Source organism: Ovis canadensis, chromosome 4 (genome assembly GCF_042477335.2).
Source record: "Ovis canadensis isolate MfBH-ARS-UI-01 breed Bighorn chromosome 4, ARS-UI_OviCan_v2, whole genome shotgun sequence".
In the NCBI taxonomy this organism is placed as follows: domain Eukaryota; kingdom Metazoa; phylum Chordata; class Mammalia; order Artiodactyla; family Bovidae; genus Ovis; species Ovis canadensis.
The window spans coordinates 19571235-19813879 of record NC_091248.1 but is presented as its reverse complement, the minus strand read 5'-3'; the positions used below and the strand labels follow the sequence as shown (position 1 = coordinate 19813879).

Sequence of the window (242645 nt, the reverse complement as noted above, 5' to 3'; positions counted from 1 at the left end):
TATACAAATGCATCACTTTCTAGTGCATTTGGATTCTTGGAAGGCAAGAAATCCCTTATCATTTTTCTTAAAAAAGAATCCTGGCTGCTTTCATATATATTTCTTTCAAGAGGAACTTTAAAATCATTTTAAAATGTTCCTACATTCAAATATTTTGCTGAGGTCTGGGTTGCAAGCACATTGATGGAGTTAAATTGTGAGGCTCTGACCTTTGGGAAGGGAGTTTTCCCTTCTATAGCCCCATCATCTCACTCCAGGGACATTCTTGTCTTAGTTTGGGTTCGTCCAAAGCTGCCGTAAGACACAGATGGAGTGCAAGTTGTTTATTTTGTTAGTTGTTATTTTGTTAGGCAGCACCGGGCACATTTCCAAGCCACTTACCCCTGTGGTGGCCAGGTGGGCAGGGCCCACACCGCAGAACTGAAGGAGGTAGGACAGACTGCCTGCCTGTCAAGGCTGGTAATTCCCCTGCCCAGCTCTCAGGCACAGCAAGCTCTGGTGCCGAGGGGCAGCCTTGGGCAGAGTCACCGGACCTGTCAGCTGTGTGCGCAAAAGTGATGAGTCATGGACAGCCTCTGCCAAGGCTCCTTAACTAAGCCCTGTGTCCATAGGTCAGTGTTGGAGGCTCACTGATGCTGGAGTGGGAATTCTAGGTACTTTTATTTACCATGTGGACTGGAACTTTTCTACAGAACACGTTTTCAACTGAATGCAGCTTGGAGTTAAAGAATCCCTTCTGGTGTTGTCGTGTGTAGACCTCACTGGGGAGAGGTTTCTGGGTAGATCTTCCAGGCAGACGCAGTAAAGCTGCCCCCAATCCATGATCTTAAGAAGACTTTTCCTCTCCCAGTGACAGTCATGCCTTGGTTACACTGAGCAACTCTCTACAGGGTCAAAGCCACACCATCTGGTCTGGAGACACCTGTGCATGCACGCTAAGCTGCTTCATCTGTGTCCAACTCTTTGTGACCCCGTGGACTATAGCCGACCACAATCCTCTGTCCATGGGATTCTTCAGGAAAGAATACTGGAGTGGGTTGCTGTGCCCTCCACCAGGGAATTTCCCGACCCAGAGAGCGAACGGGTGTCTCTTATAAGTCTCTTGCGTTGGCAGGTTCTTTACCACTAGCATCACCTGGGAAGCCCTGGAGACACGTGTAGGAACTTCAATATCCCTACTTGGTGGAGACCAGCAAGGGAGCCCTGGAGACTCCAGTGAAGCAGGGGGTGGAAAGCCAAGGGGCCACGCTGATGATGACTATGACCCCAACTCTGACTCCCACCCCAACCTTGTAACCCTAAACACTTCAACCTGAATCCTAACTCTAACCGCAACCCTAAACAGACCTAAACCCTAACCCCTAACCCTTAACCCCTAAGCCCTAGTCCTAATCCCAGCCAGAACCCTGAGACTGAATCTGCAGAGGAGAAATATCCAAGGAATCAAATTTTCTCAGAAAAGCCACTTTTCTTAGGAGTGGTTGACAATGTCAATTCCGTATTTTCTGCTGAGTGGAAGTTTTTAAATTTCATGAAGTCCAGCTTGCTTTCTACTTCTGTGGGTTGTGCCTTTGGTATGATAGCCAAAATGCCACCACGAACTCCTCTGTTCATCTAGGTCATCTCTCATGTCATATTCTGGGAGTTTTGTAGTTTTGCATCCTACATCCAGGTCTGTGATCCATTTGGAGTTAGTTTTTGTGAAGGTGTGATGTCTGTGTCTAGATTTGTCTTTTGCTCGTGGGTGACAGTTGTTTTAGCTCCGCTTGTTGGAAAGCCTATCTCTGCTCTGCTGTGTTGCCTTCACTCTTGTGTCAGAGATGAGTTGATTGTCTTTGTGCGAGTCTGTTTCCAGGCTCTCTGTTCTGTTCCGTCGGTCCACTTCTCTCTGCTTCCACACGGCTTTGGTTACTGCAGTTTCAGAGGAAGTCTGAGGTTGGGTGTGTCAGTCCGTCAACACGGTTCTTCTCCAATTCAGTGTTTTCCGATTCACTGGGATTGACCTATCATTGGATCATGAAACCAGTTTGGAGATTTCATGACCAGCATTTTAAAAAAGGAAAGCAAATAGAACAGAACAGAATAGGAAAGAGAGGGCTTTGCACCTAACAAGGGAAACGGTGCTTCATGAAATTTCTGCTCAATTACGTATGCATGTCTGTGTGTGTGCACGCTGGGACACTAGATGACAGCATTTCTTACCGTAGGTTATGATCAAAGACGACAGCTGGCACTGAGGGTAATTCTCTCTAGAGAAATAAAGGAGGCTGAGGTTTGTAAAATCTGCAAGTGAAGATTCAAGAGTAACCACAAAAGCTGGAGGAGGCAGCCTTTAATGGCAAACAGCTATTCCAGTACTTACTGTTCATTTCATTCAAAAAGTGGTGCGCATATGTTCCTTAGCTATTTGCAGTTTTCTTCTGGGAATTTTAGGCTTCTATCTCCTGTATTATTCCAAGCTCGGAAGGGAGCCAGACTCAGCCTGGGAGGGGCCAGACCTCAGCAGGACCTGAGGGCAGAGGGGGAGCCACGGGTGGGGGCCGGTTGGCTCGGCTGAGCACAGACAGAGCTATGCACTGCTCAGCTGCTCAAGCTAACTAGAGTTAGGCTAATACATTCCATTGGGCTTCAGCACAGTCTTTTTTCTTTTGGCTGCATTGCCATGGCTTGCAAGATCTTACAGGATCCGAGTTCCCTGACTAGGAATCGAACCCTGGGCCCCAGGAGGGAAAGCACCATGTCCTAACCACTGGACCACTAGGGAATTCCCTATCACGTTGGCTTTTTCACCTCATTTGGGGAGGGGGGCAGATGTAGTGTTAGTGGCCCGATTGCAAAGGAGGAGGGGGGGTAAAGGCCAGAAGAGGCTCCTGCTGGGTGCTCAGGCAGGCAAGAGAGAGGACGGTTCCGCCCCTCAGGAGGCTTTGATTTTGCCCAGTTACCCGGCCACAGATTCCCTGTGGATTCTGTACGATGTCATGCAGGCCGTTGCCAGCCTCTGTGAGTGACTCAGTGCGAAGAGAGTTGTGCGAAGGCACCAGAGGACCCCTGGTCGAGAGTCAGGAGGCCATGGGCCAGCCTCGGCTGTGCTGGGACTGGCTGTATACCCCCGGACAAGCCCCCTGAGCGGCGATCAGGCCAGTGTGCAGGGGTGGGGAAGGGGCACCATGGGGGCTGCATGGCTTCCACCACGTGGGGCCTGTCAGTGGGTGGAGAGAATCTGGAGGTGCCTGAGTCCCCAGTGGCCTTCCAGTTATGCCAGCTGTGTGCTCACTGCGTGCTCTCCAATACAGCTTCAGGCATTTTTGGATTTAATTCTAAGCCTTTCCCATCATGTTCTACCAAGATTACTATCTTAGGAGCTGAAAACTCTGGTGGCTTGGAAGGGATGAAAACACAGTGAGTACGTGGACCCTAAAATCCCGAAGCTCATCGTAAGTTGGGGACGGTCCCACCCCCCTGTGCTGGCCAAATGCTTTTATCACCAAGTCAGAGACTTTAATCTGTAGGTTTAAGAGAGGTCTGAGGATGTGGAACACACAAGCCTGGCTCTTGGGGCAGCTTCTAGAATTCTCCTTCCCCGTGGGAGCTGCACCGAATCTTGCTGAGCTGGCACAGAGACATGGCTCTGTCTCCCACCCAGCTTTCTGAGTCAGGACCCCAGGGAGTAAGGCCAGGAATACACTTGCCCTGCATCATCTTGAAGGTGTCCATTCTGGAGAGGAAGTGTCAGAAACGCAGGTTTGGTACAGCTGTGTAGCCCACCATGGTTCAGCTGTCAACTCAGCAATGCAGCAGAATCCATTCAGAAACCATCGATGTTCTGAATGACCCTAGACTCCACCTCAGTCCTCTCAGAAAGTTCCGTGAAATCATATTTTATGTACAATAGAAGTAGTGCAATGACAAAATATTAATATAATTTCACTTTTTGTACAAAATAAAAAAAATGTTAGTCTCCTCCCTCCAGTAAGAAATACACCAAGCATTGCATATTTTTGAATCTGGTTGGCTGGATGAATCCTCCACTATGCTTTAGAAAGTAGAGAATGTGCCCATCCACAGAAACTCCAACACGTTGTCCAGACTGGTTTTGAATTAATGTCAAAGTGTCAAGAATGATCCCTGGGTTCAGTGTAATCACCCCGGACAAAGCCATCTCCGAGAGGTCCCATGTGGCTCTTTCTTACCCCCGCAGAGACATGGCTGTCTTTTCAGATGCACAGCAATAACAGCCCTGCTTACATTTAGAGTCGTGTGTAAACACATGCACTTTATATTTAGACATTAAAGCTGCACTCCGTCTGGGGAGATGCTCACAGTAGTGGTGATTATTTTGGGAAATACAAAAGGTAGAGTTTCTACCTCTGGTCACTCGATAGGCTGGTGTCAGATTGGGAAGCATGCTTTTCCTCAGTGGAGTCATGTTGTGGGGGGGCTAAGTGGACATCACTGAGTTTTGTACACAGTGTGTGCCTATGATGTGAAACCATTCGATTATAAGTGGAAAGCAAAATGTACCCAAACAAATGGGAGACAGCGGATGGTGTCACCCTGCTCTGGCAAATGAGAAGTTAGTATTGTCTTACCCACGGGGTGAGGCAGAGATGCCCCATGAATGCAGGTGCCTTTAGCCTTGGACCTGGCTTCATTAATTCCGAACATCACCCAGACACAGGGAGACTGACTCTCAAGGGGACTGCCCCTCCTTCCAACCATCCATTCCCACGTCTCTAATTTAGCCTCTCATTCCGGGTCCCGTAAGACCTGCTGTGTCCAGCAAGATTTCCTGTGATGGCAATGTCCTATCAACGCACTGTCCAGTGTGGTGGCTGCTGGACACCACTACCACTATCCATACACTATGGGTAGCCACCTGCGGCTATCGAGGACTTGAAATGAGGACGGTGCACCCAAGAAACTGAAGTTTTCATTTTATTTTTTATTGCAGTTTAAATAATGGTCATGCGTGCCTAGTGCTATCAAATTGGACCACACACACCTGGATAAGGGCACATTCTCCATCCACTTGTGCTCAGGCCCACCTTTGCCTTCATTCTCCACACACCTTCCAGATGCGTCCCCCAGCTGGGCCCAGGTCTTCTCTAGGAATCCTGTGCTATAGCCCTTGTAGACATCTATGCTCATGTGTGTGCATGAGTTTGTGTAAGAATGTAGACTTACAATAGAATCTTTTTTAAGAGACTTTTTCATAATTTTTATTTCAAATGACAAAATTCCATAATTATAAAAAATGACATTGCATAATTTGCCATAGAACAACCAAGGGGGAAAAGTTGTTGCATTGCAAAATAATATGAAATCATTTGGGGACATTTGTCTGGAAGGCATGTGAGGCTGAATGAAAAGGCAGGTGTGACCCCAGGGAGGGGGAAGAGTTGGCTGGAAGATCAATCTTGATGACTAATATTGTCAAGGTCTTGGAATTCACATCCATGACCCTTTGTGTTCAGTGATAAGAAAGCTGCACACTGAAGAATTGGTGCTTTTGAACTGTGGTGTTGGAGAAGACTCTTGAGAGTCCCTTGGACTGCAAGGAGATCAAACCAGACCATCCTAAAGGAGATTAGGCCTGAGTGCCCACTGGAAGGACTGATGTTGAAGCTGAAACTCCAATACTTTGGCCACCTGATGCAAAGAGCTGACTCATTTGAAAAGACCCTGATGCTGGGAAAGATTGAAGGCAGGAGGAGAAGGGGATGACAGAGGATGAGATGGTTGGATGGCATCACCGACTCAATGGACATGAGTTTGGGCAGACTCCAGGAGTTGGTGATGGAGTGCTGGTGTGCTGCAGTTCATGGGGTTGCAAAGAGTCGGACACAACTGAGCAACGGAACTGAACGGAACTGAACTAACATTCATTTACTTTGTCCTGCTAGCATCAGACACAATCCCTGCTTTCTTTCCTACACAAACTTCCTATGAATGATTCAGCCAAGAAGAACCCACATTCTTCAAGGAACCATGAAGATGCCCAAGAGAAAAGGAGAAAAGAGTAGGAAAAAAATGGTATTAAGGAGTATTCAGTAGAAATACATTGACATGGAGATTAAATTGGCAGTCAAGCCTAATACCATGAAATAAAATAAAAACAAAACAAAAATCAAAGCAATCAGTTCACCAAAGCTTAAAGCAATGATGCAACAGAAGCCAGCGTGACTCCAAAGAGAAACAGAGGGAAAAGGAGGCATCCTGGTCGTGGTGCAGGTCGGCCGTGGCTCAGGGAGCAAGCAGCCCGCCCAGAGACTGTGCGTGACCTGGGCGACAGACGGGACATGCACACTGATGGGACGGACGGATGTGCACACCAAACGGAGCCAGCAAGTTTGAGCGAAGGTATATCTTAGGAAAGGCAGGTGAGAGAGCCCCAGCACACCTAACAGTGCTGTCTTTAAAAACAAAACCTGCAGTGATGTAACAAAACCAGATTTAGATGTGATTCAAGAAAACTTTCAGAGATCAAAGGAGACTTGGATCTATTTACAGGCTGAAAGTGCACATGGCATCCCCAGGATGGGGGAGCGGGAAGGACACCTATCGCTCCACATCAAACCCTGTCTGTCCTGCGGCTCTCCAAAAGGGCCTGCAGCGCCCCCACAGGCGGCCCATGCACCCTCGAGCGCCCTCTGCAGGCCTGGCTGAGATATGCGACCACAGAGTCCCTGCCAGCCTCTCTTGGCCTGCGGTCTCCACCCACTGGGCTGAGCAACCCCTCTTGCAAGTTCTCAGTTCTGCCAAGGACGGACTTTTCGCTTGTTTTCTGTCCCTGTTACTGTTGTATAACTTCCAAGATGAGGAGGGTTGCTGTGAAATTACCATTCTAAAACTCAATAGTGTAGGATATTTTTCTGTTTACATTTCACAGGGGGAAGTTTTTATCACAGAAAATTCATCTTATAATTTTATGAATCCCTCAAAAAGTGGGTTTTAAAGACCAGCAACACTATGATCAAGGCAGTTAGATCAAGTTTAATGTCGTGTCTTCTTTTAATTATATTGGCTATTGGCTTATCTGTGTGGCCCCTTGTATCACCATGGTCTACGTTTGGGACCCTGGCCCAGTGCTTTGCCCCCCACGCCCCTGGACTCCAGGAACATGGAAACACGAGGTCGCTCATGTCATGCCTTCTGTACACTGTATGCCCCCCCACCACGCACACACTCCCCAGACTCACACACACACCTCTGCAGATGCCCTGCCTGCATCCAGCCTTCCTCACTCCGCCTCCACCTGCCCCCTACCACCCCCCACAGCATACTTGGTTCTGCTCTCCCACCCCATGGACACCCATAACCCTCACCACATACACCCTACACACAGTCACACACCAGCCCCATCGTAAACACGCCCCCCTCCCCATCTCTGATAAGGAAGAGGGTGCTGTGAGTTCTTGCTCTTGCTCTGATGGCAGCCTGCCTTAGTGGGATGAGATTTCCAACCAAGGGTGCAGATTCTGAAAACAAGTGATGGGAGAGTTCAAAAGGCCACAGGTGTGCTCTGGTGGGGGGGGACACAGCTGGCTAATGATAATACACTCTGCTGGGGCTGCGACGGGAGGAGGTGTCAGGCCCAAGGACAGCTAAGTGATGCTGCCCGCGGGCCCCAGGTGAGGTCCTGTGGGAGCAGAGATGCAGGGCATCCGGTCTCTTACTCTTTCTGCCCGTTTCTCACGCGGGCCATTTTGCCTGTGTGATGGCAAAATCCAGTCACATTTGAACTGCACAAATGTGAGCTTTTTTGAGTTTCTTGAGGTGTTTGCTACAGCTGAGGGAAGCTCTGCCTCCCTCTGGAGCTTCCATGGGTCTCTGTTCTTGCGGAGGAGGTCAGGGGAGGAGAGGCCCGGGGATCTGTTCCGTGGCCAGCATGGAGCCCACCCAGCAGGGTCACGGCAGTCTGCGCATCACACCAGCCAGTTTGTAACTGCTGTTTCGCCAGGTAAGAAGCAAATCACTAAAACATCCCGAATCATCTCCCTAGGCATTTCGTGCTTGATCAGCTGAACATTTTTAAAATATAGCGACAGACGCCACAGGCAAAATGAATAACACTGCATTACTGTTTATTTCTAACGACAAACAGAACATCAGTCCCTTATTTGTACAAAAATACCTGAATGCTTACAGTTAGGTTCATGAGCCGAGGAGCTATGTACAGAAAGGAGCAAAGCACATGGGACAAAGGTTTTGTCTTTTCGGTTAATCCATTCTGCATTCCCTGAACACACGGCGGGCGATGCCATGCTCACCACACCAGGCATCAGAGCCCCCGCGAGCCGGCCCCACCCCCGCAGAGGTGCGTCGATTGGTCAAACCCTCAGGGATTCAGTGCAGAAGACAGGAGACAAAACATCTAGACTGAGGCACGTATTTCTTCAAGGTTTAGCAAACAGAAAAACGTTCTGAAACTCTACACATAAGGTCACAAAGCTCTCCTACTTAGCGTTAATCCCCAAAGCATTTGGTGCTTGCTTTCCCAATTCAGTCCAGGTTGCTACATGGAGTTTCTGTTCACAACAGAAAATCACAGGAAGAGATAAAAAGTCAACAGGCTCTGAAACGACCCTGAGCTGTTCCGTTTACATTCATGTCATTTAAATACAAAAATAAAAGTCGAACGTCCTTCAGCCCCTGGCTGGCCCAGCTGGATGCCCATCTCTTGTGAGGGGCTGCCCGTTGGTGAGGGGGATCCCCCAGTAAGGGACCCTGGGAGGTCACACTCTGTGACAGCCCACGGTGGCCAGGAGGGTACACACAGAACGGTGCGTCAGAGTCTAGCTTTAGTTCTCTTTTTAAATAGAAGGTGATTTATAAATACGCAATACTGCAGATACTAGCTGTCTATTGAGTGAATCTCATCTCACTGGTGGAGACTGGTCTATGTAAACAGAAAACAAACTGGAAAGGTGGCTTTTTTTTTTTTTGCTGGATTTTTTGTTTTTTAAAGGCTTTACCTCCAACTGGCAAAGAGAAAAATGTCTACGGGTGTTAACTAAAGCATCAGTCCCTCCAGGGGAGGCAGGCTGCCAGGCATGACTCGAAAATTACCTAATTGTCAACAGTTGGAAAGATTAACAGGCTAGAAAACCACCACCCCCACCCCAAAACAAACAAAAAAGCCATTGAACGTTCATGGTTAAAAACGTGTTTTACTAAAAATTCTTCATTTGTCTAAGTAGACACTTCATGGAAAATAAGCAGAGTGTGTCTTGTCAACTAAAATACAGTGTCTATACCACGAACTGAGGTACAGCGGGTATGCGTCACTGTGTCCTAAGCCGCACGTCTCCCTCGGGAAGCGCTGCATCGGGCAGTCCAGGGGTCTAGCGGCCAGTGCGGCCCAGAGGGGCAGGGAAGCTGGCCGCTGTGACCTGGGGATGGAAGCCATCCTTCAGCAAGCGGCGTGCATGCTGTCAGGGAGCCCTTTCTGCTTTGCAGGGATCAGAGGCAGAGGAACGGCTGCCTGCACGCTAAAGACTTGGCCACGGGGCAAGGCGGAGGGTGGGGACACCTCAGGCCAGCATCTGACTCAGCTCCTGGAGCAGCACGCAGCGCTGTGTTGCTAGCCTGTCCATGGCCAGCCCCACTGTGGGGGCCTCCTGACCCGGGCCAGTGGAGGACCCGCCTGCTGCCTTGCAGGGCCTGGCCACAGGGCTGTCAGCAGGATGGAGGCCACCAAGCGAGACCATCCTCTGTGCGGCTGCCCTCTCCAAGGTTTCCACCTCTGTCTCCATGGAAACCTGCTACATATGGAATCAGGCCATGCAGGTGCCACCTCCTTTCAGATCTTAGGAGCCCCCAGGGCCGGAAGAGCAGCCTTGGAAGGCTGGCACCACTGCAGAGGGGTAAGGCAGCGATGGTTTTAGAACAGGCTGGAAGGTGGGGCAGGCGGATGATGGGCACTCGCTGTATGTTAGGAAGGCTAGCCTGTGGCCAACGAGAGGCTGCCACTCAGCCCTGTGGGACAGCAAGGTTTCCAAAGAAACACGCGCCCAGCAGCGGGGAAGACAAAACGACACGCGGACGGCAGGTGGGCAGCACGAGTGGGGGATGGGCACAGAGCCGGGCAGGCAGACTGGGTCGCCTCTCTGGCCGCAGAGCGCACCACGTGCCTACCACAAGAACACCTTTTATTTCGAAAAAGCTTTCAAGTATACTTGGGGAGGGGGGGGTGGTGGCTGGGGTGCCTGCTGTCTGGGAGTGATGTGCAGAGGGTACGCGCCGCCCTCTGCAAACGCAGTCAACCTCTGGGGGCAGCCCCCTTTCAAGTGTCTTTACATCTCGTACACACGGAAAAGCCACAGCCCCTTCTGCCATAAGCTGAATACAATATTGAAAACAAGGAGTGCAAAAAAGGGATCGATACATAAAAGTAAACATATCAGTTTTAATCGTCAAGATTATTCCAGGGCAAGAGTTCACTTCCAATCACTTCTCTCTGGCTTGCGTTCCTCCACGGCCCAGCCAAGACCATCCTTCCAGTTTACTCTCAAATCTGCTCTCTCTCACCCTCCCCGATGAGGCCAGGGAGAGAGGGGCAGCCCTGCTGTTATCTGCAGCAGCAAACCACCGTCAAGTCCAACAGATGAGTCGACTGTGGTCAGCTAGCGCCAAATGCACCGTCTTGCTCCAAGCCCCGAGGTACAGACAGACGTGTGTTCTGAAGGATGCACAGGCCTCTTCACTCCAGTGTCAGCGCCCACCGGCCTGCAGCCAGGCTAGATCTGAGGTCATAAGGCCACTCGGATGCAGTGGTGCTTCAGTCTGCATGGCAGGACCCCTTTGTTCAGCTGGTAAAAGTCAACGAGCTGGATCAGGTCAGAGAATTTGGTGTTCCCGTCGTCAAGGCTGAAGAATGTCTGCCCGTCGTCCTCGCACTGGAGAGACACAATGAGACCGGCTCCGTCAGAGGCCATAGCTCAGGCCCTACCATCAGGATTAGTGCTCTCCACCCCTGGGCAGGTTCTAGGGCGACACCCGGAGCCAGTGAGGTGAGCTGGAACACAGGGCAGGCGGTCACGCAGCGAGTTTTTTGTGTGGAGGTTGGAAGGGGCACTGCCAAGTACCTAAGGCTATAGGGCACAACTGCACCCGTATTTCTGAGGAGGGTCCCATGCTCCTCCCAGTTCGCCTTGCTCATAAGGGCAAAGTTGGTTAGTCAACCTGTGAGTGTCCAGGCACTCAGCACACCCCACGGAGGAGGGTGAGGTTGCCCAGTTGACCTGAGCATCCACGCAGACACCACTCACCATGGAGGAGGCTGATCAATTATCCTGTGAGTGTCCACGTGAGCACTCGGCCCACCCCGTGGAGGAGGATGTGGTTAACGAAACCTGTGTGTGTCCATGCAAACGGCACATTCTACGCATAGAGGGAGCTCCTATAAAGATCTCACTAGCGAGCTTGAACCTGTCCAGTGTCTACTGTTCCCTAGTGTGGTTGGTTCAGAAACTGCACGAGGAACAAAACTGGAACACAAAAGAGGACGCACGAGTGTGAAGACGTCAGTACTTACAGGCAAGATCTGGAAGTTTTTGATCTTCTGGTGGTGACACAGTGTGAGGACGAACGCCTTTGGGTTGCTTTGGCTGTCACGGAGGAGGAAGAGCCTGCGGACGGGAAGAGCCAGTCGGCCAGGAGTTCCAGACTGAGTGTGCATGTTATCTGCATGCGCACGGGAACAGGCAGGCTTCAGGAGGCGAAGCTTCAGGAAGCTTTGGGAGCTGCGTGAGCTGCAGGGCAAGGCCACCCTCCACACCCAGACTGTGCTCTCTGTCACTCCCCATCAAAAGGAGCCAGAGGACATGGCTCCATGGGGACACGGCTGCCTCTAGGGCTGAGGCAGGAAAGGTCCAGGGTGAAGCGGGTACACTTTGTGCCAGAAAGTAAGGAGGTACTCAAAGAAAGCTAACTTAGGAGGCAGTGTGGCCATACCCGGACATCTCTGTGAATAGCACCGGTGACTGATTATGACCTATAGCACAAAACAAGAATCCTGAGTCCACACTGGTGTGATAAGTCAATGAACAAATAAATAACAGAGGAGGAAAAAAGAGCTCTTCCTAAGAGCAGAAGGCCAGCTACACAAACAGAGAAAGAAGACGGATTAGAAAACCACCATCTGGCAATGACCAGAGATCACTATTGATTCACAGGATGCTGAAACCGGCATCAAAGCTTGATGAGAATAACACTATCTCCGTAGTCTCAAAGATCTGCCCACTAATGTTTACGGCAAAGGGACCAACAGTAACCTTCCGACAGAGAAACCTGGTGGACACCACCTTTAGGTATTCAAGTGACCACCAACAGGAATGAGGCAATGCACCCCAGCACCTCCCGACAGGATGCACTGAAGCTGACTCAGCATCATCCCCTGGGACGGAGCAAATGAGCCCGCACCTGGTACTTCTGCCCTCACGGCTCCTGCAAGTGTTGAGACACAAAGGAACACACGGCATCTGCGGCCCAGGGTGGCGCTGGGGCCAAAAGTTCTTTTCCTTGGCAGCAAGGATGCAAGTCGGATCCCTGGTAAAATCTGGGAAAGTGGCATGGCTGGGGACAGAATCGCGTTCGTGTTAATTTCCTAATGTTTACAACGAGCCTGTGGTTGCCTAAGAGAAGCCCACGTTTTTAGAAATTTTAGATGGAAATAATGACCACTCACTCCTAAATGGTTCAGATACAAAAATGAGAGCGAGAACATGACAAAAGGTGCGACAACATTCCTGACTCAGGGCGCCTGGTGACACGTATGCAGGAGTCTAACGTGAGTCATGCAGTCTTGAAATCACATCAGGAAGTCTGCAGTTAACAGGCGACGGCCAGGATGTGGAGAGCAGGGAGCACTGCTCGTGGGGATGTAAACTGGTGCAGCCACCACAGAGAGTACTATGGAGGTTCCTTAAAAACGAAAACTGCCGTACGATCCTGCAATTTCACTACCGGATATACACAGATGGAAAAACGGAAAACACCAGCGTGAAAGCCACATGAGCGCCAGGGTGCACAGCAGCAGTATTTACGGCAGCCAAGACCCGGGGGCAGGCCACGTGCCCGTCAACAGATGACCGGATGCACACAAGGGAATGCCACGCCGCCACAGCGAGAGCGCAGTGCTGCCATCTGCAGCAACATGGACGGGCCTGGGGACACACGCCCAGCGAAATACACCAGACCGAGAGACAAGTCCTGATGATAGCCCTTGTACGGGCAACCTAAAAAATAACACAAACGGACATATAAGCAGAACAGGAACAGATTCACAGGTGCAGAGAACAAGCTCGTGGTTACCAAAGGGGAGAGGGAAGCCGGGAGGGACGAGTCAGCGGCATGGGATCAGCAGATCCAAACCACTGTGTACACAATCAACAAGCGACAAGCATGTACTGTGCGGCATAAAGATGGTAGCCACTGTCTTGTAGTAACCTGTGATGGAGAAAACCTGGAAAAACACTGAATCACTACGCTATACTCTGGAAACTAGCACAATACTATAAATGAATGGCACTTCAACTAAAAATTAGGATAGCGTGAGGAAGGGTAAATCATCACTTTTACGTGAACATGTCTGGAATCAGATGTTAAAACAGAGTTATTCTTTAGAAAGGAAAAGGCCCTAATTCCAGTGACAAAGAAGAAATGGCCTGACAGGAAACATATTTTAAAGGCATTAGACACCAAACTGTGACAATCAGATAAACCATCGGTGTCTAGATTGTAAATTCAGATGGAAGGCAGTTCAAGAAGCCTGGGAACTTCCGTTATAAAGGTGGAAAAGTTTTATTTCACCATAAGACATCTCAGAGCCTTCAGAATGTAGATCTGAAGCGTGACTCCCTTAGGGCCTGCACAGGAGGTTTCCTACCTTACCTGACTCTTCACAGCATCTTTTATTATATACCAGCCCCTCTTTGATGCTGTTTTGTAGGACACGTGTTCTGCAGGATACACTTTGGAGGTGCCAACCAGGATGGCACTGCCCCGCAGGGCTGGGAGGACAGGAGAGGCGTGGCTATGAAGCAGATGTGTGTGACGCGCTCGGGGCTGGCAGAGCCGGGCTGTGTTCTCTTCTCCAAGTGCTTCACTGGCAGAAGCTCAAGGACTCGACCTTCCTGGAGGAGAAGCTGGGGCTGGGCAGTCTCAGCCGAGCCCTCAGTGAACCCCGGCTGTTCCTTCTGAGCACCACGGAGCAAGGCAGGTACAGATGCCACCCATCTGCTGCCCAGTTCGGGGTGTGACCAGGAGATCCTGAGGCTGTCCCAACGGCCTGAGCCTATTGGTTGTCTACCTGAAATGCCCTCCGACCTGGAGGCAGGGGGTAGGGCCAAGAGTCAGCAAGATTCCTGGATCTCACACTCGGGAGCGTCGGATCGCGATCTGCCACCTTCCCCGGCCTCTCCTGCAGGACCATGCACGCGCTGGGAGCTGTGTGTAGACGGTGTGCACACTGGAGGCAGTGGTGACTGCCATCAGCAAACTGCAGGCGCACGGATTTCTGTTGGGGGTGGAGCGGTGCAGAGACAGGCTGGGGGCTGACACACCCAGAGTTGTCTCCGCTTGGGACTCAGCATGGAACACGGAGCGAAGGTGCTAGCAAGCAGGGCGTCCTTGCCGCCGTCAGGACTCAAGTCAGGGGGCTCACGCATCTCTTCAGGGACGAGCAAAGGGCTACTCTCGCCCGGGGTGACGGAGATCAGAGGGACAGCACAACTCAGGCGTGCGGCCCAGGCCCTGCGCACACCGCCTCGCTCGGGACTCACGGCGACCCTGCCACTGTCCTCATTTTACAGGGAGGCCAGGGGGCCCAGAGAAGTGAGGCAAATTCCCTGAGGTCACACAGCCAGCAGCAACCATGGGGGAGCCTCGGCAGAGCCGGAGCGAGTGTGCAGAGGCTCCTCCATGGCTGGCGAGGACCCTACACTCTGCTGAGGGTGCCGTGTTAGCCCTGCGACAGCACTCCACTCTGCCTGTGGGGGAGAGCCATAGAGAGGCCAAGTCATGGCCTTCTGCACAGTGGAGGGGCCTGGAGCGTAGACAGAGGGGCCAGCTCACAAAAGGCACAGAGGCTGGGGCTGTAGGTGGCAAGGGGGCAGGGGAGCTGGACCCCAGCGTGAACACGGTGGGGGCAGGCGGGGGCAGTACAGGGCCTTACACGCTGCAAGTCCCGACAACAGCCCTGGGCTGAGCCACAGAGGGGCCTGCAGAGCAGGACTGGCCCCTGGGAAAGCTCCTTCCATCCTGGGCTCTGGCGTGGGCTGCGGGTGGCAGGAGGGGGAGGAAGGAGTCAGCCAGGCAGTGCTGGGCTCCGCAGGGCAGGGGCTGTGCGTGCAAATGCACACGCACGTATGTGTACAGGCTCAGGCTTGCACGCACAGGTCACCTGTGGGCGCGGGGGTGGGGTGGCGCTTGCATCCAGGTGGCTTCAGAGGCCCCCCGGGTAGATTGCAGGCTCTGCTATCTCTTTCCACCCCCTACTTCATCTGTGATTGAGGCTAAAGGTCTTGGCAGCAGTGTTTTATAACAGCTGTCATCCTGGCCTGCCTTTCAGGGTTGTTTGTTGTCAGACTCTAAATTGGCCTCCTCCATTACCTCTGCAGGGATTCATAATGATTTGGTGTTGATTATTTAATTTTCCTCGTTTTCCAAGCACATTTCCTCTCTAAACACAGGAGTGGACAATGTACATCACTGTGATGACACCTGAACGGGTCCCCATATCCTGCCTTCTGTTTTTGCTAGAGCGCCAGCAGTTGGAGGCTGGGATTGAAGGATCTAACATATAACCTTCGATACAACTCAGACCCGGGGAAGGATAGAGAGGAACAAGGCAAGTGGGGGTGGGGGGAATGCTGAAAGATGTTCATATTCCTCACCAAGGCTGGACAAAGGGAACCTTGCAAACTGGGGCTCGGCTCCAGGAAAAGTTGAATTGCAAGACAAATGGGGTTTAAACAAAAAATGAGCCGACACACAGTGCCGTGGGTCCAGCATGCTGACCCTCCCCACCCCAGGGCTGCTCCTTTTAACGCAAAGTGGGCTGGCCTCTCAGGGACATGGGTGCCACCGTGACTGCCCTGGGCCCGGGAAGGATGCACGGTACCCAGCGATGCCTCCCGTGGAGCCGTCACTTCTCTGGCAGTGCTGAGAGCGGCTCTTTCCTGTCTGCCCATTTCTGTCCCCCTTAACCTTAAAAGAACCTAATCACAGGGATGAATCACTAGGCAGTTGAAATCAACTCCTGACCTATTCTCTCCTGAACAAGTTATGCCTTGTCTAACCTGCTGATTCTTTTCCTAAATACAATAAAAAGAAGTAAAAATAGAAAGAAGAATTAAGCGGTTAAAGAATAGCTACCTTTCTACCCATAACAGCCTCCCTAAGTGATCCTGTAGGCAGCCCATGTGGGCAGGATAACGTCTTGAGTCATCCAGTCTGCACTCAGTGGAGAACAGTACGAATTTAAGCTCCTGCCTTCATGATGCGCCGAGACCCTCACCGCCCCCCGCTCCCAACCCCCTGCCAACCCCGGCCCCGATGCCCTGGATCCCTTTAAAAACTGTCATTGCTTAGCAGAATCTTCAGAGTCGGTCTCAGGACAGGAGTTCACCTTCTCCCCAGATTGCTGGCTTTTCTGATTAAGGAACCTTTCCTTTCTACTCACACTTGTCTCTTGAATTACTGGTTTATGAGTGACGAGTGGCCGAACCTGGCTTTGGTTACTGTAAGATGTCACCCAGCAAGCAAATCCATTTTACTTCGGAAGATGAACCCCACACATGATACGGTAAATGCGGCCCCATGAGAACATTTGGGGGCTTAGTTTGGTTGGGTTTTAGGGCTGCAACAGGTAAGCATCCTATCCTTGAAGCCCCTGGAAAACACACACACCTACATGCAAAAAAAATCACTTAGAGAGGAGGGTAGGCTTTTCTCTCTTAGGCAGAAAGTTCAGAGGAGAGGAATCGAGTCTGTAGTCAGGATGGGTCACTTCTAAGGCTGTAAAAGGACTGTTCTACGATCAAGTGGCATTTCAGAAAAGCTGTCTGGAACAGCAGTATACCCATATGGGAAAAAAAAATCAGATCCATCTTCACAGAGAGAACTAGGACAAATAAATTCCGAATGCACTTGGGATGTAAACATGCAAACAAAATGGGATGAACAGAAATGGAAGAAATAATCACGAAAAAAAAGGGAGAGAGTGTAATCAATAATACAAGTTCTAGAGGATAAACTCCTCTAGGGTATGAACAAACTCCTTTATGATTGAGGAGTGGAGAAAACTTGTATGACTAGGACTAAAAAATCTAGAAAGATACAGGCTGAAGGACAGAAAAGATAACTGTGACCATATTTAGAAAAGCTGTATAACCAAACCAAAAATCAAAACAAAATCCCCCTCAGCTAAGTCAAAAACACAAAGAACCACCTGGAAAAAATGTTTGTAAAAAATGGATAGAGAAAAATCGGGCAAAAGATATATCAACAGTTAGACATCGCAAAAAGGAGTAGAAATGAAACTGGTCCTTACACGCACAGCCAGAGACACGGCCTCCCGGGTAAGGGAACCCCAGGTGGCTCTCAGACAACCCCGGCGAGGAAAGCCGGGCATCTCTCAACATTCACTGTCTGGTCAACACTCCCACGTCCACGAACTCAGCAGCAGAAACAGGAAGATGGGGCAGTGCGTCACCACAGAGGCCTGGAAAACAATGAAGCTGGGACCATGCGCGAAAGCGAACACAGCAGGGGACAGGAGGCGGCCCTCCTCCCCAGCCTCCTCAGGAGGCAGCTAAGCCCAGGCTTGCTCCTCCACGGACAGGACACATCCCGGTCAAGGAGAGGCAGCTTACAAACACCAACGTGTTTTGCTTATATTTGAAAAAGGGAACAACGGAAGGATAAAGAAACACTGCTGAAAATGTTTACCAACCGTGGAGTTAGGGAGGAGAGTCAAGTCACCAGGCAAGGCACCTTCTTTTAGATTTTTGACCTTGGAATCAAGGCGATGTTTCAAACAGCATTAAAAGAAGAGAAAATAAATCAGATTCATTTAACTAATAATCAAAAATGAGGAAGGAACCTGAAACATGGCAGTTTGGTGGTGGAACCACAGAGAAGAATTACCTGAAGGCTGGTATTTTAACATGATCCTGCCTAGAATGTTCCTTAACGACAAAAGGGCTATAAAGAAGTGTGAATTTTACTGAAGTAATATTATGAATATTTTTATGATGTGATCTGGGATACAGCTCACAAATGCAGAGTGAGGCAAAGCAAGTAGCTGACAACATTAGCTTTTTCACAGGAAGAAAAGAGAGATACAATAAAGTCTAAGATGTACAAATCCTGTAGCTTTCCATTTGAACTGGGATATCAATGTGGACCTGTAATCTATTTTTCAGTTTAAAAAGCCTATGTCCTGGCTTTTTAAACTGAAAAAGAGAATTCCAGAAAAACATCTACTTCCGTTTCATTGACTTATGCTAAAGCCTTTGACATGTGGATCACAACAAACTGTGGAAAATTCTTCAAGAGATGGGAATGCCAGACCACCTTACCTACCTCCTGAGAAACCTGTATGCAGATCAAGAAGCAACAGTTAGAACCAGACATGGAATAATGGACTGGTTCCAAACTGGGAAAGGAGGACGTCAAGGCTGTATATTGTCACCCTGCTTTTTTAACTTATATGCAGAGTATATCATGTGAAATACCAGGCTGGATGAAGCACAAGCTGGAATCAAGATTGCTGGGAGAAATATCAATAACCTCAGATACGCAGATGATACCACCCTTGCGGCAGAAAGTGAAGAGGACCTAAAGAGCCTCTTGATGAAAGTGAAAGAGGAGAGTAAAAAGTTGGCTTAAAACACAACATTCAAAAAAATAAGATCATGGCATCCAGTCTCACCACTTCATGACAACTAGATGGGGAAACAGTGGACACGGTAGCTGACTTTATTTTCCTGGGCTCCAAAATCACTGCAGATGTTGACTGCAGCCATGAAATTAAAAAACACTTGCTCCTTGGAAGAAAAGCTATGACCAACCTAGACGGCATACTAAAAAGCAGAGACATTACTTTGCTGATAAAGGTCCGAGTAGTCAAAGCTATAGATTTTCCAGTGGTCACGTATGGATGTGACCATAAAGTGAGCACCGAAGAATTGATGCTTTTGAACTGTGATGCTGGAGAAGACTCTTGAGAGTCCCTTGGACTGCAAGGAGATCAAACCAGTCCATCCTAAAGGAAATCAATTCTGAACATTCACTGGAAGGACTGATGCTGAAACTCCAATACTTTGGCCAACTGATGCGAAGAGCTGACTCCTTAGAAAAGACCCTGATGCTGGGAAAGATTGAAGGCATGAGGAGAAGGGGACAACAGAGGGCGAGATGGTTGGATGGCATCAGCAATTCAAAGGACGTGAGTTTGAACAAGCTCCAGGAGATGGTGAGGGGCAGGAAGGCCTAGTGTGCTGCGGTCCATGCGGTCACAAAGAGTCAGACACGACCAAGTGAACAAGAAAATCAATGTGAGCCTGTAATCTTTTTCAGTTTAAAAAGTGTATGTCCTAGCTCTGTCCATGGAAAAGACCTACCAATTTGGTTTCTAGACACTGTTTTCCATTCCCCAAAGTTAGGGCATCAAAGAGAGTGTGTCACAGCTAGAAAACAAACCTTATTAGTTTTGAGTCAAAAGAACTCAGGAACCAACTTAAGAGAGGCACACCCCACGAGCCCAAAAGAAAGCATCCGGAAAATCAAGAACATTAAGCTTGGATTGAAAGAAGTCGAACGCACAGCATCAAGCTCATCACCAGAGTTAAAATACAAAATACAACGGCTCATTTGTCAGCCTCGGAAGGGCAGGATAACAAATGACGATCCTGGAAACTGACACTGCTCTGTGATGATGTAGAGGGCTGGGGTGGGGATGGGAGGAAATCCAAGAGGGTAGGGATGTATTGATACAAACAGCTTATTCACATCATTATACAGCAGCAACTAACACAATACTCTAAAGCAATTACATACCCCCCAAAAGAAAAAGAGAAATTGACAAAAGGGAAAAATCAAGCACTTCAGGCTTCCTTAGTGGTCCAGTAGCTGAAGGTCTGCCTTGCAAAGCAGGGGGCATGGATTCACTCCCTGGTCTGGGAAGGTCCCACACGCTGCAGAGCAACCAAGCCCATGCGCCACAACTGTTGAGCCTGTGCCCCAGAGCCCAGACTGCAGCTCCCGAGCCCTGCGCCCTAGAGCCTGTGCCCCGAGCCCGGAGCCGCAGCTCCGAGCCCCGCGCCCTAGAGCCTGTGCTGCAGAGCCCGGAGCCGCAGCTCCTGAGCCCCGCGCCCTAGAGCCTGTGCCCCGGACCCGGAGCCGCAGCTCCCGCCTGAGCCCCGCGCCCTAGAGCCTGTGCCCCGGACCCGGAGCCGCAGCTCCCGCCTGAGCCCCGCGCCCTAGAGCCTGCGCCCTAGACCCAGAGCCGCAGCTCCCGAGCCCTGCGCCCTAGAGCCTGTGCTGCAGAGCCCGGAGCCGCAGCTCGCGCCTGAGCCCTGCGCCCTAGAGCCTGCGCCCCAGAGCCCGGAGCCGCAGCTTCTGAGCCACGCGCCCTGGAGCCTGTCTTCCACCAAGAGAAGCTGCCGCGAGGAGGAGCCTGCACACCACAACTGGAGGACAGCCTCTGCTCGCCATTAGAAAAAGCCTACCCTAGCAACAAGAGCCCCACACACAGCCAAAATAAATAAATAGACATATTTTTAAAAAAATCAAGCACTCAGTTACCTCTCCCAGAAATACAAATATGTGACAGGGAAAAGGGTTTCAAGGAAGGGACAATGAAGGAATAACAGAATTAGAAAACAGCGATTTTGTAACCTCTAATAAAACAATGACCCTGGGAGCTGGGAGCTGGGCGGGGGTGGGGGTTGGGGGCCAGGCTGACAATACAGACCCCTGCCCAGCCCAGGATCGGGAAACAGGACAACTGGGGCGAGGAGTGCAGACACACAGCGACTGCAGCTCTGCTCACACTGCACAGGAAGCCAGGGAGACAGAGGAACACAGTCAAAGAAACCACAAGCACACAGTTAGCCAACGACCTCCTTCTTCAACAATGGGAAGACATGGAAAAAAAGAGGAAAGAAAATGCAGTGGCGGGAGACCTATTCTACTCAGGGACACTTGGAGACGCAGCAACCAGATGCCACGGATGGCTCCCCATTTAGACCAAGTCCATTAAAGGACTTTGTGCAGGACCACAGCGGCACTTCTGAGGACATAAGAAATTCCTGTTTATCTCAAGTGCAAAGACGATATTGTGGCTGTGTCGAAAGACACAGAGACACTCGCTGCAACAGTTACTGGTAAAAATTCTGAGTGTCTGGGATTTCCTTTAAAAGACTCCAGAAGAAGAAGGAAGAAGAAGGAGAAAACATAATGATAAAAATATAGGAAGCGGAAGAGACAGGCTCAGGTGAGCCAGTTCTAAAGCTGTGCAAGAGGCAGCCATGGTTTGTTACACTCTCCTCTCTCAGGCGAATTCTCAGATGTTCATAATAAAACGTTTTAAAGATGAAGTATTTAAACAACAAAAGGAGTGTTTTGAGTTGAGCAGCTTCTAAGAATCTGTTTTTTGAGTAGACCCAGTGAGAAGCAGCTCTGACAAGGATGGACCAAAGCATCCAACCAGCTCCTCAGGGCCTCTTTTCTGGGGCCTGGAGACAGAACTCTGGCTGAGCTCTGCAGGGACCACTCCTCTGGGCCCTCACACAGCTGTAGCCCCACTCTAGGCAGATCCCTCGCATTCCCATGAGGCTGAGCCTGGCCATGTGGCTTGCCTTGTCCAAGCAGGTGTCAGCTTAAGAAGTGCTTGTGCACTGGGGTTTGACCTCTTACCCCCAGGGCCCCCATGACGGCTGTGAAGTGCACGGACCCAGGCAGGCTAGCATGCGAGAGGCCTGCACCCGGCAGCCGCATCACCCATCCACAGCAGCACTGGCCACTGGATATGTTAGTGCAGCCGTCCTGGCCCCAGCTCTTCAGGCCCCAGTGCGACTAGCCACCCAACCTGCACCAACTGTGAACAGGGGATACAGCTTCGCTGCTTTAAGCCACTGAGGTTTGGGGTAGTTGGGGCAAAAGTCAAAGATACAATGCATAAAGTAAAAGGTATAGGCAAAAAGCCACCTTTCCATTCGCCTACTGCCTTATTAATTAAAGTGTGTTCTTTGGCTGTTCCAACCGCATCAAATAGGTGGAGGATTATGGGGTCTGGACAAATGGGACTGCCGTTTTGTCCACTTCCTAGCCATGCAAATCCTGCACCACCTTCATACTCCTGAGCCTCCCCGCCCCCCCCCCCCCCCCCCCACACACACACACACACACACACGGGAAGATGCTCTGAGGAGCTGAGCCTAGCAGACTCCCGCCCGGGACGCGTCCCTTACCCATCCACGAGCCCTTGCTGTTTAATGATCCGGTGCGACTCTTCCCTGGAGATCCTGCCGTGAAACCAGTGCTGCGTCCTGTGAATCACTGTGGGGACCAGAGAAGGAGGGTAGGCCGGGCTCCGTGCACGGCAGCCGCCTTGCTAAGCACGCTCGGGCCACACGGGGCCCCGACTCCTGAGGTCCCAGCTTGCGTGCGCTGCACTCCAGGCCCGCCATGAGGCTTGGGGAGGGCTGGGGGCGCTTTTATGTTATTTATGTACAACAATATCAAGCCAACATGCCGTGTTTACCTGTACTGAGGGCGGAAGGGTGGAGGGGGCTTTGGCTACCTAGGATATTCATCCGCGTGCTTCGTTTCTGCAAAAGAAATCCCCGCGTCAGCGCCAAGTGAGCCGCAAACACAATCACCGTGCCACCTGGGACACACCACGGCAGGAAGCTGGCCGGGTGAAAGGCCCTTGATGGCGGGACAATAGCCGCCCAGTCCCATGTGGTCACAAGGACCCCTCCCGTGTGAGCAGGAGGGCAGACAGCTATGGGTCGCAGTTGTTAAAAGCAAAACCAGAAGCATCCCACCCCAGCATATTGCTAACGATCCCAGTACTGAAGCCGGGCTGCGTCCGTCACACTGAAGACACGCAGTACAGTGCCCGACACACCTTAGGAGAAAACCATGAGCTCCCACAGGGGACTCAGGCCTGTGGCTTTGGGCACATTCTCCTTTTCCAAACGGGGAGGCTCTCTGAGCCAGAGTTGCCTTGAAAGCTCAGAAAAGCTTGGAAGTTGAGCGAAATTCTTCCATCTGGAGATTTGGAACTTGAGTCTTAGAGTAAAGAGACTGTTCAAGGGTGGGAGGTTGGTCAGCGGTTGAGCCACGATGGGAATGCCTGGCCCAGCGCTTTCCCCAGAGGCCCTGAGGATACATCAGCAGGGACAGGGCTGTGGGCCACAGGGCCTCAGGGCTCTGCTCCTGTCCCTCCTTCCATGGGAGCCCAGGGACGGCCCGTGGGGGTGGCCAGGTGCCAGGGGCGTGGAGGAGCCCAGGCAAGCCACAGCCTCCTGCAGGCGAGAACTCACAGCCACCCCTCCTCCCTCGCACTGCATCCCTGCCGCCAGCACAGGGCCATTTCTCTGGGGCAGACCAGGGGTGGGACCGGGCCACAGCCTTACCCTCCAGGCGTGGCCTTCTTCCAGGGCTGCGCTCTGGGCCTCAGCTGGATTCTCGATTACTCTTCCCGTTTGCCCAGAGAAATCCATTGCCACAAGGGAGTTCTCAGAGACGCTGCGCTGCAAAGGAGAGGCCGTGGATTCTTGAGACGCAGGGAAGCAAGCGGAGAGCAGGTGGGAACCGCGGTGTGGGAGAGCTGTGCAGACCCAGGGAGGGGCAGCAAAGGGACGGGCAAGGACACCCCACCAAGGATCGGACAGAACACTCAGTGTCTGAAGGGCCCTGGGATGAAAAATGGCTTTGGTTTTTCTTAAGAAGAGGAAAGAAACCTTCCAATTCTCTGAAGATATTTGGAAGCTGCTGGTGAGGCCACTGGTGTCCACCCGTGGGGTCGTCCACAGGGTCTCTAATGTGAATTAAAAGGAGAGCACAGTTCTTGAGGACCTAGCTTGCTGTGGTCCCCCTTTGCCTGGCAAAGTAATAAAGTCATTCTTCTTTCTCCTCCATTACAAAAAACCCCACAAAAACTCATCCAAGAAATGCTAACGTCAAAGGCGAGCAAGCCCTCACCAGCAGCCAAATCCCTTCTCAGGTAAGTTAGTTCACAGAAACATGGGCACCGCTTCTGTGGGTACTTTGACATCTCTGAGGAATGGACATCGAGAGATTGTTAACTCATTATCAACTGGGGGATTTCTGCAGAAACTAACACCTGTGGTTGGTGATGATTTTTATTTTGGCTGGCCAAAACATTAATTCTGTTATTTCACTAACATTTTGCAGGTTATCACATTCAACAGTTACCCCTGTAAAGTTTTCTCCAGCACCATGAGTTTCATTTTCACTTTCTGCATCAGAATCAATCACTAAGGTTTTCTGTCTTTTTGTTGGTCTGATATTCACAGTCTGAAGCAGAACTATATTCTGAAGAACTATCGTCTTCTGAGACACTAACATATATGTCATTCAGACACTCAGAGAAAATATCTGCATAAAATTCACTGAAAATTTTTTCACTCAAAATTTCTCGATGCATCATTTTTGAAAATTTCACATTTATAATATACACAAGGTGCTACAAAAACCTAATGGAGCAAAACACGAGTGATAACAATAATCACAAACTGTATCATGAACCTTTGATCAATTTTAAGATCTAACAACTTCGCACAGAGATGTTAATTCGATCACTTTCTAAAAATGTATTGACACTCCTGGCCAATAAACATTTGGATAACAAAAGATGTGTTAATACATCGCCCAGTCAATAATGTGTTAAGATCGTATTTGGGGAGGATGAAGTGTTTCTACACCTCTGGGACATAAAGTCCATCCTGAGATCACAGGAAGACTCACTACAATCTCAGTTTTCCAAGGACTCAAGAATCATGGTCAACAGCACCATGGACCCACAGCTGAAATGGACAGAAGCGAAGGTGGTGAATGAAGGCAGCTCCTCAGTAGACGTGGGCGCTGCTGTCAACATTTCTGAACACTGGAATGGAGCTCTCAGTGGGAGCCATTCACCAAAGCAACGCTGCAGGGAGATGTGGGAAAGGGGAGAGGGTAGACAGGGATCTGCTCCCAGCAGTCACACTGCTGAGACGACAAAGCCCCTCTCCTGGGAAATGCACGCTGGTAGGATATTCTGGCTCCTCCGGACAGCCTCATCTGAGAAAAGATGCCCACAGCCCGTGCTGATGCAGCAGCTGAACAGCAATGTTGCTTCAGAGGCGCAGCTTGACTTACCACTGGAGTCGAGAAGGACAGCATGGCTTTCCTCTGCTGTGGGATCCTGTAGTTCTGGTAAAGGAGCATCCCATACTGAAGAGGTAAGGAGGGCCAGAGTCAGTCACCAGGGCATCCGGAGCCCTAAAGCCCCACACGGGGCAAACCCTTGGCACTCAAGAGCCACACTCACAGAATAATGGGCGACGATTGGGTGAACTCAAGAATAAACACCCAACAGAGCCCTGTCTCTGGGCCTGCCACCACCAATGCTCCACGGTCAGTTACCACTATCTGTCTGGGGGGGCTGGGTGGGCAGGAAGTGGTCAAAGAAGTAACAACATAATAAGGACTAGCAAGAACAATTAGCCTTACTAAATGTTGCTATGGGCAAAGCTCTGAGTGCTTTATGCTGCTCTTTTATTTAATCCTCTCCATTTTATGAAATATGTACTTTATCCTCATTTCACAAACAAGAGAACACAGCAAGTGAAGCAAGTTGCTCAAGGTCATGGTAAAGTAAGGATTCAGGTTCTGAATGTACAATCCTGCTTCCAAACCAGTGCTCTTCTTAACCACCAGCCTCCCTGCCCAACCAGCTCAGCAGTTTGGGCTTTATTTCCTCAGTCAATTAGCACTGAGCGTCCTGCAAAGCCTCCTACACGCCTGACGTTTCAACCTGCACTCCTCAGTTACACCTTCAAACCACAGAGAGAAGAAAAAAGGAAGAGGAAAGAGGAATCCAGCAGGCTGCATCTTCCTCTTCACTGTTCTTCACGGATGGGAGCTCATTTCCAGCTCAAGGACCAGCAGTAAGTACTCACTTCTGAAGCTAACATATTTGGAACATGATGAAAATGTCTACCATAGATACAGTCACACCCCAGTGAGACAGGAGGAGAGAGAACAGATCAAAACAAACGTTTGAGATGTGGTTCAGTCACTAAGTCATGTCCAACTTAGTGACTCCCAGGCTCCCGTCCTCCACTCTCTCCTGGAGTTTGCGCAAATTCATGTCCATTGAGTTGGTGATGCTATATAACCATTGCATCTTCTGCCACCCACTTCTCCTTTTGCCTTCAATCTTTCCAAGCATCATGGTCTTTTCTAATGAGTTGATTCTTTGCATCAGGTGGCCAAAGAATTGGAGCTTCAGCACCAGTCCTTCCGATGAATATTCAGGGTTGATTTCTTTTAGGATTACCTTGTTTGATCTCCTTGGATCACAGTCTTGTGGAGAAGGGGCCTGTGTAACTCAGGGAAGCTAAGAACCACGCTGTGCAGGGCTACCCAAGATAGATGGACTGTAATGAAGAGTTCTAACAAAACGTGGTCCACCAGAGGAGGGAGTGGCAAACCACATCAGTATTCTTGTCTCAAGAACTCCACGAACAGTATGGAAAGGCAGTATGTTTGTGATGATGGCCAAGAATTTTCCAAACAAATAAAAATACACCAAACTACAGAATCTAGGTGCAGGATAAGAGCAAAACAAAAGGAACAAATAAACAAAACCAGCCAGGAACATCCTACAAAACAGAAACAGAGAAAATGCAAAAGCAACCAGAGAAAGACTTGGTATTTTATATATAACTTCTTGTTATAAAGAAGCGATGAGAAGAAGGACAGCTAACTTTTTAACCTGCATGATGAGAGTCAGAAGACAATGGGAAGGGGGAGGAACAGGATAAAATAACCCTTAATCTAGGACTTGATCAACTGTGAAAAGTTCCCTCAATAATGAAAGCAAAGTCAAAATAAACATGGAGAGATTTTGTCGTCAGCAGGCTCATATTCAAATGGCTGCTGAGTGGAGTTCTGGTCCCAGAGAGAAGAATGTGGATTCAGGAAAAACGAAATGCAGTCTCTATGGCCACATCTGACTAGTATCCAAAAGGACAGCACAGGCCCTGATGAGTGAAGGTGACCAAAACCTCAGCATACAGTGTTATTCCTGGCTCTGTTACAGCTTACACAACACAGAGCTTGAATATTTCTCAAAGTTTAAAGGAACTCATTTTTTTTTTTTTTTAAATGGGAGTTCAATTTCTCCCTCTGGATTTTCCAGTTAATTTTAAGGGTTTTCTGTTTTGCAAAGAATGCCCATTTCATCTTGATTTAAAACCACAACATAGGGAGACATGCAAAGTCTGTCCTGACTGTTCCCATTTTCAAAATGACTGGGTTTTACACGCCTTCCTTCCTTTCTGCTCTCATGTACTTTAATTCCCCTATTTCCATCTGTTCACGTAGGAAAGACATCTGTGTTTATAGTTCACACAGGCGTGAACTGGGGGCTGCTCACACACCATGCAGTGCAGTAGGTGGACAAGAGGCAGGAAGGGATGGGGCAGGCAGGCTTTCAAACTGTTTCAGGGTGGAAATGCGCTTCAGAGATGCTATGAGTGGTGGCTGTTTCTAAACAAAAATTGAAATGGGGGAATGGGGAAATGGGCTCTGCTACATAAAAATAAAATTTGGGAACCACTGGACTTGAGAGATCCTCTTGCAGGAAAGAAGGTAAAAGGGAAGGTCTACATCAGGGAGTTTCATTATTTTAGGTTTCAGGAAGTTATCAGATTTTTTTGGGGGAAAAAAAAAATCTGTGACTGTCTTAAGCCCTAGCATCTAATTTTCCAAATAAGACAACATATGTACACGCCAAAGTTAATTGCTGATCTACCACCATATCAACAATATCTTATAAAACACTGTTGAGATAATAGATCAGACAATCAGAGTTTTAGAAAGTTTAAATTAGCTAAGTTTACACACTCTCAGGTAAGAATAAAGCTTTACTGTGAACACAGCTATTACTATCAACAGCTTTGTGGAAAGCTGACTGCACTGTCCCCATTTGCTTTGTTTTGCTGTGCCCCAGAGAAGTTGTTGTTGTTTAGTCACTAAGTTGTGTCCAATTCTGAGACCCCATGAACTTATAGCCCACCAGGTTCCTCTCTCCATGTGGTTCTCCCGGCAAGAATGCTGGAGTAGGTTGTCATTTCCTGTTCCAGGGGATATTCCCGGACCAAGGATCAAACCTGTGTCTCCTGCATTGGCAGGTAGCTTCTTTACCGCTGAGCCACCAGGGAAGCCTGGCCCTAGAGAAGATGTTTCCCCAAATTCTCAGCAGTCAGAGGACTGGCTTTCGGGAACCATAGGTCTGAACTTCTGGGATCCAAAGAGGCAGTGAGCGTGGCTGCGTGCTGGCAGGTGGCACCACCAGATGGGAGGCTGGAACCCCCATGAGCCATTCTCCAAGTCCCACCTGGGCTTCCCAAGAAAGTCCCCCAAGGGACATGGAGTCTTGGCCAGCCACGCTCCCAGCACTCTCTCCTCACTGTACTGTGAGGGTGGAATTTTCCCCCAGGTTCTCATGATGATCAAATGGGGTAACAGGAAGTTCCAAGCAGGGGCGTGGCATATGATGAGCTTGCAGCAAACCACCGGTGCTATCAGCAGAGTTGGGACAGTCTGCCTCTACCCAACACAACTCCTCAGTCCCTGCTCTTGTGTGGCTTCCAGGTGCTGTGAGCAACCTCTGCTCCAGATGCCTGTGCCAGGTAGGAGGCTCCTTGGCTGCCTTTGTGCCCCACATCCACTTTAACTGCCTTTTCCATGTTAAGGAATTCATTACAGAATCCTGTGGGGTTTTTTTGCTTTGTTTTGCTGTTGTTGTTTTAAAGCTTTTTTAAGAACTCCAGACTTAAAAAAAAATTATATGTACTTTTTAGCCCTGCTTGGGTGGCTTACAGGATCTTAGTCCCCTACTAGGAATTGAACCTGGGCCCTAGCAGTGAAAGCGCTGAGTCCTAATCACTGGACCACCAGGGAATTCCCTAGAGTAGGGGTCCCCAACCCTTGGGTCACAAACGTGCTGGTTCTTGGCCTGTTAGGATCTGGGCTGCACAGCAGCAGGTGAGCAAGTGAAGCTTCATCTGTACTTACAGCCACTCCCCATCACTTGCATTACTGCCTGAGCTCAGGAAACAAGCTCAGGGCTCCCACTGATTCTGCACTGTGCTAAGTCGTAGAATGATTTCATCATATAATGTAATAATAACGGAACTAAAGTACACAATAAATGCAATGTGCTTGAATCATCTGGAAACCACCCCACCCTGCCTCAGTCCATGGAAAAATTATCTCCCAGAAAACTGGTCCTTGGTGCCAAAAAGCATGGGGGACCATTGCCCTACAGAATCTTGTGTTGATGAAGCAAGATCTCCCTCTTGGGGAAGAATTGTAATAGCTTAAGAAGCTTCTAGAAGGTGGAGGGCCACAGGAAGGATATGGTAGGTAACACAGTTTTCACACTCCCTGCACAGCCCCTGGAGTCTATGAAATCACTTCGGAAACACTGTAGTAGGAAGGTACAGGAATAAAAGCAGATACTAGCCAGTTTCCCCCCCAGGAGGTTTGAGCTATATATATATATATATATGTATATATATATATATAGGCACACATATATATTTTAAAGGAGGTGTAATTGGGTTGGTACTTAAGAGAAACAGGAAGGTCCTAAGTTAACTCAAAGGAACGCTTTCCTCTCAAAAACACCCTGGGATTTTTATAGCATCCAAATTGCTGTTGCAACATCACCAAAAGCCAGGCAGGTATTTGGGTCAGTTTCCACTTTCATTCAGTGCACACTTTCTGAGCATCTCTTATGTTCCGAGCACTAGGTCATCCCAGCTCTGAGGATCTGGGGGGAGCCAGGCAGGATGGCCCCTGGACATGACAGCAGAACCAAGGAAAAGTGAAAGGAGCCTTGAGCCTCTCCAGGTCAGGTCCCTGCAGCCTGAGAACAGGTCTCCCCATGAAGAAGACAAGACTGACCACTGACTGAACCACTGCTCACAGTCCAAGAAGCTGGTGACGCTGCAGGGCCAGGGGAACAGGAGGCGTTTGAGAAGGTTCCCTAGCACTTTCAAAGGGTGCCGGTCTCCTCGATAACGTCCTGTTATTGAGGCAATGTGGGGGTGCAGGGTGAGGTCATCAAGGAGGACCTTGTCTTCCAATTATGCTTCGCCCCACTGAGCAAGATGAATGGAGCTGAGGGCAGGCAGGGAGGAGACCTGGATGTCTGTAAGGGACCCCTCACACCAGAGGCTGATGCTGTCTGCTCTGTAGAGGCAGGAGCCCCAGGGTGTGCCCAGCCAAGATGGGAGGATATGACCCCACTGCTGTTCACTTGAGAAAGGCTCCAGCCACCACTGCCTTGCTGCAGTGACCCGGGCCAGGCCCTGCCTCCCTGCAGGACGGCGCTGTGGGAGGCGGAGTCAGGGGTTCCCTCGGGGCAGTGTGACTTGGTCAACAGGCTCACGTCTGGAATGGATGGATCTGTTTCCTGGAGACTCTCAGGGAGGCAGTGAGAGTGCCGGTCAGGGATGGAGTTCTGGGGCCAGCACGCTGGGGTCCTGCTGCTGCCTCAGCCCCGTGCTAGCAGCCATGTGAGGTAAGTCATGGGCTTCAAGTCCGTCACCTGTGCTCTGAGGATGGTTGTGCGTGTGTGCACAGAGCTGCTGTGAGCAGTGAGGTCCCAGGTGTGAGGTGATGCGTGGCCCACAGTGGATGCTCCGGAACGTTCACACTGTGCCAGCACACACAGAACACGAGTCGCTGGCACTAATAACAGCCAGGTATCACGGCCACTGCGAGCTCGGTCGCTCCCTCCCTGCGCCTGGTTATGACAGCACAGAGATGCCCACCCTGCTCACGTGAGAGGCTGGGTCAGAGTAGGGCCACATCACTGCCTGTTACCCATGGAATAGGACGTCTCAGTATCCCTTCCTAATGCATCTCCTTTTTGCTTTCTCCGAAAGAGGTTATATTTTTGCAGAGAAAAAAATTAATGAAATCACACAAACACAAAACCTTGACGGCCTCCCTGCACATCTGCCCTGCCTGCCCCACAGCCTCCAGGCTCCTGTGAGCAGCCTCCACGTTCGCCTGCCGCCTCACGTTTACACACCAGCAAATGTGAACACGTACCTCCACCCCTCATCCCACAAATGCAGTGATCTCTCTAAACACCCTTCTGCACTGTGCTGTTGAATTGTTAATAGTACATCCTGGAACATTCCCCACTGCAGAACCCTGAGAGGAGCCTGTTCCTTCTCCAGCCACAGAGGGGCTCTCTGCTTGAAAATCCCTTAACTCAGGGAACCAGCTCTCTATTGAGGGACACTTGGCTTTAACACCAGCTTGTCAGGACAGAAACGGTATGGACCTAACAGAAGCAGAAGATATTAAGAAGAGGTGGCAAGAATACACAGAAGAACTGTACAAAAAAGATCTTGATGACCCAGATAATCATGATGGTGTGATCACTCACCTAGATCCAGACATCCTGGAATGTGAAGTCAAGTGGGCCTTAAGAAGCATCACTACAAACAAAGCTAGTGGAGGTGATGGAATTCCAGTTGAGCTATTTCAAATCCTAAAAGATGATGCTGTGAAAATGCTGCACTCAATATGCCAGCAAATTTGGAAAACTCAGCAGTGGCCACAGGACTGGAAAAGGTCAGTTTTCATTCCAGTCCCAAAGAAAGGCAATGCCAAAGAATGCTCAAACTACCACACAATTGCATTCATCTCACATGATAGTAAAGTAATGCTCAAAATTCTCCAAGCCAGGCTTCAGCAATACGTGAATTATGAACTTCCTGATGTTCAAGCTGGTTTTAGAAAAGGCAGAGGAACCAGAGATCAAATTGCCAACATCCTCTGGATCATCAAAAAAGCAAGAGAGTTCCAGAAAAACACGTACTTCTGTTTTATTGACTATGCCAACGTCTTTGACTGTGTGGATCACAACCACCTGTGGAAAATTCTGAAAGAGATGGGAATACCAGACCACCTAACCTGCCTCTTGAGAAATCTGTATGCAGGTCAGGAAGCAACAGTTAGAGCTTGACATGGAACAACAGACTGGTTCCAAACAGGAAAAGGAGTACGTCAAGGCTGTATATTGTCACCCTGCTTATTTAACTTCTATACAGAGCACATCATGAGAAACGCTGGGCTGGATGAAGCACAAGCTGGAATCAGGATGGTCGGGAGAAATATCAATAACCTCAGATATGCAGATGACACCACCCTTATGGCAGAAAGTGAAGAAGAACTAAAGAGCCTCTTGATGAAAGTGAAAGAGGAGAGTGAAAAAGTTGGCTTAAAGCTCAACAATCAGAAAATGAAGATCATGGCATCCAGTCCCATCACTTCATGGGAAATAGATGGGGAAACAGTGGAAACAGTGGCTGACTTTACTTTTTTGGGCTCTAAAATCACTGCAGATGGTGACTGCAGCCATGAAAATAAAAGATGCTTACTCCTTGAAAGGAAAGTTATGACCAACCTAGACAGCATATTAAAAAGCAGAGACATTACTTTGTCAACAAAGTTCCATCTAGTCAAGGCTATGGTTTTTCCAATGGTCATGTATGGATGTGAGAGCTGGTCTATAAAGAAAGCTGAGTGCTGAAGAATTGGTGCTTTTGAACCTTGGTTTTGGAGAAGACTCTTGAGAGTCCCTTGGACTGCAAGGAGATCCAACCAGTCCATCCTAAAGGAGATCAGTCCTGGGGTTCACTGGAAGCACTGATGCTGGAGCTGAAACTCCAATACTTTGGCCACCTGATGTGAGGAGCTGACTCATTTGAAAAGACCCTGATGCTGGAAAAGATTGAGGGCAGGAGGAGGAGACGACAGAGGATGAGATGGTTGGCAGGCATCATTGACTCAGTGGACATGAGTTTGAGTAACTCCGGGAGTTGTGATGGACAGGGAGGCCTGGCGTGCTGCTGTCCATGGGGGTCACAAAAAGCTGGACACGGCTGAGTGACTGAACTGCCTGTCAGGGGTCAGGGGGCTTCCCAGGTGGCGTGAGTGGTAAAGAATGTGCCTGCCAATGCAGGAGACCTAGGAGACAAGGGTTCAATCCCTGGGTTGGGAAGATCCCCTGGAGGAGGAAATGTCAACCCACTCCAGTACTCTTGCCTGGAGAATCCCATGCACAGAGGAGCTTGGTGGGCTACTATCCGTAGGGTTCTGAAGACATGACTGAGCACAGCACAGTGTCAGGGAGCAGCCTGTGACGTAAGACGTCTGACACCAGCACAGCACCTCCTCTTCTATTACAGAACAGTAACATTTCTATCTTAACTGTTCTCTGTTTCCTCAGTGACAAAAAATAAAACAAAGGAAGGTTCTGGGACAGAAGAACACTGGCTGCCTCTCCGGGAAGCCTGCAGCACCTCTCAGGAGTCTCAGAGCTCAGCCTCCCCCATCTGTCTCCAAGGGACGCCACCCAGAGTCCCGCAATAGCTGGAAGCCTCAGGGACGGCTGGGGACTTCTGCAAGAGACTGGTTGCACGTGGCGGCCGCAGCTAAGCAAACACGCGTCCCTTCCAGCCCTCGACTTGGGCCGAGTCTGTTTTATCAGCTAACCTGTAACTCACAAGGACTTTCTATACTAAGGAATTTCCAGCACATGGTGTGTGTGTGCAGAGGAACACTCTGTGCCATATTACACGGTGGTGCACTGCCCTGCCCTTCTATAGGGCATGTGAGGTCACCTGGGCCGTTTCTGTGAAATCGCTGTGGGGTGCAATCCCACGAGATGGTCCGAGCAAGACATTTTCTTTAGAATGACTGTTGGGGGACACTGCTTCCCTCGAGGCCCTGTGAGGGGCCAGACGACCCGCCATGTCTCCTGGAAGGCCCTGGCACTCTGGGAATTCCCAAGTGCGATGCTGCAACAGGGAAGCCATCACGCTCCTGATGACCTATGTGCGCCCAGCCCACTCCCATCTTCTGACTCCTTGGTCCCGACCTTTGGTTCCCCATTTCTCTAAGGCAGTGGTTCTCAACCCTCCCCACACCCAGGGGACACCTGGGGCCGTCTCAGCTGCTGGGGTGCTGCTGGCATCTCATGGGAGACATGAGGGCAGGCTGCTCAATGTGCTGCAAAGCACAGCACAGCCTGCTCCCACCCTAAGTGCCACCAGCATCAGGTCGGGAACTGGCTCCGGCTCCGCTGGTGTAACGGCTCTGCTGGAGCTTCTGAGACTGAGTACACGTGCGAGGACCCTCGACTCCCAGAGCCCAGTGACGGGGCATGGAGGGTGAGAGGCATCACCAGTGGAGAGGTGCGCACTGCCACACGCTGTGACCTCGGGGTCTCACTCAGTGACCAGTGACACATGCACACACACACACACACACACGCGCGCGCGCGCACACACACAGAGTGACCGCTGACAGGCACACACAGTGACTGGGGATGATACACACACACATAGGGACCGGGGGATGATACAGACACACAGGAACCTCGGGGAGACACACACACACACACACACACACAGGGATGGGGGGAATAACACAGACATACAGGGACCTTGGGGAGACACACACACGTACACACACACAGTGACCGGGTGATGATACAGACACACAGGGACCTCGGGGAGACACACACACACACACACACACACACACACAGTGACCGGGGGATGATACAGACACACAGGGACCTTGGGGAGACACACACACACACACACACACACACACACACAGTGACCGGGGGATGATACAGACACACAGGGACCTCGGGGAGACACACACACACACACACACACAGTGACCGGGGGATGATACAGACACACAGGGACCTCGGGGAGACACACGCACACACACACACACACACACACAACACACACACACAGTGACCGGGGGATGATACAGACACACAGGGACCTCGGGGAGACACACACACACACACACACACAACACACACACACAGTGACCGGGGGATGATACAGACACACTGGGACCTCGGGGAGACACACACACACACACACACAGTGACCGGGGGATGATACAGACACACAGGGACCTTGGGGAGACACACACACACACATACACACACACACACACACACACACACAGTGACCGGGGGATGATACAGACACACAGGGACCTCGGGGAGACACACACACACACACACACAACACACACACACAGTGACCGGGGGATGATACAGACACACAGGGACCTCGGGGAGACACACACACACACACACACAACACACACACACAGTGACCGGGGGATGATACAGACACACAGGGACCTCGGGGAGACACACACACACACACACACACACACACACACACACACAGTGACCTCGGGATGACACACACACGGTGACCACAGTGACGCACACACATTAACCTTGGGGCTAACAAGCACACATAGTGACCGTGGGTTCACACACACAGTGACCTCGGGGCTGACCTGCACACATAGGAGTGTGGGGTGACACACACAGACAGTGACCTCGGGGCTGACCTGCACACATAGGAGTGTGGGGTGACACACACAGACAGTGACCTCGGGGCTGACCTGCACACATAGGAGTGTGGGGTGACACACACAGACAGTGACCTCGGGGCTGACCTGCACACATAGGAGTGTGGGGTGACACACACAGTGACCTCGGGGCTGACACGCACACATAGTGACCGTGGGGTGACACACACAGGGACCGGGGGATGATCCACACAGTGACCTCGGGATGACATACACGTAGTGACCATGGGTTCACACACACACACCCCGCGACCACGGGGACCCACCTTGAGGAGCCTGCAGGCTGTCACCCAGCACGTGCGGCTCTGCTCATCCTCGGCGCAGAGCAAGCGCAGCTCCTTAGCCTCGTTCCTGACTCTGTTAGGCTAAAGGAGAAGGGAGACTGTGAGTGTGAGGGTGAGTCAGGACCACCCTTCCTCTCAGGGCAGAGCAGAGCTCCACCCGCAGCACAGCCCACCAGGTGACAGAGACGGGAGCACGGGCAGGTGCGTGCGCCTGGGCACTGGGCATCACTCACGGCTCTGCGGGGCACAGGCCGGGCCTGCTAGTTGGTTACTTAGTACTTGGCTGAGTGATCGGCCATCCTCCCACGGTGAGTGTTGGGGGAGACAATCAGGAAAGGGAACCATCAAGGTGGGGGGGATAGCGGGGCGTCTAGCTCCTGCACGGAAGGTGGGTTCCGGGAAGGACAGCCACTCAGGGATTTTGGAAGGAGGTGCCTTCCGTCACCTCTGAGGAAGAGGCAGCTGCAGGAAGGGCCCGCAGGGTGAGCTGAGGCAGGGAGGAGCCTCCAAGACTCAGGGCTGTGGAGGCCAAGGACAGACGCTGTGGAAAGGCCCAGAGAGGGAGACCAGTGTGGCCGTAGAAGAGACAGCGGAGAGCTGGCAGGTGCCCACCCAGGGGCAGGGGCTGGCTGTGATGGAAGAAAGCCTACAGGCACAGGCTGGGCTGGGCCCTCTAAGCCCAGACCCGAGGGGCCCTGAGGGGTCAGACTAGCCCAGCTCTCTGCTTCGGGAACCTGGATGTGGAAGAGAGTTGAAGGACAGCTCTGCGTGTGGTGGATACAGTGGGAGAGGCAGAGGCCGCAGGGCTGTGGGCTGGCATGTGGGCCAGGGGAAAGAGGGACGGCTCCAGTCCCCCACGAGCCGCTCTCCACCAGCCGCCTGTGCACTGCGCCCTTCAGGGGGTTTGAGGTCAGTTCTTACCACTTGCAACCAAAGAAGCTTCACCAAGTCAAGCAGAAAAATAGTATTTTTGGATGGAATAGGCTCCCTGTGCCCTGTCTCCTCCTCCAGCTTAGAAGACAGCCCAGCTGGGGGACTATGGGCTCGCTCACTGGCAACCTCGTGTGGGCAGCAGGGCTGGGCAGTTCCCACCCTGTGAGCACCTGGGAAGACCCAGGAAGATGATGGAGGTAGAAACCTCAGCAGACTGTCTCGTGCACAGTGGGTAATTCAGTAAATCTCTACATTATGATGACTGACAACACAACCTCACCGAGTAGGAAGGACTGTGTGTGTGTGTGCACGTAAGCATGCACACATACGTCCACATGTGCTTGTTCACATGGCGTGTGCAGCTATGTACATGCATGTGTGCGCATGTGAGCCTATGTGTGAGCATGCGCCCTCACACACCTGCACAGTGACAAGCAGAGCTGTGGTCACCCCTAGACTAATGTCCTGGTTACTGGAAGCCCACACACAAGGCATCAGCTTACTCAGTACCCTGGAGGCCACTCAGATGACAGGCTGGGGGGTCCCTAAACCACGGGGCCCATCGCCCTAAGCCATGGGGCACTGTGCATCAGGGATTCTGCTTTTCTCTGAGCATCTGCGCTACTCAAGGCCCGACACACTGAAAGCACACATGAAATATTTTTACACCAGTGCATAAATCCCATGTGAAACTGTTTGTTGTTTTTAAAAAGCAACAACCAAGAGAGGAGGTCGCTGGTTTAATTTCAAAGTTCACCATGAGTCTCAGGGTGGGTGGTACCTTTATGCAGAAGCCATAGTCTGTAGGGGCACTGTACTGCTTCCTGCCAGCAATCAGGGAGAAGATGCTGCTGTCCTCCAGGTCGGCCAGCAGCTGCAGGTGTCTGGGCTCCTGCGGGGAGGTGGTCAGGTTTATACGGGGGAACTTCTCAGCACAGCTAAGAGCAAGTGTTTCCTGTCCTTGTCAGCAGAGGGCAGTCTAAGCGTGCTCTCAACACCTCTCCCCTTTGACAGTCTACAGGTTATAACCATGGTGTCACGTAAGTACCAAGTTAAAACCATATCCCCCAGCCCCTGCTAAAAACCCCACCTCCCAATATTCAGACAGATGGATACAATGTATCTGATATTCCACCTTGTAAGGTAATATTCAAAGTGGAAACCAGGACATCTGCAAACCATGGTCAAGGTTAGGAGTATACACTCAAATGCAAGACTCCCACCACGGTTGTTATGCTGAGTGATCAGTGGCCAACTGCTCGCAAAATGTCCCAATCCTGTGCCTTAACTGTCCATCCCACATCTGTTCCCTCCTCTAGGTGACAAATGACCTGGGGCTCAGCAGCAATGAGGAGGACGCATAAGGTGCACATCAGAGCTGGGAAATGAGGAAGCGGACCTCCCTGTAACCCAGGAAGACCTGCAGCCTCAGAGGAAGGGAGTGCAGCCACGGCCCTTCCCTCCAGCTCATGCCCCCTTTCCCTGGTGGCCACGCCCTCCTCCCTGGTGGCCATGCTCCTTCCTTCTAGTTCATGCCCCATTACCCTGATGCCATGCCCGTTCCCTCCAGCCCATGCCCCCTTTCCCTGGTGGCCACGCCCATTCCCTCCAGCTCACGCCTTTTCCCTGGTGGCCACGCCCCTCCTCTCTGGTGGCCACGCCCCTTCCCTACAGCTCACGCCCTTTCCCTGGTCGCCACGCCCCTTCTCTCCTGACTTCCCAGAGCCGGATGCTGGGCCAGCACCCGCCCTTGGCGTCCCCAGCTCCTCCCCTCTCTCTCCGGCAGGAACAGAAGAGACTGCAGCTCTTGGATGGTATCAGCACGGCCAAGGTCAGCGGGCATGCTACCATGGTAGGTGTCCTCAGATGTTACAGGAAAACAGGTCAGAAATGCAAAGACACCAAAAGACCCCAGCAAGACCAGCCCACAACACCCCAGCTCTCTTCAGAGGCCTGCAGCCATTTCAATCCCTCACCTCCTCTTCCCACTGGGGACACACAGACTGCAATTTATTCCATAAAATACCTGCAATAACATATATTAGATTGGCATCAGGGTGACAATCATCCATTGAATATCCTTATGGCGATCCTAGACACCAACTTCCAAATTACAGACCCTAAGTCAGCATCTTCCGAGGGACTCAGGCAGCCATGAGGCTCTGCCGCCAGCCCACAGAGGGAGCCCGGGCTGGCCCGCTTGGTGGTGGGAGGGCACACAGCCCCCGGGCCTCAGGTCTGACATCACCTGCTTTCCCAGGGAGACCTGTGCACCAGGAACTCTGAGTTTAGCTGCTACACACTCAGCTTAATAAGTCACGAGCTGGGAGGAGGCCATGGTGCGCACCTCTACTCGGAACCCTCCCAGCCTGGTGTGACTGGCAGTTGGGCCTTTGAAACTCACCTTCGAAGCTCCCTTTGTGGAGCAATAGAGGCCGGATCTCCGCAAACACACATACAGCTTCTTCCAAGATTTCCTTCCCAGCTCCTTCACGTGCAAAAACCCTTGAATCTCAGGACAACTACTGGAGTTTAAAAAATTCTGTTGAAGAGAAAATTTTAAAAGTCAGATAATACTGACGTGAAATTATGAGGACATACTATGAGCATCATTGACACTGGAACATTTTATGAATTACCAAAATACTCTTTTTGTATTAAACTGAGTGCTTTCAAATATTTTTCCTTTCAAAAGTCTTAAAATTCCCCTCTAAATTGGTGGTGCCTAAAATATAATTTGTGTTTAAACACACAAGCAAACCAGATCTTTTTAACGCTGAAAAACAGAAGTCATAAATCTCTTAATAAGACCATATGTTTAAGCATCCTGCCCTTTATTCTATTTTTCCTTAGAAATCCCAGTCTGATCCGCAGAGTTGGGGCAACAGAGGTGCCAGAAGCACTGATCGGGAGCACGTGGGCTGGGAGAAGCCATCTGGCTGCCACTTTGACCACATGTCCCCTGCTGAAGCTATGTGTCCTGTGTCTGTCCGTCTCCTGAAACAAACACCCACTGTCCCCATTAACTCCGCCCACTGGCAGCACCTCTTTCTCTGGGAAAGAGAGGACCTTGTGGGTCCCCGCCACTGACTGAAACAGACATTTCTCCTTCTGCAGGCGGGACAGGCCAGCTGGGCAGGTCCCAGCGCTCCCCAGGCAGTGCCTCTGGGGCCTCCAGAGGTCACTGCACCCCTCACCAAGCACCAAATCATCTCAAATCAGGCAACTAGGTTGCAGGAAATCATGTGCCCCTCATTGTGCCTAAACCAGGATAACTAAGTATGGACAACTCTAGCCCAGAGCAGACAGATGCTGTGGTGGGAGGGCCCAGAACAGAATATGGAGGCTCTCAGCTTCCAGAGGCAGAAGAAATAAAGCAGGAAAGGGAGGGCTCAGGGAAGAATTCTATAGGAACTACATTCTAGTACTTTCTCATATTATATAGAAGGAAATGGCAACCCACTCCAGTGCTCTTGCCTGGAGAATCCCAGGGACGAGGGAGCCTGGTGGGCTGCTGTCTCTTGGGTCGCACAGAGTTGGACACGACTGAAGTGACTTGGCAGCAGCAGCAGCAGCAGAAAGTGCTGGTTACGTTAGTGAATTGTTTATTCTCTCACTTAACACACTGTTAAGAGATACATTTTTAGGGGCACAGAGGAATATTCTGACCTCCTAGAAGAGCATGAGTCAGCAGTAAGTGTGGAGAGGTAGCTGGTGGCCCCCTCCATCAGTAGGGGAGGGAAAGGCCAGGTTTAACTAGGAGCAGACTTTAGGAAGCGAGGAGACAATGAAGATAGGTATGTTGGGTTTTTTAGAGTATAAGAAGTAACTTTTTAAGGATTTTAGAGCAACCTAATCAGTTTTGGGGACTTCCCAAGTGGTGCTAGTGATAAATAAGACACCTGCCAAAGCCAGAGACTGAAGGGACGCAGGTTTCATCCCTGGGTTGGAAAGATCCCCTGGAGGAGGGCATGGCAACCCACTCCAGTATTCTGCCTGGAGGGTCCCGTGGACAGAGGAGCCTGGTGGGCCACAGTCCATGGGGTCGCGAAGAGCTGGACAGGACTGAGCGACTTAGCATGCATGCATGGATCAGTTTTTGCTATGAGACGGACTCACTCTTGCTGTAGCAATTTCCAGGGCCTTGTGCTTGCAGATGGGATTGGTGCTCACAGGGGACACGGGAGCTAGAGCTTCTCTACCCCACTCTCCTGCTCCGATGGCCTCTGCCAGTCTATCCTGTTTCTAAGTGCTTGTTTTGAGGAAGCCTGGCTGTGTGCGTGCTAAGTCACTTCAGTTGTGTCTAACTCTGCGACCTCATGGACTGTAGCCTGCCAGGCTCCTCTGCCCATGGGACTCTCCAGCAAGAATACTGGAGTGGGTTGCCAGGCCCTCCTCTAGGGGATCTTCCCCACCCAGGGATCGAACCTGAGTCTCTCATGTCTCCTGCAGTGGCAGGTGGGTTCTTTACCAGTAGCGTCACCTGGGAAGCCTGGCTACACACAGCTTTCCCAAGTAAATATGTATTCCTGGATACTCTAAATTCCAACAGGAGCCAAGGCTCATATTTGTGAGGACGAGCTCAACTGATCCAAGTTTCTACCAGGCCCCTGGGGCAGCCCGAGAGCATCTATGCAAAAACTCCAGCAGAAGCCTCTTCCTGCCCAGTACCTGCAACAGCTGGGTGTGACTGCCGTTGGACTGCTGGCACCACGTAACCATCTGTTCCGGGAAGAAATTCTACGATGTGGAAAAACAAAGACGATAAAGGTTAGCTTCCAAGTGGGGAAAACCTACTTACAGATATGCCAGTACTAAAAACATCCCTCTAGGCACGATTATGGACAATCTGTATTTAAAATGATGGTCCTTTTAATTTATCACACAGTGGAAACACTGACTTCAGAAAGGCTGCATCTTCTATTAAAGGCAGGATCAAGTTTGAAGTCTGTGATGCCCTCTCTGACCCACGCCTCACAGTGTACCCAGGCAGAGGGCTGCCCCACTCCCTAACTCAAGGACACAGGTGGGTGCCCAAGACAAAGAACTCTTGAAACCAGGACTTGAGCACGGGGATGTGAAGAAGCCTTTTCTGGTGCATTATCCAAAAGCAGTTATCAGATCTCTTCTTTTCAATAAAAAAGCAGCTAAACTATCAGGACCAGAAGTAGGCACTGGGACTTCTCCCCCAGCTACTGCTGCTGTGACTCAGGACTGGGGCTCATGCCACGGCGGGTACGAGGCTTCCCATGCTGACATCCCACAAGGCAAGGGCCCCAGCTCCCCAAAACAGAAAACTCCAAGAAACCAGCTTAACATACCCAGATGTCGGTTTCTCTACTGCTTCTTCCTCCAATAATCCCAAAGCAATATTTGCCACTTGCCAAGAGTAATGAGTTTTTATTTTACTGAATATTTGACCAAGTTGCTCCAGCTGAACTAAGAACTTCCAAAATAACTGAAGAAGCTCACCCCAGCTCTCTCTCTCCATTTAGAGACTGACCTCCTCACCCACTGTTACTTTTGGGAAAAGGAGATGGTTACTTTGGTCAGAACAAAGGCATTCAATTATGCATCAGAGAGACGGTTTCCAGCCAGTATTGCTGGGTTAACTAGCAACACTGATTGTCAAACCATCTGCCTCCCACTACATCTCAGTCAGTTATTTTGTGATCAGCTACAATGAAACACAAGTAGTTTATACTTGCAATATTTCCAGAGTTCCAAACCCCAAATCCAAAGTGATAAAACTCACCATGGGATTTTTGAAAAACTCGTATTTTGCATAATTCTTCCTGAATAAAAATTTACTTTCACTTGCCATGGTGCTCTCCACCTGGACCACCAGCTCATGGTCTTCCAAGCACCGCTCTGCAGGAGAAAGTGTTGTCGGAGATGAGACAGGCAGAACCTTCCAGGCAGCCTTGCAACCAAATACAAAACCCGACTTTTCCATTCTTTAAGCATCGTGGCGAAGATGAGACTGAGAGCTAAACTAAATTGAAATCTCACTTTAATGCGTTATCAAGCGCATAGGAGGTCTTAGGACTCAGAGTATGAGGAACTCAGATCAGTCCTTGCTTTTGCATACTTCTTTTCATTCCCCCTCTTTACTTGGCTATAATGAACTGTTGTTCCCTAGAGGGGAGTATGTCAATCCATCTGTGAATCAGAGAAAGAATAAAGGATGAAACTTGTGAGGATCACATCCCTGAGACTACTGTGTCTATGCACTTCATTTCTTATTCCCTCAGAACAAATTTTCTTCATGTGATGAAGCATCTCCCAGGGTTTAGCACACGTCATGTCTCTACTATATGATGTTATAGTAGGTGCTACGAGAAGAAATACTGGAATAACAATCTCTCAAGCAGTCCTTGCATGTGACAATGTCCTGTCTGTCTGTAGCCACTGCACGCATTCTCTGTGGACAGTGACGGTCAGGTATTAGAATATCTGCTGAAGATGCTTTCATAGTTCCTTGTAAATTAAAAGTGGCCAGACTCTTGCATAGTCTTTCAACAACATTCATTATATTTGGATCTAATTATGCAGACACATCTTTAAAATTAATTCTCTATGTATCTCTGTACACATGTATATGGATATATACGCACGTGCGTACATGCATATGTATATATGTCCATATATACATGTGTGTGCCCGTGTGCGCACATACAAACTGCAGGGCTCCGACACTATCTAGTTTCCTAATGACTTGTGTGTCAGCAGATGCCTTGGGTGGCCCTATGAGACCACTAGGGCGATGTCTCACACTGGAGCTTCCAGTCAGTTGCTCATTGAGCACTGCTGAATGTACCCGGTAGAAGGTTGCTGGGGACAAAGGGAAAAGCCTCAGATGACACACAAGTGCACTGCACATCCGCAGTGACAGGAAAGAAGTCAGAAGTTCTTAGTGCTTACTTTAAACCACCGTCTGTCTGACAGCACAGCGGAGCCAGAACACATGACCTCAAGCAGTGCCAACTCAAATGTACCTCGTATTACGTAGGCTTAGATTGTATAATATGAGTTGCACAAATGCCAGTTAGTGAAAGGAATATTCCAGACCTAGGTTTAATTTCAATTTATTAATTGTTCTAAAAGGTTATAAGAAAGTCTTTCAACTACGGGAAGACGTTTGCAAGCTGTGCAGCTTTTCTCTCCTTCAAGACATGGAAAGAAAATACAGCTGACTTACATACAGAAAACTCTGGTTTTAAATACTTGCCTATGATTTTAGAAGCACCATACATTATCCAATAGAAAATCAAATGAAAGTTTGAAAAGCTTCTTCACCTGAAATCAGCCACCAAACAAACAAACCTCAAACTTTAATAAGTTCTGTAAATAGCACGCATTTCAAAATAGTCTCTTGCTCTCTCAAATACCCAGAGACACTGCGGGAAACTCAAACTTAGATGACATTGCCCCCTCCACTCCTGGGGGCCTCCCTGTGCCTTCCTGCAGGCTGTCACCCCGGCTCCCCAACCCCATCTGGTGAAGGAACGGCTCTGCAGAGCGATGCCAGAATCTTCCAGGGCACCTCTGGCTGACTCCCCAGAGCACAGGTGTGCAGCCAGCCCCGGGCCTCTCACAGCCAGTCCTCCTGCTGAACCAGAGGGACCCTCCTTCTTACTGTGTCCTAGCCCTTGAGAATCACTGCTCCAAACATCCAAGAGTGAGATTCTGGAAGCACCAGAAGGGAGAGTTTAGAAGAGGAGAAGAAGCAGGAGCACAGATAGACCACCTGCTCCACTGGCAGGGACACTGCAGTGACAGTCTGGCATCTGCTGGTGGTGGCCTTCACCTGGCAGCACCCTGAGTACCCACTGCTGCTCCCCACCCGGAGCTGCTCCCCGTCCCGGAGCTGCTCCCCCTCCTAGAGCTGCTCCCCATCCTGGAGCTGCCCCCACCTGGACCTGCTCCCCCTCCTAGAGCTGCTCCCACTTCTGGAGCTACTCCCCAACCTGGAGCTGCTACCCCTCCTGAAGCTGCCCCTGCCCAGAGCTGCTCCCCCTCCTGAAGCTGCCCCCACTCAGAGCTGCTCCCCATCCTGGAGCTGCTCACCACCCAGAGCTGCTCCCACACCTGGTGCTGCCCCCCCCACCTGAAGCTGCCCCCCACCCAGACCTGCTCCCCCTCCTGGAGCTGCCCCCACTGAGAGCTGCTCCCCCTCCTGGAGCTGCCCCCCCCTCCTGGAGCTGCCCCCGCCCAGAGCTGCCCCTTGCCCAGAGCTGCCCCCACCCAGACCTGGCCCCCTCCTGGAGCTGCTCCCCCACCTGGAGCTGCCCCCTCCCAGATCTGCTCCCACTCCTGGAGCTGCCCCCTGCCAAGAGCTGCCCCTACCCAGACCTGCCCCCCTCCTGGAGCTGCTCCCTCACCTGGAGCTGCCCCCTCCCAGACCTGCTCCCCCTCCTGGAGCTGCCCCCTCTTCTGAAGCTGCTCTCCCACCTGGAGCTGCCCCCTCCCACAGCTGCCCCTACCCAGACCGGCTCCCCACCTAATCCCAGGTGTGGGTGGTGCTCCACCAGCGCCCAGCTGTTGTCGTCCACACAGTGACTTCTGTAAACCAGCAGCTGGCACAGGTCCCTGGCCGTCATGTCTGCCAGAATCTCCACCACTTTGCTTGTCCCGTCTTCACTGAAGACTTTAACATCCTGCAACACAAGAATATGACACCTTCAGATGAACAACTTCGGGTCTTCAGAAATAAACACTGATACAACACACTAGGGGAAATTATAGATGACAGCACTCCAACATGTATTTTTGGTTTTCCAAGCAGCAGGTGACCGCAGGCTGCACCCATCAACACTCCCCTCTCATCCCCTGCGGATGCACAGGACAGATAGGATTCCAACACAGGCTCTGAAAACACCCAAGAGACCTCCGGACATATGGCCAAACCAGTGTACGAGCTGCTTTTCCACGGTCTGTCTCAGGAAGTCCCAGATTTCCTTTTAATGCTGCTGGTGGTCTTGGGGTGGGACAGTTTACAGCTGAACCAACTGAAAGCAACAGACGCCCCGCAGGAATCCCTAAGTCTGGGTGACTCCAGCTGCTCTCCCTTTCAAGGGTCCCCAGTGCCGCAGGCAGCACCCACTGCCTCCTCCCGTCATTCCCTACCCACCTCATGCTCACTGTAGCTCAGGAAGAAGATGAGAAAAGGAACATGAACACGCCGAAACTCAAACAACTGAAAAGGGCAGTCCCCAAACTCTTCGGCCCTCCCCCTACAAAATTCCAAGCCAGCTTTGTTTCCCCAGAGCTGTTCAAAGCCATGGCCTATGGCAGCTCCCAGACAGGGGAACGGCCAAGCAAAAATTCAGAGGAGCACACATTTTCTCTGTCCCAGCTGCAAAATCAGCAGGGGTGTAGCCTTGAGAGGAAACATGAGACGCTTAAAACAATCTTACCTCAACAGCATGGAAAAAGCAGTCAGAGGAACAAGATGGCATTTTAAATCAAGACTGTGTCTTGAAGGGGAGTGTATCCCCAGCCTTTCCCACTGTCCCTGGCAGGCAGGACCCCCACTCTGGGCACCGACCCACCGACAGAGGCCTGGTGGGCAGGCTGTCTCTGGGCAGCAGGGCAGCTGCTACAAGGCTGCCTTTGGCTCGGTCCTCTAGCTCGTGAATTAAGCCACGCGGGGCAGACCAATCAGGGCCTTGCCTGGGCCTGATGCAATCGCTCCCCTACTCGGTGCTCCCGCCCGAGGCGGACATGATGACAACAGGACAGCAACACGAGGCTCAGACCAGTGCTCCAGCAAAATGCCCGCTCACTCCTCCCCACGGTTGTGACGCCCAGGCAGGATGCTTGGCCCGAGCACGTGTGTTCTCTGAACCCAGGCCTGGCTGCCAAATCTCTCAGCAACCTTGAGCCCTGCAAGGCATGCTATCACTTGCAAGTTTGGAGCTGGAGCTTTCTGCGGCCCGAATGTCAGCTGGTCCTGAGGAGCTGGCTCCACTCCTCCCTCCCCGCTCCAAGTCCTTTTTCTCGAGTTTTGATTAAGTGCAGAATTTGAACATTTCTCTCCACTGCGAGGAGTCTCACAGGAGACGGTGAGTTGCTAATATGAAGTCCACAGGGAGGGTGTGTTCCCCTGAGGACTGTCCACAGCAGGCTTAGAGTCTCAGAGCCAGAGGGCAGACAGGACCACCCCAGGGACTGAGCTGTCAGTGGGGCAGGGACACTGTTCCCACCACCTCTCCACCAGCCGTTCAACCTGGTGGGGGCGGATCAGGACTCAGGAGCCTGCTTATAACTCACATTCATCTTAAATGAAACCCAATCCATGTCTTTTCTGGAACTGACGTTTCACTGAATGACAGTTCTACTTCTCCAAAACCAATTAAATATTCAAATACAGATAACATGACTGAGTTTATGAAAACAAAATGGAATTTTAACAAAGAAAACATGTCTCTGGTGTATAGGTAAAAACTCTGTAAGAACAAATACATTAATACAAAAGAAAAACAAACCTAGAAAAAGAATTCATACAACTGATATATATGCTAATTACATATAAGTACATATAATCATAAATATGCAAATTATAAATATATAAATCTTCCACAGCACTGCAGACATACAAATACCCAAATCAGCATGTTCCTAATTTTCCTTCTTTCCTAAGTTTCTAAGTGAACTTATCTGTGATTACAACGAATATTATCTTCTCTAGGAAGTTTAAATTAGGTTGAAGTGTTTCCTGTCTCTCTCCAAGGGTCTTCCTGCCCAAATCAGCTATAGCAGCAGCTTTTAAATCTTCTTTTCGGTCCTACTGCACTTTCCTTTAAACTCTTTCTTCATTTCCCTTTGCTCCAAGGCCATGCCCCCAGAGGTCTAAATATAGACCGAGTATTAAAATCTAAGATGTGCTTGGTCATATGGCCACGTCCCCAGCTTTCAGATCCCCAGAGCCAGGGAACAGCTGGGGGTGGGGCAGGCAGGCTGCAGCCTGTGACACAGACAGACACAAGGGTTACAGGCTGCCAGGACAGGACCTTAGATCCTGTACTGTCAGCTCCACCCCGACACAGCGCCATCCAGTTATCTCGCCAAAGTCACCAGGGCCTGCTGACCAGATTAAACAGGCCCCAAGGCAGAAAGCCAAGGAAGCCACCATACACACCCACAGTCTCACCCAGGGAGCATGACGAGCTCGAGAGGAGAGTGTAACCAACCAACGCACAAAGGAAGGTGCTGTTGGAACTGCCAGCCTCTAAAGCCAACAGCTCCAGAAGGGGCGTCTTGCCCTGTGCCCACCACCCCTGCAGTCAGCAACGGGGCAGGGCCGGGCTCATTCTGGAAACAAGTCAGAGTCTTCCATCTCAGCCTTTGGTGCAGCAGGCCTGGGCTGAGGGATGCCGGGGAGCGGGCTAAGGTCCCGAGTGAGATGCTCATGGTCCTGTGAGGGCGGGATGCAGGAGCTTCTTTCTCGTTAGCTTGCCAAGGCCTCCACTCCACTAATTCACAGTTCAGCCAGGATGAGATTGACCCCGAGGGGACACAGGGCTTCAGGGTAAACCTGTTTGGGGAACACACGGATCTGGGTCCTGCGAGGTGGTTGGGGGGACGGGACTCAGAGCACAGACCAGCAGCGCCAGTCTGGCCTGGTCACTCCCTGGCTCTGTGACCCCAGTGATGGAAGGGGAAGCATCATTCATGACCCCCCTGGCTGAGGTAGGGGTTCTGGGGAGAATCAGACCCACTGCAATCGGCCTCATCAGCAACTAGCCATGGGGACTTGGCTGGGCCCGGCCTCTGTGCCTGTAAAGAGGGGATCTGGCAGCAGCCTCATGGGGTCAGCCTGGCTGGGGCTAACGGGAGCCTCTTCTGAAAAGCTCCCAGCCCCCTTTGCCTACCCCTGGGGTGCCCTCACATGCACTGGGGAGCTGGGGGCAAGGCAGGAGCTCGCTGAAGGCCTGAGACACAGGCGAGGCGGGGGACTAGACCCGGACAGCCATGACTGACTCCAGTTTGCAATGAAGACAGCAGACCTCATGATCACTGAGATTCAGTGGGAACAATAACTCGGAAAAGCCAACTGCTGAATCTTCCGTTTTTGCACTGCAAAGGAAATTAAGTAGCTAATTGCGTTTAAAGACAAGACTGCCATTTGTTACAGAATCACCTATATGGGAAAAGAATCTGAGAAAAAGACTAGATATGAAAATGAAAGTGTTAGCTGCTCAGTCATGTTTGACTCTCTGTGACCCCATGGACTGTAGCCCGCCAGGCTCCTCTGTCCATGGAATTCTCCAGCCAAGAATACTACAGTGGGTTGCCATTTCCTTCTCCAGGAGATCTTTCCAACCCAGGGATCAAACCCAGGTCTCCCACATTGCAGGCAGATTCTTTACCACCTAAGCCACCAGGGAAGCCTAGAATAGATCTATGTATATGCATTAACTGAATCACGTGCAATGAACACAACACTGTAAGTCAACTATATCCTAGTATATGAACTATCTAAAGTAAAACTATTTTTTAAACACCAAAAAATTAAAAAAAGAGCAAATCACGTTCACCGTAACACCTCCTTATATACTTAGAAAATATGAGAACGTATGCCGTCTGCATGGTGGAATTCCGATTCTGAAATTTGTAATAAATTCCTGGACTGCGTTGCTTTCTTGCTGTATGAATCATAAAAATAAATAAGCTTTGAATTAAAAATAACATTAGAGAGGGATAATTACATCAACAGCTTGAGACTCCTCCAGCTCAGGGTTCACGGGGGAGGAAGGCTGTGCCACACACAGTCCTCTGACTGGCTTGGTGCCCCAGCCCGTCCTAAAAGCCTTGACGTGGGAACAGAGGTTCTGTTTTTCCTGCAGCTCTGTTGACACCTTGCTGCATTCACTGTGCAGAGAGGGGAGCAAGAGCTTGGATCTGTGCAAATGTGCAGGAAGGAGTTTAAGGAGAGCTGGGGTTGAAGATACATCATGTCCACGGCCCCCAACAGGCAGACAGGCGGAGGGCCACCTCCCTCCTGCCGCCGTTATTTCTGCTTCGGACACCAAACATTTCCTGCTGGGGCCTTGCAGGTCGGAGTCTTGTCCGAATCCTGCAGGCTCTTGACACTGGCAGAGACCAACCCGTGAAAACGGCAAGCGGAGGCCTCTCAGCCCTTTGTCTCAGGGTCAGCCGAGGTGCAGGGCATCCCTGGGGGGTCGGAGGGCTCTCAGTGCTGGGGCTGAGCCGAGTAGATAGGCCATCCTGGGCACACGACCCAGAGGGCCGGCTGCGTCTGAGCTGAGCCCTTGTCTCAGTTCTTTATCATCCAACTTTCTCCTCAGTTCGAAAGCCCTCTGGGTCCTGCTTAAATACATTTTCAAAGTGAGGATGTAAGCTGGGCTTCTCATTAACTCCCGAAGCCTCCTGTAAATCCTGTGGGTAAACCCTTAGGGAGAAGCCAGGCTGTATCCAAGGGCCACCAGGGGGCATCCAGGCGGGAAGATCAATATTGAAAGGGAGGCCACACTAGAAGTTGCTCAGCACCGCTACCAATTACAGAAATGTGAATCAAAACCACAGTGAGGGACCACCTCACATGGGTCAGAATGGCCAACCTCAGAAAGTCTACAGACAACTAACAAAGGCGACGATGTGGAGAGAAGAGAATGCTGCTGTGCTGTGGGTGGGCCTGTAAACTCACACAGCCACCGTGCAGGACAGAATGGACGTTCCTAAAAACATCTAAGAAGAGCTGCCACGTCATCCTGCAATCCCAGCCCTGGGCGCGTATTCAGAAAAGATGAAAACTCTAATTTGGAAAGACACGTGCACCCCAGTGTTCACAGCAGTACTCTTCACATGAAACAACCTAAGTATCCATCGACAGAGAAACGGATAAAGAAGCGGTGGTACATAGATACAATGGAATTCTACTCAGCCACGAAAAAGTGTGAAATAATGCCATCTGCGGCAACATGGATGGACCTGGAGATTGCTGAGGGAAGTAAGGTAGAGAAAGAGAAATATCATATGATACAACTTATATGTGGAATCTAAAAAAATGATACAAATGAACTCGTCTACAAAACAGAAACAGACTCACAGACAAAGAAAACTTTTGGTTACCAGAGGTGAAAGGGAGGGGTGGACTAATTAGAAGTTTGGGGGTAGCAGATACAGAGTACTACGTATGAGACATCAACAGCAAGGTCCTACTGTGCAGCACAGGGGACTGTATCCAGTGTCGCGTAGTAAACTACAGTGGAAAAGATCTGAGCAAGGAGATACATCCACAGGTGCTCTCTGTGTGCTAAGTCGCTTCAGTTGTTTCCATCTCTTGGCCACCCTCGGGACCGTAGCCTGCCAGGCTCCTCTGTCCATGGGATTCTCCAGGCAAGATGAATCAGTTTGTTGTATAAATGAAACCAACATATTGTGAACTAACTATATTTCAATTTAAAAAATATCAAAAGGGAGGGAAGAGTGGGTGATGGGGTTGGGAGGTGTGGAGGAAACCCTGGTCTGGCCGGGCTTGTGAGGACGGAAAACAGCAAAGCCAGTGGTGCCTGGGCAGTGGCAGGTACAGTCCTGAGCACTGCAGAGGCCACGGTAGGGCCCGACGCGAACTCCCTCCAAGGTCAGGATCCCTCTCTCCCAACCAGACACAGGGCAGAAGCCCCAGGTGGGGAGGACCGCTCTCCTAGAGGGAGGAGACGGGTCCACCGGGGCCCAGGTCTGAAGCAGGGCCTCTGCTGACTGCCCTTCTCTCTGTCTGCAAGAGGCTTCCCGGGAGCCACCCGAGGCTGCTGACCCCGGGGGCCCTCAGAGCCCCCATGTGGCACGGCCTAGCAAATGTGGATGAAATTAGATGTACTTCAGATTAGGGCAGGGCCAGGGCTGGGCTGGGTTTGTTTTAGTGAAAAGAATGTAATTCCACTGACTTCTGTTTTCAGTTCTGTTCTAAACTGATGTTCTTTTGAGACACAAGGAGTGACAAGTGAAGCTGCCACAGATGATCACAAGGGCCCACCGTACGCTGTGACAACATTAGCATCGTTCTGTTCAACAACACGGACCCAAAGGGACTTTCAAAAAAACAGGGGTCTGCGTTATAATCTACTGATTTCAAGGTTTCAGAGACAATTAAAAATATTATAAGTCCTCACAATCCTTTCTAAAGGAATTAAAGTTCTAAAAACAACTCACAAAGTAGTTCCTGGAAGTCAAGCACAGAGCTGGAGCCCCCCACGGACACCCTCGTTGCCTGGTGCTCGTGGGCAAGGTTCAGGGTGCAAGGCTGCCTGCTGGCGCTTCAAAGTCACTACCTGGAAGAATCAATTTTGACTGGCTCACCTATATTTCTTCTCAAGTTTCCTAGAATAGATACATACAGCCTATTACTTTGAGAAAAGCAATTTGTACAGAGCGGTATCTTATAGGAAATAAAAATAGCAGCTCTTTAAAAAACATCCTAGGGGCTTCCCTGGCGGTCAGCGGTGAAGACTTTGCCTTCCAGTGAAGGGGGTGTGGGCTTGATCGCTGGTCAGGAGTTAAGATCTCACAAGCCTCAAAGGCAAAAAAATCAAAACATAAACAGCAGAAGCAAAATTATAACAAATTCAATAAAGCCTTCAAAAATGGTTCACCACCGCCCCTCTTCCCCCAAATCCTATTCTCCTTTGTTGAGGTAGAGAGGAACCAATGGGCCCCACTTCCCTGGAGCTGAGAGAAGATTCTCAGCGCTTCTCTGGGCATCAGAGTCCTTACACGCACAGGGCTGCTCTCGGGGCCCATCTGGCCCCCACTAGCAGGGTCCTGAGCTGTCCTGGGAGCGTCTGTTCACATCTCTTTCTCTGCAGAGCGCCTGGGGCCTGGCCTGGCTTGCTGCTCTGCCTGCCTATTCACCCGGGGAAGCGCTACCCCCTGCCTGCCATACCTGCCTCCCTTCTTCCTGAGCGTCAGAGCGCAGCTGAGGCTTCCACTCCACCGCAGCGACCTGCTGTGACTCTGCAGCCCTGCGCCAAGCCATTCTCATCTACAAGCCTCCCCTCCCCGCAAGCTTCCAGGACTAGGCACCACGGCTGGGCTCCGGGTCATGCAGGGGGTGTGCGAGTCTCTGCCGAGAGATGCCCCGTCCTGCCTGCCCGCCCACGGCCCTGAGAGCTGTGGAGGGTGGCTGCTTTACAACGCACAGGAGAGGACGTCATTCAGGGTGCAGGCGACACGGGTGTTCCCATGCTCTGAGCTCTGTGTAAGGACAAGGCTGGTGGCCTCCAGGATGTGCCAAGTCAGGAGCAGATGGGGTCATACAGAGGGGACATTCCTGACACACACACATGGAGCAGATGGGTCATACAGAGGGGACATTTCTGACACACACACATACATGGAGCAGATGGGATCGTACAGAGGGGACATCCCTGACACGCACACTTTTGTTGGTGTTCAACTGCTAAGGCATGTGTGGTTCTTTGCAGCTGCATGGACTGCAGCACGCCAGGCTTCCCTGTCCTCCACGTATCTGTATAAATACACACACATGCATATACACACAAATGCACACACACAAACACTCATGCATAACAGAGAGATTGGTCTGAGTGTAACTTTCGGTTGGGCAACCAGCCCTGCGCCAGCAACAATAGCACTGTCGTGTTTGTGCTGACAGGCGCCCACGTTCACACCCAAGCCATCCAGGGGACACAGATACATTCATCTTTTCTCGCAGGTCTCACTGTAACATATTTGGAAAACACATTACGGGCCAGAGGAAAGAATGTGGCCATCGCTGACAACGCCCAGACTCACAGTTACAGCTCTCGAGGGTGTCCTTCCCGTCTTCCCCTGCACCACTGTTTATAAATAGATGCATGGCCACCACCGGGCTCAGACGGCGTCTGAGGTTTTACAGTCTCGGTGCCAGCTTCATGTGACTGCAGCAACATCACGGTGTGCCCAGGTCACTGTGTTTCCCCGGTGTGTTAGTGCTAGCGGGGGATTTCTGCTCACGGCTGTAGGGAAGGCGGTGCTGTCCCAGGGCTGCCCACTCAGTGGCTTCTCAGTGATCCTTCTTCCCACAGAGCGCCCCGGCACATCTTTACATCAGTCTTGGAGTGTGGCATGAATTATTTTCTCAGGATAAATGGCCGGATGTCAATTTTCCCAGAGTACCACCTCTAAGAGGGGAAATATTTCCGAGAAAGGAGATGACATGTGTTTGGCAGAATGCATACTATTCCTTAAAGCACAGGCCTCCTCTGAGCATCTCCAAACCTCCACCCCCCATTAGGCAAGCACTCATCAAACAAGCACTGGGTGCTGGCCCCCCTCTCCTGATGTCCAAGGCATCCCGCTCCCCAACCCCAACCCCACGCCATCTAAGTGCATCATTACGGAGACTGTAGAAGCTGCCAGCGTGGGATTCAAGCTCCTGTTCCCCACTCCCTGCATGAGCCATCCCACCCTAGACCTTCGACATCCTCAACCCCAAAGAGAGGGATGTTACACAGGCTGATGGTGAGTGTCACTCAGATATGCATGCAACGCCACAGCCCAGAGCAAACGCTCCATATACGCTCATTCCAGACACACGCCTCTCGACTCCTCCTCCTGGGGCATCATGTGCCTAAAAGACCCCCCTCCCCACCGGCTGCAGGACAGAGACTGTCCACAGCACCAATTCAGGAAGAGGGAGCACTTGGCAGGAAGCTCACCCTGGGCTTCTGCTAAGCTCAGAGACTTCTATGGGGTTTTCAACTGTTTCTAGTCTAATCAGTTGAAAATCTAAGAATTCGAGGTTTGCACTGTATTTCAAGCAGCTGAAGCCCACGATGAGAGGCAGTGATGGTCCTTGAGAAAAGAGGCCCCTATCATGGCCCGTCCATCCTGGGGGTGGTGAAGGCTGTGCCGTGCCCAGAGCAGGGGTTGGCAAGATGACCTGTAAGGGGTCTGCTGACTGGGTTCTCTCTCAAGCTCTGCTGGGCGCAGGCAGCCCTGAGGCATGAATGTGGTGCTGAAACTTGCAAGGTGGCCTGGGAGCGGGTTTTTCAGTGTGGATCAGAGCCCCTGAAGGAGCAAACTCCCACGGCCGAGCCCTTCCCTGGGGTGGCAGTGTCTTGTAAGGGAATTCATGGCACTAGGGTTACAGATGTGCAGTGTAAATGCAATTCCTACTTAAGTACAAAGTTTTCCAAAAGTGAGATTAAGGAATTAGGTGTCACAATGGTATTAATACTATTGTTAAGAAAACAGTCTGGATCTTTTATAGAAATAGACTAAAAGATTTATAGATAAACAATATGATGGCTGGAATTTGGGTCAAAACAATATAATACATAAGGGGGTGTGGTTCGACAGTTGGGGGGTCTGGGCGGGGGGCATGTGGGGTTCACCACTATTCTACTTTTGTACAAGTTCTATTCCTCATGGAAAAAGAAGGATAAAGAAAGCCACAGGAGAAATAGAGCAAATTTGAAGACTTTTCCTGGCTAATCTATTTGAAGAACTGAACCCACATTTTCCCTTATGAATCTTAAAATGTAGTAGAGAAAGCGGTACCCCTTCCCGCCCTGAGTGGTTCCTGACGGAGGCTGGACACCCCCCATCCCCCCACCGAGGCACATTTGGCCACGTCTGAGATATCTCTGATTGTCACAAGTGGCGTGTGTGTGTGTGTGTGTGGGGGGGGACTACTATCGTCTGTAAGCTGAGGCACAATTGCTGCTGAACATAATCCAGGGCCCGGGATGGCCCCACATCACTGGGACAATGTGAGGTCAAACCAAACAAGGACTGCAGTGGCCATGAGTCACGGAAACCAATAACAATTAACCTGCTCTTATGACAAATAATCGCACACCCAGACACAGCTGGGAGAGAAGCCCTGCTCATCCTCACGGCTGAAGGCCGACTGACAAACGCAGAACAGGGCGGGAGTCACCACACGGGAACCGGCCGAAGGAGGTCAGAGGACGACACACGTAACACGGCTCCAAGCTCCCTTCCTTTCAATTCCTTTCTAGTTGCAAGGGAAAGACGCCACGTCACAATGGAGAAACCCAGCCGACAGGACTAATACATACCCACATTAGTGTCAAGAGAAACCAGCATCACAGCGTCCCGAACTCCTGCCCCGAGAAGAAGGCAGCTGCCTGTGGTCTGCCCACCACGTACAGCCTGAAGGGGCCCCAAAGAACCCCGAGAAGAAGGCAGCTGCCTGTGGTCTGCCCACCACGTACAGCCTGAAGGGGCCCCAAAGAAACCTCCTACAAAGCAAAGGCAGGGCTCTAGTAACCGCGTACGTGACAGACGACACGGAGTGGTCAGGTTGGGCCCCACTTGGAAGGAGATTAGAGACACTGAAGCCAGTGCAGAGGCGGGGCCTGTATGGGATCACGAACCAGAAAAAAAGAAGCTATAAAGGACACTGGGAGGATGTGTGGGTCCCGGGGGAAGGCGGGCGGGTGAGATGAACTGGGAGACTGGGTTGACATATATACACTACTGATGTCACGTATAAAATAGGTAACTAATGAGAATCTGCTGCGTAAGGGAACTCTGCTCAGAGCTCTGTGGTGACCTGAATGGAAACCAGTCCAAAGAAGAGTGGGGGTATGTATCGTTGACTCACTTTGCTGTACAGCAGAGATTAACACAACATTGTAAAGCAACTATATCCCGATGAAAAAAGGACAATTAGAGACTCCGACTAAGGTTGGATCCCTGCACTTAGTAATGCGAACACCCTGATTTTGGTAACTGCTGTGTGCTACAGAGCGCCGTGATGCACACATTTACACACACTGGCATAAACGTACAGGAGCAAGGAAAACGATTTAAATGGGGCAGCATGTGAGCAACTAGGGGATCTGAGCCAAAAGCTACAGGAGGGCTTTGTGTCATTACTGCAGAGGCTCTATAGGTTTGAAGTTATTTCAAAGTAAAAGTTTAAAAAACACATCGTGTGACAATAATGACCCGCAGGCCCCTCCTCAACCAGCATCTCACGCCTGCCGTCACCGACAGGGGGCAGGGTCACAAAGACAGCGCTCCGCACCAAGAGGCTCCTCCTCCTTCCCCATTTGTATGTTTTCACAGTCAGGAGGGTTAAGACCCCAAATCCGCGGGCACCAGGGAGTTCAGCCCCGGTCGGGGTCAGGAAATGTGTGCAGAATGCAAAGACGGCGCTTCGGTTCACACAGGCGTGCGGCCTCACCTGCCCTCGGAAAGCCCACGTCCACGCTGGCGCACTGCGGGGCGGCCGCGCAGAGAGCCCGGCAGCGGCGCAGAGGGCCCGGCAGCGGCGCAGGGAAACCGGCAGCGGCGCAGGGAGCCCGGCAGCGGCGCAGGGAGCCCGGCAGCGGCGCAGAGGGCCCGGCAGCGGCGGAGAGGGCCCGGCAGCGGCGCAGGGAAACCGGCAGCGGCGCAGAGAGCTCGGCAGCGGCGCAGAGAGCTCGGCAGCGGCGCAGGGAGCCCGGCAGCGGCGCAGGGAGCTCGGCAGCGGCGCAGGGAGCCCGGCAGCGGCGCAGAGAGCCCGGCAGCGGCACAGAGAGCTCGCAGAGAGCCCGGCAGCGGCGCAGAGAGCTCGCAGAGAGCCCGGCAGCGGCGCAGAGAGCTCCAGAGAGCCCGGCAGCGGCGCAGAGAGCTCGCAGAGAGCCCGGCAGCCGCGCAGAGAGCTCCAGAGAGCCCGGCAGCCGCGCAGAGAGCTCCAGAGAGCCCGGCAGCGGCGCAGAGAGCTCGCAGAGAGCCCGGCAGCGGCGCAGAGAGCTCGCAGAGAGCCCGGCAGCGGCGCAGAGAGCTCCAGAGAGCCCAGCAGCCGCGCAGAGAGCTCGCAGAGAGCCCGGCAGCCGCGCAGAGAGCCCGGCAGCCGCGCAGAGAGCCCGGCAGCCACGCAGAGAGCTTGCAGAGAGCCTGGCAGCGGCGCAGAGAGCTCGCACAGAGCCCGGCAGCCGCGCACAGAGCCCAGCAGCCGCGCACAGAGCCCGGCAGCCGCGCACAGAGCCCGGCAGCCGCGCACAGAGCCCGGCAGCCGCGCACAGAGCCCGGCAGCCGCGCACAGAGCCCGGCAGCCGCGCACAGAGCCCGGCGGCCAGAGCCGCAACGCGGCCTCCCCTCGCCACTGCCTGTCCCTCTGTTCTGTGATGGCAGGGCAGGCCACCCCACAGATCAGCCCCTCAGACCACCCGAGCCGCACTGACTAGGGTGGCTCTGTCCTCTGTCCTCTGTCCACATTTCAGGCCAATGTGCTATCTTTATCTCAAGCTCTGCAATATTTACCGGCATCCAGTTTCAGCGAACGTCTGGCCTGAGGGGCAGGGCAGGTGTTACGGGTCTTTAGGCACGAGGGGGCCTCCAGCTGCGCCCCAAGCAGCATCCCCGCCCCCCTCAATAAGGGCGTGATATCAGATTCTGTGCAGACCTTGGCTCACGCCTACTGGGCCAGCACAGGCGTCCCAGCCGCTGCCCCGCTATTGTGCTGACATTGTTGTATGGGGGAGCCGGGCAGGGGAGGACACAGCTGGATGCAAAGAACACAATACACCTGAAGACTGACAAGATTTACCGGACGTTTAGAAAAAGTGAAGTCCAGGGAGCTGAGAGACAGACATGAGTGGCTAGGTTATAAAAGGACCACAACCTCTAGACCTTCCTTGGGTCCAGACCATGCAGACAGTGAGCCCCACAGTCTAGATTGCAGCCACACGGCTGCTGTGCGGGGCTTCATACACACATGAGCTTCATACACACACACACAGAGTCATAAACACACGCAGCCTTTAACCAGCAATTGCTGTGCTGAGAATCTATCTGTCTAAGCTTACCAGTATATCTATCGACCTACCCACCTACCCATCATCTATCTAACCACCCAGCTCTCCACCATTAAGTGACCAAAGACCTTTTTACTAAGAATCAAGAATACTTATCTGTAGATACAATTCTCACTCTCAAAATCCCAAATCCCTTCCAAAACATATCTGCTAGGAATGACCTTATACCAATAACCTTTGTACCACCAATAACACTTTCTTTTTGGGAAAGTCAACTTATCTATCATTACAGTGAGATTATATAGTTACAAGAATACCGCTAAAGATCAAGACTTAGTGACAGTAATTACTGAGAAGTCCCTTAAAAAGCAGAACATGTTCATTGGTATCAGTGGGCATCCCTGTTTGCTGCATTTTCGTCACTAAAATCAGGCCACAGAAGGGAAACCCTTTGCTGAGGGCCGAGGCTGGATCCCTGGGCTGCAGCACCGCCCATCTGTACGAGCAGCAGGGCTGCTCAGCTCTGCTCACCTTAGACCAGGGATCCGCAGGGGAGAAACGTAAGCCAAACGCCAGGGGGACCGACTCCTCAACAAGCAGGAAAGCACAAGGCTCTACCCAACACGGACTCAGAAGATGCAACGCCAAAGAGAGAGCAGTACCTGAAAGCGAAGGCTCGCACCTTACCCTGCCCTCCGGACGCCGGGGTCTCCAGCTCAGAGGCTTCCAGGGCGATGCGTTCGCAAACGCCCCTGCTGCAAAACGCCCTTTGGGTCTGCCTCTTTGCTCCCAGACGGGCTCAGTAAATACCTTCTAGAGTTTCTTGAAGGTTCGGAAACAGCCAATTGAAATGACGGATTGCTTGGAGTCGGCTTCGTCACGGGGGAGTGACTTAGCTGCCGCTTGGGTCCAGTGAAATGAGACACAAGACACCCAGACTGGGTTCTTCTGTTCCTTAAGCAGGGGTCAGCCAGGCTCCAGGGCCTTCTCGTTGTACTATACAGGGTACACAGCCCTCTGATGACAACTGTAACAATGAGCTTCATACGCACACACACAGAGTCATAAAACACACGCAGCCTTTAACCAGCAATTGCTGTGCTGAGAATCTAAGTTTACCAGTATATCTATCTATCGACCTACCCACCATCTATCTAACCACCCAGCTCTCCACCATTAAGGGACCAAAGACCCATATGCAAGAATGTTCATTTCAGCTTTGTTTACAATAAGAACTGCAAACAACGACACCGTGTGTCCTAAGAGGGTTAGGTTAAACCAAGTATGATTCCCACTCAGTGGAGGGCCAGGAGGTTTTTGGTGGAAATGTGATAACACAGGTAAATTCTGGACAAGATCGACAACATCCATCCACACTGCTCATGCCTGAAGAATGAGGCGAGAGCTGGGAAATGAGGAGAAAGGGAACCTTGCTTTTTATTGTAGACTGCCTTGTACTACTTAAGTTTCACTTTTTGATCTTACTGTATGTTGTTACTTTTACAGTTTAAAACAATTCATTTTTTGTTTGCTAGTTTGGTCCCTGATTGAGCACAGATGACTACGGTCAGGCAGTGGAGTCCCTACTCTTATCTGTGTTCAGTGCCCCCACTTGCCACACTGTGTGGTCTATCTGAACAGACTCGCTTCTCTGGAAGGACGCAGACGAGGGACGGAGACTGCTTCTTTGTGAAGACCTCTGGGGGAGGAGAGTCAACCTCTGGTGGTCTCACTTCAATGCAGGACTTCTCTCGCATGGAGGGGATGGCTCTAGGATCAGCTGGAAGAAAGACCCAAAGTCCAATCCTGGGTCTCAAGCACAGGGAGCTCCTACCAGGAGTTGAATTTTTATTAACAGTTTATGCCACCGAGAATTTATTTCTATGTACATACAAGGGCTTCCTCGGTGGTTCAGCAGTGAAGAATCTACCTGCCATGCAGAAGCTATGGGTTCGATCCCTGGGTCAGGAAGATCCCCTGGAAGAGGCACAGAAGCCACTCCAGTGTCCACAAATGCAATAAAGGATAAGACCCTAATTCAGCTCTTCCTCCAAAGAGCTGATAACTGCTGGAGCACAGTGAAGAAATCATGATGCCTTGTTCACGGAATTCTGATGCTTGGAGCAGCTGGCTCCTTCTCTGGGTGCCTGCTCTGGAGCACAGACATCTCTGCTTTTAAACCAGAACCACGTGGTTTTCGACAGCAGCTTTATAAGGTCAAAACCACTCTTCTGAAGGGGGAGCCTCTTAAGCTCAGAGGTGAAATCCGGTTGGCCTCTCCTGGGTTCCCATAAAATTCACCCTCTCAGCAGCCTGGAACCCAGTGACAGCCCCTTGCCGCCCAAGACCCCAGGCCCCGAGGCTGTGCTAGCTCGACTGTGTCACCTCGGGGGTCTGCGTGAGTCTCCCTGGGGAAGGGACCCTGCCTATTCTGGAATCTTTAGGTAAGAGTTTGGATTTCAAGTTTGTGGATCTGATGTGTGCTCCTGGTTGCATATCGGGTTGATTCAGTGACTAAGACAATATAAAACTCAATTAAAACAAGCACCCCACCCATGAAAGTAGGTGGACTGGTATCCAGGATAAAGAGAACAGCAGCACTCAGCTGGGAGCTCTGTAGACACCCTTAGGGTCCCTGAGGCCTGGCCCGCGGGGCAGCAGGCCCCCACGATGCCGCCAGGGGCTCTGCCACAGCAGGAGGGCATCTGCTCTGGTCTCTGTGACAGTCGCCTGCCGTGACAACCTCAGTGTCATACAAGCTGCTTGTCTTTATTAGGGGAATGCCAAATTACTCCAGAGAAGGATACAGAGAGTAAGGAATGAAGGGCCTTCAGGGGGTTGGGGCCACAGACCCAGCTGCTCCTAAAAGAATAGGAAGAAGCAGCTCCTTGGGCTCTCAGTGAGACAGAACAGTCTCACCTGAGATCCAGAGAAAGCCATGCTCGTCCGAGCCCCAAGAACCGGCCAGCAGGGTGAGATGGATTTGGAGACTTCCACTGCTTCTGACCAAAACCACCCTAAAAATAACCAGGAGTCGCCGCAGCACGGCACCAGTGAGAACTGACACGGAACAGGCCTTCTTTAGGCTCTGCAGGTCTTTCTACCAGAACAGTTTCTCTTGTACATCCCCGACACTCTTTGCTTCTTACTCTGGCTGGGGACACCTGAGTTAGTCTATGACTTGGAATTATTAGCACTAGATGCTCCTTTGATTCTTAAAGGGCCTGCATCCCTCCCGTCACTAACACAGTTCACTTTCGTCATCTCACACGTCATAGGCTCATGACGTTCTTGGTACGTACAACAGCGTGCGTGGAATAAAGTGAAGATTTTTTTCCCCTGCTTGGTACCCGGTTACTAATGATAAGTATCCGCTGAGCACAGATCACGGGTCCTCCTTAACCTCTCTTCTGGCAGCTTCCCCGAGCCAGGCCGGCTCCTGGGCAGCATCCTTCCGGGCAGTGGCAGCAGGCTGGAGCCACTGTGGCTTGCCCTCCTCGCCAGCCGTGCCCTGGGCACCAGTGTGTGCCCCCAGGGGAGACTTGGGCAGGACTGGAGAGGTGCCACAGCAGGAGGTCAGAGCCCGTACCACACGGCCGTGGGCCAGCGTCACCTCGCTGCTGACCTCTGGCCAGGAACCGTGTCTGCGAGGGTCACACGGGCACCAATGAACATCCTGTGGCACGCAAACCAGGTCCCCTCAGAACCTGCTGAGATTTCAGACACAAAACCCCTCTTCCATAAAAGAAGGGATATCCTCCCGACAACAGCTTCAGCTTTGCGTGGCGGCTTACGGGTTTCCAGACAGAAAAGCCCTGAGCAGGAAGGGTGCTGTCTGCTCTCTGAAGTCCACACCCTCGCCCAACACCCCCCAAAAGAAAAAGAAAAAGCACTGGAGACCACATGGCTGCCAGCTGACCACCCAGCTGGAGGAGCAACAAGTCAGGAAAAGGTGTCCCCAAACACCTGCACAAAGAACCCACCCAGACTAATTACACAGGCCAAAAGGGGCATCTAAAGTCAGGCTTCGAGCGGCACAGATTTGGTGACAAGACCTTCCTCCTGTGGGTTCTGGGCATCCTGGTACAGAGTCCCAAGGAGACCAGCCAGCAGCATCCCTCCGGGGCTGGCGCGGCCTTGGAGGAAACGCGGTGTTTTACTTAAGGTCCTGCACATTTTCTTTACTTGAGGACCCTTCACAGTTTGAGGCTCCGACACTGATGCTGCAGGAATTTCTTTCCCTTGGTTGTAGTTTATATGACTTGGCACCAAGGCTGAGCATGATAGAGACAGACCCACTCAGCACATCCTGCTACGCCAACAGGACTGTGGATACTCCGTTCCCTGTGAGAGGAAGGGAAAGAGGGACCAGCGTGTTCTCGCTGACGCTCTCCCAGGATAGGGCCATGTCTCTTTTTGCCGGCAGCACCAGTTTGAGTGCTCTGATTCGGACGCTGCAGAGAACTAGCCGGGGGCGGCCGCCTCAGGCCTCGGGGTCGCTGGTTGGGGCAGGAGGGCTGGAGGGTCTGCGCATTCGTCTCCCATGGACTTGAACCGACTGTGACTGAACATGATGGGCTCCGGTTATGTTTTCTAGGATGTTGCTCCTCTTGGGGAAAAGCACCCTGCATAAATCTGTGCACAGAAGAGGCATATTTGGGTTTTTCACATGGTTTTTCTTTGTTCAGCATTTTATCTTGAGAACATTTCAGGCTAACAGAAAATGTGTGAAACCTAGTACAATGACTTTTCCACCTATTTTCCACCTAGGTTTATGTGTTTCCCAGGTGGCTCAATGGTAAAGAATCAACCTGCCAGTACAGAAGACGTGGGTTCGATCCCTGGGTCAGGAAGATCCCCTGGAGGAGCAAATGGCAACCCACTCCAGCATTCCTGCTTGGGAAACCCCATGGACAGAAGGGTTACAGCCCACAGGGTCTTAAGAGTCGGTTACAACTCAGCGACTAACCAGCAGCAGCAGCAGGTTCCCCAGTAGTCCCGTTGGCTTTATCATCTTCTCACCCTCTGACCCTGCCTGCCTAGGACAGTGAGCTGTAGAGAGCTGGACCTTCAGCCCGGGACAACTTGATGCATATTTCCTAAAAACAGCAACTCTAACCACAGTTCAAGGACTGAAATCAGGAAATCACATCCATACATGACCATCAGCTGTCTGCATACCTAGTCAAATCTAGCCAGTGTGAGTTGTGTCCTTTCTGGAAAAGGCAACTCCTAAGAACATGTGCGTGCGTGTGTGTGGCAGCGACGGGTCTCACTACAGCCTCTGAGGTCTCTGGTCTTGTTGGGCCATGCAGACTCTTTCAGCTGTGGCGTGTGACGTCTCAGTCACAGCACATGGCATCCAGCTAGCTCCCTGACCAGGGACAGAAACTGGGCCCCCTGCATCGCGAGCACAAAGTCCAGCTTGCGAGCTGGACCTCCGGGGAAGTCCCCAAAAGGCAATCTTTGAATTTAGGATCCCCTCTGGGCCCACTGGCCACCTTCAGCTGCGCGGTGTCTCCTTGGTCTCCGTCAGCTGGACGTCTCCTCAGATTTGCCTGTCCCCGACCTCGTGTCCTGGGGTCTTCTCGGACCTCGACACCATTGAGGAGCCTGGCATTTGCTGGAAGGTCCTGGGTCCTGGTTCGGGCCTCTGGCCCCACACAAGTGGACTCTTTCTCGGGACGCCCCCTCTGGCCGTTCCTGGTGACGTCACCTGGGAACCCCTGGTCAGTAAGGTGGCACCTGCTGCCCTCTCCACGGCCCTGGGTTACTCCCTTGCCTTTGCCCTTCGAGCAGCTCCTGGGTCCCCATGACAGGACCCCCTGCATCCATCAAGCATCTCCTGTGCAGCCCTGCTTGCTGAGTCGAGAATGGAATTTAGGCGCTAACACCCAAGGCCAGGGTTGGACATATTTTTAAAGGAGTGACGCAGAGCTGCAAGGTATCACAGACACAAGAAAGCGACAGAAAGGCAAGAAGTCACCGTGCACTGTTGCTCTGCACACATCCATCCAGTCCCCCGACCTCAGCTCCTGCTGTGTCCTCGTCCTACCGGGCTGTCCCCACATCTGCCATCCTGCACATAAAATGCAACATGCAGACGTTTCCAAGGGGAAGGGGGCTGGGGACAGGATGGAGTGGTGGCTGGGGTTAGCAGATGCACACTAGAACTGGGTTGGTCAAAATGGTCATCTGGGGTTTGCTGTAAAAAATCTGAACAAACTTTCTGGCCAACCCAATGTAGATAACATGGATAAACAATGTCTGCTAACCCCAAGGTCCTATAGTCTAGCACAGGAACTATATTCACCTTCTTGTGATACACCATCATGGAAAAGAAGATGCAAAAGATACATACACGTATATAACTGAATCACTTTGCTGTTCAGCAGACAATAACACAACATTGTGAATCAGTTATACTTCAATTAAAAAAAAAAATCTGCCTTGCATCTCCACAGAGATGGATCCCTGCCAGACCTCCAGGCCCCCCAATCCCACCCCGTGTCCCTCCTGATCGCCTTCCCACCCTCTTTCTGGAATGTTCTCTGCCTTCAACCCAGCTACCGTTTCCTCATCCTCCAGTCCCAGCTGCTTCACTGGCTGGTGCCTTTCCTGCAGCTGGAAAGTCCCATGTCTACCGGCTGGTGACTCCGGGCACTTATCTCTCACAGGCTGCAGCAGTGCCCATGTGTGAGGAAGCCTCCCAAATCACCCTGGGGAGTGGGTCCATGAGATGGAAGCAGCGGTGGAGGCAGGATTTCCTGGCTGGACCCGTGCCAGATGAGGGCAGGCCACGGTCAGCTTCCAGGGGTGCCCTCTGGGGAGGCATTCTCAAGGCCCTACTGGTCACTGTCACGGGGTGCTCCCTCCCAGTCATCTTCCCAGACTGGAGACCACGTGGGTGGGTTTGAGGGGCCCTGGGCTGCAGACCTGCAGGAGATGAGCAGCCTGAGCCTGGGCCGAGTCAGGATGTGACCACTGGACCCTGCTCTCCACACCTACATCCATGCAGTGGTCCCCCACAGCACCACACATGGAACATTCCTTACATCAGATGGACCAGAATCTCCTCCTCCACCTCTGCTCTGTGGGCGCTGCAAGGCCACACACCGCTACATGCCTAGAAAGAGCCTTGGAATGGCCAGAGCCTCGCTAGGGCAGCCGTGGGGTCTGAAGACCAAGAGACGGTGTGTTCAACCACAGGGACGGGCCAGGCGGGACCAGCTGGCTCTTCTGTGTCTCCATCACAGTCCTGGCCTTACAGTCCCTGCAGCCAGCAGCTGCCCACCTGGGCAGGGAGACCACCCAGGTCGGGGATGCTCACAGACAGAACAGCAGCAACGACCTGGTGTGGAGTCAGGGCTGAGAAATTACGAAGCACACCCTGCCCTGACCGGAACAGAGGCCCTCGCAAACATGGAGCAACACGCGGCTGGAGCCACAGAACACCACGGACTTGGGCTAGAAACCTGGCTTCCGGGGAAGAATCAAAACGTGGCAAACATTACATCACATCACTCAGGGAAGCATCACCCACAGGACAGCCAACTAACGGGAAACCATGCAGATATCCAGCCCCTGCCCAGGGTCTAAGTGCAGCCCCCAAACACACTCCTTAACAACGTTCAGCTATTAAAAGTGCTTTTTGCAGAGATCACGGAAGGGACGCACAAAACACTTGCGGGATAGTAAGTACAAACTGCAAGTGGAGTGCAGCTGCTCAGTCGTGTCTCACTCTCTGTGACCCCATGGACTGTAGCCCATCAGGCTCCTCTGTCTGCGGATTTCTCTAGGCAAGAATACTGGAGTGGCTTGCCATTCCATCCTCCAGGGGATCTTCCTGACTCAGGGATCAAACCTGGTCTCCTGCATTACAGGCAGATTCTTTACCACCTGAGCCGCAAGGAAAGTCTAAACAAATATAAGCATATAATCGGCTTTGTCTGGAACCAGATAAAATACAGGGGGCCAAGGGCCGCAGTGGGGATGGTGCCATCTGCCTCTGTCACTGGCCATGGTCTGCACGAAGCCAGTGGTCCTAACACCGAGGTCCGGTCACAAGAGCACTGCCGCCGTCTGGAGGGGATGACGTCCCCACCACAGGCCAGCGGTCTCCACCTGCCCTTCCTGTGGCGCTGTCACACAGGACACTGGCGTCTGGACCTGTGCAGCGTTTCCTGATACAAATGAACCCCGAGAACCCAGGGTTCTAGAAACAGGGCGGTGAGACACTGCTGCAGATTCCCAAGCAACTCCACGTGGGATTACAACGATGAAGCTGTGCTGGGGCAAGGGAAAGTAAACCGCGTTCATCATTAGTGTTCGGTTCTAAAACAAAATTTACCAGTGGAGGCTGTCCACTCAGAACCTTTCCCAACGAGGTCACATCTGTCTTCTTTTTTCCTAGAAACGCAGAGACTTGGCTGCACAGCAGTGACAGAGGGGTGCGGGCGGATGTTTACTGAACTCTCTCTCTGGAGACACTCAAAACGTCTTCCCTTGGTTTCCTCCAGTGAGTCTTGTAATTTTTTAAAAACCATTTTTTTATGACTGAAATTGCTTTTCCTTTACGCTTGTTAAGAGAAGGAAATGAGAGCCCAAGAAAGGGATGAAACAGCTATGGAAAGACAAGGGCAGACTCCAGGCAGGCATCAGACTGCACAGGAAGGGGATGCCCACCAGGCCAAGGCGTGTGCAGACTGGCCAGGAAGAGACGCAGAGACAAGAAAGGCCACAGCCAGCAGGGGCACGTGAGTATGGAAGGCTCTGCTGAGAGTCCTTCATGATTGTGGAAAGGCACGGACCCGGTCCTGCCCCCGCAGGCGGAGACTTTGCCAAAGCATGGAACGCCTTCAAACCAAGACCGAAAACTCTGATAGGTACTTTTCAACCTTGTGACTTCATAAAATACTCTAAACTGTAAAAAAAAAAAAAAAAAAAAGACACATTTAAAGACCATAGAATGGAACAGAAATTCCCTCCGTGAACGTCCACAAGCTTTTACGAAAGTACAGGTGTTCACGTTCCATGCACATGGCAGCTTCTGCACGGGATGAACTATGAGGGTGTTTAATCACACACATTTATGACAGAGCCATCAGGGAGGGTAATCAGGCCAAAAGATCGTTTTCTGATTCTTTACCTTTTTTTTCCTAAAGAAATTTCAAGTCACAGCAACAGCAAGCATCAGCAGATTCGTTTGCCAAGGAAACTCACTTCTTGATCCAGCAGAACAGGCCGCCCTTTCTGAGCCTGCCTATGTGCAGACCCTGGCAGCTGTTTGCTCTGCTCTCCTGGCTCCTCATTCTGCAGCAGGACCCGCTCACAAACACCCATACTGGGCAAGACACATACTTAAAGATTTTTGGTAGAAGTACAGGCATTTTTTCCCATGAAAGACACAGATAATTTAAGTGTCCACTGTCCCAGCGCTTCTGACAGCTACAGATGCCAAGAGATGTTCAATGCTGTCATAAATGATCTAAAGTTGAAAGAATTAATATTTTAAAAGATATTATAGCCCAGAGAAACACTAGCGGTTGAGATTTCGCAGGAGTTTCCTTCGGCCCTCGCAGGAGGCCCAACAGTTGGGGGTCTCCTCCAAGCCCAGAGGGTGCAGCGCCAGGGCCTGCAAGGGGCGGAGAGGACCCCAGGGGTGACAGACTCATCCAAGCCAAGTTCACATCCTGCCACCGTGCCTGGCCATGCTACTGCCACTAGCGGGCTGGCGCTACCCACTATGGAAAGTCTCCCCCTTGCCGTGTGGAGTGGTGCCATGACAGTTAAACGTGCAGCAACCGCCATGAAACATGCTAAAAATCCCGGCCTTCCTGGTGGGACTGTAGGACCTACATGGGACCACCTGTCAATATCACTTGGTTGACTGGCCGCCTTGCTTATCTGTCTCAGATGGGAGGGAAGGGATTCTCACACTTTCCAGCGATCCCACCACAGACACACAAGTGACCCTCAGAGGATCTAATTCAGCCTCTGCCACTCCATGGGTCCCCTCCAGGGTCCACACTCATCCTGACTCAGCACACTTGCAGCTGTGCCTCTTCAGGAAGTGCTTCTTAGAAACGGCACCCGCCATCCTCACCCCAGGGTGAAAGACAAGGGCTGGGTCTGTCTCTGGGGCTGATGGGAAGAGCTGCACCCGCACAGCCCAGAGAGGCAGGGCTGCTGGGACTCCGTGGCTGCCCACTCCCCACAGGGGCAAATGCAGGCCTGCAAATGTGGCTGGCAGACGGTCCTGTGGGCCCCGGATGCCTTTCCCACTCCTGTCTTCCCCAGGTCTTGTCCCGCCACCTGGGGCCGGTACCACGTTCCAGGTCCTCTGGCCGCAGCAGCTGGGGCTAGAAGGCGTCTTCCTTTCAAGTGGCTGCTCGAATGTGTTGCTCCTTCCACCTGCTTCGTCTAGTGACCAGAGAGAGGCGTCCAACGCCCCCTGCACCCAGCTCCTTCCGACAGCGTCCTCGTTCCCTCTTGACCTCCTTCTTCCAGGGAATAGGTGAGTCTCCTGCACCCAGGGCGCTGCATCCATCTTTAAACCCCTTCAGAGCTCCGACTGGTTGCTGATCCCCGTTTCCTCCGACTCAGCAGGAAGAGAGGGCACGGCAGGTTTCTCTTGCCCTCAGGTAGGTGGCAAAGGAGGCTCCCCACTGCCGCCACAGCCTGACACTGAGCTGGTGAGGGTGCTTGAGACTGTGAGGCATCAACACCAGTGGCACCAACAAAACACATGCTTCAGGAGATCAAAAGTGAGGACGCACTGTGGCAAAGAGACATCCCTTTGAGCCAGTTAGACAACAAGGAAGAACACCAAGTCTCTACAAGTAGGGCTAAGTGTGGTGCATCCTTCCTGGTTGTTGGTCCCAAAGGGGGGTGCTATCTCAGGAACAGAAACAGAGGCACTGATGCCAAGTTCTCGTGGAGGAACTAGCTCCGATCCCAAGAAAAACAGCAGGCAAAGCCCCTGGGTGACCTGCTTCTGCTTACAGAGTTGGACAGTCCACGGGGTGGAGGCTTGTTTCTTTGCCAGCCACTGGGAGAGCCAGAGCATATTTTCATGGTCTTATTTTAGGATGGGTAATGTTGTAAACAACCTCCATGCCCAATCCACAGACAGCTTGTCTAGACCCTAATGTGAAGCAGAAGGTCACCAGGGAGACAGACGTCCCTGACGGACTGCAGGCATGTGATGAGGGCTGTAGCCTGGCCAGCACGGCCGCGGCTGGGGACGCTGACCTCGCCTCTGGGTGCTGACGTGGGGTGCGGGGGGCGGGGGGCTCACGAGGCGTGAGGTCAGCAGGCAGCAGAGCTCAGGCGAACCCCGGAGGAACATCTCCCTCCTGAGTGCAGAGCCCACACGGCCGGGGATAAGTCTGCAGAGGAAGAGGACGTGTGGTGCATGATGCCTGAGGACAAGGAGGTGGAGAGTGGTTCCAGCGGAAAAGGCAAAGCAGCTTCTGAATACACTTGCTGCAAAGAGGGAACACCGAGGGCCCAGGGACACCTAGTGTCCCTAAAATCAGAGGCGCCAGATCCGGGGGTCAAGTCCTGCCCAGCTCCACCACGTACACTGGGGGACCCCAGCTCCCCCACCCACCCTGGGCCGCCTCAGCTCCTCATCCATAGTGGGGCCCCCACCAGCTACCCAACCCACACTGTCCCCCAACTCCCCATCCACACAATCCCCCCAGCTCCCCCACCCACAGTCCCCCAGCTCCTCCATCCACACTACCACCAGCCCCCCCCACCCACACTGCCCCCCGCTCCCCCACCCACTCTGGGCCACCTCAGCTCCCCATCCACAGTGGGCCCCCCAAGCTCCCCCACCCACACTGGGGCCCCCCACCTCCACCTCTCACAGCTTGGCCTCAGTTTCCCAGATGCAGTACACAGCTGCCATCTGCACCTAATTCTTAGGCTTGTTCTGAGGAGTAAAAGTATTTATTGCACATAAATAATATAAACCACTGAGAACAGTACTTGGTACAGAGACCTCACTCAGTGAACGTTTGTGTTGCCGTCATCTTTGCTGCTGTCGTTATTATTGTTGTTATCGTCGTTATTATTATGATACCACGCAGTAGAGTGTCATGGGGCTTCCCAGGTGGCACAGTGGTAAAGCAGCCACCTGCCAATGCAGGGGGCACAAGAGATCTAGGTTCGATCCCTGGGTCAGGAAGAACCCCTAGAGGATGAAGCGGCAAGCTGCTCTAGTATTCTTGACTGGCAAATCCCATGGACAGAGGTGCCTGGTGGGCTGCAGTCCATGGACTCAGAAAGAGGTGGACATGACTCTGAGAGGGGTATGACACTGCATACCCCACGGTAGAGAGAGCATCGCTAGCCTCCCTCCCAAGCCTGCCAGCCACACGGGCCCAGGCCCTGCCAACCGGGAGGGCGGAGCTGCCGGCCCACCCCTCTGACAAGCTAATGACTGGTGCTTTGACCTTGACTTACTGAAGCTCAGCCTGCGTCCTCCCTTGGGGATGATGTCTATAAAATAGGCACCTCCCAGTCTCACTTTACGGCAGAAACTGCTGGTTTAAAAGGTGGCTGTCACCTTCTAGGTCAAGTTGAAATCCCTCCGCCCTGAGCAGATCCTACTCAAAGTCAGGAATGTTACAAACTCTTCAACTACCGTCCAGCCCAGGAACCTGGGAGAGCCCAGGTTTAACGGCTCATTTATCCAGACGAAGATGACAGTGGTGACTTTTTTCCCAGAGGATGAAATTCATCTTTCCGCACCAAATGATTAGTATTATTTATCGTTTTTATGGGAGTCTTTGTATAACATATAAACATCTAAAAATGTCCTAAATGTGGTTTCTAAAACCTCCCAGACCTAAGCAGCATCTTGCTGACAGACTGAAAAGGCCCACCAGGCAACAATTGTGGGAGCACCAGGAGAAGAAGAAAGAGTGAAGACCGCAGAGTGTCCCCCCCTTCCTCCCTGGGCCATGGGCCAGCTCGTGCGTCCTCACTCCACCCACGAGCAGCCTGGTGCTCCTACCAAGGCGGGGCTCACCTGCTTCGCAGCAGCCGGGCCAGGAGGTAAGGAGCCAGGTGTGAGCGCAGGGGGGCTTCCGGGGCCGCAGAGCTCGGGGAAGGGGTTGGGGATGGCTGGCAGCGACGAAGTCCTCAAGTGGGGGTCTTCCTCCTGCAGGCGCCTGCGGGGAGAGATGACGCCCGTCAGAAGCTGCCACATCGGGACCCTGCAGCCCACATTGGGGGATCTGCCCAGAAACCCGCAGGAGGGGCTCAGAAGGGTGTCTGGACACCTCAACCCACACCACACCCTGCACAGCTCGCCACCATCCGCAGGTGGGAGTCACCGTGAGCGGATGCCAAGATGTGGCACCAGTGTGCAGCGGGGTGTCACACAGCCGCCACAGGAAGGGGCTTTTGACACAGGCTCCCTCCAGGCGGCCCGTGGGGACACCCTGCTGAGTAAGCCCGGTGCAAAAGACTGAGCCCGCAGGCCCGCACTGCAATGAACCACCCAAAATGAGCACACACAGAAAGGAGGTGGAGGGTGGGGGCTGGGGACAGGGGGCGGGGAGTCAGCCTCTAATGGAGACAGGGTTTCAGATTTGCAAGATGAAAAAGTTCAGCAGATAGATGGAATAGATGAACACCCTTCCTATAATCACAGGGCCACGTGTCAGGGAGCTTAGGGAGGGTCTTGGAGGGAGATGCTCGGGAATTAGACTGGGGTGGGCGTACTGCATAGTCTTGGGGGTGCCCTACCTGCCACCGAACATGTACTATGCGGTGATTCAGTCTACACTACGTGCATTTTACCTTAATAAATTATTCTTTTTAAGAAGTCCCGTGTTTCCTTTATAATAGTTCACAAGCATCACTCAAAGCAAAAAACTAAGTGACATTAGACATAACTGAAAAGAATCCCATTCAAGAGGCCTGTGGCCACGGAATCCATCCCTCTCTGATTAGCTGCATCAGTGGAGCTGAGACGCAGGGGGCGAGGTCAGGGACGGGAGGAAGGGTGGGGCATCGCCTGTCCACCTGTCCAGATGAGGACAAGCCCCCAGCCCCCCTCACTACAGTCCCTCCTTCTCCAACCATCGCCATGCATTGCCTCCAGCTGCTGCTCAGCACCTGCCTCCCTGAGCCCTCTCCAGCAGCGTGACAGTCTCATCATCCCCGCCCCCGACTCTCCCCTCCCCAGGCAGAGACGGAGCTGAGCTGCCCCCAACGCTCTGACCCCTACCCCTCCAAATCCAGGAGCTGGCGGACTTTTCCTCAAGCCCTCACCTGGGTCTGCGTCCACTCACCAGGTGTGGGCCAAGTCCCTGGCCCCGGCGCCTCAGTTTCCTCACCTGGGGATGAGAAGCCGCCACACCACCCACTCGGTGAGGCTGCAGTGGCCTCTTCATTAGCTGCTCATACACAGGAGGGGTTTAGCACACGGGAGGTGCTCGTGAGCACAGGAAGTCCTCAGCAGACCCGTTCACAAAACGAGCCTCTGGGCATCCTATACCGACTGGTCACCTGATCTTTAACAAGGCACCTGCCCGTTAGAAACGACGGGACTGCAAGTAAAAGAAGCATCGCTGGAGAAAAGGCTGGCCTGGAGCCAGGGTCCACTCTCCAGCAGCGGGCATGCCTCCTACCCTGAGCCCATCTGTCCCATGGGACTCAGAAGCCGCAGCCCCCAGGCGGAGGGACAAGCACGGCCAGATCCCAGGCAAGGGTCCTGGGCAGCTAGCTGGCAGGAAAGCAGGCCTTCCTGCACTGCGTCTGCCATCTCCTGGTCCAGCCTCAGGCACCGTCACCACGGCTGCTGTTCCATCCCGCTGGGCCTCCCCGAGGCCGCCACATGTAGGCGGCTGACACCCTCCAGACCCAGAGAAGCTCGGAGAAAAGACTCTCTCCCCCCAGACTGAACTCACCAGGAGCTCAGAACACGAGGGTGCTGGTGGAGGGAGCAAAGTGGTCCACCCACGGGAAGGACGGACGCGACAAAGCACAGGAAGCAGAGAAGAAAGCGACCCCAGGCCACCCAGGCTGCTGTGCCCCGCTGCAGACAGCTCCGTATTTACTCTGGTCCCCTTCTGCAGACAGACTCGGCCGCCCTGGGCAAAAGAGTCATCTGGCTGTAGAAGCCTTGGGATACTGGACTGGAAAGAAGGCCCACAGAAGTTTCTGGAAGCAGAGGGAAAGCTCCCTCCCCAAAAGGAAAGGAAAGGAGACCCAGAAGGTGCTCCAGCCAACAGATGCCTAAGACACAGCACACTGCACACCCTCCCCTAGAAGCCCAGAGAGGCAGCAGGTGTCACCCCTTACCTACCCCCACCTGAAAACCCACCAGAGCCAGCAGCGGCCTCTGGGGTCACAGAGAGCTTGTTTGCTGGGTTTCACAGAAGTCTCCGCCCAGAAGGTCTTCCGTCACCCCCACTTCACAACCCCAAGGTTTCCCCCCTCCCAGGCAGAAACAGAGCTGAAGTGCCCCGACACTCTGCCCCCAGCCTCTCCAAACTGGAGCTGACAGATCTCTTCCACGCCCTCCACCATCCCTGGTCAGGACAGCTCCACTCCGGCTGGTCGCTGAAACGGCTTCTGAATCCCCCACCATGAACCGAGGCTGCCGCAATGACCTGCCAATTAACCCAAGTCCAGCCTCGCTCGCCTTTCCCACCTCTGCCCTGGGAGCAGCTCCCGCAGGCTCCGGATCTCACCCCACCTGTCGGGATCTCTCTTCTAATCCACCCCTGAGGTCTGACGGACGCTCGAAGCCACGTGTATTCAATGTGTACAACTAGACGAGTTTAGAGAGAAGAACTTGCCGTGACCCGGTGCCGTGGTCTGGCCACCACCTCCGGACGTTCACGCCCGTCCTCTTCACTTGTTTAATAGCATCACCTTGTGTGCACGTGTGTGATGCGAACATATCACACAGGACCCGAACCCCTCGCTGCTAACTCAGGTGGCTCTGCCCAGCACGTCTGCGGGCCTCGTCCAAGGGTCAGGCTGCCCCTCTGCACCTCCCACCAGCACCTCCCGTCTCCACCCCAGCCTCTGGCAGCCCTCTCCACTACCTGCGTCCTCGCTCCCGCGGCTTTCGGGTTTCTTGTGGAAGTGGAATCCCATAGTAATTGTCCTTCTTTGTGGGTCCTATTTACTGATGTTGTCCAGTGATGGAGGAGCAGACACAGAAATTATGGTATACACACGTGATGGAATATTACTCAGTCACAAAAAAGGAGGGCCCGGGCCACTTTAGACACCAGGGACCGTCTCTCTTGCTCAGGAAGTCTCTACCTCCATCCCTCAGTTCCTACTTCCCCTTCAACACCCAGTTTAGAAGTCTGCCTCTGTTAGGGAAATTAGATAAACAGTCTTGTTTAGGCTTCAGAGACAAAGCAGAGCAGGCCTCTGACCATGCGTCTAACCTGCCTGGATACTGCCCAACTGGGAGTGACTGGGAGTGACTGCCTGCTGTGAGCTGAAGACTTGCAGCACCATAGATTAGATGGGGGAGGAATCTTGAGATTGTTGAGTCTGGGGGTGGGGGGACTCCTGGCCAACCAAGCCCCAGACTTAACTACATTCCAAGTTTTATACAACAAAACAAACAGCACTGGCAAGAAAGCAGGGCTGCAATTTGCTCCCAGATTGATGATAAGATCAGTCTGAGTCCAGCCTGGGGTTATAAGTGGGAACCCCACACTGCAATCTCTGAAGTCTCACCCAGGGAGCAGACGTGCTGCCTGGGACCTTTCCCAGCTGGGACTCCAGATGTGCTGTGACGTGGGATTTCCCAGCGCTGTTTAAGTCTGGACGTTGGTCAAAACCCAATTTGGTGATGTATTCTCTGTTCTGTCTCTCTTTTCTTTTAACGTTAGTGTATTGGAAGTAAGCTAGATAATTCTTTAATAAATACTGGTATTACTTACGTATATCACAAGTGGCTTATTTTGTTAACAAACCCTTTGAACCTGAGATGAAAGTGAAACCTTTCAGCAAAACAGCCTCCTCCAGGGAGGCCTCCTCCACTCCCCAGAGTCCTTTCCGTGAAGGCCGGGCCCCTGGGAAACGTGGTCAGGCTGCACATCTCTGTCCCAGGCCCTGTGCAGGGCAGTGAGGTCTGAGAGCCCTCCAGGGACACTTGGCTGTTCACTCACTTCGGGCTTCCCCGGTGACTCGGTTGGAGAAGAATCTGCTGCCATGCAGATCTGCGCTCAAGTCCTGGGTGGGGAAGATCCCCTGGAGAAGGAAATGGCAACCTGCTCCAGCATTCTAACCCGGAGAATCCCACAGACAGAGGAGCCTGACGGGTGACAGTCCGTGGGACGGCAAAGAGTTGGGTGTGACTGAGCGACCAACACAATAATGTCCTTGGATGTGTTTCTACATACCCCATCGACCTGGCACAGAGCCGGTGCACACAGAACTGATCTGAACTGAACTGGGTACCAGGTCCCACCCCTAGCGGCCCTGCTGGACGGAGGGAAAGAAGGGGTCTGCCAAGCAGAGCCCGGCACCAGGGCTGTACCACGCACCCTCTGACTACCGGGGGGAGGCGGGGAGGTGCAGTGACACCACCACCCACCCTCTGCTCCCCGGGGGGAGGTGGGCGAGGGGAGGCGGGGAGGCGCAGTGACCCCCACCACCCACCCTCTGCTCCCCGGGGGGAGATGGGGAGGCACAGTGACCCCACTGCCCACCCTCTGCTCCCTGGGGGGAGACGGGGAGGTGCAGTGACCCCATCGCCCACCCTCTGCTCCCTGGGGGGAGACAGGGAGGTGCAGTGACCCCATCGCCCACCCTCTGCTCCCCGGGGGGAGATGGGGAGGTGCAGTGACCCCATCGCCCACCCTCTGCTCCCCGGGGGGAGGCAGGGCCCACCTGACCGCAAGGATGCGCACGGGCTGGGACCGCTGCACCCTCTGCCTCGGGGCCGCCTGTGGCTGCAGGACCCTGGCTCCGGGGGCCGGGCCGCGGCTGTGCTGGCCGTTGTGCAGGAGGGGCGCCGTCTCCGAGGCTGCGCACAGGCTCTCCAGGGACGCGTCCATGTCGTTCACCAGTGCCTCCAAGTCCAGGTCGTCCTCTGTGCGTGGAGAGCAAGAGACAAGCGTCAGCAGCAGTGAGTGGTCACGGCCAGGCGGGCAGCCCAGGGACCGGGCTCCAAAACTCACGACACTTTAAAATACGAGGAGCAGATGGAGGACGCTGCCTGAGACAAGCACAGCTTTCTGTGAAGACCCATGGGTTACAGGTATTACCTGCTGATCCACCAGAAGCAGCCCCGTAATGAGAGCCCACCTGCACTTCCTGTCTGTACAGAAGACTCTCTCAGGGCATCTGCTCAGCTCACACGCCCCTCGGGGTCGGGGAGCCCACACAGCCTGGACCCTCTGCCCCAAGCCCAGCTGGTGGGTCCCAGGGGCACACGGAGCCCTAATAAGGCCAATCAGGGCTGCTCCCTTCCCTGAAATTCCAGACAAGAAGCAGAGAGACGGGAACGGGGAGCAGCTCGCCTTGCGAGGCCAGCAGGGCCGCTCCCCAGGCACATGGGCTCCGAGGGTGGATACCTGCAGGGCTCTGGGTGCCTGAGAACCAGAGGAAGCCTGTCCGTGTACAAGAAGGCCTGAGGCCGCATATGAGAAGGCCAGAAAGAGATGAGCACGGAGGGACCCCGACAGGTGATGCTATGCCTCAGCGAGGCTGACACTGGCCCACCATCATCCTAGATGTTTCTGTGAAGCTGTGTTTAGATGGCAGTGACACCTGACTCTGAGGGCTCTGGGTAGAGCAGACAGCCCCCCACCACATGCACGGCGATAAGGCCGAGGACCCCACAGAAATGGACGCAGCCTCCACGGGTGTGCCTGCCAACTCCTCAGACACCGTGCTCAGTCGCTCAGTCACGTCCAACTCTGTGACCCCACGGACTGCAGCCCACCGGGCTCCTCTGTCCACGGGGCTTTACAGGCAAGAATACTGGAGTGTGTTGCCATTTCCTCCCCCAGGGGATCTTCTCTACTCATGAACTGAACCTGCGTCTCTTAAGTCTCCTGCACTGCAGGCGGATTCCTTCCCACTAGCACCACCCAGGAAGCCCAACTCCCCACAACAAGCACCTCAAATGCAGCAAAGGGACATCTCATGCGCTCAGTTTCCGGAGGCCTGTCACTGTTTACCAATGCGGCCCGCACAGCCGGGGCTGCCTCTAGCAGTAGGTCACACGTCACCCGATTCACAGTCCATCTGCTCCCAACAACCCGGGGTCACCCAGGAGCAAACCAGAGCTCAGGGCCCAGACAGTCAGGCGGCCTGCCCCTGCCCCGCCCCCGCGACTCAGGGCCAGCTCTCGGCCTCAGGTCTCCATCTCCCACGCCTGCACCTCTGACTGGAGCTCACAGGGGTGCCCGGCCCACAGGCGGGCATGCGGTCAGTGAGTTATTACCCGCTCTGCGACAGAGCCTGGAGCAGGGCAAACACTCAGTTAACGCTATTTATTTGCTCTATGTCACTCACTTGTCCTATCAGTGACCATAGGGTGGTGATTATTAACCTGGTTTAACAGGTGAGGAGGTTGGTCCGGGACGGGGTGGGGGAGAGGGTGGGACTGGGCGGGCAGGCAGCTCGTCCCAGATCACACCAGAAGGGAGCCTGAACACAAGTTTGCAGCTGCCAAGGTGACCTCACCAGGTGTGTACTGATCAATGAACTCACGGATCTTTTCAGAACACTGACCTCCCCTGCCTCTCTGCTCCCTCCTTCATTCAGCCTTGCTGTCTCCCTGGGCAGGAGCACACAAGGAGACAGAAACAAACCAAATGGAACAAAAAAAGCCCTTCTAGAAGGCATGGAAGCTGCAGGGCACAGGGGGCGGGGGCGGGGGTATACAGGCTGGAGGAGGCTGGGATGGGGGATGGAGTGCAGGCACGGGAGACCCAAGCAGAGGTGGGAAGACCACAGAACAGCCTTCTCCCAAGGTTCCCTTTTCCCACAGGCGGTGGTGCCCAGACTAGGAGTCTGGGGAGGGCCTGGACCAGACGAGATGCTACAGGCAGCAGGTAGGGCCCCAAGGAGGACAGATAGACACACAGATGGATGGGAAAATGGCTAGGAGGCTGCTGAAAGAGCTGTGACGAGCATGCAGTCCTGCTGGAGCCAAGGACAGGGGCCCAGGCAGGATGAATGGAGCAGCATTGGGGGAGAAGGAGGGCGCTCAGGGGGAGTGCATTGTCGAATATTAAATATTGACAGATATTAAAGAGACAATATGCTGTACCAATAATTAATAATAACCATGAAATCAAAATTAATCCATCGCAAGGGAGAACGTGGGAGCCAGCAGGCAGGGCTTCTGCAGAGAGCTTGGGGGGGCAGGAGGCTGGTGCAGGTGGGGAAGGACCCCAACAAATCAGAGAAACCCCTGCAGGGGGTCCCTGCATGGCCAGTGGGCTTAGGTCCTCATGAGTAAAGTGGGAAGCAGCATTTGGCAACTGGACAACGGCTGCCTAAACAGAGCCAGCTCTATCAGGAGACCTCTGCTGCAGTATCCGGAGCCCTTGGCTAGACATCTGAGAAAAAAGTGGTCGCTGCACTGGAGTTCTCAGATGGAACTTCTGTAACGTTCTAGAATGTGTCCATCAGGGAGGCCACTCATCTCCTTCATTGACATGCAACGGATCTGTAATCGCAGCTCATCTCAAACTCTGAAAAACATTAAGTCCACGTGCCACCCGCACCTTATTAACAACTCAGGATTTCCAGCTTAACGGACCATTTCAGAATCAGTAGGATAACATGCCAAGTCCACTGGACTTACAGAATCAGCCTTTGCTGTGGGCAGCAGCCTCTGCCGTGGAGGGGAGGCCCTGGCATGGATGAGCAGCGCGGGAGCACAATGGGGATCTGAGGGCGTTTCGTCACCAGCGGGGTGGCCCACTCGATTAACACAAAGGCCACCATTTTCCTGGCTTTCATCCTGCTTTAGAAAGCAAACAGGAATAGTGTTCCCACTCTCTGACAGATGTCTGCCGAGAAAATCTCCCCTTAAGCAGATTTTCTTTCAAGTTACTGTTAGGTAAAAGATCAGGATACCAAGAAAGTGTCTAACAGGCTTTTTAATGGCAAAGCGCTCCCGGGCGGGGTTCCCAGACCCGAACGAGGCAGGTCGAGAAGTCCGCGCCCGGACCGTGTTGGGGGTGGCTTTTATATGTTCACTGCGAGGGATGCGCAGGCTAGATGGACGGGGGTTCGGACAGGTCGCCAGGCCGAGGCATCGCGGGCTGACAGGTCCTTCTACGTGGCTGGGCTGGGGCGGCTTTAGCTGGTGAGGTGTGCTGTCATTGGTCCCCGGGATCTGGGAGGCTCCCTCTGTTAGGGACGTCCCCCCCAGCGGGAGAGAGAGGAGGGACGGCCCATCATGGCCCTGGGGTCCGGCCTTACAGTTACCTTCCTCACATGTTTCCCAAACGACTGAGCGACCGAACAACAGCGTATTTCTGAAACCCGCCGGCTGTGCCCGCCAAGGGCAATCCTCCAAGGGTCCTGTTCTTTCCTTCCGGCTCCTTCCCCCACCAGCCAGGCCCTCCTGGGCAGCCCCTTGGTGCACCCAGGAACACACAGGGATTCTGACACCAAAGTACATATAAAGGGAAGATGGCAGGCACAAAGGTGAAAGGTGTATGTGCGATGCATGTCCTTCAAGCGCTTTCTCTCTCCTCTGAGGCTGGTTACTGATAAAATTGCTTTCTACTTTAACAGAATACATTCGCCTGAGGATCTATTAGAGCCAGGCCAATCATTTAACAATATACTCAGTGGGTGACAAGTTTCACGAATAGACTCTACACTGGCATGTTTCAAACTCGCCTATTTTCTACGGCCCAGATGAAAGGATAAAGAACACATGGTACCCACAGTCCGTGGAATATTACGCAGCCAGAAAAAGGGACAAAACTCGGTCATCTGTAGTGATGTGGGTGAACCCAGAGTCTGTCAAACAGTGAAATAAGTCAGAAAGAGAACAACAAGCCTCGTTTCTTTGACACTCATACATGGAGTCTAGAAACAGCCAATCTGCAGGGCAGGAGCAGAGATGCAGGTGCAGGGAATGGACCTGTGGGCACAGTCGGGGGAGCAGAGGGTGGGACGGACTGGGAAAGCGGCACTCACATATACTCACTAACTGCCATGTGTAAAACAGACAGCAGGGAGATGCTGCCCCGCACACGGAGCGTGGTCTGACGCTCTGTGATAAATTAGAGGGGTGAGATGGGAGCCGGGAGGGAGGTTCAAGGAGGAGCGGATATCTGTGAGCCTATGGTTGATTCACTTCATTGTACAGCAGAAATGAACACGTCATATAAAGCAACTATAGTAAAAAAAAAAAAAGTCTAATAAAATATCCTAATCTAGGACAGACTTCAAAATTCCCTCCAGGGTCATTTATGAATAGCATTTTGTCTGGTTAGATAATAAAGTCACTTTGGGCTGTCTGATTTTACTTAAACTTTGTCCAACTCTAATAAAGACTAACAATTAAATCTTCCAAACAGGAGTTTTAAAGGATTGATTCTAAAGAGGACACGGCCATATGCCATGGTACTTTTAAAATAATAACTACACTGAGATTTTTCTGGATTAACATTCAGTCCTTTCAAAAGTTTCATGACCCAGTCTATTGTGAAGGGACGTTACCCATGTCTCCTACACGTGATGCTGCCTGCACACATCCCCAGGGGTCAGCACTCAGCCATATGAGGACGCCTTCCTACAGGTCAGGCAAGTGGCAGGATCAAACACCAGGGCATCAACAAAGTAGATGGTTCTGTAAAGGACTGTTATCACTGCTAACTTGAGGGCGAAATACCATCTGTGAGCCAGGACCTCTGAAAGAAATCCCACAAGGGGGACAAAAAACAATTTTATACGTGAAATTTCACGCCATGCAGATTTCTGAGGGTATATTTACTGGACAGATGTCGGTCAGACAATACGGTTTAAATCAAGTTATTAATAGTTATTTTCCTTCCTTAAATAGCCCAGTCCTTAGCTGGGCACTGACTTTTGCTTCAGATGTCTGCGTTGATCATCTGATTATGAACGCACAGACACATCTGCTCTCACTGTCATTAGCAAACGGAGTCACAATGAGGTCTAAAATGGGTACAAATTCAGTGAAACAAATTCATGTTCGGACGAATAAATTATTCCGGGGTAATGTCTTCCAAACACAAGCCAGGAAGAGGCCAGGATGCAGGCAGAGGGGAGGCTGAGTCATGCGAGGACCTGACCGGTATTCCTCAACCTTGTCCCAGCTCCCCCACCAGCTTCACTGCCCCCTGCTTGGTTCACAGCACCCTCCGGTGGCTTCTTTAATCAGAGAGTTAACATGACACTGGATCCACTTAACAAAACCATTTAGCCACCTTGAGTACCAGATGCATCCTTCCAGCCCTTGCAGGTCTTCCTCCCTGGCTCCTGGTTTCTGGCATGCAGCCCCTAACATCCCTGTTATTCCCTAAGTGGTAAGAGTGAGGGGAGGAGCATCTTTTCTTTATCTGGTCTTCTGTTGCTGTTGCTCCTGAAATAGCTCCTGAGCTACTAGTAAAGGTGAAAGAAGTGTTTCTTGTTAACGATAACAAGCCCCTTTCGACTAGACCCGAGTTGATGTGAATGAGCTGACTTCTGGCAAGCCCCCAGCCACCTGATGGAGACTGGCTGTCAGATGAACCAGCTGTGCGATTAGGGAGCTGGGACTTTGAGCACCACCCATGTCCCCCAGGGAGGGGAGAAGGGAGAGCAGATACACAAATAGCCGATTATTTCACCGATCATGCCTGTGTGGTGAGCCTCTACAAAAACCTTAAAGGACTGGACCCTGAGAAACTTCCAGGTCCGGGGGCAGGTGGGGTGCTGAGAGGGTGACCGGAGAGCAGGAAGCTCCACCCACTCCCCAGGTATCTTGCCCTCGCACCTCTTTGCCTGGCCATTCCCGAGCTGCACCCTTTATAGCTAGTGAGGACACTGTCTTCCTGACAGTAGGCTGCTGCAGTAAATTGGGTGGGAGATTCATTCGGAGTGATTCTGAGAACAAGACATTCAGCAAGAGAAGAAAAGGAGAATTCTCTTGACAGCACTGTACCTGAAAATTCCCCAGCGCATGTGCAGAAGCCCAAGTTCTAACCCATTTCTACCTGGACAAGAACTAAAGGTCTGGCCTGCAAAAGCACTTTCAACTTAAACCATGTTCCCCAGGAGTCTTGCACAAATATAACCCAACACGCTGCTGAAATACCTTTTTTTCACACCAGTTCATCTTCAATTCTCGTGTAATTCCAGTCCTGTGTATTTAATTTTTAGTATGTAGAGTTGATTGGACATAAGTAAGCAGAATAAGAAAATCTAGTATTCCACCATTAGGGCTGTCTCGAGCATTCTTTTCTGTTCTGATCATGATATTTAAAGATATTCAGCAAATATAAAAGCAAATCACCTAACCACAACTCCAAACAAAAATACAAGGGGAACTCCCAAATCCTATCACTTAAAAACAAAACAATGTTTTATTTCAGTGGTTAGTATGGACAGGCGGGAAATAAAAACCCTTAGAATCAGTCTGTCCTGAATACACACGAAAATAAATATAAACACAGCACTGGAGTGATCCACAACTCCTCATGCTCTCTGTGTTAACAAGAGAAACATTTTCACAACATCTGGGACAAAATAGCTTCTTTTTCCTCTCTACCCCTGCAGACAGCAGTAACTGCCAAATACAATGTGCATTAATTGAGAAATACAGGTCAACAAATTGATTTCTTTAACAAACTGCAAGAACTTGCATGGTATTTTTTTCATAGGGATCAGACATATTCTAAAAAGTGCTGCTTGCACTTCCGGGGTAGTTGCGGGGCTCCGAAGTCCCCCTCTTCCAGGACCCGCAGGCCATGTGGTTGGAGCCACCACCCAGAGCACGGTCAGGGTGAGCCAGGGACATGAAACTGGACAGATACACCCCCCACACACATCCCGGGACCAAGCCAGTTAGACGGAGTGAGCATGATGACACCCCTTCCAATCTGCTCTTGCTGGGGAATCCGTGTCTCGCTTGGTACTGACAGCTGGGAGCCTGATTATTCTTCCTGGAAAGTCTTTCCTTCTCCTCAGCCAGACGCAGGACTGTGTGCTCAGGAAGGAGGCACCATATTTAATCGTGTGCCTGGTTCCTTGAGCGCTCTGGCACTTTCTTCTGTTATTAGGAACTGCACCCAGAACCCTCCCTAGAGCAGCCCACAGCAAGTGAGAGAGCCAGCATCCACCAGGCAGCTCTGTCAGTAACGAAAAGTAAGTACGCAGACCAGGGATCCTCTCCTTTCATGCGGTCTGTAACCAGCTTTCCTCAAAGCCACGTTTAGGTCTACGTATTCCACCTAAGGGCCTCCCTGGTAACTCAGCTGGTAAAAAAAATCCACCTGCAATGTAGGAGACTCCGGTTAGATCCCTGGGTCAGGAGGATCCCCTGGAGAAGGGAAAGGCTACTCACTCCAGTGTTCTTCGGCTTCCCTCCTAGCTCATATGGTAAAGAATCTGCCTGCAATGCGCGAGACCTGGGTTCGGAAGATCCGCTGGATCATGGAAAAAGCAAGAGCGTTCCAGAAAAACATCTATTTCTGCTTTATTGACTATGCCAAAGCCTTTGACTGTGTGGATCACAATAAACTGTGGAAAATTCTGAAAGAGATGAGAATACCAGACCACCTGACCTGCCTCTTGAGAAATCTGTATGCAGGTCAGGAAGCAACAGTTAGAACTGGACATGGAACAACAGACTGGTTCCAAATAGGAAAAGGAGTAGGTCAAGGCTGTATATTATCACCCTGCTTATTTAACTTCTATGCAGAGTACATCATGAGAAACGCTGGGCTGGAAGAAACACAAGTTGGAATCAAGATTGCCGGGAGAAATATCAATAACCTCAGATGTGCAGATGACACCACCCTTATGGCAGAAAGTGAAGAGGAACTAAGAAGCCTCTTGATGAACATGAAAGAGGAGAGTGAAAAGTTGGCTTAAAGCTCAACATTCAGAAAATGAAGATCATGGCATCAGGTCCCATCACTTCATGGGAAATAGATGGGGAAACAGTGGAAACAGTGTCAGACTTTATTTTTTGGGGCTCCAAAATCACTGCAGATGGGGACTGCAGCCATGAAATTAAAAGACGCTTACTCCTTGGAAGAAAAGTTATGACCAACCTAGATAGCATATTCAAAAGCAGAGACATTACTTTGCCGACTAAGGTCCGTCTAGTTAAGGCTATGGTTTTTCCAGTGGTCATGTATGGATGTGAGAGTTGGACTGTGAAGAGGGCTGAGCACCGAAGAATTGATGCTTTTGAACTGTGGTGTTGGAGAAGACTCTTGAGAGTCCCTTGGACTGCAAGGAGATCCAACCAGTCCATTCTGAAGGAGATCAGCCCTGGGATTTCTTTGGAAGGCATGATGCTAAAGCTGAAGCTCCAGTACTTTGGCCACCTCATGCGAAGAGCTGACTCATTGGAAAGACTCTGATGCTGGGAGGGATTGGGGGCAGGAGGAGAAGGGGACGACCGAGGATGGGATGGGTGGATGGCATCACGGACTCGATGGACATGAGTCTGAGTGAACTCCGCGAGTTGGTGATGGACAGGGAGGCCTGGCGTGCTGCGATTCATGGGGTCACAAAGAGTCGGACACGACTGAGCGACTAAACTGAACTGAACTGAACTGGAGAAGGGAACGGCTATTCCAGCACTCTTGCCTAGAGAATCCCATGGACAGAGGAGCCTGGCAGACTACAGTCCATGGGGTCGCAAAGAGTCAGAGACAGCTGAGCGACTTCCACCTTCACATTCCATCTAAGGGGCTTCCCAGGTGGCGATAGTGGTAAAGAACCTGCCTGCCAATTCAGGAGACATACGAGATGCCAGTTTAATCCCTGGGTCGGGAAAATCTCCTGGAGGAGGGTATGGCAACACACTTCAGTATTCTTGCCTGGAGAATCCCATGGACAGGGGAGCCTGGTGGGCTACAGTGCATTGGGTCACCAACAGTCAGACACGACTGAAGCGACTTAGCACACACACATAAAGAAGCACCACCCCTCAGGATTGTTCAAGTGTCTACAGCAGTGACTCAGATTCAGTACCATCAAGAAGTGATGGGTTTTCTTGATGGCTCAGCAGGTAAAGAATCTGCCTGCAATGCAGGAGATGCAGGCTGGATCCCTGGGTTGGGAAGATCCCCTAGAGGAGGAAATGGCAAACTCCCTCAGTATTCTTGCCTGGAGAATCCCATGGACAGAGAGCCTGGTGGGCTACAGTCCATAGGGTTGCGAAGAGTCGGATATAGCTGAGCACACACAGTAACAGTGACATAGATGAGAAAGTCTGTGGGCGCTGCGCACGGGTTAGTGACTGTTGGGAGCAGAGGAAGAAGGATGAAGGGAACTGGCCAGTCCTGAGAGCCTTGGGCTCCTCCACCCCAGAGGCCACTGCATCTGCAGGGACCCTGGGCTCCGTCTCTGCCTTGGGCAACATGTTCAGGCTCTCTTCACTCTGACCCCAGGGGAGACGTTGTAGAAGACTGCGGCTGCACAAATCCTTCCATCTTCAGTTCAGTTCAGTTCAGTCGCTCAGTTGTGTCCGACTCTGCGACCCCATGGACTGCAGCATGCCAGGCCTCCCTGTCCATCAGCAACTCCTGGAGTTTATTCAAACTCATGTCCATTGAGTCAGTGATGCCATCCAACCATCTCATCCGCTGTTACCCTCTTCTCCTCCTGCCTTCAGTCTTTCCCAGCATCAAGGTCTTTTCAAATGAGTCAGTTCTTTGTATGAGGTGGCCAAAGTATTGGAGCTTCAGCTTCAGCAGCAGTCCTTCCAAAGAACACCCAGGACTGATCTCCTTTAGAATGGACTGGTTGGATCTCCTTGCAGTCCAAGGGACTCTCAAGAGTCTTCTCCAACACCACAGTTCAAAAGCATCAATTCTTCGGTGCTCAGCTTTCTTCACAGTCCAATTCTCACATCCATACATGGCCACTGGAAAAACCATAGCCTTGACTAGACAGACCTTTGTTGGCAAAGTAATGTCTCTCCATTTTAATATGCTGTCTAGTTTGGTCATAACTTTTCTCCCAAGGAGTAAGCGTCTTTTAATTTCATGGCTGCCGTCACCATCTGCAGTGATTCTGGAGCCCAGAAAAATAAAGTCTGACACTGTTTCCCCACCTATTTGCCATGAAGTGATGGGACCAAATGCCTCCATCTTAGGCTCCTTCAATGCACCAGGGTTAACTATGGATGGAGAAAAATCAGAATTCCAGGGATGAGTGGCTAAAGTCACATCCCCCTCAGGGAAGGTGAAGATTCCAGAAATCCCAGAAACACGAGACCCAAAACTCCTAAGTCACCAACAGCACCCCAGGTGTACTGGGTCCTCTCCTCTGCTGGCACACAGCCTACCCTCAAGGATTACAGCCCCATCTGGGCGGTGGGACAGAGTCAAGTTAAGGAAGTTCTTGCAACACGTGACAGCAGACCCTGGACAGGTGTCACGTCGGTTCCCGCTCGCTCCGTGAACCTGTTTCCCAGCACGCTGCATCCCCTTTCCAGCACAGCGGGGAGAGCGCCCCGGAGAAGCGTCCTGCATCGCCTCTTCCTCTCGCCCCGACAGAGGGCAGTGCCATCCTGAGTTAGCGAATTGGCGCTGGCCACGTGCCCTCACATCTCACATCGCTGGCTTAATTCTCCAAACACTAGGGATAATAACAGCTCTTTAGCAGTGAGGCAAATAATCTGCTGCTCAGGGGAGTGAAGGTCCCCTGGCTGCAGGAGACAAAGCCCGCAGCAGAACTCCTATCTCTTCTCTCAAAAACGTCAAACTGCTTATTCTAATTACACAGCAGCCGCTCTGTGATGCTCTTGGAAGGCCAGGCCCCAGAAACTTGGCCCAGGAGAACCGCACAAGCAGCGTTCTTAGCCGAGAGCTTGGCACCTGAGCACGGCTCCTCTGCCCACCTGGCAAGCCTCAGCAAGCATCACTTTTTCCCAAAATTCAGGACTTTGAGAACTTCCTCTAAAACAGGGACTAGTGCTCTGACTGTGTCTTTGGTGTAAATGGGAAAAGTGGAAACCCAGTGAGAATAACAGCGAATGAAATTAACCCAGGGGCCTGCAAATTCGGATAAACCAGGTCAAGATAGCAGCTGCTACAAAGCAAGTGCAGACACAGAGGAACAGATACATTAATTTCTGATGATGTACAACAACTTTTTTTTTTGAAATAGAAAAGGCATGAAAAATAAAACCCAAAGTGGGTTTAATTAGGATATCCCTTTGTTAGGATGACATTGAGCCTGTGTGGGATCTTGCTTTTTATTAGTCTCATAAATCCTTTTTCACACTTGGCCAAAGGAGGCAGTCGGCGGACACACTGTCTCCCTCCTTCCTGAGGGGACATGAGTAGAGGAAGTCCCACTTTGGTCCCAGAGCCCAAGGGAGATATTAGCAAAGCTTTAGACCAAAGTGGACAGAATCTGGTGACCCACTCCAACAGACATGGCCCTGGTCCCCACACCTGGGACTCACTGGATGCAGGCAGAGGGGCAGGCTGGTCCCAGTCAGCCCGTCAGTCTGGGCATTTCTGGGGAGAACTGCCAGCCGTTCCCAGAGCCCCTGGCCTCTCTATGCCCTGTTAGTCCCTTCCCAACACCTCAGCCCCATGAGAAGCCGGTCCTGGACAGGGAGGGGTGGGGAGAATCCCGGGGTGAGGACATGGGGGTGACTGTAGCTGAAGGAAAGCTGAACACTGGCCCCCGCCCCAGGCAGGCTGTCGAGAGGTTGTTCGGACAGCTCCTGGACCCATCAGTTGGGGCTCAGCACAATGCCAACTCACCTAGTGCTAGAAACTCCACCAGCTGGCACTTCCTGATGCAAAATTAAACACACACAATGGCACCACGCTGGGCAGTGGTTTTAAAGCATCTTGGGTTACTGTTCTCTCGTTTTCTTCTCCAGATGAAATTTTTCTACATGAACAAGCCTTACTTGAAATCAGAAATGGGTATTTACACTTGAGAATATATCTGACTCTGAGGCTGGGTGGCTAAAGGAACTGGAATTAGAGCTCAATATAGAAAACGGTTCTGTTTTCAGCTATCATTGTCTCAGTCTAATTAAAAAGGGAGTCACGGCAGGGAGGAGGTACTTCCTCGGTGGTCCTGCAGTTAAGACTTTGCCTTTCAATGAAGGGCATGTGGGTTCAATCCCTGGTCAAGAGGCTAAGATCCCACGTGCCTCGTGGCCAAAAAAATCAGAACACAAAACAGAGGCAATACTGCAACAAATTCAAGAAAGACTGAAAATGGGGTCCACATCAAAAAAATCTTAAAAAGGGGAGGATGAGAAACACAAATCAAGTATACCCCAGTGCTCATCTTGCAATGAAAAACCTGGGTTTATTAATATTCAATTAAGAGCTTCGATAATTAGATCAAAGAATTTCGATGGAACCTGTTTTTCTTCTATGAGCCATTTTTAAAAAGTAAAAGCAGGTACACTCCTCCCTAAAAATGGAAAGCGAGACTTCACAGATATTCACACATCCGTGTTCAGAGCAACACGACGCACAAGAGCCGAGGGGTGAGAAAGGCCTCGAGTCCACCGATGAGCAGATACACCAAGCGCACGAGGCTGAGCCACACGACAGGGCCGCACTTAGGTCTAAAGCAGAGGGAAACTGACGCCCGCTCCCACACGGGTGAACCCTGAGGGCACCACGCCGAGCGAGGCGAGCCAGCGAGCGTGCGGACCAACATGCGCGCTCCTGATGGAGCCGTATGCGGAGACTCATACAGTCCAGAGTATGGAGACGCGAAGTAGGCCTGCGGGTGCCAGCGGCTGGGTGGGGGCGGGGAAGAGCAGCGATTATTTACTGGGGGCAGGGGTCCAGTTCTGTAGGCGACACGAGTGCTCTCCTCGGCAGTGGTGATAGCTGTGCTGGGGGAGTTCACTGACAGTTAACTGAGCTGCATATTGAAAAATGGATAAGATGGCGATTTTATGTTAGGCATGTTTTAATACAAAAAAATATAATAATAGTATAGATATCATAGTAAAGCATTTTTAAAAATTGGAATGTTTAATATTCTCAAATGGTGCTGATTTAGTCACTAAGTCATGTCCAACTCTTTGTGACCCCATGGACTGTAGACCGTTGGACCTCTGTCCATGGGATTTTCCAGGCAAGAATACTGCAGTGGGTTGCCATTTCCTTCTCCAGGGGATCTTCCGCATCCAGGAATCAAACCTGAGTCTCCTGCATTGCAGGTGGATTCTTTACCGACTGAACTACACTATGGGCACTTAAGGTCTTTTTCTGGCTAATCTACTTGGGCGCCTTTAAGAAGTCCTTGACCCTAAACCTGCCTGCATGGAACCAATGCCACGCAAGGCGTCGTGGATTGCACCCCGCAACACACAGCCCATTCCAAGGGACACCCTGCTGGCCCAAAGCCTCCAGCCCTGCCCCCAGGGGGACAGATGCCCCTGGCCTCCATTCTGCATACCTGAGGTCCTCACTTCTCCCCAGCAGAAAGCCACTCCCCTACAGCCCCGTCTGCACACGAGTGACTTCTTCCACCAGCAGAAAGACATGGCCATCACAGGGGTGGGCTCTGGAGGCCAGTGAGGTGGCCCAGGGTGACCAGTGGGGCCAGGAGTTTAGTGTGGACAAGAGTCCAGGGTCCATCTCAGGAGAGAGATATTTCATCTAAAAGACGGGGGACCTAAGAGGTAAAATAAGATTTGGGATGTGCCCATGACTGAGCGACTTCCCTTTCACTTTTCACTTTCATGCACTGGAGGAGGAAATGGCAACCCACTCCAGTGTTCTTGCCTGGAGAATCCCAGGGACGGGGGAGCCTGGTGGGCTGCCGTCTATGGGGTCGCACAGAGTCGGACACGACTGACGCGACTGAGCAGCAGCAGCAGGCTGTGGAGGCTGAGCGCCACGTGGGGGCCCCTGGGGCTGGCTTCTTGGGTGACCAGTCAGGGAGACTAGCTCATGAGGGTACATTCATTTCCAAAGTTACATGAAACTTGAATTCCTCTTTCCGATTAACACTAAGCTTCAGCACATACGTGTACACTTCTCCAGTAACGCCGTGGACTGCAGCAGGTACGTATTCAACTGTATCTGTGCACATCCTCCAATAAGGTGTTGGTGTTACGAGGGGCTCGTGCAGAGCCCAGCCATCAACAGAGGCTAAACAGACAGACCTACAGAATCGCAGACAGTCTGCATCCTGCCACACAGCCAGGCCTCACCCGTCTCCCTGGAGCAGCCGGAAGGGGTCTGGATGCTGACTGCCGCGACCCTCAGGGAGAAGGCCAGGCTGCGTCTCGCCATCAGGGGTGTTACACCCAGGAGGCTGCGACTCGCGCAGGGCAAGACGTGTCAGTCGCCAGGGCAGACAGAAGGTCAGATAGAGACATGCTGGCAGCCGGACACATGGGCTCCACCACCGGAGCAGACAAGCAAAAAAGTGATGAGTGATTAGGCATTCTGGACTCTGCCTCCTGTGAGAGGCACTCATTCAGTCTGTGTCTTCCAGAACTGCAGAATGATTCTATCCTAAGCATAAATCAAGAAAACAAGGCAAGCCAAGCATTCCACTCAGAGCTTGCCTCTGATTTTCCCTGAAAAGAGTGTAAGTTTCCTTTCTTTCTGGAACTTCTATCCTGCTACACTGTTGCCAAGAAGGGCCTGGACATCACATAAGCTTTTAAGCTTCTTTCAGGCCTTTTGCTCTGCACCAAAAAGTTACACCTGCCAAGCAAGGACCAAAGCCTCAGGCTACAAATTGCAGAAAAAAAGTACAGATTCCACTGTGCAATCTCTATTTTTCCTGAGGACAACTGGGGGGTGGGGGTAGGGAGAAGAGGAACATACCAAATGTTACACAAAAAGGGCAAATGATTCCTTGTATCTTTCTCAAGCCCGCCTTAATGATCTGTTTCTTCTGAGCCTTCTGGTTTTGATCCCCAATCCTTCTATTACATCATAAACCAGGCCAGAAGCCTGGGTGCAAGAAATGATGCAATAACTTGTCATCCTGCAAGGTTCCCATTCCCCGTTAATCCTAAAAATATTAATCCGAGAACACTGGAATTGACAGGGAAGATCCAGGTCCCAGTCCAAAAGTCTGCCACCCGCTGGCACTGTACTCACAGACCAGGCAGTTTTAAGGATCAATTAGACGCCTGGAAACCTGATCCCACTCAACATTAACCCTCTACGATTCTGAGAATTTCTCTCCATAAATGCAAATTTCCTTCAAGTTGCAACCCATGTTTTTCTTCATTCAACAAATATTCCATGAGCACCCACTCTGACACTGTTCCAGCAACTGGAAATATAAACATTAACAAAACAGACAAGAATTCTGCCACCTGAACATAAAGTAGTCCTAGGCAACACACTCTGGAAAAGAACGATGGTGCAAATTACACAGTTGCAAGGGAAGAGATGAAACTTCTTTCACCGCCTCTGGAAAAATAATTCCCTCCCTGAAGAAGCTAAAACAAGCTCTGGGGTAGGGGCCGAGGGGATGGACACATCCTGGAGACTGGGCTCCTCACGGAGGGGTGACTTCAGTCCCAACAGAGCATCTTACAAGAGGGCTTAGGGATACAGGGGCAGCTGACGTGGCAAGGAGGGCAGTCCACGTCCTCGGGTGGAAACAGCCTTGGTAGAGTTAATCAACTACCTAAACCAGAGCAGGATCCCAGAGGCCAGCTGTTCTCCTAGGACGGCTGTGCTCACTACTTGGCAAGGAGGATTTTACAACAAAATCCCAGTTACGTAAGACAAGACAGTGAAGAGGACAGCACTCGGCTTCACAAAGAGGCCAATTTCTCGGCGATGGGGAAAGTCCTTTCAGGAGAACGTACTGGACGATTCCAAGAAAGGGCACATCTCCCAGAACTGCAATGCCCAGGAGAGAGGAGCTGTCTTCCCAGGAGGTGATGGAAACAGGGCTTAAGTAGAAGGACGGGACATTCAGGATGGGGCAGGGGGTGCTGCGGAGATCCTCCCCGCTGGATTCTGTCTGATGAGCACTCCCCCAAGGAGGCTTGCTTGTGAGAACAGGTTCCTGGGACTCGCCTCGATTCCTTCTGAATCCAAATCTCTGGAGTGGGATCAGGGGAAAAAACAGAGTTCGTAACTGAGGGCTTATGAGTCTCGTGGTGAGAAAAATCACAGCACGTGTATAAGCGGCACCTTCTGAATAATGTCCCAGGAGAAGGAAAACTCATGATGGCCTATTTTGGAATTTGGGCTCAATGGATATGAATTCTGAAGAAGCAGTCCCGGAGAGAGGGGGCATGTACTGGACCCATGAGAGAGGGTTTTGATTTTTACCTTCTGCACACATACCATTGCACTTATTAATGATGATGACACACAACAGCCAGCGTGCTTTGTCCACCTACAAAGCCCCAGGTTTTATGCCAGGCGTAGCTCGTAGCTCAAGCAATTTCCAATCTCTCCAGCAAAACAGCCAAATACGCATATTTAAGATTTCAGGAGAAGCAGCTGAGGTGCAGGGTCACTCAGCTCCCAAGGTGGAGTTAGTGTTAGTTGACTCTTCTGTGACTCCATGAACTGCAGCCCGGCAGGCCCCTCTGTCTGTCCACAGGTTTAATCAGGCAAGAATACTAGAGTAGGCTGCCTGTCCCTTCTCCAGGGGATCTTCCTGACTCAGGGATCGAACCCAGGTCTCCCGCACGGCAGGCTGATTACTGTCTGAGCCACCAGGGATGGACAAGGAGGTTAAACCCAGCTTCAAGGGTGGACAGGCTACTTCCCTGGTACACTGTAATTTTAACTTTCTTCAGCTGCTTTCCCATTAAACTTTAGTTTTAGCTTTATTTCCTGTTTTATTTCCTAGTGACATCATTCTTTGTCATTACCCTTGAGTTTCTAGAGGCTGGACCTGCATGTTTTTTCTCCTTGGGATCCCTACCTAACTACACAGCTGGCACACAGGAGGTGGTCAGCAAATGACAGCTGAGTATGTGGAGACTGGAGTTACCGAGTCTCTATAAATCACGTATAGAACTTTAGAGGTCAGACAGGCAGAGTTCCGAAACTCTCTGGGGTTTGCTGAGTCCCCAGTCCCTTCGTTCCTTGGAAAAAGGCCTACCAGACAGGTCACACCCAGGCCACCAGGTGAATAAAAGGCAGAAGCTCCAATTCCATTAGGGATGGAGGGTGTGAGGCCTGGGACGTTCCTGCAGGAAGCATCACCAGTCAGGCCAGGCCTCTGCTGTCCGTGTGAGCCTCCCTGACCACATCAGGCCCGCCTGGCTGTCCACAAAGTCACAGGAATCATAGAAGGATACGATTCTGTCTCAGTTCAGGACTTGCAGCCGCTGCCACGCGTCCCTGGTGGGCACCTCCCTCTTGGCGGGCATGTTCTTCCTGGCACAGATGCCCTGCCCTGGGCAGAAGGCTCACTTCCCATCACTGCCTCTTCACTCCAGCACCATGTAAACCAAGTATGGGTCCTTCTGGGTACCAGGAGCCTCACGATGTACGATCAATCTCTCCTTAAACCACTGCCTTTAGTCCCAAGCTCTGCCTACAGATCACACTGGAACACGAGCAGCTGGCATTTGGTGGGACGCTGGGTGCTGCCTTGGGCAGGACTCCACTTACAGAGGGAAAGTGGAAAAAAGGGAAGGCTTTATAGGTCCTGAACTCACTGCTCCCGGCTCCAAGTTCCCACATGGCAGAGCCTATTCAGTGTTTTCAGTTCAGTTCAGTCACTCAGGCGTGTCCGACTCCTTGCGACCCCATGGACTGCAGCACACCGGGCCTCCCTGTCCATCACCAACTCCTGGAGTTTATTCAAACTCATGTGTATTGAGTTGGTGATGCCATGCAACCATTTCATCCTCTGTTGTCCCCTTCTCCTCCTGCCTTTCCCAGAATCAGGGTCTTTTCAAATGAGTCAGTTCTTCATATCAGGTGGCCAAAGTATTAAAATTTCAGCTTCAGCATCAGTCTTTCCAATGAACATTCAGGACTGATCTCCTTTAGGATGGACTGGTTGGATCTCCTTGCAGTCTAAGGGACTCTCAAAAGTCTTCTCCAACACCACAGTTCAAGAGCATCAATTCTTCAGCGCTCAGCTTTCTTTATGGTCCACCTCTTACATCCTTACATGACCATTGGAAAAACCATAGCTTTGACTAGATGGACCTTTGTTGGCAAAGTAATGTCTCTGCTCTTAAATATGCTGTCTAGGTTGGTCATAGCTTTCTTTCCAAGGAGTAAGTGTCTTTTAATTTCATGGCTGCAGTTACCATCTGCAGTGATTTTGGAGCCCCAAAAATAAATTCAGTGTTTTATAACTCTTCTCTGTCTCTGGGCTTCCCTGATAGTTCAGTTGGTAAAGAATCTGCCTGCAATGCAAGAGACCCCAGTTCAACTCCTGGGTTGGGAAGATCCACTGGAGAAGGGATAGGCTGCCCACTCCAGTATTCTTGGGCTTCTCCTGTGGCTCAGCTGGTAAAGAATCCACCCGTAATGCAGGAGACCTGGGTTCAATCCCAGGGTTGGGAAGATCCCCTGGAGAAGAGAAAGGCTACCCACTTCAGTATTCCGGCCTGGAGAATTCCATGGACTATATTGTCCATGGGGTCATAAAGAGTTGGACACAACTGAGCGACTTTCACTTCACTTTCTCCATCTCTACTGTCTGAGCCACCAGGGAAGCTCAAAGCTATGGTTTTTCCAGTCGTCATGTACAGATGTGAGAGCTGGACCATCAAGTAGGCTGAGCGCCAAAGAATTGATGCTTTTGAACTGTGGTGTTGGAAAGGACTCTTCAGAGTCTCTTGGACTGCAAGGAGATCAAACCAGTCCATCCTAAAGGAAATCAACTCTGAATATTCCTTGGAAGGACTGATCTGAAGCTCCAATAACTCTGGACATCTGATGCGAAGAGTCGACTCATTGGAAAAGACCCTGATTCTAGGAAAGATTAAGGGCAGGAGGAGAAGGGGCTGACAGAGGATAAGATGGTTGGATGGCATCACTGACTCAATGGACATGAGTTTGAGCAAACTCTGGGAGATAGTGAAGGACAGGGCAGCCTGGTGTATTGCAGTCCATGGCATTGCAGGGAGTCGGACACAACTGAGTGAACAGCAACAAATTCTGTCTGCTGAGACCAACACACTGCCCAGAGGTCAGCAGAGTGATTTTCAGAAAGAGTGGGGGGAGTCTCTACAGGAGATGTACTGTGGCGTCTCACGTCACCCCTGTACTACACCCCCGAGCTATCACCCACATCACAGGGTTAGACAGTCAAGGCCCAGAGAGGTTAACACACACACACAACCTCACACAGCTCTTAGCCAAGTCTTGATTTTTACTTCAGTTTGGCTAAAGAACCAACAGTCTCTTAGTTTTCCCCAAAGATTAAAAACAAAAACAAAAGTTCCCCGATCTCAAGGAACCTAGAAATAAATAAGAAAGACACATAGGCATTTGCAATGCCGTAAAACAAAGTGTGATAAGTTTGGGAAAGTAAAAAGCCATAGGAGAAAACCCAAGAGGAAGCAGCTTATTTAAGAGGCAGGCGTCCTGGAAGGTGGTCACGGCGTCTGAGTCAGGACCGAAGGAAGCACTAGAGTGTCAGCGTGGAGAAGAACCGTCAGTGTTACCAGTGGGGTGGGGTGAGGGTGCATAGACCGAGGGAGAGGCCGAATGGCACGCCTGCGCAGCTGGCGCCCAGGGGACGTGTGTGCAGGTACCGTGTGGGCAGAAGCCGGCCCACCAGGCGGGCCCCTGAATACTGCAGCAGCTGGCCATTCATTCTGTAGCCACACCGGGATCCGAAAGGGCCGGAGAGAAGGCAGCAGCCACACAGCAGAGCCAGATGGACGATCCGGGGGAAAACGCGCAGAAAACGGCTTCTCACACAAAGGCTCCGACGCTTCATCAGCGGCACGAGAAGGGAGGGCTGTGCTAACTGGGCTTTGTCGCTGCACACCTGGAATCAACAGAACTCCCCATGTGGAAGATTCATGTGGGAATGCAAGATCTTTCTGGGACCCCCAGGTGCCTTCAGAAATCCTTTAAACCAATATCTACAAAGTCCAAGTATGGACAAGGCACTTCAGCAGAACCTTTGAAATCAGTAAGACATGCTTCTTGCCGTTACGATATGCATCATCTCAGGAGAAAGGGGAAGACTATGACACACGAAGTAACACTTAGAAGGTGGCTCTTCTGTACAGGTGTGCGTTATCTTTCCCCTCCACTATCTCAAAATGTAAAGGGGGAGAGACTTGTCGTTGGCTCCAGATTCCCTGGCGTGTGACTTCTCTGTCATTTCTGGATGCGCACTGACCTCGGCTTCCCCCTTGGTGCCTTTGATGACTAGATGGCAACATGGGACATGCACAGGACTCCAAGTTATCATCATCATCACTATTATTAATTTTCACAATAGTTATGCAAGATGGTGTATGCGAACGAATAATCTATTCTGCAAGGTGCTTACTAACTTGCCCACTGTCACAGGGCAAGATAGACCAACAGGCAGAGCAACCACCTCATGCCTGGCCATTCCCAGCGTCTGGGGACATTAGAACGGTTCCTGAGGAACATCCAAAAACAAGATGATCTTTATGGACCTACATTACCAGCTCTAGTAACTGACAGTCTTTTAAAATTTTGGTCTTTTCTACTCAGCAGACTACTTCATGAAACACGGGGGTTTCTGAAATGGCCCCACTCTACATCTTTCCTCTACACTGCCCCTAGAAAAAAGCACCCCACCAAATACAATTGTGCACACTAAAACTGCACCCTAATAACAAGACTTCTGGTCTAAAGAAGACCCAGAGAAGTAACCAAAGCAGAAAAGAGTTGTGGGGGCAACAGGGCCATCGGAAGCCAGAGTCCAGAAGGCACTCCTTGATTCAGGGAGACGAAGGCTGGATTTTGGAGTCTCCTTCTGAGTCAGGGAACTGACTGTTTTTGAGGTTCAGGACTCCAGGGATCGTGGGTGATGTTTCGGTCACATCTCAGGAGGCCTGGCTGTGTGCACACATGGTCCCATCTCCAATGAGAACACAGCCTCAGTGCGTGTGCAGGAGAATTTCACACCTCTCTGCTCCTCAGGGCATTTCCGCTCAGTTGTCATCTTCCAAGCGGAGCAGGACATGGCTGGACCACTCAGCTTCAGTGCTGAGCAAGTATTCTTGCTCAGACACAACTGTTTAAAATGAGAAAAGGCCAAACTTCCCAAACGCAAGATTTTCTGAAACCTCACATCTCAAAAATATTGTCAAGAAAAAGCTAAACATCGAATTCCCATCGTATGAAGAAATTTCACTCCTAAGTATGTACCCAGAGGAACTGAGAGCAGAGACTACAACAGCTACGTGCAGGCCCATGCTCCTCACAGCATATGGACAGCAGCCAGAAGGCGGAGGCCAACCAGGGGTAGGCGGACAGCTGAAATGGTAAACACATATAGTCTACAGACAACCAAATACGGTTCAGCGAGAAGAATGAAATTCTCCCACATGCTACAACCAAGATGAACCCCGAAAACATGATACTAAGCAAAACAAGCCAGACACAGAAGGACAAGTGAGTCCACTCACATGAAGTGCCCAGGAAAGGCAAACACAGAGTAACAGACGTTTCCAGGAGCTGAGGGGATTCTCACCTAATGCGGACAGAGTTTCTATGCGGGATGATACAGAATTTTTCAAATAGACAGTGGAGGAAATTGCACAACACTATGCACGTAATGAAAGCCATTAAAATATACACTTAGAAAGGGTTAAGGCAGTAAATGTTCTGTTGTGGATAGTTCACCCTAATAAAAACATATTTTTACAAAACTGTCCAGACAGTAATTCCAGCCACCGCAAGGAAGTGCATCCCTTCTGTAGCCTGCTGCTGGGAAACGTCCGAAGCATGTTTAGCAACCCTCACACAAAAATAAGCTGCTTATGTTAGGAATGAGCTAACAGAAACCAGGGCGTAAATCCTCTTTACCAGAGGGAAGGAACAGGTCAAGGGAAGTCACAGCAAATCTTTTACTCTAAACATCAAGTCCCTTGCAAAGGACCAGATCAAACACATCACAGACACCTGAGGCCCAGAGTCAGAGCATCTGGATGCTTGAGGATTAAGGAAGCGCCAGAGAGCAGCGCTCCGTCTCTGTCAAGTGCTGTCCTATGCCCCAGGGCGTCTTGTTAGGAAGAGCTTCCAGAGCGGAGGGACTAAGGGAAGAGGGAAGGCTAAGGGACACAGGAGGGGGTTCCCCACAGGGCAGGCTGCAGAACCACCCCATCTCGGGGGCCCACTTCTGTACTGCACTGCATGATGGCTGCAAACCCAAGCCCTGCCCCCTACACACACACACACACACACACACACACACACACACACACACACACACACACACACACACACAGAACATGGACACAGACATACAGGGCTGCTGGGGCGCTAGACGAATGCTGAGCATGTGGCACTTGGATGCACTTGAGACAGAGAGAAAGAAAGAAAGCGTTCGTCTCTCAGTCATGTCCTACTCTTTGAGACCCCATGGACTGCAGCCTGCCAGGCTCCTCTGTCCATGGGATTCTCCAGGCAAGAACAATGGGCTGGGTTGCCATTTACTTCTCCAGGGGATCTTCCCAACCCAGGGATTGAACCCAGGTCTCCTACATTGCAGGCAGATTCTTTACCTTCTAAGCCACCAGGGAAGCCCTGCTCTATTCCACATCACAGACCTGGAGAACAGGTTCCCTTCAGCCCTGCCAAGCCAGCCTCCAGGCTTCCATGTGAAATGAGAAATCAGCATCAGATACACAGCATGATGGCCTTTTCTGCAAACTGCTCTTGCTTTTTGCCAGGTTTTCTATCTGACTGTTTTTCTCACACATAGGACTTTTCTTTCTTTCTTTCTTTCTCTTTTTTACATTAACCATGTGGTCCACTGAAGAAGCAAATGGCAAACTACTCCAGTACTCTTGCTGTGAGAACCTTGTAAAAAGTATGAAAGGCAAAAAGATAAGACGCTGAAAGTTGAGCCCCCCAGGTTGGAAGGTGTCCAATATGCTACTAGGGAAACGTGGAGGGCAATTACTAATAGCTCCAGAAAGAATGAAGTAACTGGGCTAAAGCAGATATGATGCTCAGTTGTGGATGTGCCTGGTGGTGAAAGTAAAGTCCAATGCTGTGAAGAACAGTATTGTATAGGAACCTGGAATGTTAGGCCCATGAATCAAGGTAAATTGGATGTGGTCAAGCAGGAGATGGCAAAGAGTAAACATTGACATGAACTAATATGGAAGGGAATGGGCGAATTTAATTCAGATGACCATCATATCTACTTCTGTGGGCAAGAATCACTTAGAAGAAATGGAGCATCCCTCATAGTCGACAAAAGGATCTAAATGCAATACTTGGGTGCAATCTCAAAAACAACAGAATGAGCTCAGTTCATTTCCAAAGCAAACCTGTCAACATCACAGTAATTCAAGTCTATGCCCCAACCATATTGACAAAGAAGCTGAAGTTGAATGATTCTATGAAGATCTATAAGATCTTCTAGAGCTAACACCAAAAAAAGATGTCCTTTTCATCATAGGACACCTTAGTTCTCAGAAAACTAAGATCATGGCATCCAGTCTCATCACTTCATGGGAAATAGATGGAAACAGTGGCTGACTTTATTTTGGGGGGCTCCAAAATCACTGCAGATGGTGACTGCAGCCACGAAATTAAAAGATGTTTACTTCTTGGAAGGAAAGCTATGACCAATCTAGACAGCATATTAAAAAGCAGAAACATTACTTTGCCAACAAAGGTCCGTCTAGTCAAGGCTATTGTTTTTCCAGTAGTCATGTATGGAGGTGAGAGTTGGACTATAAAGAAAGCTGAGCACTGAAGAATTGATGTTTTTGAACTGTGGTGGTGGAGAAGACTCTTAAGTGTCCCTTGGACTTCAGGGAGATCCAAACAGTCCATCCTAAAGGAGATCAGTCCTGGGTGTTCATTGGAAGGACTGATGTTGAAGCTGAAGATCCAATACTTTGGCCACCTGATGTGAAGAACTGACTCATTTGAAAAGACCCTGATGCTGGGAAAGATTGAGGGTGGGAGGAGCAGCAGATGACAGAGGATGAGATGGTTGGATGGCATCAGCGACTCAATGGACATGAGTTTGGGTGAACTCCAGGAGTTGGTGATGGACAGGGAGGCCTGGCGTGCTGCAGTCTATGGGGTCACAAACAGTCAGACATGAATGAGAGGCTGAACTGACTGAACTTCATCACAGGGGATTGGAATGCAAAAGTAGGGAGTCACGAGATACTTAGGGAACAGGCAAGTTTGGCCTTGGAGTACAAAATGAAGCAGAGCAAAGGTGAACAGAGTTTTGCCAAGAGAACACACTGGTCATAGCAAACACCCTCTTCCAACAACACAAGAGAAGACTCTACACATGAACATTACCAGATGGTCAATCCTGAAGTCAGACTGATTATATTCTTTGCAGCCAAAGGAGAAGCTCTATACAGTCAGCAAAAACAAAAACTGTGGCTCAGATCAGCTTCTCATGGCAAAATTCAGGCTTAAATTGAAGAAAGTAGGGAAAACCACTAGGCCACTCAGGTATGACTTAAATCAAATCCCTTATGTTTATACAGTAGAGGTGACAAATAGATTTAAGGGATTAAATCTGGTAGACAGAGCACCTGAAGAACTATGGCAGAGGTTTGTAACACTTAAGGCGGTGACCAAAACCATTCCAAAGAAAAAGAAATGCAAGAAGGCAAGTGGTTGTCTGAGAAGGTTTTTATAAATGGCTGAGAAAAGAAGAGAAAAGCCAAGGGAGAAATGGAAAAACATAGCTAACTGAATGCAGAGTTCCAAAGAAGAGCAAGGAGAGATAAGAAAGCCTTCTTCAGTAAACAATGCACTGAAATAAGAGGAAAACAATACAGTGGGAAAGACCAGAAATCACTTCAAGAAAATTGGAGACATCAAGGGAAGATTTCATGCCAGGATGAGCACGGTAAAGGACAGACATGGTATGGACCTAACAGAAGCAGAAGAGATTAAGACCTGGAAAGAATATACAGAAGAAATGTACAAACAAAGTATTAATAACTCAGATAACCAAGACAGTGTAATCACTTACCTAGAGCCAGATATCCAGGAGTGTGAAGTGGGCCTTAAGAAGCATTACTGTGATGAAATAGTGGAAGTGATGAAATTCCAGCTGAGCTATTTCAAATCTTAAAAGATGATGCTGTTAAAGCGCTGCACTCAATATGCCAGCAAATTTAGAAAACTCAGCAGTGGCCACAGGACTGAAAAAGGTCAGTTTTCATTCAAATCCCAAAGAACAATGCTAGAGAATGTTTCAACTAATGTACAACTGTACTCATTTCACATCCAAGCAAGGTTATGCTCACAATCCTTCAAACTAGTCTTTAATAGTAAGTGAACTGAGAACTTCCAGATGTACAAGCTGGATTTAGAAAAGGCAGAGAAACCAGAGATCAAACTGCCAACAATCATTGGATCATGGAGAAAGTAAGAGAGTTCCAGGAAAACACCTACTTCTTCTTCATTGACTGTGGAAAATTCTGAAAGAGACGGGAATTCTCAAAGAGATGGGAATACCAGAGTGCTTTACCTGCCTCCTGAGAAGCCTGTATGCAGGTCAAGAAGCAACATAGAACCAGACATGGAACAACTAATTGGTTCAACATTGGGAAATGAGTACAAGTCTGTATATTGTCACCCTGCTTGTTTAATTTTTACGCAGCATATATCACACACTATGAAGGGCTGGATGAATCACAGGCTGGAATCAAGTTTGCCAGGAGAAATATCAACAACCTCAGATATGAAGATGATACCACTTTAATGGCAGAAAGCGAAGAGGCTCTTTAAGAGCCTCTTGATGAGGGTAAAAAGAGGAAAGTGAAAAAGCTGGCTTGAAACGAAACATTAAAAAAACTAAGATCATGGCCTCTTCATCCCATCCCTTCCTGGCAAACAGAATGGGGAAAAAGTGGAAGCAGTGACAGATTTTATTTTCTTGGGCTCCAAAAGCACTGTGGATGGTAACTTTATGCAGCCATGAAATTAAAAGACGCTTGCTCTTTGATAGAAAGCTATGACGAATCTAGACAGCATTATTAATAAGCAGAGACATTACTTTGCCGACAAAGGTCTGTATACTCAAACCTATGGCTTTTCCAGTAGTCGTGTACTGAAGTGAGGGTTGGACCATAAAGAAGACTGAGCCCAAGACTTGATGCTTTCAAATTGTGGTGCTGAAAAGACTCTTAAGAGTCCCTTGGACAGCAAGGAGATCAAATCAGTCAATCCTAAAGGAAATCAACCCTGAATATTCATTGGAAGAACTGATGCTGAAGCTCCAATACTTTGGCCACCTGATGCAAAGAGTCTACTCACTGGAAAAGACCTTGATCTTGGCAAAGACTGAGAGCGGGAGGAGAAGAGGGCAGCATAGGCTGAGATGGCTGGATGGCATCACTGACTCAATGCACATGAGTTTGAGCAAACCCCAGGAGACAGTGAAGGACCGGGAAGCCTGGCGCGCTGCAGTCCATGAGGTCACAAAGAGCTGAACACAACTTGGTGGCTAAACAACAACAGTCTCATTTAGAAACTTCCTTCTCAGCCTGAAGGTATAAAGATGCTCACTTCTCATTAGTTCTTCCTATTAGGAGTCACTGACCTGAAACTGATGATTGCGCATCATGGATGGAGGGGACCCAGGCGGTCCCCCAACTCCTGTCCTCGCTCAACTCTGGCAGAGTCTCAGGCCCCCTATGCTCAGGATCTGCCACAGTTCCTCTGTGGGGTGTTGCTTCTGTAACTGTGCGGGTCTCTTTAGGGGATGTCCCTCTGTTCACTCTGGACACGACAACATGCTTTGCTGACGGCAACGCCCCACAAGCAGCCTTGCTCCCCGATGCTGCGAACCACCCTTTGCTGTCTCCACGTGCTCTGCTCATCTTCTAATTTATCTCTGCTGTCACTGGCTTTCACTCGTCCATATTAGAGGAAAGAACCATCTGTCAAGCAACACCAAAACGATTCGAAACTTGGTTTCAACTGCACTAAATTTAAACTTGGGAAGATGTAACACTCTCATGGTTTGTCTTATGATTTGTGAATATATGATTAGTCTCCACGTATACAGGTCTTCTTTATGTCCTTTAACAATGTCAAGCAATCTAGTTGAATTTATTTCTAGACACCTTACATTTTCTTAATTATGTAAACTGGAATTTCTATTTGCACCGTTGTTGGTTTAGTCATTCAGTCGTGTCTGACTCTTGTGACCTCATGGACCGTAGCCCACCAGGCTCCTCTCTCCACGGGATTTTACCAGGCGAGAATACTGGAGTGGGTTGCCATTTCCTTCTCCAGGGGATCTTCCCCACCCAGGGATCAAATCTGGGTCTCCTACTGAGCCACCAGGGAAGCTGCTGCACAAGGTATTATTAATTTTTTCCTGTTTATCTCACTTATCTACCAGCTTGAAGAGCTCTTTTGGTTTAAATGGGTGTTCTACATGGATAATAGTGTCCTTTGCAGAAAGGCACTGATTTCCTTTCTTCCTATCGGTGTTTGTATTTCTCGTTTTGCATTTGTTTATGACACTGGTGAAGACCTCTTCTGACGGTCCTTCCTATCATTCCTGATTTTCAGGGACATACTCTAATATTTCTCCATCATGGATGCTGGTTCTATACATCTTCAGCAGACTTTAAACAGCTTGCAGAGGTTTTTGAATTTCCTGAGTGGTCCACTAGTTAAGACTGCTCTTCCAGTGCAGGGGGCCCAGGTTTGATCCCTGGTCAGGGAAGTAAATTCCACATGCTACAACTGAAAGATCCCACATGCCTCAATTAAGACCCAGGAAAGCCAAATAAATCAGTCCGGTTCAGCTGCTCAGTCACGTCCAACTCTTTGTGACAGCATGGACTCAACACACCAGGCCTCCCTGTCCATCACCAACTCCCGGAGCTTGCTCAAACTCATGTCCATCGAGTCAGAGATGCCATCCAACCATCTCATCCTCTGCCGTCCCCTTCTCCTCCTGCCTTCAATCTTTCCCAGCATCAGGGTCTTTTCCAGTGAGTCAGTTCTTTGTATCAGGTGGCCAAAGTACTGGAGTTTCAGCTTTGGCATCAGTCCTTCCAATGATAGTCAGGACTGAGTTCCTTTAGGTATGACTGGTTTCCCAGGCCAAATAAATTTTTCCCAGGTCAAATAAATAAATAGATATTTTTAAAGAAACAGGTCACAGGTTTCTTTCAGTACAGACAGCCCCTGACTTAATGTACTTCCCCTTAGTGGTTTTCGACTTCACCAGGGTGAGGAAGTTATGGGCGTTCAGTGGAACCTGCACTGTGAGTTCTGAGCTTTGACCTTTCCCAGGCTAGTGACATGCTGTCTAGCCCTCTCCTGTGATGCACTGCAGTGAGCCTCAGCACCCAGGCAGCCCCTACAGTTTACAAGGGGAAACCATTGATACACTTACAATCGCCTGGACCGAGACACCTGTTCTGCCACTCACTTCTAAGCATTCAATAAATTAGGGGAGATAGTTAATACTTCATTATGAAATTGGTTTGTGTTAGACTTTGTCCAACTGTAATGTAATTCTTCTGAAAACCTTTAAGGTGGATGAGGCTAAGCTCTGGTGAGTTAGGTATATTAAAGGCATTTCTGACAATGATGTGGTCAACTTGCAATCAGTTTACAGGGATATGTAAGTTGGGGAAGATCTGTCCTGGTTTCTACATGACAATAATAAGTACGTGGTTGTTATGGTCTGTTTCTCGTTATGTGAGTGGTGAACTTTGTTAATTTTTTTGTTTCCAGTAAGATGATCGTTTTCTCTTTTCCTTTAATCTTTTTGAACGTTAAATGTGTTGTCTAATGATGGAAAGCATCCTTACATTCTTATGACAAACCCCACCTGGTCATAACATTTGTTTCTGTTTTATTTAAGATAACCTGCTCAACTCACTTCATCAATGGTTATGCAGACTTTCTGGTTGTTTGTTAATACATGAAATAGGTCTGTACTTGAATTTCTTGGACTGTCTCTTGCAAAATTACAGAACATTATAAAATGGGCAGAAAAGCACGTGTCCTCTCTCTTCAGCCACTGGCATAAATAGAGACAGGATATTTTCTTTGAAGGCTTCGTGACACTCATCTGCAGAACTCCCTGAGCATTTCTGAGGAGGCGGCAGTTCTAACAGACTCCCTCTGTCAGGGTTTTTCTTTAATAAAATGTTGTATTTCTCCAAGAGTCAACTATGTTTCTTCTTTTTCAACTCTCTTCACTATTTCCTCAGGATTCTCCGCCTAAAATGTTTGAGTGCTGTCTACTCACAGAGCTGTATTTTCCGTCAGGTCAACAATGTTTAATTCACACGGCACAGAAGAAAAATGCTTGGTTTTCAAAGGTAATCTCTAAGCTATTTCTTCTTTCATGTGCAACCAGTTTTGTTGTCTTTTTAAAGACTTTTCTCTAGAGCAGTTTCAGGCTTACAACAAAATTGAGAGGGAGATACAGGGATTTCCCATTTATCTCTGACCCCCATACATGCATAGCCAGCCTTCCATGATCCCCATCTCTCCCCAGAATGGTACCTTCTTTACCAAGGATAAACCAACACTGATACATTATAATCACGCAAAGTCTAGTGCAGACCTTAGGGTTCACTCTTGGTGAATTTTGGTGCACTCTATGGTTCTGTATAAATGTGTCCATTGTGATATGCTGTGCTTAGTCACTCAGGCATGTCTGAGTCTTTGCAACTCCATGGACTGCAGCCCACCAGGCTCCTCTGTCCATGGACTTCTCCAGGCAAGAACACTGGAATGGGTTGCCACGGTCTCCTCCAGGGGATCTTCCCAAGACAGTGATCAAACCCAGGTCTCCCACGTTGCAGGCAGATTCTTTACTGTCTGAGCCCCAGGGAAGCCCAAGAATACTGGGGTGGGTAGTCTATCTCTTCTCCAGGAATCTTCCTGCCCCAGGAATTGAACCAGGGTCTCTTGCACTACATACAGATTCTTTATCAGCTGAGCTACCAGGGAAGTCATGATGTCCAGCGTTATATCACAAAGAGTATTTTCACTGCCCTAAAAATCCTCTCTGTTCTGCCTATTCATCTTTCCCCACAGCTGCCTTTGGCTATCACTGATTTTTTTTTTTTTTTCCTTTTAAACCATCTCCATAGTTTTACCTTTTCCAGAGTATCATATAGTTGGATTTGCACTGCACATAGCCTTTTTCAGACTGGTTCTCTTACTTAGTAATAAGCAGTTAAGATTTTCTGCATCTTTTCATGGCTTTGTAGCTCATTTATCTTCAGCCCTGAATAATATTGCATTGTCTGGGTGTCCCATGTTTTATTTTTCCATTCGCTCAAGGACATCTTGGTTGCTTCCAAGTTCTGGCAATTATGAATAAAGCTGCTATAAATATCTGTGTGCAAATTTTCATGTGGATAAAAATTTTCAACTCCTTTGAGCAAATACCAGGGAACATGACCGGCTGTCTTATACGGTAGGAAGATGGTTCATTTGTAAGAAACTTTCAAACCATCCTCCAAAGTGGCTGCACCATTCTGCATCCCCACCAGCAAAGATAAGAGTTCCTGTTGCTCTATATTCTCTCTAGCATTTGGTGTTGCAATTTTGTTTATCTTTGCAATATATTAATTATCCATTTCCTGCATAATTTCACATTTACTGGCATAAAGTCATTCATGGTTCTCTTATTTTACTCTTTTAATCTCTGACCTGCTCTTCATATGATTCTCCTGTATGTCCTTCTTCCCCTTGAACATCTGTGATATTGTTAGATTTTAGGAAACATTGGCTTTGGTTTGGAGAAGGCAATGGCACCCCACTCCAGTACTCTTGCCTGGAAAATCCCATGGACGGAGGAGGAGCCTGGTGGGGTGCAGTCCATGGGGTCGCTGAGGGTCAGACACGGCTGAGTGACTTCACTTTCACTTTTCACTTTCATGCATTGGAGAAGGAAATGGCAACTCACTCCAGTGTTCTTGCCTGGAGAATCCCAGGGACAGTAGAGCCTGGTGGGCTGCCATCTATGGGGTCACACAGAGTCGGACACAACTGAAGCGACTTAGCAGCAGCAGCAGCAGCAGGCTTTGGTTCTGTTCCTGTCTACTGATATTTTCTTCATCATTTCAGTAACTTCTGATCTTAATCTTCGTAGTGACTTCCTTCTACATTCCTTAGAGTTATTTACCTTTCATTCTTCTAATTTCAAGTTTTCCTCTTTTCAAAGCTCAGAAATTTAGTTTTAAACACCATTTTGGCAGCACTATATAACTTTTCAGTCTATAATAGATGTCCTTTTCATTCAGTTCTAAGCAACTGGTATTTTTAGTGATTTGCCCTTTATCCACATGTGGTAAAGTTATGTGTACGCAAATATGCTTACACATTTTGTTTTGAAGTTTTTCTCTTGACTTCAGATTTAATCATGCTGGGTCAAAGACTAGGGCATGCATGAAATGGACTGCTTAAAATTTAGTTCAACTTCCCATATATGGTCAACTTTTTACAGTTATACGGATTTTAGAGAAGAATCAGTCTGTCTCTTTGGTGCAGAGTTCTGCATATTTCTGCTAATTTGAACCTGTCAATACTGTTAGAGGTATTCTTGGAATTACACCTCATATTTCATACCTTGTTTGACATCCTTTTTAGTTCATATCTTGTTTTTGTTCCTTTTTTGCTTGATGTTGCTTGTTTTTTAAATAAAATATAGATTCCCTTACATTGTTTTCCTGCTAGGTCAGAAACTAGATTATATACATATTCTTGTGTGTGTGTGAAGTCGCTCAGTCGTGTCTCATTCTTTGCATCCCCGTGGGCTGCAGACCGCCAGGTTCCTCTGTCCATGGGATTCTCCAGGCTAGAATACTAAAGTGGGCTGCCATGCCCTCCTCCAGGGGATCTTCCCGACCCAAGAATCAAACCCGGGTCTCCTGCATTGCAGGCAGACGCTTTATCCTCTGAGCCACCAAGGAAGCCTACACATATTCTTAGTTATAGTCAATACTTTAGTTGCATCTAATATTGAGAAACCTAGACAACATATTAAAAAGCAGAGACATCACTTTGTCAACCAAGGTCCGTACAGTTAAAGCTATGGTTTTTCCAGTAGTCGTGTACAGATGTTCGAGTTGGACCATAAAGAAGGCTGAGCGCTGAAGAATTGATGCTTTCAAACTGTGGTGCTAGAGAAGACTCATGAGAGTCCCTTGGACAGCAAGGAGGTCAAGCCAGCCAATCCTAAAGGATATCAACCCTGAACATTCATTGGAGGGACCAATGCTGAAGCTGAAGCTCCAATACTTTGGCCACCTGATGTGAAGAGCCGACTCACTGGAAAAGACCCTGATGCTGGGAGGGATTGGGGGCAGGAGGAGAAGGGGACGACAGAGGATGAGATGGCTGGATGGCATCACTGACTCGATGGACGTGAGTTTGAGGAGATAGTGAAGGACAGAGCAGCCTGGTCTGCTGCACTCCATGGAGTCAGAGAGACTGGGCGACTGAACAACGGCAACAATATTTTGAAACACATAACTCTTTTTTTCTCATGTAGACTCAATTACTTTACATTCCTCTTATCCTAACTGAAGTCTTCTTATGATTTGCCCACACATTTAAACACACAATCCCACTGGCTAAATACCCAAAGCTTTAGTTTTACCTTATTTGAACAATCCACATGGAGTCCAACTCCAGACACAGAACCCCTGTCTCAGTTTGTTATTGTTCCCATGCTTCGGGCCTTCCTCCCCACTCATATTTCTTCTGTTGGAAGTTCAACTTTTATTCACTCTTTTAGTGAGGATTACCAGTAGCAAAGTGCCTCAGTCTTCATCTGAAAGCTTTGTTTTGCTTGCACGAGACGGTGGTAAGAAATTTTAGATGAACAGATCTTTTTCCCTCAACAGCCTGACAAAGCCCACTATCATTCTCTGGCTGCTACAGGGCTCACGTCACTCATCCGTCCATCGGCCATTCCTGGGCTGGGAAATCTGTTGTTTCCCTTCACAATTTCTCCTTGTCTTCCATTTTTTGGAATAATGCAAAATGCTCTTGGATGTGGCTGAATCTCCATTTTTGCTCTTAGCCTTCTGAGTGCAGCTGGGATTCTGGCCCGTTCTCCACCAGCATCTCTTCACATCCCACCCCCACTCCTTCCACTCTCCCATCCCCACGGGTGTCAGTGACGGCGTCCAGTGCTGGAGGGGGGTGACTCCAGCTCACCCATTCTCTTTAGACCAGACTCAGCTCTTTGGAAATGGCAATGGCTATTCATCTCATTTCCCAAACTTCTCAGGGCTCCCTTTCACACCCCCATCTTCTTGCCTCATTGCTTCCCGTCATATTTCATAGTTTCTTGCCCTCCTTGGTGGATGTTATTCTTGCATTCATCTCCAGGGCATTACAGACACACTTATCTGCATGAGTAAAGTGGGAATCTCACCATCCCGGGAGCTACAGTGCCTACTAGCAGACAGCTGCTCATGTTGGGAATGCTGGTTTGCAGGGGCATCTAGGCTGCACTGGGCTTGTGGGTTCCCTGCCCATCCTCCCATGTGCTTAGGGCTTGGGGTGCTCAGGGGCACTCCTTTGGGGAGTATGGGGTGCTGTGGGTCTCTGCCCAGGACCATCTTCCAGGGTCTTTCAGGAGCAGGTTGGGGGGACCCTGCCCTAGCTCCCAGCGACCTGTATGAGTCTGGTCCCTACTATTCCCTGGGGCCTGAATTGCCCGCCATCAGTGGTGCCTTTGGAGCCTGCAGTCCGCTGGGCATGGCATCAGCATCACTCACTGCTCTGCAGACAGCTCCATCTCGTGTGAGCCAGGCAGAGTCCCTTTGGCTTTCCTGTTTTGTAGGCTATGTCTGCAGACTGACTGAGGATGGCAGGGGAAGGTGGTCCATGTCACGATGGGCCTGACCTCTCTGGGAAGCTGAGTTCACCATGGAGTCACGTCTGCTCACTTCCCCATGCCTGGCTGCAGTTACCAAGTCAGGGCAGATCCCAACTCACTCACTCACCATTAGCAGTGAAATGGAATCTTCCTTAAGTTTCAAAGCCAACATGATCAAATTGGTACTCCTACCCTTGCATCACCGTGCAAATGTCTTCTGGAAGGGGACCCTACAATTATGCTTGACACAGGAATCCTGACTGCTTTTACAAAATCTTCTAATACTTGAGAAAACATCTTTTTGACTTCCTGGTCACCTCCCAGACTTTACTATTGCTAAATTTTATTCTCTTTCTCCTTAGGTAATTAAGAAAACCTAAGCATTCTAACCTCTACCAGCTCTAAACCCTACAATTTCTGTTACTTAAACTCTCCAACAGGGACGTCCCTGGTGGTCCACTGGTTAAGGATCTCCCTGGCAATGCAGGGGATACACTGCATCCAGGTTCAACTGCTGGTCCTGGGAGAGACCACTTGCCGTGGGGCAACTGAGCTTGTGCGCCTCAGCTCCTGGATCCCATGGTCCAGGGCCTGTGAGCCACAACTACAGACGCCTGCACACCTAGAGCCCCTGAGCTGCAACAAGAGCAGCCACCTGACAAGAAGCCCGCACACTGGGACTGGAGAGGAGTCCCCGCTCACCGCGACCACAGAAAGTGCACATGCAGCAAGGCAGATGCAGCGCAGCCACAAAACAAAGCGCTCTAATCCTCTAAAGCACCCACTGTGTGCTCTCCCTGTCCCATCTCACGATCAGACCAATTCTCTTCCTAAACCCCAGACTACATCAAAGCTTGGGCTTATCAGACCTAATTTACTAAGTCCTTGTATCTCTTTAAGACATTCCCTCCTCCCCCATGGTGAGTCCATCAGAAATTCACCAGAAGGAAGAGAAGGCATCTCTACCTGGCTAGGTAAACAGCCGCCAAGTACATACAAGCAAGACTATCAGAGCGGCCAAAAAATTCATTCGGGGGAAAAAAATTCATTCGGTCTTAACTAAAGGACACATTTTTCATTTTCACTGAGAACCACAGTGAACAATGAATTCCATAACTGAATGAACTTTTTGGCCATCACAATAGTTTCACTGCCAATAAAAATGCCAAAAACTAAGAAGATCTCCCCATGGAGGAGCACTGAATATGTCTTTAAGGTTATGCTTAAGCTGAATCCTGGGAAAACTCTCATGAAATACATTTTGAAGTTTCAATCACTGGAGTCGGCTTATTGAAAGAAAACTATGAAGATATAACCAAGTTCCTCTCTTTTACAGATTGTGTTTTCCTTAAAGGGGTAAAGCCGAGCTGAGGCCAGCATCTTCTTACGTCAGTGCCAGGAATGGACTCTTAAGACTGCGATGCTGAGCACTGCTGCACAATATAACGGGAATCACGGCCTGAGGCAGGGGCGCGCTCGGTTCCATCCTTACCTTGGTGACCTGCCAGCCGGCCGGGCGGCGCTGGGAAGCCGGGTCCTGCCAGCTCCCCAGGACGCTGAGGAGGTGTCTGCTCCACCTTGTCCTGCAGAGATGGGTATGGAAAGGCTCTGGTCATAAGCTGCACTTCGCACCTGCCACACCCAGCACCCTCACGTCACACGTGGCACACTCACCACCCCCAGCCCTGCTTTGCTTCCCCCAGCTCTCCCTTCCTTCCAATTTCTACTTTTTTTCACTTTAAATGACAGTTGTTTAAAACACTGTAAAAGGAAAATTAACCACGAAAACGGACAGCCTGCCTGGCAAGGGAGCTGGAAGAAAAGTTACTCTTGTTTTCTGGCTTAAATTGCTTTCCCTGAATAGCAATTCAAAAAGAATTGCCATGAACACAGAGAATTAGCATTCCGTGGAGCACAGGATTTTCTGTAACAATTCACTGGTGATCACGCCCTGGGCGGCCTGTCACCTGGGATGCAAACACCCAGTGACCATTTCATAGTCAGATCCTCCACAAAGCATCAGCAGCTCAGAGGCATTAAAAAATTTTTTTTCTAAAACTATAGATTTATTCAGACTAAAACTTTTTCTTACACCAGCTTTAATAAGTTATATTTTTATAGGAGTTTGCCTATTTTCATCTAAAATTTCAAATTTATTGTCATAACATCCTCTGATTTTATGATCTGAAGAGACGTCACTATAATTTTGCTGTTATTGGTTGTTGGTGGGATTTTTCTTGATTCATTTCATTGATGAGTGAGATAAACATTTTATTGATATTTTCAGAGGATAACTTTCTGCATTTTTGATCCTCTCTATTGTCTTTGATTTGTATTCAGTATTTTTTCTCTATTTTTAAAAAAAAATTTTTACCAGAGTCTAGTTGAGTCACAGTGCTGTATTATTTTGGGTGCACAGCAAAGCGATGCAGTTATACAGATCTTCGTTCTTTTTCAGATTCTTTTCCCTTATAGGTTGTTCCAGAATACTGAGTAGAGTTCCCTGAGCCACACAGTAGGTGCGGGTTGGTTGTTTATTTTATACATAATGGTGTAAATATTCAGTGGCACTGTTCAGATCTCAGGTAAGAATAAAAAATTTCAGTAAAAACTAAAACAGCAACTTAAAACCAAGCCCACAACTCCAGAAAAACCTCTTCGTGAGATTATAATCAATCCAATGAAAGACATAATAAAATGTGGAAAATGGGCCTATAAACTCTTTACATGCCAAGCGGAAAATATTAGCAGCGATTAACCTGGGGTGAAGAGATAGCAAATTTCTCTGGCAGATTAAAGAAACTTTGGGAATTATTATAATGCACGTTTTATCTCTGTAATTAGGTTTTAGAACTGTGTCAGAAAGTATAAGATCTTCATGGAAAAATCTATTAATAAAAATTAACATGAACACAAGTAGGTACCTTCAGCAATCTCACCCTTCCTGGGACTGCAAAGCTCTGCAGGTGGAAGGTCCCCCCGCCAGCATCCTGCGGCGCTTCCTCTGCCCACTGGCCACAGAAGACACAGCCACTCAGCACCACCCCATGACTAGAGGCAGCCCGGCTTCAGAGCACACATGCCTTCCCTCCCACGCTGCCCAAGAAACTCCAAAAAAGCACAGCATTCTGACAGATGCTTCAGGGCCGGAATGCCCCCTAGTCAGTGGCTTCTGCACCCAGAGCCTTTGTCTGCCTGAGTGAGAGGGGACGGTGGTGACTCCACTCTCTGTCCACTGAGTGGGTCTGGTCCACACTCTGCTGGGGGCCACCGTGGGGAGCACTGCTCAGAGAGTCCAGGAGGGACGGGAGATGCTTGCTCCCTGCGAAGGCACAGCAGCCTTCACACCTCCCTCCAGAAAACCTGGGAAGACCAGACAAAGACCTCTGAAGAAGGGAGACTTTCACTTGCTTCTCTCTCTCTGTTCTCTCCCTTCAAAAGGAACGGCTAGCTCTCTTTTGGTTTTTAAAATCACAGATGTATTGCTTGCCTGTTAGGAAAATCTAGATGCTAAGGGACTTCCCAGGTGGTGCCAGCGGCAAAGAATCCACCGGCCAGTGCAGGGGATGCAAAAGACACAGGTTCAATCCCTGCATTGGGAAGATCCCTTGAGGAGGAAATGGCAACCCACTCCAGTATTCTTGCCTGGAGAATCCCATAGACAGAGGAGCCTGGTGGGCTACAGTCCATGGGGTCACATTCAGACATGACTGAGTGACTGAGTATACACAGATGCTAAAGAAAAGGATAAAGATAAAAATTAACTCTTTCTGACACCACACACAAAAATAAACTCAAAATGGATTAAAGATCTAAACTTAAGACCAGAAACTATAAAACTCCTAGAGGAGAACATAGGCAAAACACTCCCCGACATAAATCACAGCAGGATCCTCTATGACCCACCTCCCAGAATATTGGAAATAAAAGCAAAAATAAATAAATTGGACCTAATTAAAATTAAAAGCTTCTGCACAACAAAGGAAACTATAAGCAAGGTGAAAAGACAGCCTTCTGAATGGGAGAAAATAATAACAAATGAAGCAACTGACAAACAACAAATCTCAAAAATATACAAGCAACTCCTGAAGCTCAATTCCAGAAAAATAAACGACCCAATCAAAAAATGGGCCCAAGAACTAAACAGACGTTTCTCCAAAGAAGACATACAGATGGCTAACAAACACATGAAAAGATGCTCAACATCACTCATTATCAGAGAAATGCAAATCAAGACCACAGTGAGGTACCATTTCACACCAGTCAGAATGGCTGTGATCCAGAAGTCTACAAGCAATAAATGCTGGAGAAGGTGTGGAGAAAGGGGAACCCTCTTACACTGTTGGTGGGAATGCAAACTAGTACAGCCACTATGGAGAAGAGTGTGGAGATTCCTTAAAAAACTGGAAAAAGAACTGCCTTATGACCCAGAAATCCCACTGCTGGGCATACACACCAAGGAAACCAGAATTGAAAGAGACACGTGTGCCCCAATGTTCATCGCAGCACTGTTTATAACAGCCAGGACATGGAAGCAACCTAGATGTCCATCAGCAGATGAATGGGTAAGAAAGCTGTGGTACATATACACAATGGAGTATTACTCAGCCATTAAAAAGAATACATTTGAATCAGTTCTAATGAGGTGGATGAAACTGGAGTCTATTATACAGAGTGAAGTAAGCCAGAAAGAAAAACACCAATACAGTATACTAATGCACATATATGGACTTTAGGAAGATGGTAACGATAAACCTGTACGCGAGACAGCAAAAGAGACACAGATGTATAGAACAGTCTTTTGGACTCTGTGGGAGAGGGAGAGGGTGGGATGATCTGGGAGAATGGCATGGAAACATGTATAATATCATATAAGAAATGAATCGCCAGTCTAGTTTCGATACAAGATGCTTGGGGCTGGTGCACTGGGATGACCCGGAGGGATGGTACGGGGAGGGAGCTGGGAGAGGGATTCAGGATGGGGAACATGTGTATACCTGTGGCGGATTCATGTTGATGCGTGGCAGAACCAATATAATATTGTAAAGTAATTAGCAACCAATTAAAATAAATAAATTTAACTTAAAAAAATTAAAATGAACCTCTTTCTTTCACCCATGGATGTTATCCAATCAGTTTTTGGTCTGTTCTTTCAGAGGAAAAAAAAAATGCACACACAGAGTATGTGCGGATGCAATGTTTGAATTATTTAGGGACAGCATCTATGTTATACTCGAATCACATGGGGGTTACAAATGATCCTGACAAAGAACGGAATCACCATCATGACACCCACTGCTGTATTTTAACGCATCTTTTCAAAGATTTCCATGGCAACAAACATTCCCCAACAGCCCTTTCAAAATTCTGGCATACCACATTAAGTAGCCGTGTAACACGATTTCTTTCATTAATTCCCTACTGGCGAAAGTACGGTTTGTTAAGAAACTTAAGTTGTTGATTAGGAAACAAGGGAGAAATTGGTTTGGAGGACATGGTGTCTGGGAGCCAAAGGGATGCTGGTAAAGACCCTCCCTGAGGTGCTGAGGATAGAGCTCGACTGTCAAGGCTAGAAAACCAAGTGGTCCCGGCCCGGCCCCCAGATTCGGCAGTCTCCCCATCTAAGGGTCACCCACCCACTTCTACAACTCCACAGCCCATTGTTCTCCATTCAATCAGCCTTTACCATCCGAGAGAAATATTTCTCCTTTTTCCCCAAATTTTAAAACGACCCATATAAGTATTTGAAAATACAAAGTAGAAATAAAAATTAGCCTAAATTCTATGGACATGAGTATGAACAAACTCCGGGAGATAGTGAAGGGCAGGGGAGCCTGGCGTACTGCTGTCCTTGGGGTCGAAAAGAGTCAGACACGAGTGAGTATCTGAAGAACAGCAACCCACGACAGTGGGGTAAGGCAGCATTCTTCTGAATTTTGCACCTTCACTACCCACAGCTGCACACTGTGCATATCATAGGGTGTAACCAATTTTCTGTTCTGAAAAAATGTAAATTTTCCCCCCATCAACATCACAAAAGGTTCTTTTTAAAAAAAATTGGTAAGTATCATTTATCCAGATTCTAAACTACTCTTGGAAACACTTTCAGTCATTTGCAAATTTCAGGTAATATAAATACAATCAAACAAACACCTTTATGCACAGAACTGGCCCACATTTCTGATCATTCTCTTAGAATCCCCAGAGTAGAAGGAGAAGGCCAAAAGTTATGTGCTTTTTGAGTCTGGATACACTGTTAAGCTCTCGTTGCCAGGTTACCCTCCACTGGAACAGAGAAGGGCCCTCTTCCCAGTTCCCAGGTATCAGCAGGTGGAAGGTAACAATTTTGCAACTTTTTCTTGCCAATCCCAGAGGCAGGCAGTGGTTTTCACAAGAAGGTCTTAAATAATGAAGTTGAACATCAGCCCTTTGTCTTTCTCCTGGATTATCCTTTGGCAGGCCAGCTGGGGCAGTGCAGGTTTTCCCAGTCTGGCCCTCCATGAAGAAGCCTCACCCCATCACCCAGCTGAGGGTTTAGGGCCAGTGTCTGGACTTGCTGGGTCAGATGGGAAACGCGACCCCTGCAGGATGCCTGGGAGGTCCCAGCTCCAGAAACATCAGTCTGCTTCTTAATGCTTCCAGGACAAGCTCTTTAAAATAATAAGGAACAAAGCTTGATCCCATTTGTAGCAAGTAATTTTCCCACCTTGTTTGAAATTTACTCGTATTTTTGATTCTCTGAGTTTAACTCAATGCAGCCGTTTCCTGAACTTTTCTTTTAGGCTTATTATTTTCAGCTTGAGAACTGCTTTCACTCGTTATAAAGAAAAATAAATAACATCCTTTATGTGTTGTCCTGGTTTCTTCTCCAACCAGAAGCATTCCCTTTCATTTCTCTGCCATTTATATGGCAGGGCACGAAAAGATGAGGCCATAAACTGAGCAGTCCAGGCAGGCCCATTCATCACCCAATCTTCACTCTCATCACACGTTACAACCTGCGCAGACAAGGGTCCAGCATCCCGAGAGACACAGACCTGCCTCTTCCTGGCTGAGCACCCAGGCTTCCATGCTCACAGCCGCCTGGCATGTTCATTATCAGCATGTTTCCCTTTTTGCTGCTTTGACGTGAACTCCTCAGCTGTTTTCTTCTAAGTAAGTAGTATCACAAATAAAAAAACTAAAAACAGCACTACCAAATGACCTAGCAATCCCACTCCCGGGCACAGACCCAGAGAAAACCATAATTCCAAAAGACACACGCACTCCAATATTCACTGCAGCACTATTTACAACAGCCGAGACACAGAAGCAACCTAGATGTCCATCGGCAGATGACTGGATAAAGAAGACGGGATGCAGATATACAATGGAATATTACTCAGCCATGAAAAGCAATGGAATTTTGCCCTTTACAGAGATGTAGATGGATCTAGAGGCTGTCATACAGAGTGAGGTAAGTCAGAGAGAGAAAAGCAAATATTGTATATTAACATACATATGTGGAAATCTAGAAAAATGGTACAAATGAACCTATTTGCAAAGCTGAAATAGAGACATAGACACTAAAAATATGGCCATCAAGAGAGGAAGGGGGGGGGGGCACTGGGATGAACTGGGGACTGGAATTGACAAATACACACTTCTGGGTATAAAACAGATAACTGAGGAGAGCAGACTATGGCACAGGGAGCTCTGTTCAGTGCTCGTGGTGAGCCAGATGGGAAGGAAACCCGAGAAAAGAGTGGGGATACGTATTCACGGAGCAGATTTATTTTGTTGTACAGCAGGAACACAACACTGTAAAGCAACTATGTCCCAATAAAAATTTTCTAAAATGATAGATAAACAAAAATGAAGATTAAAAAAAGTGTCACAGGAAAGAGCAAATTTAACCCCATATTAGACCTATCTCTTTTACTTTTGTATTCTATTGCATTTGCCTCCAGTTAAGAACGTTTCTTATAATCTGAAATACACAGGATAGCTCATTCTCAAGGCTCAGACTTAAGGGAGAAACACTCTTCCATTAATATAGAGACACAAAATTGCAGGCGAATCACATTTGTCTTGCTGGAGGTTTACAGGAACATCGTGACCTGACCTATGTGGACAGCTGCAAGAACAAAGTAGTCTGACACCAAAAGCTCTGCCACAGCCAACCACCCCCTCCCTCATCTGGCCTTTACAAATGCTTTGCTGAAACTCTTCAAGGACTTAGGGGTTTTGAGAGGCGTGAGCCGCTCATCTTGCATAGTCCTGCAATAAACCTTTCACTGCTCCCAAAATTCTGATGTTTCAATATTGTTAGGCCTCCCTGTGCATCCGGCAGACAAACTTGCATTTGGTAACAAAAGTTTACTTAAACTGTTAAAACTTCTTGTCCAGAATATTTCCTTACATTTAAATAATGGTTCAGTTCAGTTCAGTCACTCAGTCGTGTCCAACTCTTTGCAACCCCATGAATCGCAGCATGCCAGGCCTCCCTGTCCATCACCAACTCCCGCAGTTCACTCAAACTCATGTCCATCGAGTCAGTGATGCCATCCAGCCATCTCATCCTCGGTCGTCCCCTTCTCCTCCTGCCCCCAATGCCTTCCAGCATCAGAGTCTTTTCCAATGAGTCTACTCTTCCTATGAGGTGGCCAAAGTATTGGAGTTTCAGCTTCAGCATCATTCCCTCCAAAGAAATCCCAGGGCTGATCTCCTTCAGAATGGACTGGTTGGATCTCCTTGCAGTCCAAGGGACTCTCAAGAGTCTTCTCCAACACCACAGTTCAAAAGCATCAATTCTTCAGTGCTCAGCCTTCTTCACAGTCCAACTCTCACATTCATACATGACCACAGGAAAAACCCTAGCCTTGATTAGACGGACCTTAGTCAGCAAAGTAATGTCTCTGTTTTTGAATATACTATCTAGGTTGGTCATAACTTTTCTTCCAAGGAGTAAGCATCTTTTAATTTCATGGCTGCAATCACCATCTGCAGTGATTTTGGAGCCCCCCAAAATGAAGTCTGACACTGTTTCCACTGTTTCCCCATCTATTTCCCAAGAAGTGATGGTTACCCATTACTAATATGAAGGTTGCGGGTGGGCCATCTGATTAAACTCAGACCACACAAGCATAGAGCACAGACCAAGAAGTTGAGCTGCACTCCCACTCCAGGCATCCCGGGGGCTGGCGTGACCGGCTGAGTACATGAGCACTAGGGGTTTCCGGTGGACATGCCAGTCTGAGACCCAGTCCAGCCAGGCGCTGACACGCTGCCCTCCTGAAAACACCCCTTTCCAGTGACAAGCACACCAGACCCCACCGAGACCTTGCTCCTAAGACAAGTCACCTTCCAACCTAAGTTAAAGGCAAACTTGTCTAAATAGTGTGATCAGATTTAGCTACTAAAAATACAGGATGTTCAGTGAAACCTGAATGTCAGACAAACAACTAGTAGATTTCTTAGTGTAAGTATGTCACAAATATTACATGGGGTTTATCCAGAAAAAAAAAGAAAAGTTTGTGGTTTATCTGAATTTAACTGGGCATGCTATACTTTATCTGGCAACTTTATACCTAAAGTAACATTGGAAATCTGGCAGGTTTGCATGGCAAATTATAGCAGTAAGAACAGAATCTTGACAAATGCCTTGTTTGTTCATATATAAAACTGCCATATCGACAGAGCAGAAGTCAACGTAGAGAAGCTTCAGGCAAGCATTCCGTTATCTTGCAAAGCCAAGAAAAATGTAATGGTATGGAAAACGACGGTGTTTATAAACTAAAGGCAGAGCAGGAAGGCAGCCAGGAGAAGCACGTCACAGCTGTAAAGAACAGAAACTCCCCACATGGCTGGAAGGCCAGGTACGGAAGAGACACAGAGAAATACTGATGGAGGCTAGGATGAGCGCAAAGGCTTCTCGCTGGCTGGCCTGGTCTCTTCCAGGGCTGGTTGAGCCATCCCGGGTTGGTGGGCCTCCCTTATGAGTCAGGAGGGCAAGGTGGCCGGGCCATGGCCGGAGGCCAGCAGGACACAGCCTCCTCATCTGCAGAAAGCCTGGGGAACGCAGAGGAAGGCGCGGCTCCTTCTCTCCAGGACACAGCCTCCGCATCTGCAGAAACCCGGGGAACGCAGAGGAAGGCACAGCTCCTTCTCTGCAGGACACAGCCTCCTCATCTGCAGAAGGCCCAGGGGACGCAGAGGAAGGTGCAGAGGGATTGGGGGCAGGAGAAGGGGACAACAGAGGATGAGATGACTGGATGGCATCACCAACTTGATGCGCAGGAGTTTGGGTGAACTCCGAGAGTTGGTGATGGACAGGATTGCAGAGTCAGACACAACTGAGCGACTGAACTGAACTGAACTGAATACTCCAAATATCTAAAGAACTTATGCAGCTCAGTAGCAAAAAGAAAACAGAAAACAAAAAAACACCTCATTAAAAAAAACGAGAAGAGAGGAGAATGGCGGCCAGAAGCTTCCACAGTAACAGCCTCCAAACCTGTCGCTGTGTCTCGTCGGGTGTGTGTGACTTCCTGCTTTCCAGATGGACACTAAGGCTGTGAGCATGGGAAAAACAGTTACAACTCCTGGAGGTTCATGTCCAACACATCTGGGAATTTAAGAGAAAGAAATTCTTGCCAGTGGAGGTCATTAGCAGCTGCTGAAGGAGGAAGTGACCCGTGTCAAAGAGAGATCTGCCCCGAGCCTTTGAAGCAGGAGCACTGACTCTAAGACCCTAGACTACCAGAGAACTAACCCTAGGGAGTATCAACCAGTGAGAACTCACACAAAGGAAACCACTGGAATACAGGACCCAGCATCACCCAACCACCAGTAGCACCCTGTGTGGGATGCCTCCTCTAAACAACAAACAAGACAAAAAAATAAAACCAATCGTCAGCAGACAGGATTACCACCTCACTCAGCCCTGCCCATCAGCAAGGGGGGGTGGTGGGCAGGGGTTGGAACTCAGCACAAATTTTACCCTATACGAAATTTACAAAAACCACTGGACAAACCTTAGGAGGGCAGAAACCAAAAGGAAGAAAGAATTAATTCAACCTTGAAGCCTGGGAAAAGGAAACTGCAAAGACAATAAGTTAAAAAAAATAATAATGAGAAGGCAGAGCAATACTACACAAATTAGAAACACACACGTCCAAATAAATGAAGAGGAAATAGGAAAACTACCTGAAAAAGAATTCAGAATAATGATCAAAAACCCTGAAAACAAACTGGAGAAAATGCAAGAATCTGTTAGCAAAAACCTAGAAGAATTAAAGAATAAACATACAGAGACAAACAACACAGTTACTGAAATTAAAGATACTCCAGAAGGAAACAATAGCAGAATATCTGAAGCAACAGAACGAATCAGTGAGCTGGAAGATAAAATGGTGGAAATAACTTCTGAAGAGCAGAATAAAGAAAAAGAGTGAAAAGAACTGAGGACAGTCTCAGAGACCTCTGGGGCAATATCAAACACTCCAACATTCACATGATAGGAGTCCCAGAAGAAGAGAAAAAGAAAGGGTATGAGAAAATCTTTGAAGAGATTATAGTTGAAAATTTCCTCAACATGGAAAGGAAAATAGTCAATCAAGTCCAGAGGTGCAGAGAGTCCCATACAGGAAAAACCCAAGGAGAAACACACCAAGACACATACTAATCAAACTCACAAAGATTAAACACAAAGAAAGAATATTAAAAGCTGCAAGAGAAAAGCAACATGTAACCTACAAGGGAAACCCCATATGCTTAAAAGCTGATCTTTCAGCAGAAACTCTGCAGGCCAGAAGGGAATGGCAGGATATATTTAAAGTACTGAAAGGGAAAAATCTATAACCAAGATTCTGTACCTGGCAAGGATCTTATTCAAACTTGATGGAGAAATAAAAAGCTTTTCAGACAAGCAAAAGTTAAGAGAATTCGGTACCACCAAACTAGCTTTACAACAAATGTTAAAGGGACTTATATGGTAAAGAAATACAAGAGAAGAAAAAGCTCTATAAAATCAACCCAAAACAATTGAGAAAACTGCAATAGGAACATATATATCAATAATTATTTTAAAAGTAAATGGATTAAATGCTCCAACCAAAACACACAGACTGGCTGAATGGATACAAAAACAAGACCCATATATATGCTGTCTACAAGAAACCCACTTCAGACCTCAAGACACATATAGACTGAAAGTGAGAGGATGGAAAAATAAATTTCTTGCAAATGGGAAGCAAAAGAAAGCTGGAGTAGCAATCTTCATATCAGACAAAACAGATCTTAAAATAAAGAATATTACAAGAAATAAGGAAGCACACTACATAATGATCAAGGGATCCATCTAAGAGGAAGACATAACAATTGTAAGTATCTATGCACCCAACATAGGAGCACCTCAATACATAAGACAAACACTAATAGGCGTAAAAGGAGGAACTGAGAGTAACACAGTAATAGCAGGAGACTGTAACACCCCACTCACACCAATGGGAAGGCCATCAAAACAGAAAGTTAATAAAGAAACACAAGTCTTAAATGATATATGATGAGATGGCGCTCACTGATATCCTCAGGACATGCCATCCAAATACAGAAGAATACACCTTCTTCTCAATTGCACATGGAACATTCTCCAGGATAGACCACATCCTGGGTCACAAATCAAACCTCAGTAAATTTAATAAAACTGAAATCATATAAAGCATCTTCTCTGAACACAGCGCTATGAGACTAGGTAACAATTATAAGAATAAAGCTGTAAAAAACACAAACACAAGGAGATTAAACACGTTTCTAAATAACCAACAGGATACTGGAGAAATCAAAAGGGAAATCAAAAAATGTGTAGAAACAAATGAGAATGAAAACACAACACCTATGAGATGCAGCAAAAGCAGTTATAAGAGGGAAATTTATAGCAAAATAATCCTACGTCAAAAAGCAAGAAAAATATCAAATAGACAACCTAATTTTACACCTAAAACAACTGGAAAAAGAAGTACACCCCAGAATTAGTAGAAGGAAAGAAATCATAAAGATCCAAACTGAAATAAATGAAAAAGAGATGAAAGAAATGATAGTAAAGATTAATAAAACTAAAAGCTGGTTCTTTGAGAAGATAAAACTGAACAAACCTTTGGCCAAACTCGTCAAGGAAAAAAAGAGAGAAGAATCAAATCAACAAAGAAATGGAAAAGGAGAGGTTCCAACAGACAGTGCAGAAATACAAAGGATTATAAGAGACTATTATGAACAACTATATGGCAATAAAATAGGTAACCTGGAAGAAATGGAGAGATTCTTAGAAAAGTTCAATCTTCCAAGACTGGACCAGGAAGAAATAGAAATTATGAACAATCCAAATACAAGCACTGAAACTGAAGCTGTGATACACAAATCTCACAAGAAAACAAAAGCCCAGGACCAGATGGCTTCACAGGAGAATTCTATCAAACATTTAGAGAGGACATAATGCCTATTCTTCTAAAACTCTTTCAAAAAATTGCAGAGGAAGGAACACTTCCAAACTCAGTCTATGAGGCCACCATCACCCTGACACCAAAACCAGACAAAGACAACATTAAAAAAAGAAAACTACAGGCCAATATAACTGATAAACATAGATGCAAAACTCCTCAATAAAATTTTAGCAAACAGAATTCAGCAACACATCAAAAAGCTCATACACCATGATCAAGCTGGGTTTACTCCAGGGATGCAAGGATTCTTCACTGTATTAAAATCAATCAATGTGATACACCATATTAACAAATTGAAATATAAAAACCATATGATCATCTCAATAGGTGAAGAAAAAGCCTTTGACAAAATTGAGCTTTCATTTATGATTAAAACTTCCAAATATGGGCACAGAAAGAACCCACCTCCCTCAACATAGTAAAGGCCATATATGATAAGCCTACAGCACACATTCTCAACGGTGAGAAACTGAAAGCATTCCCCCTAAGGTCAGGAACAAGACAAGGGTGTTCACCTTCCCCATTATTATTCAACATCGTTCTGGAAGTCCAAGCTACAGCAATCAAAGAAGAAAAAGAAATAAAAGGAATCCAGATCGGAAAAGAAGTAAAGCTCTCACTGTTTGCAGATGACATGATACTGTACATAGAAAACCCTAAAGATAGTATCAGAAAATTTCTAGAGCTAATCAGTGAATTTAGCAAAGTTGCAGGATACAAAATCAATACACAGAAATCATTTGCATTTCTACATACTAACAATGAAAAATCAGAAAGAGAAATTCAGGAATCAATCCCATTCACCTTTGCAACAAAAAGAATTAAATATCTAGGAGTAAACTTACCTAAGGAGACAAAAGAACTGTACACAAAAAATTATAAGATACTAATGAAAGAAATCAAAGACGACTTACACCAATGGAGAGATATTCCATGTTCTTGGGTAGGAAGAATCAATATTGTGAAACTGACTATACTACCAAACACAATCTACAGATTCAATGTGATCCCTATCAAATTACCAATGGCATTTTTCACAGAACTAGAATAAAAAATTTCACTACTCATATGGAAACACAAAAGACCCCAAATAGTCAAAGCAGTTTTCAGAAACAAGAATGGAGCTGGAAGAATCAAGCTTCCTGACTTCAGGTTATACTACAAAGCTACAGTCATCAAGACAGTATGGTACTGGCATAAAAACCGAATTGTAGACCAATGGAACAAGATAGGAAGCCCAGAAATAAATCCATGCACCTATGGGTACTTTATTTTTGACAAAGGAGGCAAGAACATACAATGGGGCAAAGACAGCCTCTTCAATAAACAGTGCTGGGAAAACTGGACAGCTACATGCAAAAGAATGAAATGAGAACACTTCCTAACACCACACACAAAGATAAACTCAAAATGGATTAAAGACCTAAATGTAAGACCAGAAGCTATAAAACTCTTAGAGGAAAACAGAAAGAATACTCAATGACATAAATCAAAGCAAGATCCTCACTGACCCACCACCCTAGAGTAACAGAAATAAAAACAAAAGTAAACAAGTGGGACCCGATTAAACTTAGAAGCTTTTGCACAGCAAAGAAACCTCTAAGCAAGGCGAGAAGAAAACCCCCAGAATGGGAGAAAATAATAGCAAACGAAACAAGTGACAAAGGATTAACTTCCAAAATACACAAGCAGCTCATATAACTCAATGCCAGAAAAACAAACAACCCAATCAAAGAGTGGAAAAAAGACCTAAACAGACATTTCTCCACAGAAGACATACAGATGGCTACCAAACACATGAAAAGATGCTCAGCATCACTCACTATTAGAGAAGTGCAAATCAAAACCACAATGAGACATCACCTCACACTGGTCAGAATGGCCATCATCAAAATGTCTACAAACAATAACTGCTGGAGAGGGTGTGGAGAAAGGAGAACACTCTTGCACTGCTGGTGGGGATGTAAATTGGCACAGCCACTCTGGAAGACAGTATGGAGATTCCTTAGAAAACTAGGAATAAAAACCACCATATGACCCAGCAATCCCACTCCTAGGCATATACCCTGAGGAAACCAAAATTGAAAGAGACACAGGTATCCCACTGTTCACTGCGGCACTATTTACAATAGCCAGAAGATGGAAGCCACCTAGATGTCCATCGGCAGATGAAGGGATAAAGAAGTTGTGGTACATATATACAATGGCATATTACTCAGCCATAAAAAGGTGAGTCAGTTCTGATGAGGTGGATGAACCTAGAGCCTATTATACAGAGTGAAGTGAGTCAGAAAGAGAAAGATAAATACCATATTCTAACACATATATACGGAATCTGGAAAAACGGTACTGAAGAACTTATTTACAGGGCAGCAGTGGAGAAAGAGACATAGAGAACAGACCTATGGACATGGGAAGAGGGGAGGAGAGGGTGAGATGTTTGGAAACAGTAACCTGGAAACTTACATTACCATACGTAAAATAGATAGCCAACGGGAATTTGCTGCATGGCTCAGAAAAGTCAAACAGTGGCTCTGTATCAACCTAGAAGGGTGGGATGGGGCCGGAGATAGGAGGGAGGTTCAAAAGGGAGAAGATATATGTACACCTATGGCTGATTAATGCCGAGGTTTGACAGAAAACAAAAGTCTGTAAAGCAATTATCCTTCAATAAAAATTAAATTTTTTAAGAAATGAGAATATAATCTGAATAGATATTTTCCCAAAGTAGATATACATATGGCCAACACATACATGTAAAGATACTCAGTTCAGTTCAGTTCAGTCGCTCAGTCGTGTCCGACTCTTTGCGACCCCATGAATCGCAGCACACCAGGCCTCCCTGTTCATCAACATCTCCCGGAGTTCACTCAGACTCACGTCCATCGAGTCCGTGTTGCCATCCAGCCATCTCATCCTCGGTCGTCCCCTTTTCCTCCTGCCCCTAATCCCTCCCAGCATCAGAGTCTTTTCCAGTGAGTCAGCTCTTCACATGAGGTGGCCAAAGTTCAGCTTCAGCATCATTCTTTCCAAAGAAATCCCAGGGTTAATCTCCTTCAGAATGGACTGGGTGGATCTCCTTGCAGTCCAAGGGACTCTCAAGAGTCTAATTATCAGGGAAATGCAGATCAAAACAATGAGATATCACCTCATAACTGTCAGAGTGACTTTTATCAAAAAGACAAGAAACAACAAGAGTTAGAGAGGATGAGGAGAGAAGCAACCCTGTGGCATTGTGCAGAGACTAAAACATAAAATGCTGCGTGCAGCCACTATGGAAGCCAGGTTAGAGGCTCTTCAGAACATGAAAAACAGACTTAAATGCAGTAATCATTAAGCCTCGAGAATAATAATAATAGTGGGAATGTTTATTAATGTTTTGAATGGCTTGACATCTGAAAAATGTGCTCCAATGGAAAAAAGAAAAAAAGAAAAATCCAGCAGTTCTATCTCCAAGCATCGGAAGAAAGCAAAACACTAATCTGAAATGACACGTGCACCCCGTGTTCACCGCAGCATTATTTACAATAGCCAAGCCATGGAAACAACCTACAAGTCCACTGAAGGATGAATGGATAAAGAAGATGAGTCATATAAAGGTAATGGAATATTATCCACATCTAAAAAAGAATAAAACCTTGCCATTTGTGACATCAAGGGTGAACCTCAAGAGCATTATGCTCAGTAACAGATGAGACAGAGAAGAGAAACACTACATGATCGTTTAGTCTCTCATTTAGGTGGAATCAAAATAAACAAAAATAGAATCATAAGATACGGAGAACAGATTGGTGGCTGCTACAAACAGTGGATGAGGGCCAGGAGAAATAGATGGAGGAGGTCAACAAAAGTGTTAAAAAAAGAAATTCAGAACTGGAAGGGTCCTCGCACGATTTGTGCATGCCTGCTGCTGCCGCTGCTAAGTTGCTTCAGTCATGTCTGACTCTGTGTGACCCCATAGACGGCAGCCCACCAGACTCCCCATCCCTGGGATTCTCCAGGCAAGAACACTGGAGTGGGTTGCCATTTCCTTCTCCAATGCATGGAAGTGAAAAGTGAAAGTGAAGTCGCTCAGTCGTGTCCTAGAAATCATCAATTTCTAGACGATTCTATGCATTCTCATCTCTGTCCTTTCTGTAATAGATACTGTCTTACCCCCATTCTTACAGATGAGGAGGAAAGGGATGGGACCCCAGCAACACAGCTAGTTACCTTGTGGGCCACATAGTCTGATAGAAGAACGAGCTGCATACACAAGCTGTCACTCTGCTAAGCAACCATGCCAAGTCCTAAAACATCAGAGAATTTGATTACACAGCAGCACTCCACATTTTGCAGCTTGCCAGCTCTACACAATTAGCCGTTGCCCTCCATGGACACAGGAGCCTGGCAGGCTACAGGCCAAAGGGTTGCAGAGAGTCAGATGCGACCCAGCACACATAAGCACACTAACAGAAATACACTCATAATCAATGACCTAGGGTCAGTTTGTGCCCCAGGGCACTCTGACTGTTTATTCCATGCAAGAGCACAGAGAACAAGTGATATACATCAAACTGACCCTAAAACCAAATCACACATTTGGCTATATCTAGGTCCAAGAACCTGTGATGACAGTGTCCACAAAAAGCTGGTCAACAGCCTATCTAAGAAAGACAAAAAATTTAATTCGAGCCAACCTGAGGATTAGAACCTGGGAGACAGTCCTTCAGAAAGCTCCAAAGACTGTTCCATCTGTTAGAAGCAAGGTTGTGCAAGTTGTGAGACAAAGCTTTATACATCAAATGAAGTGTTACTGACAGTTTACACAGACCAGATCGCCACATCATGCGTCATCATGGCCCCTCACAAGATTATGAAAGATTATCTCCTAGGGAGTAGTGACCCTTGATGAGATCAAGAGGGAGTTACCTTCTAAGGAGGTCTGGTTCATGGAGACGCATAACCCACACTAAAGGTGGGGGAGGAGGTCCAAACGAGCAAAGAAGAACTTAAAGCTTCCTTGTCTCGCCATAAAATATAAACTTTATTTCCTCAAGAAAAGGGACAGTAGGGACTTCCTTGATGTTGCAGCGGTTAAGACTCTGCCTTCCAATGCAGGAAGCATGGGTTTAATCCCTGGTCGAGGAACTAAGATCTGTGGCCTGGAAAAAGCCAAAACATAACACAGAAGTAACACTGTAAGAAACTCAATACTGTGAACACAGGTACTGACTCTGACAGGCAAATTCCTAGACCATCTCTGATCAAGATAGGTACAAAAACCTCTCCAAAATAGGAAGACTCCTTCCTCATATCACTTATTCCACCCCGATCCAGGACAGCGCCCATCTCCTCTCTGGCACCCCAGTAAAAAATCAAATCTTGCACTATTTGAGGGCTCCTTGAGTTGGACTGTGAAGAAAGCTGAGTGCCAAAGAATTGATGCTTTTGAACTGTGGTGTTGGAGAAGACTCTTGAGAGTCCCTTGGACTGCAAGGAGATCCAACCAGTCCATTCTGAAGGAGATCATTCCTGGGTGTTCATTGGAAGGACTGATGTTGAAGCTGAAACTCCAATACTTTGGCCACCTCATGCGAAGAGTTGACTCATTGGAAAAGACCCTGATGCTGGGAGGGATTGGGGGCAGGAGAAGGGGACGACAGAGGATGAGATGGCTGGATGGCATCACGGACTCGATGGATGTGAGTCTGAGTGAACTCCGGGAGTTGGTGATGGACAGGAAGGCCTGGTGTGCTGCAGTCCATGGGGTCGCAAAGAGTCAAACACGACTGAGTGACTGAACTGAACTAAACTATATCCAAGCTCTTAATTACAGATAGAAGTTAACATGTAAATAACACCAGGAAAGGTAACATAGGAACTAAAACTCAGGGCTGGGTGACTAACAGCAAAGACCAGATTTTGCTTCAGAGAAGAGGCAGCCGTCCCTCGGAAATGGACATGAAAGTCGGCGGTTGGCAAATACCAACAGCCTCCCAACTGTACGCTCTTACAAGGGTTCTGTGTCTCGGGATCCAGGGAAAGGTGAGGAGTTCCTGCCAAAACAATCACTGTGGCTCAGGAAGGCGGGCAAAGACCTCAAGTCAGCAAAACAGTAACTAACCAGAAACGTGATGTCACAGAGAGCCTGCTGAGTGAAGGACAGCACAGGGCTCCCCGTCACTCACTTCACTTCTATCCTTGCCTTTCAATGAGGCGGGAGGTTTTCCAAGTTACTAACTGATTGTAAGCGCAAGAGGGGGGCTCCTGTCAAACTCCGCCATGGGTGTCCCGGTCCTCTAGGGCCCACAAAGCTCCCCCGATGAGGGGGATGAGCTGGAGGCCACCTGGCTCTCCTGGAGGACAACGCCCGGCTGGGTTGCTCGTTCTCAGCCATACCAGGCTCTTCGCCTGGGTCAGGCATCCGGGCACCCAGTCTTCCTCCTTCCCCTCCTGGGAGGGACCAGTGAGTCAGAGTCAGGCTGCACTCTCCTGATGACCCGGTCACTCAGCCCCTGTGACAGCAGAGCACGGGTTCACTCTAGAGGGAGCACAGCTGCAGACGTGAGCTGGCCCCAGACGGCCCCGCCCCCAGCCTCCTGCCGCAGATCCCGCCTGGCCTGGGGAGGCATGAAGTCCCATCACGTCCCATTTATAAGCCTGCTGCAGGAGGGCATGCGGGGACCCTGACAAGCGTGTGAACGGCCGAGGCAGCACAGGAGGGCCTGCACGCCGCCACCCGCTCGCTTTGCTCCCTGGGATCCCCCTCCCTTGAGAAAAGGGAGATGAGTCAGGACCAAACGTTCATGAGGACTGACCCCACAGACGTCTGTCAGAAGGGTCAGCAAGCAGCACCTGGGGCCGCTTTAAGCTCAAGAGCCGCTGGCCTGAGAAACACGAGGACAGAGTCCCTCTAATTCACCCAGTCACACGACAAACAGCAGAGTTTCAAATGGAGGCGACTCGTGTTCTGAGTCTGCCAGCGCCGAGCTTCAGGGAGCATCGAGGACCAAGCCAGGGGTCACGCATGGGCAGAATCCCTTCAGGAGGAAGAGGCAGTCAGGTCACTCACCCACACAAGGACCTCAGATGGCAAGGGCTGGGTAATGAAGCTGGGTGATGAGAGTCCGGCTCTAAAGCCTGGGGGACAGGGCCCCAGGGCTGAACATGATACAATCCCCGAGGTGGTTCTTCCTCATCTCATGTCCCTCTGGAGGGCAGAGGGCAGGAGGCCGTGGTGAACGGCAGCCCCTGGCTGAGGGTCTGGCAGCAGAATGAGGGAAGCTGGGTCCCCATGGCGTCCAACCTGCATTCCCAGGCTGCACCTGGGTCAGGTGTGATAGCTCCCCAGAGGGCAGGTGGGGGCTGGGGGGCAAAACAAAGCTTCCGGAAGCACGGAGAAGGGTCCAGCTGACAGGTCAGGTGACGTTCTCCTGAAGCGTAGCTTCCATGGAGCTTCGTGCCAAGAAAGGGGCCAGGACAGAAGTGAAGGAGCAGTACAGGTCCCGGCACAGCACACTCGCTTCTCGGTCCAAAGGCACCTCGCCTCTGCGGGACAGGACCTGGCCCGCCCTGCACCAGGCAGGGTCACGGGGTCCCAAACTCAGCACCGGCCAAGAGCAGCGCAGTGCAAAGTCTCACTGTGGTGCGAGCCAAATGCTTGTAAATCACCGCTCTGGCCAGCTCTCTGATCCTGAGCAAATAACCGTACGGGCCGTGCCTGGCTCCTCATCGACAATCTGACATCTCTGGGCCACATGGCATCTCTACTCCTTTTCAGCTCCAGAGCTGATTCCGTGTATTACATACAAATGTTCCAAGCCTGATCTGTTCCTACGGCTGCTGCTGCTGCTGAGTCGCTTCAGTCGTGTCCGACTCTCTGCGACCCCACAGACGGCAGCCCACCAGGCTCCCCCGTCCCTGGGATTCTCCAGACAAAATGCTGGAGTGGGTTGCCATTTCCTTCTCCAATGCATGCATGCATGCTAAGCCACTTCAGTTGTGTCCGACTCTGTGCGACCCCATAGACAGCAGCCCACCAGGCTCCCCCATCCCTGGAATTATCCAGGCAAGAACACTGGAGTGGGTTGCCATTTCCTTCTCCAGTGCAGGAAAGTGAAAGCGAAGTCGCTCAGTTGTATTCGACTCTTAGCGACCCTATAGACTTCAGCCTACCAGGCTCCTCTGCCCATGGGACTTTCCAGGCAAGAGTACTGGAGTGGGTTGCCATTGCCTTCTCCACTGGGGCTGGCTAACATGGTTTAAAAGCAAGGTTCAAAAGGATCAAACTGTTTCCAAGAAGCCTAACTGTTCCTGCAACAAAACCCCCCAATATTTAAAAGAATGCTGCTGCTGCTAAGTCACTTTAGTTGTGTCCTACTCTGCGACCCCAAGGATGTAGCCCTCCAGGCTCCTCTGTCCATGGGATTCTCCAGGTAAGAATACTGGAGTGGGTTGCCATGCCCTCCTCCAGCAGATCTTCCCGACCCAGGGATTGAAACAGTGTCTGTTCTGTCTAGAGCCACCTGGGAAGCCCCATTTAAAGGAATACCCCTTGAAAGAAAAAAAAGTCAGCACTCAAACATGTAAAATTCACAATGCCTGGCATCCAATCAAAAGGGGCCAGGCACAAAAAGAAAATCAGATTTACCGTGATAAGAGGAATCAACCAAGAAACAGCGCTGGAAGTGCCAGAGACCACAGCACGAGAAGACGGCTGTATTGAAACAACTGGGCTGAAACACACGTGTGTAGGAAGGGAGAGGAAAGTGTGACCGGTAAGGAAAAAAAGTGAAAGACACACAAAGACCAAATCTGACCTCTGCAGACGAAAAATACACTGATGGGGTCAACAGCAGACAAGACGCTGGACTCCTTCCCTCCGTCCCTCCACCCCAATACCGACATTCGAGGACACACCGGGAAGCTCCCTCCCACAGAGGGCTGGAGTGATCTGCGGTAGTGGAGCCCCCATGAAGACAAAGCAATGGAAATGCTCAAAAATAAAGTGCAGAGGAGACAAGAAGAAGGCTGTGATCACACCGCTCCCGTCAGATGATGCCCAAGGTGGGGAGAGGGGGAAGGACGCGGCTTTGGGACAGGGAGAGCGGAGGGTGGACTGACACCCCGCAGGCTCCAGCTGTCGGGTCTGAGCTGTTCCTTCCCCAGACATCCCTGAGCTGCGGTGTCATCTGGAGAGTGAAACTCATTTCAGAGGGTTTGCTGGGAAGGCCTCGTGAGATGAGGCACAAAACAAATGCCAACTCCTTCCTCAACCCCCAGGGAGGTGGCGACCTACTGTATCCCAGCCTCACGTGCACGGGTGTGGGATGCATGGAGGGGCCCCCAGCTCTCTCAGAGCCCACCCCCCGCCCCCCCGCTCTCTCAGAGCCGCACACGCCCAAAGTCACCCTGGAAAGGCCGCTGTACACAATGAGCCCCCAGGAGCAGTGCGGCTGCTCCAGGCCCGAATGACTGCAAGGACATCAGCCAGCAGACTGTGACTCCCAGCCCTGTCACCAAGGGAGACATACCCACGAGAGAAGACAGACACGTGTGAGTGTGTGTGTGAGAGTGTGTGTGTGTGAGTGTGTGAGTGTGTGTGTGTGTGTGTCTGTGTGTGAGAGTGTCTCTGTGTGTGTGTGTGGGTGTGTGTGAGTGTGTGTATGTGTGTGTATGTGTGTGTGTGAGTGTGAGTGTGTGTGTCTCTGTGTGTGTGTGAGTGTGTGTGAGTGTGTGTGTATATGTGTGTGTGAGTGTGTGTGTGTATTAATGGCACCACACGTGGGAACACAGCATCACAAATTTAAAATGCACCCGGGCGGAGAGAACCTACAGACCCTGCAAGAACCCTTCTTGACCCAACACCAAGGCTATAAAATACTCTTCACCCCAACCCTCCCCTCAAGCCCCAAGTCCTGTTCCCTGTTAGCAGGTCTGCAGGGCTGGGCCTATGGCGTCAGCAAACCTCACCCCAGCATCTGCTGAAGCCGCGTTTCGACACCACTGCCTGAGGTCTCCTCCTCTGAAACCAAGTCCTGGGCTAACAGACGCCGTGGCGACAGCTCCTGGCAGGACCCAGAAGAAGCAGGCACGGGCCACGACCATGCACCACACAAGCTGGCTGCAAATGGCAGGACGACCCTGCGTGGAGCAGGGCACCCAGTGCACTCGCCCACCCTCAGCCACCCCAGGGGAGTCCGCGGTCTCCAGGGAGTCTGGCAGGCCCAGTGCCAGGCCACCAGGCAGCACGGGGCTTCCCCAACCAGAGCCAGGGCCACGTGCAAAGAAAAGGATGTGACGGAGGGGAGGACTCAGGAGGGGCACAGGCCTTCTGGAGGGCAGGGGCCGGGGGACGGCGCTGACACAGGAGAGGAGAGCAGAGGCCAGTTTGGGTAACAGGAAGATGAATCAGATTTGAAACATCTTTATTTTGAAATGCTGGCCCCAGACATGCTTCCGTGAAGGCCACTCATCAGTCCATCAGCCCGGTGCCTAAGCCAGACACAGGGGGCCTCAGACACTTTCTAATCCACACTGGAAACGACCCCGAGCCTGGCAACCCCAATCCAACATCCACCCAGGCTGTCCCTGTGGCCACGCAGCACCCCAAGGCCAGGCCACACCACGTCCTGCCCTGAAGCGAGACGGGAGGGGAAGCTGAGACGTGTCACACACCAGGAGGGAGAAAGAGGACAAGCCTGGAGACCCCATCCTCACTCTGCGCCCCTGGTTCATTTCCAAGAACTTGCTCCTTAAGAAGCAGGTTTTATGAACACATCAATACCCAGTACACTGGAACCCAAAACATATCACACCCACTCTGAGGATCAGCCCTGGAAACCGCCCTTCACAGCTCACAGGTACAAGAAAGCTTACTGAACCAAAAAAAAGAAGTCTGTGATGAGTGACTGATGTCTTTAAGTTCATGGGGATGATAGAATCCTCTCCTGGGTGACAATGATCAGGGCAGCAGTCACAGTGCTTCAGAGATGAGGGTGCCCGACCACCTGGTCACTGAGGGTCAGAGAAACACAGTCCATCTTCAAAGAGACTCAACCAATCCACAAACACTCCTCGAGCTTCTATTATAAAGCCAGCGTGTTAGCACCTAAAGCAAAGATCCTGTCCTCCAAGGACAGGAGAAAATAAAGTATTATCTGGAGAAAATAAATAGTAAGCAATAAGCATTCACCACTGAAGAGGATGGTGCCATGGAATAATACAAGAAAAACCTAGAGCAGGTTGAGTTGGGGACTGTGTGTGTGTGAGTTAGTTGCTCAGTCGTGTCCGACTCTTCGTAACCCAATGGACTGTAGCCAACCAGCCTCCTCTGTCCATGGGATTCTCCAGGAAAGCATACTGCAGCGGTTAGCGGTTTTCTTCTCCAGGGGATCTTCCTGACTCAAGGATCAAGCCCAGGTCTCCTGCACTGGAGGCAGATTCTCTACCGTCTAAGCCACCAGGGAAGTCCCTAAGTAGGGGAGGAAGCTGCCATTTAAATAAAACTGGAGGGAAAACCTCACTTTCTAGAAAAGGGCCCTGAAGAAAGAATGCAGGGCAGAAGGCACAGGTTTGAAGGGCGACAAGGACCAAGGACCAGGTCCAGGGGGCAGCCTGGGCAAAGGGGCCTTCAGTATCTTCATCCGGATGGTGACCAACCTTAAAACCTGCAAGGAAGGCTGGTTTCCCTGTGAGATAAACTTCAGATGAAGCTTCTGACGTTTCTATGCTATTTTACAAGTGTCTACCAAAAGTAATGTTGTCTTTTTGCTATGAGCTTATGCTCCTTTCAGTTTTTTTCTTTTTATTTTTTTACGCCCAGTTTCTTTCTCCTAAGCAGGCTCCCAGCGCACTGGAAGCAGCTGGTGGAGACAGCCTGCTCCCTTCCGGCCCCAGTGGCGGGGGCACGAAAACCTTCGTAGAACTTCCCTCTGTGTCGACAAGCCCAGGAGAACTCCCCAGAAGCTGAAAGCCAGAAAAAGAAATACGAGATTCCCTATCACCTTTCCAGAAAAGCTAAAGCAAAGTGATGGAAAATCCAGTAAGATCTTCCCTTAAACATCAATTACAGGAAAATCTCATAGATGTTGATAATGCTAATCTTAATTAGAGTAACCTCAAACACTTTTCATTTCTCCCTGGTTAATAATACGATAATAATAATAATTTTTAAGAGGCCAGTTGCCACATTCCTAGAGTCTCCTTCACAACATGCAAAGTATTTAGCATATGCTGGGGAAAGTGACAAAGCTAGTGTTCAGTGTTTATGAAGATCGTTGCTGGAGAAAGGTTGTTGCTGAAAGAAAAGACACCGGGGTTCTTGGGCTCTGGAGGAGAAGAATTCAATCCAGGGCCAGAGACGAGGCTTGACTGCTCAGAGCTTTTGTGTGATAAAGTTTTATTAAAGTATAAAGGAGATAGAGAAAGCTTCTGACATAGGCATCAGAAGGGGGCAGAAAGAGTAACCCCTGCTAGTCTTCAGCTGGATGTTATATAGGCACTGCTGCTAAGCCGCTTCAGTCGTGTCCGACTCTGTGCGGCCCCACAGACGGCAGCCCCCCAGGCTCCCCCACCCCTGGGATTCTCCAGGCAAGAGCACTGGAGTGGGGTGCCACTGCCTTCTCTCATTCAGTCTGTTAATGAAAGAAAGGAATGTCTTAAAACTCAGAATGACACCAGGCCCCTCATCTATAAGATGTATTTTGAGATAATCTTGGCACCAGATGATTCATCCTGGGCCGTAAAACGATTGACTTGAATCTTGTAGAAGGGCAGTTTACCATACAAATAGTTTCGTTTACAGAGATTAGGGGAACAGTGTCTGAGTATAACATACTGGTTTATCAAGTAGGTTCTGAGCCATTAGGCTGGACCGACTTGAAGACAGTTTGGGGTAAATGCATAGTACATTAACATAGCTTAAGACAAACATTTCCATAGGAAAAATGCATTGGTTAACTCAAGGTTTGAGAATAGTTAACTTCAGGTGAAACCAGGTGTCATTACGGCAACACAGTATTTTAAGAGAAACCTCCTTTTAAATCTGTATAGAGAAGGAAAAAAAATATCACTAGTTTGTTTCCTCCTGCCGCTCAGAGAGAAAAATGTCTAACACTTGTCTGGAGACCCCTGGCCTTCCTGCCTGTTACCCTCTCACTGGGTTAATCACTGCTGGTGGTGAGAGCAGGGGAGGCAAGGCCCAGGAGCAGAGGACACTTTTCCGAAGAGGAAGAAATAACCAGGGACAAGACAAGGACCCATGCAGGCCACTATGAGGCTCATTACAAGATAAATACCCCACAGGATATAAGAATATAATTTAAATTAGCGACCACTTTGGCTTCCCAGGTGGCAGAGCGGTAAAAAACTCGCCTGCCAATGCAGGAGGCACAAGAGCTAAGGGTTCAGTCCTTGGGTTGCGAAGATCCCCTGGAGGAGGGAATGGCAATCTGCTCCAACATTCTTGCCTGGGAAATCCCATGGACAGCGCAGGCTGGCAGGGCTCCACTTTAAAGGCCAAACACTTAAACAGGAAATTGTGTTAGAATTACTCCATATGCTTTAATAAGAGTAATTTTAAGGTTCCCCCTGCTCCCCAAAGGCACCATTTTTAAAAAGCAGTTGCAACTTTCCAAATTTCCACCTGTGAAAGCACTGTCTGCGTGCTCACTACCTACCCATGTCCTCTGGTTGCTGATCTGATGCGCCTGTGAAAGTGACCGACTTATTCCTCCCTTCGCAGCCAAGCAAACAGAAGTTCGTCAGCCCCCAGAACCCAGCTAGGGAAAGTGCCACGTCACCCCATTACCTCCAAGACTGGACAGAGAGACGCATCCCGCTTCATCTCCAAGAATAACCAGTAGTTAACGGGACCACTGTGTGCACACCGGGCCATAATCAGATATTATAGCACCGTGTCAGGACCCCACCCACAGTCCTGTCTTCAGACTTATCAGAGTCACAGAAATTGCCTGCAGCCTTGGTGCCCCACACGCTACCTTTCACCAGACAGCAGGAGGCAGGCACAGCCTCTGATCTACAGCCCCAGGGAAGACGCCCCTGGGTAGGCACAAGGACCGCGGTCTCCCTGCAGCGGCCGGAGCCTGCTTTCCAACTGGAAACCAACCGCGTGGGCAAGCCTGGAGCCAGCCACCCCTGCCTCCAACACAGCCACCCTGCTCCGGCGAAACAGGCCTGAGGGTCCACACGGACCCGGGCACAGGTGAGACCAACGCAGGGCTGGACGTGGCGGTCACAGGGGCAGAATGCGACGGTGTGGACCAAGGCAGAGAGGCAGGTGGTGCTCGGGCATGTGATGGACAAACCGTGAGCCCTGTCCACCTCCCTGGGGAGGTCTAGCCCCCTTTCCTGCAGAGATGGCTCATAAACCTGAGACCAGAGGGATGTGTGAGGAAGGCGTGCTCGCTGGGGGCCAGGTCCATCCACGGGGACACGTGAAGAAGTGGGGTGCCTGACAGCCAGTGGGTGGCAGGTGGTGGGAAGGTGACCAAGGCCAGGAGTGGACAAGCCAGGTGGGGTGGTGGCAGCCACACCAAGCAGGACCGCCCAGGCCCCACGCGATGACGCAGACGATGCTCACAGTCCAGCTGATACCAGAAAAGGCAGGTGCCGGGGAGCAGGCTCTGTCCTGTGATAGCAGCAACCAGGTGTCAGGGGGGCAGGAGGGCAAGGGGCTGACATCATAAACCAGGTCACCCCAACGCTGAGCAGCCCGCGAGGAGCCCAGGGCCCCAGCAATCCTGCCCTCTCCCTGCCACTGACCATTCTGCTGGCCCCAAGGCCCCAAGCCCTGCAGCCTTTCGGTTGGAATATGAAATCTCATTTGACAGAGTATTAATTAAGTTCAGCCCTCAGTCAATTGATTGGCCTATAGGCAGGCATCACACACCTGTCCAGCCAAGCACAGGTGCCCAGGAGAAGGAAAGCAACAAGGCAGGGAGACCCTGACCCACAGACCAAACCCCAACCTACCAGGCACCAGCTACATGAGCTGGGAGCTGCCAGCATCTTTAAGCCCCGGTCCCATAAACAAAACAGAAACCTAACCCATGCACCATGCTTGCCGTGGTACCAGACAGAACAGAAAGAACACAGAGATGGTATTCAATAAACACAGCTCTGTGATTCCTTCAGAAGGAATATAAGACCTGAAGCCAACCCTCTTCCAGAAAATAAGGTTCAGTAAAACAAACAAAGCATTCAGAACAGAGCGAGTCTGTCCCTCCCTAACACAAAATTTTTCTTAATTTTTATTTATTATGTACTTACTTGTAGTATTTCACTGAGTCTAAGACACTCCTTCAATTTTACAATTTTGAAATTCAAACATTTTCCAACCAATCCATATTTAAGGATGATATGTGATAATCTTTACTTTGTATGAAAAGTTGTCATTAAAATTGATCCTTTAGGGATTTCCCTGGTGGTTCAGCGGCTAACACTCCAAGCTCCCATGCAAGGGGCCTAGATTCAACCCTCGGTTGGGGAACTAGATCCCACATGCCACCACTATGGGTCACAACTAGACCCGGCACAGACAGATAAATAAATAATTTTTTTAACTGGGCCTTTATCTCATGGCACTTTAGGATCATGGAAGTTCAGTGAGTGCAGAATCCCAGGACACAAGCACCTCGCATCACTGCAAGGCTCTGCAGAGACTGGGACACGTGTGGTCCCCACAACGTGAACACTCACAGCCCCCATCAGTAGGAGTGTTGAGAAAAACACACCTATCACCTGGTGGGGTAATGGCCTTCCCTGCCTCGCAATCCTCATCTGTAAAGGGCAGAACAGGAAGGACTCATCTCACAGAGTTGTGGCAAGACTCCTACTTGGAAAAATCCAAGTAAAGTCCTTGGTTTCACAACCAGTGCACAGTGAGTGCGTTGGTTTTCTCATCTGTAAAATGGGTATCCTGAAGGTATGAAGGTGGTGTCTCCAGTGGTTGGTGGAAGGTAAAATAAGAGAGCCCAAGACAAGCGAACAGAAGGGCTGAATCCTTTCCCCACGACCCGGCCCCCACTGAGGGCTGAGGGTCAGGTTTCCTGAAGAGATGACGCAAGGTCCCCACCAGTCCAGTCACGCAGCGTGTATCCTCATTACATTCACCAGTCGCCAGCTCCACCTCATAAAAAACCTCTGTATTAAGCAGTTCAGTTCAGTTCAGTCGCTCAGTCGTGTCCGACTCTCTGCGACCCCATGGACCGCAGCACGCCAGGCCTCCCTGTCGCTGTTACTAAATCCAGAAATAATCTCCAAAGATTTACAAAAACCACTGTAGATGAGGGTCCTATCTACTGGAAGAGTCTCATCAAATAAAAATAAGTGAGGTCTCAAGTCATCCTTGCATCCGTCTCTCCTACCACGGCAAGTGGCAGGAACTGGCCACAAATTTCTTAAAGAAAATATAGTCCAATGAAAGGGTCTCTTTGCCAATACACATGTGTAAAATAAAAAACAGAGAAGCCACAGGATGACTCTGGCTAAAAAAAACAGTGACGCTGACCAACTTTGGGAACAGAATTAATTTCAGAGAATGACCCCAAATTGAGACCATAAGAGATGAGACCGTCCAGCTTCTCCAGAGAGAGGCAGGAACCGGAAGTGAACACAACCGAAGGCTCGAAGCTGTGTGGCTGCAAGCGAGGGCTCACGGCCAGGCTGCATCTTGTTCCTGCCGCCCCCACAGTGAAGGGGGTCACAGGCGGGCGGGCCCGCTCTGCTCTCTGTCTGCCCAGAACTCATATCACTAATCAACGTGCTGAAACAGGAGTTGCTTGGGAGGGCCAGGCTCTGCTCAGCTCTGCTGGTGAGGCCCCAGAGCAGCCAGGGACAAGATACAAGTAATTGAGTGCAGCCGTTTTCCAACAAAACTTTATTTACAAAAGCAGGCAGGGGCTAGATACGACCCATAGGCTGTGGTCTGCCAACCTCTGCCCTGCAAAGGGAGGCTCCTCGTCAGAAGGCTCAGGAATGTACAACTGAAATGGGGCCAAGGAAGCCATCTGCAGAGACGTGGGGCTAGGACAGAATATGTGAAATCACGGTACAGAGACGCGGGGGAAGGGAAGCGCCACAGAGGGCTGGTTTCTACTCTCCGCTGACAAACAGGGGCTTCCCTGGTGGCTCAGCGGTAAAGAATCCGCCTGCTAACACAGAAGACACAGCTTCGATCCCTGGGTCGGAAAGAGCCCCTGGAGGAGGAAATGGCAACCCTCTCTAGTATTCTTGCCTGGAACATCCCATGGACAGGGGGACCTTGTGGGCTACAACCCACAGGACGACAGAGAGTCAGACATGACTTAGTGATTAAACAGCTACCAGCAAACAGAGTCTTGGGAGAGCAAGGACAGCTTCTGCAACATTTACTTCTAATACAGGTGCATGTGTTTTCAAACATCAGGAAAAAAGTTATAAAAGTAGAAATAAATATTTGGATTAAATATCTGGAGATGCGCCAATAATTTTAACACCATATCTCAAATTTACGGTTAAGAACCTTGTTTCTACATAACAGCTCAACATTCTACTCATTCTATTTTCTAGCAGTTTTGTGTGTGTGTGTGTGTGTGTGTGTGTTTTAAAGCACAGAAAATGTTGTCCTATGTATAATAAATAAAATACATCTCAAATAGGTGCATAATTCCTTTATCAAAAGCCTCGAGGATACAGCTGGAAATTAAGAATGGTCTGGACTTGAGAAAGAGGACACAGGGTCCAGGGCGGCCCTGTCACCAAGCTCCTTCACGTGCCTAAGGGCCACGGTCCTGATGGATCGGGCTGGATTCTCTGAGACATGAGAAACAAAGACACTTCTTGGTTCAGAGGTTTGGGGATTTTAGAACTGCAGACAGTGTGCTGTGGGCCTCTATTTAAAAAGCCTCGAAGACCTCTCAGGCTTCCCTGTGGCTCAGTTGGTAAAGAGTCCTCCTGCGATGCAGGAGATGTTGGTTTGATCCCTGAGTTGGGAAGATCCCCTGGAGAAGGAAATGGCAACCGACTCCAGTATTCTTGCCTGGAGAATCCCATGGACAGAGGAGCCTGTAGGGTTACAGTCCATGGGGTCGCAAAGAGTTGGACAAGACTTAGCAACTATATCACCAACACCAAAGACCTCTCGTTGCTAAGGGACAGATATCCATTCCCGCCCCTGGTGCTCCAGGCCAGGTGTGCTGGTCCCTGGTCCCGAAGTGGCTCTGGCACTGCCAGGCCGGAGCACCACCCCCAGCTCCAGGCACACCCTGGCAGGGGGCCTCCCTGACCTCCCGCATCTTTCCCCCACTGTCCTGTTTTACCTGCTTAAGAATCACCATCACTACTCACAAGTGTCCCCTACACCAGTCTCCCCAGGACTGTCTCCCTCACCAGGAGTCAGCAGCCCCAGGAATGAACCTGCTGGAGGGGAGCTGGCACCCAGCACTGACGTGGCACCCGGATGGCACTCAGTCAGCACCAAGGAATTCTGGTAACAACCTGGGTGGGCACCCAGGACGGGGCTGGCCCCTTACTGGCTACTTCGCACACCCTTCCCCCAGTGCCACAGCGCCCTGACGTCACTCACCCTTTCTCACCCGCAGGGCCCCTGAAGCGTCCCATCTTTCCCCCGAGGCCAAAGAACTATAACAGCACAGCTCAAAGGAAAAGCCAAAGCCTTGCGGAGCGAAGCCGTTCACCTCCCCTCCACCAGGTCCCCCCGCTGGCCCCCACCAACCTGCCGCCAATGTCTTTGAAGCAGGAAGCAGGGTGATTAAACACACAAAATCCTTCTGGTGCTTCTGCGTCCAGAAAACACTGCCCAGCGGCTCACTGACGGAGCCCGCACCTAATCCAAAAGCCACAGCGATGGCTGAGCAGCTAGAATGAGAACATGATTTGTTTGCTGAAGATCGTACAAAGAAATTCCTCTCTATAAAAACTTGGAGATTTATCTCTTTGCTGTAACGACATATTACTCAAGACTGAACGCACTGTAAATCATCCCATGTTCTGAGAAATTCTGGAACTGTCAGCTGATTTTCCAGGAACACAGGATAAGAGCTGCCAAGTCAGCCTGCTGGACTCACAGGAGCGCGGCAGCGCCTGTGGAAGCCACTCAACAGCGTGACTGAGCGCTTCTCCCCGGGGCCACAGGGTCTGCTGGCAGGCCCTCGGTGTGTCCGCCTCCTTCTGGCTCCTGCAGAGAGCCTCGGGCAACGGGACGCCGGCTACAAACACCTCACAAGTCTGAGAAGCTGGGCACCGGCTGCAGCTGGCAATCCTGCCGTCTCTGCCTGGACCAAAGGAAGTCTGAGATGCCAGGGCGATGAGCTAAGCGGGCCCCAGGCGGCTCCTTCCCTGTGCCTTGTTGAGCCTTCATGGTCTGCTCGGTAACCAGTGGAGAGAACACTCAGCTAACTTACAGGCCGATTTCCCGGGGGAAGATCTTGAAGATCCCTGATCCCGTTTTCCTGGGAGCACTGGTGCCAAGTGTAAGGCAGTAGGCTGGATGACAACCAGCCAAAGCTAAGTGGCCAAGGGAGGGTTGAAACCATGACCCGTGGAGGCAGCTCAGAGTGTCAATCAACAGGGTGAGGCAACCCAGCCTTTTTAAGACCAAGAAAACAGTCCCACAGGCGGCAGAGGACAGGGCCTGGAAAAGCTCACCCACTGAACACGCCCGGGGTCACCAGCAAGCCTCACGGCTCTACTGAGGCTTGAGCCCTCTTTTCTCACTTGAAACTGATGGTGGCTTTGTCTCAAATTCAGTGACCACAGTGGAGCCTACTCCCAGCCTATTCCTAGTCTCCAGCCTCTCTTCCAAAATCTGTTTCTCTATGACACACACACACACACACAAACCAGGAAGACAGCCCTCTGCAGCTATGACGCTATACGCAAATAATCATCACCACAACTAAACAGGATGCCGCAGACGAAGGGAGAGACAGACCAGCTCAGAGAAGTGTAAACATCGGACCAAGGGACTTCAAAACCTAAGACCCTGCTGGGAAATGGAGGCCAAGAGATGATTCGAGCGCTTTATGTGCTGAGACTCATAAGGAGAAATGCAAATTATCTTATCCAGTCCAAAGATCTGAGGATCTAACGTGCCCATCTACACCATTAAGCAAAAGTTCCATAAGAAACCTGCCTCAGGAGATACCTACAGGAAACTGACAGATGAAACGCGTCCAGCAGCCCCTGCAGAGGGGCTGGGGGGACACCCGCTCCCCACTCAGGCTGCCTGATGCTCTTGGGGTGATAAGGGCCCCCCACCTGTGACAGGCAGGTCACTTCCAGGCCAAGAAGCTCCCCTGTCCCACTTCCCGCCCCGTAAGCTCCTGTCTGTCCTTCAGCAGCCCAGTGCCTGCCACCATTCCCACTCGCCATCTGGAGTTCTAGGGCTCAGCAGGGAACAACACAGGGCCTGCTTCATTGCAGGCAAGCGTGCACCTCAGTGAGAACCCCACAGAAAAAGGATGCTGTGGCCATAGAGATGAACTCTCCCAGAGCAAGGAAGCAAGGCCGTGCAGACGTGCAGGATGTGTCCACGGCCCCACCCATCTCCTCCTCACTCATCGGCTAGTGATGGTAGGCAGGTTATGAGCTCTGCCTGCACCCTGGCCCTCGGCCAGCGCCCCTGTCAGAGTCCACCATCCGTGCCCCTCCCTACCTTGTAGTACGGATGGTGCAGGAAGGAATCTGGGCCGCCTGCTAAAGCCATCGGTTCCTTCCCACGGTCTTCAAACCACATGGACTGCACGGGACCTGGAACAGAGACAGACTGTGAGAAGCCCAGACAGAGGGAAGGCCCACTGCTCTCCAGGGGCTCAGCGGCAGGGGGCTGACCCTGGACACCACTCGCATCTGGGTGAGTCAGGGGACTGGCACCAACTCCAGAACCTTGACCTGTGGTCACAGGGCCTGTCAGACGGAGGTGCTCAGAGGGGTGAGCCACAGCGAGAACTGAATGCCGGCCCGCTCAGCAGTCCCCAGGAGCCACCTGACTCTTCTTCCACTGACAGTGATAAAACACCCTGAAGACTTTTTCATACTGTGGGCCACACAGGCTTAGCCTGCGGGGAGGTGGGGCGGGTGTTGCTGGGGCCCTCTCAGCACTGCCCATGTAAGTACTGCTTTACCAGCCACAGCCTAGAACCCTAACCCTAACCCTAACCCTCGCCCTAGGAGGCACCCTCTCAGCAGACACCAAACCACCATACAAGATCCAACACACTCCCTGCAGGGACCGCCTGGGAGAACAACCCTCACAGCCACGGCCTCTGGAACGGATGTGAGACGTGCCACCTCCTAGGAGTGCCAGAGCGACTTCAGCTCCGAGAAAGTGCACGCTCGGCTCCAACAAGGAGCCCTAGACAGGCAGGGAAGTAAGATCCCATTTTTCTTTTTAACCTCCTGTGGCACAAGCCATACATTTGATCCGTACAGGATGGTCCGTGAGAGTTCCAGAACTGACCCCAACAAAACCCACCCCGCACCCCAGCAATGCAGAGGACTGTCGGGGGTGGGGGACAGGAGGGAGGCAGGCACAGGAGCTTGGTCTGCACTGCGTCCCACCACCTGACACTCACAGACCAGAGACCATCTATAACACGACCTCCCGCGGCACACAGCTTACCTGCCACATCTCAGCCAAAATTAGAGTTCCATTTCCATGGAGACAGGAGACTGTTACCAGTCACACTCTGGACTACAGCAGGAGAGAGGAACCAGTGCTAGGGTCAGAAAGATCCCTGACACCATTCTTCTCGGAAGTCATCAGAAGTAAGAATACGGCAATGGCCATCAACATTCTCTGTTATAACCCACCTCAGAGCCACTCAGACCCTCCTCAGCTCCCCCTGCAGCCCAAGGACCCTGAGCAATTCGTAACTCCTGACCACATATGGCTCTCTCTGGCCTCTGCATCCACAGTATTGTTCTGAGCTCTGTTAGCTGCTGTAAGTGTTACGGCCCTATAGGACTGAGCTCAGGGGTCACCTCCTCCAGGAAGACCCCTTGGACTGTCCCTCACCAATCACCACCGCCCACGATGGTTCAGTCAGCGTCCACTCTGGGCTCCTGGGCCACATGCTGGGCTTACAGCCCTCCTTCCCATCTGCCACGCAGAGCTGTAAATGCCTCTGCTTGGTCTCACTCCCCACAAAGCAATCATAACCATGTGCTTAATTGTGACAGAGGCTTGCTCTGTGCAAACTGTCAGGAAGTGCCAGCGGAGAGACACTGTCTGGCTGAGCAGGAGTTGAATCCCTGACAGGCTTTCTGCAGCCACATCCACAGAGACAGGATGCCCCAAGGGGTTCTTGGGTCATCGGCATCACCCCATCGGATGAGGGAAAGCCAGACAGTTCCAACACCCACCCACCTTGTCCTGGGCCACCTGGAGGGACCCTTCTACCCCACAGGTTCCCCGAGGGCACAGGCGAGTGTCCAGCGTCCCCTTCAAGTAGACTAGGGCTGCGTTTCAGTGAACAGCGGCCAGAGCCTCAGTGATGAGCAAACCAGGAACCAGAGCTGAGAAACCATTTTCTGATCTAGTCCTCTGGGGCCTGGAAGGACTTATTTCCCTGACGCGGCTTTGAGAGAAATAAGAAAAATTTAGAAAGTGGCTCACTTAACGAAAAGTTAGAAAATCAGGGAAAAAAAAGGGGGACTGGAAGAAATACTGCAGGCAAAGATCTCCCCAAGACAGACAGAGAAATGCTGGGAGCCTTCACGTCAGAACTGACACGCAGCAAACAAAACCCCTGCAAAAGAAATTACAGAGGCACCGTAAACAGCCCACAGAGAGCGTGAGCCAAGCACAGGGGCGCAAAGAGACAGGAAGGTTAGCACAGAACGCAGGTCACAGAGGACAGACTGGGAAAGACCAGAAACCCCAGGGAGTGTCCCAGCACAGAGCTCTTCACATTTCAGATCTGTCCTTCCACTCACAGGCTCAATTTTCTAGAATTCAGAATTTAAAAACTCACAGAAGGCTCTCAGAGGAAAGCCGAACGGTTTAGGCAGGGCATAAAAGCAGGGACATTAATTTACTGTTGTGTAGTCGCTCAGTCACATCCGACTCTTTGCAACCCCACGGACTGTAGCCCGCCAGGCTCCCCTGTCCCTGGAATTCCCCAGGTAAGACCACTGAGACGGGTAGCCAATCCCCTCCACTCGACTCAGGGATCGAACCCACATCACCTGCATTGCAGTTGGACTCTTTTACCACTGAGCCAGGGAAGCCCTAGGGATATTAATGCCACCAGTCAAAACAGCAAAAATATCAAGATACGATCTAGTTACAGGCCGAACTGTGTCCCCTGCCCCTAACTCATATGTTGACGCCCTTAACATCCAGGATCCTCAGAATGTTGCTGTATTTGGAGGAAAGGTCTTTAAAAAGGTAACTAAGGTCAAATGAGGCATTACTGTGGACCCGAATCCAACAAAGGAGATGAGGACACAGAGGCACCTGGATGGAGGACCACGTGAGGACAGGAGATGACGGCGATTCACACGCCAGGAGAGAGGCCTCGGGGGAAGCGGCCCTGCCCACACCTTGACCTCAGGCTCCCCACCTCCAGCTATGAGAAAACAAACTCCTGTTGTTTAAGCCTCTGGTTCTTTGTTATGGTGTTTCTAGAAAACGATTACAGGCCCAAAATTCTTCAAACACCACCAAACTGTCCTCATGGCTAAGAGGAACAGAAGCATCCTAAACCTGTAACATTTACCACCAGCCAGTCATTTGTGTTTTCCACAAGGTCTCTGGGATTCTTTAAATCAGCGCAGAAACACAGGAATGACCCACGAGAGGCCGCTGGGCTGGAGAGGCCTGGTGATGACAAGACGGCAGGGGTCGGGGCAGGGGAGGAGTTCGTCCCGGAGCAAGACGGGTGAGGCTGGCAGCTTGCCTGCAGCCTCTACAGGAGACCGCAGCCCCCAGGCCTCCAGGCTCCCCCAGCTCCAGGAGTCAACCCGCGGCAGTCAGTCTCATGTGCCCTTCTGTCCAGGCTCTGCCACCCAGCCCTTTGATCAGACTCCAAAGTAGGTTTGTTCCAAAGGCATTCTGGAGACATGGTAACATCTGCAGTCACTTGGCCAGAATTCCCGAACACAGCAGGGCGGCCCTCATCCCCTGTGCTGGAGGCCTCGAGGGCGGAGTCTGTAAAGGAGCAAAGGCTCCAGGCTTCCTGGAGAAGAAAGAATCTGGCCTCAAGGCTGGAGCGAACTCCTGCCCCAGGGACCTGACTTGCCAGACTATCAGCGGAGCCAGTTCCTTCACTCTCCTTACAGACACACATACATGGTCAGTTTCACTGCACAGCCGTGACCTCTTCACCCCAAGCACTTGCAGCAGGATCCCGGGACCGCTCCATGAGGCCCCTTCGGGCCTCCCCCCCACAAACACACGGCCACATGGGTCTGACGGCTCCATCGGCCACCATTCAGCCTGCCTGCACGGCCTGCCCATGTCCCGGCCACTTCCCCAACACTCCTGCCGCCTTCCACCCTGACTGCAGCCCCACTCTCCTGGGCTGTTTCTCTCCCCTCACCTACTTCCGGTGGCCTAGGGGAGGGGTCAGTGTCCTCCTGGCTCCTTGAGTACCCTCTCGGCACCCCTCCACCATCAGGCTGCCCGTGGCCCTGCCTTCTTGGGCTGGCACTGCCCACTCTCTCCCCAGCTCACTCGGTATGTCTTGCCTGCCCTGCTGTGCAAGGCAGGAACTCCTGGATGTTTCCAGCAAACAGAAACATATGACTTTCCCCTTAAGTTTCAAATTTAGTGGGTGTTAAGAATGCTGAAAATTTTAAATATGTCAGTTTTATTACCTAAATGTCACCTTTGAAAGACTTTGTTTGCCAGAAAAATATATATTCCATAATCTCTGTCAAGTAGGTTCTTAGGGAAAACAAAACCATACTTAGACAAACCAAAAGGTTTGGATTAACTGGCCTCCGATAAGATGTATCAAACCCAAAGCTAACATCAAATTCAGTGATGAAAGATGGAAAGCTTTTTCCTCTAAGATCACAAACAAGGTATGTATGATCCTTTCATCACTTCTATTGAGTGAACGATAGGAAATTCTAGCCAGAGCCATCAAGTGAAAAAGGAAAACAGGAAAAGAAGTAAAGTTATCTCTATTCACAGAGGACATGATCTTATCTGCAGAAAACCCTAACAGTTAAAAACACTTACAAACACACACAGGCCCCCTCTAGAGCTAATGAATAAATTCATCAAGGTTATAGGATACAAAAATCAACATGCAAAAATCACGTGTTTCTAAACAGCAACAATGAAAAGGAGATCAAGAAAACAACTCCATTCAAAATAGCAACAATAATAATTAAGAATAAATTTAACCTAGGAGGCAAAAGACTTGTGCACCAATTACCAACAATTACCAAATGTTGCTGTTAAGAATATAAAGATGCTGTAAGGAAAACATTATGTATTCATGGATTGAAACATTTAATATTGCTAAGATGAAAAAACTATCCAAAGCAATTTACAGATTCAATATAATTCTTACCAAAATCTCACTGGCAGTTTTGCAGAGATCAATATATCTTTCTACAATTCCTAAGGATTCTCATGGGACCCCAAGTAACCAAAAACATCTTGGAAAAGAACATAGTTGGAGGATTCACATTTCCTAATTTCAGAATTCACTACAAAACGGTGGTGATTAAGACAGTGTAATTACCGGTGTAAGGTCAGACACAGACTCATGGAACAGAACAGACAGACCAGAAATAAACACTCACACAAACATTGGACTGATTTTCAATAAAGGTCCCAAGACCGTTTAATGGGGAACAGGACAGTCTTTTTGAAAATTGGTTCTGGGAAACTAGATATCCACATGCAAAAGAATAAAGTTGGACTCTGACCTTACCGTACAAACAAAAATTAATTAAAAAACGGATCAAGGACTTAAAACTATAAAACTCTTGGAAAGAAACATAAGGAAGATTTTTTATGGTATTGGATTTGACAATGATTTCCAGGATATGACTCCAAATGTGAAGTCACTCAGTTGTGTCCGACTCTTTGTGATCCCATGGACTGTAGCCTCCCAGGCTCCACTGTCCATGAGATTTTCCAGGCAAGGGTACTGGAGGGGGTTGCCATTTCCTTCTCCAAGGGATCTTCCCAACCCAGGGATCGAACCCAGGCCTCCCACGTTGTAGGCAGACATTTTACCGTCTGATGACTCCAAAGAAAGAAAGTGAAGTTGCTCAGTCGTGTCCAACTCTGTGCGACCCCATGGACTGTATAGCCCACCAGGCTCCTCAGTCCATCAAATTTTCCAGGCAAGAGTACTGGAGTGGGTTGTCATTTCCTTCTCCAGGGGATCTTCCCAACCCAGGGATCAAACCCAAGTCTCCCGCACTGCAGACAGATGCTTTACCGTCTAAGCCACCAGGGAGGCGGAATGACTCCAAAGGCATATGCAAAAAAAAGGAAAATCACAGAAACTGGACTTCATCAAAATTTTGTGCAAAGGACATTCTCAAGAGAGTGAAAAGACCCACAGAAAGGGAAAAAAATAGTTACAAATGATATATTTGATAAGGGCTTAATATCCAAAATAATACAACCACAATAAAAAAAGGGCCAAGGACTTGACGCTTCTCCAAAGAAGATACACAAATGATCGGTAAGCATGAAAAGATGCTCAACATCATTAGTCATTAGGGAAAGGCAAATCAAACCACAATAAGACACCATAAAAATAATAAACATGGCGAGGATATGGAGAAATTAGAACCCTTCTGCATTGCTGGTAAAAATGTAGAATGGTACAGCCTCCATAATAAATGGTATGTATATTCCTCAAAGAATTAAATATAGAGTCAGGATAAGTTCCAGCAATTCTATCTCTGGGTGTACACCCAAAAGAATCAGAAGTACCTTTAATCCATGTTCAAAGCAGCACTATTTACAATAGCCAAAAGATGGGACTAAACCAGATATCCGCTGACAGATGAATGGCTAACCAAAATGACTATAAACAAACAATGAGCTATTATTCAGCCTTGAAAAAGAAGGATATTTTGATACATGCTACAACATGGATGAAACTTAAAGACATTATGGCAAGTGAAATAAATCAATCACAAAGTACAAATACTGTATGATCTTACTTATATGAGTTAATACCTAGTTTAAAGACAAAAAATAGAAGCGATCAGGGTCTAGTAGGAGGAGGGTTCGTTTAAAGGGCACAGAATTTCCATTCGGGATAATGAAATGGTTCTGGAAATAGCAGTGATGTTTACACAGCATTATGAATGCACTTAATTCCATTGAGTTGTACTTAAAAACAGTTGAAATGGCAAATTTTGTTTTTCATATTTTATCCCCATGTTGCAAAAAATTACTGTAAAGTTGGTTATTCAGTGATCCTCCTTTAGTAAAATTAACAACTTTCACTAATTTTTTTTTTAATATAGCCAATAGAGTTGGCAGAATTTCTTAGGGTGCTAAAGCTTGGGGCTGTATAAAGGAGTGATTCCAAATACTTCTTTCTTTAGTCAAGTTTTTACATTTCCATGTGTCTCGACCAACAATACACTTTCTCAGTTCTGCGATTCTGTGCAACCCAGCTGTCTGGGAGGTGAAATGGAATCCATCCAGCAAGTCCTGCATAAAACTTATCTTACCACCCATACCTGACAGAGACTAAACGTTCTAATGTTATCCTATTCCCGTGGAGACTGAAAACCTGGTACCATCTCTGGACAGGCAACCTCAATCTTTTTTTTTTTTTTAAGTATAGTTGATTTTCCATATTGTGTTGATTTCTGCCGTACAGAAAAGTGATCCCATCATACACATTGATAAGTATTCTTTTTCATATCCTTTTCCATTATGGTTATCACAGGATATTGAATACAGTTCCCTGCACTTTACAGTAAGACGCTGTTTATCCATCCTGCTAACCCCAAACTTCTAACCCATCTCGCCCCACTGGCAACCCCAAGACTGTTCTCCATGTCTTGGAGTTTGAGAAAGCGTTTCTTTTAAATGTCCTACAACAGCACAGAAGTTCTGATAGACTGTGCTACATTAAAGAATTTAAATTTTAAATCATCGGTGGCATTAACAGAAACAATGTGCTTATACAGAGAAGCAAGAACAACTTCCGAAGCAGGCTGATATTGCAGCTGCGCATCTATGATGATAAAAGGCATTCTCACGAGCAGATGCAGAATGACCAAGAAACGGTACCAAACTATTGTCTCACTTTGTTGATTCAAGGGGTTCACTGGCAAGTTTTGCTCACTGTCACAGTTCCATATAACCCCTTAATTCTGAAAGTTAAGTCCTCTTTTGCACGAATTCCAACGTGAATAATGTATGCCACATTTTGACTGAGTTTTGAACTTGTGATAGAAATTCAAATACTCTTCTTCATAAAACTTGCACTTTTTTCGTTATTGGACTGTAGTTCAGAAAAACAGTTCAGGCAAAGTCAAAAGTTTGCTGATTCCAGAGTCAACATTTTTCTTAATACTGTAAATATTTACACTTCTGGATGGACCTAGCAGCTGAACTTGAACATGGCTTTGTTCTTTGCATTTCATGTTTATTTTTTTTTTCCACTTTAGGGCAATGTGTACTAAATTAAAATGATACAATGGTCATAAACTTGAAAAATGCTGCACTCAATAACATGCTTTCTGAAAAGTACATGGCGCGTTCCCGCCAGAAACTCTGGAGACTCCGGCAGATGCGGATGAAGCGATTATTCATGCTTCTCAGGTCACAACCAACTACGTGTGATGCTCCTGGTACATGTAAGGTGTTCCATCCCCCCTGCCGTGAGGGTGACGATGACACGACAAGGTCGACCGTGGGAGATGCTGGATGGTTCCTGCAGCCCCCAGACACCCTAGCTCAGCCAGTGGATCAGCCTGGAGAATCAGTCCACCCTGATTCTTCGCCTCCTGCTCTATTTTCCTCATTAAACATGCTTTTCATCTTGACTTGATTTCCAGGCATAGTGATGGGTTGCAACCCAGAATGTGAAAATAGGTCAGGCTGGGGCCCGTGGCCAAAGCCCACCTCCAGCGTCCATGGGCTGTCCTCGTGCAGCTTGGAGGCAGCTGCCCTCCGACTGCTCCAGCCCCCACCCCAGTGCCTCTCCTTCCAGGCATCAGCTCCAAAAATGTTCACCGTGTCTACCTCCATCTCCAACCCACTCCTAGAAAAAGACCATGACATCTTCACTTAAGGCAACCGGCCACTCCCAGGACCCCTGAACCCCGACTGCATAAATGATCCCTTTCTCTGTTTAGGTGACCACACATTCAAGATGTGCATTTAATACTACGAGGAAGCTCTGCTACATGTCTACAGGAAATGTTCATACTCTCCAGAGCATCTGACTCGTACGTTCTCTTCTCTCTCCCCAAAGGCTATCCCTCTTGCAGGACCCTCAGAGCAGTCAGCAAGCCTGCCTCTGCCGACCGCTCAGCACACGGCCCACGCTGACTGCCCTGTTACCTTTGGGCACAGCGACAGCCAGCACTGGACATTCACTCAAAATTCCTTGCCGGGCGTTATTAAACCCCTCCTCGTTCAAGAATTCAGCCTTGAATTCTGCCACACCCAGACAGCACACAGTAGGGCTTCCAGAAGGATTTGTCAACTGTTAGTTGGCTAAGTGGAAAAAAGTGAAAGTGAAAGTCACTCAGTCATGTCTGACTCTGTGACCCCATGGATTATACAGTCCATGGAATTCTCCAGGCCAGAATACTGGAGTGGTAGCTGTTCCCTTCTCCAGGGGATCTTCCCAACCCAGGGATCAAACCCAGGTCTTCCGCACTGCAGGTGGATTCTTTACCGTCTGAGCCACCTGGGAAGCCCATTAGTTGGCTATTAGAAGGTTAAACAGCACCATGATATGATATATATGATAGCATAAAACTAAATAGTGTAACTGTAGTCATCATTTCATAATAAGTCAAATAATATATGGTACAACCAACTTAGATGGTTTTATATGTCAATTATATCTCAATAAAACTGGAAAAATTAACAAAAATTTTTTAAAAATCGAAAAGAGAAGCTTCAAATCCTAAAATAAATCACTAAAGGATTTGTTAAAAAGAAATCTGTACCTCACATAAAAGCCTGTTCCTTACTGGGAAAACAATGTAACTGAGCAATGTTCATGTTATATTAAGATAATCACTTGCAGAACTGAAAGGAGAATATTTGCATTTTACATCATAATAAGAGGATAAAAGGAAACTAATAATACTTGAAACATCAAAGGGAAAATAGAAAATGGGCAGATGAAGAAGCATTCAAACCAGAAACAACTGGTTCAGAAGACGGAGGACATGGAGCAATAAATGTCAACCGTCCAATTCCCTTCTTTTCAAACAAAAATATTCCAATGTTAAAAAAAATACCCAGGGCAAATTGAAATTGAAAAGCTTTAAAAAGAGAGCTAGGAAAGGGAGACACAGAGACAGAGCAGGCAAAGATACAAGCACAAAACACACCAACTCAGAAACACAAACAACGGCGACGGCAATGACCGAAAAGTATAATTAACACAAAGAAACGCCAATCCCCACAGATAAAAGTACAGTGAGCAACAAGCAGAAGCAGTATTAGGTCTCCACTCTCCAAATTACAAATCCACACAAAAATGAATCTTAAATTATAAAAACGGATGTTTTGCTTCAGTAAGAGGTTTACGTTAAAAGCCAACAAACCAACCAAAATGCTGACACCTACAAGAAGAAATGGAGAAAAAGTGTTTGCAGTTGGACACTTGTGCTCATCACTTCAGGCGAAAGAAGGAATCAAACTGGGATAAAAAGAATACACAACACTGCATCAGGAAAGAGAATTCATGAATATGTATGAAAAGTGGGCATCTGCAAATATTTACAAATACCCAAGAATTTAAAGAAATACTGCCACAAAAATATCAGTGTATTTCGCTAACACGTGCAGGTCTCTGAGCTAAGGGACACCTGTGCTGAACTCCCCGCCCCCAGCCACATAAAGGCACAGACCTGACTCCTCTTGTCCCAGGGCAGACACAGGGAACGCCAACCACCATGCCAACCCGCCCTGAGCTAGAGCCAGACACAACACAACTAGAAATTCAAAAGTGCGTGCAACAAGCAACAACTCAGCCACTTGAAAATTAAAAGCAATCCCTGGCCTCAATAGCTGGTCGAGGAGGAAATTAATCTAACAGTCTCCGGACAATTAGGTCAATGAATACCATCCCTCATGGAGAGAGGTAACAGGAAGCAGGAGAAACAACTGGGGGACAAAGGCCACGATTCTTGCACCATCCACAAAAAGAAAAGGCATTAAATGAAAAACGTCAATCCAGTCTTGAAGCAGAAGGCAGGAAATTTGGTCAAAAAAAAAGGAGAAACCAAGACATGATGAAATTTATGAAAATCCAAGAATTTATTATCCAAGATAATAAAAGACAAACCTTTTAAGAATTTTAAAACCCACCAAAAATTAAAAATAAATTTTAAAATTCAAAATTAAAATGAAATTTTAATTGGAAAAAAAAAGGACTGTGATGATTTCTTTTAATCACACAGTAATTCTATGGACATTAGTAAAATATCTCGTGGCACAATAGTAAAAACCCACCTGCCAGTGCGGGAGACATGAGAGACTCAGGTTCGATCCCTGGGTCGGGAAGATCTCCTGGAGAAGGAAATGGCAACCCACTCCAGTACTCCTGCCTGGAGGATCCCATGAACAGTGGAGCCTGGTGGGCTACGGTCCATGGGGTCGCACAGAGTCCAACAAGACTGAGCATGTACAGACGCACACAAAGAAAGAAACCTGGTAATGTCCATGGAACTATAATTTAAAGTACATACCAAAATCAGAATCAACTAAAAAAGAAAAGAAACCTTAAGATAGAAGGTCTGTCTAGTCAAGGCTATGGTTTTTCCAGTGGTCATGTATGGATGTCAGAGTTGGACTATAAAGAAAGCTGAGAGCAGAAGAATTGATGCTTTTGAACTGTGGTGTTGGAGAAGACTCTTGAGAGTCCCTTGGACTGCAAGGAGATCCAACCAGTCCATCCTAAAGAAGATCAGTCCTGGGTGTTCATTGGAAGGACTTATGCTGAAGCTGAAACTCCAATAGTTTGGCCACCTCATGTGAAGAGCTGACTCATTGGAAAAGACCCTGATGCTGGGAGGCATTGGGGGCAGGAGGAGAAGGGGACGACAGAGAATGAGATGGTTGGATGGCATCACCGACTCGATGAACATGGGTTTGGGTGGACTCTGGGAGTTGGTGATGGACAGGGAGGCCTGGTGTGCTGCAGTTCATGGGGTCGCAAAGTGTCAGACACAACTAAGCGACTGAACTGAACTGCACTGAAGACAGAAAGTATCATAAATCCAATTAAATAAAACCCACCCTCCTTCCACATGTGTTTTTCCAATATAAACAGTGCCATGAACGTGTTAGACCAGGCACTGGGCTAAGCATGTCTATGAATGTGGGTGTGTATGATTACCATTGTTTACATGAGGAAATGAAGCAAGATGGTCAGGGTCCCAGAGCGAGTGATGGAAGACCTGAAGGTAGTAAGACAGTCTGGTCCAGAAGCCCACTTTCTCAACTAGAACCCTATAGTCCTGTGGTTTTCAATTATGAATAGACAGCACAGGCATCACTTGGGCACTCGTTAAAAGGCAAATTTTAGCCAAGACCTAGACCAACTAAATCAGAGACTCTGGGGCTGGGGCCTGCAAGACCACGTGGGTTTCCGGACTGACAGGTGGTGCACATGGGCCGGCCTGGCCCCACCACTGGGCTGTGCAGCAAACCCACTCAGGGAGCTCTTAAAACTCCAGGGCTGGGCTGCATCCCTGACCAGAGAAAGCATGGCTTCACAGCAGGGGAGGGGCCCTGTTTTAAGCTGCCAGAGTATTTCTGACATTGAGAACCACCACTCTCATCTCTTTCTTTTACAATTATTATTCCTTTTTAAATAATGTCTGCAAGGGGGAAAAATGGAAGAAAACTGCAAGAAAGCTTTGAGGAATTGCACCTCTGTAGGGGCTGGGGAAGGGGAATCTACGGCTCTGAAGCTGTTTGAAGTGAAACACACTACACTCTGTTTTGGAAATGCCATAACTGAATGCTGAGGGCTAGATTTCCAACTGGATCTATTAGTTTTTCCTATGGAAATATAAAGAATTCCTTTTAGAATGCCATTTTAGCCTTTTTACACCAGGCATCGGTAGAAGCAGGGCCGGACACAGGTTAAATAGCTGTCAGAACCACTAGCAGCAAAGAATGACTCCATCATTTAAAACTGTGTGTCCTGAAAGACAAAGGTCTAAATCTGACCCCATGTATGTGACCAGGACCTAGGACTTCACATTTTCAGTACTTTGAAAGAGACTTGTCTGAAATATGCTACTTGAGCTGTATGATATGACTTATATGAAGAATCTAAACATTACAACAAACCAGCAACCTGAAAGTCTCTTGGATTGCGAGGAGATCAAACCAGTCAACCCAAAGGAAATCAACCCGAAATATTCATTGGAAGGACTGATGCTGAGGCTGAAGCTCCAATACTCTGGCCACCTGATGTGAAAAGCTGACTCAATGGAAAAGATCCTGATGCTGGGAAAGACTGAGGGCAGAAGGAGAAGGGGACGACAGAGGATGAGATGGCTGAAGAGTAACGTCAACTCAGTGGGCACGTGTTTGAGTAAACTTCGGGAGACAGTGAAGGGCAGGGAAGCTGGATGTGCTGCAGTCCATGGGGTTGCAGAGTCGGACATGACTGAGTGAGACTGAACAAGAAGACACTACTATAGCAATGAAGAGGCAGGCTCAGATTCAGGGAGCAGGCTAATGGTTACCAAGGGGTGTTGGGCACGGCCAACATAGCAGCAAGGGATTAAGAGGTATGAACTATGATATATAAAATAGCCTACAAAGATATACTGTACAACACAAGGAATACAGCAAATATTTCATAATAACCTGCAAAGATATACCGTACAACACAAGGAACACAGCAAATATTTCATAATAACCCTAAATAGAGCATAACCTTTAAAAATTGTGAATCACTATATTGTACACCTGTAACATATATCCTACCGTACAGCAACTACCCTTCAATTAATAAAGAAAAATAGGCTATTTGAGTCTCAAGTCCTTCATCCCTAGGTGGGCTGCTCAGCGTCCTGACAGAGTATCAGTGGGATTTTCAGATGAACACATGACTGTGAGTCACGAGGATGACACATGGTAAGAACATGCAGCCCCACTGTAGCCCGCTTGATGCTGGCCACGCCCCTGTCTGCGTTTACCTGTGGGAAGCACGGAACTTTCCACATTCCCCGTCAAGACACTATTACTGTCCCAACCCAACGGACCTGGAGATGGAGAGTGATCACCCTGCTGGTCATTGCACAGCCACCTCACCAGTCTGGCTTTGCCCAAAGCCGGGGATCAGATGCAAACTCCCCAGGAATGGGGCTCGGGTATGCGGCCCGGAGGGGCCACCGTGACACACCCAACCCTCGCGTGCCCTCACCCTGGCACGGGGCTTGGGGACACTCTCCTCCACGTCCCTCCTCCCCCACGGTGGGAGCAGGTGGCCCTGGGGGTCATGTGTCAGCTCTCCAGTGTTCCAGTAAGGAAGGGAGGACCTGACTGACAAGGCGGCACCACTGCTCAGTCAGGATGAAGGCGGGAGGGCAGCACAGGGATGGGCAGGTGGCACAGGGCCCTGCAACCTCATCACCCACGCAGGCCCGGGGCAGCACTGGACACCAGCAGGAACCTGCGTGAGCACCACACGAGGGCCTGCTCACAGCCACATCCGTGGAGACACCCACCTGCCCTGGGTAAGCATGCACAGAGGGCAGGCAACACCCACGCAGGGCGACGAGCCCTACACAACACGACACCTGTGAGCGTGGTCATCCCAAGTCTCAGACAGGGACATCAGCTCCGAGATGCTGGGTGACCTGCCCAGGGCCGCAGCGACACGATCTCACGGACAGGAAACCTCCGCCGGCCTGAGAGTCAGAGCAAAAGAGGGACAGGGTGCCCCCCACACCCGGACTCCCAGCCCACTTGAGACTGGGGCACCCTGGAGAGGGCAGGATGGGGCAAGAAGAAAAGCCGTTATAATCTGAAATTGAAAATGAGGATTAATTACATACAGATCTAAAATTGGGGTCCTCTGAAAATTACTTACTTTCATACATATATATATAAATTCATTAAATTTTATTTTCGCTATTGGCATCATCGCTTATGACAATCCTGATCCTTGAGTTTTATGAATCACTATAAACTAACTGCCTCTTGGTACCTTCCAAGGGATAGTTCTTCGCACATGAAAACTATAAAAAGAGAAACAGAAATTAAGAGGCTAAATCAATGAAGTCAAAAAGAGAAAATGACCACGATGCGACCCACATTACCAGCCATACCCCTCCACCACCCCAGCAGCACAGTCATCGGAAAAACTAAGGCTACGCTACAAAACAGCCCTTGATTTAAATACTTTATAAAATACGGACACTCCAAAATCCTTCCAATCAACATCTAAGAGGAAAGTGCTTGTCCCTATAATAAAACTCAGATCACTGACGAGACTTCTTGTAAAGAAAACTTGAAAAGAAAGCCCCAAGAAGTTATACCTAAATCACAGTTTCCAGATTCTGGACTCAGGTTTCTGGTAAAAATACAAAATACTGCAGGTGATGGCATCAGATCTTCTTAATTTTCTTCTTTCAATGAGTCTCATAAAGGCCTGAGATTCCCTCTCATCAGCTTCAGTGTCAGTCCTTGCAATGATTATTCAGGGTTGATTTCCCTTAGGATTGACTGGTTTCATCTCCTTGCTGTCCAAGGGACTCTCAAGAGGCTGTAGCACCACACTTCAAAAGGATCAATTCCTCAGTACTCAGCCTACTTTACGGTCCAACTCTCACACCTGGACATGACTACTGGAAATAGCTTTGACTCTATGAGACCTTTGTTGGCAAAGTGATGTCTCTGCTTTTCAATATGCTATCTAGGTCATAGTTTTCCTTCCAAGCAGCAAGCGTCTTTTAATTTCAAGTCTGCAGTCACGGTCTGCAGTGATTCTGGAGCCCAGGAAAATAAAATCTGTCACTGCTTCCACTTTTTCCCCTTCTATTTGCCATGAAGTGACGCGACAGGGTGCCATGATCTTAGTTTTTTTAAGGCTGAGTTTCAAGCCAGCTTTTTCACTCTCTTCTTTCACCCTCATCAAGAGGCGCTTCAGTTCCCATCAAAAGAGGAATGGATAAAGAACCTGTGGTATATATACAATGAAATATTCAGTTCAGTTCAGTCACTCAGTCGTGTCCAACTCTTTGCAACCCCATGAATCGCAGCATGCCAGGCCTCCCTGTCCATCACCAACTCCCGGAGTTCACTCAAACTCACGCCCATCAAGTCAGTGATGCCATCCAGCCATCTCATCCTCTGTCATCCCCTTCTCCTCCTGCTCCCAATCCCTCCCAGCATCAGAGTCTTTTCCAATGAGTCAACTCTTCTCATGAGGTGGCCGAAGTACTGAAGTTTCAGCTTCAGCATCATTCCTTCCAAAGAACACCCAGGACTGATCTCCTTTAGAAGAACTGGTTAGATCTCCTTGCAGTCCAAGAGTCTTCTCCAACACCACAGTTCAAAAGCATCAATTCTTTGGTGCTCAGCTTTCTTCACAGTCCAACTCTCACATCCATACATGACCACTGGAAAAACCATAGCCTTGACTAGATGGACCTTTGTTGGCAAAGTAATGTCTCTGCTTTTGAATATACTATCTAGGTTGGTCATTTCCAGTAATTTCATGGCTGCAATCACCATCTGCAGTGATTTTGGAGCACCCCCCTCCCCTGCCCCGCAAAAAGTCTGACACTGTTTCCACTGTTTCCCCATCTATTTCCCATGAAGTGATGGGACCCGATGCCATCATCTTCGTTTTCTGAATGTTGAGCTTTAAGCCAACTTTTTCACTCTCCTCTTTCACTTTCATCAAGAGGCTTTTGAGTTCCTCTTCACTTTCTGCCATAAGGGTGGTGTCATCTGCATATCTGAGGTTATTGATATTTCTCCCGTCAATCTTGATTCCAGCTTGTGCTTCTTCCAGCTCAATGAAATATTAGTCATAAAAAAGAACAAAATTATGCCATTTGCAGTAACATGGATAGATCTAGAGATTGTCATATTGAGATAGAGAAAGATATTATATGTTGCTTATATGTGGAATATAAAGTACAAATGAACTTATTTATAAAACAGAAATAAACTCACCCCCATAAAAAAATTATGGTTATCAATGGGGAAAAGGGGAGAGAAATAAATTAGGAACTTGGGATTAACAGATACACATTACTATATATATAAAATGGTTGAAAAACGAGGACCTGCTGGGAGGGATTGGGGGCAGGAGGAGAAGGGACAACAAAGGATGAGATGGCTGGATGGCATCACGGACTCGATGGACGTGAGTCTGAGTGAACTCCGGGAGATGGTGGTGGACAGGGAGGCCTGGCGTGCTGAGATTCATGGGGTCGCAAAGAGTCGGACACGACTGAGCGACTGAAGTGACTAAACTGACCTGCTATACAGCACAGGGAATTATATTCATAACTTGAAAGACTAATAAAAAAGAATATGAAAAAGAATATATATAACTAAATCATTCTGCTGTAACCAGAAACCAATACAACACTGTTAATCAACTATACTTCAGCTCAGTTCAGTCGCTCAGTCGTGTCCGACTCTTTGTGACCCCATGGACTGCAGCATGCCAGGCTTCCCTGTCCATCACCAACTCCCAGAGCTTGCTCAAACTCGTGTCCATCAGGTTGGTGATGCCGTCCAACCATCTCATCCTCTGTCGTCCCCTTCTCCTCCTGCCTTCAATCTTTCCCAGCATCAGGGTCTTTTCAGATGAGTCAGTTTAAGCGCATAGGTAAACAAGCAAATCAACAAGGCACTTCCTAGGGTGGTGCTCTAAGGTACTGGGGTGACAGGAGCGGAGAAAACCAAGGCAGGCAGCAGTCCTCACTGGGGGAGGAGGCCTCCGCAGAGAGCTGACAGCCACAGCGGGGCTGCTCTCAGGGGCTAAAAACTGGGCTGGGGGTGGAGGCTTAGCTTTCCATGGAAGACCCTCTGGACCCGTAAAATGTGCGAGTACCTGAACCACCTACCCCTCAAAATAAATGAACACAATCTCTGTGTTTAAATTCTGAAAAGAACTGATGCAGCTCGAGCTCCTGAAACTTTGCTACGATTTGTGGTGAACTCAGTAAGGTATATCACTCATTTTGGCTCTCATAGTCTCTGATGTATATTTACTGTGGGTCGGAACAGCAAGCCTGGCTTCTGCTCGGTCCACAGAGCAGCGAGGTGCAGAGCTCAGGATCTGAAGAGCGTTTCCGAGAGGGTCCTAGCGTCCGGTCATCTCGAGTGGCCCTGGGCAGGCCAGCTGTAAAGATGCCAACCAGCAGGGTGTCCTGTGTTCGCCTGTTTCTGGCAGTTCTGACCCGTACAGATGTTGGACTTACTCTTAAACTTCACGGCCCTTTCACCGCATCAGGCAGTAGAAAGTGTGTGATTCTGTGGTCTAACCCTATTCCCAAGCCCTGCTTTGTCTACCACCTTAACTATCTGGGGGCACAGAGACCATCTTATTTTTAAATCTATTAATTCAGTGTTTCATGGAGTCACACTTAGCGAAAGCCCTGACATGTGAAGCCCTTCTAGGCTTGTCACCTCAGCCTAGAAATGTCTGGAGGAGCTCTCAGTCACAGCTCAGCCTGGAGACCCTAAGGGACCCTCACAGGGAGCTTCTGCTTCTGAGTTGTGTTATCCCCCCAGAGTCCCCTACACGCCGATCCACCAAACACAGGATTCAGACTTCCTAAGTCTCTCTCCAGAATAAGAGACTGCTCTTATTCTTGTAGGAATGGACACGAGTCCATCTAACAACGACGAAGCAGGGGGGCTGGCACGGAGGATTTGCTCCCCTGCGCGTCCCTTCCCTGAGTCCGGGGCTGAGGCTTCCCGTCAACTTCTGCCCACAGTGCTCATGATGAACTCACAGCCAGGACTGCAAACCTTCCCACGTGATTCTCGGGCAGGGCCCCAAGGTGAGAGGTGACCAGGTTACAAGACCAAACAGCTGCACGGTGACCGCCGTCTAGGTTAACTCAGTGTCCTGATGTTTGCAGCCAATGAGAAGGGACGAGGCTACAAGACCAAACAGCTGCACGGTGACCGCTGTCTAGGTTAACTGAATGTCACGACGCTAGGAGACCCTGTGATTCCTAGGGTCTGGCTGCCTCAAGCTGGGTTCCGCAACAGCAGCCCAGGAATTTAATCACGATGGGTTTCCCTGTTGCGTTACTGTCTTAAGGGTCCCAGGGCAAAAGACTGGACCCATTAGATCCAGTTTACCACAGGAAGTGTCCACAGCTTCCAAATAATCCAGATTGGTTCACTTTAAATATATCAGCTTTAATTAAAGACTAAACTCTCTGCTGATAAAGAATAACAGCATTTTGTTCCAGGTGTGACTTGATCGCTCCCTCTGAGGAAGAAGCCACAAGCTACAGTGAGACATCAATTTTCTTACATTCAGGGCACCCAAGAAAACTGAGACCACGTCATAGGGTGCTGCTCGGAGGACTTTTCCCAGGTAGCATAAAGGGTAACATCAGCCACCAAGGCACAACCTCGAGGGACCTCCCTGAATCTGGGATTTGTCTTTCAGCCTGGGCCATCACTTTCTCCACAGCAGCAATACTGATGTATTTTCTATTACCCTGAAACTCCCTTCAGGCATCCTGCTGCCGCCCCCTGCAGAGTCTAAACCCGGGCAGGGCGGCTTGGACAGCCAGCCCTCTGCTCACTCCCAGCTCCCTGGCCCTCAGGCCCCTAAGTCTCAGAGCTCTTTCATCCCGCTGCCACGCTGCTCCCTCCCTAGGCCAAGGAATGTGCCTATTCATTTCCCATTTTAGGAGGACTGGAAGGAGGAGGGGAGAAGGCAGGAGGGAAGGAGGGAGGGGGAACTCTCTTAATCAGCAGTCAGCCTTGCTGTCTCCCTGAATCCATCCGCAAATGTTGATACAGTAGCTTCTAAACCCACAGCCTGGATCCCCCAAATCAATGCACTGCCTCACCACCGAAACCATCTCAACAGTCCTCCAAAACCTGCCAAATGACTCTCTTCTCCGGGTCCCTCTCTGGGTTTGACTTCACCGTGGTTCTTCCTGTAGATCACAGAGGCTCTCTGACACCGTCATACAGGAGGTGCGTTTCCAAGTGATCTCACTGCCCCTCTCACCACCCACCCTGGCTTATAGCTCCTTGTGGACATGTCTCCCAGCCCTGCCCTCAGCAGAGCACCTGTTTGCAGCTCCCACAGCCCAGAGCTATCCCCACACAGGTCCGCAGCCCTCAAAAGCTGAGTGACTCCCCGTAGACCCCCTCCACCTGCGGTCCCCACTCTGGTTAATGAGTCAGTAGGTGCCTCCCCAGCCCCTCCCCTCCCCCACTAAGCAGATCCCCCTATTCCATCCCTCCTTCTGCCTGTGTTGGCCATTCTCAGTACCCGACAATCATCCCCACAGAATCCTGGTTCTTAGCTCTGGCCTCACACTAGGACCCCCGGAAATGAAATGTTAGTCACTCAGTCGTGTCCGACTCTGCAGTTCCATGGACTGTATCCCACCAGGCTCCTCTGTCCAATATTCTCCAGGCAAGAATACTGGAGTGGGTTGCCATTTCCTTCTCCAGGGGATCCTCCCGACCCAGGGATCGAACCTGGATCTCCTGAATTGCAGGCAGATTCTTTAGCACTGAGCCATGAGGCGTTTCCAAGTCCTGCTCCAAGCCCCACATCCCAGTCCATCCGACTGAGGCTGGAGTTGGGCACAGAGCCTTTACCTAAAGAACTGTGCAGGTGAGGCTGCAAGGGGAGGCCACGCAGAAGGCGGCAGATACAGCTGCAGACTGCCCGCAGCCCCGGAGACCTCCAGTCACCTGCCCCTGAGCTTCACCACAGCGCTCTTCATCCAGGAGCCTTAAATAGGCACACAAGTACTTTTTTATTCCAGTGTGGCTGGAAATAACCTAAATGCCTGCCTCTGGGGACCTGTGTACAGGTCAGTGTGTGCGTATGCACACAGACCCCACACCCACGTGCACATCATGGGGGCGCCAGGCTGTGGGAGTCGCCACACCAGGGCGGCCGCCACCCACAGGGTCTGCGGGAAGATACCTAACTCTCAAGGCCGGTCGTATTTTCTACCCTGCAAACATCTGCACCTCCTTATTGATCCACCATCTGCCTGCTGGGCTTCTGCCCCCCACCCCCCTAGGCCACGGGCACAGGTCAGCTCCGGGTCCCCCCGACATCACCCGTCCCCTCCTGGAAGCCCGCAAGGCCGCACCCCTGCTGCCCTGCTCGCGTACCCACCTGCCCCCAGTCCCCTTAGCGGTGGGCCCCCGACTTCAGGTCCCCTGAACAGTGAGGGTCCCAGCACCCACTGCTCAGATCTCACCCTCCCCTCCACCATGGGCTCACCCACCTCCACTGTCTAAACATACCAGAAACTTTGGGCGCCTTCGAACCTCGCGTGAATTCTGAGGACACACGCACAGCCGCCCTGCACAGTTCACTCTGCTGTCCCCAGACCTCTCAAGCCCAGCTGTCCAAAGTCCTGGTCCTCCGGAGGTCACCACTTCTGGGTCTCAGCAGAAACGCCCCGTCCACAGGCTCGGTCAGAAGACCACAATGCCACTTGACTTCACCCTCTCCCCCACACAGCCCACAAGGGATCCAGGCACCAACTGTGTCTCCCCGACGGGCCTGGTCCAAGCACAGGACTCTGCTGTCAGATTTCTCGGCTGCAGCTTCCGCAGCAGAGAAGCCAGCTCGCGCTCTCAAGCCAAGCCCAGGGCCCCACGGTGCTATTCGGTCCCTCACAGGTCTCCAGGGACCTCCGTCCCTCTCAGAGTGAAAGCCACACCACAAAATAGGCTCTGCATGATGGGGAAATGGCGGGGGCGGGGGGGGGGGCAGGCAGGGAGGGCACGGGGGAGGGTGACTGGGCAGGGGCAGAGGCTGACCAGAGGACCACAGAGGAGGCCAGGCCAGGTCTGAAAAGCGCTCCATCCCCCTTCTGCTCAAGAAAGCAGCTCTGCTCAAAAGGCCCAGAGAAGCACAAGAGGAAAAGAAAATCACCTGGCTTTGCATAAAATGCATGCGTTTCACTGTGAGGTCTTTTCACAGAAAAGAAAGAGTGGAGCCAGGATCCTGCTTCCTCCTTCACAAGCCTATTAAAAGGAAGGGAAACTGCACAGAGCAAGGCCAGTGCAGACTCTGCCCGCCACCACAGCCTGGAGGAGACTCTGGGTCCCACTCACCACAGGGCCACCCTCGGGAGTAGCCACTCCGGTCAAGGACACAGCTGCCTGCTGCAAGGTGGGGCTCTGCCCACCACTGCCACTCACTGCAAATCCCGTGAAAGACCAGATCACTCACTGCCTCCTTAGAGCATTTCCAGCTGTTTAAAAATAAAGCTGGAAATGCTTTATATTTACCCCAGTTAAAGTCCTCCCAGTTTAGATATAAACTTGCCCCAAATGTCACAGGAAAAGTGATCTGAAAGGTTTAATCTGTAAGAGAAGCTGTTGTTGTTCAGTCGCTCGATCCTGTCTGACTCTTTGTGAACCCATGAACTGCAGCACATCAGGCTCCCCTGTCCTTCACTATCACCCAGAATTTGCTCAAACTCACGTCCATTGAGTTGGTAATGCTACCTAACCATTTCATCCTCTGTCGTCCCCTTCTCCTTTTGCCTTCCATCTTTCCAGCATCAGTCAGCTCTTTGCATCAGGTGGCCAAAGTATTGGAGCTTCAGCATCATCCTTCCAGTATGTACACAGCTTACAGAAACCAGGACCCAGGGAAGGTCCTCTGGCCTCCGTGTGCAGATGTCAATAACCTGCTGCCTGGGGCGGGGAGGGGGTGGGCATGCCGAAAGCAGATCTGCTTTAAACACACCGCCCTCCCCACCTTCAGGGGTCCCAGGGATCTGGATCAAGTAACAAAGCCCTGGCAGAAATGACCGTCCACTCTGCCTCCCCTGGCAGGTCGGGGGATTGGGAGGTGGGGGTTGGGTCAGGTAGGAAGGGGCTATCTGGAGCAGAGTCTGGAGGGGTAGGGGATACACATTGAGGAGGGGTACCCCCTCAACAGGTCCAGAATGCCCGCCCAGCCCCCTGTCGCCACTCACACAGTAGGAGAACAGCTGAGCACAGGCCTGGCCTGGCAGGGAGGTGGAGACACAGCCAACAACACAGCCGGATCTCACACACTTCCCAGCACCTGAGCCCCAGGCACCCCCGGGAGCGGTGTGACATCGCACAGCACACTCGGACCTGTACGTCATCCCACACCCGGGCTGCATGCTCTCAGTGGACACGGACAAGGGCCATGGTGGGTGGGCAGGCTAGGCTGCCTGGCGGGCGTGCAGGCTGAGCAGGGCAAAGTGGAAGAAACTAGGCAGCTGTGGGCCCCGGGGGCGGAGGAACAAACTCCAGAGATGAGGGAGCACGGAAAGAGCCCAGACGGCGGACGCTGGTCCAGGGAAAACACAAAGGCATCCGTTCCGGCCAGAGATTCTAATATCAAACAACCCCGCTTTCATGGACAAGGCAAAAGGGGGACAGCGACTGCAGCATTTCTTTCAAAAACATCCTGGACGAGCGCACCTCGATTCATGTTGACATACGGCAAAAACCGTCACAATGTTGTAAAGCAATTATCCGCCAGTTAAAACAAATTAAGTAATTAAAAAATCCTGGGAAAATCACAGTTTCTGCTTTAAGAAGATGACCAAAATCAAAATTTTTAAAACACCTTGTCTTCTCACTTAAAATAGGTTGAATGGGTCCACATTCTACAATCCAGATGATGCTGAAAATTCTTAAACTCCAAATATCTAAGTATTTATAAACATATTCATCTGTTATGTACGAAATTTGGCTTCGTATTACAAAGTTCTTTTTTTCATAACTACGAAATTTTAAACTATGAGTTTTAAATTGCTTTGTTTCCAAAAAAAATTTAAAAAGATGTATCTACTTGGTCACAACACTTTCACATTATCAGAGTCACTAAAAATAGCCACAGGAGTTTTTCTTCTGGAGTTTGCATAACTCACAGGATCTGTCATTTTAAAGGCAGTATTTCGATCAGGGAGGCTGCCGGCCGCTGGTATCCTGTTCTCCCTCCCAGGTTGGCGTTGGGGACCCTCTGTGTCGCCACAGGCACAGCGCCGCTCACACCATGGCTTGGATCCGGACTGCGCAACAGCCTTTCGAGAGACGTGGGTCTTTGGAGCCTCTTTAGTCCCGGGCCGCAGGCAGCTCCGCGGCAGCGGCGGACGGAAAGAACCTCTGGAATGGATGGACTCTTCCTGAGCAGTTTCGCTAATTTGCAGCAGCTGGACAATGCTCCTCATTGATAGCTGTCTGTCGGCATAATCGTCGCATCATCTCTCTCTGGTGGCGGGGAACTCAGCTCAAAATCTGTGTAGGAAAAGCGCCTGGATCCCAGTCTTTCAATGGCTTCGAGACAACCAGAAGTGCCTGCTCTTGAGCCTAGTGGGCCTCTAGGCAAGATGTCCCTGCCCATCGGGATGTACCGCCGGGCATTCAGCTATGATGATGCCCTTGAGGACCCTACACCCATGACTCCTCCTCCATCGGACATGGGCAGCATCCCCTGGAAGCCAGTGATTCCAGAGCGCAAGTATCAGCACCTCGCCAAGGTGGAGGAGGGAGAGCCCAGCGTCTCCCCACGCGCCCCGGCCCCACTGCCGGCCACTCACAGTGCAGAGAAGGCCCCTGTGGTGAAGGCCAAAGCGACCCATGTCATCATGAGCTCTTTGATCACAAAACAGAACCAGGAGAGCATTCATCGTTTTGAGCAACAGGCAGGGCTGCGAGATGCCGGCTACACCCCACACAAGGGCCTCACCACTGAGGAGACCAAGTACCTGCGAGTGGCAGAAGCACTCCACAAACTAAAGCTCCAGAGTGGAGAGACAGCAAGAGAGGAGAGGCAGCCGGCGTCCACGCAGTCTACCCCGAGCAGCAGCCCCCAGGCCTCCCCTAAGCAGAAGAGCAGAGGCTGGTTCACTTCTGGTTCTGCCACAGCCTTACCTGGCCCCAGTCTTAGCACCATGGATTCTGGAAGCGGGGATAAAGACAGAAGCTCAGCTGATAAATGGAGCCTCTTTGGACCGAGATCCCTCCCGAAGTCTGAGTCAGGAGGCTTTGCCATCCAAGCCTACAAAGGAGCCCAGAAGCCTTCTCCAATGGAAGTGATGCGCGGACAAGCCACCCGGAGGACAGAGGAGCCAGCAAAGTTCAAGCCGCCCAAGATGGATATCCCAGTGATGGAAGGGACGAAGCAGCTGCCGCGGGCCCACAGCCTCAAACCCCGGGACTTGAATGTTCTCACACCCACTGGCTTCTAGAGCTTTCTGTCCCGGGGGCTCTGCATCGAGGGTATCGAGCCCAGCTCCCTTTACCTTGGCTCTGACATAGGAAAAGTTTTGTCTTTGTGAAAATCAGACTGAGGCTAGATGGAGACATAATTGGTTTTTGCGAAACATTAGTGCAAAGCTTGTCCTTGTGTGGAAAAGCCATTTTGTATTGCTTTAATGTTAGACTAAACTTGAGCAGTGGTGTATGGGGACCTCCCCAGAACTTGGACCACTGCTTACTAGGTGACTGTCTGCGTTGTTCCAAAACCAAGGCTTCAGGATTCCTTCACCACTGTCCAGGTGCGCGTGGACAGACCATGGCGAGGGGATGTCCGTGGACTAGCGCAGGCGGCTTCGGCCCTCACGGCTGTGCTGGTGCTGGTGCTGGGTGCTCCGGTCTGGTCAGTCAGGGAACCCAAGGCCTGCTTGAGATCTGGGTAGGGCTAGGAGCCAGCCCCGGCAGGGACCCCCCGCTTGTGCTGGCACCGGCGTCTCCTCGCGTCCTGGGGGACCTCGTGGGCCTGTGTCCCGCAGCCAGCCCTTGCTGTGGGACCTCTGGGGCCTGTGCTGTGGGAGGGGTGCTTCTCTTCTGCGTGTCACAGAACAAACACTAGTCTTAACACATCCTTTGTTGCACTTTAAAGTGACATTAATTTAGCTTCCATTTGCTGCAGTTGGAATGTAGTCTTGAGGTTCATGGGAAACTGCTGTCACTCTAGTTTGATTTTCTTGCTCAGGCTAGGGCTTCGAAATTTTTTTCCTGGGAGGCAGAAGAATAAAAAAATTTCTGTATGCAATCATTTTCCCCTCAAATGAGCCTCATGCCTTCGTAAACATACCTCGCTGAGGAAGGAACTGGGGAAGCCACTCTCTCATTTCTCTTCACTGTACACGTGCAGCCACTGTCTTGAACACCGTCCATTCCTGCTGTCTCTTGCCTTTGGACGGTATTGTGTCTACACAAGGAGCCGAGCTGACCTTCCCCCAGAGACACCCTGGAGTCTCAAATGATCAGAATTAATTTATTTGTGTCTTCTGTTATGCTTGTATCTCTTACTTGTTTTGACAATAAAAATCCATACTACTTTCTCAAAAAAAAAAAAAAATAAAAATAAAGGCAGTATTTCCCCCCATGGTTCCAAGAACTGCAATAACTAAGAAAGTAATAATCTCCTGATGAATTCATCCACATCCATCACACACCTGCTGGACCTCACACACCAACTCGCGTGTCTATGGAGTAATTTGTCAAAATACTCCTTGACAGTACAAAGAAACAGCACCTTTGAAATGCTACCCTTTTCCCTCCTCCATGCCATGTTCGGGCCAAGCGCTGTTATTTCTGAAAACATGCAACACTTTCAAATGGAGCTCTTTCATCAGTCTGTACTTATCATAAATCTCATTGCGTGTTATTTCATCCCTCCATCTTCCTTTGAGCCTCTAACTTAAAGAGAAACGAACCTCCTAAGACTGGAATGTCAAGGCCTGTGGATCCAGTGACACTCCGACTAACGTTGCCGCTGGTTGTCCTCACTTACAGGAAGAGAAAAGGAAAATTTGTTTCTTGAAATGTCTGGCGTGCAGACCACATGGGAGCCTGTAGCAGCCCTCCGTGAGGAAGACCCTAGAAAAAGCCGCCTCTGCTATCCCAGGAGCCAAGATCCCCTGGGAGGTACTAAGGCAGGAAGTCCACTGGGAAATTACAAAGTCGGCCATAGGTAACATCTCAGATGTATCATGTGAAATGAGAGGCTGGATGAACTACAAACTGGAATCAAGACTGCAGGGAGCAATATTGACCTCAGATATGCAGATGACACCACCCTAATGGCGGAAAGCGAAGAGAAACTAAAGAGCCTCTTGATGAAGGTGAAAGAGGAGAGTGAAAAAGTTGGCTTGAAACTCAACATACAGAAAAGATCATGGCATCCGGTCCCATCACTTCATGGCAAATAGGGAAAAAAATGGAAACAGTGGCAGATTTTATTCTCTTGGGCTCCAAAATCACTGCAGATGGTGACTGTAGCCATGAAATCAAGACACTTGCTCCTTGGAAGGAAAGCTATGACAAACCTTGACAGTATATTAAAAAGCAGAGACATCAATTTTCTGGCAAAGGTCCGTATAGTCAAAGCTATGGTTTTTCCAGTAGTCATGTACAGATCGATACATGAGTTGGACCATAAAGAAGGCTAAATGCCAAAGAATTGATGGCTTTGAACTGTGGTGCTGGAGAGACTGTTGAGAGGCCCCTGGACAGCAAGGAGATCAAACCAATCAATCCTAAAGGAAATCAACCCCAAACATTCAGTAGAAGGACTAATGCTGAAGCTCCAGTACTTTGGCCCCTTGATGCAAAGAACTTTGAAAAGACCCTGATGCTGGGAAAGACTGAAGGCAGGAGGAGGAAGGGGCAACAGAGGATGAGATGGTTGGATGGCATCATCCAATCAATGGACATGGGTTTGAGCAAACTCCGGGAGATGGTGATGGACAGGGAAGCCTGGTGTGCTGCAGTCCATGGTGATGCAAAGAGTCGGACAGGACTGAGCAAATGAACAACAACCACAGGAGACGCAGCTCTAACCACTCATCAGACCTATTTGGAAAGTTGAATGTGCTGCTACCATCACTGGATCAAGACCAAAGACTAAGAAAAACAGCTTTCCTCACTGCATCTCTTCTTGTTTCTGCCTGAGCAGGGGCACACACAAAGGTTCCCATCATCATCCTTCCTTGTGTCTCCACTGTGGGGCAGCCCTGTCCAACAGAAGCTTCCATGATCACAAACAGGTCAAGCTTGGCAAGAGCCACTTGGGGGGTGAGCAATGGAGCCGTGTTAGGGTAGCTACCCTTAATTTCAAACAACCAACCGCAGGCAGAAGTACATACATAGTGACTTCCCCGGTGGTCCAGTGGTTGAGAATCCACCTGGCAATGCAGGGGCCATGGGTTCGAGCCCAAGCCAGGGAACTAAGATCCCACAGGCCATGTAGCAACTAAGCCTGCATGCTGCAATTACCGAGCCTGCACTCTGTGGCTCTCGCCACTCAACTACAGAGCCCATGCCCTGCAGTGAAAGATCCCACCAGACACAACCAAGATCCTGTGTACCACAACCGAGGCCTGGCATAGCTAAATAAATAAATACACAGGCAGTTCTCAGGCTTAGGGTCTGCCCACTCCCCAACATGTGAAGCCAAGTCCATCCGAACGGCAAGGCAAGAAGGGCAAGTTTTTATACCACAAAGATCCACAAGTCCCCAGTCTAAATTTGCTGACCACCATCCTAGGAAGATAAAGACAGCAAACACCTTAGATGATGGGTCTGCCCAGAGTGCAGATTCAGCCCGCACAGACCTCCAAGTCTGGTGATAACTTGCTGCTAACCAGGATGGGACCTCCCAGACCACAGTCTGAGCTATCTGAAAAGAAAGCTACCATGAGCTCCCTATGCCCCCAGGAATCATCTCTAACCATTCCCAACATGAGTAAAAGCAGCAAAATAAGGGCAGATTCACAGCATCCACAGTGGTCTGGTCCCTGATACTATAATCCGGCTCGGAGAGAATTAGCGAGGTGGGGTCCACATATGTCCAGACCTCTTTATCTTGGGGCCTTGTTCCCCGCGTTGGCTGGCCTTGGAAATCATCTTCCTGACCAGCCCTACCCTTGCTCTCTCCCAGACCAGAACAGAAGAGCTGACTGGCAGACCTGCAGCCACACCCCAAACCAGAAACTCCAGATTTGGGCAGGAAAAGATGAGGTCCAGGAAGGAGGGTGGCAGAAGGGCAGAGCACTCCTCGAAAGAGGGACCCAGGCAGTAAAGAATGCCAGCTGTATTGAAATCATAAAGACCTGGAGCAGCCCAAATGACTACCCACAGGTGGACGGATGACCTTGCTGCAATGGATCCACACAAAGGAATGCTGCTGCTGCTGCTGCTAAGTCGCTTCAGTCGTGTCCGACTCTGTGCAACCCCACAGACGGCAGCCCACCAGGCTCCCCCGTCCCTGGGATTCTCCAGGCAAGAACACTGGAGTGGGGTGCCATTTCCTTCTCCAATGCAGGAGAGTGAAAAGTAAGAGTGAAGTCGCTCAGTCGTGTCTGACTCTTCGCGACCGCATGGACTGCAGCCCACCAGGCTCCTCCGTCCATGGGATTTTCCAGGCGAGAGTGCTGGAGTGGATTGCCATTTCCTTCTCCAGTGGATCTTCCCGACTCAGGGATCGAACCCAGGTCGCCCACATTGTCGACAGACGCTTTACCGTCTGAGCCACCAGGGAAGCCAGCACACGCACACACACCGCGCTTGTTACCGTCGCCGTGCAGGTTGTCGCGGCTCTCTGGTCTCTGCGCCTCCTCCCCCCACAGAGCGCGGGGCTCCTCGTGGCTGCCTACTGCCTGCAGCTCGCATATCCTAGAGGGTGCAGGCCTAGCCAGGCAGCCCTGCACCACATCCTGGGACACTGGCGGCGTCACAGAGCAGCCGAGTCTGAGCTGAGAATGCTGGGTTCAAATCCTATGCCTTATCTTAAGTAACACGCCAAATGTACGCCTGCAGTGCACTTTGTCCAAGTTTAACTTTGACCTTGATTGTCACTGCTTACGAGCACGAAGCTTTAAGAAAAAGAGAGGGGGTGTGGATAGCTGGTTCACTTGGTTGTGCAGCAGAAACTGATGGGACAGTGTAAAGCAACTATACTCCAACAAAAATTTAAAAAAATAAGCTACAAGGATACACTGCACAATACGGGGAACATAGTCAATACTTTATGATAACTATAAATAGAGTATAACTTTTAAAAATTGTGAATCACTATATTGTATACTTGTAACATATAATATTATACATCAACTGTATGTCAATAAAAAGTTAAAATTTGAAAGAAACAAAAAAAATAAATAATGCCTATTCAGTCATAAAAAAGAATGAGATACCGCCATGTGCAGGCACATGGATGGAGCTAAGACTCTCATCCTGAAAGAATGAGGTCAAAAGACAGGTATCTTATGGGAATGTGGCCAGAGCCTTCCCAGTGATCCCCACCCTACCCAACAGAGCCAGAGCCTTCCCAGTGATCCCCACCCTACCCAACAGAACCACAGCCTTCCCAGTGATCCCCACCCTACCCAAGGGAGCCACAGCCTTTCCATGGATACCCACCCTACCCAACAGAGCCAGAGCCTTTCCAGGGATATCCACCCTACTCCAACAAAGGCCAGTGGTGAAATGAGAGAGCATGGTCCACTGGAGAAGGGAATGGCAAGCCACTTCAGTATTCTTGCCTTGAGAACCCCATGAACAGTATGAAAAGGCAAAATGATAGGATACCAAAAGAAGAACTCCCCAGGTCATTAGGTGCCCAATATGCTACTGGAGATCAGTGGAGAAATAACTCCAGAAAGAATGAAGGGATGGAGCCAAAGCAAAAACAATACCCAGCTGTGGATGTGACTGATGATAGAAGCAAGATCCGATGCTGTAAAGAGCAATATTGCATAGGAACCTGGAATGTCAGGTCCATGAATCAAAGCAAATTGGAAGTGGTCAAACAAGAGATGGCAAGGGTAAACGCCGACATTCTAGGAATCAGCAAACTAAAATGGACTGGAATGGGTGAATTTAACTCAGATGACCATTATATCTACTACTAAGGGCAGGAATCCCTCAGAAGAAATGGAGTAGCCATCATGGTCAACAAAAGAGTCTGAAATGCAGTACTTGGATGCAGTGTCAAAAACGACAGAATGATCTCTGTTCGTCTCCAAGGCAAACCATTCAATATCACAGTAATCCAAGTCTATGCCCCAACCAGTAATGCTGAAGAAGCTGAAGCTGAATGGTTTTATGAAGACCTACAAGACCTTTTAGAACTAACACCCAAAAAATATGTTCTTTTCATTATAGGCAAAAGTAAACTGGAAGGCAAAAGTAGAAAGTCAAGAAACACCTGGCGTAACAGGCAAACTTGGCCTTGGAATGCGGAATGAAGCAGGGCAAAGACTAATAGAGTTTTGCCAAGAAAATGCACTGGTCATAGCAACCACCCTCTTCCAACAACACAAGAGAAGACTCTACACATGGACATCACCAGATGGTCAATACCAAAATCAGATTGATTATATTCTATGCAGCCAAAGATGGAGAAGCTCTATACAGTCAACAAAAACAAGACCAGGAGCTGACGGTGGCTCAGATCATGAACTCCTTATTACCAAATTCAGACTCAAATTGAAGAAAATAGGGAAAACCTCTAGCCCATTCAGGTATGACCTAAATCCAATCACTTATGATTATACAGTAGAAGTGAGAAATAGATTTAAGGGCCTAGATCTGATTGATAGAGTGCCTGATGAACTATGGAATGAGGTTCATGACAATGTACAGGAGACAGGGATCAAGACCATCCCCATGGAAAAGAAACGCAAAAAAGCAAAATGGCTGTCTGGGAGGCCTTACAAATAGCTGTGAAAAGAGAGGCGAAAAGCAAAGGAGAAAAGGAAAGATATAAGCATCTGAATGCAGAGTTCCAAAGAATAGCAAGAAGAGATAGGAAAGCCTTCTTCAGTGACCAATGCAAAGAAATAGAGGAAAACAACAGAATGGGAAAGACTAGAGATCTCTAGAAGAAAATTAGAGATACCAAGGGAACATTTCATGCAAAGATGGGCTCGATAAAGGACAGAAATGGTATGGACCGCACAGAAGCAGAAGATATTAAGAAGAGGTGGCAAGAATACACAGAAGAACTCTACAAAAAAGATCTTCACGACCCAGATAATCATGATGATGTGATCACTCATCTAGAGCCAGACATCTTGGAATGTGAAGTCAAGTGGGCCTTAGAAAGCATCACTATGAACAAAGCTAGTGGAGGTGATGTATTTCCAGTGGAGCTGTTTCAAATCCTGAAAGATGATGCTGTGAAAGTGCTGCACTCAATATGCCAGCAAATTTGGAAAACTCAGCAGTGGCCATATGACTGGAAAAGGTCAGTTTTCATTCCAATCCCAAAGAAAGGCAATGCCAAAGAATGCTCAAACTACCGCACAATTGCACTCATCTCATATGCTAGTAAAGTAATGCTCAAAATTCTCCAAGCCAGGCTTCAGCAATACGTGAACCGTGAACTCCCTGATGTTCCAGCTGGTTTTAGAAAAGTGAGAGGAACCAGAGATCAAATTGCCAACATCTGCTGGATCATGGAAAAAGCAAGAGAGTTCCAGAAAAACATCTATTTCTGCTTTATTGACTATGCCAAAGCCTTTGACTGTGTGGATCACAATAAACTATGGAAAATTCTGAAAGAGATGGGAATACCAGAGCACCTGACCTGCCTCTTGAGAAATCTGTATGCAGGTCAGGAAGCAACAGTTAGAACTGGGCATGGAACAACAGACTGGTTCCAAATACAAAAAGGAGTCCATCAAGGGTGTATATTGTCACTCTGCTTATTTAACTTATTTATGCAGAGTACATCATGAGAAACGCTGGGCTGGAAGAAACACAAGCTGGAATCAAGATTGCCGGGAGAAATATCAATAACCTCAGATATGCAGATGACACCACCCTTATGGCAGAAAGTGAAGAGGAGCTAAAAAGCCTCTTGATGAAAGTGAAAGAGGAGAGTGAAAAAGTTGGCTTAAAGCTCAACATTCAGAAAATGAAGATCATGGCATCCGGTCCCATCACTTCATGGCAAATAGATGGGGAAACAGAGTCAGACTTTATTTTCTTGGGCTCCAAAATCACTGCAGATGGTGACTGCAGCCATGAAATTAAAAGACACTTACTCCTTGGAAGAAAAGTTATGACCAATCTTGATAGTATATTCAAAAGCAGGGACATTACTTTGACAACAAAAGTCCGTCTAGTCAAGGCTATGTTTTTTCCAGTGGTCATGTTTGGATGTGAGAGTTGGACTGTGAAGAAGGCTGAGTGCCGAAGAATTGATGCTTTTGAACTGTGGTGTTGGAGAAGACTCTTGAGAGTCCCTTGGACTGCAAGGAGATCCAACCAGTCCATTCTGAAGATCAGCCCTGGGATTTCTTTGGAAGGAATGATGCTAAAGCTGAAGCTTCAGTACTTTGGCCACCTCATGTGAAGAGCTGACTCACTGGAAAAGACTCTGATGCTGGGAGGGATTGGGCGCAGGAGGAGAAGGGGACGACAGAGGATGAGATGGCTAGACGGCATCACGGACTCGATGGACGTGAGTTTGAGTGAACTGAGGGAGATGGTGATGGACAGGGAGGCCTGGTGCGATTCATGGGGTCGCAAAGAGTTGGACACGACTGAGCGACTGAACTGAACTGAACTGAACTGGGCCCTGGCCTGTGGGTAGCTGGTGCTCAGGCTCAGAGGCCCTAACACTGTGCTGGCTGCCAAGAAGAGCTGGTCTTCTCCCTCCTACCTGGAGGAACTGGACACCCAGCTCGCTTGCAGGGGCAGGGCAGCTTCGCCTCCAGCCCTGATGGCGTCAGGAGGGGGTCAGGAGGTGAGAGGAGGGGTGAACTGGCATTTGCCCCCTCCCCCACATCCCAGTCCACAGGGTCCAGTGGGAGATGCATCCCACTCCACAGTGAGAAAGCTGAGCTCGTGGCCCTGCTCTCAGGGGCCCCGGGGAGGCAGTGCTCCAGGAAGGCGTGAGAGAGACGAAAGAGGAGCTGCACTCACCCACGCTGACCGTACGAGCGGAGTGGTGAACCCTGAAGAATCACAGACCCCAAGGCCACAGACATCCATCCCACAAGGCCTGCATCTACACTTCAACAGTGAAACTCCCTGCTAAGAAGGTTAAAACAGGATCCAGAGTCCCCCGACGCAAACCCAAGATGTCCAGAACACAGCTGCAACCCACCTGTGTCCCAGGAACCAGGAAGATGGAACTGGACTGAGCAAGGACAGCTGACAGAGGCAGCCCTGGGAGGCCCGTGTCCAGATCCTCAGCGCAGCAGTCACAAACACGCCCCCACAAGAGCTGCAAAGCCTCTCAAACAAATGCAAGCCAAAAAGCGACCCCTCCAAGTGACTCCTAAGCAGGGAAAAACATTATTTCTCTTCCTTTTTTTAGAAAATTCTTATTGGAATATAGCTGCTTTATAACGTTGTGTTAGTTTCTGCCGTACAGCAAAGTGACCCAGCCACGCACACACACGTATCTCCTCCTTTTTGGATTTCCTTTCCATTCAGCCACCACACAGCGCTGAGTTGAGTCCCCTATGCTGTTCAATAGGGTCTCATTAGTTACCTATTTTATTTATCGGTTCAGTTCAGTTCAGTGGCTCAGTCGTGTCCGACTCTTTGCGACCCCATGAATCGCGGCACGCCAGGCCTCCCTGTCCATCACCATCTCCCGGAGTTCACTCAGATTCACGTCCATAGTGTCAGTGATGCCATCCAGCCATCTCATCCTCTGCCGTCCCCTTCTCCTCCTGCCCCCAATCCCTCCCAGCATCAGAGTCTTTTCCAATGAGTCAACTCTTCGCGTGAGGTGGCCAAAGTACTGGAGTTTCAGCTTTAGCATCATTCCTTCCAAAGAACATCCAGGGCTGATCTCCTTTAGAATGGACTGGTTGGATCTCCTTGCAGTCCAAGGGACTCTCAAGAGTCTTCTCCAACACCAGAGTTCAAAAGCATCAATTCTTCAGCGCTCAGCTTTCTTCACAGTCCAACTCTCACATCCATACATGACCACTGGAAAAACCATAGCCTTGACTAGACGGACTTTTGTTGGCAGAGTAATGTCTCTGCTTTTCAACATGCTATCTAGTCGTGTATATATGTCAATCCAATCTTCCAATTCAGCCCACCCCGTTGTCCGCCTTGGTGTCCATATGTTTGTTCGTTCACATCTGAGCCTCTTCTTCTGCTCTGCAAACAGCTTCATCCTCACCACTCTCCTAAAGTCCACGTATGCGTGTTAAAGTACAGTGTCTGCTTTTCTCTGTCTGACCTGCCTCACTCTTCATGACAGCCTTTAGGCATTTCTCCTTCTTCAGTCTTAGTGACTCTTAGGTTTCTCTTCATCAGAGAATAATTCGCTAAGATACAGCTCCAACATAGCTGGACCCAACAGAGCTAGTTAGACATTCACTGAGATCCTGCCACGTGTGAGGTCACTGGGCCTTGCTCAGGGCTGCTCACCTTGCTTCTGGGTTTAACCCAGCGATAGTGACCGGCACAGGCAACATCGCCAGCTCAGGGCAGGAAGGGCAAAGCGCCCAAAAGGAGGCAGGAATAAACCCATATGGGAGCTCTGCAGGGGAGGCCCTGCGTGCCGAGACGGCAGGAGACACAGTGGACAGGGGCAGTGAGGGAAGGGAAACAGGGAGCAGATACAGAAGGCAGGGGAGCTCGTTGATCCAGAAACCGAGAGGTGAGAGGATGCCCAGGAGGGAAGGAAAGAGAGCACGCATCACAGCACACGGGCGTCTCTGAGAGACCTGTTCTCAGCGAGCTGACGTGAGGACCAAACAGCCAGGCGCACGCTGTGATCTTCTGCTCTTGAAGAGAGGAAGGCAGAAGCCATTCCATCTTTAGTGAGATTCTGAGGACACTTTGGTTCAAACGATACTGTAAATGGGAAGGAATGACTGATCCGTGCAACTGGGCAGAAAAATGGTCTCTACCCTCAGCCAAGCCGTGTCTTGCTACGTAAGTTAAAACAACTGCAACAGCAATAACGAGCTCTCCCCTGCCTGCACCTCGAGGGCAAACAAGCCAGTAAGAGAGGCGCTCTCCCACCAGCCACCCTGCAGGGGCAGGACCGCCTCTATGGGCAACAGCAATAACGAGCTCTCCTCTGCCTGCACCTCGAGGGCAAACAAGCCAGTAAGAGAGGCGCTCTCCCACCAGCCACCCTGCAGCGGCAGGACCGCCTCTATGGGCCCCGGCGGGAGGGCGATCGCCAGAGGCTGGGCCGTCAGTGGGCCGCAGCAGGGACACGGAGCCTGGGGACGTGATGCTCTGACCCAAGTGAGTGAAAAGCTATCCAGCGACAACAAAACAACCAGCCAAAACACGGGACCCGAGGATGGCGAGGCGGAGGGAAGCACTCAGAGGCCTCTCTGGGATCTGGAGTGGGAAGACAGAGATCGGATGATAGGAATCATCGGCACCTTTATCTCTCTCATCACCATGGCCCCAAATCACACAGGCGTCCTGAGATCCAGGAAACTCTGCTGCCATCCGATCCATCCCACCCCACGTTACCACCCACGACCCCATGAGCCCCACACTGGGTTCACCTAGGTCTGGGCTGGGTGCCCTGGTGGGCGCCACTGTATACACAAGCCTGAGGTGACAAAACCATTCCCCTAACTGCCCTCCCACTGGGCCCCCTCGGACCCTCTCATTTCGTGATATACCATCTTTCTGGAACTCCGGGGGGCTGGGTTCCACCCAACTCACAGATCCAACAGAACGAGAGTGCTTAACGGAATCACGCTACTCAAGTGTGTTTCACGCCTGCAGACAAGGTACCACATGGCTGCTCACGAGGAACTTACGGAATAAGCAGATCAAAGTCAGGCAAGTAAGAATGCATCTATTGATGTTTCAATCAAGCATCTATTTAAGGTACTCAGGTGAGCCTAACTTGGGTCAAATGTGTTCCCCGTACTGCAGAGGCTCATCGAGGATGCCGAGGACCCCCACCCTGCACCCTGGCGGGCATGCACAGTCCACACAGCCTGCTGTAATGGTCTGAGCATTGAGTCCACGGACCTGTGCACCCCCCACCCCCTGCACACCCCACCAGCACGCATTTCAGGAACTGGCCAGGGCGAAGGGTACAGTATGCAGCCATGGAATACCACAAACCGGCTTTAGAAAGCCAAAGGCTTTCCACCCTGGCTCATCCCTGCTAAAGCCCATCACGAGAACGGTCCCAGGGACACAGGGAAGCAACGGAGGCTCCCACAGCCCTGCCCCTCCGTGTCAGTGGGCTCCAGGCCCCATCTCAGCCGTGGGTTCTGCAATGGTGCTGAGACAGGGCATCTGAGCAAGAGGCCCGGTCAAGGAAGGGTTCTGGAGCTGAGAACATTTTGGAAAGTCCCCGCAGGACACTCTCTGGGGCCACCCTTTAGTCACTGCTCCTGCTGAACCTCTGGGGACGAGGGCTGGGTGGTCACAGACACAGCTCCCCACCCTCGGGGGGTGTCGGTGGGATGAATCCCATGCTGTGCCTTCCACATCAGTGGACCCACTGCCTAAGCCGCGTGGATAATTAGATTTCGAGCCCAAACAGGAGGATTAACTGTTAAACGAGGCTTCATTTCAATGCTGCGTCCGTGCCAAGAGGTGCCCGGCCCGGCTGTCAGAACCCACAGCTTTAAGTCTTTTGTGTTTGACCAATCTGACCAGAAGGAGGACGGGAGGTGCAGGCTGGTCAGGTGTGCTGAGAAGTGGGGGCTCGGGCAGCTCAAGGGTGTCTTCTTGCCTTTTTCAGATGCGTCTCTTACACTATGAAGGCTCGGCAGAAACACACAGTCCCCATCTTCCAGGCATCTCAGGACAATTAGGAAGGGCTCACAGGTAAAGGGGAGGCAGGGTCAAGGGGCAGGGGACCAGCCTGAGAGCATCATGTGGCCCAGGACCCACAGCACCCCACACAATCTACACAGGGACAGGGTGAGCCCCCGACACCCGGGGCCTGTGCCCGAAGCCTCGGACTCCAGAGGTGGCGCTGTCACAGCCACAGAGCGCATTTTCACTGTGATTTATTCTCCCAGGAGACAAGGTGCTTCTGTGATCTTCATACACCTCTGCTGGGAGGAGAGGAAAAAGGTCCCACGTCACAGAAAGCAGTCTGTCTGAGGGCACAATCTGTCCACCACGAGGGCCATGAAGGTTCAGGAGAGTTCGGAAAGCCTCACTGACACCCAGGGAGGAACATCACACTGCAGGAAAGCTCAACCGTCCTGCCCAATAACTGGACGGAGACATGAAAACGTCACACTTTTTGAAGTCGGAACAGACTATGTACCACGTTAGCCTCTGAGATAAGGAAGACACTCAGGAAGCATCTACTGAAGGAACCCAAAAGATTAAGAACCCGTCTGTTCTGCTCTGTGGACCACAGAGGAAACCTGGAGGGAAGTACAAGGTCAGCAAGGAGGCAACAGAAAGCAGAGGTGGAGAAGTGAGCTGGGAAGCGGGAAGGACGCAAGATGGACAGAGCATATCCTTCCTACCAAGGACCGTGGGCCGCAATCCCCAGTCCCCCTTCAGCCACTTGGCCTTGGGGGCGGTCCCTGCTGTTAGGGGATAAATTCAAACACAGCCATGGTAAAGCCCCAACCTCCAGGATCTCAGAACGTGACTGTGCTTTAAAGACATAACAAAGGTTAAAATGAGGACTTCCTGGAGGCCTCATCCCTTATAAGACTGGTGTCCTTCTAAGAAGAGGACATAGAAACACAGCATGTGAGGTCACAGGGAGAAGACAGCTGTCTACACACCCGGAGACAGGCCTCAGGAGAGGTTAGCCCGCCCACACCTTGATCTTGCACTTCTGGCCTCCAAGATCGCAGCCGGAATGTGGTGTTTATTCCAGCAGCTGAGCTGACTGATACAGTCTCCACTACCCACTACTCTTTCTGGGCAAAGGCTCCAGCAGGCGCACGTGCAGGACGGCCATCCAGCCTCCGTGCTCTACCAGACACCTCAGATGCACCAACAGCATGCTAAGAATCCACGGGCAGGCCAGCCGGGGTGAGAGAGAAGGTCCATCGCCGTGTCGGCCACCTCAGGAGGCAGTGAGGTGGAAGGGGCCAGCACCCGCCCCAGGCCGTCACGGCACACACGCCCCCAGCTGCAGTGGTACAGGTGGGCAGAACCCCAACAGAGGGGAGGAAACAGGGCCTGAGCAGGGCCTTCCACCTCGGCTCTAAAAAGAACAGCTGCCAACTCTTGAGGGCTCGCCATGGCAATCTCAGAATAACCTGGGAGCGTATCAGCACTCAGGCCTTCCCAAGTGGCTCAGTGGTTAAGAATCTATCTGCCAGTGCAGGAGCACAGGTTCAATCCCTGGGTTGGGGAGATCCCCTGGTGAAGGAGACGGCCACCCTCTCCAGTACTCTTGCCTGAAAATCCCATGGACAGAGGGGCCCGGCAGGTTACAGTCCCTGGGGTAGAAAAGATTCAGACACGACAGCAGCTGAGCACATGTGCAGATCAGCAGTCACTGCACAGAAGCCAAGGGGAGCGGAGCGGGAAGCAGCAGGGACGGCGGCTCAAAGGGCAGGCTGCAGGGCCTGGACCAAGCTCCTTGTGATCTCCCCTCCCACCCACCTCAGCTCAAAGATGGGGAGCGGGGAGGCCACCGAGCAGGCGGGGGCTCCTGCAGAAACCCTGGAAGGAAGGGCCCAGTGGGACGTCTCTGCTCACACTTAGTGACTTGCAATAAGATGCATTTACTAATCTCCCCTTCATCAACAGTGAACAGACCCACGTCTTGCAAAGTAACCAGAGCTTACCTGTCGCGCTTGCTGGGGCTCTGGGCGTCTGGCGGCCACCTGGCTGGAAAGAGGCACCTACAAGTGGCGGCTGCTCACGGTCACAGGTCACAGTCACAGGGCCACTGCCCCTGCAGCCCCCTCTTCAGGCTCAGCATGCTGCCCAGCTCCAAAGCTGAAAAGGCAAGGAGGCCTCCACTGAATATGCTGAATTTGCACAAGTGTGAATTTTACACCCTGCACCCAAGAATACAAGTTTTAAAACAATTTTTAAACAAACAGAAATGTTCTTCTTTTCAAGGAGACTGTTTAAAAGACAGACTCTTCAAAAGGAGTCCACAAGCAGCGGGTTTCTAGTTGCCGTGGCGCTGACCACAGGGACAGAGGCCCCAGACACCAGACACGCCTTGGGAAGCTGCTGGTCCCAGGCCACTGCCCGAGTGCTTCCCCCACCCCGCCCCCCCAAAAAAAGGCAGGCAGGTAAGGACTGGGCAGGTCTCTGCTCTCTTGCAAGGCCAAGTCTATACCTGCAAGGTATCCTTGGCACCTAGATCACAGCCCACATCCTTCCCAGGTCCTCCCAGGCTACAGCCCTCACCCCACGCCCTGGGGACCATCCTCATCTGAGACCAGATTCTGGCCACAGTGTCCAGTGTCTGAGAGGCCCTGTGCAGGGCCCACGCGTGTGCCACAGGGGGAGTGGGAATCCTGGCTATTTCTCCTGATTCAATGCTCTCACTTCTACTGGGAGGGCCAAGACACTGCTCCAGAGTCAGGGGTGGGGGGACAGAGACGGAGGTTCCCCCTGCCAGAGGGGAGCATCTGGTCACCAAGACAGCTCTGTGTGCTCCACTCCTCTGCAGGGCAGAGGGGAGGGAGCTGCCTCCCAGAGGACCCTAGCACCTGACACTCAACTCCCCAAGCCCAGAGGAAACACACTCATTCGATGACTCAGGGAGATCGGCAGAGAGCAAAGGTTCCGTGGACAAAAGTCCTGAGCACCGCTGTGCCTGTGCGTCTGTGACACGGTGTCCTTGGGTGGAGGACACGTCACCCAGGGATGCTGAACTAGCTTACCCTGACCACTCAATGGTGGAAACAAAGCCTGCCCTGCCTCCAACCTGACGTGGGAGAGGCCAGGGTCGAGGACTTAGAAAGCCACTGCAGAAGGTCTGTCTGGGCACTCAGGCTAAGAATCTGGTGCGGGAGCTGGACGACACCTGCCACCTCCTGACCCCACTCCGTCTCAGCAGGTGACCTGTGGGCAGATCACCCCACTCCCTGAGCATCAGCGTGCCCCACCGCAAAACCGACATGAAGATAACATCTCCCTCCAGGGCTTTTATGAGCATGAAGTGAGCAAACGCGTGTAAAGACTTAGGATACAGCACACAGCAAATGTTAGACAAACACTGGTTATGAGCTAGGACCCAGCAAACAAGGTCCCTGCTGTCAGATGCTGAACACAGCGGTCACCTGCAAGCTGCGAAGGCCGCTGGTGTTTAGAGGGGACACTGAACTTCTAGGATCAAAAGGGGAGAGACCCCTGATTAGGATTCTCCGACTGCTCAAAGATGAATATTACCCATGCATGCAAAGGCATCTGATGAAAGGTGCCTGCTTTCCCCCTCAAAGAATGTGTAAGCCTGAAAAGTGTTATAATGTTTATGTCGAATGGAACAGCTCTAAATTCCAGCAGCTAAGTTGACTCCAAGTTTAAAAATCTTAAAAAGAAATAAAAAGGCGAATGGTCACATAGGCATGGGGGTCTCTGAACAACAACTGGCTGGCACGTTGGCAAGGGCACCAGGTCATACGACAACAGAGTATCACATGCCCATCATCACCTCTAACCCTCACATCCTGAGAGGTCTCCCCTCGTTTCCAGAGGAAAAATCTTTCCTTGGATGTCATCCGAAAGCCCCAGGACCAATTCCAAATGCATCTTTCATGCCTGTGACCTTCAGCTGATTATATACGTTTGGAAGATTTACTTTTTATACTAAAAATTTTTTTAAATGACATAGTTGCCTGTCAAGCTGTTCACCACTTTAAGCATTTTCATCTATTTTTAAGAAAGTGAATATGTAACTACAGCAGATAGAACAAAGACATGATTTTTGAACCTGGTGAGCTGAAAAGAGGTACTAAGATACGGCACCCTCCTCAGGAACAAAGGCATAGGTGCTATTTCCAGGGCCCAATCACCTGGACCCCCACCAAGCACAGCCCCACAGGCTTCCTGTAGGAACCACACCAGCGGCACCCAGACCCACAGGAGACACAGAACTCTCTGGGTGCTGATCACCAATTGGGTGGTTCCACAGGCAGACGTGACCGAAACCTGAAATCTCCAAGAAGATACAAACTTGGGCGAAAAAGAAATGCCTTCATTTACTTCCAGAATGTTTCAGAAACAAAGGACCTCTTGATTTCTGTTGAGTGCCTCTGATCCCTTCCAGAAATTCCTGAGTTAATATAAAGTTTTCCTTCTGTCTAGCTTTCTCATACTAAATATTTAGAGTCATAACAGTGACTATTTAGACACTCAACAAATCCCAAGCTTCACGATGAGGCTGTTCGGGCTGTTTGGAATGAAGGCTGGGGCTTCTCGAGAGGGGACAAAATACCTTTCATCAAAAAAATTAAACTCAGGATTGTACTGACCTCAGAGGCCGCTCTGTTTTCAAGGTGTAAGAAGGCGCTTAGAAGACAACTGAGAAATATATGAATGAAACAGAACTGAAGAAAAGGCAACGTTTTCTAAGTGATCATAAAAATCTCAGGATGCTACCACCAGAACCTTTGGATGGCTGAAAAGGGAAAACAGTTAAAGCTGAGGATCCTCACTGCCCCTCACTGCCGTCGGATGCACTTAGATGGGACCTGCATTCCAGTGATGCTACAGCTGCTTCCAGGGCAGAGATGCTAGAACGTGAGGATAAGAATGCTGGCAACACAAGGAGGTTCAAACCCAGGTTCGTTCCCATCCAAATGCCGACATCATGCTTTCCAACCACACACACAAAGGAAAGGTCTGGTAACAACTCAGCAGTGACACTCACCCAGTCTAGGAAGCGCCTTCCCACGGCGGCCCGTCCACCAGCAGACACCCCGAGCTCCACAGGGTGCACAGCAAGCCCCAGGACAGGGCACTCGTATCCCAGAAAGAGCTTCCCAACTGGATGCCATCATGCAAACTTACCCAAAACCTATGAATGCGTCCAGACCCTATCTGCTTCTCAAATTCAGGGTCAAGCGGAACCAAAGATACTACCAATCCTCACCATGGGGCTTCTGGGGGACACCAAGCAAGTCTGAAGATGGGCTGTCCAAAGCCAAACAGGACGGAAATGCAGTGGGATGAGGGGACTGCCTCCCTGGAAGAGGCAGGACTCTTCTCCCCAAAATGAATCCAGAGTCCACAGGGCAGCGAGGGGCAGGACAGAGACAGACACACACGGTAAGTGACTAGAAGACAGACTGAAAACAGCCACTCTCCACAGCTGACAGGCATACACGCCTGTGCTAGTTCAGCACTATGACCAGCCCAGCAAAATAAAGAATATCACCACAGGCCTGGGTGTCTGGAAACGTAAGTTCCTAAACGGGAAGATTAACCGTCACAAAGGTTTCGACTGTCTTCAAATGATAAACTTAAAAATTAAAATTAATTTTGTCAATGAAAGACAGTATCTCAGGAACACTGACAAAATACAATAAAAGGTAAGACTGTCCAGCATAAAGCATTAAGAGAACAATGTTCTCATCACAGAAGACGCTGTAAAGCAAAAGTAATTAAAACAGGGTGGTGCTGTGTCGAAATCCTTCTAGTACCACCAGAAGGGCTGGGCTTCCAAATATGAATGTTACCGTTTCATTACAGCAGCACGAGCTCTCCTAACAGGAGACTGTGTCCGAATCACCAAGCTCCCACGAGGAGCACACAGGACCCGTGGGATGGGAAGCCCTGAGTCCCCTCTTCCCTGACTCTCCCGATGATGCTGCGCAAGATAAAGGTGACACCATGCTGATGCAGAGGGGGCCACGAGCAGCCTTGAGCAACAACCTCTTGTGCCAGACACCTCACCAAATGCTTTAGAGCCGTTCTCGACGATTAAAAGGAGTAAAAGGACATGAGACTCATAACAGACACACACGTGGTTCTTAATGGAGAATAATGAAATATGGTCAATTCTTGAGGTAGAATTATGACCCCATTTTATGGGTGGAGAAACCAAGCCTGGGAGGCAATATAGCAGCTGTCAAGCTCGCACAACTAAGAAATGGAAGAAGTGAGATTCAAATCCATAGATGTTTGAATCCACACACCTGCTTTAGTATCTTGCCGATAATCTATCATTTGCATGAGAAGAAAATGGACAACCTTTGCACTTATTTGTAAGGCTGTTCCTTTTTTTTTCCTTTCAATTACATTGTTTGGAGCATAGTTTATCTTTTTTCTTTTAGAGAAATAGAAAGTAGCTATAAAGAAGAGCCTGAAATTCAAAGCATAGAGGATAGGGGAGGGGGCGACCTCCTGCTTGCAGGAATTAAGATTTCAGTGATGGGCATAAAATAAGGAGCCTTCTTAACCTTATAATAGGCACCTACCAGACACCTCCTGGAGGCAGGTGGCCAACACAAAAAAAGAGGCACCAAAAGATATACAGACCATCTGGAGAAAACCACGGTTATAAAGGACACGTGCACCCCAACGTTCACAGCAGCACGATTCACAACAGCCAAGCCACGGAAGCCACCTACTGTGCACTGACAGAGACACGGATAAAGATGCGGTGCATATGTACAATGGGACACTCAGCTCAGTGCAGTGCAGCTCAGGCGCTCAGTCGTGTCCGACTCTGAGACCTCGTGAATTGTAGCACACCAGGCCTCCCTGTCCATCACCAACTCCAGGAGTTCACTCAAACTCACGCCCATCAAGTCAGTGATGCCATCCAGCCATCTCATCCTCTGTCATCCCCTTCTCCTGCCCCCAATCCCTCCCAGCATCAGAGTCTTTTCCAATGAGTCAACTCTTCGCATGAGGTGGCCAAAGTACTGGAGTTTCAGCTTTAGCATCATTCCTTCCAAAGAAATCCCAGGGCTAATCTCCTTCAGAACCAACACCACAGTTCAAAAGCATCAATTCTTCAGCACTCAGCTTTCTTCACAGTCCAACTCTCACATCCATACATGACCATTGGAAAAACCATAGCCTTGACTAGACGGACCTTAGTTGGCAAAGTAATGTCTCTGTTTTCCAACATGCTATCTAGGTTGGTCATAACTTTTCTTCCAAGAAGGTAAGCGTCTTTTAATTTCATGGCTGCAGTCACCATCTGCAGTGATTTTGGAGCCCCCCAAAAATAAAGTCTGACACTGTTTCCACTGTTTCCCCATTTATTTCCCATGAAGTGATGGGACTGGATGCCATAATCTTCATTTTCTGAATGTTGAGCTTTAAGCCAACTTTTTCACTCTCCTCTTTCACTTTCATCAAGAGGCTTTTGAGTTCCTCTTCACTTTGTGCCCTAAGGGTGGTGTCATCTGCATATCTGAGGTTATTGATATTTCTCAATGTGAGTAATGGAATATTACTCAGCCACAAAAAGTGAAACGCCATTTGCAGCAACATGGATGAACTCAGACAGAGATTATCAAGTGAAGTCAGAAAAAGACAAATATCATATGATATCACTTATATGTGCAATGAAGAAAAATGATACAAAGGAAGTTATTTACAAAACAGAAACAGACTCACAAACATAGAGAACAGACTTATGGCTACCAGGAAGAAAGCATGGGAGGAGGGATAACTTAGGAGTCTGGGATTGACATATACACCCTACTATATATAAAAGAACCAACAAGGACCTACAGTATAGCACAGGGAATTCTGCTCAATATTCTGTAACAACCTAAATGAAAAAAAGAATCTGAAAAAGAATGGATACATGTATATGGTTAACTGAATCACTTTGCTATATACCTGAAACTAACAACATTGTTAATCAACTGTACTCCAATATAAAATTAAAAAAAAAAAAACCATACCAGACTCAAGTTCTTCACCAGGAGGCAAGGAAGGAGAAATCAACTCATCTACAGCCAAAGACCATCTGTGCAAAGTCCAGAGGGAAGCAAAAAGCCTCGAGAGAAACTACCATGAACACAGGCACCAATCTGCACTCAGTAAACCTCCTATTTATTAAAATAACACTGCAACACCCTCAGCTCTCAGCACGGGCCGAGGGCACAAGGCTTTGCTGAGAGGGTGAAAACACTACCCGATGGGAGCCTGGGCAGGTCTTCCAGTGCAGAGACTCTCTAGGCTGGCAGGTGGATCTGGTGGGGAGAACCCCACCAGGTGAGGGCCTAAGAGCCCCAGCAAGCAGCCCGCTCCCTCCAGGTCCGCAGCTTCTCGGTGCTGGGATGAGATGACCCAGTCCTGACCTCACACGAGGACGCAGTGATACGACTCCCACCGCTCTTCTCAGAGAACTGGCGAAGGGCGCTCTTGACTAATGGTGACTAAGATGAAGGAGGAAGAGAGATAAGGACGAACGTGACACTCTTGCGAAAAGGGAGAAACTGACAACAGGGCACAAGCTTGTCTGGAATTCCACAGAGAAAAAGACCCAGAAGAACCCCAAGCATCTCTGACGGGAGGGAGGCTGCAGGGTGAACAGAGCGAGAGGGACTCGACTCTGCAGACTACAGGCTGGAATTTTCACAGTAAGGCAATTGTGTAATATCATTTATCTTTCTAGGAAGAACTGGCATCAAGGTTCAGAGCAGTGGTCCTGCCTGCTCCTCCTGCCTCCCCACCCCTCACCCTGGATCCTGGTGACGCCCAGGCATCTCCTCCCTCTGCCCAAGCACCCTCTGACCATTCTAGGAATTCCAGAGAATTCGCTGCCCCCTCCCGCCAACAATGAGGCCATTAAATGCTTCCGGGAGGTCACATGAAAATGATCTCAGGGCTCCTTTGTACAGGCTGTTTCTAGAAATGCCAAGGATTTGCCTCTCTTTTCTTTTCCTTTCTTTTGTACTCTCTTCTCTTCGGAGGTCAAAAAAAAAAGAATGAGGAAAAGTAAGTGAAGACACTGTATACCTCGTGGAGAAAGCACAGTTTGCTCTTCAGGCAGCGACAGTTTTGCAGGAGGAGGGTCAGCCAACAGCTGGGCAGGGCTTCTCCCCTCCTCACCAGATAAACCGGCAAGAAACGGAGCCGATCTTGTTTGGACGCTTTATTGCCACTCTGCAAATAGCCCGTTACCAGCGTGCGCTAGCGCACAGGGCGCTCCCCGAAGTCCACCACCCCCTCAGCTTCAAACTTGATGTTTCAAAGAGAAACACATCTTTTCTTCCTCGGGACTGTTCAGGAGTCATGACTGTGGGTTCTAGGTTTCTAGGATAAAGTATGGCAAGCTGGTCCTCAGCTCAGACAGAAATCAACATTTGAGGAAGATGACAGACACGGAGGATGACCCGAGGCAGAAGCGCTTGGAACACGACAACCCGCAGCCCTGAGACGCGCCATTGCACGTGGAGGGCGGGTCTAGCAGGGCTGAGCACAGACCCAGCAAGGAGGCATACTCGAAACTATCATACTTGGCCACTTCCTCTACTGCTGTGTTCCTCTCGTAAGATCTAATAGCATGAACCTGCAATGGCTTTTGTCTCCATGCGATGGTCCTCGTCATCCCTGCTCAGTCCTATCAGTGGCTCACCAAGTCCCTGCTGGCCGGGCTGCTCAGCCCTCGAGGAGCCAGAGAACATCACCAGCGCGCCCAGCTACCCCTGGTGCTCCATCCGCAAGCCACAGCTGACCCCTGAAGGGGCAGTACAGGCCCCTGAGAGGCTGCTACCGGTTGCACTGCTGTGTGCCCCCCCACCCCACACGTCAAAGCCCAGACCCCCAAGGTGGTGGAGCCTTTGGGAGGTCCCTAGGTGAGATGAGGTCATGAGGGTGGGGTTTCCATAATGGGATTAGGGCCCTTGGAAGAAGGGCTCAGATGTAACATACAACACAGTGAATGTAATTCACATTGCTCACATCATATGTGAAAGTTAAGAGTAAATCCTAAGAGCTCTCACGGTAATAGAAAACTTTTTTTCCCTTTTACTTTGTATCTATATGTGATGACGGGTATTCACTAAACACACTCTGGCCATCATTTCATGATGGATGTATCAGATCAACATGCTATATACCTGACAGGTATTCAGTGCAGTATGTCAATTACATCTCAAAAAACTGGGAAGAAGCAAAAGAGAAGAGACCGGAAAGCTAGTGTGTACTGCGGGTCCACCTCGGGAGAACATGGGAAGGTCGTGTCTGCAAACTAGGAAGACGCCCTCGTCAGACACAGAATCTGCTGGCACCGTGACCTCGGCTGTCCAGCTTCCGGAGCCGTGGGAGGTGCGCGTGTTTTGTGTGACAGCAGTCCCCGCAGACTAGGCGGGGTACGCACCTGGAGGCCGCCCCCAGCACAGCTGCTCTGGAGGGACAGGAAGACTCTGCTGCTCCCTAAGCTCAGAGCACGAAGGACTCGCAGCCTGGCCCCGGCGCCATGAGTCACCAGCCCCCAGAGGACGGGCTCTCCTCTGCGACACGGCCCTTCACTTGGACCTGCAGGCTCTGGGCCCACGCTCTAGCAAGCGAACTATTCCGGTCTGGCAGGCGCCCCAGGCTCTGGTCCTCTGGACCCACGTCTCCTAGTGCCGCGGATGTCACAGCGTGGCAGCCAAGACGAGGGGCCCCTTCCACTGACCCTGCAGCCCTGCAGGCATGGCAGGCTCTCGTGTGTCCACTGGGGCCCGGGAACCTCCATACGTGGTTCTATATCAAGCCACCTCCCAGATGCCACCTCGCAGTGAGCCCAGCACGACAGGGCCTGGCCACCCTGCGCCCACCATCAGCTCATCAAGTATCCAATCTGTTCACACTGTGCCTGGGGCAGGCCTAAAGCTCTGACCAACGGGGTGGCCGGACAGGGCAGACCCTCCCACCGCTCGTTGCATCTTCCCATCCTCCCCACCCCCTGCCTGCACACCTGTCCCATCCCAGTGATCCTGTTCTGGGTGCTGGGCCTCGGGAGCTGGGCCTGAGAGCAGAATTCCCAGGGTGCTCTGGATCTCAGGCTTCTTCTCTGTGCAAGGCGGGCATCTTCTATCAGGGTACAGAGTCAGGGTTTGCACAGAACAGTACTGGGCTTCCCAAAATGCAGACGCAGCCACGGCATCACTCATGCCCCTGGGCTCGCGTCGTCTCCTCGCCCAGCATTCGCTCCCAGGGACTCGACTTGACTCTGCTGTGTAGGACAGAGCAGATGTGGAGAGAGGACTGGGCCCTTCTCCTACTCGACTCTGCTGTGTAGGACAGAGCAGATGTGGAGGGGGCACTGGGCCCTTCTCCTAAGGCTAACAGTCAGAGGTATCACACACGATCTGGAAAGCCAATGCAGCGTCGGGAAACACTGGTTCAGGCAGTTACTTCTGTTTCTGCAGGGATCTAGCACTTTATGCAGAAAACGTGAGAACTCACATTGCTGCCTCAATTCCCAAGTAACTGTCATCCAGAATCAATTCCCCTGAAAGAAGAGAATGTTCTTTAGACACCAGTTAAAAGGATCCTGCTGCTGAAGGAAGCACGTCACACTAAGGCTCTCGTCCACCCAGGAGTTCCCAGCCAGCCACTGAAAGGCTGGTACTGTCTTCCTTAACCACCTCTTTGCATGCTCATCTGAGCCCTGAACTTCATGATTCTTCTGAATCCACTCCACCAGCATGCGTGGAGCGCTCACTACATTCTCAGTCCAGCTTGGGGAATCACAGAACCATCAGAATGCAGTCCCTAAGCTTGTTTTCAATGCAAGATACAAGTGTCTGGGCAAATCTTGATCAAGACCCTGGAACGATAACGTGGGAAGAGAAACAGCTTGCAGCACGCGGTGCCCAATCATTGTTTTTGTCAATTCTGCAAAAATGGCTTGCACATGCGAAAAACACCTTCTGCGTGAACTTGTTCTCAGGAATCCAACAGGGGACTTTCAGCTGTTGATAATCCCCATGGGTAACAGCCCTACATAACAGCTAACTTCTTTAGAAACCCAAGTCACCGACACATCACTGACCAAAAATCAGGTCCTCCCAAGTCTGGCAAAGTTTACTCCTTGGACCAGAGGAAAGGAAAAACAGGGAGACCATTCACCAGTCAGACAGCCACTGAGGGGACTGGCATCCCAGGGCACATGACTCTCAAGCCCACCTGAGTTAGGTGAGTGCCCCTCAGAATACTCACTGTCCCTCATGTGGATGGTGTCCCGGGGGTTGAGTCTCCTACTGCAAAGCTAATTCAGACTTCAGTCCAGCATCAATTTTCAAACGTTAACATCTCATTCTCCATCTGCCCTTTGGGCTATGCAAACATGCACAACAGACTAATTTCAAATGGTCGCCGATACAGATGCCTGAAGTTCACTTTCATCTTCCTAGAATTCATTCTCTGCCGTCATCAAGATGACAGTTCAGTTCAGTCGCTCAGTCGTGTCCACCTCTTTGCAAGCCCGAGGACCACAGCACACCAGGCCTCCCTGTCCATCACCAACTCCCAGAGTTTACACAAACTCATGTCCATTGAGTCGGTGACGCCAACCAACCATCTCATCCTCTGTCATCCCCTTCTGCTCCCACCTTCAATCTTTCCCAGCATCAGGGTCTTTTCAAATGAGTCAGCTCTTTACATCAGGAGGCCAAAGTATTGGAGTTTCAGCTTTAGCATCAGTTCTTCCAATGAATATTTAGGACTGATCTCCATTAGGATGGACTGGTTGGATCTCCTTGCAGTCCAAGGGACTCTCAAGAGTCTTCTCCAACACTGCAGTTCAAAAGCATCAATTCTAAGGCACTCAGCTTTCTTTATAGCCCAACTCTCACATCCATACATGACCACTGGAAAAACCATAGCTTTGACAAGACGGACCTTTGTTGGCAAAGTAATATCTCTGCTTTTTAATATGCTGTCTAGGTTGGTCATAACTTTCCTGCCAAGGAGTAAGTGTCTTTTAATTTCGTGACTGCAGTCATCATCTACAGTGAGTCTGGAGCCCCCCAAAATAAAGTCTGCCACTGTTTCCCCATCTATTTGCCATGAAGTGATGGGACTGGATGCCATGATCTTACCTTTCTGAATGTTGAGCTTTAAGCCAACTTTTTCACTCTCCTCTTTCACTTTCATCAAGAGGCTCTTTAGTTCTTCTTCACTTTCTGCCATAAGGGTGGTGTCATCTGCATATCTGAGGTTATTGATACTTCTCCCAGCACTCTTGATTCCAGCTTGTGCTTCAACCAGCTCAGCGTTTCTCATGATGTACTCTGCATATAAGTTAAATAAGCAGGGTGACAATATACAGCCTTGACATATTCCTTTTCCTATCTGGAACCAGTCTGTTGTTCCATGTCCAGTTCTAACTGTTGCTTCCTGATCTTTGTACAGATTTCTCAAGAGGCAGGTCAGGTGTTCTGGTATTCTCATCTCTTAAAGAATTTCCCACAGTTTGTTGTGATCACACAGTCAAAGGCGTTGGCATAGTCAATAAAGCAGAAACAGATGTTTTTCTGGAACTCTCTTGCTTTTTTGATGATCCAGCGGATATTGGCAATTTGATCTCTAGTTCCTCTGTCTTTTCTAAATCCAGCTTGAACATCTGGAAGTTCACAGTTCACGTATTATTGAAACCTGGCTTGGAGAATTTTGAGCATTACTTTACTAGCATGTGAGATGAGTGCAATTGTGCGGTAGTTTGAGCATTCCTTGGCATTGCCTTTCCTAGGGATTGGAATAAAAACTGACCTTTTCCAGTCCTGTGGCCACTGCTGAGTTTTCCAAATTTGCTGGCATATTGAGTGCAGTACTTTCACAGCATCATCTTTCAGGATTTGAAACAGCTCCACTGGAATTCCATCACCTCCACTAGCTTTGTTCATAGTGATGCTTTCTAAGGCCCACTTGACTTCACATTCCAGGATGTCCAGCTCTATTGAGTGATCACACCATCGTGATTATCTGGGTCGTGAAGATCTTTTTTGTACAGTTCTTCTGTGTATTCTTGCCACCTCTTCTTAATATCTTCTGCTTCTGTGAAGTCCATACCATTTCTGTCCTTTATCGAGCCCATCTTTGCATGAAATGTTCCCTTGGTATCTCTAATTTTCTTGAAGAGATCTCTAGTCTTTCCCATTCTGTTGTTTTCCTCTATCTCTTTGCGATGATCGCTGAGGAAGGCTTTCTTATCTCTCCTTGGTATTCTTTGGAACTCTGCATTCAGATGCTTGTATCTTTCCCTTTCTCCTTTGCTTTTCATTTCTCTTCTTTTCACAGCTATTTGTAAGGCCTCCCCAGACAGCCATTTTGCTGTTTTGCATTTCTTTTTCTTGGGGATGGTCTTGATCCCTGTCTCCTGTACAATGTCATGAACCTCCATCCATAGTTCATCAGGCACTCTGTCTATCAAATCTGGTCCCTTAAAAATCTATTTCTCACTTCCACTGTATAGTCATAAGGGATTGGATTTAGGTCATACCTGAACGGTCTAGTGTTTTCCCTACTGTCCTCAATTTACATGTGAATTTGGTAATAAGGAGTTCATGATCTGAGCCACAGTCAGCTCCCAGTCTTGTTTTTGCTGACTGTATAGAGCTTCTCCATCTTTGGCTGCAAGGAATATAATCAATCTGATTTCGGTGTTGACCATCTGGTATGTCCATGTGTAGAGTCTTCTCTTGTTGAGTGTCTGCTATGACCAGTGAGTTCTCTTGGCAAAACTCTATCAGCCTTTGGCCTGCTTCATTCTGTACTCCAAGGCCAAATTTTCCTTACTCCAGGTATCTCTTGACTTCCTATTTTTACATTCCAGTAATAATGAAAAGAACATCTTTTTGGGGTGTTAGCTCTAAAAGGTCTTATAGGTCTTCATAGAACCGTTCAACTTCAGCTTCTTCAGCATTACTGGTTGGGGGCATAGACTTGGATTACCAGGATATTGAATGGTTTGCCTTGGAAACAAACAGAGATCATTCTGTCGTTTTTGAGACTGCATCCAAACACTGCATTTCGGACTCTTTTGTTGACCATGATGGCTACTCCCTTTCTTCTAAGGGATTCTTGCCCACAGCAGTAGATATAATGGTCATCTGAGTTAAATTCACCTATTCCAGTCCACTTTAGTTCACTGATTCCTAGAATGTCGACGTTCACTCTTGCCATCTCCTGTTTGACCACCTCCAATTTGCCTTGATTCAAGGACCTGACATTCCAGGTTCCTATGCAATGTTGCTCTTTACAGCATCAGACTTTTCGTCCATCCCCAGTGACATGCACAACCGGGTGTTGTTTTCGCTTTGGCTCCATCCCTTCATTCTTTCTGGAGTTATTTCTCCACTGGTCTCCCGTAGCATATTGGGCACCTACCAACCTGGGGAGTTCCTCTTTCAGTATCCTATCTTTTTGCCTTTTCATACTGTTCATGGGGTTTTCAAGGCAAGAATACTGAAGTGGTTTGCCATTCCCTTCTCCAGTGGACCACATTTTGCTAGAACTCTCCACCATGACCCGTCCGTCTTGGGTGGCCCCACACGGCGTGGCTCATGGTTTCGTTGAGTTAGACAAGGCTGTGGTCCATGTGATCAAATTGGTTAGTTTTCTGTGATTGTAGATTATGATGACAGATGCTCAGGAAAGATAAGAGCCATCGCTCCACACAGGGAGCCTCACGGGAAGAAAGACAGTATCCAGACCCAAGAAGGAATCTTCCACTGTGACCAAAACCCCCTGCTTCAGCCACGAGATCATCCTCTTCGCAAATGCACATCACATGTTCCTCCCAGTCCTGGCCCTGTCCTTACGCGCTCCAAGCTCACAGGTTCTCGACACCCCATGGATGTGCTCTGAGGCTTGCATGTGTTACCTGGGTGGTAAACAGATAAATATCTGGTCTTTTTCCAGTTCCTGGTACAGTACCCCTGAAACTCATGGGGGTGGTGAGTGTCTTTTGTATGTTGATGAGGTGACAGGCAGCTGGGGGACTGGGGTTCCCTAAACAGCCTCAGAATTGGGGCTCACCAAAAGGCCAAGGCACAGTTTGAGGGCTGGAACCTGCAGCTCCATCCCATGACCCTGGTGGGGGGAGAGGGATTGGAGACTGAACTAATCACCAATGGCCAATGTGTTAATCAATCATACATACGGAACGGAGCCTCCACGTAATCCCTGAAGAACAGGGTTCGGGGAGCTTCCTGGTTGGTAAACACTCTGGGGTGCTGAGAGGGATGCACCCCACCCCTACACCTTAACCTTATGCATCACTCCCATCTGGCTGTTCCTGAGCTGTGTGCCAGGGGCCATGTCAGGCCCTTTAACCTGTGGGCTCTGGTTCTAACTCTGGGCCGATGGTGTCAGAGCTGAGCTGAGCAGTAGGACACTCAGCTAGTGCCTGAAAAACTGGAGAATTGATGTTGGGAGGAAACACCTTACATTTGTTGTCAGAAGTGTTGTGAGTAAAAACAGCTCAACGGACAGAGAAAAACAGGTCCTGTGGTTAAGACTGTCCCGCTCCCACTGCTGGTCTGTCCTCCCGTGGAGCTCAGGCCCCCGTCAAGGCCCCTACCCCTACCCTGTGGGCTCTGTGGTCTCAGAGGGCCCTTTGTGCCCTCTGGAGGCTGCATGCTTCTTGGCCCTTCAGATCCACCAGCAGAAAGAGGGGCAGAACGAAGAGAAGGCAGGTCCCTCTGCTCCCCCATCACAGCTCAGCTTTTCCACATCCAATAAATAGAGCACCCCCTCTGCCTTCTGGGTCTCTGCTGATTCACTCTCCTTAGCTCCCAACTGTTCTTATAGGTACCTGAGACCCTTCAGACCCCCCATCTTAAACATGGCGTAGGACAGGGCAGCCCATGTCCTACGTAGGCAGGATGCGCTCAGCCAATGCAGCCAGACTAGACGTCAGAACCGCCCTCCCACGGCATCCTGGACCAGACTACAGAGCTTCCCCCCACCCATGGACGCTACCGCATGGACCTGACTCTCCCCGACCCAGCCTAGAACACAGGTCACCTCAGCTGACCTGCGGCATGTGGCTCCTGCCATAATCATTTTCACTTTGCACCCATATTTTAAACACAAAGAGTCTGAAGATGCCAAGAGACCGAAGATCCAGACTTCCCCTTACTTGGCCTCAGTAACTCTGAACCCAGAGACGTCTTCTTTAGGGAAGATTTTCTAAGAAATGATGCTGAATTTCAGAACTCTTCATCCAAGACATAGCCCTGCAAATAGTGTCCCTTGTCAGAGCCCATGTGGGCTCCATTCCAGGTGCAGAGGAGGGGACCCAGGAACCCCTCAGACCTCGACTGGTCCCCGCCCCGATTCTGGCAAGACACAGGGCTCTGAGTCACTCAGCACCTGTCCCTCTTCTCCTTTGCCCCCATCAAATAAGCTGCCAAAGGGGGCCCACAGCAGAGGAAAGATGTCACAGGTCCGGTATTTCCGGAATGGCCACACGGTTGGGAGGTGGGACTCCCCCTCCCCCGGGGAGCTAGGCACAGGCCCAGAGAGCAGGGCAGACAGTGTCAACGCACCTGGTGCCCACCAGTGCCAAGCCCGATGTCACTTCCTTCCCAGGGCCTGGGAGCCACAGCCCCCTGGCGTCTCCCGCCTCCTCGGGCTTTCTCAACAGGATTACCACCCCCGGGGCAGCACCCGCGCTTAAGGAGGGGAAAGAGGATCTATTTCTGACCCGAGAACGTGAGATTGACTCTGCTAAATAGGGCAAGGGCCTCCGTAATACCCGTCACCTCTATCCTCAGGTTCCTACTCCCCAGGGAGCCGAGAGGGACCAGTGCCTGTGTGCACGTCCTCACCTCGGGGAAGCCCCAGGTGACCCTGCCAGGCTTAAAAAAGGTCCTGTGGACTCAAATGGCACCCAAGTGCCCCCAAGCCCAGCACTGACGTACCAGAGCCTATGTGAGACTGTCACGAGGACGGAGATCGACGCAGGAGGACTTCTGCACCTTGGGAACCACCCCCAGTGACCCCCAGGGTCTCAAGGAATAAGGAAAGGACAGAACTGTGAGCATGGTGGGGGCAAGAGCAGGTCCTGCCTCCAAAGGCCTCAAACCCCAGGCCTTGGCGGTGACACTCCAAGCTCCGATGTGGCCACCCAGCCAGGAAACAGGGAGAAACAGCTCTGTCGGTGGACTTAACAGCCCCGAGACCATCCTGAACCCAAGGGTCCCAGGACTCCCAGGAACACGTCACCTTTCCTGCAGAAGTCCCCCAGGAAAAGGGAAATGAACGAAGACCTACTGTGTGTCGGGACCATGCAAGGAATTGACTGGCATTTTCCTTTAAGGTTCACAAATCCTGGGAGCAAAGAATCCGCATCCTGGCAGGGTCTGAGTGGGCAGAAAGACCCCCCCTCCCCCTTACCCCTTCCTCCTCCCTGGCAGCACCCAGGGGCACAGAGGATGATGAAGCTGGGATTCTGAGAGGGCAATCCTAACCCTTCCACCAACACACACTTGACCCTGAACAAGGCATCTGTCTCCGAGGGCTCCGGTTTCCCCAGGTACCAAGGGAAGATCCTTTCTCCCTGACTAGCAGCGCTGTCCTGGGGGTCACACGACGCGCATTCCTGGAAACTCAGCTTCACAAAGGAAGGAATCGCCCCTCACCCAGTCAAGCGCTTGCTCCGCTCCTTTCCAAAGAGCAGCACAGGATCCCGGCCCAGCAGCGCTAGAGTCCCGCAGACTCGGCCGCATCACCCCACCCAGCAAGGACAGGACTAGGTCACCAAGGGCCTCGTAACAACCGCCTCAAGGCTGCTTGCTCCATACGGCGTTCTCCCCAAAGTCACTTACGCGGTGGCTGTTCGCATCTCAGCAGTCTGTCTAAAGCACAAAGATCATTCTGAGAAGAAAGGCTTCTAGAGAAATAAAGGACAAAAAGCTGGAAGAGATGCACACCCTCAAAAATGGCAGACTGGTAAACTTCTTCCTTATCAGTAATTACCTGTAAAAAGATTAAACCCTCCAATCAAAAGGCAGTGATGGGCAGAAAGGAGGGGGGAAAAAACCCCACATGATCCAACAATGTGCTAAGACTCCGTTTTAACCCAAAGACACCATCAGGTTGAAAATAAAATGATGGAAAGACCATTTCATGCTAATATTAATAAAAAGAGACCTGGGACTGCTATACCTACATTAGCCAAAATATACTGTAAGTCAGGACTGTTACAGAAGACAGAGAAGACACTGTATGTTGAGAGAAGAGCCTCAAAATATAAGAAGTGAGCACCGACAGAACTGAAGAAAACAGACGCGCAGCACTGCTGGCTGGAGACGCTGACATCCCAGGCTCAGCAACGCGAGGAGCAGCCAGACAGACGGCCAGTAAGGAAACAGAAGGCCTCGCCAACTCTATAAACCAAACAAACAGCACAGACATGGCAGAACACGCCCCCTCAGCCACAGGACAATATATATTTCCCTTAAGTGTCCATGGAACATCCTCAAGGATAGAGCATACGCTCAGCCAGGGGGACAGCTTTTCAAGTATGAAAACCCGCAGCCACCATTTCACTCAGTGGCGAAAGACTGAAAGTTTTCCTCGAAGATCAAGAAAAAGACAAGCATGCCCACAACACTTCAGTTTAACACAGCATAGCCAGAGCTACCAGGCAAGAAAAGAAAACAAAAGGTACCCCAGTGGCTCAGGTAAAGAATCCGCCTGCAAAGCAAAAGACGCAGGTTCGATCCTGGGGTTGGGAAGATCCCCTGGAGAAGGCAAACAGCAACCCACCCCAGTATTCTTGCCTGAGAAATTCCATGGACAGAAGAGTCTGGCAGCCTATAGTCCATGGGGTCACAAAAAAGTCAGGCACAACTTAGGGACTAAACAACAACAAACTGGAAAGAACTAAGATAATCTCTGCACACGTACCTTAAAAATCAGACACACGCAAGAAATTATGAGTTAATAAATGCATCAAAGCTACAAGATACAAAATCAAAATGCAAAAGCTACCTATGTTTCTATATATTAACAGTGAACACTCTGAAAAGGAAATTAAGAAAACAATTTTATCCACAATAGCATTAATAATAATAAAATAATTAAGAGTAAATTTAAACCAAGAGACAAAAGACCTGTACACTGGAAACTAGAAAGCATTTCTACATGAATATAAAGAACACATAAATACAAAGACTTATCTTGAGTTCATGGACTGGAAACTTCGTATCAAATATCAAAACAATCTACAGATTCAATGCAATACCCATCAAAATCCCACTGGCATTTTTACAGAAAGAGAAAAATTCATCCCCAAATTCGTATGAATTCTCAAGGGACTCTGAAGAGCCAAAATAATCTTGAAAAAGAACAAAGTTGGAAAATTCACATTTCCTGATTTCAAAACTTACTACAAAGTAATCAGACAGTGTAACATTGGCATGAGAATAGGCACAGGCCAAGGGAACTGAACAGAAAGCCCAGAAACCCTTACATATATGGTGGGTAAATTTTCAACATGATGCCAAGACTATTAATGGGGAAAGGACAGTGCTTTCAATGACTGATTCTGGGGAAACTGGATACCCATACGCAAGAAAATGAAGTGACCCTTTACCTTACCACATAAACAAAAACTAGCTCAAAATGGATCAAAGATCTAAACACAAAAGCTAAAATTAGAACTCTTAGAATACATGGGGGGACATCTTCATAACACTGGATTTAGAAATGACTTCATGGATACGATACCAAAAGTAAAGGACACAAAACAATAAAATACATAAATTGAACTTCAGCAGAATTACAAACTTCTGTGTATTATTGAGACAAGAGAATGAAAAGACAGCCCACAGAAAGGGACAAATAGTTAAAGATCATGTATCTGATAGGGGGTTAATATGCAGAACACTTTAAAAAATGCCTACAACTCAAGAACAAAATGCAAATCAAGACCACAATGAGATATCACTTCATGCCTATTAGGAAGGAAAGAGGGAGAGATATTGGAAATTACCAATTATTAGTATGGATGTTGGAGAAGGAAATGGCAACCCACTCCAGTGTTCTTGCCTGGAGAATCCCAAGGACGGCAGAGCCTGGTGGGCTGCCATCTATGGGGTCGCACAGAGTTGGACACGACTGAAGCGGCTTAGCAGCAGCAGTATGGATACAGGAGAAATAGAAACACTTGTGCAGGGCTGATGGGATGCAAAATGGTGCAGCCCTTGCGGAAGAGTCTGGATGTCCGGTCGAGAATAATCGCTCTTGTGCTATGGATTAACCTTTGAGAAGCTTGAAGTATCACCACGATACTTGATAAGAGATGACGAGCAAACGGAGTCCAAAGCCCCATGGGACCCATTAATGCATATGCTGACCAACTAGGCTGCGAGAACACAAAAATTCCCCAGGCCCATTACAGCAGGGAGGATATCGGTGGTGGCATTTTCCAAAAGGCAGAGTGAAGAAGTGGCCATGTAGAGTGAAGACCGACACAGAAGGCAGGCTCATAGACGGAAATACAACCAGGGTTGCGACAAGGTCACTTTCTGAGGAGGGAAACACCACCTGCCCCACGTGCCTGCACGGGGCAAAACCCATGCTGACAATGAACACAAACAGGATCCAAGCCCAGCCAGGCAGCCTCCTGGGGACACAGGTCTCGTCTTTCTCCACTGATTGAGGTCACCTGGGGTTCTCACCTGATGTTCAGACGGGATGGTGCTAAGCAAAGCCTCAACTGCCACGAGGGGCTGCAATAGGACCATGTATCTTATTGTATTGTTATCCAATAAGTAGGCAGGGTTTCCAGACCATTCAAGATCCAAAGGCTGCAAACCTTTCTGAAAGTGCCAAACAAAAAAGAGACCACTGAAAACAAACTACAGGAACCCAACTAAATGTCAAAGCAGGGCTCTGCATGTTTTTATGAAGGGAATAAAGTATAAACATATTTACGAATACAATGTGTGAATAGAATACTACTCAGGCAAAAAGAAGATGGAAATAATGTCATCTGCAGCAACATGGATGGACTTGGAGGACATTATGCTAAAGTGAGATAAGTCAGACAGAAAGACAAATACTGCATAATATCAACTATCTGTGGAATCTAAAAAGAAAGAAAATCAGAGAACAAACTAGTGGTTACCAGTGTTGGGGGAGGGGGGGCGGCCAGCAATATAGCGGTGGGGAGGTACAAAATGCTGGGTACAAGACAGGGTCAAGAATGTGTTATACAACATGGGGAATCTAGCCAGTGTTTTATAACAATGGTAAATTGGAAATAATCTTTAAAAAAACTACAAAAATTTGATTTTTTTAAATGGTAGGAGATATAACAGAATGCCACATATAACAATATAGAGCTAATCACCTGTACAATGTCAGGAACCTCCATTCATAGTTCATCAGGCACTCTGTCTATCAGATCTAGTCCCTTAAATCTATTTCTCACTTCCACTGTATAGTCATAAGGGATTGGATTTAGGTCATACCTGAATAGTCTAGCAGTTTCCCCCACTTTCTTCAATTTAAATCTGAATTTCGCAATAAGGAGCTCATGATCTGAGCCACAGTCAGCTCCTGGTCTTGTTTTTGCTGACTGTATTGGGCTTCTCCATCTTTGGCTGCAAAGAATATAATCAATCTGACTGCGGTGTTGACCATCTGGTGACGTCCATGTGTAGAGTCTTCTCTTGTGTTGCTGGAAGAGGGTGTTTGCTATGACCAGTGCATTCTCTTGGCAGAACTTTATTAGTCTTTGCTCTGCTTCATTCTGCATTTCAAGACCAAATTTGCCTGTTACTCCAGGTGTTTCTTGACTTCCTACTTTTGCATTCCAGTCCCCTATAATAAAAAGGACATCTTTTTTGGGGTGTTAGTTCTAAAAGGTCTTGTAGGTCTTCACAGAACCGTTCAGCTTCTTCAGTGTTACTCGTCGGGGCACAGACTTGGATTACCATGATATTGAATGGGTTGCCTTGGAAACGAACAGAGATCATTGTGTCATTTTTGAGACTGAATCCAAGTACTGCATTTCGGACTCTTTTGTTGACTATGATGGGTACTCCATTTCTTCTAAGGGATTCCTGCCCGCAGTAGTAGATACAACGGTCATCTGAGTTAAGTTTACCCATTGCAGTCCATCTTAGTTTGCTGATTCCTAAAATGTTGATGTTCACTCTTGCCATCTCTTGTTTGACCACTTCCAATTCGCCTTGATTCATGGGAGTTGGTGATGGACAGGGAAGCCTGGCATGCTGCAGTTCATGGGGTCAGAAAGAGTTGGACACAACTGAGCAACTGAACTGAACTGAACTGAATGGGACTGTATGCCATGATCCTAATTTTTTGAATGTTGAGTTTTAAGCCAGCTTGTTCATTCTCCTCTTTCACCCTTATCAAGAGGCTCTTTAGTTACTGTTTGCTTTCTGCCATTAGAGTGGTTATCATCTGCATATCTGAATATGATGAACTGATGCTTTTGAACTGTGGTGTTGGAGAAGACTCTTAAGAATCCCTTGGACAGCAAGGAGATCAAACCAGTTAATCCTAAAGGAAAACAGTCCTGAATATTCATTGGAAGGACTGATGCTGAAGCTGAAGCTCCAATACTTTGGCTACCTGAATGGACTCATCAGAAAAGACCCTGATGCTGGGAAAGACTGAAGGCAGGAGGAGAAGGGGACAGCAGAGGATGAGATGGTTGGATGGCATCACCAACTCGGTGGACATGAGTTCAGCAAGCTCTGGGAGTTGGCGATAGACAGAGAAGCCTGGAGTGCTGTAGTCCATGGGGTCACAAAGAGTTGGACACGACTGAGCGACTGAACTGAATCTGTGTATCTAAGGTTGTTGACATTTCTACCAGAAATCTTGATTCCAGCTTGTGATTCATCCAGCCTGGCATTTCACATAATATACTTTGCACATAAGTTAAATAAGCAGGGTGAGAATATACAGCCTTGGTGTACTCCTTGTCCAATTTTGAATCAGTCTGTTATTCCAAGTTTGGTTATAACTGTTGCTTCTTGACCTGCATCCTGGTTTCTTAGGAGGCAGCTACAGTGGTCTGGTATTCCCATCTCTTGAAGAATTTTCCAGTTTCTTGTGATCCACACAGTCAAAGGTTTTAGCGTAGTCAATGAAGTAGAGGCAGATGTTTTTTTCTGGAGCTCACTTGCTTTCTCCATCACTGAACAAATGCTGGCAATTTGTTTTCCAGTTCCTCTCCCTCTTTAAAATCCAGCTTGTTCATCTAGAAGTTCTTGGTTCATGTACTATTAAAGCCTAGCTTGAAAGATTTTGAGCATTACCTTGTAAGCATGTGAAGTGAGCACAATTGTCCAGTAGTTTAAACATTCTTTGGCATTGCTCTTCTTTGGGATTGGAGTAAAAATTGACCTCTTCCACTCCTGTAGCCAGCCAATGCTGGATTTTTCAAATTTGTTGCGATACTGAGTGCAGCGCTCTAACACCATCATCGTCAGCTTTTAGGATTTGTAGGCAGGTCCACTGGAATTCTGGTATCTCCAGAATGTTTTGTTCATAGTGATGCTTCCTAAGGCCCACTTGACTCATACTCCAAGATATCTGGCTCTAGGTGAGTGATCACACCATAACGGTTATCCAGGACACTAAGACCTTTTTTGTATAGCTCTGTGTATTCTTGCCACCTCTTCTTAATTTCTTCTGCTTCTCTTAGGCCCTTATTGTTTCCGTCCCTTATCGTGCCGATCCTTGCATGAAATGTTCCCTTGGTATCTCCAATTTTCTTGAAAAACTCTCTAGTCTTTCCCATTCGATTGTTTTCCCCTATTTCTTTGCACTGTTCATTTAAGAAGGCCTTTTATCTCTCCCTGCTATTCTCTGGAACTCTGCATTCAGTTGGGTATATCTTTCCCTTTCTCCCTTGCCTTTGATTTTCTTCTTTCGTCAGCTATTTGTAAAGCCTCCTCAGAAAACCAATTTGCCTTCCTGCATTTCTTTTTCTTTGGGATAGTTCTGGTCACCACCTCCTGTACAGTATTACAAACCTCTGTCCACAGTTCTTCAGGCACTTGGTCTATCAGAACTAATCCCTTGAATCTATTCATCACCTCCACTGTACAACCATAAAGGGATTTGATTTAGGTCATACCCGGCCTAGTGGTTTTCCCTACTTTCTTCCATTTAAGCCTGAATTTTTCAATAAAGAGCATGTGTTCCAAACCACAGTCAGCTCCAGGTCTGAGGTATACTTGATTTGCAATACTAAATTATTTTCAGATGTAAAACACAGTGGTTCAAAATTTTTATATACTCCACGTATACTTAGTATAAGGGTCGTGACCTGCTCCCACTGCAGACGGTCAGCTCCACAAACGCCACCAAAGGTCTAGGAGCAAAGACACACACCACAGTCAAGGTGGTGTATGGTCCACAGGGCCACTCCTAACTGGACCTGAAGCTCAGCACTATTGTGGCATCATCGAAACCCCCGATCCGCTGGCCTGTCATCCTCACAGAGAACAAAGAGGGAAGGCGCCCATTTCCTGCTCACTCGGCTGGGAGGGGGACGTTTGGCAGTACAAGAGGCAGGACAATAGCTACCTGTGTGCGACGCCTCCAGGGAAACGTCCATCCACACCCTGGTCGGCACTCCTGTTGCCAACCAACAAAGATCAACTGACCAAAGGGACAGTCCACGTGTTAACAGGCGATCTGGCTGAGTCTCTGAAGACAGTGGGCAAGAAGCCCCATCTGTGTTTGGAGCCATCAGCTGGACCCCATCAAGAAGGCGAGATCTCCCCAACATCTACATCATTCATGGTCCCGGAGGTACTGTCAATGAGGGCAAAGGCTCCCAGACAAAGACACAGTGTGACCAGATATGTTTGCCTGAGGCTCTGATGCCAGACTACACGCCACCGAGATTAATCAGACGTCCAGCCAGACCGTTTTCAGCAGAGAAAACTGCTAGAAGCCCCTATCTGCTCCCTTCCCCAGCTGGCTCCCACACCCACTGCCTGCCACTTGGCTGGGAGATAGTGGTTGGGTTTATCTGGGCGCAGTTACTACTTGTTACACATTAAACAATGAAGATTAGAAGTGGTTACATAACGCCACCGCCCCACAGCTAACGTCCACAGAAGGCATGGGATCCCGACTCTGGGGATGGTCAGAGAGCAGTCCAGGATCCCGGTTCCAAGAGCTCGCACCCCCAGAGCCCCTCTGCTGCCAGAAGCCACAGCTAGGAGCCTGCGCTGCTGACCACCAGGGCCTGGGCAGGTGACCTGGGCTGGCCCTCCCGGCTAGGGAGTGGACCAGAGCAGAGACCACCGTGGGCTGGCCCCGGCGCTTCCTGGTGTCAGCCCACTACAGGCTGTGCTAGAGCCACCGCGTGATCGCTGCATGCTGGCAGGCAGGGCGCAGGCACCACGGGGCAGGGCGCAGCGTGGGGTCCACGCAGGGTGCGTGCAACTCCGCCCCTAATCAGGAGCCTTCTGAACAGAAAACCAGATCCTGGGGTCTTTGGCGCCCCTGTGCTGTGCTTTGTCACTCAGTCAGGTCCGACTCTTTAAGACCCCATGGACTGCAGTCGGCCTGCTCCTCTGTCCATGGGGATTCTTCAGGCAAGAATACTGGAGTGGGTTGCCATGCCTATCATCAGAGGATCTTCCCAACCAAGGGATCGAACCCAGGTCTCCCCCACTGCAGGCATTCTTTACCCCTAGACACCCCTAGATACAGCCAATCTGCTCTAACTCGGAGAAAGAAGCCTGGAAGGCATCCCAGCGAGAGTGGGTACCACCCTGCCTCATAGACCGGCTGGACAGGACTCACTCCATCATTCCACATGTGCTCACAGAGCCCTAGAGCAGACCCCTGGCCTGCTGTCCTAGGCACACTCCTCTGCTTCAGGGGGAGGGCACTTCTAAGGAACTGCAGAGCACAGCCGGCCAAGGAGCACCGTGAGATCCAGGACCACGCGCCACGCGACAATGAACGCTCCACGACCTTGCAGCCCTGGATCCCGGGTTCTCAAAGCTCTTCCAAACAACCCCTTCCTCCCTCCGTTATCCCATCTGCCTCCCTCTAGGCCACCTCCACCCCGATGGACAAGGACACACTGGCCACCGTCAGATGCCAAGTCCTCCTTACCCACCCTCAAAGCCCTGCAGAGCCCCACGTGTGGGGAAGTCCGAGACGCACCATGAGTCAGACACATGACTGGGCACCTCGACTCTCCTCACACCTCCGGGCCCATGTGACCACCACGGCCAGCCAGCTGCAGTTTCCCAGGGTCATACCAGCCCCCAAAATGTCAGAGCAAGGATAGCAGGGACAGGAAAGCCTATTTCTTGAAGTCACAAGTGTAAAGCTACTGGATGTCATGGAGAAAGCAGGGCTCTATTTTAAAATGATCGAGGGACTTCCCTGGTGGTCCCGTGGCTAAGATTCCAAGTTCCCAACGCAGGGGGCCCAGGTTCAATCCCTGGTCAGGGAACTAAATCCCTCATACCACAGCTAAGAGTTTGCAAGCCGCAACTGAAGATCCTGAGTGCCACAACAAACGAAGATCCCACGGGCCATTAAGACCCGGCGCAGCCAAACAAAGGACAGTTTAAACAAAAAAGATACAAAGAAAATAACACACTAATAACACACTACATGTGAGCAGGTCCTGTGCGAATCACCTCATATACATTCCACACATATAACCACACACACACAAACACAAACACAGCCCTGAAACAAAGGATGATGAGGGCCAAGAGTAAGCGACTTGCGGGAGGTGTCCAAGCAAGTGAGGATGCCAGTGCTCCCAGCAGAGCCCGTGGTACGAAGGGCTGGGAGCCGTCCGTGGCCCTTAGAACGCTAAACTCGGAAGCGGTGCCACGGCCACAGGTACGGGGAGCAGGGAGGCCCACTGGGGTGCCGTGTGCAGGTGTAGACAAGCCGCCAGCGTGCAGCTCCCGGGACAAGCAGTGAAGGAGGGGGTGAAGAGCGAGCAGAAATTCACCCCAGGAGGATGGGCTCCACTGTGATCAAGACTCTGTTCATTCACTATTTTAAAGTCATTCCAATGAAAGCTGGGGAGGCTGGTTCTGAGAGCAGAACCAGCAGGGGGCCAACCTCAAGTGCAGGACCACGAGCCCTCCTCCCAGCCTGCACCGGTCACCACAGCTTGGAGGTAGAGACACTGGGGAGGGAACCAAGGCATAGGATCCAACCCTGAGAATCCAGAAGAAATCAACGTGCACAGGGATGGCCTGGCCACGGTCCCAGAGACAGTCCCTTTCCTCTGGGGTCCGGACCTCAGGCCGGCCTGCCACTCCTCGAGGTGGTGGCTCAGGTGTGCCGGCCCACCCGCCCCCTGCTCCCACCCTGGATGCGAGCTCCTGGACCTGATCACACGCGCCCTGCAGCCTCGGGAGCAGAAACGGAGGGCCTCCAGGGGGGATCTTTTAAAAGGCATAAAGCTGGGGGCGGGGCAGGGGGCTCACTCACAAATGTGAGAGCAGAATATCCAGCCAGGAGAGGAGATGGAGACCCAGGCGCCACAAACGCCAAGCATCAGGAACAAGGAAGCAAGAGGGGGCCCACAGGAAGTGCAGGGCTCAGTCTGATCCTCAAGGCCCCACTCTCACTACAGGCACGTGGGTTCCTCTCCTGAACCAGTAACAGGGCTCCTGGTACCACTCTGAGCACAGCTGCTGATGCCAAACAGCTGATAGCCCCAGTCTACCCCTGTCCTCCTAGTCACGGTGGAGAAGAGGCTTCTTCAGACAGTCTGGCTGCCAAGGAGAAGAGACCCCATACAAGGGCCCCAGGATCTCCCCACACAATGAGGGCAACCAAACGGCCATACCCCGAGGCCCACCATCCGCCTCCCAGTAACATCGTTGAACATGGGTGGCACAGCAGGGCCCAGACATTGAAGCAAAGCCTTGAGCCCTAAAGACGAAAGTCATGCAGAACGGGTCGGACAGCACCCTTCAGCCTCACCTGCCTGGGCCCCTGTGTGGCCGCTGCTGGAGGGAACACTGTGGGTGCGGGCAAGGCAAGCCCAAGGCCAAGGGCCACGTGCCATGTGGCCTGCACCAAGCACCCACAGCTCCGTGGAGGGAACGGGCAACAACCGACAGCTCTTCCTCTCCCCCACCACCTCCAGGACTGTCTGGAGATCACAACAGCGGACCATCAGCTTCTCTCAGTGGCCCAGGTGGCCAGCTGGGGGCCAGCCTCAGGGCCCACCCTCCCTCCCCTCACAATGCCTCCGTCAGTAAGGAAAGAAAGTGCAGTCGCTCAGTCATGTCCGACTCTTTGAGACCCCATGGACTGTAGCCCACTAGGCTCCTCCGCTCATGGGATTCTCCAGGCAAGAGTACTGGAGTGGGTTGCCATTTCCTCCTCCAGGGGATCTTTCTGACCCAGGGATCAAACCTGGGTCTACTGCGTTGCAGATTCTTTACCCTCTGAGCCACAGATAAGTTCTTGCTTGTCATAAACTCTGCTTTCTGGGTAAGCCAAAAGTGCAGAAAAAGAAATAATGTAAAAATCGGAGAGAAGAGAAACTATGGAAGAAATCACCTCCCCCCGCCCTTCAAAAAAGGAAGTATATCCAAAAAGAGGTTTAAGAAAGTCGTGCATCCGTGATGCGAGACAGCAGTGCGCCATGAAAGCAGGGGCGGTGGTTCGGGGCAGTGATGCTCCAGGGCAGGCCCACTGCCTGTAACACACTCCCCGGGGGCACAGCTGGTAAAGAACCCGCCTGCAGTGCAGGAGGCCTGGGTTCCGTCCCTGGGTCGGGAAGATCCCCTGGAGAAGGGAAAGGCTACCCACTCCAGAAGTCTGGCCTGCAGAATACGCATGGAGAGAGGACCTTTCGAGCCACAGTCCATGGGGTGGCACAGAGTCAGACACGGTGGAGCGCTTTCATTCACTGGTGGGGGATGTTGACAGTGGGGAGATTTGGGGGCAGTGGAGACAAGCAGTGTAAATAGTAAATCTCCATATTTTCTGCTCAATTTTGCAGTAACTGTAAAACTGGCCCAAAAAGTAAAGTCTAAAAAAGTAAAAATAATCAAAAAGGAAATAAAGAGGTCCTTAGAAATTAACAATGAAAACAAAAATTTAAAATCCAGTTAAAAGCCACGTTGATATACTCTACAACTTAGAAGAACTCAACAAAATAAAAGATAGAGAACCAGTCCAGCAGCTAACCATCAAATAAAAGTGATTCTAGGAAGAAAGAAGAGAAGATTGGGGGAGGGGAAAGAAATTAAAGAACTAATTTAAAACATGGTCCCCAAAGATCTGAGTCTCCAGCTTGAAGGAGCCGACACTGAAAAGGGAAGGGTACAATAAGGACATTTTTGGACAAGCAAGGTCTCAAAAATTTGCATGCATCTCTTCTTTGGAAGCTATTATGAAATGCTCTCCATCAAACTGTGGGAAGAAACCACGAAACAGGAATCACGAGAGCCAAGAGAACAAAGGGCCCGCCCGGGACCAAGGAGGAGATGGGGATCAAGCTGAGCAGGGAGGCTGGAGGGCAGCCAGGCCCCTGGGGACAAAAGGCACACGAGAGGCTGTTTCCCAGAGACACAACTGGCTGGATACCTAGAGGTGTCCAAGAGAATATTTGCACACCTGTGTCGGCTTGGAGTGGGGGTTGGGATAGGGAGCGGTGAGTACATAAACTACCAAGCAAAGGCAAATACAACTCCAGGAGAAAACAAGACGTCCTGGAAGACAGAGAAAGTGATCCCAGCACACGTGGCTGGACCACGGGCAGCCTTTAGGGCTGTCCCCACAGCAGCCGCAGGGCGTGCTGGTCCAGCCGCTCTCGCCAGAGACGACGGGAGACAGGACGTACAGGTCAGGATGCAGATGAGACAGAGGTCCACTCCTCACCTTCCAAGAAGGAAAGTAAAAGAATCCTACACGAAGCTGAGCTTTGGGCGGGTGGGGGAGAAAGACAGGTGGTAAGGAACTGCGATACATTATTAAACATCTGCTTAGAAATACAGAGATGAATACAGAAAACGTTGATAAGCCTGGTTACTTCTGGGGAACTGACTCTTCAAACTACATACATGTACTGCTCTGATTAAAAAAAAGACTAACCTTCAAAAGTCTGCCCGAGGTATTGAGGGATTAGAAAGCTACTGACCCTTTAAATGGACACAACTTGTGTGGGAAGGCCAGGCCAGGAGAGGGGAAGACTGGGCCCCAGCTGGGAAGAGAAGGACACGACACAGGCCAGGGGCGTCCACCGCGGCCCTGCAGGCCCCGGGATGAGGCCAGGTCTGCAGTTAGGTAATGACCCAACCAGGGAGCGAGAAGCCACCCTGACTTACCCCTCCTCCACTGGGAGATGCTGAGAGGTCTCACGCATTCCTTCATCTATAGAAACACGCAGGGTCCCATGAAACCTACACAGTTCTTCAGAGGAACCCAACAGCATTTTGGAACAAGAAACCTGGAGGCTTTGGGGTGACACACCCACAATCTGCGCTGGTCCATACAGGAATCAGCCAGCTCAACCTCCCAGCCAACAGGAAGATTCCCCAGGTAGGGTCCCACATGTCATGCAGGCATCACCCTCAGGCCTGACGAGACCTCCTATGCACACGATGTGCTCAGCTGCTTCAGTCATGCTCGCCTCTTTGCGACCCCATGGACTGTAGCCCACCAGGCTCCTCCGTCCATGGGATTCTCCAGGCAAGAATACTGGAGAGGGTTACCATTTCCTCCTCCAAGGGATCTTCCCGACACAGGGATGGAACCTGTCTCCTGTGCCTCCTGCATCGGCAGACAGGTTCTTTACCACTGAGCCCCCCAGGAAGCCTGTGTGTGTGATGCTACCGTACAAACCCCTGAATGGAAATGCTCCTTAGTTTGTAGCAGCCTTTTGGTCAAGATGAGTTTCTTGGAGCAGAAAATCCTAAGATTATTACTGATACGGGATATAATTAAAGTCTTCATATTAGAGTGTGTTCACAACTCATAAAAGACGGGAAGAAAACACTCCCAGGGATGAAAGTTTCCCAAAAAAATAAACTAAAAGCCCAGCAGGTGGGAGAAGTGAGTACTCGCAGGGTCTCTCCCCTCCAACAAGCATCTCAAATTTGATCCAGGTGGCTGGGGGTCCCTTGCTGTTGGCAGCCACGTGACAGGGGGTCTCCAGGTACCTTCTAGGTTCTCTCTTGCAGAGTGAGACAACAGTAAGCTCGCAGCCAGGGCCAGACAGGCAGGCCGCCGGGCAGTGCCAGGGGCAGTGCGCAGACAGCTGAAGATCCCAGCCACCCAATGCAGTTTCAGTTGCAGTGACGGTGAAGAGGGCAAAAACACAGAAAACTCTTTCCAGGCCACGTGCTTTCTGAGCCTGTGCTACCCGGCGAGACTGCGGCTGTTGGTACCTGGGCCCGCTGACCTGGCTCCAAGATCCAGCCAGACTTCTGGGGGATGGAGGTTGCCAACAGCACCGCCCCAGACACGGTGCAGGAGGCACTTGGAGGCACGGGCAGCCCATCAGGATGTGCAGCTCATGTGCATTTCAGTCCCAGCTGGGATAGGTGTCTCTGCAGACTCCAGACACCGAGCACCCTGGGGTCCTAAAGACAGAGGCCACCAGGCCCCGTGTACCTGCGCCCAGCAGTCTCCATGCAGGCGTCCAGCATCACAGCGTGTCTGAGCCTGTGTATCTCAGCCACTGCAAATGTCTTGTTCCTGGGCACAAAGAACCAATTTTTGACGTCTGTCCCTCCCCATGGTCTGGTTCAAGTGGGCTGTGGCCAGGCGAGGTCTCCATCCCACCGTCTACCTCTGCTCACAGCATCCTACCCATGGGCTGCTCTGAGGCCAGGAGAGGCTTCTCGCTCACAGCGACTGGTGCTGAAGGCAGAATCCAGCCAGTGACACAAGGTTTTGTACAGCTAATGGATCCAGAGACAAAAATACAAACAAAGTAGTCTTCTTTCTAATTAATAGAGAGAGACCTCGTAAATTAACAAAGAAGCATTACCCAGCATGCAAGCTGTTCTAAGCCAGGCTTAGGGTCACAGACGCAGCATCTCTGAGCTCTCACCATGTACCAAGGTGCACACGACCCCAGAGGCACCCCACCTTCCCTGCAGGTCGGCACCCCTGTGACTCTCGTTTCACCAATGAGCTAGTAAAAGCTAGCTCAATGAGCTCACCCAGCTGCTTAAAGAAGACCAGGAGTCCTGCTGAGGCAGAGTGCCCAGTGGAGTCATCAGTACCATCCACCCACTTGGGCAAAAGCAGAAAAGAGCAACATGGTGGCAAAGGAGATGCTAAAACACACAGTCCAACCTGGCAGAGGGAGCCCAAATGAGAAACCCCTCAAAGCAGGGGTCTGAACAATCAAGGAAATCACGCCCCAAGCCAGATGTCAAGTCACTGGTGGAAAAACGAGCAATATTCAAGTTTTCCCAGTCGCACCCAGTCATGACCCACTAACTTCATCCTATGCATCTGGGCAGGGATTCTAAAGCAAGACTATGACTTAAGTTATTTCTACCTCAACATCCACCCCTTTCCCAGATGAACAAAAGAGCACTCAAGCAGCCCAGGCTCCGTTTATTCTCAAGCCCACCTCTCCCACTAGAGGAGCAAAAAGGGGTATCTCCTCGGAGTTGTTTTATCCCCAAAGCAGAAAGTCATGAGCACTCATTTCTAACTCTGGGGTGATTTTTGATGGCTTTTTTTGGTCTCAAAACCAGTCGTCCCATTTTTCCTTATGTTATTACAGAAAAGCCATCAGACTGGTGATTTTAAGCATTACCTGTTCTCATCCCCTTACAGTCAACAAGACACGATCATGAGGAGCACGGACACCAAACAGAGAAGGTGGGAGAACAGACAGCTCCCCAGAAACGTGCCATGAAGTATTAACACAATGTAAAAGCCAGCCAGCGCCTGAACGGATGCGATCAGTTTTACACCCGTTGGTACAAAGACCTTGTTGACGGTTCCCAGGTCCCCAAAGCACTCATTTGCCCACCAAGTCACTTGTCTGTTCTAACATCTTCCTTAATTTCCCAAACACCCAGTTAAGCAAAAGATAAAGACAGGTGAAATAAAGTCTCAACAAGCAGAAAAAGTTTTAGTGAAATTATGAACATATGACTGACTACATACATGAAAAGCAAAACAAATGTTTTCTCTTTATAGATCCACATGATTCCACGTTGGTTTGACAGCATGAGAAACTGACAAAGGCATCACACCCCAAGCCGTGAACACACACACTTCCTCCCACGAAGCAGGACAGAACTCGCTACAGTCAGTGTCAGAGTTCCGACAGGCGGACCAGCCCACCACCACGCGTGGCTCTTTTCACCAGCGGTTAAGAGTTGGACCGAATTCCAAGGAAATAAGTTCCTTAAACTATGTCATCTTGAAACTTTTATCAGCTATACCAACCTAGAATTTCTAAAGCTGTAAGAGGAAGGTAAAGGCACAGCGGATGTCTTTGTTCATGCAGGAGCTTGGTTTCTATACATTGTCAAGACTTAGAACAGCCTCATCATCCAAATCAAAAGTTCAAGAGTCTGGCTTTGTTCCCCTCTCCTGTTTTGAGGCTCAGTGGCCACAGAGATGGTCACTGTGACTGGGCCAGGGCTGTCCAGGTTCCGATCCTGGCAGCTACCACGCTACAAGCCCTGGCATGAATCTGCCCAGCTCCAGGTTCCTAGTCCACAATGAAAGGCATTTTGCCCAGTCCAAAAGCTACACACACCACAGGCAATACCCTCTAGATGATTTTAGCGGGGCACAGCTTTTATTAAAACACAGTTCTTATTACAGTAAACATAACCACCATATCAGACTCATGACTCTGTGGTATCAAAATTTCCTTCCAAAACAAATTCGTATCTAAGCACAAAAAGTGAGCGGAGAAAAGAAAACACTGATAATAGCCTAGTGATAGGGCAGGTATCCAGGAGCCACGGGAATGGGAACAGAGTCTGCCGGTTCTCCGGGTGTCTGACCAGCCCAGGGACGCTCCTAGGCCATTTCTCTTTCAGATGCACAGAAGCATGAACCACAGACAACTGGGAAAAAACAAACAAAAAAAAGAACCCAAAGCTTAGGATCTGGTGACAGCTTTGGCATTTGCCAGCCATGTGATCGGACATGCATTTGTTAACCTCCTGAGCCTGGGTTTGTGCGTGTCTGATTCTTTGCCACCCCACGGACTAGCCCACCTCCTTGGTCCATGGGATTCTCTAGGCAAGAATACAGGACTGGGCTGCCATTTCCTACTCCAAGGGATCTTCCTGAATCAGGGGCCAAACCTGAGTCTCTTATATCCATCTCCTGCATTACTTGGTGGGTTCTTTACCACTAGCGCCACCTGAAAGCCCAAGCCTCAATTTCCAAACCTGTAAAATGGGGAGCAGGAGGCTGCAGAGGATTAAAAGTAATCAGGCTTTGAACGTGTGCCATAGACAGTGAAATGCCACACAAGTATCCCTTGCTGCACTTCTCAGTTACTTCTCAGTTGCTGGGTGTGTGACTGTCCTCAAATTCCCTCCCCGAGACCTGGGGGTTGGCCTGTGTGGCCATCTCTTTCAAATGTTTCCAGTAAAACTCAAATATTATATGCAATAATCCTAGAATTCTGATTCTTAACCGGAAAACCTAGTCATCTAGAATCATTCCTGGAAACACTTCGGTTTCAGAGCTTTTTTCCTAACAAAATACTTAACCTAAAAGACACCACCATCGCCAGAAGTCAGAACTTCTTTTGCCACAGAAACCTAGAACCTATCTATTTTTCCTCCTGGAAAGAACGAAGGAATCAGCGAGTCAACTCATGAAAAACGTCCGACTTGGTGCTGTAAACCCTAGTCAACGCCTGTTGCTGTGTTAACATGTGTTCTTAGTAAAACTGAGAGAAACGTTAGAGAAAGCACCACTTTGGAAACTCGGGGGCTCCGAACCGCTGAATCAGCATTTCCAGAAACAAAGTGTTCTGGGTTAGGCCTTGTAAACAGCAGCAAAGAGCAAGTTGTGCAACAACGCGTGTTTACTCACTAGCGCTACTTGTTTGGGTCTTTTCTCCGCATCTCTTGAATGAAGCTGGGGACAACATTTGCAAGAAAGCTTTCTCTCCAACGAATGCATCAGAAAGATCCGGGCCCGGGCAAAGTCACCTGTGGCTCCCCTACGTGACCCACCGTCTCACCGAGGCAAATGACAGAAAGTTGGCGTGTCTTCCAACCCCAAGACAAGAAAAACACAATAAAAAGTAGAGAATGTCTCATTTCCATAACGCACATGCTCCAGGGCCGTCCTCAGGCAGGCGCGGGGAGAGGCGATCCGGAGGCCGAGAGTTGCATCAGAATCGCCTTCGGAGAACCGCACGGCTCTTATCACGTTTCCCCGGCTGGCGGGCCGCTAACCCGCGAACCCTCGACTTGGGGTTAGGCCCCGGGGGAGGGGAAACGGGTCGCCAGCAGAACCAAAGGGAAAGATCCCAGGATCTGGCTCGCTCCAGCTCCTGAGGGTCCGGCCCCACCGCGCGAGCACGGGCGCACCGGGGGCTGCAGGGGCGCGCGGCGCCCACCCTCCAGGCGATCCGGGAGCGCGGCCTTGGCCCCGACCGCCCGGCGGCGCAGCCCCCACCCCGGCCCGGCCAGTGAGCCGCCGGCGTCGGACAGGAGGGCTCCAGAGGGCGCCGCCCGGGCTCCCCGGCTCCGCGGGGTCGCCGACGCCGAGCGCCGCGCCCGGTCCCCGCCCTCGCGCGCCGCAGCCCCCGGCCCGAGGCGACGCCCTTCCGCCCGCCGCGCCCCCGCGGCGCCCGGCGTCCCCGGCCCGGGCGGCCCGCGCGCAGACAATGACGCCGGGACTGCAGCCCGCCCGCCCGCCGGCCACAAAGTAACTTGGCGCCTCGCTCGCCGCCCAACTCCCTACCTGCCACGGCGCCGTTCGCTGCCGCCTCCGCCTGGCCGCCCGCGACCCTCGGCGCGGCCGGGGCGGCGCGGGTCCCGCGGGGCAAGGGCGGCGCGCAGGGCGGTCCCGACCCCCGCGTGCCGCCGCCCGGGGACCGCGCGCAAACTTTGGCTCCGCGGCTTCCGAGCGCCCGCCCGCCGCGGCGCGCCGCTCGCGCTCCTTCCTGCCGCCTCCCGGCCTCCCCACCCCCTCGATGGGCTTTAAACCCGCCCGGCCCCGCCCGCCGCCGCCGCCGCCGCCGCCGCCTCCGCCTCCGCCGCCTCCGCCTCCTCCCCCGGTCGCTTTTCCTGCTCCTCCTCCCGCCGCCGCCGCTGCTGCCACCGCAGCCCGGACCGCTCGGGGCCGCCAGCGCGGGCAGGGCCGCGGCCTGGGCGCAGGGCGGGTCGCGGAGGGAGCTCGGGGAGCCGGCGGGGTGCGGCGCCGGGCGCGGGGCCGGGCGCTCCCGCAGGTCGCTGCTGCCGGGGGCTGGCACGGGGGACTGGAAGCCGGCAGCTGGGCGTGGGCGCCCGGACCCCTGGTCCCGCTCTTGGGACTCCCGGACGTAGAACCGCGACCACCCAGCCTGGAGCGCCCTCGAAACACACATCAGACCTCTCCTGGAAGGCAATTTGCAAGCGAATTCTTTGAAACTCAAGTTGAAACTGTGCGGCCCCATTCCCCGTCCCGGGCGCAGCGGGAAGACTGGACGGAGAAGCCTGAGGAGCGGCCGCTGCACTGGCTGTGCCTTGGGCGGCGGTCCCGCGTGGGACCGGGGAACCTGGGCTTCAGCGTCCGCCCGCCGCTGGCGGAGTCTGGAGCCTTGACCCCTCGTAGCCACAGTTTCCCTATCTGCGTACCCGCCCCGGAGCGCGCGTGGAGTGGGAGGCCCTGTTTATTTTCTGTATACCAACAGGCCTCAAAGTCCTTATCTTTGCAATAGGCTAATAAGCCCGCCTACGAGTAATGTCCTGAGGGTTAAATGAGATGTTAACTTGTAACATAAAGCGAAAGGTAAGAAGGAACCCCTATGTTCATCGACACCGTTGTAATTAACATGATTATTAATATTTCTATCAAATCAAAATTATAATACAAATAGGATAATAACAATAATTATGTCTTTTTCTGGGATTTGATATTATAAAAACAGCTGCACTAATAACTTACCTTCATTGAGCGTGCGTTTTGTGCCAAACATTTCATTAATCCTCTGCTTTCACCCTCTGAGCTTGTTACTAGGAGATGCCCACTGCACAGACGAGGAAACCCAGTCGCCCAGAGGTTAGATAATTTGCCAAAGGTCAGAGACATTACTTTGCCAACAAAGGTCTGTCTAGTCAAAGCTTGGTTTTTTCCAGTAGTCATGTATGGATGTGAGATTTGAACTATAAAGAAAGTTGAGCGCTGGAGAATTGATGCTTGAACTGTGGTGTTGGAGAACTCTTGAGAGTCCCTTCGACTGCAGGGAGATCCAACCAGTCCATCCTAAAGGAAATCAGTCCTGAATATTCAATGGAAGGACTAGTGCTGAAGCTGAAACTCCAATACTTGGGCCACCTGATACAAAGAACTGACTCATTTGAAAAGACCCTGATGCTGGGAAAGATTGAAGGCAGGAGAAGAAGGGGAGGACAGAGGATAAGATGGTTGGATGGCATCAGTGACTCAATGGACATGAGTTTGAGTAAGCTCTGGGAGTTGGTGATGGACAAGGAAGCCTGGCGTGCTTCAGTCTATGGGGTGGCAAAGAGTCGGACACGCCTGAGCAACTAAACTGAACTGAACTGAAGTAGCTCCTAAGTGCAGAATAAGGATTCTGCCAAAACCCTTTAGGGCACTTTTTATAACTTTTGTGTTTCCCACCTTTGGCCTGATTTATCCAGGAAAGTTCATCCTTTCTTGAAACTGAAATAAGCATCCTGAAAATATCTCCCCATTGGTCCAAGTTCAGAAAACCCTAAGATGAAACATCTAGAGAGTAATGCGAAGGAACTTATTTCCTGTAAGAACTTAACTGGACACAAAGATTCCTGTAATAGACAAAGGATCCAGAGCAAGTTAAAGGGGGAAAAGTCATGGGCCAGTTCTGGAGAGCCATGTAAGTTTGACTCTTAAGAGTTTTGTCAAAGGTTCCAGTCAGCAAGGAGACTGTGAACCAGCCAGAAAGCCTGATAGACAAAGGGCTTTTATAGGTGTTTGAAAAGCACCTTATATGTAGACATATTTTCCTGGATTATTTCTAAGTAAATTCCATACACTAAAGCCCCTTACCCCTACATATGGGCTTGTCAATGGTAAAGAATGCTTCTAATGCAGGAGACAGGGGGTTGGTCTCTGGCTTGGGAAGATCCTCTGGAGAACAGAATGGCTACCCACTCCAGTATTCTTGTATAGAAAATTCCATGGACAGAGGAGCCTGGTGGGGTACAGTCCATGGTGTCACAAGGAATCAAGCGTGACTTAGTGAACAAACTCATGTATATCATGATAAGTCCTTCCTATGAGTAGGGATATTATCTATCATAATCACAGTACAATTACAAAATTATAGCTTAATAATGATAAACTATGTGCATCTATTCTTGGTCCAGATTCCAATTTTGCTAGTTGGCCTGACAATGTTCCTTATGGTATTTCTTTCCCCTCCCTTAAAAGATCCACTCAAGACTCAAGTGTCATATTTAGCTGTCTGAAAATGTATGGGTTTTCAAACACTACTCTTCACTGAGAAGGGATGAAAATAAATGTCCTCAAGTGTTTTCATGGTGACATCGATCCCCAGAATTCCTCGGACAAGCCCTCATTCCCCACATGTTCCAGCTCTGTGTAGACCTTGCCTGCCTCTCCCTTCTGGGCAGGGCCCGCTCCTCACCACTGCATGATCCAAGTTCATGAACTTGTCACTCTTGTGGCTACAGAAGCTGCAGCTGTCCCCTGCGTGATGATCTGGACCAGCCGATCCTGTGGGCAGACTGCACCGTAGTGCCTTCCCCAGCTGCAAATTCCAAATGCCCACTGGCATTTGTTCAGAAGGATGGACGCCACCACAATGCAGTACAGCCACGAGGGTGTAAATTACCCTGCAGAACCAGCCTTCTGGGTATAAGGCAGTGTGGCTTTGGGCTCAAGAGCCTCATCGAGGGAAATCCTATGGCTGCAATTATGTGTCAGCACAGAAAATGGGATTTCGTGATGGGGAAGAATTCAGTTATCCCATGATGCACTAGAAGGCTCCTTTAGTTGCAAGTAGGGAATCTGATAGACTAATTACAATCAGAAATGAACTGATTAATACTTTTCTCCCTTGTTGGCTGTGGGTGTGGAAAGGGGTAAGCACACGCTGCTCACTAGGGCCGTTCCAGTAGGGGGAGTGCGTGGCACTGAGCGGGCACCTGGGGGTATGTCATCACTGGGAAGCTTATCCTGCAGATGAATTCATCAGCGGATCAAATGAATGGAGAATGGGAATGCTGTGCCTTTGGGCCCAGGCTCCAGCTCCAATACTGCCAATAGCCTTAACGAAGGAAAAGGACAAGATGAATGGCACCTTGACAGTAAAATGCTCTGGCCAGAGTGGCCTGAATTCACTTCTGACCCCATGGGGGAAAGGTCAGGCCTGTAGCCCCACTGGGCCCAGGCAGGTGCGCCAGGAAGGCAGTGCTGTAAGCTGGTGGTCAGCACTCAGGACTGGGAGTGGGAGCCGCCCACAGTCTGGACATGAGCACAGTGCCCACCCTAGAAGCCTGGGGCCCGTCCTGCCTGCCTGTTAGAGTTCACCCCCCTGAGGTCACTCTGCATTTTTAACAGATTCCCCCACCGGTCACATGCCCACCCGTGTTCCAAACAGGGTGATCCTTTGACTCTTTGAAACGAGCATGCAGAGAGAAGACTTCCTGGAGGCAGCGATGCCCCAGTGGAGCCCTGGAGTATATCCAAGATGGTCAGTTCCACACAGAGGGAACCAGGGAAAAGGTCTCCCAGATGGAGGGAGACTTGCAGGAGGCCCTGCCAAAACCAAGGAGGAATTTGCCTGGTAGTTGCATTTCTTCACAGCGTGAAGGCAGGAGGACATGAGCGCATCAGGGGGCTTGGCGAGAGACCAGGATGCAAAGGTAGGGAGGGACTTCGCTGTCACGCTCAGGCATTTCTACCTTACCCCAAAATGACGTGTGGGTCTGATCTGCCTGTCTAGGGCTGACCAGCACCATGCCCTCCCCTCACAGTGGAACTTCCCATAGATCCCCCTGCCCTTCTTTGGCCCCCACATAGCAATTGATCTGCTCGGGGATGACACTTGGTCCAAGGTGTGTGTTTGCTGGTGTGCAGACGGATGGACCAGCCACACACCAGCACCTGGGATCTGGAGCAGGTTCAGCCCAGCTGCGCCACAGCTGCTGTGGGCTCAGTCTGTGAAGAGAGAGGCTGAACGTCAGCCCCAGGGAGGTATTCTCCGTCTCCTGCCTCCCTGAGCCTGGGCTCCTGCAGCTCTTGTTTCAAATTTCCACTGAAACCCATTTTCCTTATGATGTCTTAACATGTAAAATTGTCTTTTTCCTTTGGAAGCTTGAATCAGATGACTTTACAGCCAGATATTCACTGAAGGATATTACCTGTGTCTGTTTGGGTTTTTTTTTTTTAACTTTACAATATTGTATTGGTTTTGCCATACATCAACATCTTTTCATCGAGATTTAATTTGGTTTCAGGGACTTCCCTCGGTCCAGCGGTTAGGACTCTGCATTTCCACAGCTGGGGTCGTTGGTTTGATCCCTGGTCAGGGAATTTAGATCCCGCAAAGCACAAGGTACAGTCAATAATAATTTGCCTTCAGAAAAATTCACATTTTGCAGTTTTATAAAGATACACAGTTGTGTTACCATGACATCAGTAAAGATGTAGACAGTTTCATCTCCCCAAAAGGGTCCCTCATGCCCCAGCCCCACTCCTAGCAGCCACTGGCTGTTTTCTGTCCTAATGATTTGCTTTTTCAAGATTGTCACATGAATGCAGTCTCACAGTATGCAGCCTTTTATGTCTGACTTTTCACACTCAGTAGAATGCATTTGGGACTCATCCATGCCGATCTGTGAATCAACAGCTTGTTCCTTTTCAGTGCTGATTGCTATTCCATGTATGGATGTTCCTCAATTAGTTCATCCTCTCTCTAGCTGATGGACGTTTGGGCTAGTCCCAGTTTGGGGCAATTACGAATTTGAAAAAAACAAAAAACAAATGGCTAGGTGGGTTTTTCTAGGATTGTAAGAAATTACCTAAGTAATTTCTCTTGGGTAGATAACTGGGGGCAAGATCATGGGGTCAAATGAAATGTGTTTCACTTTGGAAGAAATTGCCAAGCTACTTACAAAGTGACTCTGCCATTCGTGTCTGCACCAAAATAATAATAATAATAATAATAAACAAATGTGTGAGTGTTTCTGTTCCATGTCTTGATCAGCACTTGGTATTGTAAGCCTTTTTAATTCTAGCCATCCTGGCTGGTGTATAATGATGTCTCATTCTGATTTTCATTCACGTTCTCGTGGCAAATAACACTGAGCATTTTTTCATGTGCTTGTTTGTTATATGTATACATTTCTTTCTGAAGTATAGATCTCTGGCCCATTTTTTTTTCACTATTTATTTTCTTAACATTGAGTTCTAAGTGTTCTTTATATATTCTCCATACCTGTAGTTTAGCAGATTTATGTTTTGCAAATATATTCTCCCAGACTTTAAAAATTTTAACATTTACATTATTCTGTCTTTAAAAGAGCAAATGTCTTTCATTTTGTAGATTAAAAATTAGCAGCGTGTCCTTTTGCATTTTTTGTATCCCATCTAAGAAATTCTTGCCTAACCCAAGGCTGTAACAATGATCTCCAATGTTTTCTCCTAGAAGTTTTACAGTTTTAAGCTCTGTGGCAGGAAATGCAAGAAATGGATTCAGTCCCTTGGTCAGGAAGATCCCCTGGTGTAGGAAATGGCAGCCCGCTCCAGTATTCTTGCTGAAGAATCCCATAGACATTGAAGCCTGGTGGGCTGCAGTCTGTGGGGTCACAAAGAGTCAGACACTACTGAGTATGTGCTACTGTTTTGCTCCATGGTCTAACACAAGTTAGTTTTTGTAAACGACCTGTGGTGAGGATCAGGTTTGGTTTTGCTTTGCATACAGATGCCAGCCTGCTCCTCTGGGTGACCTGCAGGAGTTGAGGGAGCCTAATCTGTGTCACAGCTCGACCTAGCTGCACTGTGGGGCCAGGAGACCAGCTGGGGGGCTTCTGGTGGTGTGGACACTGGTGGTCTGTGACACAGAGGTCAGAGAAGGTGATCTTGGAGGCAGGCATTTGAGGGCCCTGGATGAGACTGGAGGTTCCTGGCAGAACAGAGGCGAGGCTGGGGGCAAGGAGAGGAAACCCAGGAAGCTCCAGCAGGCAACCTGAGGACCAGGTGATTGTGGGCAACGCACTTTTGGTTTGCTTGGTAGCGGGGAGAAAGGGGGTGGTCTTACTGGGCTTAATATTTATAGAAAAGGGTTAAAAGCCCGAATCTTTTGCCTATAATCAGTTTCAGTTTCCCTTGAAAAATCAGCACATTTAGCAAAAGGCATCACTGTCCCCATGTGGCAGCTGGTCCCTGGGGCTGCTCTGCCTGGCCACAGGGCCCCAGGTCCACTCCGTGCTACTGTGCTGCATGGCCAAGATCAAGGCCCTCCCAAGGTGAAGAGGGGGAAGCCTCGGGTCAGCCAAGTTGCCTGGGAATCCGGCTTCAACTGGTGTCTTGTGCCTGTGAGCTCCCATGAGCCACACTTGTCTTCCAGGCTGAGTTTCTCAGGCAGCCACTGGTGGCTCTGCGCTTAGATGAGGCCATGGAGACCACAAGCTAGCAGGGAGGGAGGCTCTGCTTCTTCTTCCACACGGTCTGTGGCTGGTGTGGGCATGAAACCTTTGCTCCCCACCTCCACGCACCACCGTCTTTGAAGGGTCGCCCGTGCCTCAGGGTGCTCCAGGCTGCAGGGAACAGACCAGGGCTCAGCATCCAGGCCCCTGGCCCTGGCCGCCCTCCGGTGCTGGCTTCTCCTGGGTGGAGGCCATGGTGCCTCTGGTGTAGACATGCAGCTCCCGACATTGGTGCCCCTGACAGCTGTGGTCACATCTCCTCCTGTGCCTCCAGAAGCCACCAGAAGATTTATTCTCAAACAGCCAGAGTATGATCTCAGGCCCATGCCCTAGCAGCAAAAAAGTATAAAGATAGACATGGGACACTTCACCTCTGGATTGGGGAGCAGGTGATAAGAAGAAAGAAGGCCCAGGGAGGGTGGCTGGTAAATGGATAGCCAACCATCTCTGGACCAAAGGACATGGCCCTGTGCCAGTGGGAAGCTGAGACCCTCACCTCCTGGAGAAGTATCCTGGGAATTAGGATTGGGTGGGTGACATGCACTTCTGAATCCCTTAAGTATCCAAACCCAGTTATGCTTCTAAATCAGGAGCTCTTTCCACCACTTAAAAATAAAGTCAGCCCCTTCACTCAATAAGAAGCTAATTAATACTAATATCGTACAGACTTTACTTAATGAAACATATTTCCAGCCCAGTACATTTTATGGTTTTAATAACCAAAGTTCCAGAGCTAACAAGAGAATCTAAAATAAGGACAGAACTATTTAATTGATTAACGTTGATTTAGAGCGACTGAAGATTTCTTATTCATGAGCGTAACTGGCATGGGGTGTGAGGCTAGTGACTCTGTGCTTTTAAGGCAGCATCTTAACATTAGTGTTCCAACCGTTAAGACCAGAAACCACTTACTTAGTCAGCATTCGTTCTTTAAGAGGATTAATCTGCCTGCAAGTGGTGTGAGGCTCACAGAAAATAGAACAGCTAATCCTGGAGACGTGCTTGATAAGGATTCAAAACCAGCTCTTGCTGGTGACAAGAAACGCCATTCAGGTGAACGGGGATCAAGGGAGTAGTGTTGGCCTCCATCTGGGGCTGGGGCTCCTGTTGGACACGTGTGAAAGTCTCAATTGTACACAGGAGAATTGTGCTTTATGATCATGCAAAGTCTTTCTTCTTTGTGCAGAGCTAAGTATCAACCAGGGTCATTATTGTTTAGAACTCAAAAAATTGAAAGATTGAGGGACCCCACGACAGATTTTTCCAGGAGAAACTCATTATTTCCTCGCTTCTTCCTCTTAATTTTTATTTCACTTTCTCCTCTTTTTTCAGTATCCTTAAAACAAGCCGTGTTTCTCGAGCGACTGCCTCACCCCAGGCAGGCAAAAACTATGAGGCTCACAATATATGCCATACTTTATATATACATCTAGTTCAGTTTATCCCAGCAATACATTTTGGAGTAAATATTATCATCCATTCTTTTTGTTTCACACTTAATAATAAGTGTTTATTTAGTGCTCTACAAGGCTTTCTTTTTTAACGAAGTATAGTTGATTTACAATGTTTCAGATGTACAGTGATTCAGTTATAATATATATACATTCTTTTTCATATTCTTTTCCATTATGGTTTATTACAAGATATTGAATATAGTTTCCTGTGTTATACAGTAGGACCTTGTTGTTTATTTATTTTATATAGTGTTAAGTGCTAGTTGCTCAGTTGTGTCCGACTCTTTCTGACCCTATGAACTGTAGCCCTCCAGGCTTTTCTGTATATGGGATTTTCCAAGCAAGAATACTGGAGTGGATTGCCATTCCCTTCTCCAGAGGATCTTCCCTACCTAGGGATCAAACCTGGGTCTCCTGCATTTGCTGGCAGATTCTTTACCTTTTGAGCTGCAGGGAAGATTTTATATAGTAGTTTGTACCTGTTAATCCTGAACTCCTAATTTGTCCCTCCCCCACTTCCCTTGGTAGTCATAAGTTTGTTGTCTATTCTATGGATCTTTTATTTGTGTCATATTTTAGATTCCACACATAAGCTATATCATATGATAGTTCCATTTCTCTGTGACTTGATTCACTTTAGCATGCCAACCTCTAGTTGCCTCCGTGTTGCTGAAGTAGCATTATTTTATCCTTTTTGACAGCTGAGTAGTGTTCCATTGTATATGTGTACCCTATCTACTTTATCCATTCCTCTGGCAATGGACATTTAGGCTGTTGCCATGTCTTGGCTATTGTAAATCGTGCTCCTATGGACATTGGGATTGTTGTTTTTCAATTGCTAAATCATGTTCGACTCTTTACAATTCCACGGACTGCAGCATGCTAGGTTCCCCTGTCTTTCACTGTCTCCCGGCGTTTGCTTAGATTCATGTCCACTGAGTTGGTGATGCTATCTAACCATCTAAACCTCTGCTGCCTCCTTCTCCTTTTGCCTTCACTCTTTCCCAGCAATAGGGTCTTTTCCAGTGATTTGGCTCTTTCCGTCAGGTGGCCAAAGTATGAGCTTCAGCTTCAGCATCAGTCATTCCAATGACTATTCAGGGTTGATTTCCTTTGGATTGACTGGTTTGATCTCCTTTCAGTCCAAGGGACTATCAGGAGTCTTCTCCAGCACCAAAGTTTGAAAGCATCAATTCTTTGGCGCTCAGTCTTCTTTATGGTCCAACTCTCACATCTGTACATGACTACTGGAAAAACCATAGCTTTGACTATACAGATCTTTGTCAGCAAAGTGATGTCTCTGCTTTTTAATATGTTGTCTAGGTTTGTGATAGCTTTCCTTCCAAGGAGAAAGCATCTTTTAATTTCATGGTCGCAGTCATCATCTGCGATGATTTTGGAGCCCGATAAAATAAAATCTGTCGCTGCTTCTATTTCTTCCTCTTCTGTTTGCCATGAAATGATGGGATCAGATGCCATGATCTTGGGTGTTTGAATGTTTAGTTTCAAGCCAGCTTTTTCACTCTCCTGTTTCACTTTCACCAGGAGGTTTTTTAGTTCCTCTTCACTTTCTGGCCATTAGAGGGGTATGATCTGTACATCTGAGGCTGCTGATATTTCTCCTGGCAATCTTAATTCAAGCTTGGCTTTCATCCAGCCTGGCATTTCGCATGATATACTCTGCATATAAGTTAAATAAGCAGGGCGATGATATACAGCCTTGACAGACTCCTTTCACAATTTTGAGCCAGTCCAGTTCTAACTGTTGCTTCTTGACCCACATACAGGTTTCTCGGGAGGCAGGTGAGGTGGTCTGGTATTCCCATCTCTTTAAGAATTTTCCACAGTTTGTTGTGATCCACACAGTCAAAGGCTTTAGCATAGTCAGTGAAGCAGAAGTAGATTTTTTTCGGGATTCCCTTGCATGGATTGCCTATATCCTTTTGGATCATATTTTTCTCTGGATATGCCCAGGAGTGGAATTGCTGGATCATATGGTAGCTCTATATTTTGTTTTTAAGGACCTTCCATACTGGTCTCTATAGTGGCTGCACCAATTTACATTCCCACCAACTATCATCCCTCCTTCATAGTCCAGGGAGCTGACGCAGGGAGGCTAGGTGACTTCTGAAGGTCACGTAGTAAGGAGAGTGCTGGGGCTTGAAGCCACACTTGTCCGACTCCAGCCCCACTCTTTTCACCTTCCCCTGCTGTCTGTACTTGTCACCTCGTCATTTTGTTGTTTTCCGCATAACTGGTTAGTTACACGTATGACCTAGTGGGATTTCTTTGTGCAAAATTCTGCAACTAGATTTCAATATCATGAACTACCCCCTCTTCAGGAAAAGGGCTCTCCTCTGTTTGGGGATGATAAAATGTGACTTCACTTCTACGTGACCCTGAGTCCAGTGCAGAGGAAAGTATCAGTCATTCAGGGTATTATGATTCAAGTTGGAGATTTTAACCTGAAAACCCCATCTCCTCCTCCTCCCCCCTGCTTTGGGGGAGATTGAGGACTTGATTGGGAGGCTAGCTTGGGGATTCTGACCATCTGAGACCAGAGGGACCCACAGGATGGGCAGACACGGATACAGGCAGTGGGAGGAGCCAGCCCTAGAGAAGGTGGAACCCAGTTAGAGCAGATGCAGCCAGGCAGCAAGCCCACGAAGCCCAGGAGATAGGACTCCTGCAAGTGCGCGACCTTCCTCATGATGAGGTGCCAGGTGGCACTGGAACATCCGTCAGAGGCTGACGTCATGGAGGTGGCTGTAGGTGTGCTCATGGGCAAAAGTCCATGGCGGGTCCTCAGTGCCCAGGCAAGGACAAGACAGGGCTTCTGTCCAGGAGGAAGTGGGTCAGGAGGATGCCCCATGCCTAGAAAAACATGGACACACGTCTACATGGGACCTGTGTCCTGAGCATAGCCGCAATGCCCCCTCAGGTGCCTTAGACAAGACCAAGCAAAGGTCCTTTCTCTTGGGCCACAGGCTGTGAACAGGAAGACAGGAATCTCCTGTTACTCCAGCAGCCCCCTGGCTCCAAGGGGCTGGCTGAGGAGGAAGCTGACCCATGGGCCCCCTCCCTAGTGAAGCAGCAGGGGAACACAGCCTTTGAAGTGCTCTCAGACCACCCAGCCCTGGGCTTCCAGTCCCAAGAGTCAGTATGTATCCTCACTGTGGAGATTTCTGACTTGGTTTTCTTTTTCGCTCTTAGCTCAGAGTACCAACAGAGATGTCCACTTAGCTGGCACAGAGAACACACCCACTAAAGAGAAGCACCATCAAGGGGGCACCTTTCTCCGCAGAAGCCTCTGCCCTCTGTCCCGGCAGCACAAGTCACTCCAGACTTCATGCATAACGTAGGGCTTAATGATCACATCACCTGTGGAGTGCTCTGCCTGCCCAGGGAGGGCGCAGAAAGCTGCATATGCTGACCCCTCTGGAAAAGGCGCTAACCCTCTCCTGAGACTCGGGGCTGTCACCTTATCCCCTGGTTTATGCAGAAAACTGGCTGCAACAGAGCTTGGGTGTTTCCAGAAGATTCCCTTCACACTCTTCCATGTTCTATTTCTACTGTCTTTGAAAAATATTTGTAAGACACACAATATCACTTTGCTTTGGGGAGACTTTCTAGAGCATAAGGTCACCCACATCTGTTGCTGGCATTCCAATCACATGTCTCAGAGCACCTCTCCAATATTTGATGCCAACTGCCCTCACTAACAGCAAAAGACACCTATGCAGGGCCCCCTGCCCAACCCAAGAGTCAGGACTGTCCTCAAACGCACACGTTAGGATCTTTTGAGGATGACGTGCCCATTACAACAACATAGAGGACAACTGTTCTCCCAGCAATGCTGCTGAGAACTCTTAACATGGTGAAGAGCACAGACTTCACTTAACTGGGGTCTTGCGCAGCTCACCCAATCACCCTGTGTCGTCAGACCCAGGAAGGAGCACCCGGAGTAGGATGAAATTGATGTGGTGGAGCTGCTAGAGTCACCAGCCAGGTCCCAACCCAGGAGCATGTGCTGAGCCAGTGGGCTCATCAGAACGGTCACCGGCAAGGCACCCCGGCGATGCCCAGACCAGCCGTGCCTGGAGTGGCCCCGGGCTGCTCCGGTACCTCCTGCGGTGCTTCCTCTGCCCTCCTTCCCCACCTGGAACTGGGGCAAATAGCAGCACACAGGTGGGGAGCCGTGGGCTAATGCTGAGGATGCTCACAGGGCCCCAGGACCCCTCCTCTTTGTGCTCTTCCTACCGGAAGCATGGCCAACCTAGAATGAGCCTTGCTGCCTGCCTTCTCAGGGAGGAAGACTCTCAGAACAGCACTCAGTGAGTCAGATGACAGTGTCCACAGAAACCACATCTCTGCCTCCTATCTGGGACAGGACAGCCTGTCACATCCCGCCCTGTTAACGTCTATACGTCTGGCGGGGTTGCCTGCAAGCTGAGCTTTGAGCTATGCCCTCTGACCTCTCCTCCCCACAAGTACACCATGGGGGCATTCACTCAGCCCTGGAGACACCCGACCAGACAGACAAGGGAGGGACCGGCTAATAGAGATGTGCTGAGGGGAGGAAAAGAGAAAGCGATGCTGAAGGCCAGCATGGAACATCTCTTTTTATAGCCATCTGAGAAAGAAGAGCTTTCACTTCATGTGAATTTCTCTGATATTCGCAAGTTTACAGGAACAGATAAAAATACTGAAATGTCAACTATTTATATAACCTTTTGCCTTTTCCCAAGCATCACAACGTGCATGTTTCTATCTCCACCTGCTTGCCAGGGTGCATTTGCAGTTTTTGTCGGAGCTGCTGGCAGGTACCCTTCTCTACACATCACCCCTCCACTCCACAGGCTTGTTTAGGGGCATTTCAGCCCTTTCAGACTTTTTTTTTTTTTTTTTGCTGCTGTGAATAGCACTGCAATAAACCCCTTTGGACCAGCTGCTTTTTAAAAAAAATTCCTTTACATATGTACTAGAAAGCTGCTATCTGCTTTCTCTTCTTTCATCAGGAGGTTCTCTCCAGTCGCCCAGGAGAGGCTGCTCTGGGGATGCTCTGGGGCACAAGACAGTCGACTCTGGACGTCTCCCTGTCCTCCCGCCTACTGGCGGGCATCTGCCCTACGCATCTGCCCCTTGTTACTGGCATCCTTCAGGATGTCGTGGGTTCAGCAGCACTCTTTCACTGCCAGTGGCCCTGTCTGAGATTCCGTGGTTCATACTCACAGGAAAGGCCATCTCAAAAGTCACACAAGGCTGCATGGCCTAAGGAGGGTGTCTGAGGGGGCAGGCTGACCATACAGGGCAGCACATTTAGTTTAATTTTGTCTCCAAAGGAATTTCACAGGCCACACACAAAACTTAGCATCCACCACCACGTTCTCGGCTCATGGTTTTCTGGGTGTAGACAGGACCTGGGAGAGAGCTTTTCCTGCAGCCTCGCCTGAGTGACCCGAGCTGCAGTCAGGGAGCAGGTGGGCCCCCACCTGGAATATGAAGTGCTTTCTTCTTCTTTTTTTTTTTTTTTAGCTTTCCTCTTCACCTAAATAAGGCCCCATGGTCCCATGCATGCCACCTTTCAGAACATGCATCCTGAGCAGAGGCCTTTGGGGCACGTTCATGATGAAGGCCAGCCAGCCTTGGCCCTCTGGGGGACAGGACACGGCTTCTTATTGGCTGCATCCTCACTGCTTCCTTCCCCTTACTTGTTCTTCTAGGTTCTAGTACTACCTCCTCCCCTAGGAACCAAGGCTGAGGACCTCAAGGAAGGATGCCAGGCTGGATCTAGGAGCCTCCAGGAGGGTCACCTGCAGGCCGGCCTAGGTGTGAGCTCAGAGTGGGGCTTGTAAAGAGATGTTGAGAAAGTACATGGGTGCCTGACACATCCACAGCCCGTGCTGTCAGAGCTCAAGTGCACATTATAAATAGACACTAGGGAGGAGAGACTGTCAGGTGTGTGATTGGGAGGGACAGACAGACAGGGAGGGAGGAGGGATGGGGGAGAAGAGGGAGGGAGGGAAGGAGGCGGATGACGGGAGGACAAGGTTGTCTCCTCCCCTGCCATCTGCACTCCTTTGCACACCAGGTACCTCTGCCAGAGCCTCCCATCCATCCCGCTCTGTGACTTCCCTTCTCCACTGACTGGCCAGCAACTGCAGGGCAGCAAGTCCTCAGCTGACTCATATTCTCAACCCACAGACTTCTCGCGGTGGGTCCAGCATGGAACGCGCCATCACGAGTCAGGGGACTTGACCTGCTCCCCGCTTTCTTCTTGTAGCCCCGTTACTGCCCACTCAGCCGCCCGGCTGGACACAGACTGACCCACCCCAGCTACAAAGAGCTGAGTTCTCAGATATGGTCAGCAGCGTCTACACTTCCTACAAACAAACATGTTAGAAATTCAGATTCTGAGCCCCACCCAGGCTGACTGGGTCAAACCCTGGGGGTGGGCAAGCCTGGCATGCTGGCCTTAGGGAACCACTGGCTTAGAGGCGGGAAGCCTCCATAGAGACACTCAAGATCCTGACCACAAAGCTCTGTGCCCCTTGGTTGTATAGTTTGTACCAGTGGGTCTTTGCTTTCTGTTCATCAGAATGGGGTAGGGGCCCCAAGGGGCCCCTGCTCATGATATATGCTTGGGCCTGCCAGGTCCAGCATGCAGGGGTGCTCACATGCACTTTGCTGAAATCAACTGCTGTCCTGGTATTGATCTGAGGAGCAGCTCAAGGTCAGAGATGTCCTAGTGGGTGAGAAGAATGGAGCCACTTTCCAGGCCCCTCCACAGATGGAGATGCTGCTGATGTTAGGAGATAGCAGCTGGCTGCCCTGCACCCAACGTCTTGGGTGCTCAGTGCATTTCTTGCTACAGATTCTGTTGAATAAAACTGGCCTCTGACATTTATTTAAACCACATAATACACCCTTTTAAAAAACATTAGGTGTGCTGTGCAGTCCGTCACGGCCTGAGAGGACATGAAATGCTTCCGCGTGGCAGCAGCACTCAGCCTGGGACGCTGGCCCCTCACCCTCCAACATCTGGGAGCCTTCCCTGTGCCCAGCTCTGCAGAAATGGCCCAGGGCGTGGCGGCAAACGGAAGATGGTTTAGAGGAAATCTGTGATTTAGCTGTAACTAGAAATTCTTGATGTCGCTCAACAATTTTCCTAGGTCAACATGATGCCGGGACTTCCTGGCAGTCTAGTGGTTAAAACTCTGCGCTACCAGGGCCCCGGGCGTAGGTGCCATCCCTGAGGGAGGACACTGAAATCCCATATGCAGCGGGGCACAGCCACACACAAAAAACATCATGCTAATTTGTTTAGGGGACAGACATTGCTCACGGCCCTGGCTGTGCTTCCTGCAGTGAGGCGACGCCTCTCTCCCCCACCCAGTTTAGAGGCCCCAGGAAGTCACCTGACCCGCGGTGGCCTATCGGAGGTTAGTGGTAGTTGATGACGTAGCTCGCGTGGGGGCAGAGCCCCACCCCTTTTGTTCGAGCCCAGGGATGTCTGATTTGGAAGTCGGGAGACCTGGGTCAAGTTCACAGGGAGGTGGCGCCAAGACGAGGCCGTGGGGTCTGTGTGAAAAAGCAGTAGAACCCAGTGATGCAGAGGAAAGTGGAGATTTGCTGAAAGGCCAAGGTACCAAGGGAGAGGAGTTCCAGCTGACGGAGGGAGGAGGCAGGGTGTGATGCGGCGGGCTGTTCTGGCAGCTTTCTGGTGTGGGCCAGTGTTGACTGAGCCTCTGTTCTTCAAACCCGTGGAAGTGGCCTAACCCAGGGTCTGATGCCTAGGCTTCATATCACAGGTATTTTTGAACACCAAGTACTTTATTGTCACTTGTAAGAAAAGCTACACCACTGCCAAGGTTCACATCTGACTTCTACTTTCTGGCTGCTCAACCTTGGGCAAATGACTTGACTTCTCTGAACCAATGCTGACCAGTGCCTGGAGCAAAGATGTGCTCGGTTAAGATCTCTTGAAGGTCCTGACCCTGTCAGCTGTGTCTCAGTTTCCGATATTACAAGACACCTGAAATCCAGTCAACTTTAACTTAGCAATTCTTCATCTTCATCTTTATCTTTAGCAATTCTTTATCTTAGCTTGGATTCAGTGAGAATGCATGGCAGGGCTTTGTAAACTGCAAAGGACTGCCTGAGTCAGTTATTTTCAAAGTGAGACTTCTAACCCGTAGGGTCAGCGTTGCTTGGGAGTCTGGGCTCCACACTGGGCTTGTCAGCTAGTGGCTTGGCTGTGATCTTGTTGTAAGGAGCCCTCCAGAGGTCTCATGGAGACTCTCCCCCAGACTTCAAAAGGAGCTGTAGGTTTTATTTTGTGGCAACCAAATGTTCTACATTCTATTTCACCAATTTGCTTGATAGTAAAAATGACTGGGGACAGCTGTGAAAAATAGATTCTTTTTGTAATGAAGTATATCCATAGTTTAGGTTCAGTTCAGTTCAGTCACTCAGTCGTATCCAACTCTTTGCGACCCCATCAATCGCAGCACGCCAGGCCTCCCTGTCCAACACCAACTCCCGGAGTTCACTCAAACTTATGTCCATTGAATTGGTGATGCCGTCCAGCCATCTCATCCTCTGTCGTCCCCTTCTTCTCCTGCCCACAATCACTCCCAGCATCAGAGTCTTTTCCAGTGAGTCAACTCTTTGCATGAGGTGGCCAAAAGTACTGGAGTTTCAGCTTTAGCATCATTCCTTCCAAAGAACACTCAGGGCTGATCTCCTTTAGAATGGACTGGTTGGATCTCCTTGCAGTCCAAGGGACTCTCAAGAATCTTCTCCAACACCACAGTTCAGAAGCATCAATTCTGCGGCACTCAGCTTTCTTCACAGTCCAATTCTCACATCCATACATGATCACAGGAAAAACCATAGCCTTGACTAGATGGATCTTTTTGGCAAAGTAATGTCTCTGCTTTTCAATATGCTATCTAGGTTGGTCATAACTTTTCTTCCAAGGAGTAAGTGTCTTTTAATTTCATGGCTGCAGTCACCATCTGCAGTGATTTTGGAGCCCCCAAAAATGAAGTCTGGCACTGTTCCACCGTTTCCCCATCTATTTGCCATAAAGTGATGGGACCGGATGCCATGATCTTCCTTTTCTGAATGTTGAGCTTTAAGCCAACTTTTTCACTCTCCTCTTTCATTCTCATCAGGAGGCTCTTTAGTTCCTCTTCACTTTCTGCCATAAGGGTGGTGTCATCTGCATATCTGAGGTTATTGATATTTCTCCCGGCAATCTTGATTCCAGCTTCTGTTTCTTCCAGTCCAGCATTTCTCATGATGTACTCTGCATAGGAGTTAAATAAGCAGGGTGACAATATACAGCCTTGATGTATCCCTTTTCCTATTTGGAACCAGTCTGTTGTTCCATGTCCAGTTCTAACTGTTGCTTCCTGACCTGCATATAGGTTTCTCAGGAGGCAGGTCATGTGGTCTGGTATTTCCATCTCTTAAAGAATTTTCCACAGTTTATTGTGATCCACACAGTCAAAGGCTTGGACATAGTCAATAAAGCAGAAATGGGTGTTTTTCTGGAACTCTCTTGCTTTTTTGATGATCCAGCGGATGTTGGCAATTTGATCTCTGGTTCCTCTGCCTTTTCTAAAACCAGCTTGAACATCTGGAAGTTCACAGTTCATGTATTGCTGAAGCCCAGCTTGGAGATTGTGAGCCTTACTGTACTAGCGTGTGAGATGAGTGCAATTGTGCAGTAGTTTGAGCATTCTTTGGCATTGCCTTTCTTTGGGATTGGAATGAAAACTGACCTTTTCCAGTCCTGTGGCCACTGCTGAGTTTTCCAAATTTGCTGGCATATTGAGTGCAGGACTTTCACAGCATTCTCTTTCAGGATTTGAAAGAGCTCAGCTGGAATTCCATCACCTCCACTAGCTTTGTTCATAGTGATGCTTTCTAAAGCCCACTTGACTTAACATTCTGTGATTCAGGTTTTCTTTCTTTCTTTCTTTTTTTTTTTTTTTTTTTTTACAGATTATACTTCATTAAGAGCAGGAAATGGCAACCCACTCCAGTGTTCTTGTCTGGAGAATCCCAGGGATGGCGGAGCCTGGTGTGCTACCGTCTATGGGGTCACACAGAGTCAGACATGACTGAAGTGACTTAGCAGCAGCTGCAGCTTCATACTTCATTAAAGTTACTATAAGATGATGGTAACTATCCCCTGCAATGTACAGCAGGTCTTTGTTGTTTACCTGTTTACGCACAGTAGTTTGCATCTGCTTATCCCATACTCATAACTTCCTCTCCTCCTTTCCCTCTCCCCACTGGGAACCACTTATTTGTTTTCTGTGTCTGTGAGTCAGTTTTGCATATATTTGTTTACATTTGCTTGCATTTGTTTATATTATTTTTTTAGATTCTGCACATAAATGATAACATGTAGTATTTGTCTTTTTCTGTCTGACATTTCACTAAAGCGTTATACTCTCTCTAGATCAATTCATGTTGCTGAAAATGGCATTATTTCATCCCTTTTCATGGCTGAGTATGATTCTATTGTCCATGTATTTTGTATTTATGTATAAAATGTTTATATACATATACACACCGCTCCTTTCTTTTCCATTCATTTGTGGACGGGCGCTTGAGTTGTTTCTGTGTCTTGGATATGGTAATTGATGCTGCAGTGAACACTAGGGTGCATGTATCTTTCCAAATTAGTGTTTTCATTTTTTTCTTGATCTATATACTCAGGAATGGAATCCCTAGATAGTATGTTCTATTTTTATTTTTTTGAGAGAGCTCTATACTGTTTTCCATATTGGCTGCCCCAATTAGTTTCAATTTGTCTACATCCTCACCAGCGTTTGTTTTTTTTTATCAACTTTTTGATGATGGTTATTCAGGGATAAGGTGATAACATTATTTGCTTTGCATTTATCTACTAATTATTAGTGTTGAGCATCTTTTCTTGTGCCTGTTGGCCATCTTTATATCATCTTTGAAAAAGTGTCTAGTTAGGTCTTCTGCTCATTTTTTAATTGGGTTGTTTGTTTTCTTGACACTGAGTTGCATGATCTGTTTATATATTTTAGATATTATGCCCTTGTTGATTACATCATTTGCAAATATTTTCTTCAATTTTATTGGTTGTCCTTTCATTTTGTCAATGATTTCCTTTGCTGTGCACAATCTAAGTTTAAGTAGATCCCATTTGTTTATTTTGCTTTTATTGCTTTTCCATTATGAGAAAAAAAATACACTGTTACAATATATGTCAAAGAGTGTGCTGCCTATGTTGTCTTCCAGACTTTTATGGTTTCATATCTTTAGTCCATTTTTAATAGATAACATTAAATAAATTTCTTTAATCCATCCATTGAGTTTGTTTTTCTGTATGGTGTGAGGAAATATTCCAGTATCATTGTTTTGTATGTAGTTGTCTAGTTTTCCAAACACCACTTATTAGAGAGAGTGTCTTTTATTCAGTGGGTATTCTCACCTCCTTTGTTGCAGGTTAATTGGCCATGGTGCAAGTTTATTTCTGTGCTTTCTATTCTTTCATTGATCTATGTGTCTGTTATTGCAACAGTACCATGTGCCTTTTATTTCTGTGAGTTTGTAGGTTATCTGAAGTATGGGGAGATGATACCTCTAACTTTATACTTTTCCCTCAAGATTGCTTTGGCAGTTCGGATTCTTATAGTTCTATATGAATTTTAGGATTCTCTTTTCTTTGCTGTTGTCGTTTAATCGCTAAGTCATTTCCTGCTCTTTGTGACCCCATGGACTGGAGCATGCCAGGCTTCCCTATCCTTCACTGTCTCCTAGAGTTTTCTCAGACTCATGTCCATTTAGTCAGTCCGCCCAGCCATCTCATCCTCTGTCATCCCCTTCTCCTCCTGCCCTCAATCTTGCCCAGCATCAGGGTCTTTGCCAGTGAGTCCACTCTTCACATCACATAGCCAAAGTATTGGAGCTTCAGCTTCAGCCTCTGTCCTTCCAGTGAAATTCAGGGTTGATTTCCTTTAGGATTGACCTGTTTGATCTCCTTGCTGTCCACAGGACTCTCAAGAGCCTTCTCCAGCACCACAATTTGAAAGCATCAATTCTTTGTCACTCAACCCTCTTTCTAGCCCAGCTCTCACGTCTGTACCTGACTACTGGAAAGACCATGTGAAAGTGAAAGTGAAGCCGCTCAGTCGTGTCTGACTCTTTGCAATCCTATGGACCATGGGCTTCTCTGTCTATGGGATTTTCCAGGCAACAGTACTGAACTGGGTTGCCATTTCCTTCTCCAGGGGATCTTCCTGACGCAGGGTTCAAACCCAGGTCTCCTGCATTGCAGGCAGATGCTTTATCCTCTAAGCCACCATAGTTTTGATTATATGGATCTTTGTTGGCAAAATGATTTCTCTGCTTTTTAATAAGCCATCTAGGTTTGTCATAGCTTTTCTTCCAAGGAGCAAGTATCTTTTAATTTCATGGCTGCAGTCACCATCTGCAGTGATCTTGGAGCCCAAGAAAATAAAGTCTGTCACTGTTTCCACTTTTTCCCCATGTATTTGCCATGGAGTGGTTTGACCAGAGGGCTTCCTAGCGGCACTCAGTTCAGTTCAGTTCAGTCGCTCAGTCGTGTCTGACTCTTTGCGACCCCAAGGACTGCAGCACGCTAGGCCTCCCTGTCTATCACCAACTCTTGGAGTTTACTCAAACTCATGTCCATTGAGTTGGTGATGCCATCCAACCATCTCATCCTCTGTCACCCCCTTCTCCTCCCGCCTTCAATCTTTCCCAGCATCAGGGTCTTTTCAAATGAGTCAGTTCTTTGCATCATGTGGCCAAAGTATTGGAGTTACAGCTTCAATGTCAGTCCTTCTGATGAATATCCAGGACTGATTTCCTTTAGGATGGACTGGTTGGATCTCCCTGCAGTCCAAGGGACTCTCAAGAGTCCTCCAACACCACAGTTCAGAAGCATCAATTCTTCCATGCTCAGCTTTCTTTATAGTCCAAGTCTCACATACCTACATGACTACTGGAGAAACCATAGCCTTGACTAGACGGATCTTTGTTGGCAAAGTAATGTCTCTGCTTTTTACATGCTATCTAGGTTGGTCATAACTTTTCTTCCAAGGAATAAGCATGGCTTTTAATTTCATGGCTGCAGTCACCATCTGCAGTGATTTTGGAGCCCCCCAAAATAAAGTCTGACACTGTTTCGACTGTTTCCCCATCTATTTGCCATGCAGTGATGGGACCAGATGCCATGACCTTCGTTTTCTGAATGTTGAGCTTTAAGCCAACTTTTTCACTCTCTTCTTTCACTTTCATCAAGAGGCTCTTTAATTCTTCACTTTCTGCCATACTTAGGGGGGCACTGGTGATAAAGAATCTGCCTGCCAATGCAGGAGACATAAGAGACTCAAGTTAGATACCTGGGTTGGGAAGGCCCACCGGAGGAGGCCGTGACAACCCACTCCAGTATTCTTGCCTAGAAAATCACATGGACAGAGGAGCCTGGCAGGCTGTAGTCCATAGAGTCAGATACAACGGAGGCAACTTAACATGAACACTCACACGATGGGACTGGATGCTATGATGTGAGTTTTTTTGAATGTTGATTTTAAGCCAGCTTTTTCACTCTCCTCCTTCACCCTCATCAAGAGGCTGTTTAGTTCCTCTTCATTTTCTGCTATTAGAGTGGTATCATGTACATATCTGAGGCTGTTGATATTTCTCCCAGCATTCTTAATTCCAGTTTGTGATTCATCCAGCCTGGCATTTTGCATGATGTACTATGGATATAAGTTAAATAAGCAGGGTGACAGTATATAGCCTTGACATAGTCCTTTCCCAATTTTGAACCAGCCTGTTGTTCCATGTTCAGTTCTAACTGTTGCTTCTTGACCCACATACAAGTTTCTCAGGAGATAGGTAAGGTGTTCTGGTATTCCTATTTCTTTAAGAACTTTCTATGGTTTGTCATGATCCATACAGTCAAAGGCTTTAACATAATCAATGAAACAGAAGTAGATATTTTTGGGGGGGGGCAATTATCTTGCTTTCTCTATGAACCAGTAGAGGTTGGCAATTTGATCTCTGGCTCCTCTGCCTTTTCTGAATCCGGTTTGAACACATGGAAGTTCTCGATTCATGTGCTGCTGAAGCCTAGCATGAAGGATTTTGACATTACCTTTCTTGCTTGTGAAATGAGTAACTGTATGGTAGTTTGAACATTCTTTGGCATTTCCCTTTCTTTGAGATTAGAATGAAAACTGATCTTTTCTAGCCCTGTGGCCACTGCTAAGTTTTCCAAATTTGCTGACATATTGCGTGTAACACTTTAACAATTAATCGTCTTTTAGGATTTGAAATAGCTCAGCTGAAATTCCATCACCTCCATTTGCTTGATGTGTAGTAATGCTTCCTAAGGCTGACTTGACTTAACACTCCAAGATGTCTGGCTCTAGGTGAGTAAACACACTATCATGGTTATCTGGGTCATTAAGACCTTTTTTTGTATAGTTTCTTTGTATATTCTTCACCTCTTAATCTCTTCTGCTTCTGTTAGGTCCTTGACATTTCTGTCCTTTATTGTGCCCACCAAGGGAACATTCCCTTGGTATCTCCAAATTTTTTGAAGAGATTTCTGGTCTTTACCATTCTGTTGTTTTCCTTTATTTCTTTGCATTGTTCACTTAAGAAGGCTTGCTTCTCTGCTCTTGGTATTCTCTGGGACTCTGCATTCAGTTGGATATATCTTTCCCTTTTTCCTTTGCCTTTCACTTTTATTCTTTTCTCAGCTATTTGTAAGGCCTTCTCAGAAAGCCACTTTGCCTTCTTGCATTTCTTTTTCTTTGTTCTAGTTCTGTGAAA

The 242645-nt window shown here is 49.6% G+C and overlaps 1 protein-coding gene and 1 pseudogene across 9 annotated transcripts; one reads left to right on the top strand and one right to left on the bottom strand.

Annotated features, from left to right (window-relative positions):
- Positions 1 to 10388: 10388 nt before the first annotated feature.
- On the bottom strand, positions 10389 to 219694 carry GRB10 (growth factor receptor bound protein 10). Of its 9 annotated transcripts, none has more exons than XM_069587312.1 (18): positions 219416 to 219694; positions 184417 to 184570; positions 144992 to 145086; positions 112347 to 112437; positions 76598 to 76799; positions 71754 to 71895; positions 45475 to 45631; positions 42727 to 42842; positions 41643 to 41711; positions 39376 to 39513; positions 37753 to 37863; positions 36021 to 36119; positions 25399 to 25473; positions 23652 to 23768; positions 22772 to 22838; positions 22479 to 22566; positions 11537 to 11630; positions 10389 to 10898 (listed from the first exon to the last, which is right to left on the bottom strand). In XM_069587312.1, the coding sequence occupies exons 3-18, from the start codon at positions 145070 to 145072 to the stop codon at positions 10752 to 10754; spliced, it is 1794 nt and encodes a 597-aa protein (XP_069443413.1). In that variant the 5' UTR covers positions 145073 to 145086; positions 184417 to 184570; positions 219416 to 219694; the 3' UTR covers positions 10389 to 10751. The 9 variants fall into 9 exon arrangements, with proteins under 9 accessions (XP_069443413.1, XP_069443415.1, XP_069443414.1 ...); XM_069587314.1 differs by lacking the exon at positions 219416 to 219694 and adding an exon at positions 218780 to 219237; XM_069587313.1 differs by lacking the exon at positions 219416 to 219694 and adding an exon at positions 218537 to 219226.
- Positions 168636 to 171039, top strand: LOC138439089 (putative monooxygenase p33MONOX pseudogene; annotated as a pseudogene).
- Positions 219695 to 242645: the final 22951 nt, after the last annotated feature.

Coding starts and splice junctions, on each gene's coding strand:
- GRB10 (XM_069587312.1), bottom strand. CDS start 145,072: ATGTGGTTTGAAGACCGTGGGAAGGAACCGATGGCTTTAGCAGGCGGC. Junction 45,632..71,753: donor GCCCGGCTGCTGCGAAGCAG/GTGAGCCCCGCC, acceptor CTTGTGTTGCAG/GATGTTAAAGTCTTCAGTGA. Junction 10,899..11,536: donor AAAACTTCCAGATCTTGCCT/GTAAGTACTGAC, acceptor GTGTCTCTCCAG/TGCGAGGACGACGGGCAGAC.